Source organism: Bos taurus, chromosome X (assembly GCF_002263795.3).
Source record: "Bos taurus isolate L1 Dominette 01449 registration number 42190680 breed Hereford chromosome X, ARS-UCD2.0, whole genome shotgun sequence".
In the NCBI taxonomy this organism is placed as follows: Eukaryota; Metazoa; Chordata; class Mammalia; order Artiodactyla; family Bovidae; genus Bos; species Bos taurus.
Genome location: NC_037357.1, coordinates 38,099,791 through 38,339,887, shown reverse-complemented (window position 1 = coordinate 38,339,887; position 240,097 = coordinate 38,099,791). Strand labels below are relative to the sequence as shown.

Genomic DNA, 240,097 nt, shown 5'->3' with positions numbered 1-240,097 from the left:
TCATGTCTGACTCTTGGCAATCCATGGACGGTAGCCCCCCAGGCTCCCCTGTCCATGGAATTCTTCAGGCAAGTATACAGGCATGGGTTGCCATGCCCTTCTCCAGGGGATCTTCCCGACCCAGGGATCAAACCCAGGCCTCCAGCATTGCAGGCAGATTTTTACCATTTGAGCTGTTTCATTGTTAAATGACACCTGGCCTTAGCATTGATCAAAAGTGGTTTCATGGGAGAAGCCAAGATGGCGGAGGAGTAGGAATGGGGAGAACACTTTCTCCCCCACAAATTCATCAAAGAACATTTAAACACCAAGTAAATTCCACAAAACAACTTCTGAATGCCGGCAGAGGACATCAGGCATCCAGAAAAGCAACCCAAGTCTTCAAAAGGAGGTAGGAAAAATATAAAAGACAAAAAAGAGACAAAAGAGGGAGAGATGGAGTTCCGTCCTGGGATGGGAGTCTTAAAAAAGAGAGAAGTTTCCAAATACCAGGAAACCTTCTCACTGCCGAATCTGTGCCGAGCTTTGGAAGCACAGAGGGCAACATAACAGGGAGGAAAAATAAATCAACAATTAAAACCCACAGATTGCGAGCCCTACGGTAACTCCCCCCAGCAGAGAAGCAGCACAGACGCCTGCACACACCATTAGCAAGTGGGGGCTGGGCAGGGAGGTGCGGCGCCAGCTGCATCGCTTAGAGTAAGGACCTGGCCAGAATACCCTGAGCGCTATCTGAGCGAAATAATTTGGGCTAGCAAACCAGACTGTGGGATATCTACCACACGAAAAGCCAGCCCTAACCTAAGACACTGCCAGGCCCGTGCACGGAACAAAGGACTGAACAGAGATAGCTGGCTACAGACCTTCCCCCTCCAGTGACAGGCAGCCAGAACTGGAAGGGGGCAATCACAGCCCCAGAGAGACATTATCGATAAAACTGTAAGCAGGCTTCTTTGCTAACTAAAACTTCTTGGGGGTCTGGACGGTCAACATCTGCCTGAGAAGGTGCGCCGGTTGTACACCTAGATAACTGAGCGGCGGGGAGGCGATAAGTCGCAGCAATCGCGCCTGCCAAACACCTCATCACCTGAGCTGCTCGGACCTGGGAAGGGCACAAAATGCAGGCCCAACCGAGTCTGCTCCTCTGAGGACTACCCGAGTGCCTGAACCTGAGCGGCTTGGACCCGGGAGGTGTAGGCAGCCCAGGGCCGGCCATGGATGGTCCCCGGCGGAGCAAACTAGAGCCTGAGCAGTGTGGGCAAGGAGGCTACACACACCGTGAGCGGGGGCAGACCCAGTGTGGCTGAGGCACTGCGAGCACACGCCAGTGTTATTTGTTTGCAGCATCCCTCCCTACCTCCCCACAGCGCGACTGAACAAGTGAGCCTAAAAAAAAAAAAAAGTGTCCTCCACCGTCCCCATTGTGTCAGGGCAGAAACCAGACACTGAAGAGACCAGCAAACAGAAGAAGCTATAACAGAGGGAAGCACCTTGGAAGCTACAGGCAATAGATTAAAACCCTGTGGTTACTACCGACTACATAGGAAGGGGCCGATAGATCTTGAGAAATATAAGTCGGACCAAGGAACTAGCTAAAAATGAACTGAACCCACAATACTCACAAAAAAAAAAAACAGAAAGTCCTAGATATATTTTTACTATTTTTACGATCGTTCTTTCTCTTTTTTTTTTTAATTTTTAAAAAAAATTTTAAGTCCTCTATTATTCCTTTAATTTTCACTTTTATAACCTATTACTTTGCAAAAAAAAAAAAAAAAGACCCCTTTTTTTTACAGCAAACTTCATATATATATTTTTTATAGTTTTTGACCATGGTTTTTTTTTTTTTTCTTCTTCTTTTCTTTAACATTGTATTTTTGAAATTCCAAATTCTACTCTAGATTTTTAATTTTAGCTTTTTGGTATTTGTTATCAATTTTGTACCTGTAGTTTTTTTTTTTTTTTTTAATAATTTCTGTGACTTTTTTTTCTCTTTTTCTTTCTCTTCTTTTATATAACATTGTATATCTGAAATTCCAAACTCTACTCTAGATTTTTAATTTATGCTTTTTGGTATTTGATATCAATTTTGTACCTGTATTTTCTTTATAATTTTTGCGACTTTGTTTGTTTTTGTTTTTCTTTTTGTTTTCTTCTCTCTTTCTTTTTCTTCTTCTTTTTTTTAACATTGTATTTTTGAAATTCCTAACTCTACTCTAGATTTTTAACTTTTGCTTTTTGGTATTAGTTATCAATTGTGTACCTATATTTTCTTTATAATTTTCGCGACCTTGTTTGTTTTTGTTTGTTCGTTTTTTTCTCTCTTTCTTTTCCTTCTTCTTTTCTTTAACATCGTATTTTTGAAATTCCAAACTCTACTCTAGATTTTTAATTTTTGCTTTTATGTATTTGTTACCAATTTTGTACCTTTAAGAACCCAATCTTCAGTACCCATTTTTCACTAGGGAGCGAGATTACTGGCTTGACTGCTCTCTCTCCCTTTGGATTCTCCTTTTTCTCCACCAGGTCGCCTGTTTCTTCTCCCTAACCCTTCTCTACTCTACCCAACTCTGTGAATTTCTGTGTGTTCCAGATGTTGGAGAACACTTAGGGAACTGATTACTGGCTGGATCTGTCTCCCTCCTTTTCTTTCCCCCCTTTTATCCTCCTGGCCACCTCTGTCTCTTTCCTCCTTCTTCTCTTCTCTGTATAACTCCGTGAACATCTCTGAGCAGCCCAGTTGTGGAGTGCACATAAGGAAGTGATTACTGGCTAGCCCACTCTCTCCTCTATTGATTCCACCTCATTACATTCGGGTCACCTCTAACTCCCTCCTCCCTCTTCTCTTCTCCATGTAACGCTGTGATCCCCTCTGGGTGACCCTCACAGTGGAGAAACTTTTCATCTTTAACGTAGATGTTTTTATCAATGGTGCTGTATAGAAGGAGAAGTTTTGAAACTACTGTAAAAATAAGACCGATAACTGGAAGCAGGAGGCTTAAGTCCAAACCCTGACTCCAGGGAACTCCTGACTCCAAGGAACATTAATTGACAGGAGCTCATCAAACACCTCCATAACAACACTGAAACCAAGCACCACACAAGGGCCAACAAGTTCCAGGGCAAGACATACCAAGCAAATTCTCCAGCAACAAAGGAACACAGCCCTGAGCTCCAAGATACAGGCTGCCCAAAGTCACCCCAAAACCATAGACATCTCATAACTCACTACTGGACACTTCATTGCACTCCAGAGAGAAGAAATACAGCTCCACCCACCAGAACACCGACACAAGCTTCCCCAACCAGGAAACCTTGACAAGCCACCTGTACAAACCCACACACAGCGAGGAAATGCCACAATAAAGAGAACTCCACAAACTGCCAGAATACAGAAAGGACACCCCAAACTCAGCAATTTAAACAAGATGAAGAGACAGAGGAATACCCAGCAGATAAAGGAACAGCATAAATGCCCACCAAACCAAACAAGAGGAAGAGATAGGGAAACTACCTGATAAAGAATTTCGAATAATGATAGTGAAATTGATCCAAAATCTTGAAATCAAAATGGAATCACAGATAAATAGCCTGGAGACAAGGATTGAGAAGATGCAAGAAAGGTTTAACAAGGACCTAGAAGAAATAAAAAAGAGTCAGTATATAATGAATAATGCAATAAATGAAATAAAAAACACTCTGGAGGCAACAAATAGTAGAATAACAGAGGCAGAAGACAGGATGGGTGAATTAGAAGATAGAATGGTAGAAATAAATGAATCAGAGAGGAAAAAAGAAAAACGAATTAAAAGAAATGAGGACAATCTCAGCTACTTCCAGGACAATATTAAACGCTACAACATTCAAATCATAGGGGTCCCAGAAGAAGAAGACAAAAGGAAAGACCATGAGAAAATACTTGAGGAGATAATAGTTGAAAATTTCCCTAAAATGGGGAAGGAAATAATCACCCAAGTCCAAGAAACCCAGAGAATCCCAAACAGGATAAACCCAAGGTGAAACACCCCAAGACACATATTAATCAAATTAACAAAGATCAAACACAAAGAACAAATATTAAAAGCAGCAAGGGAAAAACAACAAATAACACACAAGGGAATTCCCATAAGGATAACAGCTGATCTTTCAATAGAACTCTTCAAGCCAGGAGGGAATGGCAAGACATACTTAAAATGATAAAAGAAAATAACCTACAGCCCAGATTATTGTACCCAGCAAGGATCTCATTCAAATATGAAGGAGAAATCAAAAGCTTTTCAGACAAGCAAAAGCTGAGAGAATTCTGCACCACCAAACCAGCTCTCCAACAAATACTAAAGGATATTCTCTAGACAGGAAACACAAAAATGGTGTATAAATTTGAACACAAAACAATAAAATAAATGGCAATGGGATCATTATTATCAGTAACTACCTTAAATGTAAATGGGTTGAATGCCCCAACCAAAAGACAAAGACTGGCTGAATGGATACAAAAACAAAACCCCTACATATGTTGTCTACAAGAGACCCACCTCAAAACAGGGGACACATACAGACTGAAAGTGAAGGGCTGGAAAAAGATTTTCCATGCAAATAGGGACCAAAAGAAAGCAGGAGTAGCAATACTCATATCAGATAAAATAGACTTTAAAACAAAGGCTGTGAAAAGAGACAAAGATGGTCACTACATAATGATCAAAGGATCAATCCAAGAAGAAGATATAACAATTATAAATATATATGCACCCAACACGGGAGCACCGCAATATGTAAGACAAATGCTAACAAGTATGAAAGGAGAAATTAACAACACCACAATAATAGTGGGAGACTTTAATACCACACTCACACCTATGGATAGATCAACCAAACAGAAAATTAACAAGGAAACACAAACTTTAAATGATACAATAGACCAGTTAGACCTAATTGATATCTATAGGACATTTCATCCCAAAACAGTGAATTTCACCTTTTTCTCAAGTGCACATGGAACCTTCTCCAGGATAGAGCACATCCTGGGCCATAAGTCTAGCCTTGGTAAAATCAAAAGCATTGAAATCATTCCAAGCATCTTTTCTGACCACAATGCAGTAAGATTAGATCTCAATTACAGGAGAAAAACTATTAAAACTTCCAACATATGGAGGCTGAACAACACACTGCTGAATAACCAACAAATCACAGATGAAAAAAAAAAAAAAAGAAATCAAAATTTGCATAGAAACGAATGAAAATGAAAACACAACAACCCAAAACCTGTGGGACACGGTAAAAGCAGTCCTAAGGGGAGAGTTCATAGCACTACAGGCATACCTCAAGAAACAAGAAAAAAGTCAAATAAATAACCTAACTCTACACCTAAAGCAACTAGAAAAGGAAGAAATGAAGAACCCCAGGATTAGTAGAAGGAAAGAAATCTAAAAATTAGAGCAGAAATAAATTCAAAAGAAACGAAAGAGACCATAGCAAAAATTAACAAAGCCAAAAGCTGGTTCTTTGAAAGGATAAATAAAATTGACAAATCACTAGCCAGACTCATCAAGAAACAAAGGGAGAAAAATCAAATCAACAAAATTAGAAACGAAAATGGAGAGATCACAACAGACAACACAGAAATACAAAGGATCATAAGAGACTACAATCAACAATTATATGCCAATAAAATGGACAACGTGGAAGAAATGGACAAATTCTTAGAAAAGTACAACTTTCCAAAACTGGACCAGGAAGAAATAGAAAATCTTAACAGACCCATCACAAGCATGGAAATTGAAACTGTAATCAAAAACATCCCAGCAAACAAAAGCACAGTTCCAGACGGCTTCACAGCTGAATTCTACCAAAAATTTAGAGAAGAGCTAACGCCTATCCTGCTCAAACTCTTCCAGAAAATTGCAGAGGAAGGTGAACGTCCAAACTCATTCTATGAGGCCACCATCACCCTAATACCAAAACCTGACAAAGATGCCACAAAAAAAGAAAACTACAGGCCAATATCACTGATGAACATAGATGCAAAAATCCTTAACAAAATTCTAGCAATCAGAATCCAACAACACATATAAAAGATCATACACCATGACCAAGTGGGCTTTATCCCAGGGATACAAGGATTCTTCAATATCTGCAAATCAATCAATGTCATACACCACATTAACAAATTGAAAAATAAAAGCCATATGATTATCTCAACAGATGCAGAGAAAGCCTTTGACAGAATTCAACATCCATTTATGATAAAAACTCTCCAGAAAGCAGGAATAGAAGGAACATACCTCAACATGATAAAAGCTATATATGACAAACCCACAGCAAACATTATCCTCAATGGTGAAAAATTGAAAGCATTTCCTCTAAAGTCAGGAACAAGACAAGGGTGCCCACTTTCACCATTCCTATTCAACATACTTTTGGAAGTTTTGGCCACAGCAATCAGAGCAGAAAAAGAAATAAAAAGAATCCAAATTGGAAAAGAAGAAGTAAAACTCTCACTATTTGCAGATGACGTGATCCTCTACATAGAAAACCCTAAAGACTCCACCAGAAAATTACTAGAACTAATCAGTGATTATAGCAAAGTTGCAGGATATAAAAAGAAACTAAAGACCTATATATAGAAAACTATAAAACACTGGTGAAAGAAATCAAAGAGAACACTAATAGATGGAGAAACATACCATGTTCATGGATCAGAAGAATCAATATAGTGAAAATGAGTATACTACCCAAAGCAATCTATAGATTCAATGCAATCCCTATCAAGCTACCAACAGTATTCTTCACAGAGCTAGAACAAATAATTTCACAATTTGTATGGCAATGCAAAAAACCTTGAATAGCCAAAGCTATCTTGAGAAAGAAGAATGGAACTGGAGGAATCAACCTACCTGACTTCAGGCTCTACTACAAAGCCACAGTTATCAAGACAGTATGGTACTGGCACAAAGACAGAAATATAGATCAATGGAACAAAATAGAAAGCCCAGAGATAAATCCACACACATATGGGCACCTTATCTTTGACAAAGGAGGCAAGAATATACAATGAATTAAAGACAATCTCTTTAACAAGTGGTGCTGGGAAAACTGGTCAACCACTTGTAAAAGAATGAAACTAGACCACTTTCTAACACCATACACAAAAATAAACTCAAAATGGATGAAAGATCTAAACGTAAGACCAGAAACTATAAAACTCCTAGAGGAGAATATAGGCAAAACACTCTCTGACATACATCACAGCAGGATCCTCTATGACCCACCTCCCAGAATATTGGAAATAAAAGCAAAAATAAACAAATGGGGCCTAATTAAACTTAAAAGCTTCTGCACATCAAAGGAAACTATTAGAAAGGTGAAAAGGCAGCCTTCAGAATGGGAGAAAATAATAGCAAATGAAGCAACTGACAAACAACTAGTCTCAAAAATATACAAGCAATTCCTACAGTTCAACTCCAGAAAAATAAATGACCCAGTCAAAAAATGGGCCAAAGAACTAAATAGATATTTCTCCAAAGAAGACATACAGATGGCTAACAAACACATGAAAAGATGCTCAACATCACTCCTTATCAGAGAAATGCAAATCAAAACCACTATGAGGTACCATTTCACGCCAGTCAGAATGGCTGCGATCCAAAAATCTACAAGCAATAAATGCTGGAGAGGGTGTGGAGAAAAGGGAACCCTCTTACACTGTTGGTGGGAATGCAAACTAGTACAGCCACTATGGAGAACAGTGTGGAGATTCCTTAAAAAACTGGAAATAGAACTGCCTTATGATCCAGCAATCCCACTGCTGGGCATACACACTGAGGAAACCAGAAGGGAAAGAGACATGTGTACGCCAATGTTCATCGCAGCACTGTTTATAATAGCCAGGACATGGAAGCAACCTAGATGTCCATCAGCAAATGAATGGATAAGAAAGCTGTGGTACATATACACAATGGAGTATTACTCAGCCATTAAAAAGAATACATTTGAATCCGTTCTAATGAGGTGGATGAAACTGGAGCCTATTATACAGAGTTAAGTAAGCCAGAAAGAAAAACACCAATACAGTATACTAACGCATATATATGGAATTTAGAAAGATGGTAACAATAACCCGGTGTACGAGACAGCAAAAGAGACACTGATGTATAGATCAGTCTTATGGACTCTGTTGGAGAGGGAGAGGGTGGGAAGATTTGGGATAATGGCATTGAAACATGTATAATATCATGTATGAAACGAGTTGCCAGTCCAGGTTCAATGCACGATACTGGATGCTTGGGGCTTGTGCACTGGGACGACCCAGAGGGATGGTATGGGGAGGGAGAAGAGAGGAGGGTTCAGGATGGGGAACACATGTATACCTGTGGCGGATTCATTTCGATATTTGGCAAAACTAATACAATATTGTAAAGTTTAAAAATAAAATAAAATTTTTTAAAAAGTGTTTCGTTAATATATGCATGTATGCCAATTTGCTTCATTCTCATTTGACTCTTTGTGACCCTATGTACTGTACCCCACCAGGCTCCTGGGTCCATGAGATTCTCCAGGCAAGAATACTGGAGTGGGTTGCCATGCCCTCCTCCAGGGGATCTTCCCAACTGCATGCAGTAATAGTATGTAATAGTGCATGCAGTAAGGTGAATCACATAACCTAAAGGAGTAACCAGACCAGATCTATACTTTCTAAATTTCCAAAGAGCCTCATGGTGTTACTCAGAGGTCATGTAGGTTTGGGTCAATCTTACATACACAGTGTTTTATGTCAGTGACGGACTAGCAGAAAAGAAAGGGATTTACTCTATACATATTTTACTATGTTGAAGGCCACCAACCCAGTGGTTGCTAGTTATTACACTGTTGCCCAGATCTCTACAGTGTGCTTCAGTTTAGTTCACTCAGTCGTGTCCAACTTTTTGGACCCTATGGACTGCAGCATGCCAGGCCTCCCTATCCATCACCAACTCCCAGACCTTGCTCAAATCCTTGTCCATCAAGTCGGTGATGCCATCCAACCATCTCATCCTCTGTCCTCTCCTTCTTTTCCTGCCTTCAATCTTTCTCAGACTCAGGGTCTTTTCCAGTGAGTCAGTTCTTCACATCAGGTGGCCAAAGTTTTGGAGTTTCAGCTTCAAAATCAGTCCTTCCAATGAATATTCAGCATGCCAGGCCTCCCTATCCATCACCAACTCCCAGACCTTGCTCAAATCCTTGTCCATCAAGTCGGTGATGCTATCCAACCATCTCATCCTCTGTCCTCTCCTTCTTTTCCTGCCTTCAATCTTTCTCAGACTCAGGGTCTTTTCCAATGAGTCAGTTCTTCACATCAGGTGGCCAAAGTTTTGGAGTTTCAGCTTCAAAATCAGTCCTTCCAATGAATATTCAGGACTGACTTCCTTTACGATGACTGGCTGGATCTCCTTGCAGTCCAAGGGACTCTCAAGAGTTTTCTCCAACACCACACTTCTAAAGCATCCATTCTCTGGCGCTCAGCTTTCTTTATGGTTAAACTCTCAGATCCATACATGACTAGTGGAAAAACCAACGTTTTGACTAGATGGACCTTTGTGAGAAAAGTAATGCATCTGCTTTTTAATACGCTATCTAGGCTGGTCATTTTTCATTTTTCTAGGTTGGTCACTTTTCTTCCAAGAAGCAAGTGTCTTTTAATTCCATGGCTGCGGTCACCATCTGCAGTGATTATGGAGCCCAAGAAAATAAAGTCTGTCACTGTTTCCATTGTTTCCCAATATATTTGCCATGAAGTCATGGGACCAGATGCCATGATCTTCATTTTTTGAACGTTGAGTTTTAAGCCAGCTTTTTCACTGTCCACTTTCACTTTGATCAAGAGGCTCTTCAGTTCCTCTTCATTCTCTGCCATAAGGGTGGTGTCATCTGTGTATCTGAAGTGATTGATATTTCTCCTGGCAATATTGATTCCAGCTTGTGCTTCATCCAGCCTGGCATTTCATATGATGTACTCTGCATCTAAGTTAAATAAGCAGGGCGACAGTATACAGCCTTGACATACTCCTTTCCCAATTTGGAACCAGTCCATTGTTCCATGTTCAGTTCTTACTGTTGCTTCTTGATTGACCTGCATACAGATTTCTCAGAAGGCAGGTAAAGTGGTCTGGTATTCCCATCTCTTGAAGAATTTTCCACTCTTTTTTGTGATTCACACAGTCAAAGGCTTTGGCATCGTCAATAAAACAGAAGTAAATGTTTTTCTGGAACTCTTGCTTTTTCTGTGATCCAACAGGTGTTGGCAATTTGATCTATGGTTCTATAAAAATGTCCAAATTAGTGATTAGCAGGAGTTTAGCTCTTCCCTGGAATGTTGCCCACACATCAGCCCTCCCTTCTCTGTCTGTCTCTCTGTTTTTTGCATTCTGACTTCAAGTGTCTGAAATGTAAAATTCTACAAGGCAACCCATTACACTTTTATCCATGTGAGTCAGGATTCTCTTAGCACTGCTCCTCCAAAACAAATAAAGGGACAAATTAAGTGTTGGGTCTCACTAAATCCAGAACCATCTGTGTGCATTAAAACAGCTTTATTCTTGTTTATTTGTAGAGCAGAAAATGTTGGTATTCCCTATGCCATATGATTACTGGGAGTGTCAGATGAAACAGTGAGGGTGAAAAGTGTAGGCACAAATTACATGCAGAAAAAATGTTAGTTGCTAGTGACCCATTGCCTCATTAATCTTCTGAACACCATGGACACAAAACTATGAGACTGTCATCCAGCTATGTGGATAAAATATGTGGTACCCAACCAATTTGGGTTAATTTTCCCACCACTTTTCTTGTTATGTAAAGGTTGATTTCATGACCTTGGCCTCCTATGGACCTACTTTTTTTTTAATTTTTGTTTTATTGAAGGATAATTGCTTTACAGAATTTTTGTTTTCTGTCAAACCTCAGCATGAATCAGCCATAGGTATACATATATCCCATCCCCCTCCCCATCGCACCCCTCTAGGTTGATAGAGAGCCCCTGTTTGAGTTTCCTGAGCCATATAGCAAATTCCCTTTGGCTATTTTGCATATGGTAATGTAAGTTTCCATGCTACTATTTCTATACATCTCACCTCTCCTCCACCCTCCCCATGTCCATAAGTCTATTCTCTATGTTTGTTTCTCCATTGTTTCCCTGTAAATAAATTCTTCAATACCATTTTTCTAGATTCTGTATATATGCATTAAAGTACAATATTTATCTTTCTCTTTCTGACTTACTTCACTCTGTATAATAGGTTCTAGGTTCATCCACCTCATTAGAACTGACTCATATGTGTTCCTTTTTATGGCAGAGTAATATTCCATTGTGTATATGTACCACGACTTCTTTATCCATTCATCTGTTGATGGATATCTAGGTTGCTTCCATGTTCTAGCTACTGTAAAAAGTGCTGCAATGAACAATGGGATACATGTGTCTTTTTCAATCTTTGTTTCCTCAGGGTATATGCCTAGGAGTGGGATTGTTGGGTCATATGGTGGTTTTACTCCTAATTTTTTAAGGAATCTCCATACTGTCTTCCATAGTGGCTGTATCAACTTACATTCCCACCAACAGTGCAAGAGCGTTCCCTTTTCTCCACATCCTCTCCAGCATTTATTCTTTGAAGACGTTTTGATAATGGCCATTCTGCCCAGTGTGAAGTGACATCTCATTGTAGTTTTGATTTGCATTTCTCTAATAATGAGCGATGTCGCACATCTTTTCATGTGTTTGTTAGCCATCTGCATGTCTTCTTTGGAGAAATGTCTGTTTATGTCTGTTTCCCACTTTTTGATTGGGTTGTTTGTTTTTCTGGTATTGAGTTGCATGAGCTGTTTGTGTATTTTGGAAATTACTCCTTTGGCAGTTGTTTCCTTTGTTATTATTTTCTGCCACTCTGAGGGTTGTCATTTCACCTTGTTTAGTGTTTCCTTTGCTGTGGAAAAGCTTTTAAGTTTAATCAGGCCCCACTTGTTTACTTTTGTTTTTATTTCCATTACTCTAAGTGGTAAGTGGTCGGTCATAGAGGATCTTGCTTTGATCTGTTTAGTTGTAATTTCTGTTGTAATCTCTCCTTTTTCACTTCTAATTTTGTTGATTTGATTCTTCTCTCTTTTTTTCTTGATGAGTCTGGCTAAAGGTTTTACAATTTTGTTTATCTTCTCAAAAAACAAGCTTTTAGTTGTATTAATTTTTATTATTGTTACTTTCATTTATTTTTCATTTATTTCCACTCAGATCTTTATGATTTCTTTGCTTCTACTAATTTTGGGGGTTTTGTTCTTCTTTTTCCAATTGTTTTAGGTGTAAAGTTAGGTTGTCTGTTCAATATTTTTCTTGTTTCTTGAGGTAGGATTGTATTGCTATAAACTTCCTCTTAGAACTGCTTTTCCTACATCCCATAGGTTTTGAGTTGTCATGTTTTCATTGTCATTTGTTTCTGGAAATTTTTTTATTTCTTCAGTAACCTGTTGGTTATTTAGAAACGTGTTGTTTAATTTCCATGTGTTTGTGTTGCTTACCGTTGTTTTTTTTGATATCTCGTCTCATAGCGTTGTAGTCAGAGAAGATGCTTGATACGATTTCAATTTTCTTCAATTTACTGAGGCTTGATTTGTGACCCAAGATGTTTTCTCTTCCTGGACAATGTTCCATGGCACTTGAGAAGAAGGTGTATTCCTCTGCATTTGGATGGAATGTCCTGAAGATATCAATGAGATCCATCTCACCTAAAGTATCACTTAAGACTTACGTTTCCTTATTAATTTTATATTTTGATGATCTGTCCATTGGTGTGAGTGGGGTGTTAAAGTCTTCAACTATTATTGAGTTATTGTCAACTTCTCCTTTTATCTCTGTTAGTGTTTGTCTTATGTATTGAGGTGCTCCTATGTTGATGCATAGATATTTACAATTGTTATGTCTTCCTCTTGGGTTGATCCCTTGATCATTATGTAGTTTCCTTCCTTATCTCTTGTCATCTTCTTTATTTTAAGGTCTATTTGTCTGATATGAAGATTGCTACTCCAGCTTTCTTTTGCTTCCCATTTGCATAGAATATATTTTTCCATCCTCTCACTTTCAGCCTATATGTGTCTTTAGGTCTGAAGTGGGTTTCTTGTAGACAGCATATATATGGGTCTTGTGTTTGTATCACTTCAGCCAGTCTGTGTCTTTTGGTTGGAGAATTTAATCCATTAACATTTAAAGTAATTATAGATATATATGTTCCTATTGCCATTTTCTTAATTGTTTGGGGTTGATTTTGTAGATCTTTTTTCTTCTCTTGTATTTCTTGACTATATAAGCCCCTTTAACATTTGTTGTAAAGCTGGTTTGGTGGTACTGAATTCTCTTAACTTTTGCTTGTCTGGAAACCTTTTTATTTCCCCACCAATTTTGAATGAGATCCTTGCTGTGTACAGTAATCTTGGTTGTAGATTTTTCCCTTTCAGTACTTTAAATATGTTCTGCCATCCCCTTCTGGCCTGCAGTTTCTGCTGAAAGATCAGATGTTAAGCATATGGGGTTTCCCTTGTATGTTACTTGTTGTTTCTCCCTTGCTGCTTTTAATATTCTTTCTTTGTGTTTAGTGTTTTTTAGTTTGATTAGTATGTGTCTTGGTGTGTTTCTCTTTGGGTTTATCCTGTATGGGACTGTTTGTGCCTCTAGGACTTGATTGACTATTTCCTTTTCCATGTTGGGGAAATTTTAACTGCAAGGAGAAAAGAGCTGTAGGAAAGGCACACAAAGGACTAAATGTAGAAAAATAAAATAGGTTTAAAAATTAAAAATATGAAAAAGAGTAGAGTAAAGAATGGAAGAAAGAACAAAGAAAAAAAAAAAGGAAAGCTCCACAGAACTTCAAAAGCCCAACATAGAGGCAAAGTTTTATAACAACAATAAAAAGTATGACTGAATATACACATATACATATACACCCATAAGTAGAATCAAAACAGTCCAACAAAAATAAAGTACTAACCCAGTACTTTAATAGACTGACCCAACAAACAAAGGAAACCAAGAATTATATCCTCCAGAACAAAACTAACTAAAGCACAAACTGGGAAACAAAACTAAAGCAAGGTGTCAATTTTGGAATTAAGCAATGAAAATGAAATATGATGAGAAGAAAGGAGAGAAAGAAAACAAAGAATAGATACCAAAATTAGATAGAGGTAAATAAAGAAGATTTATATACATTAAAGATTAACTGCAAGGGGAAAGAACATTAGGAAAAGCAAGCAAAAGAATAAATGTATAAAAAAAAATAATAGGTTTTTAAAAAGAAAAGAAAAAAAGGAAAACCCCACAGAACTGCAAAAGCCCAATGTAGAGGCAGAGATTTATAACAACAATAAAAAATGTGACTGAGGAAAACAACAAAGCTCAAAAGTTTCATTGGATTTCATAATGCCAACAAAATCAACAACTACAACAGATGGGGAACAAAGAGAAAAAAAAAAAAGAATCTACAGAACAAGTAAAAAATTAAGATTAAGAAATGTTTTTCTTGAGTGTCTGCTGTCAGAGTCCTTTCCCTTGCTGGGAGTCACAGTCCACTTTACCTACCTAGGATAACTGCCAACATTCTGCTGACCTCTGGGCCTGCTGTAGGGGAAGCTCATATTCTAATCTGGTCCTCCTCTTGTGTGTTCTTGCCTCCAGTGTCCACAACTATCAGAACTAGTGTGTTTTCTCTTGTGGGAGCTCTCAATGACCTTTTATATATTCCATAGACCTAGAGTCTGCCTAGTTGATCATGCGGATTTAATCTGCCACTTGTACAGCTGGTGGCAAGATTTAGAGTCTTCTTCCTTAGCCACACTGCCCCTGGGTTTCAATTGTGGTTTTATTTCCACCTCTACATGTGGGTCATCCACTGGGTTTGCTCCTGAGGCTGCCCGGAAGACTTCAGTTTGCTCCTGTGAGGGCCAAGTGTGGAGGTGGTGGAGCTCTTTGGGTCGCAGCAGTTCTGATAGCACCAGGTACTCAGGGGAGTTGGTGGCTAGGGCAGCAGGAAATATAGTGCTCTAGAAGGGTATGACAACCAGTATGGTCCAATACCCTCTAATATTCTTGCCTGGCAAACCCCCTCTCCCTGAAAGAGAAGCCTGGAAGGCCACAGTCTACAGGGTTGCAAAGAATCAGACATAACTGAAATGACCTTGCCTGCATAGATGCTAGGTTTTTTTTTTGCCTGTGGCAGCTCTGCCCCAATAAGAGTTGAGCATGACAGTAACGCAGCTCCCTGGCTTGAGGAGACCCTGGCAGCACCAAGTGTGCAGAGACACGGATTGCCTCCAGTGCAGAAGTTATGGCCCTAACTAGACACTTTTTTCGAGCCTCTGGTAGCTGGCGATCAGAAGGCCTCTCTAGCCAGTCTTTCTCCAAAGCTCCACCCGTTCAGGCACTTAGAGGGCTCCCTTGCCTGAGGTCCTTCTCTGTTGTTCAGTATATCAGGCACATGGGGCGGGGCTCCCTTGACTGTGGTCCTACTCTGTGGATCAGTACATAAGGCACTTAAAGGGGCACCCTGGGTGGGGTCCTACTCTGTAGATCAGCACATCAGGCACATAGAGGGAAACCCCTGGCTGGGGTCCTACTCTGTAGATTGGTGTGTCAGTCACTTAAAGGAGTGCCCTGGGTGTGGTCCTACACTGCAGTCCAGTGCATTAGGTGTTTGATGGGCCAGCCTCTCTTTTATTCAGCTGCTGATGCTGGTGTGTGGGGAGAGAGCAGATGTGGTGATGGCCCCACCCCCTATGCGTGACTCAGCAGTATCACCTTGTTTCCATGGCTGCCCGGTTTTTCTCCACCAGCATATCCCAACACCATCTCCTCCCTCACATGCCCTCAATCTGTCTCTCCACAGTAAACAGCAGGTCTTACCCTGAGATTGCTCCACAATCCCTAAACTCCAGCTCCCAGCTGCTGTGCCTTCCAAGGCACCAGTGTCCCTGTCTGAAGTATGTATGGCTACAGCAAGGACTGTCTGATTCTCATCCCATTTAGGCTGCCACAGATCAGCTGTTTCACTCTCAGCCTTAAATGTTTCTCCTCTAACTCAGACAGTTGCCCCAATGTGGGAATCGGACCCCTGCTTCAGTTCCCCCACCTGCCGAGGGCAGGTCCAGTCCTACTGACACTTCTGTTTTTCCCCCTAGTTCCTTTGGCCTACAGAGTTTTTCCTGGTTCTATACGTTCTTTTCCACTGGTCAGGTACTCCTGTCTACTCTCAGCTTGTGTTCTGCCTGCACTTCTGTGTCTGAAGGTACATTCCTGATGTATCCACAGAGAGAGATGTACTCCACATCCACCTAGTCCTCTGCCATCTTGTCCCCATGAACCCACTTTTATCAACATACTGAGTTCACCAACCAACCAACAAACCAAGCAGAAAACAAAAATACTTCTCATTGTGTGGATCTTAACCTTATAGAAATTTATAGAAATGCAAAGTAGCAACTTTTCTTTCCCAATGCTGAGAAACATGTTTCAAATATAAACTATTATAATGGACATATTTGTTTTAAAATTTACTCTATGAGATACATTTTGGCCTGTAAAAGTTGAACTAGTGTATTGAACTTTGTGTTAGGGAAACTGGGTTAGCCTCTTTTATATGGTAATATGTTCAGGCATAGGGGAAAGTGCTATAGCACAGTATAGACAGTAACAACATTATAAAACAAAGAAAAATGGCCAAGAGATGGAACTGACATTAAATACAGTGCAAGAATTTTTGAAGAAGGTAACCAGGACACTGTTTTTCTGCTGAATGTTTTTCAAGTGCCCATAGTAAATATACATACTCAGATTTACCATTTAGGCCCACATTTCTGCTGGATCATGGGAAAAGCAAGAGAGTCCAGAAAAACATCTATTTCTGCTTTATTGACTATGCCAAAGCCTTTGACTGTGTGGATCACAATAAACTGTGGGAAATTCTGAAAGAGATGGGAATACCAGACCACCTGACCTGCCTCTTGAGAAATTTGTATGCAGGTCAGGAAGCAACAGTTAGAACTGGACATGGAACAACAGACTGGTTCCAAATAGGAAAAGGAGTTCGTCAAGGCTGTATTTTGTCACCCTGTTTATTTAACTTATATGCAGAGTACATCATGAGAAACGCTGGGCTGGAAGAAGCACAAGCTGGAATCAAGATTGCCAGAAGAACTATCAATAACCTCAGATATGCAGACGACACCACCCTTATGGCAGAAAGTGAAGAGGAACTAAAAAGCCTCTTGATGAAAGTGAAAGTGGAGAGTGAAAAAGTTGGCTTAAAGCTCAACATTCAGAAAACAAAGATCATGACATCCTGTCCCATCACTTCATGGGAAATAGATGGGGAAACAGTGGAAACAGTGTCAGACTTTATTTTTCTGGGCTCCAAAATCACTACAGATGGTGACTGCAGCCATGAAATTAAAAGACGCTTACTCCTTGGAAGGAAAGTTATGACCAACCTAGATAGCATATTTAAAAGCAGTGACATTACTTTGCCAACAAAGGTTCATCTAGTCAAGGCTATGGTTTTTCCTGCGGTCATGTATGGATGTGAGAGTTGGACTGTGAAGAAGGCTGAGCACCAAAGAATTGATGCTTTTGAACTGTGATGTTGAAGAAGACTCTTGAGAGTCCCTTGGACTGCAAGGAGATCCAACCAGTCCATTCTGAAGGACATCAGCCCTGGGATTTCTTTGGAAGGAATGATGCTAAAGCTGAAACTCCAGTACTTTGGCCACCTCATGCGAAGAGTTGACTCATTGGAAAAGACTCTGATGCTGCGAGGGATTGGGCGCAGGAGGAGAAGGGGATGACAGAGGATGAGATGGCTAGATGGCATCACTGACTCGATGTACATGAGTCTCAGTGAACTCCAGGAGTTAGTGATGGACAGGGAGGCCTGGCGTGCTGCGATTCATGGGGTTGCAAAGAGTCAGACACGACTGAGTGACTGATCTGATCTGATCTGTTGCCCCTAAAAAGGCAGATATCACAAAGATGGTCACTGAAGCTACCTGAATTTCAGTTACAACAATTCTAAGATGGAAGAGTAAACAAAATAATAGAAATGAGGTTTGTACATAAAATTGCTAAACTTGGAGGACAGTTGATCCGGTGTTAAGCACCAAAATTGTAGAAATATCAGCAGGCTTGGCTTAATTTTTTTTTTAACCTTTGTTCTTGTTCCTTCATAGCTAAGTCATGTCTCAGTCTTTAGCTATAATTCCTGATGGGACATGGATGCAAACGGAAGTACAAAGTAACATCTATGATGTATTCTCACCGAAATGTCAAACCTGAGTCTGTTGAATCTCATAAGTTTACAGTAAATAACTGTGGCTAGAAGAACAGGTAAAGGAACACAAGAGGGATGCAACCAGCCAAACCCAGGATTTCTGAAATTTTAGGACACAAGGACTTCATTTCTTCAACAAATAAAATGGAAGGAAAAGCAAGAGGAGACATACTGATAATAGATTTAAGAGACTAACAAGCATGACAGAGGCAGGGTGCAGACATTGGTTGAATCCTGACTTGAATAAGCTGAGAATTAAAAGACATTTATAGAATAATCTGGGAAATTTAAACACTGACCAGATATTAGATAATGTTAGGAATTATTGACAGTTCATCAAGCCTGTTGTTTTAAGAAATGGATATATGTATGCAAGGGCTGTGAATAAAAGGCTATCTAGGATTTGCTTTAAAATGGCTGAATGGGGGTGGGGTAGTGACAGAGCTCGAACAGCATATATGTGAAACAGAATGAGGTATAATTTAATGGATGAAGCTGGGTGGTGTATAGGTGGGGATCATTAGTGTTCTTTCTACCTTTATGCATGTTTGACAACTTTCAAAAAGCACGGCCAATTGCCACAGAAAACCTCTCAGTGCTTCTTGGCTCTTTTTGGCCATGTGGTGTGTGAATGGGGAATGTGTGGGCTTTGGACACAGATAAATGTAGACTCAACACTAGGTGATGTGGAGCACACGACTCAACTCTGTCTGTCCTCAGTGTCCCATTCTGTAAAATGAGATAACCCCCGTTGACCTTGCAGAATTGGTGTAAAGATCAGATATACAAACCACTTGTTCATGACAGTCATTATTAGCCTTTGTTTGGCTCCCAACCTAGTGTCTGGATCATGGTACGTGCTGAATAAATCTTAGTTTAGGGGTTAAATGAGTTCATTATGAATGAACTGTTAGCATATTTTACATTGACTTCACCCTTTATTGCCTTTAGTTTTATCTGCAATGGATTATGGCCAAATTTCTCAGTGTAGATGAAACTCAAGATTATCCATCAGTTTATGAATCCAGCACCTTCTCTTACTACTCTCCAAAAAGAATCTTCAACCCTATTCCCCCTCTTACTGTCTAAACTCATCCTCATCCTCACTTCCCTGTCTGCCTACCTTCCCAAAGGCCCTTAGAACCTGTTGATCCCCATACACAACAGAGAGTGTAGAAGAAAGTTGTCATAAAAAGTACCCAGTCAAAAGTGAAATGAAAGTTGCTCAGTCATGTCCGACTCATCACAACCCCATGGACTGTAGCCCTCCGGGCTTCTCTGTCCATGGAATTTTCCAAGCAAGAATACCAGAGTGGGTTGCCATTCCCTTCTCCAGGGGATCTTCCTGACCCAGGGATTGAACCTGGGTCTCCTGCATTGCAGGCACATTCTTTACATCTGAGCTACCAAAGAACCCAGTCAAAAAGAAGGTAGGAAAAGAGGAGGGAAGAACAGAGAACAGAAGAGACCATTAGAAAACAAAAACATCCCTTCCTTAAGGACTGGCTGATATGCTTCTTCCTTCATCCGAGATTCCCTTAGGGAGAAATGGAAGAACACCAAATGACAACCTGTCTCCAGTCATGATTTTCCATTCTCCAACTGTTTATACTGAGAGTATGCTTTCTTGAAACGTTTACTTTTCACAGTTAATGCAGCCTGTGCAAATATAGAAGCTTTGTTTTGTACCACACATGCTCATTAGATCACTGGCCTCTCAAGCATGCAAATAGAAAAAGTACACACGGATGGTGTTCATGAATTTGTAACAATGCTCTGTTTTGATGGTATAGTTCTTAAGAGTCAAATGGCTGTCTTGGGCCTCTGGAAGGACAACAAGGTGAGCATAGAAGGGCATTGGTGTGGAGGAACAAAGGCTCCAAGGGAAAGGATGGGGGCTGAGGAGTGGGTGTGTGTCCGGTCAGGACAAGGAAGGAGTCTTGGAGGGGAGGGGAGGATTCATTGGGAAAGAGGATGAAGAGCTTGGATGGGGTCATCTCACTATGAAAGTGCCTGTGCACCTGGGTTGATGGGGGAAGGGCTTTCTTTTCTTCCTCCCTTTGTTGCTTGGGGTCAGTTTTTCAGTCACTGTGGTTTCTGGGTCACCATGGCCATAGTCTCCTAGTGGCCTATCCCAGGCTCATGGCTTCCTTCACTGAAACTTACTGGGGTCCAGCCCCGGTTGGATCCAGGGATTCTCTCGGGAGGACAGCGCTGGCAAAGGGATAGATAAAAGGAGAAAGAGACAGAGGCTTGAACTAACTGGTTTACACAGAAAGAAAGCCAATAAAACCTGTGATATCAGGTTTTCACTGACCACGGAGGCCACAGGCACCCTCTCAAATCGCGGAAAGTGCCCCACCTTAGGCACCTTTTCGAGTGGGTCTTAGAAGCCCAGGCAAATAAGTGGTCTCAGAGGGCCCCCGCGCTCCAAATTAGTTATCCTGAAGGAAGAACAGAAAAGAAAAGGAGAGAAAAGGAAGCAAGAAAGAATGACATGGGGAGACCAAGCTTGATGAGCATGGCCCACAACTTTATTTTCCAAAGTAGCTTTTATACCTTGAGTTGTGTATAGAGGATAATAGGGGGTGTAGAGCCATGCAAGGTCAGCAGTCCTTGGCCCTTATCGAAGCCAGGCTTTCTTTCTGCAAACTTATCATATGCAAAGGCTTTAGGTGATTTACATCATCTTCTGGCCAGGAGGCCTGTTAACATTTTATGACCCTTTCTTCAGAAAACTTATTTTTCTCTAAAGGTGATTATTCTAAAGTCAGGTGCCACCCTCTGAAAGCATTAGATAAAGTTGCATTCCTATAGGGCAAAAGTGTGGTGGGTTATAACAAGAAAAGAATTAACTCAAGGGTCCAAGGTTACAAACATTAAAGATACTACTTACATTTCTATATACCAACTATATTAATCAATACACTCCCAGGGACACAGTAGGTAAGGGATATGGAAACTTGGAAGCAAGCATTAGCTCAACAAAGAAATCCTCTACTAGTTCAATTCTAACAATTTTAACGCTCTGAGAAGCTCTGCATTGTTAGAATATCTTAAGCTTCCCATGCCTCTCGTGGTTGGGAGGCTGTGAACAATCACATGCGTAGCTGCAGGAGTCCGAACAAACCTGCCATGCAAGCTAGAAAGTCATCAGAGGGGTTTGAATTCAAACACTCCTATTATGCCCATGAGACTTATTAACTAGAGCTCTAAGTTGATTTTCTTCAGAGAAAGGTGGTCGGGGATAGACCCCCATTAATGTCAAAAGAGTTGGTGAAAGTCGTGAAATAGTAAAACAGACAGATTTTGGTTTGGAGGTAGATGCTCGGGCAGGTCCAGGGGGCCTCTCAAGTTCTGATTCGCCTTTGCATGTCAGATCCTCTCTTCATGACCTTTGTCATGGATGGGAACTCCCATGCTGGCTCCCGGCAGAAACTCTCCCCAGGGCAACAAGCATCCACACCTTTGGGCATTGATTGGTCATCAAGGCACCCTTCCAGCCAATGGTAGCCCTGGGTAGGTGCTTAAATGTCACCAAGTGTTAGTCGCTCAGTTGTGTCTGACTCTTTGCAACCCCATGCACTCTAGTCCACCAAGCTTCCCTGTCCATGGGATTCTCCAGGCAAGAATACTTGATTGGGTAACCATTCCCTCCTCCAAGGGATCTTCCCAACACAGGAACTGAACCCTTATCTCCAGCATTGCAGCAAGATTCTTTGCTGTCTGTGCCACAAGAGAAGCTCACACATCACCAAGCAATATTATTTACAGTATGAGGTGGGGGGCAGATGTTGGGTTTGCCACAATGCTCTGGTTCCAGAACACTGACATTTGTTAGCACTTCTAAGGGGTCCACCAAGCTTTGAGGCTTACTAGTACATTCATTGGGAAACAAGTGAGTATATAACTGCCCAGAGGTCATCTCAGGCTTGGTTAATGAGGTCAGAAGTCCTTGTGCCAGGCAGCACCAGGATGGCTGTGTTTCATTCCCAGGGTGCAAAGCACCTGACTGTTGGTACATCTGACAGCTATGGCTTCTGGCCTAGGGTGACAGCCTGAAGGTTGCTTGGATTGCAGGGACAGAGACAATCACTCCACACTGATAGGGGTGGATATAAGATTGGGGAATTGATCTTGAAAGCCCTTCCAGGGAAAAGGGGAGGCTCAGGATGGTTACAGTCCTGGGTCAGTGAGCTTGGCAGATCATCGAGGGCATGGTGAGAGGCTCTGGGTGGGCTTGGGACTGAGGCATGATGCCTCAGTGTGCCTGAGGCACTGAGAGCCCTCCATGACTTGCAAGAGTCTCAGGGTGTACGTGGAATTAGTGAGGACGTGGAGGTGATGAAGAGTTGCAGAGAGTAGCTTACCTCCAGGTCAGACTGGGTCCCACTCTACTGGGGCAGAAGGGCAGGGGAGTGGGGTGTAGATTGAAAGCAGGCAAAGGATGAGGAGGTGTTGGACTGGATTGCACAGAATCTCAGGTCAACCTTGGGGCCCCAGATAGTAACTTTCTATTTGGAGCATGTGGCCCCTGGCTTCCCCAAGGCTGGGATGTGATGAATTGGCCTCAAAGGTTCCAGTCATTGTCAGATTTGAACATGGATATAGAGACCTTAAATGCTGTCCATGCCTTCTCCATGCACCTTTGCCAACCAAATATTAGGGATAGAGCCTGATGTTCAGTCATCTGACTTGAGACCAGAGGAGAGGAGGCCTCCCTAATCCACTAGGTTAGGGTGGGTGAAAGGTCGGGCTTTCCCATAAGGTACATACACCCCTGATGGAGAACCAGCTTAGGGCAGACTTAGAGCTGCCTTAGCAAAGGTTTAGGTTGGAAAGGCTGAGTATACCCAACTAGCTACAAATCCAGTTCTACACACCACATGTTTAAGTCAAAAAGAAGAAATGTCTAAGGATGGGGCAGAGGTTGGCAGTAGATATGCCTTTTGTGAAAGCAGAAAGTGAAAGTCACTCAGTCGTGTCTGACACTTTGTGACCCTTTGGACAATACAGTCCATGGAATTCTCCAAGCTAGAATACTTGAGTGGGTAGCCTTTCCCTTGTCCAGGGGATCTTCCCAACCCAAGGATCAAACCCAGGTCTCCCGCATTGCATGCAGATTCCTTACCAGCTGAGCCACAAGGGATGTGAAAGCAGAAGGCTTAGCCAAAGAGAAGTGATGAGCAATAAAGCAAAGAAGTATAAAGGCCATGCATCCATGTGCCTATGGCGTAGGCACATGGCAGATACATGGGGAGAAATTGCCAATATTCCAGAGGCGTTTTATAAGCCCTTCAAACCCAATGCTTTGCCTTATTTGTTACTACTGTGCATTAAAGGGCAACCATGTGGGGAGGGAGTCTCATGACCAGGATTTCATTTGTGTCACTTGATATCCTGTGCCTTCTGTACTCCTGCAGCTGATCCCAGGGCAACTCTTCACTTTTTCTTTGCTATGGAGCCAGTGCCCCCACTGCCTGTGCACCCAGGGGAGCCAGAGGTGATCACCAGCATACAGATATACTGGGTGTCAGGGCATTGCTTTGTTAAAGAGCATGAGCTTGAAATCCAGAGGTGCATAGAGAACTGATTCCAGATGAAATGTTTAGGAGAAGGGAAAAGGCTTACCCTGGGAGTGTGGATTGTGGCAGGTGTGGTTCTGGAGCTGGATCTGTCAATTCCCAGACTCGAACTGCATGTCTGGCAGACCCTTCACCCTGCTCAGTGCTTCTGAAGTGCACAGAGTTCTCTCAGGGGTCAAACAGCATCAGCTGTACAGACCCAGGACATGAGCACCTCCAAAGTGGATCTAGAAAATGCAAGAGAAGATAGGAAATTAAGCCACTGAACCAGGGATTAGTTTGTCATACTCCCTTCCCCAAGTCTGGAATGCATGCCACTCTAAAACAGAAAAGTTAGTTAAATCTCACTTATAATGTGGGGCTCATGTTTACTTCTCCCTTCTGTTGCATTTTGAAATAGTTCCATGGTAAGCTACTGACTTTCTGCTACTCCCTCCTGTCTCAGAGGAGTAGGGATGACCAGCTCCATGAGAGCCTTCATCTGCCATGCACACATATGTTTAGTAGGAGCAGCCACAAAAGACCCTGAATCGGCAAAGCAGCCTTCAAAAAGAAGGATATAGCCTCAGGAATCAGGCTCCTTGATTTCAGATGACACTAGAAAGCTATGGTCATCAAACAGGTATGGTACTGGCATGAAAACAGACACACACACTAGTAGAAAATACAGCCTGGGGCACATGGTCAATTCATCTATGCCATAGGAGGCAAGGGTATATGACAGGGAAAAGACAGCCTTTTCAACAGGTGCTGTTGGAGAAACCAGAGAGCTACATGCAAAGGAATCAAGCTAGACCCCTTTATCACACCAAAACAAGGCCTGAAACCATTAAACTCCTAGAATGAAACATAGGCCATAAGCTCTTTGACATTGGGATTGGAAGTGATGTCTCTGGATTGAGGCCAAAAGAACAAGCAATGAATCAAAAGTCCTGAGGATGTAATGTTAGGATAGGGAATACAGTCAATCATATTGTAATAACTCTGTATGGTGGCAGGAGGTAACTAGACTTGTCATGGGGATCATGGAGTAATGTATAAAAACACAGAATCACTAAGTAGTGTACCTGAAAAAATATAATACTGTGTGTCAGTTATAATTCAATAAAAGAGATTTAATAGCAGCAGCAGTGTGTGTGTGTGTGTGTGCGTGTGTACCAAACACAGGACCCATAATGTTTGTATGTTTCCTTGTGCTTCTGAACTAATCAAGTGGGATTTCAGAGAATATGAAACGTGCAGAGAGATATATACAGGAGACCAGACACTGTAGATGCTCACTCTCAATATGGTGGTATATGGGATCCCCACACAGTTCCCCTGCATCCATATACACACACCTGCACGTGTTAGCTGGGGCCACCTTTCTTCCCTCAAGAGCACACTTGATCACTGTTTCCTGTGAATGACTACTTTTCATGCCATTTTGTCAACTTTCTTTACAGCATGGATGCCCTGATGTTCAAAATATTTGCTTTCATAAATTTCAACCATTTAGCTGCGTGCAATGCAGAAGATGCAGTTGTCTCAGTCCCTCTCTTCACACCCAGAAATATACTGTTAGTAGGTCCTCCTTCTCTGTGCACATGGTACAAACATGTATTAACGTTCACCTACAGATTTTAGCTCATCCATTATCAGTAGCAAATGTTGTGTTCATGACAGGAGCTATCATTGCCCTAATAGAGCCACGTGTGTACGACTTTGTTCACACATACTACTCATAGATCTAATATGAAGTAGATGATGGCCACACAGATATACTTTGGGCATCACCAGCACAAACTTATTCCTGGTCGAGGTTTTGAGTCTTGTGCTCCAGGGAACTCTGTGTTCTGGCTCTCAGAGCACAGGTGTCATGTGATGACTCAGCAAAAGGGAGAAGGAGAACTGGTGAGTGAGACATTGCAGTCTCCCTGAATCAGGACCTCTCAGCCCATAGCACAAACTCAGGGATGGCTGAGTTACCTCAGCCCCAACCAGTGAGCTCCCCATACCACAAGGCACACGTACATGCACCTGATGCTGGCAAAGAATGAAGACAAAAGGAGAAGAGGGCAGAAGAGGACGAGACGGTTAGATAGCACCACTGACTCAAGGGGCATGAATTTGAGCACCCTCTGGGACATCGCAAAGGACAGGAAAGCCTTTCAGGCTGCAGTCCACGGGGTCGGAAAGAGTCAAATACGACTTAGCAACTGAATAATAGCAACAAAAATAGACAGGCTAGATGGCACTTCCTGGTATGTCCCTCTCTTTTCTCCACACTAAGAAGCTGGTGAAAGCCTTCACCTGGTTGGTACACAGTGATATGAAAGTCTGGCTGGCTCTCCTCCTGTGAGTTGCACATGGAGCAGCATGCTTTTGTCTTACTCTGGGGTCCTGAGTCCGGGGTGGTCCTGGGGCTGTCTCTAACTAGAGGTCGCCTCAGGAGAGCTGACTTCGGGCATTCCAGTTTCTCACTCGCCTCCCCCTGACATCCAGGTGTGTCATCCTCACACGTTTTCCCCTCTGCGGGTCTTTTCTAGTTGACCCTGAATCCTTGGATCCCATCTGCACAAACATCCCTGGCCTCGTGTGTCATGGCAGGTTGAAAGGTGGTCCTTAATGGGACCTGCATCCTAAGAGTATGTGTCTCAAGGGAAACAGAAGCTCCTGTGCTTTCACTTTACTCCCTACATAACCCATTTGGTGACAATTCCTGTCCCCCACTGCCTATTCCATGAAGATGCTGTCTCTAATAGTCCAATGGTCTGGTTGTTCATTTGTTCATTCATTCATTCATTCATTCATTCATTGGATTATCTGCGGGGTCATTGTCTAAAAAGGAGACCAACACTCTGCATCTGATGTATTAATCCTTCCTGATTTCCACAGAAAGCTAATAGCACAGAGAACATTGTGATCGCATTCTTGTTTCCATGACAACCAGGGTAAGGCACTCTTTCCCAGAGGCAGAAACATTTCACAAGAAAACTGACTGGAGAGATGGAGTAAGTGTAGAGACATGGACACTAGTTGGTGTCTGCTCTCAATGTGAGTTGTGTGTGTGTGTGTGTGTGTATGTGTGGTGCCGGTGGTGTGGTCTTTACTTGGATATTAAGAGCTCTGATCCCTCCTGATTTAAAAGAGAGCATGGAAGCTCCTCCTTTTGTGGGGTGCTAAGGTGCCTGAGTAACCTGTCATACCCTGCCCCATGTCATGTCACACCTGTTGTGTGAGGACATTGTTACCTGAGTCCCTGAAAGCAGGCATCCCCAAACACTTCTCATCCTACACCTTTGCTTCACAATGGTTGTCTGTTGTGTGAGCTCTTACAGATCTTCAGTTTGCTCATCATTTACACCTACTGAGAGTGAAGTGTTTTGATGTGTATGATATAAGGGAGAAATTTTGAAGTCAGCAAATGGGACAGGTGAACAGGATTGAAAGATCTAAGGTAACTTTGCATAGCCCAGGGGAGGACATCATCAGCTACCTACCCTGAGTAGCTGGCACAGGCAAACCAAGAAACATGTTCTCTAAAAGTCAGATTTCCTTGTAGCATGCCACTAATTATGGTTAGGTAAATTGGATTAAAAGCAGTGAAGTGGCTCCTTTATTATGGAAGCATGAACACAAGCTCCTTCTTAAAAGACTGTGGGGTAAGTTTATTTTGTTTGGTTTTGGTCGTGGTTATGTTTAGAAATCGGAGAAGGCAATGGAACCCCACTCCAGTACTCTTGCCTGGAAAATCCCATGGACAGAGGAGCCTGGTGGGTTCCTGGTGGGCTCCTAGCGACCCCAGTAGAGTCAGACACGACTGAGCAACTTCACTGTCACTTTTCACTTACATGCATTGGAGAAGGAAATGACAGCCCACTCCAGTGTTCTTGCCTGGAGAATCCCAGGGATGGCGGAGCCTGGTGGGCTACCATCTATGGGGTTGCACAGAGTCGGACATGACTGAAGCGACTTAGCAGCATGTTTAGAAATGGATGCTGCTGATGTTATGGTTTGGGGGTGTCTTCTTTGTTCCTAGAGAAAATGGAGCATTTATAGGATGTCAATTGAGTTCAGTCACTCAGTCATGTCCGACTCTTTGCTACCCCATGGACTGCAGCACGTCAGGCTTCCCTGTCCATCACCAACTCCTGGGGCTTGCTCAAACTCATGTCCATCAAGTCGGTGATGCCATCCAACCATCTTGTCCTCTGTCATCCCCTTCTCCTCCTGCCTTCAATCTTTCCCAACATCAGGGTCTTTTCCAATGAGTCAGTTCTTTGCAACAGCATTTACAGGATATACTGTTGCAGTTTTCATCAGGGTAGGGAAGTGCTGTCAGGAGAATCAGGCTCCAGGTAAAGGATGTTTCACGCTTCTCATCTCCAGCTCTGTGTGCTGCTGAGTGGTGCTGAGACGGGGTTCTGCCAACCCCATTTTCACTCTGCCATCTGGCTCCCCGGGAGGGTCAGCCAGTGGGGTTGGTGGGGTGTGACAGGTGGTCTGGAAGCAAGACAACTGGCTCTACCTTCCTGTTTGTTCCTGCTCCTCTCAGGGTCACCCCCACGACTGCCCTTTCACACAACAGGGATAGGGACGCGTGACTTCAGTAGGAGCAACTGGTCCATAATGTGGCTCACCTCCAAACTCCAAGGGCTGTCTCCATGGCTGCCCACAGAAAGACCAGCATCAGTAAACTGGAGAACTCTCTCCTAAAGGATCTGAGCCCCAGACGGGAGTTGGTGGGGAGGACAGGGTAGAAGGGCCTCCTCTCAGATCCTGACCCTGTGGTGCAGGCTCATCATTTTTTCCCAACTTCCCTGTGAGGGGTCTCAGTTTCATGCACCCTTCCCCTGACATCCTTGAGGAACCTCACAGAGCTGGACAGCCCCTTTCCTCAGAAGTCTGAGCCCAAGCTCTGAGGCCTTCTCTTCCAAGATCATGGGTTCTAGGAGCTGACGTATCTTCCAGAGTTTTTTCCAGAAAGACCAGTGCCCCAATCTTCCTACCAGGGTGCCCTCCTTCTGGTCCCATTGCTCCCTTTTTGTCTTTTTCGGACTCCAGATAATTCTATCAAGCTCCCTCTAATGAAAATAATAAGTGGACCCTGCCTAATAATCAGGTGAGTTGTGCTGTCTTTATTTCTTAAGGTCTTTCCTTTTGCTTTGGTTTTGTAAAGCCTTACTGTTACTGCTTGTGTGTATATTTGCATATCTCATGTGTGTGTGTGCACACGCATGTGTGTATGTGTGTGTGTGTGTGTGTGAACATATTATGCTTGGAGTTTAGCACATTGAGGTGATATTTTCCCCCACATTGGAAATTTTCTATTTGTGAAATTGTCGGCTCTTTGCTCCTTCAGTATGCATGTTCTGTATCCCCTCTCTCTCTTCAATTGAACATCTCTTATGTGGCTAGGTGTACACACATTTTAAAAGTGAATATTTCCTTTTCTGAATAAAAATGTACCTCAGAAGACATGCCAAACATTTCAAATGTATCCTCACTGCATTCTATGTAATGGTATGGAACCGTTTTCTACACTTGCTTTCTGTTTGTTCACATAGCCTAATGTTTCCTATTCCTTTCCTATCCCCTCAGCATCTTTGTAAAATTAAGATTTTGGTGCCTGTGGACATGTAAATGTGTGATTCCCCGTACTGACTTGCAAAGTGATTTGAAAAGTAACATCTGCCCTCACCACACATTTCCATCCTTGTTCCTCTTCTCTTTCTGATGGAACCATGTCATGACATTCCTGTTTGCCTTTCTAGACTTTTCCACTGCATTTACACGTCTTTCATGTCCTCTGGTAAGTTGTATAGCATCAGGCTTGTTGATTGGAGAAATAAAAGCTCTGTGCCATCATGTTCTTGGGTCCCCCACCTAAGGCACAACTGGAATAGAACAAGAGGTGCACCGGGACCTAGGAACTTGAAGCTTGTGCATTTGAGGGCTTTACCATGGTCTGAAATTGACAGTGAAGTTCTGGCAGCAGGGTGACTGTTAATTCAGCCTCCGATCTGTTGTCCTGTGTGCATTCTGTCTCTACAGACACATTTGATTTGATTGTGAACTGAAACATTGGATGCATTTTAATTTTTCCAAGCCCTATGAAAATTCAGGCTACTTTAAAGGTTAGTTCAAAGTTCTGTTGTTAACACATAGTTCCTCCTGTGCATAAGGTGATCCATATTGACAAGTCATTATCTATCTTGTTGTCATTTGTCATCCATCTTACCTGTAAGAGTATTGCACTCCAGTTAGTGCAAAATATGAAAAGAAATTATTCTGCATGTCTGTGTACCAAACCTGAATGGAAGGTATTTGGGCAATGTGCCAAAGCGTATGCTGGGAGGGACATTTAATGCATAATATTTTCACCTAACACCCTTCCCTTCTGATGGTCCAGCTTAAGGAGCATTGCTGTAGTAATCAGAAAAAAAGAACTGCAGTTGGCATCTTGGTTGTGCACTGAAAGCACTCAAAGAAAGTGTTTCATTCTTGAAAGAATGTACACAAAACTAAATATGAGAGAATACTGAAGTAGGTCATACAATTTTTAGAAACTTTTTAATATACAGCACAGGTATGGCTAGAATAAAAATTCTAGAGTCCTTGGACTGATGTGCCTACATTAAGTATTCCTAGGTGATTAGTTTACTGGTGCTATTTTAGGATTGTGAGCATGATTTTACATTTTCCCAAGTGTCCTTTTAAAATCACAAACTAGAAGGAGCTGAAAATAACATCTACCCTGGAAGCAGAATCATGTGCATGCATGTGTAGGGGCAGAAAGCATGGATGATATGCAACCATATAGGGTATCTTAGGTCTCTAATGTCACGCTGAGAGAGAGAAAGTGTGTGTAAGTGCATGTGTGTGTATCTTGTGGTATGGGGAGCTCACTGGTTGGGACTGAGGTAACTCAGCCATCCCTGAGTTTGTGCTATGGGCTAATGCAGGGAGACTGCAGTGGCTCACTCACCAGTTTCTCCTTCTCCCTTTTGCTGAGTCGTCACATGACACCTGTGCTCTGAGAGCCAGAACACAGAGTTCCCTGGAGCACAAGACTCAAAACCTCGACCAGGAATAAGTTTGTGCTGGTGATGCCCAAAGTATATCTGTGTGGCCATCATCTACTTCATATTAGATCTATGAGTGGTATGTGTGAACAAAGTCGTACACACGTGGCTCTATTAGGGAAATGATAGCTCCTGTCATGAACACAACATTTGCTACTGATAATGAATGAGCTAAAATCTGTAGGTGAACATTAATACATGTTTGTACAATGTGCACAGAGAAGGAGGACCTACTAACAATGTATTTCTGGGTGTGAAGAGAGGGACTGAGACAACAACTGCATCTTCTGCATTGCATTCATCTAAATGGTAAAAATTTATGAAAGCAAATATTTTGAACATCAGGGCATCCATGCTGTAAAGAAAGTTGACAAAATGGCATGAAAAGTAGGCATTCACAGGAAACGGTGATCAAGTGTGCTCTTGAGGGAAGAAAGGTGGCCCCAGCTAACACATGCAGGTATGTGTATATGGATGCAACCACCCTTCTGATAGTGAGTATCTACACTGTCTGTGTTGTTGTTCAGTCACTCAGTTGTGTCTGACTCTTTGCCACCCCATGGAACCCAGCATGCCAGGTTTCCCTATCTTTCACCATCTCCCAGAGTTTGTTCAAACTCATGTCCATTGAGTCAGTGATGCCATCCAGCCATCTGATCCTCTGTTGTCCCCTTCTCCTCCTGCCTTCAATCTTTCACAGCATCAGGGTCTTCTCTAAAGAGTTGGCCCTTCGCATCAGGTGGTCAAACTATTGGAGTCTCACCTTCAGCATCAGTCCTTCCAATGAATATTCAGGATTAATTTCCTTTAGGATTGACTAGTGTGGTCTCCTTGCAGTCCAAGGGACTCTCAGGAGTCTTCTCCAACTCCATAGTTCTTTGGCATCCGTTGGCACAGTTCAAAAGTATCAGTTCATTAGCACTCATCCTTATCTATGGTCCAACTCTCACATTCATATATGACTACAGGAAAAAACATAGTTTTGACTAGTCAGATCATTGTTGGCAAAGTAGTGCCTCTGCTTTGTAATATACTGTCTAGGTTGGTCATAGCTTTTCTTCCAAGGAGGAAGTGTCTTTAATTTCATGGCTGCAGTCACCATTTGCAGACTTTGGTGCCCAAGAAAATAAAGTCTGTCACTGTTTCCATTGTTTCCCCATCTATTTGCCATGATGTGATGGGACCAGATGCCATGATCTTTGTTTTCTTTTTTTTAGGATTTTTGTTTTTTTATTATTATTATTATTTTTTTTTTACTTTACAATATTGTATTGGTTTTGCCATACATCAACATGAATCCACCACGGGTATACATGTGTTCCCCATGCTGAACCCCCCTCCCACCTCCCTTGCTGTACCATCCCTCTGTGTCATCCCAGTGCACCAGCCCCAAGCATCCTGTATCATGCATCTAACCTGGACTGGCGATTCATTTAATATATTATATTATACATGTTTCAATGCCATTCTCCAAAATCATCCCACCCTCTCCCTCTCCCACAGAGTCCAAAAGACTGTTCTATACATGTGTGTCTCTTTTGCTGTCTCGTATACAGGGTTATCATTACCATCTTTCTAAATTCCATATATATGCGTTAGTATACTGTATTGGTGTTTTTCTTTCTGGCTTACTTTACTCTGTATCATAGGCTTCAGTTTCATCCACCTCATTAGAACTGATTCAAAATATTTTTTAATGGCTGAGTAATACTCCCTTGTATATATGTACCACAGCTTTCTTATTCATTCATCTGCTGATGGACATCTAGGTTGCTTCCACGTCCTGGCTATTATAAACAGTGCTGTGATGAACATTGGGGTATATGTGTCTCTTTCAATTCTGGTTTCCTCAGTGGGTATGCCCAGCAGTGGGATTGCTGGGTCATAAGGCAGTTCTATTTCCAGTTTTTTAAGGAATCTCCACACTGTTCTCCATAGTGGCTGTACTAGTTTGCATTCCCACCAACAGTGTAAGAGGGTTCCCTTTTCTCCACACCCTCTCCAGCATTTATTGCTTATAGACTTTTGGATAGCAACAATTCTGACTGGCATGAAATGGTACCTCATTGTGGTTTTGATTTGCATTTCTCTGATAATGAGTGATGTTGAGCATCTTTTCATGTGTTTGTTAGCCATCTGTATGTCTTCTTTGGAGAAATGTCTGTTTAGTTCTTTGGCCCATTTTTTGATTGGGTCATTTATTTTTTCTGGAATTGAGCTGCAGGAGTTGCTTGTATATTTTTGAGATTAGTTCTTTGTCAGTTGGTTTGTTTGCTATTATTTTCTCCCATTCTGAAGGCTGTCTTTTCACCTTGCTTATAGTTTCCTTTGTTGTTCAGAAACTTTTAATTTTAATTAGGTCCAATTTGTTTATTTTTGCTTTTATTTCCAATATTCTGGGAGGTGGGTCATAGAGGATCCTGTTGTGATTTATGTCAGAGAGTGTTTTGCCTATGTTCTCCCCTAGGAGTTTTATAGTTTCTGGTCTTATGTTTAGATCTTTAACCCATTTTGAGTTTACTTTTGTGTATGGTGTTAGAAAGTGTTCTAGTTTCATTCTTTTACAAGTGGTTGACCAGATTTCCCAGCACCACTTGTTAAAGAGATTGTCTTTAATCCATTGTATATTCTTGCCTCCTTTGTCAAAGATAAGGTGTCCATAGGTGCGTGGATTTATCTCTGGGCTTTCTATTTTGTTCCATTGATCTATATTTCTGTCTTTGTGCCAGTACCATCCTGTCTTGATGACAGTGGCTTTGTAGTAGAGCCTGACGTCAGGCAGGTTGATTCCTCCAGTTCCATTCTTCTTTCTCAAGATAGCTTTGGCTATTCGAGGTTTTTTGTATTCCCATACAAATTGTGAAATTATTTGTTCTAGCTCTGTGAAGAATACCATTGGTAGCTTGATAGAGATTGCATTGAATCTATAGATTGCTTTGGGTAGTATACTCATTTCCACTATATTGATTCTTCCAATCCATGAAAATGGTATGTTTCTCCATCTATTAGTGTCCTCTTTGATTTCTTTCCCCAGTGTTTTATAGTTTTCTATATATAGGTCTTTAGTTTCTTTAGGTAGATATATTCCTAAGTATTTTATTCTTTTCATTGCAATGGTAAATGGGATTGTTTCCTTAATTTCTCTTTCTATTTTCTCATTATTAGTGTATAGGAATGCAGGGGATTTCTGTGTGTTGATTTTATATCCTGCAACTTTACTATATTCATTGATTAGTTTTAGTAATTTTCTGGTGGAGTCTTTAGGGTTTTCTATGTAGAGGATCATGTCATCTGCAAACAGTAAGAGTTTTACTTCTTTTCTAATTTGGATTCCTTTTATTTCTTTTTCTGCTCTGATTGCTGTGGCCAAAACTTCCAAAACTATTTAAATAGTAGTGGTGAGAGTGGGAACCCTTGTCTTGTTCCTGACTTTAGGGGAAATGCTTTCAATTTTTCACCACTGAGGATAATGTTTGCTGTGGTTTGTCATATATAGCTTTTATTATGTTGAGGTATGTTCCTTCTATTCCTGCTTTCTGGAGAGTTTTTATCATAAATGGATGTTGACTTTTTTCAAAGGCTGTCTCTGCATCTATTGAGATAATCATATGGCTTTTATTTTTCAATTTGTTAATGTGGTGTAATACATTGATTGATTTGTGGATATTGAAGAATCCTTGCATCCCTGGGATAAAGCCCACTTGCTCATGGGGTATGATCTTTTTAATGTGTTGTTGGAGTCTGATTGCTAGAATTTTGTTGAAGGATTTTTGCATCTGTGTTCATCAGTAATATTGGCCTGTAGTTTTCTTTTTTGTGTGGCATCTTTGTCTGGTTTTGGTATTAGGGTGATGGTGGCCTCATGGAATAAGTTTGGAAGTTTATCTTCCTTTGAAATTTTCTGGAAGAGTTTGAGTAGGATAGGTATTAGCTCTTCTCTAAATTTTTGTTAGAATTCACCTGTGAAGCCTTCTGGACCTGGGCTTTTGTTTGCTGGAATATTTCTGAGTACAGTTTCAATTTCTGTGCTTGTGATGGGGCTGTTAAGATTTTCTATTTCTTCCTGGTTCAGTTTTGGAAAGTCGTACTTTTCTAAGAATTTGTCCATTTCTTCCAAATTGTCCATTTTATTGACATACAATTGCTGATAGTAGTCTCATAAGATCCTTTGTATTTCTGTGTTGTCTGTTGTGATCTCTCCATTTTCATTTCTAATATTACTGATTTGATTTTTCTCCCTTTGTTTCTTGATGAGTCTGGCTAATGGTTTGTCAATTTTAGTTATCCTTTCTAAGAACCAGCTTTTGGCTTTGTTGATTTTTGCTATGGTCTCTTTTGTTTCTTTTGCATTTATTTCTGCCCTAATTTTTAAGATTTCTTTCCTTCTACTAACCCTGGGGTTCTTCATTTCTTCCCTTTCTAGTTGCTTTAGGTGTAGAGTTAGGTGATGATTTATTTGACTTTTTTCTTGTTTCTTGAGGTATGCCTGTATTGCTATGAACCTTCCCCTTAGCACTGCTTTTACAGTGCCCCACAGGTTTTGGGTTGTTGTGTTTTCATTTTCATTCATTTCTATGCATATTTTGATTTCTTTTTTGATTTCTTCTGTGATTTGTTGGTTATTCAGCAGCGTGTTGTTCAGCCTCCATATGTTAGAATTTTTAATAGTTTTGCTCCTGTAATTGAGATCTAATCTTACTGCATTGTGGTCAGAAAAGATGCTTGGAAAGATTTCAATTTTTTTGAATTTACCAAAGCTATATTTATGGCCCAGCATGTGATCTATCCTGGAGAAGGTTCCGTGTGCGCTTGAGAAAAAGGTGAAATTCATTGTTTTGGGGTGAAATGCCTTATAACTCTGGGAGTTGGTGATGGACAGGGAGGCCTGGCATGCTGCAATTCATGGGGTTGCAAAGAGTCGGACACGACTGAGCGACTGAACTGAACTGAACTGACTGAAGTCTAACTGGTCTATTGTATCATTTAAAGTTTGTGTTTCCATGTTAATTTTCTGTTTAGTTGATTTATCCATAGGTGTGAGTGGGGTATTAAAGTCTCCCACTATTATTGTGCTATTGTTAATTTCCTCTTTCATACTTGTTAACATTTGTCTTACATATTGTGGTGCTCCTATGTTGGGTGCATATATATTTATAATTGTTATATCTTCTTGGACTGATTCTTTGATCATTATGTAGTGTCCTTCTTTGTCTCTTTTCACAGCCTTTGTTTTAAAGTCTATTTTATCGGATATTAGTATTGCTACTCCTACTTTCTTTTGGTCTGTATTTGCATGGAATAACTTTTTCCAGCCCTTCACTTTCAGTCTGTATGTGTCCACTGTTTTGAGGTGGGTCTGTTGTAGACGACATATATAGGGGTCTTGTTTTTGAACCATTCAGCCAGTCTTTGTCTTTTGGTTGGGGCATTCAACCCATTTACGTTTAAGATAATTATTAAAGCAAGAAGAGAAAGCCTTCTTCAGTGATCAATGCAAAGAAATAGAGGAAAACAACAGAATGGGAAAGACTAGAGATCTCTTCAAGAAAATTAGAGATACCAAGGGAACATTTCATGCAAAGATGGGCTCGATAAAGGACAGAAATGGTATGGACCTAACAGAAGCAGAAGATATTAAGAAGAGATGGCAAGAATGCACAGAAGAACTGTATAAAAAAGATCTTCATGACCCAGATAATCACGATGGTGTGATCACTGAGCTAGAGCCAGACATCTTGGAATGTGAAGTCAAATGGGCCTTAGAAAGCATCACTACGAACAAAGCTAGTGGAGGTGATAGAATTCCAGTTGAGCTACTCCAAATCCTGAAAGATGATGCTGTGAAAGTGCTACACTCAATATGCCAGCAAATTTGAAAAACTCAGCAGTGGCCACAGGACTGGAAAAGGTCAATTTTCATTCCAATCCCAAAGAAAGGCAATGCCAAAGAATGCTCAAACTACCACCCAATTGCACTCATCTCACATGATAGTAAAGTAATGCTCAAAATTCTCCAAGCCAGGCTTCAGCAATATGTGAACCGTGAACTTACTGATGTTCAAGCTGGCTTTAGAAAAGGCAGAGGAACCAGAGATCAAATTGCCAACATCTGATGGATCATGGATAAAGCAAGAGAGTTCCAGAAAAACATCTATTTTTGCTTTATTGACTATGCCAAAGCCTTTGACTGTGTGGATAACAATAAACTGTGGGAAATTCTGAAAGAGATGGGAATACCAGACCACCTGACCTGCCTCTTGAGAAATCTGTATGCAGGTCAGGAAGCAACAGTTAGAACTGGACATGGAACAACAGACTTGTTCCAAATAGGAAAAGGAGTATGTCAAGGTTGTATATTGTTGCCCTGTTTATTTAACTTATATGCAGAGTACATCATGAGAAAGGTTGGGCTGGAAGAAACACAAGCTGGAATCAAGATTGCCGGGAGAAATATCAATAACCTCAGATATGCAGATGACACCACCCTTATGGCAGAAAGTGAAGAGGAACTAAAAAGCCTCTTGATGAAAGTGAAAGAGGAGAGTGAGAAAGTTGGCTTAAAGCTCAACCTTCAGAAAATGAAGATCATGGCATCCAGTCCCATCACTTCATGGGAAATAGATGGGGAAACAGTGGAAACAGTGTCAGACTTTGTTTTTCTGGGCTCCAAAATCACTGCAAATGGTGACTGCAGCCATGAAATTAAAAGCCGCTTACTCCTTGGAAGGAAAGTTATGAACAACCTAGATAGTATATTGAAAAGCAGAGACATTACTTTGCCAACAAAGGTCCGTCTAGTCAAGGCTATGGTTTTTCCTGTGGTCATGTATGGATGTGAGAGTTGGAATGTGAAGAAGGCTGAGCGCTGAAGAATTGATGCTTTTGAATTGTGGTGTTGGAGAAGACTCTTGAGAGTCCCTTGGACTGCAAGGAGATCCAACCAGTCCATTCTGAAGGAGATCAGCCCTGGGATTTCTTTGGAAGGAATGATGCTAAAGCTGAAACTCCAGTACTTTGGCCACCTCATGCAAAGAGTTGACTCATTGGAAAAGACTCTGATGCTGGGAGGGATTGGGGGCAAGAGGAGAAGGGGACGACAGAGGATGAGATGGCTGGATGGCATCACTGACCCGATGGACGTGAGTCTGAGAGAGTCAGTTCCTAGGCAGGTTGATAAGGAGTCTAGGGGTCCCCGAGGAGAGAGGGGTCTGGAATTCTCAAGGAGGAAGAAAGAACAAACTTTTTTTCCTTCTTTACATTCCTTAGGATTATATAGCAATAGTGTATCCTGCCTGAGGATAGTCTTTGGATTAAACCTTCTGGCAATTCTGTTATCTTAAAATGTAAATTATGGGAGTAGGTCTGATGAGGTGTTTACAACCTCCAGACACTCTTTGGAATATATAACTTCATTGTTAACACTAGCAAGCAGGTACTCTTTCTGCCCCCTTCTGATGCCTATGTCCGAAGCTTTCTCTATCTCCTTTATACTTTAATAAAACTTTATTACACAAAAGCTCTGAGCGATCAAGCCTCGTCTCTGGCCCCGGATTGAATTCTTCTCCTCCGGGGGCCTAGAATCCCGGTGTATTAGCGTGATTCAACAACAACCTTTCAAGTCTGAGTGAACTCCAGGAGTTCGTGATGAACAGGGAGGCTTGGCGTGCTGCGATTCATGGGGTCGCAAAGAGTCGGACATGACTGAACGACTGATCTGATCTGATGATCCCATTGCCATTTACTTTATTGTTTTGGGTTTGAGTTTATACACCCTTTTTGTGTTTCCTGTCTAGAGAATATTCTTTAGCATTTGTTGGAGAGCTGGTCTGGTGGTGCTGAATTCTCTCAGCTTTTGCTTGTCTGTAAAGCTTTTGATTTCTCCTTCATATTTTAATGAGATCCTTGCTGGGTACAGTAATCTGAGCTGTAGGTTATTTTCTTTCATCACTTTAAGTATGTCCTGATATTCCCTCCTGGCCTGAAGTGTTTCTATTGAAAGATCAGCTGTTATCTTTCTGGGAATCCCTTTGTGTGTTATTTGTTGTTTTTCCCTTGTTGCTCTTAATATTTGTTATTTGTGTTTGACCTTTGTTAATTTGATTAATATGTATCTTGGGGTGTTTATCCTTTTTGGAACTCTCTGGGTTTCTTGGACTTGGGTGATTATTTCATTCCCCATTTTAGGGAAGTTTTCAACTATTATCCCCTCAAGTATTTTCTCATGGTCTTTCTTTTTGTCTTCTTCTTCTGGGACTCTTATGATTTGAATGTTGGGGCATTTAACACTGTCATGGAGGTCTCTCAGATTTTCCTCATTTCTTTTAATTAATTTTTCCTTTTTCCTCTCTGATTCATTTATTTCTGCTATTCTATCTTCTACTTCACTAATCCTGTCTTCTGCCTCCATTATTCTACTATTTGTTCCCTCCAGAGTGTTTTTGATCTCATTTATTGCATTATTCATTATATACTGACTGTTTTTTATTTCTTCTAGGTCCTTGTTAAACCTTTCTTGCATCTTCTCAATCCTTGTCTCCAGGCTATTTATCTGTGATTGTATTTTGGTTTCAAGACTTTGGATCATTTTCACTATCATTAGTCAGAATTCTTTATCCGGTAGATTCCCTATCTCTTCCTCTTTTGTTTGGTTTGGTGGGCATTCATCCTGTTCCTTTACCTGATGGGTAGTCCTCTGTATCTTCATCCTGTTTATATTGCTGTGTTTGGGGTGGCCTTTCTGTATTCTGGAAGTTTGTGGAGTTCTCTTTATTGTGGAGTTTCCTCACTGTGGGTGGGGTTGTACAGGTGGCTTGTCAAGGTTTCCTGGTTAGGGAAGCCTGTGTCAGTATTCTGGTGAGTGCAGCTGGATTTCTTCTCTCTGGAGTGCAATGAAGTGTCCAGTAATGAGTTATGAGATGTCAATGGGTTTGGAGTGACTTTGGGCATGCTGTATATTGAAGCTCAGGGTTGTGTTACTGTGTTGCTGGAGAATTTGCATGGTATGTCTTGCTCTGGAACTTGTTGGGTCTTGGGTAGTGCTTGGTTTCAGTGTAGGTATGGAGGCATTTGATGAGCTCCTGTCGATTAATGTTCCCTGGAGTCCGGAGTCCTCTGGTGTTCTCAGGATTTGGACTTAAGCCTCCTGCTTCTGGTTTTCAGTCTTATTTTTACAGTAGCCTCAAGACTTCTCCATCCACTGTGTCATGAGTTTGAGCATGTTACTTAGCCTCTCTAAGGATCCATTTTCTCTTCTCTTTCTTCCCTGTAGAAGTAGGGCCTGCTCCCTACAGAGTGAGAGCCAGCATGGGTGCGAGCAGGGCAGTAATCTGCCTTTCAGAGGCAAGAGCTCTTGGGCTGGTACTCAGGTTCAGCAAGCTGGAGAAGTGTGTCTACCCAGGCAGAAAAAAAGTCACAACATTCTTAATGAGGCATTGCTACTTGGCTGTTCTCAGTTGGAATCATAGTAGAGTAAGCTGAAGTTGTCTTGTAGATGGTGAATAATTAACAACTCCAAAGAGAAAAATAAAAATGATGATTATAGCTCTTTCTTCGATTCCTGGAATGATCCCACTTAGCACAATGCTCCTCTTTCCTGCCAACAAATGATCTTTGTTTTCTGAGTGTTGAGTTTTAAGCCAGCTTTTTCACTCTCCTCTTTCACTTTCATGAAGAGGCTCCTCAGTTCCTCTTCGTTTTCTGCCTTAAGGGTGGTGTCATTTGCGTATCTGAGGTGGTTGATATTTCTCCCAGCAATTTTGATTCTAGCTTGTGCTTCATCTAGCCCAACATTTCGCCAGATGTACTCTGCATACAGTGTCTGGTCTCTGCATGTTTCAGAGTCTGTGAAAGCCCACTTGGTATTAGTTTAGAAGCCCAAGAAAGCACACAAGCAGACACTATGGTTCCCACATTTGGTACACATACACACACATACACACACACATAAGCACATGCACACTTGTGCTATTAAATAACCTTTATTGAATTATATGTGACACACAGTATTATATTCATTTCAGGTGCAGGACTTAGTAATTCTGTTTTATACATTACTCCATGATTGCCATGACAAATCTAGTTACCTCCTGCAACCATACAGACTTATTACAATGTGATTGTATTTCCTATCTTGTACATTACCTCCTTTGGACTTCTGATTCATTGCTTTTGCTTTTGGCCTCTATTCAGAAATATCACTGTCATTCTCAATGTCAAAGAGCTTATGGCTTGTGTTTCCTTCTAGGAGTTTTATGGTTTCAGGCTATACATTTAATCCATTTTTGTGTAAGAAAATGGTCCAGTTTGATCCTTTTGCATGTAGCTGTTCAGTTTCTCCAACAGCACCTGGTGAACAGGCTGTCTTTTCCCTGTCATGTACCCTTGTCTCCTATGACATAGATGAATTGACCATATGCACCTGGCTCTGTTTCTAGGCTCCCTCTTCTGTTCCACTGGTCTATGTGTCTGTTTTCCTGCCAATACCATGCCTGTTTGATGACCATAGCTTTGTAGTGTCATATGAAGTCATGGAGCCTGATTCCTGAGGCTCTCCCCTTCTTTCTCAATTCATGGCAAGCTCAACAGTAAATCTGTGCCTGTGGCAAACTGACTTTGACCAGAGGCATCCACTTCCCAAGTTTCTAGCAGACCTGCCTAAGTTTATTTTGCTCTGTGTAACTAGGAGGGAATCTTCCTGACAGGCGCCAGCTGCTCCCCACCCCCCAATGCAAGAAGCTGTTTGGAGCCGAGAGATGTCCAGAACTATTGTCCAGATTTGGTGTCACCTAGGGTAAGTCACTCAAGCTTGTTTTGCATTACATTTATTTGTTCTGTATTTGATAATACCTGTCAGACACGACTGAACAACTTCACTTTCACTTTTCTCTTTCATGCATTGGAGAAGGAAATAGCAACCCACTCCAGTGTTCTTGCCTGGAGAATGCCAGGGACAGGGGAGTCTGTTGGGCTGCCGTCTATAGGGTCGCACAGAGTTGGACATGACTGAAGCGACAGCAGCAACAGCAGCAGCAGCAGCTGTGATAATAAGAGCTTTGTTCCATCCTATAGTCACTCTAGAGTATGAGTAAGATGACTTTTCTTTTAATACTGCCTGGCCACTATCTTCTCTAGACTATGGTGAAGGAAAAAATTAGTTAAGATGAAACGTCTGAAATTCTCACACTGGTTCTTTCTGCATATGCAGTTGGAAAAAATTTGGCTTTATGAAATATTTTTTCCTAATATTACTTCCTATTATTTAGAAAATTGACCAAAATGAATGTCAAACCTCTTGATCTGGGAAATATTCAGTACTGAATTGATATCTGGTATTGAAGCTAGCTTAAGTTTGTTGGTTTTCTAAATGTAATGCAACTGTTGTACCTAGGTTTTTTAGAGATCAAATAAGACCTTATATCTGTTGCAAATGTGTCAGCAAGAACATATCAATAATGTTATATGATGAAATATTAAGTCTACCTAAAATAGCTTTCTCCAGATTTTGGTAACTTGAAAGTGATCCAAGTTAAAAGGCAAGAATTCATTGACTATTTGGGTCACACTTCAAATAGGATAAAATATTGGAACATTCGTTGCTGGACAAATCTAAGTTTACCAACCTCTGCCTTATTAGGAGAGGAAAACTAAAGCATAAGTTTCCAATCAGAAAATACTGGTATGACAAACAGTTCACAATTACTTGCATCTTAGTTTTCACTAAAAATTAAGGTGGCAGATTCATTTTGATATTTGGCAAAACTAATACAATTATGTAAAGTTTAAAAATAAAATAAAATTTAAAAAAAAGAGTTGAGGATTTGCATCTAAGTATGTAATTAAAGCTACTAAGAATAAAGGAAAACATTATCAGTATATAGTAGGGAAGTAGGATATATGTTTTAAGTAAAAAAAAAAAAAAAAAAAAGGAGTTTTATGCACGGTCAGGGTGAGATTAGATTAAACTTTGGTAAATGGATCTCACTAATATCTGTGAATAATTTGCAAAAACACATGTAAAACTGCTATGTTATCACATTAAACTGTAAAGACTCAGAATGTAAACTCTTTACATATAATACACAAACATAATTATACTAAAATATTCATAGAAAAATGACAAGAGGGAAATTCTTCAGATTTTAATGCTTACTCTCTTTGAATGGAGAATGATTTTGCTTTCTTCTTTCAAATTTTCTGCATGTATAAAATTTATAATAGAAAAAAAGCAAGCATTGGGCCTGGAATTAATCTTGCAGTGACTAACAGCATGGGATGTTTGGACTTGCAGACTTGATGCAAGATGCTGTTTTTTTTTTTCTTTTAGTTTCTGTTTTTGTTTTGCTTTAAAAAGGCAGTCATTCAATGGCTGAAATATATTTCCCAAAGAGATCAGCTTCAGCATTATAGTTCAGTAGTATCCTCCTGACATAAAGTTTTGACATGTTCCTCCTTGTCAGAAAATAGTTGCCTATGATCTGCCAATTAAAGAGTTCTCCTTTGTTGCCAGAATAAGCACTGCTTAAGAAACTTATACTGCTGGAAAGTTTCTGTGCAGCCAGCACTAGAGTAAAATGCTATTGCTTAAAGGAGATTTAATCTCCTAAGATGAGATAATACCAACATGTATTTTCAGAGGAGGTTCCTTTGAACCTATAGTCATGAGCATTTCAGATTTCCTCCAAAACTTTCAACCACTAAGCAAAGATCCACTTGGGAGGAGCAACTTGGAGGAATCTGGGCTCAATTACTTTACAAGATTGCTAGTGAAGACATAGGTGATTGCAGTATTAACTAATTTCACTGCATTTATCCTTCAGTCATCCATTTATTTAAGTATTTTTTGAGTGCCAGATCTTAGGCCATAATTTATTTAACTTTTAGATTATATTTGCATTGTCTTACAGTGAACAATGATCTTATTTGACCAAGTGTTTTGAGACTTTTTGACAAACTTCCCAAATGTCAAATTTTAATTAAATTTCTTTTGACTTCCAGCTGACTTTAAGGTTCTTTAGGGAGCCCTTAAGGCATCTGAAGGAGGATTATTGAATTAGTTTCTTTTGATATGTTGAATTACATGGGAAGTGTTTTCAAAGGGTGATAAGCCTTCCAAGATTATACTGTATGGGTAAAGTTTACTATATGTCCTGGTATAATCTATCAGCCATAATTCTGGTTCTACCACAGCAACTTAATTCAGCTTCTTTGTCAACACATTGTGATCAGATCTTCAACCTCACCTTTTAAGTCTTTAATAGACAGTTAAGCTGTGCTTTGCAAAATTGCTTAATCTTCAAGCAAATTCATAGGAAGGCCTTTTAAACAAACATAGGTCAGATATACGGCTGAATTTGGTTAGGAAATTCTTATCAAACTGGTAGGAGAAGCAAATCTTCCCTCTTGCTGGCAGCCACAATGGACCCTAAGGCTGTCTTCAGCGGAGTCAGCAGAGTGACAAGACAATCTTACAGTGCCACTCACCCTTGAAGGGAAAGGAGATTTTGACTATGCTATATGCTAATACTTAAGAATGAATAGTGAAAGAAGAACTGTTAGCTGCTTACTTAAGTGGGTTATGAAGTACTGGCTTTGGAAAAACGTGGTTTTCATAAAATACAATGAAAGCCTAAAACCAAGGATTGCTTACTTTGCACCCTGAAATAACACAGCTCCATTGAGAACAATACCTTGGTGGCATGAAGGTAAAATGAGAAAAAGTAGGGAACTCAGGGCCAGAGACACATAGAGACATGCACACTGAAAGCCACACACACTGAGACACATACACATACAGAGAGTGAGACACACACACAGAGACACAGACACACACAGAGAAACAGACACATACCCAATGAGAGAGACACACACACAGAGACGCACAGAGAAAAACACACTCTGAGAGAGACACACACACAAGGAGAGACTCACACGCACAGAGAGAGACACAAAAACACTGAGAGACACACATACTGAGAGACACACACAGAGACACACAATTTGAGAGTGACACACATGTTAAGAGAGACACCCACATCCAGGAAGAGAAACACACTCTTGAGAGCAACACACACACATTGAGGGAGAGAAACGTACATACAGAGAGCGAGACACACACTCCAACACTGAGAGAGACACACAAACACACAGAGACATACACACAACTGGGAGGGAGGGACACACATACTGAGAGACACACACAAAAATAGACAGACACTAAAAATAGACACAAAACACTGAGGCAGAGACAAAATGAGACAGACACACACACATTGAGAGAGACACAATGGGAGACACCAACAGAGACACTGTGAGAGTCACACAGAGACACACAGAGAGACACACACACTGAGAGAGAAACACACATGAGAGAGACACACACTGTGAAAGAGTTAACACACAACATACAGAGACATACACACACACTGACAGAAACACACACACACTGAGAAAGACATCCACACTGAGAAGGAGAAATACACACTGAGATACACACACAGTGAGAGAGACATACAAACTGAGAGAGAGACACAAACATTGTGAGACACACAATGAGACACACACACACTTAGAGACATACACATACAGAGAGAGACACACCACACACTGAGAGAGAGAGAGACATTCACACCGAGGGAGAGAAACACACACACATAGACACACACACAAAGAGAGATTTAAAAGCTGACAGAGAGACACAAACACAGAGGGGCAACACAAAGACACATAGAGACATGCACAGTGAGAGACACACACACTGAGACACACATACAGAGAGAGACACACACACAGAGAGACACAGATACACACTGAGAAACAGACACACACACACACTGAGAGAGATACACAAAGAGACACACAGAGACACACAGTCAGAGAGCAGCACACACACACTGAGAGCATCACACACACTGAGAGACACAAACACACTGAGAGTCACACACACTGAGAGAGAGACACAAACACACTGAGGGACACACGCACTGAAAGACTCCTAGACACTAAAATCCAACACAACACTGAGGCAGACACAGACACACACACATTGAGAGATAGACACAATAGGAGACACACAAACAGAGACACTGTGGAGTCACACAGAGACACAGAGAGAGAGACACACACACCGAGAGAGACACAGACATGAGAGAAACACACCGTGAAAGAGTGGACAAACATCATACAGAGACACACACACACTGAGAGAGACATGAACACTGATAGAGACACACAAACATTGTGAGGCACATACAGAGACACACACACACACACTTATAGACATACACATACAGAGAGAGACACACACATACACTGAGAGAGAGAGAGAGACATCCACACTGAAAGGAGAAACACACACTGAGAGAGACATACACACTGAGAGACAGACACAAATATTGTGAGACACACTGAGACACATACACACTTAGAGACATACACATACAGAGAGAGACACACACACACACACACTGAGAGAGATAGATACATCCACACTGAGAGAAAGAAACACACACAAAGAGACACACACAAAGAGAGACTTAAACACTGAGAGAGACAAAAACATAGAGGCAACACAGAGACACAGAGAGACATCCACACTGAGAAGGAGAAACACACACTGAGACATCCACAGAGAGTGAGACACAAACACAGAGTGACACAGAGAGAGAGAGACATAAACACAAAGAGACTCAAACACCGAGAGACAACACAGAGACAAATAGAGACATGCACACTGAAAACCACACACTGAGACACATACACATACAGAGAGTGAGACACACACACAGAGACACAGACACACACAGAGACAGACACACACACAATGAGAGACACAAACACACACAGATGCACAGAGAAACACACACTCAGAGAGCGAGACACACACACACTGAGAAAGTCACACACACTGAGAGAGAGACAAAAACACACTGAGAGACACACATACAGAGAGACACACACAGAGACACACAATTTGAGAGTGACACACATGCTAAGAGAGACACCCACATCCAGGAAGACAAACACACTCTTGACAGCAAGACACACACACACATTGAGGGAGAGAAACACACACACACAGAGTGAGACACACACTCCCACACTGAGAGAGACACACAAACACTGAGAAAGAGACACACAGACACAACTGGGAGGGAGAGACACATATACTGAGAGACACAAAATATAGAGAGACACTAAAAATAGACACAAAACACTGAGGCAGACACAAATGAGACAGACACACACACTGAGAGAGAGACACAACCGGAGACACACAAACAGAGACACTGTGAGAGTCACACAGAGACACACACACACAGAGACACACACACACTGAGAGAGACACAATAATGAGAGAGATACACACTGTGAAAGAGTTAACACAAAACATACAGAGACACACACACTGAGAGAGACACACACATACTGAGAAAGACAGATATCCACACTGAGAAGGAGAAACACACACTGAGAGACACACACATTGAGAGAGACATACACTCTGAGAGAAATACAAAAACATTGTGAGAAACACACAATGAGACACACACACACTGAGAGAGACACACCACACACTGAAAGAGAGACATCCACTCTGAGAGAGAGAAACACACACACAGAGACACACACACAAGGAGAGACTTAAACACTGACAGAGAGGCACAAACACAGAGGGGCAACACAAAGACACATAGAGACACGCACAGAGAGAGACACACACACAGAGACACAGATACACACTGAGAAACAGACACACACACACACTGAGAGAGAGAGATACACAAAGAGATCCACAGAGACACACATACTCAGAGAGCAAGACACAAAACTGAGAGAGTAACACACACTAAGAGAGAGACACAAACACACTGAGAGTCACACACACTGAGAAACTCACACAGACACTAAAAAGAGACACACAACACTGAGGCAGACACACAGTGAGACAGACACACACATAGAGGGAGAGACACAATGGGAGACACACGAACAGAGACACTGTGTAGACACACAGGGACACACACACACAGATACACACACACTGAAAGATACACACACACTGATAGAGACAGACACACAATGATAGCCACACACACTGAGAGATAGAGACAAACACACACACTCACTGAGAGAGACACACACACGAGAGAGACACACTGTGAAAGAGTGAACACACAACAAACAGAGAGACAAAAACACTGAGACAGACACCCACACAGAGAAGGAGAAATGCACACTGAAATAAAAACACACTGAGAGAGACACAAACACAATGAGAGTCCCACACCCTGAGACAGAGAAACAAACACATTGATATACACACACTGAGAGAGAGACACCAACAGACTGAGAGTCACACACATTGAGAGAGACACACAAACCTACTGAGGGGCACACACACTGAGAGACTACTAGAGACTACTACTAAAAACTGACACACAACACTGAGGAAGACACATGATGAGACAGACACACACACATCGAGAGAGAGACACAATGTGAGACACAGAACAGAGACATTATGGAGTCACAGTGACACACACACAGAGAGACACAAACACACTGAGATAGAAACACACATGAGAGAGACAAACACTGTGAAAGAGTGGACAAACATCATACAGAGACACACACACACTGAGAGAGACATACACACTGAGAAAGACACACAAACATTGTAAGACACACACACTGAGACACACACATACAGAGAGAGACACACACACACACTGAGAGAGAGAGACATACACACTGAGAGAGAGAAACACACACAGAGACATGCAAAAAGAGACTTAAACACTGAAAGAGAGAGACAAACACATAGAGGCAACACAGAGACACATAGAGACATCCACATTGAGAAGGAGAAACGCACACTGAGACATACACACTGATAGTGAGACACAAACAGAGAGACACAGAGAGAGAGAGACATAAACACTGACAGAGAGACACAAATACCGAGAGACAACACAGAGACAAATAGAGACATTCACACTGAAAGCCACACACTGAGACACATACAGAGAGTGAGACACACACACACAGACACAGACACACACAGAGAAACAGACACACACACAATGAGAGAGCCACACACACAGAGATGCACAGAGAAACACACACTCAGAGAGAGAGACACACACACTGAGAGAGTCACACATGCTGAGAGAGAGATAAAAACACACTGAGAGACACACATACTGAGAGACACACAATTTGAGAGTGACACACATGCTAAGAGAGACACCCACTTCCAGGAAGAGAAACACACTCCTGAGAGTGAGACACACACTCCCACACTGAGAGAGACACACAAACACTGAGAGAGAAACACACACACACACAACTGGGAGGGAGAGACACATATGGAGAGACACACAAAAATAGAGAGACACTAAAAAGACACACAACACTGAGGCAAACAAAATGAGTCAAACACACACGCATTGAGAGAGAGACATAACGGGGACACATGAACAGAGACACTGTGAGAGTCAGACAGAGACACACACAGAGAGACACACACACACTGAGAGAGACATACACACACTGAGAAAGACAGACATTCACACTGAGGAGAAACACACACTGAGAGACACACACTGAGAGAGACATACACACTGAGAGAGACAGACATTCACACTGAGGAGAAACACACACTGAGAGACACACACACACTGAGAGAGACACACACACACTGAGAGAGACATACACACACTGAGAAAGACAGACATTCACACTGAGGAGAAACCCACACTGAGAGACACACACTGAGAGAGACATACACACTGAGAGAGACACATAAACATTGTGAGACACACACAATGAGACACACACATACTTAGAGATATACACATACAGAGAAACACCACACACTGAGAGAGAGAGAGACCCAAAGAGACCCACAGAGACACACACAGTCAGAGAGCAACACACACATACTGAGAGAGTCACACACACAGAGAGACACAAACACACTGAGAGTCACACGCACTGAGACAGGAAAACAAACACACGGAGATACACACACACTGAGAAAAAGACACACTGGGAGACACACGAACAGAGACACTGTGAGAGTCACACAGAGACACATACACGCTGACAGAAACATGCACTGAGACACACACACACATAGAGACATACACATACTTAGAAAGACACATACAAAACTTGCAGGGACAGACACACATACTGAGAGAAACACACAGGCACTAAGAAAGAGACTAACAACACTGAGGCAGACACACAATGATACAGACACACACACAATGAGAGAGACAGACATTCACACTGAGGAGAAACACACACTGAGAAACACACACTGAGTGAGGCATACACACTGAGAGAGAGACACAAATATTGTGAGACACACACACTGGGACACACACACACACTTAGAGACATACACTTACAGAGAGAGACAGACACACACTCTGAGACAGAGACATCCACACTGAGAAGGAGAAACACACTCTGAGAAACACAAACACTGAGAGAGACATACACACTGCAAGAGAGACACAAATATTCTGAGACACACACACTGAGACACACACACACTTAGAGACATATACATACAGAGAGAGACACACACACACACTGAGGGAGAGAGAGACATCCACACTGAGAAAGAGAATCACACACTGAGAAATACATACACATTGAGAGAGACACACAAACACTGTGAGACACACACAATGGGAAACACATACTTAGAAACATGCACATACAGAGAGAGACACACCACACACTGAGAGAGAGAGAGAGACATCCCCAATGAGAGAGAGAAACACACACACAAACACAAACAAAAAGAGAGACTTAAACACTGACTGAGAGACAAAAACACAGAGAGGCAACACAGAGACACATAGAGACACACTGAGAACCCACACACTGAGACACATAAACATACAGAGAGACACACACAGAGAGAGACACAGACACACACTGAGAAACAGACACATACACAGACTGAGAGAGACACACACAAAAAGACCCACAGAGACACACACAGAGAGCAACGCATACACACTGAGAGAGTCACACACACTGAGTGACACACAGAGACACACAGACATAAACACACACAAGAGAGAGACACACACATACACAGTGAGACACACACACACAGACACATACAGAGAGAGACACACAGACACATACAGAGAGAGACACACACATGCTAAGAACCAGAAAAACTCACACTGAAATAGACACAGACACTGAGACAGACACAAACACATTGAGAGAGAGACACACTGGGAGCCAGATGAACAGGGACACTGTGAAAGTCACACAGAGACACATACACAGAGACACACACATACTGAAAGAGACATATATATGAGAGAGACACACACTGTGAAATAGTTAACATATAACATACAGAGACACACACACACTGAGAGAGACACAACACTGAGAAAGACAGACATCCACACTGAGAAGGAGAAACACACACTGAGAGATGCACACACTGAGAGAGACATACACACTGCAAGAGAGACACAAATATTCTGAGACACACACACTGAGACACACACACACACTTAGAGACATATACATACAGAGAGAAACACACTCACACACTGAGGGAGAGATATCCATACTGAGAAAGAAAATCACACACTGAGAGACACACACACTGAGAAATACACAGACACTGAGAGAGACACACAAACATTGTGAGACACACACAATGGGAAACACACACTTAGAGACATACACATATAGAGAGAGACACACCACAGAGAGAGAGAGAGAGACATCCCCAAGGAGAGAGAGAAACACACACATGGACACACACAAAAAGAGAGACTTAAACACAGACTGAGAGACAAAAACACAGAGAGGCAACACAGAGACACAAGAGACACACACTGAGAACCCTCACACTGAGAGAGAGAGACATCCACACTGAGAGAGAGAAACACACACACAGAGACACACATACAAAGAGAGACTTAAACACTGACAGAGAGACACAAACACAGAGAGGAAATACAAAGACACATAGAGACATGCACAGTGAGACACACACACACACTGAGACACATACACATACAGAGATAGACACACACACAGAGAGACACAGATACACACTGAGAAACAGACACATACACACACTAAGACATACACAATGAGACAGACATCCACACTGAAAAGGAGAAACATGCACTGAGAGACACACATACTGAGAGAGACATACACACTGAGTGAGAGGCACAAACATTGTGAGACACACACTGCGACACCCACACACAAACTTAGAGACACAGATATACAGAGAGAGAGACTCACACACACTGAGAGACACAAACACACTGAGGGACTCACACAAACAGTAAAAACAGACACACAACTCTGAGGCAGACACAGTGAGACAGAAACACACACATTGAGAAACACAATGGGAGACACACTCACACAGAGACACACATAGACACACACCCTGAAAGAGACACACACGCACACTGAGGCACACATACTGAGAGAGACATATACAGTGAGAGAGAGACCCAGACATTGTGAGACACACACACTGAGAGTGTCACACACACTGAGAGAGAGACACAAACACATTGAGAGTTACACACGCTGAGAGACACACAGAGACATATGCACTGAGAGATACACACACAAGAGAGAGAGACACACATATACAGTAAGACACACACACACTGAGAGACATACACATACAGAGAGAGACACACACATATGCTAAGAACCAGAAACACTCACACTGAAATAGACACAGACACTGAGACAGACACAAACACATTGAGAGAGAGACACACCAGGAGACACATGAACAGGGACACTGTGAGAGTCAAACAGAGACACACACACTGAGAGACACACACACACTGAGAGAGACATACACATGAGAGAGACACACACCGTGAAATAGTTAATGCACAACATACAGAGACACACACACACTGAGAGAGACACACACACACTGAGATAGACATCCACACTGAGAAGGAGAAACACACACTGAGAGACAAACACACTGAGAGAGATGTACACACTGAGACAGACACAAACATTGTGAGACACACACACATTTATAGACATACACATACAGAGAGAGACACACCACACACACACACACAGAGATCCAAAGAGACCCACAGAGACACACACAGTCAGAGAGCAACACACACATACTGAGAGAGTCACACACACTGAGAGGGAGACACAGACACACTGAGAGTGACACACTGAGACAGAGAAAAAACACACTGAGATAAACACACACTGAGAGAGAGAGACACACCGGGAGACACACGAACAGAGAAACTGTGAAAGTCACACAGAGACACACAGAGAAAGAGAGACACACATACTGAGAGAGACACACACTGAGATACACACATACACCTAGAGACATACACATACTTAGAAAGACATATACAGAACATACAGGGACAGACACACATACTGAGAGAAACACACAGACACTATGAAAGAGACCCACAACACTGAGGCAGACACACAATGAGACAGACACACACACAATGAGAAGGACAGACATCCACACTGAGAAGGAGAAACACACACTGAGAAACACACACTGAGTGAGGCATACACACAGAGAGAGACACAAACATTGTGAGACACACACACTGAGACACACACACACTTAGAGACATACACATATACAGAGAGAGACACACACATATAGAGAGAGACACACACCTACAGAGAGAGACACACACACATTCTGAGATAGAGACATCCACACTGAGAAGGATAAACACACTCTGAAAAACACAAACACTGAGAGAGACACACACTGCAATAGAGAAACAAATATTGTGAGACACACACACTGAGACACACACACATACTTAGATACATATACATACAGAGAGAGAGAGACACACACACACAAGAGACATCCAAAGGGAGAAGGATAAAAACACACTGAGAAACACACAAACTGAGAGAGACATACACACTGAGAGAGAGACACAAACATTGTGAGACACACACACTGAGACAAACACACATAAAGACTGACATATGGAGAGAGAGACCCACGTGGACTGAGAGAAAGAGAGAGATACACACTGAGAGATAAACACATACTAAGACACACACCCAATAAGAGAAACATACAAAGTGAGAGACAGACACAAACACACTGATAGTCACACACACAGTGAGAGAAACAAATATACTAAAATACACACAAACACTAAAAGCAGACACAAAACACTGAGGCAGACACAAAATGAGACAGACACACACATTAAGAGAGACACACCAGAAGACACATGAACAGAGACACTGTGAGAGTCACACATAGACACACACAATGACAGACATACACACAAGGAAAAAGACCTGCACATACTGAGAGTTAGCCATGCACACTAAGAGAGAGAGACACACACATTCACAGGGAGACACACACACATTGAGAGACATACACAAAGAGAGACACACACACACGCTAAGAACCAGAAACACTCACACTAAACAAGACACACACACTGAGAGAGACACACAGACACACTGAGAGACACACATTCTGAGAGACACACAGAGGCACACAAATTGAGACTGACACACACGCTGAGAGAGACACACATACACTTAGAGACATACACATCAGGGAGAGATACACACACACACTGAGTGAGAAAGAGACATCCACACTGAGAGAGAGAAACACACACAGAGACACACACACAAAGAGAGACTTAAACACTGACTGAGAGACACAAACACACTGAGAGTCACACACACTGAGAGATTCACACAAACACTAAAAAGAGACACACAACACTGAGTCAGACACACAGCGAGACCGACACACACACTTGGAGAGACATAATGGGAGACACACAAACAGAGACACTGTGGGGACACATACAGACACACACACACACTGAAAGATACACACACACTGAGAGTTAGCCACGCACACAGTGAGAGAGAGAAAAACACACACACACTGAGAGAGACATACACAGTGAGAGAGAGACACATATATTGAGAGACACACACACGCTAAGAACCAGAAACACTCACACTGAAAGGGACACACACACTGAGAGAGAGACAAAAACACACTGAGAGACACACATACTGAGAGACACAGATAGAGACACACAAATTGAGAGTGACACACACACTGACAGAGACACGCACATCCAGGAAGACAAACACACTCCTGAGAGCGAGACACACACACACACATTTGAGGGAGAGAAACATACACACATAGAGCGAGACACAAACTCCCACACTAAGAGAGACACACAAACACTGAGAGAGAGACCCACCTACACACCTGGGAGGGAGAGACACACATACTGAGACACCCACACAGACACTAAAAATAGACACACAACACTGAGGCAGAGACACAATGAGACAGACACACACACGTTGAGAGAGAGACATACCAGGAGACACAAGAACAGAGACACAGAGTCACAAAGAGACACACACACAGAGAAACATACACACGCTGACAGAGACACACACTGTGAGAGAGGGAACACACAACACACAGAGACACAAACACACTTAGAGACACACACACACTGAGAGAGACAGACATCTGCACTGAGAAGGAGGAAAACACACTGAGAAACACACACACTGAGAGAGACATGCACACTGAGAGAGAGATACAAACATTGTGAGACACACACACTGAGACACACACATAGAGACATAGACATACAGAGAGAGAGAGAGACCCACACACACTGAGAGAAACAGAGAGTGACCTACACTGAGAGACAGAAACACACACTGAGAGACACACCCACTGAGAGAGATATACACATATAGACACACAAACACACTGATAGTCACCCACACTGTGAGAGAGACACAAACATCCTGAGATACAAACAGACACTAGAAATAGACACACAACATTGAGGTAGACTCACAGTGAGAAAGACACACATATTAAGAGACAGACACACCGAGAGACACATGAACAGACACACTGTGAGAGTCACACATAGACTGACACAGAGAGAGACACACATACACTGAAAGAGACACATATGGTATGAGAGTTAGCCATGCACACTGAGAGAGAGACAAACACAAAAGCACTGAGAGAGACACACATGTGAGAGACACACACTGTGAAAGAGAGAACACACTATACAGAGACACAGGCACACTGAGAGAGACACACAATGAGACAGACATCCACACTGAGAAGGAGAAACACACACTGAGAGACACACACTGAGAGAGACATACACAGTGAGAGAGAGGCACAAACAGTGAGAGACATACTGTGACACCCACACACACACTTAGAGACATAGACATACAGAGAGAGACTCACACACACAGAGAGACAGAAACACTGAGAGACTCACACAAACATTAGAAACAGAAACACAACATTGAGGCAGACACACAGTAGACACAATGGGAGACACACGAAGAGACTCACTGTGGGAGTCACACAGAGACACACACACACACACACACAGAGGCACACACACTGAGAGTTATCAACGCACACTGAGAGAGAGACACACACACACTGAGAGACACACGCACTGAGAGAGACATACACAGTGAGAGCGACACACAGACATTGTGAGACACACACCTACAGACATATACATAGAGAGAAAGACACACACAGTCTGAGAAATAGACATTCACACTGAGAGAGAGACACAAAAATACATTGACAACATGGAGACAAACATACTGAGAGACACACACTGAAACACATATGCATACAGAGAGAGACAGACACACACAGAGACACAGACACACACTGAGAGAGAAACACACGCAGGGACCCACAGAGTCACACACAGTCAGAGAGCAAGACACATAGACTGAGTCACACACACTGAGAGAGAGACACAAACACAATAGAGTCACACACACTGAGAGACTCACACAGACACTAAAAAGAGACACACAACACTGAAACAGAAACACAATGAGACAGACACACACACATAGACGGAGAGACATAATGGGAGACACATGAACAGAGACACTGTGGAGACACACAGAGACAAACACACATATAGACACACATACACTGAGAGAGACACACACAATGAGACAGACATCCACACTGAGAAGGAGAAACATGCACTGAGAGACCCACACACTGAGAGAGACATATGCACTGAGAGGCACAAACATTGTGAGACACACTGTGACACCCAGACACACACTTAGAGACATAGACATACAGAGAGAGAGACTCATACACACTGAGATACAGACACACTGAGAGACTCACACAAACACTAAACAGAGAAACGCAACACTGAGCAGACACACAGTGAGGCAGACACACAGTGAGACTGACACACAAACTTAGAGGGAGAGACATAATGGGACACACACGAACAGAGACACTGTGGAGACACACAGAGAGACACACACAGACATAGACACACACACACTGAAAGATACACACACACTGAGAGGTAGCCACGCACACAGTGAGAGAGAGAAAAACACACACACACTGAGAGAGACATACACAGTGAGAGAGAGACACAGATATCGAGAGACACACACACGCTAAGAACCAGAAACACTCACTGAAAGGGACACACACTCTGAGAGAGAGACAAAAACACACTGAGAGACACACATACTGAGAGACACAGACAGAGACACACAAATGGAGAGTGACGCACACGCTGACAGAGACACACACATCCAGGAAGACAAGCACACTCCTGAGAACAAGACACACACACACATTGAGGGAGAGAAACATACACAGAGAGAGAGAGACACAAACTCCCACACTAAGAGAGACACACAAACACTGAGAGAGAGACCCACCTACACACTTGGGAGGGAGAGACACACATACTGAGAGACACACACAGAGACTAAATATAGACACACAACACTAAGGCAGAGACACAATGAGACAGACACACACACATTGAGAGAGAGAGACACACTGGGAGACACAAGAACAGAGACACTGAGAGTCACACAGAGACACACACAGAGAGAAACACACACACAATGACAGAGTCACACACTGTGAAAAAGGGAACACACAACACACAGAGACACACACACACTGAGAGAGACACACACACACTGAAAGAGACACACACCCTGAGAGAGGCAGACATCTGCACTGAGAAGGAGGAAAACACACCGAGAAACACACACACTGAGAGAGACATACACACTGAGAGAGAGACACAAACATTGTGAGAGAGACACATACAATGAGACAGACATGCACACTGAGAAGGAGGATCATACACTGAGAGAGACATATGCACTGAGTGAGAGGCACAAACATTGTGAGACACACACTGTGACACCCACACACACACTTAGAGATCTAGACATATGGATAGAGAGACACACAGACAATGAGAGACATAAACAAACAGAGAGACACACTGAGAGACTCACACAAACATAGAGACAGACACACAACACTGAGGCAGACACACAGTGAGACACACACACACATTGAGAGACACAATGGGAGACACAGGAACAGAGACACTGTGGAGTCACACAGAGACACACACAAAGAGACACACACCCTGAAAGAGACACACACTCACACGGAGAGTAATCCACGCACACTGAGAGAGACATACACAGTGAGAGAGGGACACATACATTGTGAGACACACACACACAGAGACACACACACACACTTAGAGACATACACATACAGAGAGAGACACACACACTCTGAGAAATAGACATCCACACTGAGAGAGAGAAACACACACGGAGAAAGACTTAAACACTTAGAGAGAGACAAAAAAACAGAGAGACAACATATAGACATGCACACTGAGAGACACACACTGAAACACATATGCATACAGAGAGAGACACACAGAGACACAGACACACACTGAGAGAGACACACACACAGGGACCCAGATTCACACACACATCAGAGAGCAAGACACAGAGACGGAGAGAGTCACACACACTGAGAGAGAGACACAAACACACTGAGAGTCACACACACTGAGACTCTAACACAGACACTAAAAAGACATACACAATGCTGAGGCAGAAACACAATGAGACAGACACACACACATAGAGGGAGAGATATAATGGGAGACACATGAACAGAGACACTGTGGAGACACACAGAGACACACACACACTGAGAGAGACACACACAATGAGACACACATCCACCCTGAGGAGAACACGCCATGAGAGACCCACATATTGAGAGAGACATACGCACTGAGTGAGAGGCACAAACATTGTGAGACACACACTATGACACCCACACACACACTTAGAGACATAGACTTACAGAGAGAGACACACACACACACTGAGATACAGACACACTGAGAGACTCACACAAACACTAAAAACAGACACACAACACTGAGGCAGACACACAATGAGACAGACACACACATATTGAGAGACATAATGGGGTACACAGGAACAGAGACACTGTGGGAGTCACACAAAGACACACACCCTGAAAGAGACACACACACACTGAGAGTTATCCATGCACACTGAGAGAGACAGACAAACACACACACAGTGAGACACACACACTGAGATAGAGATACACAGTGAGAGAGAGACAGAGACATTGTGAGACACACACTGAGACACACACACACACTTAGAGACATATACATACAGAGAGACACACACACACACTGAGAGATAGAGAGACATCCACACAGAGAGAGAGGAACACACACAGAGAAAGACTTAAACTCTAAGAGAAAGACACAAAAACAGAGAGACAACATCGAGACACACATACTGAGAGACACACTCTGAAACACATACACATACAGAGAGAGATACACACACAGACACAGACACACACTGAGAAACAGACACACACACACTGAGAGAACATGCCCACAGACACTCACCGAGACCCACACCATCAGAGAGCAAGACACACACACTGTGAGAGTCACACACACTGAGAGTGAGACAAAACCACACTGAGAGTCACACACAAGAGAGAGACACACACATTCACAGGGAGACACACACGCTTTGAGAGACATACACACACAGAGAGAGAAACAAACACATGATAAGAACCAGAAACACTCACACTAAACAGGACACACACACTGAGAGAGACACATTCTGAGAGACACACAGAGACACGCAATTTGACACTGACACACACGCTGAGAGAGACACACATACACTTAGAGACATACACTTACAGAGAGAGATACACACACACATTGAGTGAGAGAGAGACATCCACACTGAGAGAGAGAAACACACACAGAGACACACACACAAAGAGAGACTTAAACACTGACTGAGAGACACAAACACACTGAGAGTCACACACACTGAGAGACTCACACAAACACTAAAAAGAGACACACAACACTGAGGCAGACACACAGTGAGACCGACACACACATTAGAGGGAGAGACATAATGGGAGACACACGAACAGAGACACTGTGGAAACACACAGAGGCACACACACACACAGAGACACACACACACACACTGAAAGATACACACACACTGAGAGGTAGCCACGCACACAGTGAGACAGAAAAACATACACACACTGAGAGAGACATACACAGTGAGAGAGAGACACAGATATTGAGAGACACACACACGCTAAGAACCAGAAACACTCACACTGAAAGGGACACACACACTGAGAGAGAGACAAAAACACACTGAGGGACACACACACTGAGAGAGAGACAAAAACACACTGAGAGACACACATACTGAGAGACACAGACAGAGACACACAAACTGAGAGTGACACACACGCTGACAGAGACACACACATCCAGGAAGACAAACACACTCCTGAGAGTGAGACACACACACACACATTGAGGGAGAGAAACATACACACAGACAGCAAGACACAAACTCCCACACTAAGAGAGGCACAAAAACACTGAGAGAGAGACCCGCCTGCACACCTGGGAGGGAGAGACACACATACTGAGACACACACGCAGACACTAAAGATAGACACACAACACTGAGGCAGACACACAATGAGACAGACACACACACATTGAGAGAGATAGACACACTGGGAGACACAAGAACAGAGACACTGAGAGTCACACAGAGACACACACAGAGAGAAACACACACACACTGACAGAGACACACACTGTGAAAGAGGGAACACACAACACACAGAGACACACACAAACTGAGAGAGACAGATATCTGCACTGAGAAGGAGGAAAACCAACTGAGAAACACACACACTGAGAAAGACATACACTCTGAGAGAGAGACACAAAAATTGTGAGACACACACACACAGACAGACATAGACATACAGAGAAAGACCCACAAACAGAGAAAAAGAGAGAGTGATCCACACTGAGAGACAGAAACACACACTGAGAGACACATCCACTTAGAGAGACATACACAGATAGAGAGACACATGAACACACAGATAGTCACACACATGGTGAGAGAGACAAAAACTTCCTGAGATACACCCGAACACTAGAAAGAGACACACAACACTGAGGCAGTAACACAATGAGAAAGACACCCACATTAAGAGACAGACACACCGAGAGACACATGAACAGGGACACTGTGAGAGTCACACATAGACTGACACAGAGAGAGACACAGATACACGGAAAGCAACACACATGTACTGAGAGTTAGCCATGCACACTGAAAGAGAGACAAACACACAAGTGCGGAGAGAGACACACACGAGAGAGACACACACTGTGAAAGAGAGAACACACAATATACAGAGACACAGGCACACTGAGAGAGACACACACAATGAGACAGACATCCACACTGAGAAGGAGAAACACACACTGAGAGACACACAAACACACACAGAGACACACACACTGAGTGAGAGGCACAAACAGTGTGAGACACACACTGTGACAGCCCTACACACACTTAGAGTCATAGACATACTGAGAGAGAGACTCACAGACACTGAGAGACACAAACACACGGAGAGACAGACACACGGAGAGACTCACACAAACACTAGAAACAGACACACAACACTGAGGCAGACACAGTGAGACAGATACACACACATTCAGAGACATAATGGGAGACAAAGGAACAGAGACACTGTGGGAGTCACACAGGGTCACACACACACACAGAGACACACACCCTGGAAGAGACACACACACACACTGAGAGTTATGCACGCACACTGAGAGAGAGAGACAAACACACACACACTGAGAGACACACATTCTGAGAGACACACAGACACACAAATTGAGACTGACACACACACTGAGAGAGACACACATACACTTAGAGACATACACTTACAGAGAGAGATACACACACACATTGAGTGAGAGAGAGACATCCACACTGAGAGAGAGAAACACACACAGAGACACACACACAAAGAGAGACTTAAACACTGACTGAGAGACACAAACACACTGAGAATCACACACACTGAGAGACTCTCACAGACACTAAAAAGAGACACACAACACTGAGGCAGACACACAGTGAGGCTGACACACACACTTAGAGGGAGAGACATAATGGGAGACACATGAACAGAGACACTGTGGAGACACACACACACAGACACACACACACACACAGACAGAGACACACATACACTGCAACATACACACACACTGAGAGTTAGCCACGCACACAGTGAGAGAGAGAAAAACACACACACACTGAGAGAGACATACACAGTGAGAGAGAGACACAGATATTGAGAGACACACACATGCTAAGAACCAGAAACACTCACACTGAAAGGGACACACACACTGAGAGAGAGACAAAAACACACTGAGAGACACACATACTGAGAGACACAGACAGAGACACACAAATGGAGAGTGACGCACATGCTGACAGAGACACGCACATCCAGGAAGACAAACACACTCCTGAGAGCGAGACACACACACATTGAGCGAGAGAAACATACACACAGACAGCAAGACACAAACTTCCACACTAAGAGAGACACACAAACACTGAGAGAGAGACCCACCTACACACCTGGGAGGGAGAGACACACATACTGAGAGACACACACAGAGATTAAATATAGACACACAACACTGAGGCAGAGACACAATGAGACAGACACACACACATTGAGAGAGAGACACCGGGAGACACAAGAACAGAGACACTGAGAGTCACACGTAGACACACACAGAGAGAAACAAACACACACTGACAGAGACACACACTGTGAAAGAGGGAACACACAACACACAGAGACACATACACACTGAGAGACACACACACACACTGAGAGAGACACACACACACACTGAGAGACACACACACACACACTGAGAGAGACAGACATCCTCACTGAGAAGGAGGAAAACAAACTGAGAAACACACACACTGAGAGACACAAACATTGTGAGACAAACACACTGAGACACACACACACATAGAAACATAGACATACAGAGAGAGACCCACTCACACTGAGAGAAAGAGAGAGTGATCCACACTGAGAGGCAGAAACACACACTGAGAGACACATCCACTGAGAGAGACATACACAGAGAGACACACAAACACACTGATAGTCACACACACTGTGATAGAGACACAAACATCCTGAGATACTCACAGACACTAGAAATAGACACACAACACTGAGGTAGACACACAATGAGAAAGACACCCACATTAAGAGACAGACACACCGAGAGACACACGAACAGAGACCCTGTGAGAGTGACACATAGACTGACACAGAGAGACACGCACATACACGGAAAGAGACACACACGTACTGAGAGTTAGCTATGCACACTGAGAGAGAGACAAACACACAAGCACTGAGAGAGACACACAATGTGAAAGAGAGAACACACAATATATAGAGACACAGGCATACTGAGAGAGACACATACAATGAGACAGACATCCGCACTGACAAAGAGAAATACACACTAAGAGACACACACGCACACAGAGACATACAGACTGAGAGGCACAAACACTGCGAGACACACACTGTGACACACACACACACTTAGAGACATAGACATACAGAGAGAGAGTGTCTCACACACTGAGAGACAGACACACTGAGAGACTCACACAAACACTAGAAACAGACGCACAACACTGAGGCAGACACACAGTGAGAGAGACACACACGCATTGAGACACAATGGGAGACAAAGGTACAGAGACACTGTGGGAGTCACACAGAGACACACACACAGAGACACACACTCTGAAAGAGACACACACACTCACACTGAGAGTTATCCATGCACACTGAGAGACAGAGACAAACACAACTCACTAAAGACACACACACACTGAGAGACACACACAATGAGACAGACATGAACACTGAGGAGAAACACACACTGATAAAGACATACGCACTGAGTGAGAGGCACAAACATTGTGAGACACACACTAACACCCCCACACACACTTAGAGACCTAGACATACAGAGAGAAAGACTCACAGACAAAGAGAGACACAAACACACGGAGAGACAGACACAGTGAGACACTCACACAAACACTAGAGACAGACACACAACACTGAGGCAGACACACAGTGAGACAGACACACATACATTGAGAGACACAATGGGAGACACACAAACAGAGACACTGTGGAGTCACACAGAGATACACACCCTGAAAGAGACACACACTCACACTGAGAGTTATCCACACACACTGAGAGAGACATACACAGTGAGAGAGGGACACATACATTGTGAGACACACACACAGAGACACATACACACACCTAGAGACATATACATATAGAGAGAGACTCACAGACAATGGGAGACCCAAACACACAGAGAGACAGACACACTGAGTGACTCACACAAACACTAGAGACAGACACACAACACTGAGGCAGACACACAGTGAGACAGACACACACACATTGAGAGACACAATTGGAGACACACAAACAGAGACCCTGTGGAGTCACACAGAGATACACACCCTGAAAGAGACACACACACTCACACTGAGAGTTATCCACGCACACTGAGAGAGACATACACAGTGAGAGATGGACACATATATTGTGAGACACACACACAGAGACACATGCACACACCTAGAGACATATACATACAGAGAGAGACACACACAATCTGAGAAATAGATAGCCACACTGAGAGAGAGAAACACACATGGAGAAAGATTTAAACACTGAGAGAGAGACCAAAAAACAGAGAGACAACATATAGACATGCACACTGAGAGACACACACTGAAACACATATGCATACAGAGAGAGACACACAGAGACATAGACACACACTGAGAGAACCACACACACAGGGACCCAAAGAGTCACACACACTCAGAGAGCAAGACACAGACTGAGAGAGTCACACACACTGAGAGACTCACACAGACACTAAAAAGAGACACACAATGCTGAGGCAGCAACACAATAAAACAGACACACACACACATAGAGGGAGAGACATAATGGGAAACACACGAACAGAGACACTGTGGAGACACACACATACAGAGACACAAACACACTGAGAGAGACACACACAATGAGGCAGACATCCACCCTGAGAAGGAGAAACACGCACTGAGAGACCCACACATTGAGAGAGACATACACACTGAGTGAGAGGCACAAACATTGTGAGACACACACTGTGACACCCACACACACACTTAGAGACATAGACTTACAGAGAGAAAGACACACACGCTGAGATACAGACACACTTGAAGACTCACACAAACACTAAAAACAGACACACAACACTGAGGCAGACACACAGTGAGCCAGACACACACACATTGAGAGACATAATGGGAGACACAGGAACAGAGACACTGTGGGAGTCACACAGAGACACACACACAGAGACACACACCCTGAAAGAGACACACACACACTGAGAGTTATTCATGCACATGGAGAGAGACAGAAAACCTCAAACACGCAGAGAGACACACACACTGAGATAGACATACACAGTGAGAGAGAGACAGAGACATTGTGAGACACACACTGAGACACACACACACACTTAGAGACATATACATACAGAGAGACACACACACACCGAGAAATAGAGAGACATCCACACGGAGAGAGAGAAACACACACAGAGAAAGACTTAAACACTAAGAGAGAGACACAAAAACAGAGAGACAACATAGAGACACGCACACTGAGAGACACACACTGAAACACATACACATACAGAGAGAGAAACACACACACAGACACAGACACACACTGAGAAACAGACACACACACATTGAGAGAACATGCCCACAGACACTCACTGAGGCCCACACCGTCAGAGAGCGAGACACACACACTGTGAGAGTCACACACACTGAGTGGGACAAAACCACACTGAGAGTCACACACAAGAGAGAGACACACACATTCACAGGGAGACACACACACTTTGAGAGACATACACAGAGAGAGAGAGAAACAAACATACGCTAAGAACCAGAAACACTCACACTAAACAGGACATACACACTGAGAGGGACACACAAACACACTGAAGACACACATTCTGAGAGACACACAGACACACACAAATTGAGACTGACGCACATGCTGAGAGAGACACACATACACTTAGAGACATACACATACAGAGAGAGATACACACACACATTGAGTGAGAGAGAGACATCCACACTGAGAGAGAGAAACACACACAGAGACACACACACAAAGAGAGACTTAAACACTGACTGAGAGACACAAACACACTGAGAGTCACACACACTGAGAGACTCACACAAACACTAGGAAGAAACACAAGACCGAGGCAGACACACAGTGAGACCGACACACACATTAGAGGGAGAGACATAATGGGAGACTCACGAACAGAGACACTGTGGAGACACACAGAAGCACACACACACACACACAGACACACACACACACTGAAAGATATACACACACTGAGAGTTAGCCACGCACACAGTGCGAGAGAGAAAAACACACACACACTGAAAGAGACATACACAGTGAGAGAGAGACACAGATATTGAGAGACACACACACGCTAAGAACCAGAAACACTCACACTGAAAGGGACACACACACTTTGAGAGAGACAAAAACACACTGAGAGACACAGACAGAGACACACAAATTGAGAGTGACGCACACACTGATAGAGACACCTACATCCAGGAAGACAAACACACTCTGGAGAGTGAGACACACACAGACATTGAGGGAGAGAAACATACACACAGACAGCGAGACACAAACTCCCACACTAAGAGAGACACACAAACACTGAGAGAGAGAGACCCACCTACACACCTGGGAGGGAGAGACACACATACTGAGAGACACACACAGACACTAAAAATAGACACACAACACTGAGGCAGACACACAATGAGACAGACACACATGCATTGAGAGAGAGACACACTGGGAGACGCAAGAACAGACACTGAGAGTCACACAGAGACACACCAGAGTGAAACACACACAACTGACAGAGGCACACACTGTGAAAGAGGAAACACACAACACACAGAGACACATACACACTGAGAGACACAGACACACTGAGAGAGACACACACACTGAGAGAGACATGCACACATTGAGAGAGACAGACATCTGCACTGAGAAGGAGAAAACAAACTAGAAACACACACACACTGAGAAAGACATACACCCTGAGAGAGAGACACGAACATTGTGAGAGAGACACAAACATTGTGAGAGACACACACACATAGAGACATAGACATACAGAGAGAGACCCACACACACTGAGAGAAAGAGAGAGTGATCCACACTGAGAGACAGAAACACACACTGAGAGACACACCCACTGAGAGAGACATACACAGTTAGAGAGACACACAAACACACTGATAGTCACACACACTGTGAGAGAGACACAAACATCCTGAGATACACACAAACACTAGAAATAGACACACAACACTGAGGTAGACACACAATGAGAAAGACACCCACATTAAGAGACAGACACACAGAGAGACACATGAACAGAGACACTGTGAGAGTCACACATAGACTGACACAGAGAGAGACACACATAAACCGAAAGAGACACACACGTACTGAGAGTTAGCCATGCACACTGAGAGAGAGAGACAAAGTCACAAGCACTTAGAGAGACACACACGAGAGAGACACACACACTGTGAAAGAGATAACACACAATATACAGAGACACAGGCACACTGAGAGAGACACACACAATGAGACAGACATCCACACTGAGAAGGAGAAACACACACTGAGAGACACACACACACACAGAGACATACACACTCAGAGGCACAAACACTGTGAGACACACATTTTGATACCCACACACATGCTTAGAGACATAGACATACAGAGAGAGAGAGACTCACACACACTGAGATACAGGCACACAGAGAGACTCACACAAACACTAGAAACAGACACCCAACACTGAGGCAGACACACAGTGAGAGAGACACACACACATTGAGAGACACAGTGGGGGACACACAAACAGAGACACTGTGGGAGTAACACAGAGACACACACACAGAGGCACACACCCTGAAAGAGACACACACACTCACACTGAGAGTTATCCATGCACACTAAGAGAGAGACAAACACACACTCACTGAGAGACACACATACTGAGAGAGACACAATGGGAGACACACGAACAGAGACACTGTGGGAGTCAAACAGAGACACACACACAGAGACACACATCCTGAAAGAGACACACACTCACACTGAGAGTTATCCATGCATACTGAGAGAAAGAGACAAACACACACTCACTGAGAGACACACACACTGAGAGAGACACACACAATGAGACAGACATGCACACTAAGGAGGAGAAACACACACTTAGACATTCACACTGAGTGAGAGGCACAAACATTGTGACACACACACTGTGACACCCCCACACACACTTAGAGACCTAGACATACAGAGAGAAAGACTCACAGACAATGAAGGACACAAACACATGGAGAGACAGACACACTGAGAGACTCACACAAACACTAGAGACAGACACACAACACTGAGGCAGACACACGGTGAGACAGACACACACACATTGAGAGACCCAATGGGAGACACACGAAAGGAGGCACTGTGGGAGTCACACAGAGACACACCCTGTAAGAGACACACACACACACACACAGAGTTATCCACTCACACTGAGAGAGACATACACAGTCAGAGAGGGACACATACATTGTGAGACACACACACAGAGACACACACACACACTTAGAGACATACACATACAGAGAGAGACACACACACTCTGAGAAATAGACATCCACACTGAGAGAGAGAAACACACACGGAGGAAGACATAAACACTAGGAGAGAGACACAAAAACAGAGAGACAACATATTGACATGCACACTGAGAGACACACACTGAAACACATATGCATACAGAGAGAAACAAACACACACAGACACACACTGAGAGAGACACACACACAGGGACCCAAAGAGTCACACACACTCAGAGAGCAAGACACACATACTGAGAGAGTCATACACACTGAGAGAGACACACAAACACACTGAGAGTCACACACACTGAGAGATTCACACAGACACTAAAAAGAGACACACAACACTGAGGCAGACACAGAGTGAGCCAGACACACACACATAGAGGGAGAGACATAATGGGAGACACATGAACAGAGACACTGTGGAGACACACAGATACATACACACAGAGACACACACACACACAGAGACACACACACACACACAGAGACACACACAATGAGACAGACATCCACCCTGAGAAGGAAAAACACGCACTGAGAGACCCACACATTGAGAGAGACATACACACTGAGTGAGAGGCACAAACTTTGTGAGCCACACACTGTGACACCCACACACACGCTTAGAGACATAGACTTACAGAGAGAGAGACACACACACTGAGATACAGACACACTGAGAGACTCACACAAACACTAAAAACAGACACACAACACTGAGGCAGACACACAGTGAGCCAGACACACACACACATTGAGAGACATAATGGGAGACACAGGAACAGAGACACTGTGGGAGTCACACAGAGACACACACACACACATAGACACACACCCTGAAAGAGACACACACACAGTGAGAGTTATCCATGCACACTGTGAGAGACAGACAAACACACATGCAGAGAGACACACACACTGAGATAGACATACACAGTGAGAGAGAGACACAGACATTGTGAGAAACACACTGAGACACACACACACACTTAGAGACATATACATACAGAGAGACACATGCACACACTGAGAGATGGAGAGTCATCCACACTGAGATAGAGAAACGCACACGGAGAAAGACTGAAACACTGAGAGAGAGAGACACAAAAACAGAGAGACAACATAGAGACACACATACTGAGAGACACACTCTGAAACACATACATACAGAGAGAGATACACACACAGACACAGACACACACTGAGAAACAGACACACACACACTGAGAGAACATGCCCACAGACACTCACTGAGACCCACAGCATCAGAGAGTGAGACACATACACTGTGAGAGTCAAACACACTGAGAGTGAGACAAAACCACACTGAGAGTCACACACAAGAGAGAGACACACACATTCACAGGGAGACACACACACATTGAGAGACATACACAGAGAGAGACACACAGGCTAAGAACCAGAAACACTCACACTAAACAAGACACACACACTGAGAGAGACACACAAACACACTGAGAGACACACATTCTGAGAGACACACAGAGGCACACAAATTGAGACTGACACACACGCTGAGAGAGACACACATACACTTAGAGACATACACATCAGAGAGAGATACACACACACACTGAGTGAGAAAGAGACATCCACACTGAGAGAGAGAAACACACACAGAGACACACACACAAAGAGAGACTTAAACACTGACTGAGAGACACAAACACACTGAGAGTCACACACACTGAGAGACTCACACAAACACTAAAAAGAGACACACAACACTGAGGCAGACACACAGCGAGACCGACACACACACTTAGAGGGAGAGACATAATGGGACACACACGAACAGAGACACTGTGGAGACACACAGAGAGACACACACATACAGACACACACACACACTGAAAGATACACACACACTGGGAGTTAGCCACGCACACAGTGAGAGAGAGAAAAACACACACACACCGAGAGAGACATACACAGTGAGAGAGAGACACAGATATCGAGAGACACACACATGCTAAGAACCAGAAACACTCACTGAAAGGGACACACACTCTGAGAGAGAGACAAAAACACACTGAGAGACACACATACTGAGAGACACAGACAGAGACACACAAATGGAGAGTGACACACACGCTGACAGAGACACACACATCCAGGAAGACAAACACACTCCTGAGAGTGAGACACACACACACACATTGAGGGAGAGAAACATACACACAGACAGCAAGACACAAACTCCCACACTAAGAGAGGCACAAAAACACTGAGAGAGAGACCCGCCTGCACACCTGGGAGGGAGAGACACACATACTGAGACACACACGCAGACACTAAAGATAGACACACAACACTGAGGCAGACACACAATGAGACAGACACACACACATTGAGAGAGATAGACACACTGGGAGACACAAGAACAGAGACACTGAGAGTCACACAGAGACACACACAGAGAGAAACACACACACACTGACAGAGACACACACTGTGAAAGAGGGAACACACAACACACAGAGACACACACAAACTGAGAGAGACAGATATCTGCACTGAGAAGGAGGAAAACCAACTGAGAAACACACACACTGAGAAAGACATACACTCTGAGAGAGAGACACAAAAATTGTGAGACACACACACACAGACAGACATAGACATACAGAGAAAGACCCACAAACAGAGAAAAAGAGAGAGTGATCCACACTGAGAGACAGAAACACACACTGAGAGACACATCCACTTAGAGAGACATACACAGATAGAGAGACACATGAACACACAGATAGTCACACACATGGTGAGAGAGACAAAAACTTCCTGAGATACACCCGAACACTAGAAAGAGACACACAACACTGAGGCAGTAACACAATGAGAAAGACACCCACATTAAGAGACAGACACACCGAGAGACACATGAACAGGGACACTGTGAGAGTCACACATAGACTGACACAGAGAGAGACACAGATACACGGAAAGCAACACACATGTACTGAGAGTTAGCCATGCACACTGAAAGAGAGACAAACACACAAGTGCGGAGAGAGACACACACGAGAGAGACACACACTGTGAAAGAGAGAACACACAATATACAGAGACACAGGCACACTGAGAGAGACACACACAATGAGACAGACATCCACACTGAGAAGGAGAAACACACACTGAGAGACACACAAACACACACAGAGACACACACACTGAGTGAGAGGCACAAACAGTGTGAGACACACACTGTGACAGCCCTACACACACTTAGAGTCATAGACATACTGAGAGAGAGACTCACAGACACTGAGAGACACAAACACACGGAGAGACAGACACACGGAGAGACTCACACAAACACTAGAAACAGACACACAACACTGAGGCAGACACAGTGAGACAGATACACACACATTCAGAGACATAATGGGAGACAAAGGAACAGAGACACTGTGGGAGTCACACAGGGTCACACACACACACAGAGACACACACCCTGGAAGAGACACACACACACACTGAGAGTTATGCACGCACACTGAGAGAGAGAGACAAACACACACACACTGAGAGACACACATTCTGAGAGACACACAGACACACAAATTGAGACTGACACACACACTGTGACACCCACACACACACTTAGAGATCTAGACATATGGATAGAGAGACACACAGACAATGAGAGACATAAACAAACAGAGAGACACACTGAGAGACTCACACAAACATAGAGACAGACACACAACACTGAGGCAGACACACAGTGAGACACACACACACATTGAGAGACACAATGGGAGACACAGGAACAGAGACACTGTGGAGTCACACAGAGACACACACAAAGAGACACACACCCTGAAAGAGACACACACTCACACGGAGAGTAATCCACGCACACTGAGAGAGACATACACAGTGAGAGAGGGACACATACATTGTGAGACACACACACACAGAGACACACACACACACTTAGAGACATACACATACAGAGAGAGACACACACACTCTGAGAAATAGACATCCACACTGAGAGAGAGAAACACACACGGAGAAAGACTTAAACACTTAGAGAGAGACAAAAAAACAGAGAGACAACATATAGACATGCACACTGAGAGACACACACTGAAACACATATGCATACAGAGAGAGACACACAGAGACACAGACACACACTGAGAGAGACACACACACAGGGACCCAGATTCACACACACATCAGAGAGCAAGACACAGAGACGGAGAGAGTCACACACACTGAGAGAGAGACACAAACACACTGAGAGTCACACACACTGAGACTCTAACACAGACACTAAAAAGACATACACAATGCTGAGGCAGAAACACAATGAGACAGACACACACACATAGAGGGAGAGATATAATGGGAGACACATGAACAGAGACACTGTGGAGACACACAGAGACACACACACACTGAGAGAGACACACACAATGAGACACACATCCACCCTGAGGAGAACACGCCATGAGAGACCCACATATTGAGAGAGACATACGCACTGAGTGAGAGGCACAAACATTGTGAGACACACACTATGACACCCACACACACACTTAGAGACATAGACTTACAGAGAGAGACACACACACACACTGAGATACAGACACACTGAGAGACTCACACAAACACTAAAAACAGACACACAACACTGAGGCAGACACACAATGAGACAGACACACACATATTGAGAGACATAATGGGGTACACAGGAACAGAGACACTGTGGGAGTCACACAAAGACACACACCCTGAAAGAGACACACACACACTGAGAGTTATCCATGCACACTGAGAGAGACAGACAAACACACACACAGTGAGACACACACACTGAGATAGAGATACACAGTGAGAGAGAGACAGAGACATTGTGAGACACACACTGAGACACACACACACACTTAGAGACATATACATACAGAGAGACACACACACACACTGAGAGATAGAGAGACATCCACACAGAGAGAGAGGAACACACACAGAGAAAGACTTAAACTCTAAGAGAAAGACACAAAAACAGAGAGACAACATCGAGACACACATACTGAGAGACACACTCTGAAACACATACACATACAGAGAGAGATACACACACAGACACAGACACACACTGAGAAACAGACACACACACACTGAGAGAACATGCCCACAGACACTCACCGAGACCCACACCATCAGAGAGCAAGACACACACACTGTGAGAGTCACACACACTGAGAGTGAGACAAAACCACACTGAGAGTCACACACAAGAGAGAGACACACACATTCACAGGGAGACACACACGCTTTGAGAGACATACACACACAGAGAGAGAAACAAACACATGATAAGAACCAGAAACACTCACACTAAACAGGACACACACACTGAGAGAGACACATTCTGAGAGACACACAGAGACACGCAATTTGACACTGACACACACGCTGAGAGAGACACACATACACTTAGAGACATACACTTACAGAGAGAGATACACACACACATTGAGTGAGAGAGAGACATCCACACTGAGAGAGAGAAACACACACAGAGACACACACACAAAGAGAGACTTAAACACTGACTGAGAGACACAAACACACTGAGAGTCACACACACTGAGAGACTCACACAAACACTAAAAAGAGACACACAACACTGAGGCAGACACACAGTGAGACCGACACACACATTAGAGGGAGAGACATAATGGGAGACACACGAACAGAGACACTGTGGAAACACACAGAGGCACACACACACACAGAGACACACACACACACACTGAAAGATACACACACACTGAGAGGTAGCCACGCACACAGTGAGACAGAAAAACATACACACACTGAGAGAGACATACACAGTGAGAGAGAGACACAGATATTGAGAGACACACACACGCTAAGAACCAGAAACACTCACACTGAAAGGGACACACACACTGAGAGAGAGACAAAAACACACTGAGGGACACACACACTGAGAGAGAGACAAAAACACACTGAGAGACACACATACTGAGAGACACAGACAGAGACACACAAACTGAGAGTGACACACACGCTGACAGAGACACACACATCCAGGAAGACAAACACACTCCTGAGAGTGAGACACACACACACACATTGAGGGAGAGAAACATACACACAGACAGCAAGACACAAACTCCCACACTAAGAGAGGCACAAAAACACTGAGAGAGAGACCCGCCTGCACACCTGGGAGGGAGAGACACACATACTGAGACACACACGCAGACACTAAAGATAGACACACAACACTGAGGCAGACACACAATGAGACAGACACACACACATTGAGAGAGATAGACACACTGGGAGACACAAGAACAGAGACACTGAGAGTCACACAGAGACACACACAGAGAGAAACACACACACACTGACAGAGACACACACTGTGAAAGAGGGAACACACAACACACAGAGACACACACAAACTGAGAGAGACAGATATCTGCACTGAGAAGGAGGAAAACCAACTGAGAAACACACACACTGAGAAAGACATACACTCTGAGAGAGAGACACAAAAATTGTGAGACACACACACACAGACAGACATAGACATACAGAGAAAGACCCACAAACAGAGAAAAAGAGAGAGTGATCCACACTGAGAGACAGAAACACACACTGAGAGACACATCCACTTAGAGAGACATACACAGATAGAGAGACACATGAACACACAGATAGTCACACACATGGTGAGAGAGACAAAAACTTCCTGAGATACACCCGAACACTAGAAAGAGACACACAACACTGAGGCAGTAACACAATGAGAAAGACACCCACATTAAGAGACAGACACACCGAGAGACACATGAACAGGGACACTGTGAGAGTCACACATAGACTGACACAGAGAGAGACACAGATACACGGAAAGCAACACACATGTACTGAGAGTTAGCCATGCACACTGAAAGAGAGACAAACACACAAGTGCGGAGAGAGACACACACGAGAGAGACACACACTGTGAAAGAGAGAACACACAATATACAGAGACACAGGCACACTGAGAGAGACACACACAATGAGACAGACATCCACACTGAGAAGGAGAAACACACACTGAGAGACACACAAACACACACAGAGACACACACACTGAGTGAGAGGCACAAACAGTGTGAGACACACACTGTGACAGCCCTACACACACTTAGAGTCATAGACATACTGAGAGAGAGACTCACAGACACTGAGAGACACAAACACACGGAGAGACAGACACACGGAGAGACTCACACAAACACTAGAAACAGACACACAACACTGAGGCAGACACAGTGAGACAGATACACACACATTCAGAGACATAATGGGAGACAAAGGAACAGAGACACTGTGGGAGTCACACAGGGTCACACACACACACAGAGACACACACCCTGGAAGAGACACACACACACACTGAGAGTTATGCACGCACACTGAGAGAGAGAGACAAACACACACACACTGAGAGACACACATTCTGAGAGACACACAGACACACAAATTGAGACTGACACACACACTGAGAGAGACACACATACACTTAGAGACATACACTTACAGAGAGAGATACACACACACATTGAGTGAGAGAGAGACATCCACACTGAGAGAGAGAAACACACACAGAGACACACACACAAAGAGAGACTTAAACACTGACTGAGAGACACAAACACACTGAGAGTCACACACACTGAGAGACTCTCACAGACACTAAAAAGAGACACACAACACTGAGGCAGACACACAGTGAGGCTGACACACACACTTAGAGGGAGAGACATAATGGGAGACACATGAACAGAGACACTGTGGAGACACACACACACAGACACACACACACACACAGACAGAGACACACATACACTGCAACATACACACACACTGAGAGTTAGCCACGCACACAGTGAGAGAGAGAAAAACACACACACACTGAGAGAGACATACACAGTGAGAGAGAGACACAGATATTGAGAGACACACACATGCTAAGAACCAGAAACACTCACACTGAAAGGGACACACACACTGAGAGAGAGACAAAAACACACTGAGAGACACACATACTGAGAGACACAGACAGAGACACACAAATGGAGAGTGACGCACATGCTGACAGAGACACGCACATCCAGGAAGACAAACACACTCCTGAGAGCGAGACACACACACATTGAGCGAGAGAAACATACACACAGACAGCAAGACACAAACTTCCACACTAAGAGAGACACACAAACACTGAGAGAGAGACCCACCTACACACCTGGGAGGGAGAGACACACATACTGAGAGACACACACAGAGATTAAATATAGACACACAACACTGAGGCAGAGACACAATGAGACAGACACACACACATTGAGAGAGAGACACCGGGAGACACAAGAACAGAGACACTGAGAGTCACACGTAGACACACACAGAGAGAAACAAACACACACTGACAGAGACACACACTGTGAAAGAGGGAACACACAACACACAGAGACACATACACACTGAGAGACACACACACACACTGAGAGAGACACACACACACACTGAGAGACACACACACACACTGAGAGAGACAGACATCCTCACTGAGAAGGAGGAAAACAAACTGAGAAACACACACACTGAGAGACACAAACATTGTGAGACAAACACACTGAGACACACACACACATAGAAACATAGACATACAGAGAGAGACCCACTCACACTGAGAGAAAGAGAGAGTGATCCACACTGAGAGGCAGAAACACACACTGAGAGACACATCCACTGAGAGAGACATACACAGAGAGACACACAAACACACTGATAGTCACACACACTGTGATAGAGACACAAACATCCTGAGATACTCACAGACACTAGAAATAGACACACAACACTGAGGTAGACACACAATGAGAAAGACACCCACATTAAGAGACAGACACACCGAGAGACACACGAACAGAGACCCTGTGAGAGTGACACATAGACTGACACAGAGAGACACGCACATACACGGAAAGAGACACACACGTACTGAGAGTTAGCTATGCACACTGAGAGAGAGACAAACACACAAGCACTGAGAGAGACACACAATGTGAAAGAGAGAACACACAATATATAGAGACACAGGCATACTGAGAGAGACACATACAATGAGACAGACATCCGCACTGACAAAGAGAAATACACACTAAGAGACACACACGCACACAGAGACATACAGACTGAGAGGCACAAACACTGCGAGACACACACTGTGACACACACACACACTTAGAGACATAGACATACAGAGAGAGAGTGTCTCACACACTGAGAGACAGACACACTGAGAGACTCACACAAACACTAGAAACAGACGCACAACACTGAGGCAGACACACAGTGAGAGAGACACACACGCATTGAGACACAATGGGAGACAAAGGTACAGAGACACTGTGGGAGTCACACAGAGACACACACACAGAGACACACACTCTGAAAGAGACACACACACTCACACTGAGAGTTATCCATGCACACTGAGAGACAGAGACAAACACAACTCACTAAAGACACACACACACTGAGAGACACACACAATGAGACAGACATGAACACTGAGGAGAAACACACACTGATAAAGACATACGCACTGAGTGAGAGGCACAAACATTGTGAGACACACACTAACACCCCCATACACACTTAGAGACCTAGACATACAGAGAGAAAGACTCACAGACAAAGAGAGACACAAACACACGGAGAGACAGACACAGTGAGACACTCACACAAACACTAGAGACAGACACACAACACTGAGGCAGACACACAGTGAGACAGACACACATACATTGAGAGACACAATGGGAGACACACAAACAGAGACACTGTGGAGTCACACAGAGATACACACCCTGAAAGAGACACACACTCACACTGAGAGTTATCCACACACACTGAGAGAGACATACACAGTGAGAGAGGGACACATACATTGTGAGACACACACACAGAGACACATACACACACCTAGAGACATATACATATAGAGAGAGACTCACAGACAATGGGAGACCCAAACACACAGAGAGACAGACACACTGAGTGACTCACACAAACACTAGAGACAGACACACAACACTGAGGCAGACACACAGTGAGACAGACACACACACATTGAGAGACACAATTGGAGACACACAAACAGAGACCCTGTGGAGTCACACAGAGATACACACCCTGAAAGAGACACACACACTCACACTGAGAGTTATCCACGCACACTGAGAGAGACATACACAGTGAGAGATGGACACATATATTGTGAGACACACACACAGAGACACATGCACACACCTAGAGACATATACATACAGAGAGAGACACACACAATCTGAGAAATAGATAGCCACACTGAGAGAGAGAAACACACGTGGAGAAAGATTTAAACACTGAGAGAGAGACCAAAAAACAGAGAGACAACATATAGACATGCACACTGAGAGACACACACTGAAACACATATGCATACAGAGAGAGACACACAGAGACACAGACACACACTGAGAGAACCACACACAAAGAGTCACACACACTCAGAGAGCAAGACACAGACTGAGAGAGTCACACACACTGAGAGACTCACACAGACACTAAAAAGAGACACACAATGCTGAGGCAGCAACACAATAAAACAGACACACACACACATAGAGGGAGAGACATAATGGGAAACACACGAACAGAGACACTGTGGAGACACACACATACAGAGACACAAACACACTGAGAGAGACACACACAATGAGGCAGACATCCACCCTGAGAAGGAGAAACACGCACTGAGAGACCCACACATTGAGAGAGACATACACACTGAGTGAGAGGCACAAACATTGTGAGACACACACTGTGACACCCACACACACACTTAGAGACATAGACTTACAGAGAGAAAGACACACACACTGAGATACAGACACACTTGAAGACTCACACAAACACTAAAAACAGACACACAACACTGAGGCAGACACACAGTGAGCCAGACACACACACATTGAGAGACATAACGGGAGACACAGGAACAGAGACACTGTGGGAGTCACACAGAGACACACACACAGAGACACACACCCTGAAAGAGACACACACACACTGAGAGTTATTCATGCACATGGAGAGAGACAGAAAACCTCAAACACGCAGAGAGACACACACACTGAGATAGACATACACAGTGAGAGAGAGACAGAGACATTGTGAGACACACACTGAGACACACACACACACACTTAGAGACATATACATACAGAGAGACACACACACACCGAGAAATAGAGAGACATCCACACGGAGAGAGAGAAACACACACAGAGAAAGACTTAAACACTAAGAGAGAGACGCAAAAACAGAGAGACAACATAGAGACACGCACACTGAGAGACACACACTGAAACACATACACATACAGAGAGAGACACACACACACAGACACAGACACACACTGAGAAACAGACACACACACATTGAGAGAACATGCCCACAGACACTCACTGAGGCCCACACCGTCAGAGAGCGAGACACACACACTGTGAGAGTCACACACACTGAGTGGGACAAAACCACACTGAGAGTCACACACAAGAGAGAGACACACACATTCACAGGGAGACACACACACTTTGAGAGACATACACAGAGAGAGAGAGAAACAAACATACGCTAAGAACCAGAAACACTCACACTAAACAGGACATACACACTGAGAGGGACACACAAACACACTGAAGACACACATTCTGAGAGACACACAGACACACACAAATTGAGACTGACGCACATGCTGAGAGAGACACACATACACTTAGAGACATACACTTACAGAGAGAGATACACACACACATTGAGTGAGAGAGAGACATCCACACTGAGAGAGAGAAACACACACAGAGACACACACACAAAGAGAGACTTAAACACTGACTGAGAGACACAAACACACTGAGAGTCACACACACTGAGAGACTCACACAAACACTAGGAAGAAACACAAGACCGAGGCAGACACACAGTGAGACCGACACACACATTAGAGGGAGAGACATAATGGGAGACTCACGAACAGAGACACTGTGGAGACACACAGAAGCACACACACACACACACAGACACACACACACACTGAAAGATATACACACACTGAGAGTTAGCCACGCACACAGTGCGAGAGAGAAAAACACACACACACTGAAAGAGACATACACAGTGAGAGAGAGACACAGATATTGAGAGACACACACACGCTAAGAACCAGAAACACTCACACTGAAAGGGACACACACACTTTGAGAGAGACAAAAACACACTGAGAGACACAGACAGAGACACACAAATTGAGAGTGACGCACACACTGATAGAGACACCTACATCCAGGAAGACAAACACACTCTGGAGAGTGAGACACACACAGACATTGAGGGAGAGAAACATACACACAGACAGCGAGACACAAACTCCCACACTAAGAGAGACACACAAACACTGAGAGAGAGAGACCCACCTACACACCTGGGAGGGAGAGACACACATACTGAGAGACACACACAGACACTAAAAATAGACACACAACACTGAGGCAGACACACAATGAGACAGACACACATGCATTGAGAGAGAGACACACTGGGAGACGCAAGAACAGACACTGAGAGTCACACAGAGACACACCAGAGTGAAACACACACAACTGACAGAGGCACACACTGTGAAAGAGGAAACACACAACACACAGAGACACATACACACTGAGAGACACAGACACACTGAGAGAGACACACACACTGAGAGAGACATGCACACATTGAGAGAGACAGACATCTGCACTGAGAAGGAGAAAACAAACTAGAAACACACACACACTGAGAAAGACATACACCCTGAGAGAGAGACACGAACATTGTGAGAGAGACACAAACATTGTGAGAGACACACACACATAGAGACATAGACATACAGAGAGAGACCCACACACACTGAGAGAAAGAGAGAGTGATCCACACTGAGAGACAGAAACACACACTGAGAGACACACCCACTGAGAGAGACATACACAGTTAGAGAGACACACAAACACACTGATAGTCACACACACTGTGAGAGAGACACAAACATCCTGAGATACACACAAACACTAGAAATAGACACACAACACTGAGGTAGACACACAATGAGAAAGACACCCACATTAAGAGACAGACACACAGAGAGACACATGAACAGAGACACTGTGAGAGTCACACATAGACTGACACAGAGAGAGACACACATAAACCGAAAGAGACACACACGTACTGAGAGTTAGCCATGCACACTGAGAGAGAGAGACAAAGTCACAAGCACTTAGAGAGACACACACGAGAGAGACACACACACTGTGAAAGAGATAACACACAGTATACAGAGACACAGGCACACTGAGAGAGACACACACAATGAGACAGACATCCACACTGAGAAGGAGAAACACACACTGAGAGACACACACACACAGAGAGACATACACACTCAGAGGCACAAACACTGTGAGACACACATTTTGATACCCACACACATGCTTAGAGACACAGACATACAGAGAGAGAGAGACTCACACACACTGAGATACAGGCACACAGAGAGACTCACACAAACACTAGAAACAGACACCCAACACTGAGGCAGACACACAGTGAGAGAGACACACACACATTGAGAGACACAGTGGGGGACACACAAACAGAGACACTGTGGGAGTAACACAGAGAACACACACAGAGGCACACACCCTGAAAGAGACACCCACACTCACACTGAGAGTATCCATGCACACTAAGAGAGAGACAAACACACACTCACTGAGAGACACACATACTGAGAGAGAACACAATGGGAGACACACGAACAGAGACACTGTGTGAGTCAAACAGAGACACACACACAGAGACACACATCCTGAAAGAGACACACACTCACACTGAGAGTTATCCATGCATACTGAGAGAAAGAGACAAACACCACACTCACTGAAGAGACCCACACACTGAGAGAGACACACACAATGAGACAGACATGCACACTAAGGAGGAGAAACACACACTTAGACATTCACACTGAGTGAGAGCACAAACATTGTGACACACACACTGTGACACCCCCACAACACACTTAGAGACCTAGACATACAGAGAGAAAGACTCACAGACAAATGAAGGACCACAAACACATGGAGAGACAGACACACTGAGAGACTCACACAAACACTAGAGACAGACACACAACACTGAGGCAGACACAACGGTGAGACAGACACACACAACATTGAGAGACCCAATGGGAGACCACACGAAAGGAGGCACTGTGGGAGTCACACAGAGACACACCCTGTAAGAGACACACACACACACACACAGAGTTATCCACTCACACTGAGAGAGACATACACAGTCAGAGAGGGACACATACATTGTGAGACACACACACAGAGACACACACACACACTTAGAGACATACACATACAGAGAGAGACACACACACTCTGAGAAATAGACATCCACACTGAGAGAGAGAAACACACACGGAGGAAGACATAAACACTGGAGAGAGACACAAAAACAGAGAGACAACATATTGACATGCACACTGAGAGACACACACTGAAACACATATGCATACAGAGAGAAACAAACACACACAGACACACACTGAGAGAGACACACACACAGGGACCCAAAGAGTCACACACACTCAGAGAGCAAGACACACATACTGAGAGAGTCATACACACTGAGAGAGACACACAAACACACTGAGAGTCACACACACTGAGAGATTCACACAGACACTAAAAAGAGACACACAACACTGAGGCAGACACAGAGTGAGCCAGACACACACACATAGAGGGAGAGACATAATGGGAGACACATGAACAGAGACACTGTGGAGACACACAGATACATACACACAGAGACACACACACACACAGAGACACACACACACACACAGAGACACACACAATGAGACAGACATCCACCCTGAGAAGGAAAAACACGCACTGAGAGACCCACACATTGAGAGAGACATACACACTGAGTGAGAGGCACAAACTTTGTGAGCCACACACTGTGACACCCACACACACGCTTAGAGACATAGACTTACAGAGAGAGAGACACACACACTGAGATACAGACACACTGAGAGACTCACACAAACACTAAAAACAGACACACAACACTGAGGCAGACACACAGTGAGCCAGACACACACACACATTGAGAGACATAATGGGAGACACAGGAACAGAGACACTGTGGGAGTCACACAGAGACACACACACACACATAGACACACACCCTGAAAGAGACACACACACAGTGAGAGTTATCCATGCACACTGTGAGAGACAGACAAACACACATGCAGAGAGACACACACACTGAGATAGACATACACAGTGAGAGAGAGACACAGACATTGTGAGAAACACACTGAGACACACACACACACTTAGAGACATATACATACAGAGAGACACATGCACACACTGAGAGATGGAGAGTCATCCACACTGAGATAGAGAAACGCACACGGAGAAAGACTGAAACACTGAGAGAGAGAGACACAAAAACAGAGAGACAACATAGAGACACACATACTGAGAGACACACTCTGAAACACATACATACAGAGAGAGAGATACACACACAGACACAGACACACACTGAGAAACAGACACACACACACTGAGAGAACATGCCCACAGACACTCACTGAGACCCACAGCATCAGAGAGTGAGACACATACACTGTGAGAGTCAAACACACTGAGAGTGAGACAAAACCACACTGAGAGTCACACACAAGAGAGAGACACACACATTCACAGGGAGACACACACACATTGAGAGACATACACAGAGAGAGACACACAGGCTAAGAACCAGAAACACTCACACTAAACAAGACACACACACTGAGAGAGACACACAAACACACTGAGAGACACACATTCTGAGAGACACACAGAGGCACACAAATTGAGACTGACACACACGCTGAGAGAGACACACATACACTTAGAGACATACACATCAGAGAGAGATACACACACACACTGAGTGAGAAAGAGACATCCACACTGAGAGAGAGAAACACACACAGAGACACACACACAAAGAGAGACTTAAACACTGACTGAGAGACACAAACACACTGAGAGTCACACACACTGAGAGACTCACACAAACACTAAAAAGAGACACACAACACTGAGGCAGACACACAGCGAGACCGACACACACACTTAGAGGGAGAGACATAATGGGACACACACGAACAGAGACACTGTGGAGACACACAGAGAGACACACACATACAGACACACACACACACTGAAAGATACACACACACTGGGAGTTAGCCACGCACACAGTGAGAGAGAGAAAAACACACACACACCGAGAGAGACATACACAGTGAGAGAGAGACACAGATATCGAGAGACACACACATGCTAAGAACCAGAAACACTCACTGAAAGGGACACACACTCTGAGAGAGAGACAAAAACACACTGAGAGACACACATACTGAGAGACACAGACAGAGACACACAAATGGAGAGTGACACACACGCTGACAGAGACACACACATCCAGGAAGACAAACACACTCCTGAGAGTGAGACACACACACACACATTGAGGGAGAGAAACATACACACAGACAGCAAGACACAAACTCCCACACTAAGAGAGGCACAAAAACACTGAGAGAGAGACCCGCCTGCACACCTGGGAGGGAGAGACACACATACTGAGACACACACGCAGACACTAAAGATAGACACACAACACTGAGGCAGACACACAATGAGACAGACACACACACATTGAGAGAGATAGACACACTGGGAGACACAAGAACAGAGACACTGAGAGTCACACAGAGACACACACAGAGAGAAACACACACACACTGACAGAGACACACACTGTGAAAGAGGGAACACACAACACACAGAGACACACACAAACTGAGAGAGACAGATATCTGCACTGAGAAGGAGGAAAACCAACTGAGAAACACACACACTGAGAAAGACATACACTCTGAGAGAGAGACACAAAAATTGTGAGACACACACACACAGACAGACATAGACATACAGAGAAAGACCCACAAACAGAGAAAAAGAGAGAGTGATCCACACTGAGAGACAGAAACACACACTGAGAGACACATCCACTTAGAGAGACATACACAGATAGAGAGACACATGAACACACAGATAGTCACACACATGGTGAGAGAGACAAAAACTTCCTGAGATACACCCGAACACTAGAAAGAGACACACAACACTGAGGCAGTAACACAATGAGAAAGACACCCACATTAAGAGACAGACACACCGAGAGACACATGAACAGGGACACTGTGAGAGTCACACATAGACAGACACAGAGAGAGACACAGATACACGGAAAGCAACACACATGTACTGAGAGTTAGCCATGCACACTGAAAGAGAGACAAACACACAAGTGCGGAGAGAGACACACACGAGAGAGACACACACTGTGAAAGAGAGAACACACAATATACAGAGACACAGGCACACTGAGAGAGACACACACAATGAGACAGACATCCACACTGAGAAGGAGAAACACACACTGAGAGACACACAAACACACACAGAGACACACACACTGAGTGAGAGGCACAAACAGTGTGAGACACACACTGTGACAGCCCTACACACACTTAGAGTCATAGACATACTGAGAGAGAGACTCACAGACACTGAGAGACACAAACACACGGAGAGACAGACACACGGAGAGACTCACACAAACACTAGAAACAGACACACAACACTGAGGCAGACACAGTGAGACAGATACACACACATTCAGAGACATAATGGGAGACAAAGGAACAGAGACACTGTGGGAGTCACACAGGGTCACACACACACACAGAGACACACACCCTGGAAGAGACACACACACACACTGAGAGTTATGCACGCACACTGAGAGAGAGAGACAAACACACACACACTGAGAGACACACATTCTGAGAGACACACAGACACACAAATTGAGACTGACACACACACTGTGACACCCACACACACACTTAGAGATCTAGACATATGGATAGAGAGACACACAGACAATGAGAGACATAAACAAACAGAGAGACACACTGAGAGACTCACACAAACATAGAGACAGACACACAACACTGAGGCAGACACACAGTGAGACACACACACACATTGAGAGACACAATGGGAGACACAGGAACAGAGACACTGTGGAGTCACACAGAGACACACACAAAGAGACACACACCCTGAAAGAGACACACACTCACACGGAGAGTAATCCACGCACACTGAGAGAGACATACACAGTGAGAGAGGGACACATACATTGTGAGACACACACACACAGAGACACACACACACACTTAGAGACATACACATACAGAGAGAGACACACACACTCTGAGAAATAGACATCCACACTGAGAGAGAGAAACACACACGGAGAAAGACTTAAACACTTAGAGAGAGACAAAAAAACAGAGAGACAACATATAGACATGCACACTGAGAGACACACACTGAAACACATATGCATACAGAGAGAGACACACAGAGACACAGACACACACTGAGAGAGACACACACACAGGGACCCAGATTCACACACACATCAGAGAGCAAGACACAGAGACGGAGAGAGTCACACACACTGAGAGAGAGACACAAACACACTGAGAGTCACACACACTGAGACTCTAACACAGACACTAAAAAGACATACACAATGCTGAGGCAGAAACACAATGAGACAGACACACACACATAGAGGGAGAGATATAATGGGAGACACATGAACAGAGACACTGTGGAGACACACAGAGACACACACACACTGAGAGAGACACACACAATGAGACACACATCCACCCTGAGGAGAACACGCCATGAGAGACCCACATATTGAGAGAGACATACGCACTGAGTGAGAGGCACAAACATTGTGAGACACACACTATGACACCCACACACACACTTAGAGACATAGACTTACAGAGAGAGACACACACACACACTGAGATACAGACACACTGAGAGACTCACACAAACACTAAAAACAGACACACAACACTGAGGCAGACACACAATGAGACAGACACACACATATTGAGAGACATAATGGGGTACACAGGAACAGAGACACTGTGGGAGTCACACAAAGACACACACCCTGAAAGAGACACACACACACTGAGAGTTATCCATGCACACTGAGAGAGACAGACAAACACACACACAGTGAGACACACACACTGAGATAGAGATACACAGTGAGAGAGAGACAGAGACATTGTGAGACACACACTGAGACACACACACACACTTAGAGACATATACATACAGAGAGACACACACACACACTGAGAGATAGAGAGACATCCACACAGAGAGAGAGGAACACACACAGAGAAAGACTTAAACTCTAAGAGAAAGACACAAAAACAGAGAGACAACATCGAGACACACATACTGAGAGACACACTCTGAAACACATACACATACAGAGAGAGATACACACACAGACACAGACACACACTGAGAAACAGACACACACACACTGAGAGAACATGCCCACAGACACTCACCGAGACCCACACCATCAGAGAGCAAGACACACACACTGTGAGAGTCACACACACTGAGAGTGAGACAAAACCACACTGAGAGTCACACACAAGAGAGAGACACACACATTCACAGGGAGACACACACGCTTTGAGAGACATACACACACAGAGAGAGAAACAAACACATGATAAGAACCAGAAACACTCACACTAAACAGGACACACACACTGAGAGAGACACATTCTGAGAGACACACAGAGACACGCAATTTGACACTGACACACACGCTGAGAGAGACACACATACACTTAGAGACATACACTTACAGAGAGAGATACACACACACATTGAGTGAGAGAGAGACATCCACACTGAGAGAGAGAAACACACACAGAGACACACACACAAAGAGAGACTTAAACACTGACTGAGAGACACAAACACACTGAGAGTCACACACACTGAGAGACTCACACAAACACTAAAAAGAGACACACAACACTGAGGCAGACACACAGTGAGACCGACACACACATTAGAGGGAGAGACATAATGGGAGACACACGAACAGAGACACTGTGGAAACACACAGAGGCACACACACACACAGAGACACACACACACACACTGAAAGATACACACACACTGAGAGGTAGCCACGCACACAGTGAGACAGAAAAACATACACACACTGAGAGAGACATACACAGTGAGAGAGAGACACAGATATTGAGAGACACACACACGCTAAGAACCAGAAACACTCACACTGAAAGGGACACACACACTGAGAGAGAGACAAAAACACACTGAGGGACACACACACTGAGAGAGAGACAAAAACACACTGAGAGACACACATACTGAGAGACACAGACAGAGACACACAAACTGAGAGTGACACACACGCTGACAGAGACACACACATCCAGGAAGACAAACACACTCCTGAGAGTGAGACACACACACACACATTGAGGGAGAGAAACATACACACAGACAGCAAGACACAAACTCCCACACTAAGAGAGGCACAAAAACACTGAGAGAGAGACCCGCCTGCACACCTGGGAGGGAGAGACACACATACTGAGACACACACGCAGACACTAAAGATAGACACACAACACTGAGGCAGACACACAATGAGACAGACACACACACATTGAGAGAGATAGACACACTGGGAGACACAAGAACAGAGACACTGAGAGTCACACAGAGACACACACAGAGAGAAACACACACACACTGACAGAGACACACACTGTGAAAGAGGGAACACACAACACACAGAGACACACACAAACTGAGAGAGACAGATATCTGCACTGAGAAGGAGGAAAACCAACTGAGAAACACACACACTGAGAAAGACATACACTCTGAGAGAGAGACACAAAAATTGTGAGACACACACACACAGACAGACATAGACATACAGAGAAAGACCCACAAACAGAGAAAAAGAGAGAGTGATCCACACTGAGAGACAGAAACACACACTGAGAGACACATCCACTTAGAGAGACATACACAGATAGAGAGACACATGAACACACAGATAGTCACACACATGGTGAGAGAGACAAAAACTTCCTGAGATACACCCGAACACTAGAAAGAGACACACAACACTGAGGCAGTAACACAATGAGAAAGACACCCACATTAAGAGACAGACACACCGAGAGACACATGAACAGGGACACTGTGAGAGTCACACATAGACTGACACAGAGAGAGACACAGATACACGGAAAGCAACACACATGTACTGAGAGTTAGCCATGCACACTGAAAGAGAGACAAACACACAAGTGCGGAGAGAGACACACACGAGAGAGACACACACTGTGAAAGAGAGAACACACAATATACAGAGACACAGGCACACTGAGAGAGACACACACAATGAGACAGACATCCACACTGAGAAGGAGAAACACACACTGAGAGACACACAAACACACACAGAGACACACACACTGAGTGAGAGGCACAAACAGTGTGAGACACACACTGTGACAGCCCTACACACACTTAGAGTCATAGACATACTGAGAGAGAGACTCACAGACACTGAGAGACACAAACACACGGAGAGACAGACACACGGAGAGACTCACACAAACACTAGAAACAGACACACAACACTGAGGCAGACACAGTGAGACAGATACACACACATTCAGAGACATAATGGGAGACAAAGGAACAGAGACACTGTGGGAGTCACACAGGGTCACACACACACACAGAGACACACACCCTGGAAGAGACACACACACACACTGAGAGTTATGCACGCACACTGAGAGAGAGAGACAAACACACACACACTGAGAGACACACATTCTGAGAGACACACAGACACACAAATTGAGACTGACACACACACTGAGAGAGACACACATACACTTAGAGACATACACTTACAGAGAGAGATACACACACACATTGAGTGAGAGAGAGACATCCACACTGAGAGAGAGAAACACACACAGAGACACACACACAAAGAGAGACTTAAACACTGACTGAGAGACACAAACACACTGAGAATCACACACACTGAGAGACTCTCACAGACACTAAAAAGAGACACACAACACTGAGGCAGACACACAGTGAGGCTGACACACACACTTAGAGGGAGAGACATAATGGGAGACACATGAACAGAGACACTGTGGAGACACACACACACAGACACACACACACACACAGACAGAGACACACATACACTGCAACATACACACACACTGAGAGTTAGCCACGCACACAGTGAGAGAGAGAAAAACACACACACACTGAGAGAGACATACACAGTGAGAGAGAGACACAGATATTGAGAGACACACACATGCTAAGAACCAGAAACACTCACACTGAAAGGGACACACACACTGAGAGAGAGACAAAAACACACTGAGAGACACACATACTGAGAGACACAGACAGAGACACACAAATGGAGAGTGACGCACATGCTGACAGAGACACGCACATCCAGGAAGACAAACACACTCCTGAGAGCGAGACACACACACATTGAGCGAGAGAAACATACACACAGACAGCAAGACACAAACTTCCACACTAAGAGAGACACACAAACACTGAGAGAGAGACCCACCTACACACCTGGGAGGGAGAGACACACATACTGAGAGACACACACAGAGATTAAATATAGACACACAACACTGAGGCAGAGACACAATGAGACAGACACACACACATTGAGAGAGAGACACCGGGAGACACAAGAACAGAGACACTGAGAGTCACACGTAGACACACACAGAGAGAAACAAACACACACTGACAGAGACACACACTGTGAAAGAGGGAACACACAACACACAGAGACACATACACACTGAGAGACACACACACACACTGAGAGAGACACACACACACACTGAGAGACACACACACACACACTGAGAGAGACAGACATCCTCACTGAGAAGGAGGAAAACAAACTGAGAAACACACACACTGAGAGACACAAACATTGTGAGACAAACACACTGAGACACACACACACATAGAAACATAGACATACAGAGAGAGACCCACTCACACTGAGAGAAAGAGAGAGTGATCCACACTGAGAGGCAGAAACACACACTGAGAGACACATCCACTGAGAGAGACATACACAGAGAGACACACAAACACACTGATAGTCACACACACTGTGATAGAGACACAAACATCCTGAGATACTCACAGACACTAGAAATAGACACACAACACTGAGGTAGACACACAATGAGAAAGACACCCACATTAAGAGACAGACACACCGAGAGACACACGAACAGAGACCCTGTGAGAGTGACACATAGACTGACACAGAGAGACACGCACATACACGGAAAGAGACACACACGTACTGAGAGTTAGCTATGCACACTGAGAGAGAGACAAACACACAAGCACTGAGAGAGACACACAATGTGAAAGAGAGAACACACAATATATAGAGACACAGGCATACTGAGAGAGACACATACAATGAGACAGACATCCGCACTGACAAAGAGAAATACACACTAAGAGACACACACGCACACAGAGACATACAGACTGAGAGGCACAAACACTGCGAGACACACACTGTGACACACACACACACTTAGAGACATAGACATACAGAGAGAGAGTGTCTCACACACTGAGAGACAGACACACTGAGAGACTCACACAAACACTAGAAACAGACGCACAACACTGAGGCAGACACACAGTGAGAGAGACACACACGCATTGAGACACAATGGGAGACAAAGGTACAGAGACACTGTGGGAGTCACACAGAGACACACACACAGAGACACACACTCTGAAAGAGACACACACACTCACACTGAGAGTTATCCATGCACACTGAGAGACAGAGACAAACACAACTCACTAAAGACACACACACACTGAGAGACACACACAATGAGACAGACATGAACACTGAGGAGAAACACACACTGATAAAGACATACGCACTGAGTGAGAGGCACAAACATTGTGAGACACACACTAACACCCCCACACACACTTAGAGACCTAGACATACAGAGAGAAAGACTCACAGACAAAGAGAGACACAAACACACGGAGAGACAGACACAGTGAGACACTCACACAAACACTAGAGACAGACACACAACACTGAGGCAGACACACAGTGAGACAGACACACATACATTGAGAGACACAATGGGAGACACACAAACAGAGACACTGTGGAGTCACACAGAGATACACACCCTGAAAGAGACACACACTCACACTGAGAGTTATCCACACACACTGAGAGAGACATACACAGTGAGAGAGGGACACATACATTGTGAGACACACACACAGAGACACATACACACACCTAGAGACATATACATATAGAGAGAGACTCACAGACAATGGGAGACCCAAACACACAGAGAGACAGACACACTGAGTGACTCACACAAACACTAGAGACAGACACACAACACTGAGGCAGACACACAGTGAGACAGACACACACACATTGAGAGACACAATTGGAGACACACAAACAGAGACCCTGTGGAGTCACACAGAGATACACACCCTGAAAGAGACACACACACTCACACTGAGAGTTATCCACGCACACTGAGAGAGACATACACAGTGAGAGATGGACACATATATTGTGAGACACACACACAGAGACACATGCACACACCTAGAGACATATACATACAGAGAGAGACACACACAATCTGAGAAATAGATAGCCACACTGAGAGAGAGAAACACACATGGAGAAAGATTTAAACACTGAGAGAGAGACCAAAAAACAGAGAGACAACATATAGACATGCACACTGAGAGACACACACTGAAACACATATGCATACAGAGAGAGACACACAGAGACATAGACACACACTGAGAGAACCACACACACAGGGACCCAAAGAGTCACACACACTCAGAGAGCAAGACACAGACTGAGAGAGTCACACACACTGAGAGACTCACACAGACACTAAAAAGAGACACACAATGCTGAGGCAGCAACACAATAAAACAGACACACACACACATAGAGGGAGAGACATAATGGGAAACACACGAACAGAGACACTGTGGAGACACACACATACAGAGACACAAACACACTGAGAGAGACACACACAATGAGGCAGACATCCACCCTGAGAAGGAGAAACACGCACTGAGAGACCCACACATTGAGAGAGACATACACACTGAGTGAGAGGCACAAACATTGTGAGACACACACTGTGACACCCACACACACACTTAGAGACATAGACTTACAGAGAGAAAGACACACACGCTGAGATACAGACACACTTGAAGACTCACACAAACACTAAAAACAGACACACAACACTGAGGCAGACACACAGTGAGCCAGACACACACACATTGAGAGACATAATGGGAGACACAGGAACAGAGACACTGTGGGAGTCACACAGAGACACACACACAGAGACACACACCCTGAAAGAGACACACACACACTGAGAGTTATTCATGCACATGGAGAGAGACAGAAAACCTCAAACACGCAGAGAGACACACACACTGAGATAGACATACACAGTGAGAGAGAGACAGAGACATTGTGAGACACACACTGAGACACACACACACACTTAGAGACATATACATACAGAGAGACACACACACACCGAGAAATAGAGAGACATCCACACGGAGAGAGAGAAACACACACAGAGAAAGACTTAAACACTAAGAGAGAGACACAAAAACAGAGAGACAACATAGAGACACGCACACTGAGAGACACACACTGAAACACATACACATACAGAGAGAGAAACACACACACAGACACAGACACACACTGAGAAACAGACACACACACATTGAGAGAACATGCCCACAGACACTCACTGAGGCCCACACCGTCAGAGAGCGAGACACACACACTGTGAGAGTCACACACACTGAGTGGGACAAAACCACACTGAGAGTCACACACAAGAGAGAGACACACACATTCACAGGGAGACACACACACTTTGAGAGACATACACAGAGAGAGAGAGAAACAAACATACGCTAAGAACCAGAAACACTCACACTAAACAGGACATACACACTGAGAGGGACACACAAACACACTGAAGACACACATTCTGAGAGACACACAGACACACACAAATTGAGACTGACGCACATGCTGAGAGAGACACACATACACTTAGAGACATACACATACAGAGAGAGATACACACACACATTGAGTGAGAGAGAGACATCCACACTGAGAGAGAGAAACACACACAGAGACACACACACAAAGAGAGACTTAAACACTGACTGAGAGACACAAACACACTGAGAGTCACACACACTGAGAGACTCACACAAACACTAGGAAGAAACACAAGACCGAGGCAGACACACAGTGAGACCGACACACACATTAGAGGGAGAGACATAATGGGAGACTCACGAACAGAGACACTGTGGAGACACACAGAAGCACACACACACACACACAGACACACACACACACTGAAAGATATACACACACTGAGAGTTAGCCACGCACACAGTGCGAGAGAGAAAAACACACACACACTGAAAGAGACATACACAGTGAGAGAGAGACACAGATATTGAGAGACACACACACGCTAAGAACCAGAAACACTCACACTGAAAGGGACACACACACTTTGAGAGAGACAAAAACACACTGAGAGACACAGACAGAGACACACAAATTGAGAGTGACGCACACACTGATAGAGACACCTACATCCAGGAAGACAAACACACTCTGGAGAGTGAGACACACACAGACATTGAGGGAGAGAAACATACACACAGACAGCGAGACACAAACTCCCACACTAAGAGAGACACACAAACACTGAGAGAGAGAGACCCACCTACACACCTGGGAGGGAGAGACACACATACTGAGAGACACACACAGACACTAAAAATAGACACACAACACTGAGGCAGACACACAATGAGACAGACACACATGCATTGAGAGAGAGACACACTGGGAGACGCAAGAACAGACACTGAGAGTCACACAGAGACACACCAGAGTGAAACACACACAACTGACAGAGGCACACACTGTGAAAGAGGAAACACACAACACACAGAGACACATACACACTGAGAGACACAGACACACTGAGAGAGACACACACACTGAGAGAGACATGCACACATTGAGAGAGACAGACATCTGCACTGAGAAGGAGAAAACAAACTAGAAACACACACACACTGAGAAAGACATACACCCTGAGAGAGAGACACGAACATTGTGAGAGAGACACAAACATTGTGAGAGACACACACACATAGAGACATAGACATACAGAGAGAGACCCACACACACTGAGAGAAAGAGAGAGTGATCCACACTGAGAGACAGAAACACACACTGAGAGACACACCCACTGAGAGAGACATACACAGTTAGAGAGACACACAAACACACTGATAGTCACACACACTGTGAGAGAGACACAAACATCCTGAGATACACACAAACACTAGAAATAGACACACAACACTGAGGTAGACACACAATGAGAAAGACACCCACATTAAGAGACAGACACACAGAGAGACACATGAACAGAGACACTGTGAGAGTCACACATAGACTGACACAGAGAGAGACACACATAAACCGAAAGAGACACACACGTACTGAGAGTTAGCCATGCACACTGAGAGAGAGAGACAAAGTCACAAGCACTTAGAGAGACACACACGAGAGAGACACACACACTGTGAAAGAGATAACACACAATATACAGAGACACAGGCACACTGAGAGAGACACACACAATGAGACAGACATCCACACTGAGAAGGAGAAACACACACTGAGAGACACACACACACACAGAGACATACACACTCAGAGGCACAAACACTGTGAGACACACATTTTGATACCCACACACATGCTTAGAGACATAGACATACAGAGAGAGAGAGACTCACACACACTGAGATACAGGCACACAGAGAGACTCACACAAACACTAGAAACAGACACCCAACACTGAGGCAGACACACAGTGAGAGAGACACACACACATTGAGAGACACAGTGGGGGACACACAAACAGAGACACTGTGGGAGTAACACAGAGACACACACACAGAGGCACACACCCTGAAAGAGACACACACACTCACACTGAGAGTTATCCATGCACACTAAGAGAGAGACAAACACACACTCACTGAGAGACACACATACTGAGAGAGACACAATGGGAGACACACGAACAGAGACACTGTGGGAGTCAAACAGAGACACACACACAGAGACACACATCCTGAAAGAGACACACACTCACACTGAGAGTTATCCATGCATACTGAGAGAAAGAGACAAACACACACTCACTGAGAGACACACACACTGAGAGAGACACACACAATGAGACAGACATGCACACTAAGGAGGAGAAACACACACTTAGACATTCACACTGAGTGAGAGGCACAAACATTGTGACACACACACTGTGACACCCCCACACACACTTAGAGACCTAGACATACAGAGAGAAAGACTCACAGACAATGAAGGACACAAACACATGGAGAGACAGACACACTGAGAGACTCACACAAACACTAGAGACAGACACACAACACTGAGGCAGACACACGGTGAGACAGACACACACACATTGAGAGACCCAATGGGAGACACACGAAAGGAGGCACTGTGGGAGTCACACAGAGACACACCCTGTAAGAGACACACACACACACACACAGAGTTATCCACTCACACTGAGAGAGACATACACAGTCAGAGAGGGACACATACATTGTGAGACACACACACAGAGACACACACACACACTTAGAGACATACACATACAGAGAGAGACACACACACTCTGAGAAATAGACATCCACACTGAGAGAGAGAAACACACACGGAGGAAGACATAAACACTAGGAGAGAGACACAAAAACAGAGAGACAACATATTGACATGCACACTGAGAGACACACACTGAAACACATATGCATACAGAGAGAAACAAACACACACAGACACACACTGAGAGAGACACACACACAGGGACCCAAAGAGTCACACACACTCAGAGAGCAAGACACACATACTGAGAGAGTCATACACACTGAGAGAGACACACAAACACACTGAGAGTCACACACACTGAGAGATTCACACAGACACTAAAAAGAGACACACAACACTGAGGCAGACACAGAGTGAGCCAGACACACACACATAGAGGGAGAGACATAATGGGAGACACATGAACAGAGACACTGTGGAGACACACAGATACATACACACAGAGACACACACACACACAGAGACACACACACACACACAGAGACACACACAATGAGACAGACATCCACCCTGAGAAGGAAAAACACGCACTGAGAGACCCACACATTGAGAGAGACATACACACTGAGTGAGAGGCACAAACTTTGTGAGCCACACACTGTGACACCCACACACACGCTTAGAGACATAGACTTACAGAGAGAGAGACACACACACTGAGATACAGACACACTGAGAGACTCACACAAACACTAAAAACAGACACACAACACTGAGGCAGACACACAGTGAGCCAGACACACACACACATTGAGAGACATAATGGGAGACACAGGAACAGAGACACTGTGGGAGTCACACAGAGACACACACACACACATAGACACACACCCTGAAAGAGACACACACACAGTGAGAGTTATCCATGCACACTGTGAGAGACAGACAAACACACATGCAGAGAGACACACACACTGAGATAGACATACACAGTGAGAGAGAGACACAGACATTGTGAGAAACACACTGAGACACACACACACACTTAGAGACATATACATACAGAGAGACACATGCACACACTGAGAGATGGAGAGTCATCCACACTGAGATAGAGAAACGCACACGGAGAAAGACTGAAACACTGAGAGAGAGAGACACAAAAACAGAGAGACAACATAGAGACACACATACTGAGAGACACACTCTGAAACACATACATACAGAGAGAGATACACACACAGACACAGACACACACTGAGAAACAGACACACACACACTGAGAGAACATGCCCACAGACACTCACTGAGACCCACAGCATCAGAGAGTGAGACACATACACTGTGAGAGTCAAACACACTGAGAGTGAGACAAAACCACACTGAGAGTCACACACAAGAGAGAGACACACACATTCACAGGGAGACACACACACATTGAGAGACATACACAGAGAGAGACACACAGGCTAAGAACCAGAAACACTCACACTAAACAAGACACACACACTGAGAGAGACACACAAACACACTGAGAGACACACATTCTGAGAGACACACAGAGGCACACAAATTGAGACTGACACACACGCTGAGAGAGACACACATACACTTAGAGACATACACATCAGAGAGAGATACACACACACACTGAGTGAGAAAGAGACATCCACACTGAGAGAGAGAAACACACACAGAGACACACACACAAAGAGAGACTTAAACACTGACTGAGAGACACAAACACACTGAGAGTCACACACACTGAGAGACTCACACAAACACTAAAAAGAGACACACAACACTGAGGCAGACACACAGCGAGACCGACACACACACTTAGAGGGAGAGACATAATGGGACACACACGAACAGAGACACTGTGGAGACACACAGAGAGACACACACATACAGACACACACACACACTGAAAGATACACACACACTGGGAGTTAGCCACGCACACAGTGAGAGAGAGAAAAACACACACACACCGAGAGAGACATACACAGTGAGAGAGAGACACAGATATCGAGAGACACACACATGCTAAGAACCAGAAACACTCACTGAAAGGGACACACACTCTGAGAGAGAGACAAAAACACACTGAGAGACACACATACTGAGAGACACAGACAGAGACACACAAATGGAGAGTGACGCACACGCTGACAGAGACACGCACATCCAGGAAGACAAGCACACTCCTGAGAACGAGACACACACACACATTGAGGGAGAGAAACATACACAGAGAGAGACACAAACTCCCACACTAAGAGAGACACACAAACACTGAGAGAGAGACCCACCTACACACCTGGGAGGGAGAGACACACATACTGAGAGACACACACAGACACTAAAAATAGACACACAACACTGAGGCAGACACACAATGAGACAGACACACACACACTGAGAGACAGACACGCTGGGAGACACAAGAACAGAGACACTGAGAGTCACACAGAGAGAAGCACAGAGAGAAACAAACACATACTGACAGAGACACACACTGTGATAGAGGAACACACAACACACAAAGACACACACACACTTAAAGAGTCACACACACACTTAAAGAGACACACACACACTGAAAGAGCCAAACACACACTGAGAGAGACACACACACACTGAGAGACACAGACATCCGCACTGAGAAGGAGGAAAACAAACTAAGAAACACACACAGTGAGAGAGACATACACAGTGAGACAGGGACACAGACAATGTGAAACACACACACAGAGACACACAACCACACTTAAAGACATATACATACAGAGAGAGACACACACACTCTGAGAAATAGACATCCACACTGAGAGAGAGAAATACACATGGAGAAAGAATACTGAGAGAGAGACACAAAAACAGAGAAACAACATAGAGACACGCACACTGAGAGACACACACTGAAACACATATGCATACAGAGAGACACACACACACAGAGACACAGACACACACTATGAGAGACAAAAACACAGGGACCTACAGAGTCACACACACACTCAGAGAGCAAGACACACGGACTGAGAGAGTCACATACATTAAGAGAGAGACACAAGCACACTGAGAGTCACACACACTGAGAGACTCACACAGACACTAAAAAGAGACACACAATGCTGAGGCGGAAACACAATGAGACAGATACACACACATAGAGAGTGAGACATAATGGGAGACACACGAACAGAGACACTGTGGAGACACACACACACAGACACACACACACTGATAGAGACACACACAATGAGACAGACATCCACTCTGAGAAGGAGAAACATGCAATGAGAGGCCCACACACTGACAGAGACATATGCAGAGTGAGAGGCACAAACATTGTGAGACACACACTGTGACACCCACACACACGCTTAAAGACAGACTTACAGAGAGAGAGACTCATACACACTGAGATACAGACACACTGAGAAACTCACACAAACACTAAAAACAGACACACAACACTGAGGCAGACACACAGTGAGACAGACACACACACATTGAGAGACATAATGGGAGACACAGGAACAGAGACACTGTGGGAGTTACACAGAGACACACACCCTGAAAGAGACACACACAGTGAGAGTTATCCACGCACCCTGAGACAGACAAACACACATAAGCAGAGAGAAACACCCACTGAGATAGACATACACAGTGAGAGAGAGACAGAGACATTGTGAGACACACACTGAGACACAAACACATACTTAGAGACATATACATACAGAGAGAGACACACACACACTGAGAGATAGAGAGACATCCACACTGAGATAGAGAAACACACATGGATAAAGACTGAAACACTGAGAGAGAGACACAAAAACAGAGAGACAATATATAGACATGCATACTGAGAAACACACACTGAAACACATACACATACAGAGAGAGAGAGACACACACACACAGACACACACTGAGAAACAGACACACACACACTGAGAGAACATGCCCACAGACACTCACCGAGACCCACAGCATCAGAGAGTGAGACACATACACTGTGAGAGTCAAACACACTGAGAGTGAGACAAAACCACACTGAGAGTCACACACAAGAGAGAGACACACACATTCACAGGGAGACACACACACATTGAGAGACATACACAGAGACAGAGACACACACACACGCTAAGAACCAGAAACACTCACACTAAACAAGACACACACACTGAGAGAGACACACAAACACACTGAGAGACACACATTCTGAGAGACACACAGAGGCACACAAATTGAGACTGACACACACGCTGAGAGAGACACACATACACTTAGAGACATACACATCAGGGAGAGATACACACACACACTGAGTGAGAAAGAGACATCCACACTGAGAGAGAGAAACACACACAGAGACACACACACAAAGAGAGACTTAAACACTGACTGAGAGACAAAAACACACTGAGAGTCACACACACTGAGAGACTCACACAAACACTAAAAAGAGACACACAACACTGAGGCAGACACACAGCGAGACCGACACACACACTTAGAGGGAGAGACATAATGGGACACACACGAACAGAGACACTGTGGAGACACACAGAGAGACACACACATACAGACACACACACACACTGAAAGATACACACACACTGAGAGTTAGCCACGCACACAGTGAGAGAGAGAAAAACACACACACACTGAGAGAGACATACACAATGAGAGAGAGAGACACAGATATTGAGAGACACACACATGCTAAGAACCAGAAACACTCACACTGAAAGGGACACACACACTGAGAGAGAGACAAAAACACACTGAGAGACACACATACTGAGAGACACAGACAAAGACACACAAATTGAGAATGACATACATGCTGAGAGAGACACCCACATCCAGGAAGACAAACACATTCCTGAGAGCGAGACACACACACACATTGAGGGAGAGAAATATACACAGAGAGAGAGACACACAAACTCCCACACTAAGAGAGACACACAAACACTGAGAGAGAGATACCCACCTACACACCTGGGAGGGAGAAACACACATACTGAGATACACACACAGACACTAAAAATAGACACAAAACACTGAGGCAGACACACAATGAGACAGACACACACACATTGAGAGAGAGAGACGCACCAGGAGACACAAGAACAGAGACACTGAGAGTCACACAGAGACACACACACAGAGAAGCACACACACACTGACAGAGACACACACTGTGAAAGAGGGAACACGCAACACACAGAGACACATACACACTTAGAGAGACACACACACACTGAGAGAGAGACACACACTGAGAGAGACAGACATCTGCACTGAGAAGGAGGAAAACAAACTGAGAAACACACACACTGAGAGAGACATACACACTGAGTGACAGGCACAAACATTGTGAGACACACACACTGTGACACCCACTCACACACTTAGAGACATAGACATACAGAGAGAGAGACTCACAGACACTGAGAGACACAAACACACTGAGAGACAGACACACTGAGAGATTCACACAAACACTAAAAACAGACACACAACACTGAGGCAGACACACAGTGAGACAGACACATACACATTGAGAGACACAATGGGAGACACACGAACAGAGACACTGTGGGAGTCACACAGAGACACACACACACACACACACACACACACACACCCTGAAAGACAGACACACACACACTGAGAGTTATCCACGCACACTGAGAGAGATACAAACACACACACGCTGAGAGACACACACACTGAGAGAGACATACACAGTGAGAAAGGGACACAGACATTGTGAGACACAGGCACAGAGACACACACACACACTTAGAGGCATATACATACAGAGAGAGATATACACACACACTGAGAGTCACACACATTGCAAGAGAGACACAAGCAGACTGAGAGACACACACAAGAGAGAGACAGTCACAGGGAGATACAGACACACTGATAGACATACACAGAGAGGGAGACACACACACACACACACACACACACACACACATGCTAAGAACCAGAAACACTCACACTGAACGAGACACACACACTGAGAGAGAGACAGAAACACACTGAGAGACACATATTCTGAGAGACAAGCAACAGTTAGAACTCAACATGGAACAGACTGGTTTCAAATTTGGGAAAGGAGTATATCAAGCCTGTATTTTATCACCCTGGTTATCTTATATGCATAGTACATCATGTGAAATGCCAGGCTTGATGAAGCCTGAGCTGAAATCAAGATTTCTGGGAGAAATACCAATAACCTCAGATATGACACCACTCTTATGGTAGAAAGTGAAGAGCAACTAAAGAGCCTCTTGATAAAAGTGAAAGAGGAGAGTGAAAAAGTTGGCTTAAAACTCAACGTTCAAAAAACTAAGATCGTGGCATCTGGTCCCATCACTTCATGGGAAATAGATGGGGGAAGCATGAAAACAGTGACAGATTTTATTTTCTTGGACTCCAAAATCACTGCAGATGGTGACTGCAGCCATGAAACTAAAAGACACTTCTTCCTTGGAAGAAAAGTTATGACCAAACTAGACAGCATAGTAAAAAGCAATGACATTACTTTACTGACATAGGTCTGTCTAGTCAAAGCTATGCTTTTTCCAGTAGTCATGTATGCATGTGACAGTTGGACCAGAAAAAAGGCTGGGTGCCAAAGAATTGATGCTTTTGAACTGTGATGTTGGAGAAGACTCTTGAGTGATCCTCGAACTGCAAGTACATCGATCCACTCAACCCTAAAGGAAATTGACCCTGAATATTCATAAAAAGGACTGATGTTGAAGCTGAAGTTCCAATACTCCGGCCACCTGATGCCAAGATTTGACACATTGGAAAATAACTGGATGCTGCAAAAGACTGAGGGTAAGAGGAGAAAGGGGCGACAGAGGATGAGATGCTTGGAAGGCATCATCGACTAATGGACATGAGATTGAACAAGCTCTGGTAGATGGTGAAGGACAGGGAAGCCTGGAGTGCTACAGTTCATGGGATCAAACAGAGTCTAAACAACAATTGCATTAAATCATGAAAGCTGTAACAACAAGATGAATTGACCTCTCCTGAGTGCCTTCTATGCATCAGGCACTGTGTTATGGAATTTACACCTATTAAGTGATTCTTATAGGTTTGATAATATTTAATAGATGAGAAAACAGGATTCAAGATGCAAAGTAACTCTATTTTTAGTTCTTTATTAAAGGAACTGAACCTGCCTTGTCATTAATAAGAATATGAAGACAAGCCTCACATTTACTGCAATTTTTATATTTAATTCAGCAAATATTTTAAAGGTAAACCTATTAAGCACTGAGATCAGACTTGGGGAAAGATCAGAAGAGTGAGATAATTAGTAAGACTTTGGACTTGTCCCCAGAGGCTGACTCTGTAACTGGGAGAGAGGAGAAATGGACCAGGTAAAAGGAAGAAAGGATACATCCAGATGCAGTGCAACGCCTCAGGAGAACTTTGGCCAAGAGGACACTGATCCCAACAGAGAGGATGTGGGAAAGCTTGGAGGTGCAGTTCATACTGAGCTGAGTAAACTGCAGGAGGAGACATGGAAGCAGTCGGGTTCCCCGAGTCCCCCTCCATTCCTCAACAGCATGCATTCATGAAGCTGAGCAGACCATTTAAGCCAGGCGGGAGCACTTTCAGACAGAAGATCAAAGTCTGAGAGCAAATCCCTGGCAAGGGGCACACTGTGCAGATCCAGTGCAGTGGAGGAAGGAGAGGGCTACTTGTAGGCTCTGCATGAGTGGCAGGTATAGGCGGCTGGCGTGGAGAGTGCCTTTATAAAATGAGGATCCAACATGCAAAAAGCGGGAGATCTCTTACTGAACTTCAGCTTTTTTGGCCATTCTAGATAAATCAAAAGTCCTGGCACCTGGCCCACACACCCTCCTATTGTGAGTGGCAGCTCCTTCTGGGCTAGATCGTGCTCTCTGCATGTGTTCCAGCCCCCTCGCTTCCTGTGGTTTGTACCCATTGACCTCACTTCTTCAAGTTGCCTGCCAGGGCCCTGGAGCAACAGGGACTCTGTCACTTGGCTCAGTCTCATGCTGAGTCAGAGGACTAAAAAGGTCAACAGGTTCTGTGCTTAAATCTTGTCACTACGACTTTACTACATGCTACCTTAGCTTCCTCATCTGTTAAGTGGGCATAACAGTATACTCAAATCTATAGCAACCACTCAGTATGTGTAATTTTCTTAGCATAGCATCTGGACCCATCAGTTCAGTTCAGTTGCTCAGTCATGTCCAACTCTTTGTGACCCCATGGACTGCAGAATGCCAGGCTTCCCTGTCCATCACCAACTCCCAGGGCTTGCTCAAACTCATGTCTATTGAGTCAGTAATGCCATCCAAGCATCTCATCCTCTGTCACCCCCTTCTCCTCCTGCCTTCAATCTTTCCCATCATCAGGGTTTTTTCCAATGAGTCAGATCTTTGCATCAGGTGCCAAAGTATTGGAGCTTGAGCTTCAGTATCAGTCCCTCCAATGAATATTCAGGACTGACTTCCATTAGTATTGACTGGTTTTATCTCCTTGCAGTCCAAGGGACTCTGAACAGTCTACTCCAACACCATAGTTCAAAAGCATCAATTCTTCAGCCTTCAGCCTTCTTTATGATCCAGTTCTCATATCCATACATGACTACTGGCAAAACCATAACTTTGACTACACAGACCTTTTCTATACTGTTTACGTTTATCATAGCTTTTCTTCCGAGCAGCAAGTGTCTTTTAATTTCATGAATGCAGTCACAATCTGCAGTGATTTTGGAGTCCAAGAAAATAAAATCTATCACTGTTTCCATTGTTTCCCCATCTGTTTGCCATGAAGTGATGGGACCGGACGCCATGATCTTATTTTTTTGAATGTTGAGTTTTAAGCTAGCTGTTTCACTCTCCTCTTTAACTTTCATCAAGAGACGCTTCAGTTCCTCTTTGCTTTCTGTCATAAGGGTGATGTCATCTCCATATCTGAGGTAATTGATATTTCTCCCAGCAATGTTGCTATGCCAACAGCAAGCTGCTTAAAGATAGTCCCCAGAACCCCAGAGGGACACAATAGCAGGCTGGCAACAAGGTGACTTGGAGCACTTTTTTCTGCCCTTGTCAACCAATGGTAGGTCCCAAAAGCAGATGAAAGACCACGGCATAATTTTCCTGGTTCCCTTCCCAATATCATCTTTGTGCACCAAGTTTATCCCAACCTTTCAACTCATGGAACCCTCCTTGCTGACCTAGTGACTTTGCACTGTTACTACACCCAGCATACAGATGTGAAACCTGAGGCTGGAAAAGGGTCATCACTGGCTCAAGATCTTAAACCCTGGCCAATGAGCCATGACACCACAAGGCCAAGGACAAACCCAGGCAAGGACACTGATCTGGGCTGCTCAGCCCTGCGCTGTGAGGCTGATGGTCATACACCTTCATGGGTAACCAGGGTACCTGGAGGGACACTAGGGCACAGAAGCTGGGGTGGGCAAACAAGAGACAGCCTCCAGATATTGGGCTGATTGGAAACCACAATTTTGCGCAGGGAAAACATGGCCTTTGCAATTTAGGGTCAAGATTAATCCTAAGAATATTAGCTACCAAGCATGGAGTAAGTGAGGCCTGGGTGCCACTTCCTAAAGGCAGCTTTCCATCCTGTCCAAAGCTAACACACAGGCTTCTCTGAGACAGAGGGGGGCGCCCAGCAAGGCAAGCAGCACCAGCAGCAGCACAATGACCTTTCTCCTCATCTCCTCTACTTGCATTGCCTATTGGCACTTGAGAAGTGTGGTATGAAAGCAAGTCAACAAGGTGAGCCTAATGCTGCTGAGCTTCTGGTGTCATTGCCTATGTCTCAAAACCAGAGATTTCTGAATCACATTAACACCCCAGAATTGTGTGGGTGGACCCAGGTTTTTTTGGGCTGTACTGGGAGACCACACAGGGCTCCTTCAGCTCTTGTCCTGAAACAAGATTGTGGACAGGTGTCCAGAATTACAAACTAGTGAATACACGAGTTTGCCAAGTGTCCTTCTTCTTTTTAGCTCTATGTTCCACCCATTTATACCACAGAAGACCATGGTTGGTACCAAAAGATTCCACATCCTGAGGCTGTTTGGCAGATGGTGTGGTGTATACTCATCCAGGTTGACCTGGGGCTGGCCCTCGGTCCTGCCTGTCCCAGGAAGGGTATCCCTCTAGGCCAAAGGTTGGAGGAAGGTAACAGAACCAGTACCCCTGGGCCTCCGTCAGTCTCTGAAAGTGTTGGCTCTTATTGGGGCTAAGATGACTTGTGCCTAATGCTTTGTCCAAAACCTTTGGGGGCCGCAAGAGTTTAGGGATTTAGAAATCATTAATAGTGACACAGAGATCAACACCCAGGCAGGCACATGCAAACACACTGACACGACTGCAGTGAACCATATGACTGTTAATACCAAGTGGGCTACATAGAGAAAATTCGGGATACTATAAATAGCTTCTTGGTATCATCCATTTTTTGTTTTACTACCAAAAGTGTTTAGGTCAATCTGGTGAAAACACTTGGCTGCTGAAGTGTTCTGGGTGATAGAATGGTGGACAGCAGATTATGGACCTGAGGCAGCAGGCAGATGTTGACTCCTGCACAGTTCAGGGAAGAGGCTCACAGCTTCATAGATTCCTAGTCCTGCTAGGAACTTGTGGTCCTAGCACTGGTTCCCCCCAGTTCACAAATCCTTGCAGTTTGACTCAGCTCACAATGCCTGTCTCCAGGGGCCACTATATACATCTTTGCTCAAAATCCACCAGTGGCTCTCAAGCCCCAAACCAGGCCACATCCTATAGAACCTTTGACACTGGGGGCCAATGGTGTCCATCTCTTCCCCCTTTCCTAATCTGAGGATCCTTGCTGTCTCCCTGTCTCCCAGCTGCAGACTTCAAGGTACATGCCTGCATTCCCACTCATTCTGGGGAAAGCTTTCTTGGCAAAAGAGATGCCTCTTCAACCAGTATTCATAGTAGGTGCTTTCTGGTTTACAGACTGCTTTTGTGTGAATCATCCAGTGACTGGCTCACTCCCATCAGATACACAAATAAATAGTATTACTAGTAATGGGCACATTTCACACTGTGCTCATCCTTCAGATAAACAAATGGAGACTCTGAGAGGGAGTGATTTGCTGAGACTCACACTCCAGAAGTGGTGGTGCTGGGGACCAATCCAGGTTTGAGATGGCAGAACAGAGTGTCTTCTTTCTTGCACACCACCTCTGTGGAGGACCATAGCCTCCCCAGCCTTCCTGGCTGCTGCACATACCTGCTCGCAGACTTGCCTCTGCAGGCAATGGATGAAACTTCACAGCACATCAAAGTCTCTAGAAATCCTTTGCTAAAAATCCCTCAGAGGACCTATACAGATGGTGTCAGGCTGCAGGCCCTCCACAAGCTCGCCTGCTCCAGCTACACACCTGGGCTCAGTTCCCTGCATGGGTCTAACTCTTGGCGGGCCTTCCTCCATTTCCCAGCGAAGGAGACCCTCTTCACTACAAGACCCAGCCAAGATGGCCCTCCCGTCTAAAAAGCCCTCCATGGTCCCTTGATGTGAGTCAGTGTTTGGTCCCCCACATTTCATGCTCCCCAACCTCTGCCTCGTATCAAGCTCTGCACTTTACAGGTCTGCCTGGAAGATGTGCTCCAACCTCTCCACCCCGAGCCCTGAGTGATGCAGGTGTGAGGGAATACCTGAGGGCCTGCACAGTGGAGGAGCCTCTTACAGGACAGGTGTCCTTGGACTTGAATGCACTTTTTCTTGGCACCCAAACCTGCCCTCTCCCATCAGATTGTGCTTACACCATGGCTAGCAGATGGCTTGTTGTTGGGGGCCAGAGTGAGGTACTCCGCCCGTGACAAAGGTCATGAGGAAGGAGGCTCGACATACGCAAAGGCGGGATCGAGCCTCAGGAGTCCCCCTGGAACTCCTCGAGCATCTACCCCCATAACCAGAGCCTGCCTACTTTACTACTTTGTGCTCACCTACACCTCTGACTTTACGGGGGGCTGTCCCCCACCACCTCTTTTGGAGAAGGAGTTAACTTAGAGCTCCAGTTTATAATAATTCCTGGGCGTGATAAGAGTGTTTTAACCTACAAACTCCTCTGAAGGTTCTCTGGCCTGCCTGACAGGCTTGTCCGGCCACATGTGATCGCTCACAGCCTCCCAACCGTGAGAAGCACAAGATGCTTTAAACCTTCTAAAAACAGGTTCCTTAGAAAAGTTAGAAAACTATTAGTATAAGTATAATGGGCTAATTAGAAATTGTGTTGGTGAAGGGTTTTTCATTTGTTGAGCCAATGTTTGTTGCTAAGTCTCCACATCCCCTGCCCTTACACACATTAATGAATATATAGAATTAACCTTTGATATTAATCACGTTAGACCTTAGGCTAAGTAAATTCTTTCCTTAACTAAAACCCACTACACCCTCACCCTGTAGGAATGTAACTTTATTTGGGTGGCGTCTGTTTTGAGAATAATCAGCCCTGGAGAAATAAGTGTCCTGATTGACTGACCGCTGTCACAAGGAGAGGGTCGTAAATTGTCAGCAGGCCCCCCTGGCCAGAAGATGATGTAACACCCCTAAGACCTCTGTATACATTTGTGTGAAGCACCTGACTTTAATAAAAGTCAGGACTGCTGTCCCCACGTGACTTTTGTATAACATCTTAGTGTATAAAAACAGACTCTGGAAAATAAAGAATTGGGATCAGTTTCTCGAAATACTGGTCTCCCCATGTCTCTCTCTCCCTCTGGCTGAGTCTCCATCTGGAGCGCGGAACCCACCATGCTTACTAATTATGCCTGGGCTTCTAAGATCCGACCGGGGAGGCCTCAGTGTCTCCTCTCCTTCGGGAGAACGGAAGGACGCCTGCGGCCTACGTAAGTGGTGCAAGCTTCTTGTCTTGAAGTTTTATTGGTCTCCCGCGTAAACCAAGCTACTCAGCCTCTTTTCTCCACTGAATTTTCCTACTGAGCTATCCTTATTCTATTACTCTTTATATCTCTAATTAATATCTAATTGAAGCTATCGTATCCTGACCCTCGCCGACGCCGTCTCTCCTTCGAGTACCCTGGATCAGCCGGGGCTGGTCCTCGGCAGCTTGTGACCAGCACACTGGAAGCAGTTCTCTTGCCCAACCCAGCAGTTGTCTGATGCAAAAGATGCCAAGAGCCCCTCCCACCAGGCTGCATGCAGGGCAGAGTGTGGTGCCACCTGGGCAAAAGCACTTGGTGTCCTGTGTGTACACACAGCCACTGCTTGGGCACCAAATCCTGGTTTCTGTTTTCCTGCTCGGTCAATAGCAATCACGAGGCCTCAGGCACTGTGAGGTCCTGAACACCAGGGCCCACTGTGGACACCTCCAATGCCTGTCTGTGCTATGCACCTCCCGATGGGCTGGCAGGAACTGTCAGGTCAACATCACAGGTGAAGGGATGCCCTGTTCAACCATGCCTGCTCCCTGTCCCCTTGGTGGTGAGTCCCCAGCCAGCCTCCAGCACCAACTCCCCACCCTCCCCACCCGTGTGAACAGCCTCACAAAGGACCCATACCAAGAAGGCTGGCCCTGGAGTGGTCCAAGTAGAAGTGGCAAGATGGGCCCGGTACTTGGTTGACATCCCTGTCCCACTGGTTATGAGGACCCATCCTGGGGGTAGTCTATGTGCCCTCAGACCTGGGCTCAAGACCACAGTCCAGCTGCTAGAACTTTTCTGGGCTGGCAAGGGGAGAGGAATTCCCCAGCAAGTAAGATCCAGGCATGTGGAATGTGGGGTGAATAGAGGGTAGTGACTTCTTATCTTTGCTGTCTTCAGGCGGATGACCAGCCCAGGATGAAGAACAGTGAGAACCAAGGTGGGATGGTGGCCAGGGTCTCCCTGGAAGCTGACAAAGCTTCAGGCAGTGGACAAACATCGGCCCAAGATTCAATAGGAGTGGCTGAATCTCAAAGACACTGAATGTTCCACCAAGGCAGGCCTGACCCACTGGCATTGGATGTCCTCTTGGGAAAACATGCATCCCTGACATGAAGGCCAGGGAGACTGGGAGGCAGGCCCTAGAAGACCGGGACATCCCAGACATCTCTGAACTTCTGAGCCTGCAGGAGCAGCCCACCTCCCCACCCCATAAAGAGCTGGTTCCCCCACCAGGGAGCAAACTGGACCAGAGTCCTCCACCATAGGTGCCCCTCTGTCCCAGAAATCAGGGGAGCTGGCTGCCCTGATCTGCAGCAGGACCCACGGCACTACCAGCACAAAAACCAAGGAAGCATGGGAAGAGCTGATCATCTACTGCCCAGCCACCAAGCAGAGCAAAATCACTATGCAACACAGGCTGGGCATTCCGGGCTGGGTGGTGGAGGAGATGGACAACACCCCCCTTCCCCCATACCTGCTGCCCAGGGGCTGCAGCAGAGGTCATGGGGTTGCACTGAGCTGCCAGGAGCCAGGGACCATGACGAAGGCTGCCGCCTCCCAGGAGGCCGGACCCACAGAGCAGGGCAAGTAGTCAACACAACACGGCCTCCTGGAAGCTAGATAGGTGGGTAACCAACCAAGGTATAGTCTAAATGACACTGAGGCCTAGGGCAGCCATCCCAGTAAACAGGTCAAGATCCCTCGCCCAGGTTCAGCCACTGAGCTAGTTCTCAGGTCTGGAACTGAGGAACAGGAATGGGGCAGGACCCCGGGAGAAGGATGCTGCCATACCACAGCAAACAGACACGGGAATGACCCCATCCCCTCCCAAAGGGACCTCAGGCTCTGAGATGGTGAACCCACACAGTGAGGTGGGACCACCAGAGGGGTGGAGGTTGCCAGACACACAGTCAATGTGACACAACATGAGAGACATTGTTAACTCTGACTCTGCAACCCCTTCTGGACCACCCCTTGGGCTGGGGTTTCTGGGCACAAGGGGGTCAAGGGGCAAGGGACATGGGCCCAGTCCTGAGGATTTGTCAGTTGGTCTTGAGCTGGGGGACCTGGAATGCAGTATCCCCCACAGCCAGGTGCAGGGCTTAGTGAGACATCTGTCGAGGAGTCCTTCAGAACCTGGGGGAACATGTGATGTGAGGAAAAGATGGTAAGGCCGAATGGAAACCCTGTGTGAACTCCATCGATTAAAAGAGAAACACATAGAAAAAGAGGGGGGATACACGCCCCACTCACGAACTGGATAACCTTCTCACTTATGGTGACACTTTATGGGCATCCTCTGCTATTGACTCCTCACACCCTCTCTGTGCTTGGCCAAGTCGCCATGGTGGGCACACAGCATTCAAAAGGTAGCTGGATGGGGCTCCCACCCAGAGCAGGAGAGTCTACTCACTGAAGTCCTCTCACCATGAGTATGGGATGGCAACGCACACTTCAGTCCACCCTCCCTGCTTCTCGTTCTCACAAACTAAGCTGGATCCATTCTGTGGGCCGCAGCCTGGTGTCCAGAAGCCCCCTCCAGTGCTGAGGGTTGTGGCACCCAGGTCATGGCCAACCTGCCCAGATGGAGGACAGTGAAGCCCCCATAGACCCCAGAGCTTGGGAGTGATGGACATGTGGAAACCAGCATCTCCCATCCCCTGGTCAGACGTGATATAAAAGCCTGTGATGTGAATGCAAGCAGGGCAGCGTCAGAGGGTCACAGAAGACCCCCCAGCCCCCCCTGGGTGGTGCCCCATCCCCTGGGCAGTCAGCACCCTGAGGAGCAGCAGCAGAGTGGCCATCCATGTCCACAGGTCCCATGTGTGCCACATCTTCTCAAATAACTGCATCAGAACTGAGATTAAATCAGAAATGCATCCAGTTCTCAGGCTGGCCCCTCCATCTGGGCCATATGGAGAGAGGTGCAGTCAACAGGAGCTGCCCTGGGGACAGAGGGGAAGTAGGTCTGGCTGACCTCCTGAAGCTACATGGCTGCCCCTGGGCTTGTCCTGCATGTGGGAGTCTAAGGCCCAGAACCAAAGCTAGGCAGGTACCAAGGGACTGAAACAGATGTGAAGGAGCCCTCTCTCACGGGCAGAGTGCTGGATGCCAAGGCAGCGTCTCCTCAGGGACTGCTCACTCCAGGTGCCAAGCCTGGGGGTGGATGGTGGCCCCCGGTGGGAGGACCTGACAGACACAGGCTGACCTGTGGGGCACCTATGGCTCCGAGACACTAGGTAAATACTGAGTCCACTGCTAGCCTCCAAACAGAAGAGGACGAATCTGCAATACAAACACCAGGGCGGGATGAGCACCCACACCCTGAAAGAAGTGCCCACAACTCAGTACAGATAGGACACAGAGCTCAGCGGAGAGATGGGTAACAGGCATTTCAGAGAGGAAAACACATCGGCCAAGGAGGACACAAGGGAAACCGAGAATCTGGGTTGAGCCTGTCCCAGGTCAGTGCTGCCCACAAACATACAGCAGGGACAAAATGGAACCCTCATCAAGCCTCAGAGATCCAGGTGGGGTTCGGAGGCAGCAATCCACATGGCTCAGTCCTCACATCTGGGCACGTGAGGAGAGCTGGGGCCAGCAGCAGGGAAGGGACAGGTGCAGAGCAATGCCATGGAGCAGGGCCTCACAGCTGCCCCCATCAGCAGCCACACTTCATAGGTGTCCAGTTCGCTGGGCGAGGTATAGTTCAAAACCAGGATGTGGGAAGAACAGCAGCAGCCCATCCACTATTCACAGGACCCTCCCTCATGATCTGAAACCACTACTGGTTTCATATGTGTCTGGGGTGTCTGGAGGCAGCTGGTAACCAGTCTTGGGGCGAGGAGTGGGGCGCCAGCATGAGGGAGTTTGTGTTGATTGCTTGGGTCCCCACAGTGCTGAGGCCTCAAATTCAGGAGGCAGCCCCTGCCCTTCAACTTGTGGTCAGGAGGCTTCTGCAAGGAGAGAGCAGGCTGCCTGCTGACTCAACATTCCCACAGCAGCAGTTGTGTGGGTACCCAGCTAACAGGAACCAAGGAGATCCTGGCCTTGCCTTCCTGGGTCTCAGCGACCCTGTGGGGGTCCAGACTCGTGCACAACTGCCACAGTCTGGGAGAAAGTAGGGGACAAAGGCGGGCAGCAGGAAGATGCAAGATGCCCCAGAACTCCCAGATGAGAGTGCCTGATACTTGGGCAAATGTAGAAAGGGGTGTTACAGTCGTGCCTGGAGGGAAGACAGTAGGTGGTCAGGACAAGAGGAGCCAGAGGTCCAGGGGCAGGACAAGATTGGCCAATGGTCCAGGGGCAGAACTGCATGAGAAAGTGTGGGGGCCCAGATGAGCTCTGCACAGAGCCCAGGGCCAGCACAGCTAACAGAGTGCTGGGTGACAAGGAAGGAGACCTGGGACTACTGGAAGCCCCCCAAGGTACCACAGATGGGTTGGGGCTTAAATAGGAGAGGGCTCCACTGTGCTTTCCTTCCAGGGTTGAGGACAGATGTGCTTGTGGTGTTACACAGAATCAGTGGTGTGTGCAATGCTGTCTGGAGGAGGAGAGACAAGAGGGGTCCAGACTGATAGGGGGCTGTAGGCTGACAGCACCAGCCCCAGGCCATGAGGCCTGAGCTCAGCTAGTAGCAGTGGGGACAGGAAAAAGAGTATTTACTGTGATCAGTCACTTGGGAGGCAGGGACACAGCAGGGAGGGTGGCGGTCAGGAGCAGAGTCAGGTGGCTGCCCTGGGTGGGCTGAGCCCCCAGACGAGAGGAAGAGGACAGGAAACAGTTTTGAAGGTGAAGCTGCCTTTCTCTGAGACATCTCAGGTCCCAGGGGCAGCAGGAAACACAGTGAGGATTTTATTCTGCCTTTTCCAAAAAAATAGACTGTTGCTCAGCATTGGCCACCAGTCCCAGGTTGGCTTGGAGGGGAGCCAGCCTGGGCTTTCAGCCCAGAGATGGGAAACTCTGCCCAGAGGCTGCCCCTCTACCTGCTTCCCTGGCCCTTGGGGTCCACTCTGAAGCTCAGATGCAGTTGCTGAAGACCCTGGGTCGCAGTCACTTTGACTCTGGCTGAGTCTCACGGACTGGACGCCTATGGCAAGGACTCAAAAGGGCACAGTCTGGCCTCCGCCATGAAGCTGGACAGACCCACTCTCCGTGGGTTCCCTGGACTTCAATCCTGTCAGCCTCACCCCGCCTGTGATGGCTCCACCCAGGCCCAGCCTCACCCCACCCTGCCTCCTTCTCCAGAAGCTCCTTCTCACCCAGGTCTTTCCCACACTTCAGCCTCTGACTCCTTGCCCTGTTCCTCCTGCCTCCGCCCCTCTCTTCTTCCCAGCCGCTCACTTCCTGGTCCTCCTCTGGGTCCTTCTCCAGGCCGCTGATCTGCAGGTTCCTCCCGGCCTGACCTTCCAGGTGCCTCAGAGTGTGGTGGATTCTGTTTCATCTCCTAGCAGACAGGGCCAGTGAAGGAATGCGCCTTTGTTCATATGTGCGTGTCTGCATATGGGCGTGTCTATGTAAATGTGTGCCTGCATGTGTACAGGTAGCCGTACACACCAGAAATGACAGGTGTCAGTGTTTGTGGGTGCCATGCAACTGAGGCCAGCCAGCACTCTCAGCAGTCTCGGTCCTGGTGGTGCACCACTGTCCTGCCTGGCGGCCACAGTCCAGCCATCCCAAAGTGCCCGTGACTCACTCTGTTTGTAGGAAGGGGGGACCTGCTTCATGCATGGAGGTTACCTCCAGACAGGGCTTTCCAGGCTCTGGGACCAGGAGCACCTGCCATGCGGCCGAGCAGCACATTCAGGTCCCCTCCATGGCCACAGTCCCCACCTGCTTTCTTTCCATGTGTGTGTCCTGGTGATGCCCTGGGACACGTGTGAAGGCATCCTTGATCTCCTTCCAGCCTCGTACTCCACCCCCAGACTGTGACCCCAAGCGAGCCCCACCTTCCCCCTATGAGCAGCCCCCACCCAGGCCTGACCCTGCAGGGCTCAGCTGCTTGTTCATGGTTCCCCTCCTGGTGGGACCCAACCACAAGTCCATGGAGGGCGGCCGACTGAATATGGTGACCCCAGGATCCTTCCAGAGTGGCAGTGTGAGGAGAGGAGTCATTTTCTCTGGTTCCTTGCGGGGCTCTCCTGGACTATAAATCACCATCACTCCTGCGGGATGGGTTTCTGTGCTGCTGACTAAGGCATTGTGGGGTCCCTACCCAGCCACGTAAGGACAGGCCAGCTGCTGTGATGAGCAGAACCAACCCTAAGGGAACATGCACATGTGTTTCTCATCAGTTGGGCCCTACTGTGTCCTTGTGGTCTGAGGCCTCTGCTGAGGAGAAGACCGTGGTGGCTTGTCCAAGACTGGTGTATTGTCACTGATGATTTTCTTCCTGTTCCTCTGGTCCTCATGCAAGTGAAGATGCCCAGTCAAGCAGGCAGAAGTGTGTTTTCTCCTCTGGCCAACAAGCAGGCACCCTCTGCTTCAAGTGGTAGAAGTACTTGAGCCCCTTTTTGCTCAGGGATTCCACCCACACTGATGAGATTTGGAGGCACCCAGGAGGGGATGAGTTGGCTAAAAAACTGAATGGTGGAAACTGGCAAGCCTGGGATCCAGTCACATACCCTAGTAGAAGACATAGCAATGACCAAGCCCCAGGGGCCAGCCAGGCTACCTGGGAACCAAGCCAGACCCAGTGAAAAATGTGACCCTTTGTCACTCAGCAGGTGGGCAAAGTTTCAACCAAATGATGATGCTCAGGGCCAGCCAGGGTGTGAGGACATAACACCCTTGCCTGTTGTTGCTGGAGTGGAAACGGGGGATGCCTTTGCAGAAGGCCATTTGCTGGTGTGTGTCAGTACCTCAGGTGTGTGTTCTTTGCCCCAGGCCTCCTCCTGCATGGTTTCTTCAGTGAGTGTGTGGTCATCTTGAGTGGCTGTATTGGCAGAATGAGTTTTCCCTTCCCTTCCATCAGGGGGAAGCATCAGTAACTTGTTGGATCCCTGAAACTGGGAGATGTAAACAGACACCGTGTGAGGTGAAAACATGCACATGAAGTTGTGCAGAAGAGGAGGAGTGTACCTAAGGTCCTGGGACTAGAGAAGACATCCCCCCATGCCCCAATTTCCCTGGCAGAGAGATGTCAGGGCAAGGCTGATCGTCTGGCTTCATTTGCCGGCAGTCGCATCAGGATGGCACCTGGTGGCTCAAAGTATGAACCTTGTTGGTTCAGGAGGCCAGCAGCCGAGGTTGAGGTGTTGGCTGACGTTGGCTCTCATGAGGGCTGTGGAGAGAGTCTGTCACATCTCTTCCCCCCTCACTTCCGGGCATTGCTGGCCATGGTGGTCATGTCTGGGCTTGAAGATCTCCACCTTCCTCTTCACCCCGGTTCTCCTGTGTGCCAGTCTGTCTCTAAATATGTCCTTTGTATGGGGACAGCCATCCTGTTAGAGGAGGATCCATCCTATTGAGCTCACTTGACCCCCATCAGCTCTGTGAAGACTTTTTCTTTGTATGTAACATCACACCGAGGTACTTGGGATTGAGACTCCAGCACCTGACTCTGAGGGGACACAATATGATTCCTCACACCCTACAAAGGCTCTCAGGAAGGAACACAATGGAATGTTCCAAGGATGGACGGCCTTCATGGCAACCAGGGGTAAATCCAGGGTCGAGGAGAGCAGGCCACCAGGGTGGGAGCCAGATCATGTGGGGCCTTGTGGGCCTGTGAGAACTGCATCTCTGCTGTGCTCGGGGAAGGAAATGCCCCGGAGGCTCTGGGCTGGGTGCTTCCGGGACCGTGTCCCCGTCCTCACAGCCACATGGAAACAGAGGCTTCCAGCCAGGTGCTGAGACCCTGCTCAGGTTCAGGCCAGCGCCTCTGCTCCTCTGCCTCCAACCCCCTCCAGTGAGCAGGGACCCCCTTCCAGGTATAAGGAAAGAAGTGAGGACAGAGGTGCATGTGGTCAGGTCCCTTGCAGTTATGGGGTATCTCTCTATCCTTCAGTGCCTCCTCAGGTGTCAAACGAGGTGACAGTAACCTAGCGGGTTATTTGAATTCTGTATTTCCCTGCGTGGTGCTGTCCCAGACTTTGGCAAGTACAGGGAGCACACCCATCCCAGAGGTTCCTTCTCTTTGTTCTTTCTCTAGGCTCTGGGCAGGGGCCAGGGCATCTGATAACAGTGGAGGCCGTGGTGTGGGAAGGGCTGCAAGGAAGGTGGCTCCCAAAGGCATGGGGAAGATACCTGGCAAGGCTGTCTGAGGTCCAGGGCAGCCCCAGGACAGAAGCCAGGTTGGTTAGCACAGATCTGCCCTCATCAACCCTGGTCTAAGATGGTAGATCTGCAGAGCGTGGGCAGGGATGGGCCCAGGAGCTGAGGGGTGGGGTAGGGGCTGGGGGTGGTGTAAGCTAAGCCCAGGACAGTGCCCATCTATGCTGGAGAGGACCAAAACCTGCCCACTGCACTGTGAAGCCAGTGAAGCCTCCCTCCTCACTGCTCCTAGGGTTTTGGTGCCCTCTGTCTTGGAACTCACCATGTGCCTCTCTCTTGCTGTCCTGCCCTCCTTGCTGACTTCCCCACAGACTGCATGTGAAGGACGGGTATTCTGGGGCACAACCCTCCCATCAGTGGACCCCATGGAGACAGATGGAAAAAGCCAGACCTCTCTGACCACCCCCCACACACACACATTCTGTGTCAGCAGGCTTGGAGGATGCTCGGGCATGTAGAGCGGAGGTCCGGCCCAGGCCTGTGAGTTTGGAGGCTGCTGGGTCAGGCTCCTGACCTTTGTGGTTCTGTGTATCCACAGCCACGTGAAGCCCTTGGAACCCTGGGAGGTGAAGTTCAGCTGTCTGTCCTGACAGCCTTAAGTGGGTTTCATCTTAAATGGTGTCAAGCCCCTGGAGAGGCAATGGCGGCCCGTGTTACATGACCACTGGCACTGTACCCTGGCCATCCACATAGCACACTGGGACTGAGTGGATGTGGCCTGGAGGGAGCTGCTGGGGCAGAGGCTGAGGATGAGCCTCGCCCAGATCCAGGCCTTGCTGCGGGATGGGGACAAGTTCAGCCTCAGTGATCATGGGCAAGTGAGGCCCTGCCCCATGCTGCCTGCATGGCCCCCGGTGCTGCCCTGGATCTCAGCCGGGTTGTGTCCATTTGTTTTCTGTTGAACCAGTTTGTGGGGGGTGGGGAGGCTAAGATTTCTTCAGAGGGACAGCGAGGGTAACTTGGCTGGGAGACAATGGCACGAGGTGCCTGACCACCTCCCTGGCCTCAGTCTCCATTTGTGCTCTGAGCAGAGGTGGGTCTAGGTCTGCACATGCACTTTGTGTGTGTGTGTGTGTGTGTGTGTGTGTGTGTGTGTGTGTGTCCTCACGTATGTCTGTGTGCCTGGCAGAGACCGTGAGAGGCAGTAAAGCACCCAGCCTGGGTTCAATACCCACACTGCCAGCAGCCAGGCGTGAGCAAGTACCCTGATTCCCCAGGGGTGAGGCCCCACAGCAACACCTCTCTGCGGGTAAATCCCTTGGGGACCTGATGCCTGCTGGCTCCTGCCGGAGCCCTCTTGCTCTGTCCCTACAGCCTGCAGTGGTCAGACTGAGAACTGGCCATGGCCAGGTGGGTTCATGGAGCACCAGGCCTCTGCCTTTCATTTCACTCCCTCCCTGGCTTGGCCTTGCACCGAATTCCCTTCGCCAAGGTGAGCCCATCTGAAAATGCTCATCCAGGGGACCCGCTTCACCTTGGGTTTCCTCTTAGTCTCTAGCAGGCATGACTTTAAATCACCTTGTTCTCCTTCTGTGTCCTGTCTTTGCACACAGGTCTCCTGGAAACTGGGGACGCTTTGCTGTGCCCAGAAAACCTAGATGCCGATGAGGTAGAGGAGCTGGAGAATCAAGCCCTGCTACCCGACCTTCGACAGAAGTACCTGACTGTGCTCGCCAAGCCCCACTGGCTGCTGCAGCCCGTCCCTGGGAGGGGCGGGAAGGACATCTTCCAGGTGGACATCCCCGAGCACCTGATCCCCTTTGGGCAGGAGGCCTGTCCAGGATGGGCTCTCGAGAGGAAGGTGGCCAAGACACCTGTACATGGTGACACTGTCCAGTCACCACTGCTTCCTGGACGTGCCCATCTGGTTCTGTCTCAATCAGCCCCACCCTGGGGTGTGATGCCAACTTGGTGCGGGTTGGGGGTCTGGGATACCCCTCATGTGGTGCAGCTCAGGACTCAGCATGAGTCTCCAGGACTTTGACCTTTATGATAAGATGGCATCGCCACTCGTTTTGGCCCTGCTGGGTCTGGGTGGTTGAGAGAAATGTGTTGTTATGAAACTGGTTAGTGTTTTTCCCTCTCTGTTCTGGTTCAAACTCCCTGATGTCGAAACAGTGTCCGGGGGTGATGGGGGAAGGCTAGGGGCGGGGCTGAGCATGAGCAGCCAGTGAGGCCTCTGGCAGGCAGAGAGGCCCACAGGCCCAGAAACAGGCCATGGTTTGTCCTTGCAGGTGACCCTTGCCCTGCTCTAATGTGTCCCTTGGCTCATAAAGCATGTGTGTTGGATGCGGTGCCTGGCTGCCTCACATCCAAAGACAGGCTCCTAAATACACCTGTGAGGGCAGAGTGACAAGGGCTGGTGTTCACTTTGTGGAAACCTTGTACTTGTCTTTGGGTTTGATGTCATGTGTTTGCAAGGCCCTTGGCCGGTGGGGTGACCCTGCTTTCTGGTCAGCCTCTTGAGGGGTGGCCCCTGGATCAACAGCTGGAGATGCTCAGCTGCTGAGCAGAAACTTGTGGCATTGTTGGGGGACCAAGGAGAAGTCCCTTCTGCTTCAGGGTGCATGACTCAGGGAAGGTGACAACCCCAAGGTCAGGAGCCCGGCTGGGCCGTCTGCTGAGCAGTGACCAGCCTGTCCTGGCTGGCCTCAGCACTCGGCTAGTGAGCCAGACCCTTGGCCAAGCATGTGAAATGCTGCTGCTTCCAATGAAAAGGGACCACGGGGACCAGACAGAAGCCTGCATGAGGTGTGGGCTTCCAGCCTCATCTGGCTCACCCGGCGCCGTGTGAATAGCATGGACAGACAAAGAACACAGACTCGCAGTTTTCATTCAATTCTTTATTTACTCCTGTGTAGTTTTGCTCCACTTTATTAGAGCCAAAAATCAATTTTTTATGACAAGAGTACTTTTGAGTGTCCCTAATAACCTGAGAGGTCAGGGATTGGGTTTGTCCTTGACCTGCTCACAGAGTACACATGTGTGATCTGAGGACTCTCCCTGCTCCTCCTCTGCCTCAGGGGCCTCGTTTGGGGCCGTGAAGGAAAGGGCTGCCGTCAGGAGGGAGTAACAGGTGTTGTACAAAGCCATCACTGAATCATAATCTGGGTACTCTGGGAGGCTCTCGGGCATTTGCCCTGTACTCCCCCTTCCAGAAGTAGCTGGGGGTGCAGACGTGGTATTGCTGGATGTGCCCTTTCCACTGGGGCCACCCTGCTCCCTGGGGAGATGGTTTGCCCCGGCCCGCCTGGCTACACTGCCCATAGACCAAAGGTGAGAGAGCACAAATGATCGCCGGCTGGGGGTTCTGCGAGCAGGTGGGGTTCCCTTGTGGACTTTCTTGCCCACCTCTTGGGTGCACTGGTTGTGGTGGAGTCGAGGAGAGTGTCTGGTCGCCACCGCTCGCTTCTTTCTCTTTGGGATGTTCCGCAGGAGGAGAGGCTTGTCTCTCTGAAAATTGGAGTTGCGATAGATCTGAAAGAAAACGAATCACTTTAGACAGCAAGGGGGAGAAGAGGCCTTCCTAGCCACCCTCCTCCCCACCACCGTCCCAGCCATGCCTATGTATAGAGACAAGATCTCTTCATTGTGGAAGGTTATGAGGCCCTAGCATGTTGCTCCCTAGAGTGCCCCTGGGGCCATCCTCACTTGAGGTGTTACTGGCGGTCCCTGACATTCAGTGGCCGCTCAGGGTCTGGAGTCACCCCTGTGGATCCTGTCTAAGGTGGGTGGTGAAACAAGACAGACCTTGTGTTCTCCTCTTTCCTTAACCACCCTCTCATGAGAACAACGTTCCCCTGGGAAATGAAACCCGTCCAGCACTCAGCTTATCTAGTCTAGCCTCCCCAAAAGGACTTTCTACATTACCATCATCTTCTTCCCTGCAGAGTGATCCGAAGGGGAGATTTTACTGAAACCATACAGGTTCAGTTCACGGATGAAGCTCTTGATGCTGTCTGTCTCAAAGATCTGGTCTGCACCTCTGCGCTGGAGGACCTCTGTCTGGAAGAGATCTGCCTCAATGACCACCATGTCTCCCTCATCGTTCCAGCGCACAGAGGTGAAGGCCTCATCCTCCACGATTCTCCAGAGCTTCCTGGGGAAGGACAGCCCAAGGAAGGTGTTGTTCTCTTCCTTGCTGGCCATTTCTGGCTTCGGGCCCTGTGGGGGCAGATTGTCATGGAGGCCTGGATCTGGGCTCTTGGGCTGGTCACCCTGCTTCTCCAAAGCCTCTCCTAAATCCAGGTTTGGATCTGGGGAGGAATCACGGGTGTCCCCTGCTGCAGGCTCCCCATCAGTTGATAGGATCAGCAGGGCTGCCCGTGCCTCATGGGAACTCTGACTAGCCATGGAGCCAGTCTAGCTAAGGAGCATTATCTATCCAAGCAGTGAGTGCTCAGGGAAAACGGGCCTCAGACCATGGTCGGGGTGCCCCATAAATACTCTCTGGAGATTCTAGAATCTGGGTCTTGGGACAGGCAGCCAATTAAGTGGTCAGCTTCCTTAACTGTTTCATGATGTCACAGAGGTGATGTGGAGAGGCAGCCCTGGACCTGTGTGGGGGAGGGAGTCTGGGGATGGAGATGGGATCCCCAGCTTGTCTCTTGTCTGAAAGTACAGAAAAGTATTTTTCAGGTTGCCTACAAGGGCTCCCTTCTGCTGCCAGGCACATTGTTTCAGGGGCCAGGCCCTGGCTGGGTTGATAAATGTGTCCCTAACTTCACTCCCCTCACTAACAACATACAGGCCTGTGGCTGGCTTCTGCTGAAGAGCCAGGCCCTAGAGAGTCCTAGGTCTGCTACCACCAAGAGAGATCCCAGGAGTCAGATGGGCCCCTAGTGACTGTCCCTCCCAGAAGATGGGGTCCGTAGCAGGCTGATTTGCCTTACCTGAGTTGGTGGCTCCCCCATCCTTCCCCCTCTTCTAGCTTTGTTATCTTCTGGCTGGTGCTGCTGGTTGGTTGGTCCCGCTCAGTTGGCCCCAAAGTCAGAGTCCTGTTGTCTTGCCCCCACCGCCCCCCAGGTCGAGATCTCCCCATAGTAGGGCTGTGCTCGAGCACAGTGGAGCGACCTCATATTCCACTTGACTGTTCCCAAGCACCTGAGACACAGATTCCCCAGGATGTCGTATGGGAGGGCAAAGCTAGGTGCTCCGCTGAGCTCACAGCCTCCCGAGCTCTGCCCACCCACAGGTATCATCCCACTGCAGATCATAGGCTGCTGTCTTCAGTTTCCATTTCTTCCCATAAAGACTGCTCTCCTGGCCCTAGAGTGCTCACTTTTGGAACACCTGTATGTGTGCTTTTCTTGTCCCCTGCCCAGAGCCTCGAATTCAGCCTCCCCGGAGGCTGCCTCAAAATTACTGTTTCCTTCATAAATGGGTTGATTGGGCTTCTGCTACCCCTGATCCTGGCCTCCCATGTCCAACTTGGGTGTCTGTGGGTACCTGCCCTTTGAAGGACTTGACTGGGGGCTCAAGGTACAGCCTGTTCTATTGAAAACAAACATTTCACTGGTCCTCTCTGAGGCCAGCTCTGATCTTCTCCGCCCCTGCCCCTGTCCCCACCACCACTGTGGACTTGTTCTCCCTTACCTAGATGGCAGATACATCAAATGATTTTGTTGGCTCACTGGTTAGGCACCTTTCAAGGGGCTTCCTTTACAGACGCTCACTCCCAGAGACATGTCAGACTTGTTGAGCTAGATGTCACCAGAGGAAGCCCCCGTCTACCTGTATTTGAAAATGGATGAGTGTCCATGTGTGGGAGTGGACAAAACTCCATTGAAAGTCACCTGTCTTCAGTGCACATGGGTGATAGGGCAGTGGGTTTAGAGATGTTTCTTCTCTGACCTTTGTGGCCACTGTTCTTCAAAATCACCATGTAGGGAACAGACTGGCACCTTGGAGAGGCCAGTGTGTGAGGACCCTAGGGCACTGTCCCCCTAGAGAAAGTGGAGTTCTGCCACTCAGTGGAGTCATTTGCCCTGTGTGAGGGCCACTGCCTGGTGTCTGAAAGGGGAGAGCTAAGAGGGTGTGAAAGAGGCTTGCCCAGGGGCCTTTCAGCCTGAGGACTGGAGGCTAGAATGGAGCTTGCAGGCCACGACCTGAGTTTGCTCCCTTGCCTTTGCACTGTTAAACAGGTTGACAAAACATTCCTTTAGGTAGGTTCATCTGACTGGGACACGACCCTGAAGGCTGTGATCATCAGTGGGGGACCCTGTTGGCTCCTCTGAAGGGGACCAAAGACCGTGGTATTTGTGGCAGCCTGGCTAGGTGGCCATTCTTGCCTGCCCCCTCTCTGGTCCCCTCCTCACCCCCTGTGTTCTGAGGGAGCTGCCTTTTCTGGTCCCCCTCCTTCAGGCACCATGTGGGCCCTGGCAGTGTGTTTGTGTGGCACCAAGTTTTTTAAGCTGTGGCTCAGGATACTTGCGTTGTGTACACACAAGCACTCATGATGTCCAAGGCCTGCCTTTCTCAGCCTCACTCTCCTGCCTCTGCCCTTGGCATCCCCACATTGGAGTCCCCAGCCCAGAGGCCCTCCAGCTACTCCCCACCCTCACTGCGGCTAGTGTGAGGAGCCCCATGTGTTGGGCTGCAGGATGCACCTGAAGGATGCGATGCATCTGGAAGGGCCTGGCCTCTGTTGGCACTGTGATGGTGGGGCAAGAATCTCTCACACTGTTGCCTTCAGACACTCCTCCACTCTCCACTGTGGGAAGGGGTTGGTTGGTCTGTGGTCCAGGCCATGTCCGAGAATATGCACTTCAATAGGATGTGGAACAGCTAATCAGCCAAACATGATGATTCATATATAAAACTAGTTAACTTTTCCAGTTAGACCATAGTGGACCATAGTGTTATTAGCTCAGTTGTGTTCAATTCTTTGAGATTCCATGGACTGTAAACCACCAGTGTCCTCTGTCCTTGCGATTCTCCAGGCAGGAATACTGGAGTGGGTTGCCATGCCCTTCTCCAGGCGATCTTCCTGACCCAGGGCTAAAACCCAGGTCTCCCACAATGCAAGCAGGTTTTTAACCTTTGAGGTACCCCAGAAGCCCCATTTCCAGTTAGAGCGCCTGTTAAATTTGGTTGTTGAGGAGTGTTCCAGCAGGAAAAAGCTGCTCCAGGAAAAGCAAGAACCACTCTTTGTCTCTGTCCCAGCCTGTCTTCCATCCAAACCATTATATTCCTTCATTGCAGCCCCAACAAAGATCAGGTCATTGATTAATGGCCAATTAAAAAATGAGATAATTTAAAGCTCATTAACACCTTACGTTCTGGATCCCTGGTACCAGGAAAGAGAGGGTAGTTCATGGATTGCTTGGGCATCACTTCAAAGGGAGTGTGACCAAAGTTCTCCAGGATTCCTTGCAGATATGGGTGGAAAACACATCCTTTACCCCTGTGGTCAATAGCAATGTGCCAAGAGCCAGGACCCCTTCCTTCCTGCCCCAGAAGGAGATGTCTCTGGGGTTTATCCAAGATGCAAAAGGACACCTCACAGCAATGATCCCTTTCAGACTTTCCCATCACCCCTAAGACACAATGCAATACTGAGGGGTGCCACCATCCAGCCTCATCAAAATCACCCCTCCCAGAAGGAACCCAGCTTTCCAAAGCCCCAAAGTGACCTGGCTCAGACACTAACCCCGGGTTGCTCCTCCTGGAGCCCCACTGCCCTGCCCCGTGTTGACTTGTTCTGTGGGACTAGAGGACGACTCTTCAACTTACTTCTGTGACTCTGGCTCCTAGACCATTGCTCTAGGAGTGGGGGTTGTCCTGCTTCTCCTAGTGTCCTCACTGCTAACATGGCCTTTCAGGGAGCAGAGGCTCTGTAAAGGTCTTCGGAATCAATGAGCCAGTGGGTAGGAGCTCAGATTAATTGCCTGTTACCTCCTTAAATAACCCAGACAAATCAAAGTAAAAAGAGATAATTTAGTTTTTGAAAATGATACCTCAAAAGGACAAAAACATGAATTTACTATGATCACCTTTATTATTGTCTAAATCTCACCCATCAATATTGCTGTTAAGTAAGCTCACATCTCCAAAACAGTTCTAATTCCAATTCCAATGTATCCCTTTCAGGGTCACAAATCAAAATGGAAGAGTGTCCAATCTCTTTTACAACCCACTCCAGTACTCTTGCCTGGAAAATCCCATGGATGGAGGAGCCTGGTGAGCTGCAGTCCATGGGGTCGCGAAGAGTCAGACACGACTGAGTGACTTCCCCTTTCACTTTTCACTTTCATGCATTGGAGAAGGAAATGGCAACCCACTCCAGTGTTCTTGCCTAGAGAATCCCAGGGATGGGGGAGCCTAGTGGGCTGCCGTCTATGGGGTCACACAGAGTTGGACACGACTGAAGTGATTTAGCAGTAGCAGCAGCAGCCTTCTGTCCAGAGAAGGCAATGGCAACCCACTCCAGTACTCTTGCCTGGAAAATCCCACGGATGGAGGAACCTGGTAGGCTGCAGTCCATGGGGTCGCTAGGAGTTGAACACGACTGAAGGACTTCACTTTTACTTTTCACTTTCATGCATTGGAGAAGGAAATGGCAACCCATTCCAGTATTCTTACCTGGAGAATCCCAGGGATGGGGAGCCTGGTAGGCTGCCATATATGGAGTTGCACAGAGTTGGACATGACTGAAGCAACTTAGCAGCAGCGGTATCAGCCTTCTCTTAAACTATCAAAGTTTGGAAATTTTCTAAAGAAAACAGAGATGAATCTCCATGTCATCGTAGAGAACAGGAACCCAAAGATGCTACACAGAGGTTCCCTCAACTGGCCCTGGCCCTCACTTCTGAAGGCTGACTGCTCCGTCTTCAATCACAGAGGGAAAGATCACCTGGCTGCTGCTCTGACTCAGGCCCCCTTTTCCTCCTTCCTTGCCACCACTGCAGACAAGGGTGGGAAGGCCCCCTGTCTTTGGTTGACTCTGAACAGAAACACCATGACTTGCCACTTGCTGGTCTCCGCCTAGGCTTGCGGACCCCACAGGAACTCATAGCAGGCAGAGTGGCTGCCCTCCCCAGGTTCAGAGGAGGCCAAGGGGGATTCAGCCTCCCCCACCTCAGCCCCCAAGAGCTGCACCTCCACAGGGCCCTGAGCCTCTCCTGGGTCCTGAAGATCTTCCTTGGTCTTGCTTGGCTTACTCAGGTCACTCATCTCGACCACAAGCCTGATTCCTAGGATCAAACCATAGACAGGAGTGATGCAGGGAACAGATCGGGACCATGGGCCTTGGCTGAGAAACGCACCCAGGATGGTCTGACACAGGCAACTTAAGTCTCCTCTTGAGGGGTCCCCTAAGTTCTCCCTCAGGGTCCTCACCTAAACTCTTTCAGAACCCAAGAATTTCATCACCAGTCTATGAGGTCCCGCCCCTTATGTAAATTCTCCAATGTCCCTGAGACCTTGTGCTTATGCAGCCACCAGAATTGCCCTAGGCTGACAGCAGGTCCTGGGACCTGCAGGGTTCCCTGTGTCCTCTCTCAAGGTCCTCATCTTGAGCCCTAGCACTTCCAGGAATGCCCCTTGTGTTGATCAGAGGTGGGACCCTCACACCAAGGCCGCCACTGCACCGAGACCCTTAAGGACAGTCTGTGGACATGACATCAGGGTTCCATGCCCAGGGTTTCCCAGAGCTGGGAGGATGTACCCGGCCGTCCTCAAACCTCCTGCTCTTCACTTTGACTCTCAGTAGGTCTGGGCACCACCTTCTCACCCTGACATTGTTCCCCTTAGAACCAGGCCCTCCCCAGCCAGGACCCCTTAGAGGCAAGCGGGAGTAGGGGGCTTATTCCCACAACACTGCTGGGGACCCAGGGTCCGATAGCACTGACATCCTGGATGTCCTGGGGTCCCAGAGCCCACCTCAGGGTTCTACCTTGACTCATAGCACAGCTGGATTCCTTCACTCTGCTGACCTGAACCTGGGCACATGACCCAGGCCCTCACTTCTTCCCTCCCATTGGGATCAGTGATGTCACATCTGGACGCCATTACCCCAGTCCCCCAGGGCTGTCAGGAGGGCAGTACATGCATCCCCTGGGGACCCCCAGTCTCCTCGAGTCTCCGCAGGATGTGGGCCCCTCTGTCTGCCCATCTGTGACTGCACCACAAATTCCAAGCCTCTGAATCCCTGAGTTCACTGAGAAAGTGAGGGGGCGTGGGGTCTCAGCCTGCCAACCCAGACTAGGTCCCCCAGGATGCCCAGTAGGAGTGGAGTGTATTCTTTGGGACCCTCTGTTCTGTCGTGCCTGGACCCTCTCATCCTCACTCAGTAGGGGGCCTCCTTAACCCTTGAGAGAAGGCTGCAGTCCCAGCACAGATGCTGGATGGGGCCTGCTGCACCCATGACCATAGGGGAGCACAGGGAACCACTCACCTTCACATGGGGGCCCCTCTTCAGTCACCAGACTTTGTAAACTTTTGTATAAAAGATGCTGTTTTAGCCAAAGAGGGTGAGGAGTGGCAGGTGAGTTAGCAAGAACTCAGCTGCCTGGAGATGGCCTTGGGCCCTCAGAGTGACTTTAGACTCCCACTCTAGGTATGGGGGTGTCCTGCTTCTCCCAGTGTCCCCACTGCTAACATAAGACCTTCCACAGAACACAGGCTCCATAAAGGTCTGTGGAATAAATGAGCCAGGGATCATGGGGGCTTATTAATCTCATCAATTTTCTCCTGCATTCTTAAATAATATCCAGCAAAATCCAACTAAACAGACATGGCTTAGCTGTAGAAAAGAACAGGCTAAAAGTATAAGAAGAAAGATCACTACAATATTTTTTTTCTGATTCTTCCACCAACAGTATACTGCTAAGTAAGTTCACCTGTGCAAACTAATTGTAATTCCAATCCATGTTACATTGCTCAGGTTCACAAAATAATGGGAGAGTTTCCAATCTCTTTTACAAAACAGCAAAACTCTGGCCCTTAAACTGGGTACGTACAAATACAAGTGTGATCAATGCCATTCACAAAGTTAGATATTGAAATTTATTAAGTTTTCAGCTGGAAAAAAAAAATTTGAACAATTCCTAAAGAAAACAGAGATGAATTTCCATGTCATCGTAGAGAACAGGAACCCAAAAGTGCTACACACTGGGTACCCCAACTGACCCGGGCCCTCACTACTGAGAAGGCTGACTGCTCCCTCTTCAGTCACAGACAGAAGGATCACCTGGCTGCTGCTCTGGCCCAGGGACCCTCTTCCTCTTCCCTCACAGCCTCTGCAAATAGAGGTGGGAAGACCCTGGAAATCCTTTCATTGTCCCTAAGCAGATACTATGTGACTAACCACTTGCTGGTCTCTGCATAGGCCCAGGGATGCCACAGGAACTCATAGCGAGCAAGGTTGCTGTCAGGCACCTGCCGGTACTCCAGGTAACCCTCCCACACCCACACATGGGTCAACAGCTCCCTGGGCTCCCCAAAGATGGAGTGCTCCCTCCTGGGACACACCCCCATCCTGCTGAGTGTTTCCCAGACCACATCCTCAGGGGTGAAGTCTCCATTTTGGATGATCAGGCTGAGGACCAGCAGCAGGAGCCCGGCCTTTGGCAGGCTCTGCCCACCACTCGGTGAGGCCCAGGGTGGGGACCAAGATGTAGATGTGCTCCCTGGGGTACACCTCCTTCACTGCCATGCCAAAGACCAACTGCAAGCACTGGGCGGCTTTATGGAAGACCACAGGTATGTGGTCCTGGTTATCCGTGAGGATCATATTCAGTATTTCGGTCTTGGAGTTCAGCTCCTTGGCACAATACTTGAGGAGCATGAACTTAAACAGGTTAGCCATCATCTCCTTAAGAGCTTCTTGGGGCAAGGCCTCCACAGGGCTGAGGAGGAGACTGAGGGAGAGAAGGCTGAGGGGGCTGCAGCCTTCCCCCACCTCAGACCACAGGGACTGCCCCTCTACCTGGCCTCGGCCTCCCCTGGGTCTTGAAGGTCTTCTTCAAGTTTGCTCAGCTCACTCATCTTGATCCTGAGCGCAGTGCCTGGGACCAAACCACAGACAGGAGTGAGGCAGAGGGATAGATGCAAACCATGTGCCTGAAGGACAGAGGGGGTGTGAGCGGCCTGACCTGAGAAACGCACCCTGGGCAGTCTGACACAGGCCACTTACAGGTCTCCTCTTGAGGGGTGATCTCGAGCTTCACAGGGGTACTCTTCCTGGACGGCCAGACACCTGGCTACCTGAAGGAGGAAGGGCAATGTCTCCCCAGGGTGCAGTCAGAACAGCTGGAAGTTCCTGAGATGACCGGGTGTGGGAATATGGGCTTTGTGGTTTCCCTCTGTTCTGGGAAGGGGAGCCCCTGGTGCACACTCACGACACCCTCCTCACCTTGACTCCTGGCACTGCCTGGATCTCCTCTGATCTCTGACCTCAGAACACGGGCCTCAGACCTCTGCTTCACCTCCTGTTTCCTGGAGCTCCTGTGAGAGACATGGAGGGGACACCTCAGGGGTAGACTGAGACATATCTCTGGGCCTTCCATGCTGGTAGGTGGGGTGGACTCTGTGAAGTCCCCCCAGTTGTGGGGTGAGGTCCCCTCAGGGCTTCCTTGTAGTGCTCACCTTTCCCCTGGCACAACCTGGTCCCTCCCCTTTGGGGGCCTGCAGGGAAACTCAGAACAAGACCCTAGTCTGAGCAGAAAGTGCTGATGGGCCCCATGTGTGGCCACACTTGCCCAGGGCTTCCTGTGGGTTCTAGGTTGGGGAGATACCCGGTCCTCAGCTCCTCCTCATGTCCTTCCTGGCCTCCAAAAACTGACCACAGGGACAGGACAGGAGTCTACTCAGTTATCCCTCCGGATCTGTAGAGTATACCCTCTGCAGACCTAAACACTGCCCCCTCTGCCCGAACACCTCAGATCCTGAGGTCCCTAAGCCATAGGTCAGGAAAACGCTCATCCTGCTATGGGGCCTCCAAGATCCCCATCAAAGGCAAGGATACCTCCCTGTCTTAAGGTCTAACGACCTCTGTCATTCCTTGCACGGAGCCTGGACTCCAGCAGGGCCCAGGATTGTCCCATCTGCCATTTTGAGACCTCACTGCTTTCACGAGGTCCCCAGTCCTCTGAGACCCCCATGTCAGGAATTCAGACAGGCCTAATGTGCTCTTCTCACACCAAGCTCTCCCAGGGCCGACTATAGGTGTGGAGACCTGCGGGGTTCCATTGGTCCTCACTCAGGGTCTCCTCTGTCCTCTTTCAGGCACCTCACCTTACCTCTGGGCAGGACCTGGGATTCTCGCCTCTCCCCATCTGAAGCCCAGCCCCTTATACCAGGGTCTCATCTCTCCAAGACCCAGATGTCAGGAAATCAGACCATGCCTGTTGCACTCATCCTATCCCCACAATTGCCCTGGACTGACGACAGAGATGAGCTTCTCTGAGGTGTCCTCTGATTGGGGTTCAGGGTCCTCTAGTTCCTTCTCAGGGTCCTCAACCTGACACCCCACCAGACCTGGGAATTGGCCCACCTGAAGCCTTGCCACATATGTAAGGTCCCCAGTCTGAGACCTGGATGCCAGGAAGTCTGGCAGGATGTCAGGATGTCTAATGAGCTCATCGTAACCCAGGGCCACCAAGGACTGACAGCAGGGACCGGCTTCCCTTGGTCTCCTCTGATTGGGGTCCAGCATCCCCTCAGTCCTCCCTCAGGGTCCTCACCTAAACTGCTTCAGAACCTAAGACTCTCCCCTCCAGTCTCTGAGGCCTCACCCCTTATATCAAGTCTCCAGTGTCTCTGAGACCTGATACTCACGTCCCCACCAGAGTCACCCTTGGCATGACAGCAGGTTCTGGGACCTGTGGGATTCCTTGTGTCCTCCATCAAGGTCCTCATCTTGAGCCCTGACATGTCCAGGTATGCCCCTTGTGTTGACCAGAGACGGGACCCTCACACCAAGGCCATCACTTCAGTGGGACCCCCAGCCAGAGGAGTCTGCAGACACGACATCAGGGCTCCATGCTCAGGGATTCCCAGAGCTGAGATGATGCCTTGGACATTCTTCAACCCTCCTTCTGCTCTTCACTTTGACTCTCAGCAGGTCTGAGCACAACCCTCTGTCCCTGACCTTGTTCCCCTTAGAACCAGGCCCTCCCCAGCCAGGACTCCTGAGAGGCAAGTGAGAGTAAGGGGCTAATTCCTACAACTCTGCCAGGGTCTCCCTGGGCTGAGACAATTGATGACTTGGAAATCCTGGTGTCACAGAGACCCTCTGAGGGTTCTACCTTGACTCCTAACACAGCTGGGTTCCTTTACTCTGCTGACCTTAACCTGGGAACCTGACCCAAGCCCTCACTTCTCCCCTCCCATCAGGATCAATGAGGTTAAATTTGAATGCCATGCTCCCTGGTCCCCCAGGGCTCTCAGGAGGGAGGCACATGCATCCCCTGGGGACCCTAGAAAAGACCCTCATCTCGAGTCTTCACAGGACATGGGCACCTCCCTCTGCCCACCAGAGAATGTGTCCCACAGACCAAGCCTATGACTCCCTGAGTTCACTGAGGAAGTGAGCAGGTGTGGAGTCTCAGCCTAACAGCCCAGACCGGGATGCCCAGATATTTCAGTTGGGGTCGAGTGTGGTTTTTTTTTTTTTTTTTTTTTTTGATGTTGAAAATTTTTGAATATAAATTTATTTATTTTAATTGTAGGCTAATTACTTTACAATATTGTATTGGTTTTATGATACATCAACATGAGTCTGCCATGGTGTACACGTGTTCCCCATCCTGAACACCCCTAATAACTCCCTCCCCATACCATTCCTTTGGGTCATCCCAGTGCACCAACCGCAAGCATCCTGTATCAGCCATTGGAACTGGACTGGCGATTCATTTCACATATGATATTACACATGTTTCAGTGCCATTCTCCCAAATCATCCCACCCTAGACCTCTCCCACAGACTCCAAAAGACTGTTCTATACATTTGTGTCTCTTTTGCTGTCTTGCATACAGAGTTATCATTACCATCTTTCTAAATTCCATATATATGTGTTAGTATACTGTAGTGGTTTTTTTTTTTTTTTTTCTGGCTTACTTCACTCTGTATAATAGGCTCCAGTTTCATCGACCTCATTAGAACTGATTGAAATGTATTCTTTTTAATGACTGAGTAATACTCCATTGTGTATATGTACCACAGCTTTCTGATCCATTCATCTGCTGATGGGCATCTAGGTTGCTTCCATGTCCTATCTATTATAAACAGTGCTGTGATGAACACTGGGGTATACGTGTCTCTTTCAATTCTGGTTTCCTCGGTGTGTATGCCCAGCAGAGGGACTGCTGGGTCATAAGGCAGTTCTATTTCCAGTTTTTTAAGGAATCTCCACACTGTTCTCCATAGTGGCTGTACTAGTTTGCAATCCCACCAACAGTGTAAGAGGGTTCCCTGTTCTCCACACCCTCTCCAGAATTTACTGCTTGTAGACTTTTGCATAGCAACCATTCTGACTGGCGTGAAATGGTACCTCATTGTGGTCTTGATTTGCATTTCTCTGGTAATGAGTGATGTTGAGCATCTTTTCATATGTTTGTTAGCCATCTGTATGTCTTCTTTGGAGAAATGTTTGTTTAGTTCTTTGGTCCATTTTTTTATTGGGTCGTTTATTTTCTGGAATTGAGCTGCAGGAGTTGCTTGTATATTTTTGAGATTAATTATTTGTCTGTTACTTCACTTGCTATTATTTTCTCCCATTGTAAAGGCTGTTTTTTCACCTTGCTTATAGTTTCCTTTGTTGTGCAGAAGCTTTTAATTTTAATTAGGTCCCATTTGCTTATTTTTGCTTTTATTTCCAATATTCTGGGAGGTGAGTCATAGAGGATCCTGCTATGATTTATGTCGGAGAGTGTTTTGCCTATGTTCTCCTCTAGGAGTTTTATAGTTGCTGGTCTTACATTTAGATCTTTAATCCATTTGAGTTTATTTTTGTGTATGGTGTTAAAAAGTGTTCTAGTTTCATTTTTTTACAAGTGATTGACCAGTTTTCCCAGCACCACTTGTTAAAGAGATTGTCTTTTCTCCATTGTATATTCTTGCCTCCTTTTTCAAAGATAAGTTGTCCATAGGTGCATGGACTTATCTCTGGGCTTTCTACTTTGTTCCATTGATCTACATTTCTGTCTTTGTGCCAGTACCATACTGTCTTGATGACTATGGCTTTGTAGTAGAGCCTGAAGTCAGGCAGGTTGATTCCTCCAGTTCCATTCTTCTTTCTCAAGATTGCTTTGGCTATTCGAGGTTTTTTGTATTTCCATACAAATTGTGAAATTATTTGTTCTAGCTCTGTGAAAAATACCGTTGGTAGTTTGATAGGGATTGCATTGAATCTATAGATTGCTTTGGGTAGTATACTCATTTTCACTATATTGATTCTTCTGATCCATGAACAGGGTATATTTCTCCATCTATTAGTGTCCTCTTTGATTTCTTTCACCAATGCTTTATAGTTTTCTGTATATAGGTATTTTCTTTCTTTAGGTAGATATATTCCTAAGTATTTCATTCTTTTTGTTGCAGTGGTGAATGGAATTGTTTCCTTAATTTCTCTTTCTATTTTCTCATTATTAGTGTATAGGAATGCAAGGGATTTCTGTGTGTTGATTTTATATCCTGCAACTTTACTATATTCATTGATTAGTTTTAGTAATTTTCTGGTGGAGTCTTTAGGGTTTTCTATGTAGAGGATCATGTCACCTGCAAACAGTGAGTTTTACTTCTTTTCCAATTTGGATTCCTTTTATTTCTTTTCCTGCTCTGATTGCTGTGGCCAAAACTTCCAAACCTATGTTGAATAGTAGTGGTGTAATTGGGGACTCTTGTCTTGTTCCTGACTTTAAGGGAAATGCTTTAAATTTTTCACCATTGAGGATAATGTTTGCTGTGGGTTTTTCATATATAGCTTTTATTATGTTGAGGTACGTTCCTTCTATTCCTGCTTTCTGGAGAGTTTTTATCATAAATGGATGTTGAATTTTGTCAAAGGCTTTCTCTGCATCTATTGAGATAATTATATGGCTTTTATTTTTCAATTTGTTAATGTGGTGTATTACATTGACTGATACGTGGATATTGAAGAATCCTTGCATTCCTGGGATAAAGCCCACTTGGTCAAGATGTATAATCTTTTCAATGTGTTGTTGGATTCTGATTGTTAGAATTTTGTTAAAGATTTTTGCATCTATGTTCATCAGAGATATTGGCCTGTAGTTTTATTTTTGTGTGTGACATCTTTGTCAAGCTTTGGTATTAGGGTGATGGTGGCCTCATAGAGTGAGTTTGGAAGTGTACATTCCTCTGAAATTTTCTGGAAGAGTTTGAGTAGAATAGATGTTAGCTCTTCTCTAAATTTTTGGTAGAGTTCAGCTGTGAAGCTGTCTGGACCTGGGCTTTTGTTTGCTGGAAGAAATCTGATTACATTTTCAATTTTCGTGCTTCTGATGGGTCTGTTAAGATTTTCTATTTCTTCCTGGTCCAGTTTTGGGAAGTTGTACTTTTCTAAGAATTTGTCCATTTCTTCCAAGTTGTCCATTTTATTGGCATATAATTGCTGATAGTAGTCTCTTATGATCCTTTGTATTTCTGTGCTGTCTGTTGTGATCTCTCCATTTTCATTTCTAATTTTATTGATTTGATTTTTCTCCCTTTGTTTCTTGATGAGTCTGGCTAATGGTTTGTCAATTTTATTTATCCTTTCAAAGAACCAGCTTTTGGCTTTGTTGATTTTTGCTCTGGTCTCTTTTGTTTCTTTTGCATTTATCTCTGCCCTAATTTTTAGGATTTCGTTCCATCTACTAATCCTGGGGTTCTTCATTTCTTCCTTTTCTAGTTGCTTTAGGTGTAGAGTTAGGTGATTTACTTGACTTTTTTCTTTTTTCTTGAGGTATGCCTGTATTGCTGTGAACTTTCCCCTTAGCACTGCTTTTACAGTGTCCCACAGGTTTTGGGCTGTTGTGTTTTCATTTTCATTTCTTTCTATTCATATTTTGATTTCTTTTTTGAATTCTTCTGTGATTTATTGGTTATTCAGCAGTGTGTTGTTCAGCCTCCATATGTTGTGATTTTTAATAGTTTTTCTCCCGTAATTGAGATCTAATCTTACTGCATTGTAGTCAGAAAAGATGCTTGGAATGATTCCTTTTTTTTTTTTTTTTTTTTTTTACCAAGGCTAGATTTATAGCCCAGGATGTGATCGATCCTGGGGAAGGTTCCATGTGCACTTGAGAAAAACGTGAAATTCATTGTTTTGGGGTGAAATGTCCTATAGATATCAGTTAGGTCTAACTGGTCTATCACTATCAGTTCAGTTCAGTCACTCAGTTGTGTTGGACTCTTTGCATCCCCATGGACTGCAGCACATCAGTCTTTCCTGTCCATCACCAACTCCCAGAGATTGCTCAAACTCATGTCCATCAATCAGTGATGCCAATCAAACATCTCATCCTCTGTTGTCCCCTTCTCCTCAGACTTCAGTCTTTTCAGCATCAGGGTCTTTTCCAATCAGTCAGTTCTTTCAGTCAGTTGGCCAAAGTAGTACAGCTTCAGCTTCAGCTTCGGTCCTTCCAATGAATATTCAGGACTGATTTTCCTTAGGATGGACTGGTGGTCTCCTTGCTGTCCAAGGGACTCTGAAGAGTCTTCCTCAACACCACAGCTCAAAACCATCAATTCTTTGGTGCTCAGCTTTCTTTATGCTGCAACTCTTGCATCCATACATGACTACTGGAAAAACCATAACTTTAACTATATGGAGCTTTGTTGGCAAAGTAATGTCTCTGCTTTTTAATATGCTGTCTAAGTTTGTTCTATTTTTTTCTTCCAAGAAGCATGGTTGCAGACACCATATTCAGTAATTTTGAGCCTAAGAAAATACAGTCTGTCACTGTTTCCATTGCTTCCCCGTCTATTTGCCATGAAGTGATTGGACAAGATGCCATGATCTTCATTTTTTGACTGTTGAGTTTTAAGCCAGCTTCTTCTTTGTTACATTCACTAGTTTGTTGCATTTTTAGATTCCACATACAGATGATATTACAGAGTATTTGTCTTTCTCTTTCCCTAATTTGACTTATTTTACTAAGGAAAATTCCTCACAAGTCCATCCATATTGTTGCAAATAGCAAATTTTCATTCTTTTTTGTGACTAATATCCCTGTGTGTGTGTGTGTGTGTGTGTGTGTGTGTGCATGCAGCTCTGTATACAATACTGCTTCTTTATTCATTTATCTGTTGATGAGCATTTGGTTTGCTTTCATATCTTGGCTAGTGTCTTAACTAGTGGGATTCTCCCTCTCCCACAAATTCTTTCTTCTTTTCTCTTTAGAGAGGATCCTCTAACATTTATTTCAGGTTTAGTTTAGTATTGATGAACTCTTAATTTTTGCTTGTCTGAGAAGCACTTTGTCTCTCAAGTCTGAATGATAATCTTACTGGGTAGATATTCAGGTTGTAAGTATTTCTCTTTCAACATTTTAAATATAAATATATAATGCCACTCACTGTGGCCTGCAAGGTTTCTATACAAAATTTAGCAGATAGCCTTATGGTGCTTCCCTTTTATGTGATTCTGTGATTTCTCTTGCTGCCTTTAGAATCTTCTCTTTATTTTTAACTCCTGCCATTTTAATTATACTGTATCTTAGTGTGGGTTTGTTTTGGTTTATTTTGTTTGGTACCCTGTGTGATTTCTGTACTACCTTCTGGTTTTGGAAGTTTTCAGCCATAATTTCATCAAATACAATTTACCATCTTTTCTCTCTTTTATTCTTTTGAGACACCAATAATATGAATGCTGATAAGCTTAATGTTATCCATAGGTCTCTTAAACTGTTCTCATTTTCTTTGGCGGGGGGAAGGTTTCTTTTAGCTATTCTGATTGGTGATTTCCATTATTATTCACTCCTGTGTTATTGTCAGTTCTGCTGTTAATTCTTCTTGTTTTTTTTTTTTTTATTTCTGTTAATGTATTCCTCAGCTCTGTCTGGTTCTTTTTTATATTTTCTGGTTCCTTGTTAGAATTTTCAATGCGTTTTCCTATTTTTTTCTAGTTGAGTTAGCATTATTATTACTATTTCTTTGGACACTTTACCTAGTTAATTCTTTATCTGTTATTTAGTTGTTTGGTCATAGGTTCAAAATAAAGCACAATTGCACTCATCTCACATGCTAGTAAAGTAATTCTTAAAATTCTCCAAACCAGGCTTCAGCAATATGTGAACCATGAAATTCCAGATGTTCAAGTTGGTTTTATAAAAGGCAGAGGAATCAGAGATCAAATTGCCAATATCTGCTGGATCATCAAAAAAGCAAGAGAGCTTCAGAAAAACATCTATTTCTGTTTTATTGACTATGCCAAAGCCTTTGACTGTGTGTACTGGGGTCCAGCTCCGGTAGGATCCAGGGAATCCCTCAGGAGGATGGCATCAGTGAATAGGGAAAGTAAAAGGGGAGAGAAAGAGGCTTGATCTTCCTTGGTTTACACAGAAAGCCAATAAAGTCCGTGACACTGGACTTGCTCTGTCTACGGAGGCCACAGGAGCCCTCTCGGTGGGGTGAAGACGCAGGGCGCCCTTCCCCTGAAGACGCTAGGCACCTTCCAGATTGAGTCTTAGAAACCCGGGCAGATAAGTGGACTCAGAGAGCCCCTGTGCTCCAAGTAGTCATCCTGAAAGAAGAACAGAGAGAGAAAAGGAGAGAAAAGGGAAAAAGAATGACACGGGAAGACCAAGCTCTGATGAAGCCAGCTCCATAGCTTTATTTTCAAAAGGACCTTTTATACCCCAAGTTGTACATAGAGGATAATAGGGGGTATAGAGTCATGAAAGGTCAGCAGTCCTTGATCCTTATCGAGACCAGGTTTCTTTCTGCAAACTTACCATATACAAAGGCTTTAGGTGATTTACATCATCTTCTGGCCAGGAGGCATGTTAACATTTTTCTTCTGATAAAGCTGAGTCAACCAGAAAAACTTATTTTCTCCAAAGGTGATTTCTTTAAAGTTTGGCAACACTTTCTGAAAGCACTAGATAAAGTTGCATTCCTATAGGGCAAAGTGCAGTGGGGGATAACAAGGAAAGAATTTATTAACTCAAGGGTCGAAGGAGGTTAACATCAAGGTTACTACTTATATTTCTATATACCAACTATATTAATTAATATACTCACAAGGACACAATGGGTAAGGGATATAGAAACTTGGCAGCAAGCATTAGCTCAAGAATGAAATCCTCCATCAGTTCTGTTCTAATAATTTTTAACTCCCTGAGAAGCTCTATATTGTTTGAATATCTTAAGCTTCCCGTGCCTCTCACGGTTGGGAGGATGTAAACAATCATATGCGTAGCTGTGGGAGTCTGGATAAACCTGTCAGGCAAGTTAGAAAGCTATCTGAGGGATTTGAATTGAAACACTCCTATTGTGCCCAGGAGACTTATTAACTAGAGCTCTAAGTTGATGTCCTTCAGAGAAAGGTGGTCGGGGATAGCCTCCCATTAATGTCAGAGGAGTTGGTGCAAGTCATAAAATAGTAAGACAGACAGATTCTGGTTTGGGGGTAGATGCTCGAGCAGGTCCAGGGGGTCCCTTGAGTCCTGACTCGCCTTTGCCTTCAGGTCCTCTCTGCATGACCTTTGTTATGGGTGGGATCTCCCATGCTGGTTCCCGGCATGTGTGGATCACAATAAACTGAGGAAAATTCTTCAAGAGATGGGAATACCAGACCACCTGACCTGCCTCTTGAGAAACATGTATGCAGTCAGGAAGCAACAGTTAGAACTGGACATGGAACAAAAGACTGGTTCCAAATAGGAAAAGGAGTACATAAAGGCTGTATATTGTCACCCTACTTATTTAACTTATATGCAGAGTACATCATAAGAAATGCTGGGCTGGAGGAAGCACAAGCTGGAATCAAGATTGCCAGGAGAAATATCATTAACCTCAGATAGGCAGATGACACCACCCTTATGGCAGAAAGTGAAGAAGAACTAAAGAGCCTCTTGATGAAAGTGAAAGAAGAGAGTGATAAAGTTGGCTTAAAGCTCAGCATTCAGGAAACTATGATCATGGCATCTGGTCCCATCACTTCATGGGAAATAGATGGGAAAACAGTGGAAACAGTGGCTGGCTTTATTTTTCTGGGCTCCAAAATCGCTGCAGATGGTGATTGCAGCCATGGAATTAAAGGAAGCTTACTCCTTGGAAGGAGAGTTATGACGAACATAGATAGCGTATTAAAAAGCCGAGACTCTGTGGGAGATGGAGAGGATGGGATGATTTGGGAGAATGGCATTGAAACATGTATAATATCATATATGAAACGAATTGCCAGTCCAGGTTCGATGCATGATACAGGATGCTTGGGGCTGGTGCACTGAGATGACCCAGAGGGATGGTACGGGGCGGGAGGTGGGAGGGGAGTTCAGGATAGGGAACACGTGTACACCCATGGCAGATTCATGTTGATGTATGGCAAAAACAATACAATATTGTAATTAGCCTCTAATTAAAATAAATAAATTTATATTAAAAATAAAAAGCAGAGACATTACTTTGCCAACCAAGGTCCTTCTAGTCAAGGCTGTGGTTTTTCCAGCGGTCATGTATGGATGTGAGAGTTGGACTATAAAGAAAGCTGAGCACCAAATAATTGATGCTTTTGAACTGTGGTGTTGGAGAAGACTCTTGAGAGTCCCTTGGACTGCAAAGAGATCCAACCAGTCCATCCTGAAGGATATCAGTCCTGGGTGTTCATTGGAAAGACTGATGTTGAAACTGAAACTCCAATAATTTGGCCACCTGATGCAAAGAGCTGACTCATTGGAAAAGACCCTGATGCTGCGAAAGATTGAGGGCAGGAGGAAAAGGGGATGACAGAGGGTGAGATGGTTAGATGGCATCACCAACTCAATGGACATGGGTTTGGGTGGACTCCGCGAGTTGATGATGGACAGGGAGGCCTGGCGTGCTGCAGTTCATGGTGTCACAAAGAATCAGACATGACTGACCGACTGAACTGACTTTCTCAGTCTTTCAATGGAGATCAGTCCTTCTGTCTTCCCATTTTTCTCTGCCTCTCTGAATTTAATTGCATCAATTATCTATTATGGTCTTGAAGGGGTGATCTTGTGGGGGAGCATCACTGTACAGCCTGTACCATATTCAGTGGGGGGTGGGGGTGGAGGTGGGGGTGGGCCTGAATTTCATGGACTACAAGTCACATCTTTCCTTGGGGTGTGCAAGCAGCTATCACCTGGGAAGTTCGGCGGTCCCAGGTCTGAAGCCAGATGTGAGGCAGAAACTTCCTTTTTCTCAGTGGCTTTCACTGTCCTATTGGGGGCAGGGTGGGGTCCCAAGTTTCTGGAGAAGAAGCCCTGAATGTCAGACCAGATCTGGCTGTGTTCCCTCAAGTATGTACGCTCCCCTCTCCCAGCACTGCAACGCTTGCCACAGAGGGACAAGAGGAGCATGTTCTGGTTAGGGAAAAAAAGGAGCAAATCTATAGGCTGGCTGCTTACACAGGTCCAGGCTACCTCCAACTTGCCATCTGTGCCAGCACCGGCAGTAGCGTCTCCTGCCCTGCTTAAACATAGCTTCTGATCTGAGACCTCTTAGTCCCTCACAGCTGATCACTTCCCCCAGCCTCTGCTATCCCTACCCTGTTGAAGACGGGTGCCATTGGGCAGGTGAGGCCCTCATGGGCTCTGGGCACATACTGGATCATCTCCTGTGGCAGGCTGGCCTCCACCAGAGATCAGCACTTCTCCTGATGTAAGTGCCCTCCATGAGCATGGCCCTGTCTCTCCCACCCAGATGCCGCCCTGGACCAGATGTACCTCTGTTTCCCACATCCCAACTCTCTGCTTCGTCATGGCAGCCCCTGCTCCAATGCAGATAAGCCACACTAAGTAAGCTTGGCATGTGTAGGGGTGGGCACTTGGGGGGAAAACAGGCATCCACAAATGCAGTCTCAATCTGTCCTCTTTACTGTGGCTTGGGAGCAAGCCCCTGAGCACATGCTCCTGGAGAGGGAAGTCCAGGCTTTCCACAGACCTCCTGTTAGTCCACATGGCTCTGCAACCAGCTAAGGGTGTTTCTCTTCCCTATGTCAGACCCCAGGACTTGTGTGCAATATATGGCTCGAACCACTCACACCCAGGGCATATCTCCAACCGTGTAATCTCCCTTATATTCTTAGTCCTCTCCCATGGGCACAGGTCAGGACTTGAATGATACTTTTTCCTTCCTACCCTATTACCCGTGGATCTTTCTTTGAGAGTAGGTTTAGGAATCTTTCTGCATTTTCCGATTAGTTTTTTGAGCTAATTGTTCTACATGTCGATGTATTTTTTTTTTTTAATTTGAGTATATTTGATTTACTATGTTGTGTTTTAGGTGTACAGCAAAGTGATTCAGCTTTACATATACATGTATTTGGACTTCCCACTTGGCTCAGTTGTTAAAGAATCAATGAACGAGATTTGGGTTCAATCCCTGCGTTGGGAAGATATGCTCAGAGGGTCATAACAAGCCACTCCAGTATTCTTGCCTGGAAAATCTCATGGACAGAGGAGCCTAGGAATCTACAGTCCATAGGGTTACAAAGACTAGGGCACATCTGAAGCAACTGAGCTTGCACAGGCACACATACATATATCTATTCCTTTACAAATTCTTTTTCCATTTATGTTGTTACAGAATGTCTAGCAGAGTTGCCTGTGGTTTTGTAGTAGGTCCTTTTTGGCTATCTATTTTATATATAGTGGTGTCTATACCACAGCCTTGTCTAAATCAATGAAACTAAGGCATGCCGGTGGGGCAACCCAAGACGGGTGGGTCATGGTGGAGAGATCAGACTGAATGTGGTCCACTGGAGAAGGGAATGGCAAACCACTTCAGTATGCTTGCCTTGAGAACCCCATGAACAGTATGAAAAAGCGAAATGATAAGATACTGAAAGAGGAACTCCCCAGGTCAGTAGATGCCCAATATGCTACTGGAGACCAGTGCAGAAATAACTCCAAAAAGAATGAAGGGATGGAGCCAAAGCAAAAACAATACCCAGCTGTGGATGTGACTGGTGATAGAAGCAAGGTCTGATGCTGTAAAGAGCAATATTGCATAGGAACCTGGAATGTCAGGTCCATGAATCAAGGCAAATTGGAAGTGGTCAAACAAGAGATGGCAAGAGTGAATGTCGACATTCTAGGAATCAGTGAACTGAAATGGACTGGAATGGGTGAATTTAACTCAGATGACCATTATATCTACTACCGCTGGCAGGAATCCCTCAGAAGAAATGGAGTGGCCATCATGGTCAACAAAAGAGCCTGAAATGCAGTACTCAGATGCAATCTCAAAAATGACAGAATGATCTCTGTTCGTTTCCAAGGCAAACCATTCAATATCACAGTAATCCAAGTCTATGCCCCAACCAGTAATGCTGAAGAAGCTGAAGTTGAACGGTTCTATGATGACCTACAAGACCTTTTAATACAATTTCTGTCCTTTATAGAGCCCATCTTTGCATGAAATATTCCCTTGGTATCTCTAATTTTCTTGAAGAGATCTCTAGTCTTTCCCATTCTGTTGCTTGCCTCTATTTCTTTGCATTGATCACTGAAGACTCAGATGGTGACAAGCCATGCCTTATTTATCATCATGTCAACACAAATAACCAATAAATGATATGTAACAGGAGTCAAAATAGAAAAGAATTTTATTGAACCAAACTGAGGACCACGGCCTAGGGAACAACTTCTCAGTAACTCTCAGAAGCTGTGCTGGAGAAGCATGGTTTTCATCACAGTTTTATATCTTTGCAGAATAAAGAACCATCAAACAGAAACATGCAGGGGTACATTCCTTCAAGATTTCAAAAGTAATAGATTAGCACGTACAGAGTGAATCATCAGGACCTTGGTATCTGGGAAGGAAAACTTATATTTAAAGGAATACTAGCATAAGCATCATAGAATAGGGTAGCATTTATCCCCACCTTCAAAGTGTACATGCTTTACTTCTGGATAAAGAATTATTTTCTTAATGGCTAAAGCAGATGTACACCGCATGATAAACAGGTCGTAAGACAGGCTGTTCTAGTTAGCATAAAGTTCAAGCTAAATCACATATAAGCCAGAATTGTTTCCCCATATCTCAATTGTGAAAATTTCTTCCATCAATCACAAAGTTTCACTGATCCCAAACAGTGGTCTAAAACTCTAATCCTGCATCTGAACTTTGTACAACATTCAAGTTGTGGGCTATATGTTAATTTTGTCCTCCACTCTCCTGGAGGTAGAAAGGAGATTCCTTTTATTTTCTGCTCCTCTTAGGATATGGAGAGAGAACACTGAGCTGAAATTCTAACCCCTTGCAAATCCACAGATGTTTCCTTTACACCCATTTTTGATTCTGTATTCACACTAGGGGATTAGAAGGGATTCATACCCCTTGAGTGGTGCAGAAGTGCGCTGGCTGTGACAGACTGTGCAGAAGCACGTCTGAGAGTGGCTAACCCACGCCTAAGGTCAGGGGTGGCAACTGAGAGTGCCAGGCTGCAATGGCATAGGAGTGACCAAGAGGAGCTACCCCATTTCTGAGTTCAAGGGCAGAGGCCAAGAGGAGCTATCCCATGTCCGAGGTCAGGGGTGGTGGACGAGAGGAGCAACCCCACATCCAAGGAGGGGTGGGTGTGCGGGTGTAGGAGGGCCTAAAGGAGCTACTCCATGTTCAAGGTCAGGAGGGGTGACCTCGTCCAAGGTAAGGAGCAGCAGCTGTGCTTTGCTGGAGCAGCAGTGAAGAAATACCCCACATTCAAGGTAAGAGAAACCCAAGTAAGATGGTAGGTGTTGCAAGAGGGCATCAGAGAGCACACACTTTGAAACCATAATCATACAAAACTAGCCAATCTGATCACACGGACCACAGTCTTGTCTAACTCAATGACAGTAAGCCATGCCATGTGGGGCCACCAAGACAGACGGGTCATGGTGGAGAGGTCTGACAGAATGTGGTCCACTGGAGAAGAGAATGGCAAACCACTTCAGTATTCTTGCCTTGAGAACCCCATGAACAGTATGAAAAGGCAAAATGATAGGATACTGAAAGAGGAACTCCCCAGGTCGGTAGGTGCCCAATATGCTACAGGAGATCAGTGGAGAAATAACTCCAGAAAGAATGAAGGGATGGAGCCAAAGCAAAAACAATACCCAGCTGTGGATGTGACTGGTGATAGAAGCAATGTCCAATGCTGTAAAGAGCAATATTGCATAGGAACCTGGAATGTGAGGTCCATGAATCAAGGCAAATTGGAAGTGGTCAAACAGGAGATGGCAAGAGTGAACGTCCACATTCTAGGAATCAGTGAACTGAAATGGACTGGAATAGGTGAATTTAACTCAGATGACCATTATATCAACTACTGTGGGCAGAAATCCCTTAGAAGAAATGGAGTAGCCATCATGGTCAACAAAAGAGTCTGCACTGCAGTACTTGAATGCAATCTCAAAAACAACAGAATGATATCTGTTCATTTCCAAGGCAAACCATTCAGTATCACGGTGATCCAAGCCTATGCCGCAACCAGTAAGGCTGAAGAAGCTGAAGTTGAATGGTTCTATGAAGACCTATAAGACCTTTTAGAACTAACCCCCCACCCAAAAAAAAAATCTCCTTTTCATTATAGGGGACTGGAATGCAAAAGGAGGAAGTCAAGAAACACCTGGAGTAAGAGGCAAATTTGGCTTGGAATATGTAATTTCCAGAAGCAGGGCAAAGGCTAATAGAGTTTTTCCAAGAGAACACACTGGTCCTAGCAAGCACCCATTTCCAACAACACAAGAGAAGACTCTGCACATGGACATCACCAGATGGTCAACACCGAAATCAAACTGATTATATTCTTTGCAGCCAAATACGGGGAAGCTCTATACAGCCAGCAAAATCAAGACCAGGAGCTGGCTGTGGCTCAGATCATGAACTTCTTATGGCCAAATTCAGACTTAAATTGAAGAAAGTAAGGAACACCACTAGACCATTCAGGTATGACCTAAATCAAATCCCTTATGATTATACAGTGGAAGTGAGAAATATATTTAAGGGACTAGATCTGATAGACAGAGTACCTGATGAACTATGGACGGAGGTTCATGACACTGTACTGGAGACAGGGGCCAAGGTCATCCCACAAAAAAAGAAATGCAAAAAAGCAAAATGGTTGTCTGACGAGGCCTTGCACATAGCTGTCAAAAGAAAAGAAGTGAAAAGCAAAGAAGAAAAGGAAAAATATTCCCATTTGAAAGCAGAGTTCCAAAGAAGAGCAAGGAGAGATAAAAAAAAAAAAAAAGCCTTCCTCAGTGATCAATGCAAAGAAATAGAGGAAACAACAGAATGGGGAAGACTAGAGATCTCTATAAGAAAATTAGAGATACCAAGGGAACATTTCATGGAAAGATTGGCTCGAAAAAGGACAGAAATGGTATGGACCTAACAGAAGAAGAAGATATTAAGAAGAGGTAGCAAAAATACACAGAAGAACTGTACAACAAAGATCTTCACGACCCAGATAATCATGATGGTGTGATCACTCACCTCAAGCCAGACATCCTGAAATGTAAAGTCTAGTGGGCCTTAGAAAGCATCACTACAAACAAAGCTAGTGGAGGTGATGTAGTTGCAGTTGAGTTATTTCAAATCCTTAAAGATGATGCTGTGAAAGTGCTGCACTCAATATGCCAGCAAATTTGGTAAACTCAGCAATGGCCACAGGACTGGAAAAGGTCAGTTTTCATTCCAATCCCAAAGGAAGGCAATGCCAAGGAATGCTCAAACTATCTCACAATTGCACTCATCTGTCATGCTAGTAAACTAATGCTCAAAATTCTCCAAGCCAGGCTTCAGCTATACGTGAACCATGAACTTCCAGATGTGCAGGCTGGTTTCAGGAAAGGCAGAGGAACCAGAGATCAAATTGCCAACGTCTGCTAGATCATGGAAAAAGCAAGAGAGTTCCAGAAAAACATCTATTTCTGCTTTATTGACTATGCCAAAGCCTTTGACTGTGTCGATCACAATAAACTGAGGAAAATTCTGAAAGAGATGGGAATACCAGACCACCTGACCTGCCTCTTGAAAAATTTGTATGCAGGTCAGGAAGCAACAGTTAGAACTGGATATGGAACAACAGACTGGTTCCAAATAGGAAAAGGAGTACCTCAAGGCTGTATATTGTCACCCTGCTTATTTACCTTATATGCAGACTACATCATGAGAAACACTAGGCTGGAAGAAGCACAATCTGGAATCAAGATTGCCGGGGGAAATATCAATAACCTCAGATATGCAGATGACACCACCCTTATGGCAGAAAGTGAAGAGAAACTCAAAAGCCTCTTGATGAAAGTGAAAGAGGAGAGTGAGAAAGTTGGCTTAAAGCTCAACATTCAGAAAATGAAGGTCATGGCATCCGGTCCCACTACTTCATGGGAAATAGATGGGGAAACAGAGGAAACAGTGTCAGACTTTATTTTTCTGGGCTCCAAAATCTCTGCAGATGGTGACTGCAGCCATGAAATTAAAAGACGCTTACTCCTTGGAAGGAAAGTTATGATCAACCTAGATAGCATATTGAAAAGCAGAGACATTACTTTGCCAACAAAGGTCCGTCTAGTCAAGGCTATGGTTTTTCCAGTGGTCATGTATGGATGTGAGAGTTGGACTGTGAAGTAGGCTGAGTGCCGAAGAATTGATGCTTTTGAACTGTGGTGTTGGAGAAGACTCTTGAGAGTCCCTTGGACTGCAAGGAGATCCAACCAGTCCATTCTGAAGGAGATCAGCCCTGGGATTTCTTTGGAAGAAATGAAGCTAAAGCTGAAACTCCAGTACTTTGGCCACCTCATGTGAAGAGTTGACTCATTGGAAAAGACTCTGACACTGGGAGGGATTGGGGGCAGGAGGAGAAGGGAACAACAGAGGATGAGATGGCTGGATGGCATCACTGACTCAATGGACGTGAGTCTGAGTGAACTCTGGGAGTTGGTGATGGACAGGGAGGCCTGGCGTCCTGCGATTCGTGGGGTTGCGAAGAGTCAGACACGAGTGAGCAACTGACCTGATCTGATCTGATACTGCTTATGGGACTCTGCTTCTAGGTATTGGCTCCTATTTCCACATACAGACTGTGGTAAATGGACTGAAAGAAAGGCCACAGCAATTCCTCCTGTCCCTGGATGTGCAGCCCTTTTGTTATATGTTGAAGGTGGAGTTGAGGATTTGCTGATGGATTTCGTGAAGGACACGAAAGAAACAGAGGAGTCAAGGAAGATGCCAGGGTGCTTGGCCTAAGCAATAGGAAGTAAAGAACTTTCATTTATCAAGGGGAAGAATGCAGAAGAAAAACAGATTTGGGAGGGGGAAAAAGCAGTCAGTGAGTAAAACATTCATGAACACTAAATCTATGTGTTTTAAAAACTAAACTTACAAAATCTGTAAAACTAAGATTCCTTTAAATGTTCTGATATATATGCAATATATTAAGTAAGAGTTCAACTAAAATCCAAACTCCAAACAGGTTAGTTAATTGCATATTTTCTTCTGGAAAGAGTCACATCCTCTTCGGGTTGAGCTGTTGGGTCTATCTAGAAAGGTTGACTTGTAGCACTGTCTCATGAAAACACATGATTTGTGAAAGAAATTGGAGTGTCATTGCCCTAAGTAAACACTGAATTATGTGCATATATGTGATGATGATGTCAGAGAAGGTAGCTTAATGATCTGAGTGGTCTTTTGATTTTCTGGTATTGGTTATAGAATAAAAGCAAATGCCTCTGGTAACATCAGATAACTCTTCATTTTTATCTTTTCACAGCTGATGCAGATGACCAGATGATTATTTTATTTTAGTCTTTTAATGTAGAATGTTAAGATATTTCTTAGCATTAAACCTTCCTTACATTCCCTGGTCACGGTGCACTCTTTGAACATGCTGCTCTGGATTATGCTGGCTAGTATTTGGGGCTTTCCCATTAATGTTGCAGGCAACATCTGCAGCGTAGGTGCCAATAATCTGTCTGAGAGATGCATGAATAAGCAGGAAAATGTGTTCACAGAACCTCATGCAAGCCAAGGAATTCAGAAGGACGAGTGCGTGGCGAACTCGGCAGGGAGGGTGGGCACCTAGCTGACTCCTCTGCTCCAAGTGCAACGGGCCTCACCTCCATCTTGTAAGACACAGAGTTCTGGGCTCGCCCCCTGGGCCCTGGCCCCTGCCCCTCACCCACCGCCTGCCTGGGGAAACCTAGGCCCTGCCCCTCATTTCTGATCCCGCCTCCTTATGGCCATTAGCTCCGCCCCTCCCCCAACCCTCTTCTCCCGCCCCTCCAGTCCTGGCTCTGCTTCCACATTGCACCTGTGCACTAGCAACCATTTGCTCTTAAGGGCAGGGCCTGTGCAGGTGACAGTAATGCCCACGGCCCTGTGCACCCCTGCCCTGGGCCTGCCTCCATGGAAAGTGCTTTGGTTGGGGCTTGGGGGTGTAAATTAAGATCAGAATGGTAGTGGGGTTTCATGGTGTTTGGCAGTCTAAATGCAAATGCCTCAGGTAAAATCATACCCACTGACCTGAAATAGGGCCAACGAGAGATGGCTTATAATTTTATATGAGACTCATTCTGTAGCAGGAGAGGATAATAAAAGGGATATAAAGTTCCAGCTGCAATTGGCCAAAAAAAGAAGTGATCTGAGCTCTGCATCCTGATGAACCTCTCAGGCAGGAAATGAGACATTAAAGCTTAGGGTCCTCTAGACTGAATGGCAAGAACAGAATTGCTGCCACTTTCATCCCAAGATCTTTATGAAATCCCAGGAAGAGATAGGCACCCAGCCACCCTGAAGAGCTACAGGCAGAACAGACTGCCAGTCTTACTCTCCTTTCCCGTGGGGGTAGGGATGGGGTTACTGACCACAATAGGGCCATTTTCTGGGGAAATGTTTTTTGTTTTTTAATATGTTTTTATTTGGCTGCACTGGGTCTTAGTTGTGGCATGTGGAATCAAGTTTCCTGCCGGGGTCCAGCCCTGGTTGGATCCAGGGATTCCCTCAGGAGGACGGTGTCAGTGACTGAGAGAAATAGAGAAATAGATAAGGAAAGAATTTTGCAGTTAAGAAAATAGAGAAGAGAAAAGAGGCTGATATTCCTTGGTTTATGCAGAAAGCCAATAAAAACCCAGCACAGGACTTTCTCTGTTCATGTAGGCCACAGGCGCCCTCTCGAATAGCTGAAGGTGCCCCACCTTAGGCACCTTCTCGAGTGGGTCTTAGAAGCCCAGGCAGGAAAGTGAATGCAGAGGGCCCCTGTGCTCCAGGGAATCAGCCTGAAAAGGAAAAGGAAAGAGAAAGAACGACACGGGGAGACCAAGCCTGATGAGCATGGCCCATATTTTATTTTCCAATGCAGTTTTTATACCTTAAGTTGTACATAGAGGATAATGGGGAGGGGTAGAGTCATGCAATTCAGCAGTCCTTGATGTCTGCAAACTTATCATATACAAAAGCTTTAGGTGATTTACATCATCTTCTGGCCAGGAGGCCTGTTAACATTTTATGACCCTTTCTTCAGAAAACTTATTTTTCTCTAAAGGTGATTATTCTAAGGTCAGGCACCACCCTCTGAAAGCATTAGATAAAGTTGCTTTCTTATAGGGAAAAAGTGTGGTGGGCTATAACAAGAAAAGAATTAACTCAAGGGTCCAAGGTTACAAACATTAAAGCTACTACTTACATTTCTATATACCAACTATATTAATCAATACACTCCCAGGGACACAGTAGGTAAGGGATATGGAAACTTGGAAGCAAGCATTAGCTCAACAAAGAAATCCTCTACTAGTTCTATTCTAACAATTTTAACTCTCTGAGAAGCCCTGCATTGTTAGAATATCTTAAGCTTCCCGTGCCTCTCACGGTTGGGAGGCTGTGAACAATCACATGCGTAGCTGCAGGAGTCCAAACAAACCTGTCAGGCAAGCTAGAAAGTCATCAGAGGGGTTTGAATTGAAACACTCCTATTATGCCCAGGAGACTTATTAACTAGAGTTTTAAGTTCATTTTCTTCAGAGAAAGGTGGTCGGGGATAGCCCCCCATTAATGTCAGAGGAGTTGGTGCAAGTCATAAAATAGTAAGACAGACAGATTCTGGTTTTGGGGTAGATGCTCAAGCAGGTCCAGGGGGTCCCTTGAGTCCTGATTCACCTTTGCCTTCAGGTCCTCTCTGCATGACCTTTGTCATGAGTGGGATAGCCCGTGCTCGCTCCTGGCATCTCCCCCTTTTTTATTTCTTAAGACAGCCAGATGTAATTCAGTTGCGAGCTTCTAAGTGCTCTGTCGAAGAGTTCTGACAATACAAGGAAGAATAATTATGAGAAGCAGAATTAAAGCAGCTACAGCAGCATACCTAAAAATAGTAGAAAGCATGTTTTTTCCTGAAATAAAGTTAGAGAATGTATGGAAATGGTCACTTGCTACTCCTGTGGCAGTAAAATCTAATCGGGAGTGTTCCATGGTCGTTATTTGATTATTAAGTTTCCCTAAATCTAAACTAATCTCGGAACTGTTCCAAACACCTGAAATATGATTTTTAATTTTCTTCAAGTAATAATCTGCCTCATTTACTTTCAGGGGTGTGACACATATCCACCGGTAGTCAGCATGACAGGACAGTGCCAACTTTATTTTTAAAGCCTGTAATTCAGTTCCAATATGCATTATTGCTTCTTCTAGGGCATCTATCCTCATTTCTAGCTTCCTGTCTATAGTTTCCTGTGGTGCCAATGTTAAAGAAACATTTTTGGACATAGTATCAACATATTGAGCAGTATGTACTTGTTGAGTCAATGATATTGCTGCCACAGTAACAGAAGTAATTGCAGTTATTAGAGCTGCTTTTCCCAAGATAAGTAAGCCCACAAACCATTGTGATCGCATTAAATCCTGTAGTTGTTATAATACAGCAAGACCATAATTATCATACCATTGAGTGGTTACCGTTACAGGCACCATAAGATAGGGTGGGCATTGCAACACCATAAAAGAGCAAACATTATATTGAGGGGTCAAACAAGATGAAAGCATACATTGTTCACAAGTTACTATATTAGGTCCACCTCTTTCTTACTGACCTCTTTGGCCCTGATCACTATGTCTGCATTGCAAAATGCCTGTTGTGGGTGCACCGGGGAACAGCTGCAGGTGTCGGCCCGGGGAGCAGTGTCCCCAGCAGCAGGAGGCAGAACACAAGTGGCAGGCTGTGGGCCGAGGCACCCATGGCGGACAGAGGGGTAGGGTTCAGGGACTCGGGCTAGCAGCTGCCGCCTGGGATCGGGGCGTTCCCCTCTCACCTGCAGGGCCATCCTGGTCTGGACGGCACTCCTTGGGTGTGCTTTCCTCTCTGGCCCTCACTCGCTGCACAAACTTTCCTGGCCCTAGGTCATGGGGTGCAGTGAGGAGGGTGCGGGGCATGGCTGGTGGCGTGGAGGTGAGAGCTGGCTGGGGGGCGGTGAGTGAGCGAGTGCCTGGGGACTGTGACATGATGAATTAGTCTGTCTGGGATCCAAATTGGCGAATCTTTGTCCTGAGGAAAAATACAAATATACCCTCTCCCACAAGTTAGCAACACATCTGGCCGGGATATGATATTTATACCTTAAACCAACTGCATTTTGATGGTGAATTTTGTGACAATTTTTGGCCTTATCAATCTTTTTATGTAAGTTTAAAGCAATTACTTTAGTCAATGCATCTGCCAAAGCATTTCCTTCATGTAAAGGGCCGGGCAAGCCGGAATGGGCTTTAATATGTCCCACAAAATATTTTTATCTCTGTGTTTAATCTCTTTCTGTAAATCAGATAACAAGGAGAAAATAGTAGTTTTATTTTCTTGAATATTAGCAGTCTCTATGTGAGGAAACAACCCTACAATATATCAGGAGTCAGTCAAAAGATTGAAGGTGTGGTCTCTTAAATGTTGAAGAGCCTAAATAACTGCTCGTAACTCAGCCCTGACATTTTATTCCTTTGAATTAAAAGATCTTTTAAAAGCCTTGGAGCTGTAATTTCCTGCACCCAAAAGGCTAGATCACTAGATCCAAATGTTTTATGGCCCCTAGCTTAAGAAGTCAAGTTTTTTCCTGTCTGACAATAAGGTAAAATCAAAAGCTGTGTTACTCTTTGACCTTTATTAATTTGCACAGTTTTGGTAGGCGGCGAGATCAAAACTTTAATTTCTCAATATAATCAGAATCTACTACACCAGGCACCACCAATTTTTTTTTTTTTTTTTGAAAAGAAAGCGAGCTACACCTCAGCACAAATCTTAAAATGCCCTTAGGTAGGGGGCCAGCCACTCCCATTGGAATTGGAGTAACCGGCACATCAGGGGTTAATATTTTTGTTAAATCCCCTTACCATTCCGCTTTTGTCCTAGCCTGGGTGAGGCCCCCCTGAGGGGGTTTTCTCCAAGGAGCACACTCTGCATTTTGTGCATGCATCTGCTTTAAAAGCTCCTTTGTTCAAAAAAATTTTATCATCCTCAGGCTTAGGCAACGCTTTGGGAGGCTTTGGGGGCAAAGTGGGGAGACCAAGCTTCAGTGAGCAAGGCCCACACTTTACTTTCCAAAGTAGTTTTTATACCTTAAGTTGTGCATAGAGGATAATGGGTGGGGGGGTAGAGTCATGCAATTCAGCAGTCCTTGATCTCTGCAAACTTATCATATACAAAAGCTTTAGGTGATTTACATCATCTTCTGGCCAGGAGGCCTGTTAACATTTTATGACCCTTTCTTCAGAAAACTTATTTTTCTCTAAAGGTGATTATTCTAAAGTCAGGTGCCACCCTCTGAAAGCATTAGATAAAGTTGCTTTCCTATAGGGAAAAAGTGTGGTGGGCTATAACAAGAAAAGAATTAACTCAAGGGTCCAAGGTTACAAACATTAAAGCTACTACTTACATTTCTATATACCAACTATATTAATCAATACACTCCCAGGGACACAGTAGGTAAGGGATATGGAAACTTGGAAGCAAGCATTAGCTCAACAAAGAAATCCTCTACTAGTTCTATTCTAACAATTTTAACTCTCTGAGAAGCCCTGCATTGTTAGAATATCTTAAGCTTCCCTTGCCTCTCGTGGTTGGGAGGCTGTGAACAATCACATGTGTAGCTGCAGGAGTCCGAACAAACCTGTCAGGCAAGCTAGAAAGTCATCAGAGGGGTTTGAATTGAAACACTCCTATTATGCCCAGGAGACTTATTAACTAGAGTTTTAAGTTCATTTTCTTCAGAGAAAGGTGGTCGGGGATAGCCCCCCATTAATGTCAGAAGAGTTGGTGAAAGTCGTGAAATAGTAGACAGATTCTGGTTTTGGGGTAGACGCTCAGGCAGATCCAGGGTGGGGGGCCCTCAAGCCCTGATTCACCTTGCCCATCAGGGCTCTCCCTCATGACCTTGTCATGAGTGGGAACACCTGTGCTGCCTCCTGGCAGTTTCCCAACCAGGGATCGAACTTTGGCCCCCTGCATTGGAAGCACGGAGTCTCAGCCACTGGACCACCAGGTAAGTCCATGCTGAAATGTTTAAACCATGGTATACTATACGTAAGACATGCAATTTTAGTTAATTGCATGTCTAATTCCAGTTAGAACTGGAAAGTGTATTGATATTCTTAAAGAATAAACAATGCCAAAAAATTGTACCCACTTAGCTAATTTAATTCTGCTATTACAAAGTCTTTATAAGATCTAGTGGTGTGGTGTAATAAAAGATGTCTCAGGCACAAGGGACTAAGAATCTAATGCAGGCTTCAGCAGGAATTAATTGTGTGTTTGCTGCTTCTAGTTTGGTCCTACTGACTTCTGAACTAATCTTCTATAAAACCATGCTGGTCACTCTACCTCTCCTTGCCGTTGGGAGTATCACATTTCTCCATGATCCCCAAATATGCATTCATGGCCTTCATGAAGTGGCTAAAAGTATCACTTCTCATAGGGAGGTTATTAAATTACCTGCTACCTTTAGGGGATTGGGCTTCCCAAGTGGCTCAGATGGTAAAGAATCTGCTTACAATGTAAGAGACCAGGGTTCGATCCCTGGGTTGGGAAGATACCCTGGAGAAGGGAATGGCAACCCACTCCAGTATTCTTGCCTGGAGAATAACATGGACACAGGATCCTGGCAGGTTACAGTCCATGGGGTAGGACAGAATCAGACACGACTGAGTAACATTAAGGGGAATACTTCCCTAAACAAACGAGCAGGCTTAACAAAGAGGGGAACTTTTAGCATGGCCTGGAGACCCCATCCCCTTGCCACCAGCTCCTGTTCTTAATGCATCAGCCTTCAGAGCTTAGAGCTCCACCCCGGTTCAGGTGACAATGCACATGACAGAGTCTCAGTTTTTGATCATGCTGGTGTTCATTGTGAATAAGAAAAAACATACAAGTGAAATCTTCTGAAGCAAATGAATTTTATTGGAAGAACGTAAGTATTTAACAAAATACAAGAAATTTAAGCAACAAATAGATTTTACAAACACAGAAATGAGGCTAACTCAGGGAAACTCAGCAATGTCTTTTTTTGTCTTTTTTTTTTTTTTTTGGCCATGCCATGAAGCGTGTGGTATCTTAGTTCCCCCAACAGGGATTGAACTCCCTCCCCCCTATATCAGAAGCACGGAGCCTTAACCACTGGACTCCCAGGGAAGTCCCAATAGTATGTCTTTTTATATTCTCTGCAGTAAAAGGTTACTAGTGAACCTTTACAGGCTCTCACTCATTCTTGCAGGTCTAGTCCCAAACTATAACAAAAGTATTACTGGCTCAACTAGGAAAAGATGAAAAGTATACTAAACCAAGTAACTATGGCCAGGAAACTCAGTGACACAGCAAATAGAAGGCTGTGAGGAGGTCTCAGAGAAAATAGGCCTGCTAGAGAGACCAATGAGCCTGAGACAGTGCCTTTCACCCTGTGAAATATAAATACAGTACATACACAATTTGACATGTCCCCATGGGTACAAAATTTTTAAAGATTTCTTGAGTAAGCAAAAAAGCACATATTATAAAACATGAAAACAACCCCAAATCCAAGCCCTCCCCAAAGGCACAATACCACAAAGTCAATTTCTGGTCAAATGACAACTCCTTGATGTCCCAGGGTCACTCCTTGAGCTGAAGTCCTCTGCATGAAGTTGATGACTTCTGTAGAATTGCTGTGATTCTATGAAATTCAAAATCCTATGGAAGAAAGGTTAACCTTATACACCACCAATGAAAATACTACCTATACATAGAAAAACCAAGGCAAAACCATAATACAGAAGCTGTAAATGGAATTACCCATTTCCTCGAGGAGAAACAGTCTTCCCTCTCAGTTCTAAAATCTAAAAACACTTGAGGGGGTGCATTCATTTGTGATCATGGAAGGGTCTTCTTTATTCTTTTAAACCCCTTTATTGAGGTATGAGGACTGACTCACATATAAAAAAAAATGTGCACATTTAATGTATGCAATCTAATGAGTCTGGAGATAAGTATACATCCATAAAGCATCTCCATAATCTATACCACAAACACATTCATCCATTCTGAAGTTTCATTTCACCTTCATAATTTATTATTATTATTATTTGGTAGTAAAACATGACAGAATAAGATCTACCCTCTTAGCATTTTCAGTTCTGGGATCTGGAGGAGATGCAGAGGTGCTTGGTTCCTGGCTTTAACTATATCCTATATCCTGTAGCTCAGTACTCTGACAACTTACTAGAGGAAAATCTACAACAGGCCTTTCAGCATTCTGGAAGGTTCTTTGTCTGACTGATGGGGACAGGCTGAGTACACCAGTGAATATTCTTAGGATTCACTGAAGTGAGTTCACTGCTTTTTTTTTTTCCAAAGCTGATGAGAAGTAGTACAGTAGGCTTGCACATGAATAAGGAGAGGCGAAGGAAGCTCAGAAAGCCAAGCCAAATCTAAACTGTGAGGTGGCCTGGCTGGCGATGCTCAGTAACCCATTTTGTGTGCATGCTGGAGTCAGCATAGTGGACTGGGAGGGCAAATTCAAATCCAGAGGGATGAAGAGACCATTCAAATCTTATGGGAATGCACATATTGTGCTCATTTTGCCCACTCTTTTGACAGAGCTGCACACTAAAATTCCATAACTAAAACTGCAGGATCTGAGTCCTTGCCACCTACCAAGTATTCTAGCAGGTCTTGTGCACCACAAGACACAGAAATCGTACCTCTGCCAACTGGAGATCAAATCTCTGCTCCTTCCGAGCACTTGAGAAAGGGATGGTGAGAGATGAAGTTCAGCTCCTCTTGCCAACAGATTGCTGACATCAGCAGAGCAATTCAAACCATCTCTAAACAAGATTTGTAGTTTTAATCCTCATCTCAAGGGATCCTATTGATCACAGAGAATCCCCACTGAGGACATATGTATGGGTTAAAAAGCAGCTAGAGAGGATAAGAAGTCACTCACATTTTTCACTTTCCTTTCAGGTGCTATTTCCACAAGTTCCTCATGAGGAAGTTCTCTGCACAGGTCTGACTATGGCCAGGACTACTTTAGAATCAGCACTTGGAGGGAGGGTGCAGATACCCAGGGGACCTGGTATCTCATGGGAGCCTATTGTAAGGGAAACTAAAATACGGAAAATTAAATTGCTCATGTTGAAAAGGGAAAAGACCTTCTTTCTCAACTTATCCCAAAAAACTTTGGAATATGTGTCAGTTATTTGTCTGACTCTGCTGCTGTTCAGTCACTTCAGTCATATCCGACTCTGTGTGACCCCATAGATGGAAGCCCATTAGGCTCCTCTTTCCCTGGGATTCTCCAGGCAAGAGTACAGGAGTGGGTTTCCATTTCTGACTCTCTGCAATGTAGGCAAATCTTTTCTGTAAGTTAAATAAGCCTCTTTTTATTTTGACAAACCAAGAGTGTTATTTCAGGGACCTGGCAGGAAAAGCAGTGATAAAGGGCCCATAAAGCTATATGAAAAAGTGGAAAATATCTCTGGAGAAAAAAAAATAGTGTAAGCAACAGCAGTCCCTTCTCAGAATTCCCTTAGATTATACACTGTGCAACAGTATAGCAAGGCAAAGAGCTCCCTTTCCACAACAGCCATGTTTCACAGGTCTAGACAACAGAACAAGGAAGACACAGCAAAGCCTTCACTTGCAGACAAAATCACAATTCACTTGGGAAAATTGAAAATAAATCTGTTCCCATAATAAATGTCCTAGTTTATTAAAAAAAAAAAAAGCCATATTTTCTTACAGGATATCCATCAGGGTCCATTGTTATCTTCTGTCCCTCAGCTATGCTAACCCAAAAGAAGGGCACAAGAATGGAGAAAGGAGACAGGAGAAAGAGTGCTGAACCCACAATGTCCACCACGATCATCACAACAAAGACTCTTGTCCTCCCCACTGTCAGTCTTTCCTTATACTCTCAGAGCCTCCTCCTCAAAGCCCTGCTGGGCCCAAATTTCCCTAATCAAAAGAAAGCAAAAGCCTGAAATGGGGCAACCATTTGACCTACCCCCTACCCCCAGATTGAGCTCCCCTTTCCTCTCCCCCACTCATTACACAACACCACAAACAATTCATAACTGTCCTTCCACTCTTGTACCAACAACACCTTCTTCCTTGAGAGTGCAGAGAAGGTCCCCTTGAGGTAATGTCACCCCCACCAACAGAAAAAACCAAATGGAAGAGGAGCCACCACCAAGAAGAAAGGCTTTCTAGCAGATACACAGAGACGAGAGACAGCTACAGCCTTGCATGTATCCCTCTCCAGCAAGAGGAAACCAAGGGTTTCATCCTCCAGCTGGGGCACCTGATTCTGGAGTTTCCTGTACACCCAGGGTCATTGGCATATGCCCTGAAGGAAGCAAATGGCCCCAGATTCATGGACAGTCCATTGACAAGACCCATCGGACCTCTTTCTTCCAAACAATGTGCAGAGTGTGCTCAGTGGAAGAGTGCAGAAAGTGGACGTGAAAAGTTCCAACCACATTCCTACAAACAGAGTTGGGACTCCTCATGTTTCCCAATATGCCCTCACTCTGCACAATGGCACAGAATTCTGACATCAGGCTACCACCAACTTCTGCCCCAGACTCAACATTTCCCATGCCTCACATGCTGCCACTGCCAATATGCACCTTCTTTAGGACTTTAGCAAGGCACCTGAGGTGTCTGTGTATTGAAGGAAGAAGTGTCTGCCTGGTATATCAGTAGAACACACCAGCAACAACAGCTCACTTTCATGTGCCTCTTTATGGCCACAGGTAGTCTTCATGGAAGAGTTGAGTGGTCTACTCAACCAAACATAGTCAACATCAGTGGGCGCCTCCCAGGAGACTTCCTCAGATTATTACTCTAGGGCACAATATAGGAGGGGGAAGGCTACTTTCCTGAGCCAATTTTCACAGCCTAAGGCAGTGCACAGACTGAAGCAGGAACACAAGAACATCCCCAACAGTCAAGTCCAAAATTCTGAGGAATGCTGTAACATAGGGTAAATCCTTCATGATGAAAATTCTGAGGAATGCTGTAACATAGGGTAAATCCTTACCTTTGCCAGAATGTAACCCACTCTCATGTCACACTCAGCAATGTGCACTATTCCTTTAAGTCCCCTTGCTACAGTGATTACAGGCAGTACCAGGGATTGAGAAATAGGTAGGAGACACTTTTGAGCACAGAAAGTCCAATTCACCTTTCACATTGATGGCCTATGTCCTCCTGTCCAGTTTTCTCCTGTGCTCTGAGAGCAGCTTCCCAGCTGCTCTTCCCAGCCCCTTCCCCACCTCTAGGCTTTAGGCACCCCAGTGAAGGTCTGCACGCAGTTAGTCATTCCATCTTTCCTGATCAGGGAAATCCTTCCCACTTTGGGCCTCTAACCTCTACTGTATTTCTTCTGAAAAGAACTGGCAATCAAAAGTCGCCTGAGAACCACTCATGAAACTCATTTAGTTCAAGATTAAATTGGTACAGCTACTATGGAAAACAGTATGAGAGTCCCTCAAAATTAAAAACAGAACCACCATCTAGTCCAGCAATCCCATTTGTGGTATGTATCCAAAGGAATACCTCACACCGAGAATTTATAGAACATTAACATTCCCATGAGTGAGTAGACATTCACTGAGGTACTGTCTCACGAGCCTAATTGACATGGCTCACCTAAGAATGAATTCCTGGGAAAGAACCAGCAAGCCAGAGTCCATCTCAAATTCAGAGGAGGATTACCTTCTCTTTCCATGAGAGCCCGGATTTGTGAGACTGTCACCAGTTGGAGAGTCACCTTTTTGGAATCCTCAACCTTGTGACTTATTTTTAAGTGCCAATACACAGTAGATTTATCTATTAAACCATCCATTTAGGTTATCTTGACCCCTGCCTCCAATGAAGTCAGCCAAGATGACTTTGATGGGCAGTGGAAGCAAGTGGGTATGGAAGGGGAAGAAGACATCATGTTTATTCTTAAGTTACACAATTGTTCTGACTAGGAAATAAGGCAGTTTTCATCATCATCATCATGTCACTTAGTGAAGGAACATGGAATTAGGACAAGTTTTTCTAAGTATCTCAGCCTTCATGTTTTCACTGAGTAGGAAACTATCATTACCCCCATCTTTCACAGCTTTAAAGTAATTTCACCAATTACAAGGGTAAACAAAACATCTTTAAAATGTCAACATGCCCTCTAAAGACTACACACTTTAGTTTTCAATCACAAAGAAATGTGGATTTTCTTTTAACCTTTGGTGAATGAAATTCAGGTTCTGTGATGCCACCTTCTGGATAAAACCTGTGCTAATAAAGCAACAGAGGAGCCTGAGGTTTCTATGAAACTAGAGGGTAGAAGGGAGAAGGCAATGGCACCCCACTCCAGTACTCTTGCCTGGAAAATCCCATGGACAGAGGAGCTTAGTGGGCTGCAGTCCATGGGGTCGCTAAGAGTCAGACACAACTGAGCGACTTCACTTTCACTTTTCACTTTCATGCATTGGAGAAGGAAATGGCAACCCACTCCAGTGTTCTTGCCTGGAGAATCCCAGGGACGGGGGAGCCTGGTGGGCTGTCGTCTATGCGGTCGCACAGAGTCGGACACGACTGAAGTGACTTAGCAGCAGCAGCAGCAGCAGCAGAGGTTAGAAGTGTCTTTGAATGAACCTTAGAAGAGTTCATAAGGTCCATTTAGCACTTTTCCCCACCCCAACTGTGAAGACTCTTCCTCAGATTTTCAACAAATTAACCACTGCCCAGAAAAGAAGTAACTTTATACAGACAATGAAAGAGAGGAGACCTTTTCTGCACTGCCAGTTAACAAGCACCCTCTTGGAGGGAGGAGCCAAGATGGCAGAGGAGTAGGACGGGGAGAACACTTTCTCCCGCACAAATTCATCAAAAGAGCATTTAAACGTCGAGTAAATTCCACAAAACAACTTCTGAATGCCAGCAGAGGACATCAGGCACCCAGAAAAGCAACCCAACTCTTCAAAAGGAGGTAGGAAAAAATATTAAAAACAAAAAAAATGAGACAAAAGAGGGAGGGACGGAGTTCCGTCCCGGGAAGGGAATCTTAAAAAGAGAGAAGTTTCCAAACACCAGGAAACCTTCTCACTGCCGAATCTGTGCCGAGCTTTGGAAGCACAGAGGGCAACATAACAGGGAGAAAAAATAAATAAACAATTAAAACCCACAGATTGCGAGCCCTATGGTAACTCCCCCAGCGGAGAAGCAGTGCAGATGCCTGCATCCGCCATTAGCAAGCCGTGGCTGGGCAGGGAGGCGCGGCATGGGCTGCATCGCTGAGAGTAAGAATCTGGCCTGAATACCCTGAGCGCTATCTGAGCGAAATAATTTGGGCTAGCAAACCAGACTGTGGGATATCTACCACGCGAAAAGCTAGCCCTAACCTAAGACCACCAGGCCCGCGCACGGAACAAAGGACTGAACAGAGATAGCCGGCTGCAGATCTTCCCCCTCTGGTGACAGGCAGCCAGAGCCGGAAGGGGGCAATCGCAGCCCCAGAGAGACATTATCTATAAAACTGTAAGCAGGCTTCTTTGCTAACTAAAACTTCTTGGGGGTCTGGACGGTCAACATCTGCCTGAGAAGGTGCGCCGGTTTTACACCCAGATAACCGAGTGGCGGGGAGGCGATAAGTCACAGCATTGGCGCTCGCCAAACACCTCATCACCTGAGCTGCTCGGACCTGGGAAGAGCACAAAACGCAGGCCCAACTGAGTCTGCGCCTCTGAGGACTACCCGAGTGCCTGAACCTGAGCGGCTTGGACCTGGGAGCTGCATGCAGCCCAGGGCCAGCCTCGGATTGTTCCCGGCGGAACAACCTAGAGTCTGAGCAGTGTGGACAGGGAGGCTACACGCGCCGTGAGCGGGGGCAGACCCAGGGTGGCTGAGGCACTGCGAGCCCACGCCAGTGTTATTTGTTTGCAGCATCCCTCCCTCCCTCCCCACAGCGCGACTGAACAAGTAAGCCTAAAAAAAAAAAAAAAAAAAAAGTGTCCTACACCATGCCCTTTGTGTCAGGGCAGAAACCAGATACTGAAGAGACTAGCAAACAGAAGAAGATATAACAGAGGGGAACGCCTTGGAAGCTACAGGCAATAGATCAAAACCCTGTGGTTACTACGGACTACATAGGAAGGGGCCTATAGATCTTGAGAAATATAAATCTGACCAAGGAACTAGCCAAAAATGAACTGAACCCACAACAACCACACAAAAAAAAAACAAAAAAGTCCTAGATATATTTTTATTATTTTTACAATCATTCTTTCTTTTTTTTTAATTAAAAAAATTTTTAAGTCCTCTATTGTTCCTTTAATTTTCACTTTTATAACCTATTACTTTGCAAAAAAAAAAAAATTCATATATATATATTTTATAATTTTTTGACCTTGTTTTTTTTGTTTTGTTTTGTTTTTGTTTTTGTTTTTTTCTTCTTTTCTTTAACATTGTATTTGTGAAATTCCAAACTCTACTTTAGATTTTTAATTTTCGCTTTTTGGTATATGTTATCAATTTTGTACCTATAGTTTTTTTTTTATATAATTTCTGTGACTTTTTTTTTCTTCTTCTTCTCTGTTTCTTTCTCTTCTTCTTTTATATAACATTGTATATCTGAAATTTCAAACTTTACTCTAGATTTTTAATTTGTGCTTTTTGGTATTTGATATCAATTTTGTACCTGTATTTTCTTTATAATTTTTGTGACATTGTTCGTATTTGTTTGATTTCTCTCTTTATTTTTCTTCTTTTTTTTTAACATTGTATTTTTGAAATTCCAAACTCTACTCTAGATTTTTAATTTTTGCTTTCTGGTATTAGTTATCAATTTTGTACGTGTACTTTCTTTATAATTTTCACGACCTTGTTTGTTTTTGTTTGTTCGTTTTTTCTCTCTTTCTTTTCCTTCTTCTTTTCTTTAACATCGTATTTTTGAAATTCCAAACTCTACTCTAGATTTTTAATTTTTGCTGTCTGGTATTAGTTATCAATTTTGTACCTGTACTTTCTTTACAATTTTCGCGACTTTTTTGTTTTTGTTTGTTCGTTTTTTCTCTCTTTCTTTTCCTTCTTCTTTTCTTTAACATCGTATTTTTGAAATTCCAAACTCTACTCTAGATTTTTAATTTTTGCTTTTATGTATTTGTTACCAATTTTGTACCTTTAAGGACCCAATCTTCAGGACCCATTTTTCACTAGGGAGTGAGATTACTGGCTTGACTGCTCTCTCTCCCTTTGGACTCTCCTTTTTCTCCACCAGGTCACCTGTGTCTCCTCCCTAACCCCTCTCTACTCTACCCAACTCTGTGAATTTCTGTGTGTTCCAGACGGTGGAGAACACTTAGGGAACTGATTACTGGCTGGATCTGTCTCCCTCCTTTTCATTCCCCTCTTTTATCCTTCTGGCCACCTCTGTTACCTTCCTCCTTCTTCTCTTCTCTGTATAACCCCGTGAACATCTCTGAGTGGTCCAGTTGTGGAGTGCACATAAGGAAGTGACTACTGGCTAGCCCACTCTCTCCACTATTGATTCACCTCATCTCATTTGGGTCACCTCTAACTCCCTCCTCCCTCTTCTCTTCTCCATGTAACCCTGTGAACCTCTCTGAGTGACCCTCACTGTAGAGAAACTTTTCATCTTTAATGTAGATGTTTTATCAATGGTGCTGTATAGAAGGAGAAGTTTTGAAACTACTGTAAAAATAAGACCGATAACCAGAAGCAGGAGACTTAAGTCCAAACCCTGACTCCAGGGAACTCCTGACTCCAAGGAACATTAATTGACAGGAGCTCATCAAACACCTCCATACCGACACTGAAACCAAGCACCACACAAGGGCCAACAAGTTCCAGGGCAAGACATACCAAGCAAATTCTCCAGCAACAAAGGAACACAGCCCTGAGCTTCAAGATACAGGCTGCCCAAAGTCACCCCAAAACTATAGACATCTCATAACTCATTACTGGACATTTCATTGCACTCCAGAGAGAAGAAATACAGCTCCACCCACCAGAACACCGACACAAGCTTCCCCAACCAGGAAACCTTGACAAGCCACCTGTACAAACCCACACACAGCGAGGAAATGCCACAATAAAGAGAACTCCACAAACTGCCAGAATACAGAAAGGACACCCCAAACTCAGCAATTTAAACAAGATGAAGAGACAGAGGAATACTCAGCAGATAAAGGAACAAGATAAATGCCCACCAAACCAAACAAAAGAGGAAGAGATAGGGAATCTACCTGATAAAGAATTCTGAATAATGATAGTGAAATTGATCCAAAATCTTGAAAATAAAATGGAATCACAGATAAATAGCCTGGAGACAAGGATTGAGAAGATGCAAGAAAGGTTTAACAAGGACCTAGAAGAAATAAAAAAGAGTCAATATATAATGAATAATGCAATAAGTGAAATTAAAAACACTCTGGAGGCAACAAATAGTAGCATAACAGAGGCAGAAGACAGGATTAGTGAATTAGAAGATAGAATGGTAGAAATAAATGAATCAGAGAGGATAAAAGAAAAACGAATTAAAAGAAATGAGGACAATCTCAGAGACCTCCAGGACAATATTAAACGCTACACATTCGAATCATAGGGGTTCCAGAAGAAGAAGACAAAAAGAAAGACCATGAGAAAATACTTGAGGAGATAATAGTGGAAAACTTCCCCAAAATGGGGAAGGAAATAATCACCCAAGTCCAAGAAACCCAGAGAGTCCCAAACAGGATAAACCCAAGGAGAAACACCCCAAGACACATATTAATCAAATTAACAAAGATCAAACACAAAGAACAAATATTAAAAGCAGCAAGGTAAAAACAACAAATTACACACAAGGGGATTCCTATAAGGATGACAGCTGATCTTTCAATAGAAACTCTTCAGGCCAGAAGGGAATGACAGGACATACTTAAAGTGATGAAGAAGAAAAACCTACGACCCAGATTACTGTACCCAGCAAGGATCTCATTCAAATATGAAGGACAAATCAAAAGCTTTACAGACAAGCAAAAGCTGAGAGTATTCAGCACCACCAAATCAACTCTTCAACAAATCCTAAATGATCTTCTCTAGACAGGAAACACAGAAAATGTGTATAAACTCAAACCCAAAACAGCAAAGTAAATGCAACGGGATAGTACTTATCAATAATTACCTTAAATGTAAATGGGTTGAAAGTCTCAACCAAAAGGCAAAGACTGGCTGAATGGATACAAAAACAAAACCCCTATATATGTTGTCTACAAGAGACCCACCTCAAAACAAGGGACACATACAGACTGAAAGTGAAGGGCTGGAAAAGGATATTTCATGCAAATGGAGACTAAAAGAAAGCAGAAGTAGCAATACTCATATCAGATAAAATAGACTTTGAAATAAAGGTCGTGAAAAGAGACAAAGAAGGAAACTACATAATGATCAAAGGATAAATCCAAGAAGAAGATATAACAATTATAAATAGATATGCACCCAACATAGGAGCACCACATTATGTGAGGCAAATGCTAACAAGTATGAAAGGGGAAATTAACAGTAACACAATAATAGTGGGAGACTTTAATACCCCACTCACACCTATGGATAGATCAACTAAACAGAAAATTGTCAAGGAAACACAAACTTTAAATGACAAAATGGACCAGTTAAACCTAATTGATATCTATAGGACATTTCACCCCAAAACAATGAATTTCACCTTTTTCTCAAGTGCACACGGAACCTACTCCAGGATATATCACATCCTGGGCCATAAATCTAGCCTTGGTAAATTCAAAAAAACTGAAATCATTCCAAGCATCTTTTCTGATCACAATGCATTAATATTAGATATCAACTACTGGGGAAAAAACTATTAAAAATTCCAACATATGGAGGCTACATAACACTCATCTGAATAACCAACAAATCACAGGCAAAATAAAAAAGGAAATCAAAATATGCATAGAAACAAATGAAAATTAAAAGAAAACAACCCAAAACCTATGGGACTCATAAAAGCAGTGCTAACAGGAAGGTTCATAACAAAACAAGCTTACGTCCAGCAACAAGAAAGAAGTCAAATAAATAACCTAACTCTACACCTAAAGCAACTAGAAAAGGAAGAAATGAAGAACCCCAGGGTTAGTAAAAGGAAAGAAATCATAAAAATTAGGGCAGAAATAAATGCAAAAGAAACAAAAGAGACCATAGCAAAAATCAACAAAACCAAACGCTGGTTCTTTGAAAGGATAAATAAAATTGACAAACCATTAGCCAGACTCATCAAGAAACAAAGGGAGAAAAATCAAATCAACAAAATTAGAAACGAAAATGGAGAGATCACAACAGACAACACAGAAATACAAAGGATCAGAAGAGACTACTATCAACAATTATATGCCAATAAAATGGACAACGTGGAAGAAATGGACAAATTCTTAGAAAAGTACAACTTTCCAAAACTGGACCAGGAAGAAATAGAAAATCTTAACAGACCCATCACAAGCATGGAAATTGAAACTGTAATCAAAAATCTTCCAGCAAACAAAAGCCCTGGTCCAGACGGCTTCACAGCTGAATTCTACAAAAATTTAGAGAAGAGCTAACACCTATCCTGCTCAAACTCTTCCAGAAAATTGCAGAGGAAGGTAAACTTCCAAACTCATTCTATGAGGCCACCATCACCCTAATACCAAAACCTGACAAAGATCCCACGAAAAAAGAAAACTACAGGCCAATATCACTGATGAACATAGATGCAAAAATCCTTAACAAAATTCTAGCAATCAGAATCCAACAACACATTAAAAAGATCATACCCCATGAGCAAGCGGGCTTTATCCCAGGGATGCAAGGATTCTTCAATATCCGCAAATCAATCAATGTAATACACCACATTAACAAATTGAAAAATAAAAACCATATGATTATCTCAATAGATGCAGAGAAAGCCTTTGACAGAATTCAACATCCATTTATGATAAAAACTCTCCAGAAAGCAGGAATAGAAGGAACATACCTCAACATAATAAAAGCTATATATGACAAACCCACAGCAAACATTATCCTCAATGGTGAAAAATTGAAAGCATTTCCTCTAAAGTCAGGAACAAGACAAGGGTGCCCACTTTCACCATTACTATTCAACATAGTTTTGGAAGTTGTGGCCACAGCAATCAGAGCAGAAAAAGAAATAAAAGGAATCCAAATTGGAAAAGAAGAAGTAAAACTCTCACTATTTGCAGATGACATGATCCTCTACATAGAAAACCCTAAAGATTCCACCAGAAAATTACTAGAAATAATCAATGACTATAGTAAAGTTGCAGGATATAAAATCAACACACAGAAATCCCTTGCATTCCTATACACTAATAATGAGAAAACTGAAGGAGAAATTAAGGAAACAATTCCATTCACCATTGCAACAAAAAGAATAAAATACTTAGGAATATATCTACCTAAAGAAACTAAAGACCTATATATAGAAAACTATAAAACACTGGTGAAAGAAATCAAAGAGGACACTAATAGATGGAGAAATATACCATGTTCATGGATTGGAAGAATCAATATAGTGAAAATGAGTATACTACCCAAAGCAATTTATAGATTCAACACAATCCCTATCAAGCTACCAACAGTATTCTTCACAGAGCTAGAACAAATAATTTCACAATTTGTATGGAAATACAAAAAACCTCAAATAGCCAAAGCTATCTTGAGAAAGAAGAATGGAATGGGAGGAATCAACCTGCCAGACTTCAGGCTATACTACATACCTACAGTCATCAAGACAGTTTGGTAATGGCACAAAAACAGAAATATATCAGTGGAACAAAATAGAAAGCCCAGAGATAAATCCACGCACCTATGGACACCTTATCTTTGACAAAGGAGGCAAGAATATACAATGGAGGAAAGATGATCTCTTTAACAAGTGGTGCTGGGAAAACTGGTCAACCACTTGTAACAGAATGAATCTAGAACACTTTCAAATGATACACAAAAATAAGCTCAAAATGAATTAAAGAGCTAAACATAAGACCAGAAACTATAAAGCTCCTATACGAAAACATAGGCAAAACAGTCTCTGACATAAATCACAGAAGGATCCTCTATGACCCACCTCCCAGACTAATGGAAATAAAAGCAAAAATAAACAAATGGGACCTAATTAAACTTAAAAGCTTTTGCACAACAGAGGAAATTATAAGCAAGGTGAAAAGACAGCCTTCAGAATGGGAGAAAATAATAGCAAAGGAAGCAACTGACAAAGACTTAATCTCAAAAATATACAAGCAGCTCATGCAGCTCAATTCATAAAAATAAACAACCCAATCATAAAATGGGCCAAAGAACTAAACAGACCTTTCTGCAAAGAAGACATACACATGGTTAACAAACACATGAAAAGATGCTCAACATCACTCATTATCAGTTCACTTGGGTTCATCTGCTCAGTCATGTCCAACTCTTTACAACCCCATGAACGGCAGCACGCCAGGCCTCCCTGTCCATCACCAACTCCTGGAGTTTACCCAAACTAATGTCCATCGAGTCAGTGATGCCATCCAGCTATCTCATCCTCTGTCATCTCCTTCTCCTCCTGCCCTCTATCCTTCCCAGCATCAGGATCATTTCCAATGAGTCGACTCTTTGCATGAGGCAGCCAAAGTATTGGAGTTTCAGTTTCAACATCAGTCCTTCCTCTCAGTATGGATAATTCTCTCTCTCTCAGTGTGTGTGTGTGACTCTGTCATTGTGTGTGTGCATCTCTCTCTCAGTATGTGTGTCTCTGTAATTTGTGTTTCTCTCTTTCAGTGTGTGTGTGTGTGTTTCTCTCTCTCGGTGTATGTGTGTGTCTCTCAGTGTGTTTGTGTGTCTCTCTCTCAGTGTGTGTCTTAGTTTTTCTCTGTCAGTGTCTGTGTGTGGCTCTCAGTTTGTGTGTGTGTCTCTCACTGTCTATGCGTCTTACTGTTTCTCTGTCAATGTCTTTGTGTGGCTCTCAGTATGTGTTTCTCTCTCAGTGTGTATGTTTCTATCTCTTTGTGTTTTTTGTCTCTCAGTGTGTGTCTCTCTCTTTCACTATGTGTGTCTCTGTGTGTGTCTCTCATTGTGTGTGTGTCTCTCTATTTCAGTGTGAGTGTCTCTCTCTCAGTGTCTGTCTCTGTGTGTCTCTGTGTTTGTGAGTCTCTCTCTGTATATGTGTGTGTCTGAGTGTGTGTGTCTCTCTTTCAGTGTGTGTGTTTATCTCTCAGTGTGTTTCTCTCTCTCTCTCTCTCTGTTTCTATCATTGGGTTTGTGTCTCTGTATGTGTGTGTTTCTCAGTCTGTGTGTGTCTCTCTCTTTCAGAGTGTGTGTATGTGTGTGTTTCTCTCTCAGATGTATATCTCTCTTTCTCATAGTGTGTGTCTTTGTGTGTCTCTCTCAGTTTGTGTGACTCTCTCTCATTGTGTGTGTCTCTCTTACTGTGTGTGTGTCTTAGTGTTTCTCTGTCAGTGTCCGTGTGTAGTTCTCAGTGTGTATGTCCTTCTCTCAGTATGTATGTGTCTATCTCTCTGTGTTTTTGTGTCTCTCAGTGTGTGTATGTCTCTCTCTCACTGTGCGGGTGTCTGTGTGTGTGTCTCCCAGTATGTTGTATGCCTCTCAGTGTGTGTGTCTCTCTATTTCAGTGCGAGTGTGTCTCTCTCTCAGTGTCTGTCTCTGTGTGTCTCTGTGTTTGTGAGTCTCTCTCTGTATACGTGTGTGTTTCTCTCTCTCAGTGTCCATGTTTCTCTCTCAGTATGTTTGCCTCTCTGTGTGTATGTTTCTCTTATTGTGTTTGTGTCTCTCTCTGTATCTGTTGGTCTATCAGTCTGTGTGTCTCTGTGTGTCTCTCTTTGTGTGTCTCTCAGTGTGTGTGTCTCTGTGTGTGTGTCTCTCTCTCAGTGTGTGTATGTGTCTCTCTCTCAGTGTGTTTCTGTGACTCTCTCCCTAAGTGTGTGTGTGTTTTTCTCTCTCAGTTTTATCTCTCTCTTACTATGTGTGTCTTAGCGTTTCTCTATCAGTGTCTGTGTGTGCCTCTCAGTGTCTGTGTGTCTCTCTCAGTGAGTAAGTTTCTCTCTCAGTATGTTTGTCTCTCTCTATGTGTATGTTTCTCTCATTGTGTTTGTGTCTCTCTCTCTGTGTCTCTCAGTCTGTGTGTCTCTCTCAGATTGTGTGTCTCTGTGTGTGTGCTTCTGTGTGTCTCCATATGTGTCTATGTGTGTCTCTCTCAGTGTGTTTCTGTGACTCTCTCTCTCAGTGTGTGTGTGTTTTTCCCTCTCAGTTGTATGTATCTTTCTCACTATGTGTGTACTTGTGTGACACTCTCAGTGTCTATGTGTGTCTCTCACTGCGTGACTCTTTCTCAGTATGTGTGTGTCTCTCTCTGTTTTTGTGTCTCTCTCTCATTGTGTGTGTGTCTCTGTGTGTGTGTCTCTCTCAGTTTGTGTGTCTCTGTGTGTCTCTCTTTGTGTGTACGTGTGTGTCTCAGTGTGTTTCTGTGACTCTTTCTCTCAGTGTGTGTGTGTGTTTCCCTCTCAGTTGTATGTATCTCTTTCTCACTGTGTGTGTCTTTGTGTGACACTGTCAGTGTCTGTGTGTGTCTCTCAGTGTGTGTCTCTTTCTCAGTGTGTGTGTGTCTCTCTCTAAGTGCGTGTGTGTCTCTGTAATTTTCTGTTTGTCTCTCTCTCAGAGTGTGTGTGTGTGTGTTTCTCTCTCACTGTGTGTGTGTCTTAGTGTTTCTCTGTCAGTGTCTGTGTGTGGCTCTCAGAGTATGTGGCTCTGTCTCAGTGTATATGTTTCTCTTGCATTGTGTTTGTCTCTCTCTATGTGTATGCTTCTCTCATTGTGTTTGTGTCTCTGTGTGTGTGTCTTTTAGCCTCTGTGTGTCTCTTTCAGTTTGTGTGTGTCTCTCTCAGTGTCTTTTTGTGACTTTCTCTCACTGTGTGTGTGTGTGTTTCTCTCTCAGTTGTATGTATCTCTCTCACCCTATGTGTCTTTGGGTGTCTCTCTCACTGTCTATGTGTGTGTCTCTGAGTGTGTGTGCCTCTCTCAGTATGTGTGTGTGTCTCTCATTGTGTGTGTTTGTCTTTATCTCTTGTGTGTGTGTATCCAACTCACTGTTTGTCTGCGTGTGTCTCTCAGTGTGTGTGCCTTTTACTCTCACAGTTTTATGTTTCTCTCTCTCGCAGTATGTGTGTGTTTCTCAGTATGTTTCTGTCTCTGTGTGTGTCTGTTTCTCAATGTGTGTTTGTGTCTCTCAGGCTGTGTGTGTTTCTCTGTCTCAATGTGTATGTTTCTCTCTCCCTCAGTGTGTTTGTGTCTGTTTCTCAGTGCGTGTGTGTGTGTGTGTGTTTCTCGCTGAGTGAGTGTGTTTGTCTTTCTCTCAGTGGGTGTCTGTCTCTCTGTGTGTGTCTCTCTAAGTGTGTGTGTCTCTCTCTCACTGTGTATGTGTCTCAGTGTTTCTTTGTTAGCGTCTGTGTGTGGCTCTCTGTGTGTACGTCCCTCTCTCAGTGTGTATGTGTCTATCTCTCAGTGTTTTTGTGTCTCTCAGTGTGTGTGCATCTCTCTCACTGTGTGGGTATCTGTGTGTGTGTCTCTCAGTATGTTGTGTGTCTCTCAGTGTGTGTGTCTCTCTATTTCAGTGTGAGTGTGTGTCTCTCTCATTGTCTTTCTCTGTGTGTCTCTATGTTTCTGAGTCTCTGTGTATGTGTGTGTCTGAGTGTGTGTGTGTCTCTCTCTCAGTGTCTATGTTTCTCTCTCAGTGTATTTGCCTCTCTCTGTGTGTATGTTTCTCTCATTGTTTTTGTGTCTCTCTCTGTATGTGTTTGTCTCTCAGTCTTTGTGTGTCTCTGTGTGTCTCTCAGTGTGTGTGTCTCTATGTGTATGTCTCTCCCTCAGTGTGTTTGTGTTTGTGTCTCTCTCAATGTGTTTCTGTGACTCTCTCTCTTACTGTATGTTTGTTCTTATCTCTCAGATGTATGTAACACTCTCTCACTACGTGTGTCTTTGTGTGTCTCTCTCAGTGTCTATGTGTGTTTCTCTCAGTGTTTGTGTCTCTCTATCTATATGTGTATGTCTCTCACTGTGTGTGTCTCTCTCAGTGTGAGTGTGTTTGGTTCTCAGTGTGTGTGTGTCTCTCAGTGTGCGTGTGTGTCTCTCTCTGTATGTGTATGTCTCTCAGTGTATGTGTCTCTCAGTGTGTTTGTGTGAGACTCTGTGTATGTGTTGTCTCTCAGTGTGTGTGGGTGTCTCTGTCTCATTGTGTGTGTCTGTGTGTGTGTGTCTTTCAGCGTGTGTGTGTCCATCTTTCAGGATGTGTGTGTCTCTGTGTGTGTGTGTGTTTCTCTCTCTCACTGTGTGTGTGTCTCTCTCTCCGTATGTGGATATCTCTCAGTGTCTCTGTGTTTGTCTCTCTCAGTGTGTGTCTGTCTGTTAGTGTCTGTGTGTCTGTCTTTCTCTGTGTGTGTCTCGGTGTGTTTATGTCTCTCAGTGCATGTGTGTTAGTCATGTGTGTGTGTGTCTTTCACTCAGTTACTGAGTGTTTTTTGTGTGTGTTTCTGTGTGTGTATTTATGTCTGTGTATTTGTGCATCTCTCAGTGTTTGTTCCAATGAGAGACATACACATATGGAGAGATACACACACACTGAAAGACACACACACACACACACTGAAAGACACACACACACACACTGGAAGAGAAACACACACACCCTGAGAGATAGACACACACATATACTGAGACAGAAACACACAGAGATACACAGAGAGAAATACTGACACACACTGAGAGACACACACCTACAGAGATACACACACACTGAGAGCAAGAGAAACATCCACAACAAGAGAGAGAAAAACACACTGAGAGACAGACTCACACTGAGAGAGACACACACACTATGTGAGAGTAAACATACACACTGTGTAAGATTGAACACACAACATACAGACACACCCAGATTGAGAAAGACACACACACACACACACTGAAAAAGAGAGACATCCACAATGAGAGAAAGAAACAGACAGTGCAAGACACACACACATTGAGAGAGATACACACTGAGAGAGAGAGACAAACACTGAGAGACACACACAGACATATAGAGACACACACACTGAAACATACACATACAAAGAGGCACACATTCACACACTGAGAGACACACATGCACTAAGAGACATACACATACAGAGAGATACACACACACTAAGAGACACACACACACACACACTGAGAACCAGACACACTCACACTGAGAGAGACACACAGATAAATCCATGGAGAAACACACACTGAGAGAGAGATGCACACACACTGAGAGAGAGGCACACACATACACTGAGATAGAGACATCCACACTGAGAGAGAGAACCACACACTGAGAGACACACATACACTGAGAGAGACTTAAACACTGAGAGAGAGAGACATACATACTGCAAGAAACACTCATATACACACTGAGTGACACACACACACACACCCTTAGAGAGATACATGCACACTGAGAGACACACACACTGAGAGACACACAGAGATATACACACTGAGAGAGAGACACAAACATACAGGGTGAGGCACACACACACACTGAGAGACATACACATACATTAAGAAAAACACACACACACTAAGAAGCAGACACACTCACAATGAGAGAGACACACACACACTGAGAGACAAAAACACACTGAGAGACACACATACTGAGAGACACACATAGAGTCACACAGAGACATACAAACTAAGAGGGACATACACACTGAGAGAGACACCCTCATCCAGGAAGTGACACACACTCCTGAGAGCAAAACACACACACACACACACACTGAGGTAGAGAAACTTAAACAAAGAGAGTGAGACACACCCTCACACACTGAGAGAGACACACAAACACTGAGAGACACACACACAACAGAGGGAGAGATACACACATTGAGCGACACACACAGACACTAAGAAAGAGACCCAAAACACTGAGACAGACATACAATGAGACAGACACACACACATTGAGAGAGAGACACAATGGGAGATGCCAAACAGAGACACTGTGAGAGACACACAGAGACACACACAGAGAGAGACACACACACTGAAAGGGACACAAACAAACTGAGAGTTAGCCATGCACACTGAAAGAGACAAACACACACACACACTGATAGAGACACACACATGAGAGATACACACTGTAAGAGTGAACACACAACATACAGAGACACACACACTGAGAGAGACACACACACTGAGAGAGAGACATCCACACTGAGAAGGAGAAACACACTCTGAGAGACACATACACTGAGAGAGACATACACACTGAGAGACACAAACACCGTGAGCCACACACAATGACACATAGAGAAACACACACAGAGACACATACACACACTTAGAGACATACACATACTGAGAGAGAAACACACACACACTTAGAGAAACACACACAAAGAGAGAGACACACACTGAAAGAGTGGGTGCATTACAACAAGGAATCCCATCACCTACCACTATTCCTCAAAATTGGCATATTATTATTATTGATTTACAAGACTGCTTTTTTTAAATATACTTTTACACACTTTAGACCGAGAGAGATTCACTTTCTCTCTCCCTTATCCTAATCATATTGGACCTCATAAAAGGTATCAATGGACTGTATTCCCACAAGGGATGATGAATTCTCCCACCATGTGTCAGTACTATGTAGCCAAAGCCCTTGAGCCTGTGAGAAAGCAATTTCCTAACTTTATTGTTATTCACTATATAGATGATGTATTGCTTTCGGCTCCATCTATCTTAGAAACTCAACACATGTTTGATATAGCTCAACTATGCTGAAAAAACTCTGGATTAATCATTGCCCCTGAAAAAATTCAAACCTCTACACCTTACCATTACTTGGGGTTTGTTGTTAGTAGACAACGTATTACTCCCCAACTAACTCGTCCATACTGATAAATTGTCAACCTTAAATGACTTTCAAAAGCTCTTGCTGCTGCTAAGTCGCTTCAGTCGTATCCGACTCTGTGCGACCCCATAGACGGCAGCCCATCAGGCTCCCCCGTTCCTGGGATTCTCCAGGCAAGAGTACTGGAGTGGGGTGCCATTGCCTTCTCCATCAAAAGCTCTTAGGTGATATAAATTGTATTCGACCTTTAGGCATTGCTAATTATCAACTGAATAACCTATTTAATACTTTAAAAGGAGATCCTGATTTAAATAGCCCTCGTTCACTTTCTCAAGAGGCATGAGAGGAACTCTATTTGGAGCAAAATAAACTACAAAAATAATTTCTTACACGCATCAAACTAGATGTACCTCTAGAATTGTGTATACTCCCCTCTCCTCATTCTCCCACAGGACTTCTTGCCCAACAAGAACACCCAGTAGAATGGATCTATACCCGTTTTAGGGGAATAAAGTCACTTACACCCTACCTTGATTTAATTGTTCTAAGCACTATCAATGGAAGAAATAGGACTAAAACTCTAATTGGCTCGGATCCTCATAAAATTGTACTACCTATGAATAAATCTCAATTTGAGAACGTGTTACAAACTTCTACTGATCTCTGAATAGCTTTTCTGGAATATTTTGGAGAAATTTCATTTCATTATCCTTCTAGAAAGCTGTGGAATTTCTTCAAAAATACTGAATTTATTATTTCTTGCATTATCAGCTCAAAGCCTATACCACAGGCCAGGGTTTTTTATATAGATGGGACTAAAAATGCCAAAGCTTCATTCTGGTCTCTTAAGGGATATAAAGTCTTTTATATTAAATTTCATTCTGTTCAACAAAATGAATTATATGCTTTTATTCAAGTTATTTGCCTACATCCTTACCCCATTAATATAGTCTCTGACTCTATATATTCTGTTTTTGTATTAAAAAATATAGAAACCTCCACCATAAACTCCAATCAACCTGTTATTCAACAATTCTTTTTCAAACTACAATCTGTTGTTAGAAACCACAATTCTCCCATTTATATTACACATATTTGAGCACATTCTTGTCTTCCTGGCCCCATGACTTATGGTAATGAGAATGGTTGATAAACTGCTTTACTTTGCTACAACAGAGGAACAGCATGCTCTGTTGCATAACAAAGCTGGCTCCCTACATCAGCTATGGAAAATCCCTTACCACCAGGCTAAAGAAATTATTAGTAATTGCTCTACTTGTAGACCCCTACATCTTTGACCCATCACCCAAGGTATTAATCCTCGCGGTTTGCAACCTAATGAACTATGGCAAATGGATGTAATTCATTGCCCTGAACTTTCTCCATCTTCTTTCTTGCATGTCTGTATCGACACTAATTCTTCTTTTATTTGGGCCACACCTCTTTACAGTGAGGCTACATAACACGTTATAACTCACTTATTAGCTTGTTTTGCTGTAATGGGAACTCCTACTTCTATAAAAACAGACAATGGCTCTGCCTGTATTTCTAGACACTTTAAACAATTTTTACAATCTTTTTCTATTAAACATATTAAAGGTATTCCTTATAATCCACGGGCACAAGGCATAGTCAAACGAGCACATCACAGACTAAAGTGGCAAATAAAAAATTTTTAAAGGGGGAATACACAGGAATACTAACTGTCTTCCTCATCTAAAGCAGACTTTACTAGATTCCAACATAAGATATTTTCTAAACCCATAACTATTGTTAATACAGCTTTATTTGTTTTAAATTTTTTAAACTTACCACAGGGAGGTATTTTAATGATAGCAGAAAAGCATTTTGAGGAACAGAAGGACTCTTCTCTTCCTCTGCCCATTTGGTACCAAGACGGGTTAACGAAACAATGGAAATCGGGGAAGCTAATCTTACAGGAAAAGGAGTATGCTTGTATTTCCCCAGATGGATCCAACGAACTCACATGGCTTCCTCTTCAGAAGAGTAGACCCAAGGGGGCCCCTGCCAGGAGCCAGCGTGAGGAGCTCCACCCATGGCAAAGGTCATGAGGAAGGAGGCTCGGCATACACAAAGGCTGGATTGAGCCTCAGGAGTCCACCTGGAAATTCTCGAGCATCTACCCCCAAAACCAGAGTCTGCCTACTTTCTGCTTTGTGCTGTCACCTACACCTCTGACTTTACGGGGGGCTGTCCCCCCCTACCTCTCTCTGAAAAAAAGGAGTTAACTTACAGCTCCAGTTAATAATTCCTGGGTGTGACAGTGTTTCAACCTACAAACTCCTTTGGAAGTCCTCTAGCCTGCCTGAATAGGTTTTTCCGGCCACATGTGATTGTTCAGAGCCTCCCAACTGCGAGAGGAATGAGATGTTCTAAACTGTCTAAATACAGATTCCTTTGAGCAGTTAAAAGATTGATTATAAATTGTATTGGTGAAGGGTTTTTCACTTGTTTGGCCAATGTTTTCTGCTAAGTCTCCATATCCCTTACCTACTGTGTCCCTGGCAGTGTATTGATTGATATAATTGGTGTATAGAAATGTAAGTAGTAGCTTTAATGTTTGTAACCTTGGACCCTTGAGTTAATTCTTTTCTTGATTTAGCCCACCATACCTTTGCCCTATAGGAATGCAACTTTATCTAATGCTTTTGGAGGCTGGCGCCTGACTTTAGAATAATCACCTTTAGAGAAAAATAAGTTTCTTAAAATGTTAACAGGCCTCCTGGTCAGAAGATGATGTAAATAACCTAAACTTTGGCATATGATAAGTTTGAAAGCCTGGCTTCGATTAGGATCAGGGACTGCTGTCCTTGCATGACTCTACCCCTTCCCCCATTATCCTCTATGCACAACTTAAGGTATAAAACTACTTTGGAAAATAAAGTACCCCCTTTTTTGTTCACCAAATTTTGGTCTCCCCATGTCGTTCTTTCTCTCACCTTCTGGCTGAATTTTCCTCTGGGGTGGGGAAGCTTGTCAAGCCTACTAACTGCCTGGGCTTCTAAGATCTGACCGGGGAGGCCTTAGTGTCTTCTCTCCTTCAGGAGAATGGGAGGACGCCTGCGGCCTATGTAGGTGACGTAAATTCCTTGCTTTGGAATTTTATTCAGCCTCTTTTCTTCACTGAATTTCTTCGTTGAGCTATCCTTATTTCACCACTCTTTATATCCTTAATTAACGTTTAATTAAGCAATTGTTTCCTGATTCTCGCTGACGCCGTCCCTGCTTTGAATTCCCTGGATCCACCAGGGCAGGACCCCGGCAGGCCCCGGCCTTCAAAATGGAGATGGGACAACAAAGATCCCAGGAGGAAGAAATTTCAATACGGGCCATGGCGGCTCTAAAGATCTCCAGGAAGCACCACCCTCGATGGCATCACCCTTATGATCTCCACACTTGGGGATGAATAAAAACCCTTACTAATCGAGCTGAAAATTTGGTCTCTCAACAGGGAATGCCTCAGAGACCTGAATACATTCTCCTGGCAATGCTCAGTCTCTTGGCCTCTACATCTCCCCGCTCGAGCTCTGACTAATCACACTTACTGAGCTTACATACCCAACCCCCCTCTATTGTAGGTCATAGAATGGACAGAGAAAAGACCGATCCTATCAACCAATGACTCCATATGCCCCCTCCCTGGAATGTGAAAGAGCCCTCACACCCTGGGGAGGAGGGAAAACTAATTAACATTTCTTTAGGCTATGAAGTCCTTCCCTTGTGCATGGGCCCAGCAGAATTGTGCAGAAATGTTAGCCAACAAACTTGGGCTTTCGCCCTGCCTCCCAAAAAGGATTTTCGGACGTTGCTTTGACTATTTATTGCCCTTTCCTTGTCTGTGAACCATGTTTACAGTACTGAGACTTTAGGAAAAGTGTTAGGGAAAGAACAAATAACATTATGCAAAGGGTTTACTTATAAGAACTTTACATATACTCCTGTTCCTTGGGACAAATGTCAAGCCAAATCAGCAAAATTAATGTTTGTGGCTAATTATACAATTGTTGATCAGGTTCCCCATGGTATGTGGTTATCTAACTGCTCAAAAGAGGTTAATAGCATGGTGTATTACTATGTTATGCAAGTGACATGGAAGGTCACTGACACTGTGATGGAGCATTACCATGACAAAGGACTTCTTGGGTGGCTTGATGGTAGATTAGCCCCACCTTGTCCTAAGATTGTCCTTGATAAACGGAGTGGGCCTGAACAATGGGACATTTGGAAACTTGCTGCGAGCACTGAAGAACTTGGAACTTGGACTGGACATTTCACAGGGACCAGTTGTGTTCATAGTAACTGTTTCTTTTGCTATAATCAGTCATATTTTATACAGGCCTGTGTCTCACTTCCTTTTGTTATAGCCATAGGAAATTTACAATTTAATAAGACTTTAGGTTCTATAACTTGCATTAATTGCAAACTGTATACTTGTCTTAACTCCTCGATCTATTTAAGAAATGATTCAGTTTTGATTCTTCGATCTCAACGCAATTTCTGGTTACCAGTAAATCTTGAACGACCCTGGGAAGAAGGTCCCATGACTGGACTTGCTTCCAGATTACTTCAATTTTGTGTTGCTCCTGTTCATTTTAATCAGTGTCTACAACTGGGAACAAATCAAATTTCATTTACAAAATATACATGATAATGCCTCTCTGAATCTACAATTACTGCAAAAGGAAATCTTTGAAACTTTTTCTAAACGTCTCCCCTCTTCCACAAATTTGGAAACGTTAGCCAAACAACTAGCTGATCAATTATCTGGGCTAGACCCACGAGGACAGTTTCAAAGTATTACCGACAGCATCGGGTCTGGAACTATAACTTTGGTGATTGTCTTGGAAATTATATTTGTTGTTTATCTTTGCCTTTCTATAAGGTGGTTAATACCAAACAAACTCAATTGGTCAGGACCTTTTTTATAAATATAATAAAATAGGAGGAATTGTCAGGAAGCATTTAACAGGAGGATTCCTGTGTGCTGTTTTGGATCTGTCATGAATCCTCTGTCCCTTATTAAGTGGAGTAGCAAACTGCTCCCAGAGGCTTAAGAATGCATGCATTTCCTTCATTGGTTTTTCCATACGGTGATAATAACTATTTACAACCCTCTTTCTTTTTATGAACCATATGTAAAAGTGATTATTTACAACCCTCTCTCTTTCATATGGATGACCTCATGTTTCCTTGATAACTTGTAAGTTTTTATTTTATCTCTGCTTAAAATGGAGAAGGAAATGGCACCCCACTCCAGTACTCTTGCCTGGAAAATCCCATGGGCGGAGGAGCCTGGTGGGCTGCAGTCCATGGGGTCGCTAAAAGTCGGACATGACTGAGTGACTTCACTTTCTCTTTTCACCTTCATGCATTGGAGAAGGAAATGGCAACCCACTCCAGTATTCTTGCCTGGAGAATCCCAGGGATGGGGGAGCCTGGTGGGCTGCCATCTCTGGGGTCACACAGAGTCAGACACGACTGAAGCGACTTAGCTGTAGCAGCTGCTGAAAATAGCTGCCTTGTAAGACAGTATAAATACCCACACAATGTTGAATAAAACACCTTTGCTTCATCAGAGCTTTGGTCCCCTTGTCTTTCTCTCCCTCTCTCTCTCAGGCTAATTCTCTGGAGCACAGAGGCTCACTGAGCTCACTTTCTTGCCTCGGCTTCTAAGACCCTCTCGAGAAGGCGCCCTGTGCCTTCACCCCTTCGAGAAGGTGCCTTGTGCCTTTGTGAGCAGTGCAAGCCCCGTACCAGGGGCTTTATTGGTTTTCTCTGTAAACCAAGGAATATCAGCCTCTTTCTCTCTCCTTTACTCTCTTATTGCCGACTCCAGACCACCAGGTTCTGGTCCATTAAAAGACCTCAACAGAGAGCATGTGTGATAGTGTCTGTTTTTATTCAGTCAGGAGCAGTACTTTTGGAATTGAAGAGTAAGTTATCCACTTAACCTCTCTGTTTCCCATGAGAATATTTCAGCTGCTATTGTGCTATTACTGCCTTTTCCTTTTATAGTGTAAATTGTTTCAAATCAATTTTGTTTTAAATACAGTTGATATTTGTTTGTATCTTTGTGGAGTTTGACATTGCTCTTTCTTATGTTTTACAGGCAGAATCTTTATCTCAATTATGCTCAGCAGTTTCAGACTTTGTTTCGGGAGTGGGATATAGACATGCAGAAAGCCCGAGAACAGGAAGAAAAACTAGCTGTTAGTATCAGCCCTAGCTTTAAAATCAGCTTATTGTATCAAAGTTTCAATTAGCAATCGCTCAGGAATGATACTCAGGAGAGAAGGTAGAGTCCCTGAACTCATATGGATGAAGGTGGATGGGAGATGTAGCGAAGGGAGAATGAGTGTTCTGTTGGGAGTGCCTCAGTTTATTTAGTGAAATAGTAAGTTCACTGTTTAGGAGTAAGGATGGTGGATAAGTTGTTGCTTTTGGGGGACAGAGAAGAAGGCCTGGAATTGTTTCCCGAGAGGACCAAGGAGATATAATTGCCAAGCAGTATTTACAGGTGCAACTTAGGTTGCTGTCAAAGTGATCATGAATTTAAAGTGAGACCACTCCACATGGCTGATGCAGAGCAGCTGGAGAGATGGATTTCCGAGGACTGGGGTTTAGTCATGAAGACTGACAGAGAAGGGGCCAAGGTACATCGCCAGGGCATAGGTGTAATGATCGTTGGCAGGATTTAAGCTGAGAAGGAGGAAAGAGAAAGTCAAGAGAGTGGGGGTTGGGGACAATGAACAGTCCTGGCATCAAAAGATGTTAATCCTGATGTAGTGTTGACCTGTATGTAGCAAGAAAGGGAATGAAGTACGAAACAGGGAGGTAGTGGTTGAATGCTGGGGGAAATGCAAAAAGAGTATATATAGTACAGTGGTCTAGGGCCCAGACCCCGGAACAGTAAATGTTTGGGATCCAATTCTGGTTGACCAGTGCTAGCTGTGAAACCAAGGACAGACTGCTTATCTGTATACCTCAGTTTCCTCATCTATGGAAGGGGAGACAGTGAGAGTATGTACCTCACAGAGTTGTTTTGAGGAATAAAAAAAAAATGAGATCATAAAGTGGTTGGAACCATACCTTGCCCATAGTTCCTGAGTAAGTCCTTGCTCTTATTAATATCATGTATCTAGGGCAGTTCTTGGGAATGACCAAATCCCATGACTATGGGGTATGACTATATAAGTGAGTGGCTAATGTAAAGAAGAGTGTAAGATTATTGTTGGAGTTTAGGTCAAAGAACAGAAAGGATAGTGTTATCAGAAGCATCATCTATGTTCATACTGAAAGGGCCAAGAATTAATATATATTTTGAGTATTATTAAGAAAGAATAGTTCCTCAGCAATTACTGTTAGGAAGAATTACTGTGTAGATTTTGCCTACCCGTGATAAACACAGTATTGTAAGGGTCATTTGTGGATTTTGACATCAAGAATGACATGTTTTGAAGATTGTTAAGAAAGAAAATCTCCTACTCAGTGACTGATAGGGTCGGATTATTATATGGTTTCTGTCTTGTAGTGGTGAACACAGTTACTTCAACTTGGTCATCAAAGTTTTCAAAACAGGAAATGTTAACAAGCATTGAGTTAGAGAGAGTTACTTTAAAGCTTAATGTATAAACATGCTTTCCAAATATTAAACATTGCCCACATTTTACCACTTTTTTCCTTTATATTTGTAGTGTATGTTTCGAGAGCAATGAAAGATTCTTCAACAAGCTAGACTTCTTCAGAGCCAGGGGCTGAAAAAAATTAAAAATTCATATGAGCAATTCCTGAAAGTCTGTTGTAGTTGGTAACAGAGTACATTCTCATTAAAACAATATGTATATAAAAGTAGAAGATAGTCTGTGTCTATCCAAATATATGCGGGGGGGACATCATTTAGGTTGTGCCTGTCTTTAACTTGTAAACAATTCTCCATTTTGAATTCATTGTTCTAAATACAGCCTTATTGCTAAATGTGTTTTTAGTTATAGGATTCCTTTATATTTTTGTGAAAGTGAAAGTGTTAGTAGCTCAGTCATGTCTGACTCTTTGCAATCCCATGGACTGTAGCCCCTGTCCATGGAATTCTCCAGGCAAGAATACTGGAGTGGGTTGCCATTCCCTTCTCCAGAGGATTTTCCTGACTCTGGAATTGAACCCAGGTCTCCCACAGTGCAGGCAGATTCTTTACCATCTGAGCCATCAGGGAAGCCTATAGTTTTGTGGGAGTCATTTAAAATGGGGAACTGCAAACTGTGAATTTAATCTAGATGTATACAAATGGTGAAGAAAATTGATACTTGATTAAACCTTTAATCATAACTATTTTGTTCAGCAATGAGTAGGCGATCAGCTGAGGACAAATACATAGTGGAAATTTAGCAATTTTGTAAATCATCTCTAAGTGTCTTTTACCTTTCTCCTATTAACTGTTGCTGCTACATATGAAGGCAGGCAGTTGTAATTGTGAAGATCTTTTTTTGTTTTCAAATGCATTGTATGAGCGTTTATGGCATATTTGCTTTTAGAATGTGAGTAACTAACAGTGACGTTATATGCAAATTTATAATTACATGAGAAAGTATAAGTGTATAACTGAATGAAAAACCCAGAAGAGGACTAGATGTTTGTGGATTGAAAGTGATCTGCTGTGATATTTGCAAATTAGCAAACTGTCCTCAGTGCCCATTGTCCCCTGCTGGTAGGGGAAGCAGAAGTGTTCTTCTGAACGATCATCTTGTCCAAACACAAGATGTTAATGTGTCACTCTTTTTAAACTAATTGAGATGGCTTAAGTAAAATAGTTAAAGGCTTTTAAATAGATAATCTTTAAAGAGCTTTAAAATCATATATATGCAAAAGTTACTTGAACATGTTTCTAAGTAGACAAGGTGTAGCTCTAATGTTCCCTGAGAACCATTTACTACTAATTGGTGTGAAGATTTGATAAAGTACCAAAGACTGCTTCTAAAGGTTATTGCTAAATGTCAGCATTTATGGTATTAACTTTAATGTTATCTATGACACCAGCAATTACTGGGTCCTACAATATTTAGCTCTGCAACTGCAATTTCTTTCTTTTTAAAAATGAAGTATGATTGATTTACCACATTGTGTTTAGTTTTTGGTATACAGCAACGTGATTTGTTATATATATATATATATATATACATACATACATACACACACACATATATATACACACATACATACACACACACACACACACACACACACACACATATATATATATACATACATACATACATATGTATTTTCCACAGTTTGTTGTGATCCATACAGTCAAAGGCTTTGGCATAGTCAATAAAGCAGAAGTAGATGTTTTTCTTGAACTCTCTCAGTTTTTCAATGATCCAGGGGATATTGGCAATTTGATCTCTGGTTCCTCTGCCTTTTCTTTCATTTTTTAGATTTTTATTTATTTTTTAATATAAATATATTTATTTTAATTGGAGGCTAATTACTTTGCAGTATTGTACTGGTTTTGCCATACATTGACATGAATCTGCCACAGGTGTACATGTGTTCCCCATCCTGAATCCCCCTCCCGCCTCCCTCCCCATACTGTCCCTCTGGGTCATCTCAGTGCACCAGCCCTGAGCATTCTGTACCATGCATCAAACCTGGACTGGTGACTCATTTCATGTACAATAATATACATGTTTCCATGTCATTCTCCCAAATCATCCCAACCTCACCCACTCCCAGAGTCCAAAAGACTGTTCTATACATATGTGTCTCTTTTGCTGTCTCACATACAGGGTTATCATTACCATCTTTCTAAATTCCATACCTATGCGCTGTTATACTGTATTGGTGTTTTTCTTTCTGGACTTTACTCTGTATAATAGGCTCCATTTTCATCCAACTCATTAGAACTTATTCAAATATATTCTTTTTAAAGGCTGAGTAATACTCCATTGTGTATATGTACCACAGCTTTAGTGTCCATTTTCTGATGGACATCTAGGTTGCTTCCATGGCCTGGCTATTTATAAACAGTGCTGTGATGAATATTGGGGTACACGTGTCTCTTTCAATTCTGGTTTCCTCGGTGTGTATGCCCAGAAGTGGGATTGCTGGGTCATATGGCAGTTTTATTTCCAGGTTTTAAGGAAGTTCCATACTGTTCTCCATAGTGACTGAACTACTTTGCGTTCCCTCCAACAGTGTAAAAGGGTTCCCTTTTCTCCACACCCTCTCCATCATTTATTACATGTAGACGTTTGGATAGCAGCCATTCTGACTTGCATGAAATGGTACCTCATTGTGGTTTTGATTGGCATTTATCTGATAATGAGTGATGTTGAGCATCTTTGCATGTGTTTGTTAGCCATCTGTATGTCTTCTTTGGAGAAATATCTGTTTAGTTCTTTGGCCCATTTTTTGATTACATGGTTTATTTTTCTGGAATTTAGCTGCAGGAGTTGCTTGTATATTTTTGAGATTAGTTCTTTGTCAGTTGGTTTGTTTGCTATTATTTTCTCCCATTCTGAAGGCTGTCTTTTCACCTTGCTTATAGTTTCCTTTCTTGTGCAGAAGCTTTTAATTTTAATTAGGTCCCATTTATTTTTGCTTTTATTTCCAATATTCTGAGAGGTGGGTCATAGAGGATCCTGCTGTGATTTATGTTGGAGAGTGTTTTTCCTATGTTCTCCTCTATGAGTTTTATAGTTTCTGGTCTTACATTTAGATCTTTAATCCATTTTGAGTTTAATTTTGTGTATGGTTTTAGAAAGTGTTCTAGTTTCATTCTTTTACAAGTGGTTGACCAGTTTTCCCAGCACCACTTGTTAAAGAGATTGTCTTTAATCCATTGTATATTCTTGCTTCCTTTGTCAAAGATAAGGTGTCCATAGGTGCATGGATTTATCACTGGGCTTTCTATTTTGTTCCATTGATCTATATTTCTGTCTTTGTGCCAGTACCACACTGCCTTGATGACTGTGGCTTTGCAGTACAGCCTGAAGTCAGGCAGGTTTATTCTTTCAGTTCCATTCTTCTTTTTCAAGACTGCTTTGGCTATTCGAGGTTTTTTGTATTTCCATACAAATTGTGAAATTATTTGTTCTAGCTCTGTGAAAAATACCATTGGTAGCTTCATAGGGATTGCATTGGATCTATAGATTTCTTTGGGAAGTATACTCATTTTCACTATATTGATTCTTTTGATCTATGAACACGGTATATTTCTCCATCTATTAGTGTCCTCTTTGATTTCTTTATCCAGTGTTCAATGATTTTCTATATATATAGGTCTTTTGTTTCTTTATGTAGATATATTACTAAGTATTTTATTCTTTTTGTTGCAATGGTGAATGGAATTGTTTCCTTAATTTCTCTTTCTATTTTCTCATTATTAGTGTGATAATTAGAATGCAAGGGATTTCTGTACCCAGCAAGGATCTCATTCAAATATGAAGGACAAATCAAAAGCTTTACAGACAAGCAAAAGCTGAGACAATACAGCACCACCAAACCAGCTCTCCAACAAATTCTAAAGGATCTTCTCTAGACAGGAACACAGAAAGAGTGTATAAACTTGAACTCAAAACAACAAAGTAAATGGCAACGGATCATACTTATCAATAATTACCTTAAATGAAAATGGATTGAATGCCCCAACCAAAAGACAAAGACTGGATGAATGGATACAAAAATAAGACCCCTATATATGTTGTATACAAGAGACCCGCCTCAAAACAAGGGACACATACAGACTGAAAGTGAAGGGCTGGAAAATGATATTCCATGCAAACAGAGTCTAAAAGAAAGCAGGAGTAGCAATACTCATATCAGATAAAAAATAGACTGTAAAACAAAAGGCTGTGAAAAGAGACAAAGAAGGGCAGTATATAATTATCAAGGATCAATCCAAGAAGAAGTTATAACAATTATAAATATATATGCATCCAACATAGGAGCACCGAGTATGTAAGACAAATGCTATCAAGTATGAAAGGGGAAATTAACAATAACACAATAATAGTGGGAGACTTTAATACCCCACTCACACCTATGGATAGATCAACTAAACAGAAAAGTAACAAGGAAACACAAACTTTATATGATACAATATACCAGTTAGACCTGATTGATATCTATAGGACATTTCACCCCAAAACAATGAATTTCACTTTTTTATCAAGTGCACACGGAACCTTCTCTAGGATAGATCACATCCTGGGCCATAAATCTAGCCTTGGTAAATTCAAAAACATTGAAAACATTCCAGTCATCTTTTCTGACCACAATGCGGTAAGATTAAATTTCAATTACAAGAGTAAAATTATCAAAAATTCCACACTGCTAAATAACCAACAAATCACAGAAGAAATCAAAAAAGAAATCAAAATATGCATAGAAATGAATGAAAATGAAAACACAACAACCCACAACCTGTGGGACACTGTGAAAGCAGTGCTAGGGGGAAGGATCATAGCAATACAGGCATACCTCAAGAAACAAGAAGAAAGTCAAATAAATAACCTAACTCTACACCTAAAGCAACTAGAAAAGGAAGAAATGAAGAACCCCAGCGTTAGTAGAAGGAAAGAAATCCTAAAAATTAGGGCAGAAATAAATGCAAAAGAAACAAAAGAGACCATAGCAAAAATCAACAAATCCAAAAGCTGGTTCTTGGAAAGATAAATAAAATTGACAAACCATTAGCCAGACTCATCAAGAAACAAAGGGAGAAAAATCAAATCAATAAATTAGAAATGAAAATGGAGAGATCAAAATAGACAACACAGAAATACAAAGGATCATAAGAGACTACTATCACAAATTATATGCCAATAAAATGGACAACTTGGAAGAAATGGACAAATTCTTAGAAAAGTACAACTTTCAAAAACTGAACCAGAAAGAAATAGAAAATCATAACAGACCCATCACAAGCAAGGAAATTGAGACTGTAATCAGAAATTTTCCAGCAAACAAACAAACAAAAAAAAGGCACAGTTCCAGATGGCTTCACAGCTGAATTCTACCAAAAATTTAGAGAAGAGCTAACACCTATCCTGCTCAAACTCTTCCAGAAAATTGCAGAGGAAGGTAAACTTCCAAACTCATTCTATGAGGCCACCATCACCCTAATACCAAAACCTGACAAAGATCCCACCAAAAAAGAAAACTACAGGCCAATATCACTGATGTAAAAATCCTTAACAAAATTCTAGCAATCAAAATTCAACAACACATTAAAAAGATCATACATCATGACCAAGTGGGCTTTATCCCAGGGATGCAAGGATTCTTCAATATCCGCAAATCAATCAGTGTAATACCCCACATTGACAAATTGAAAAATAAAAGCCATATGATTATCTCAATAGATGCAGAGAAAGCCTTTGACAAAATTCAACATCCATGTATGATAAAAACTTTCTAGAATTTTATTTTTTTTTATTTCCTTTTTAAACTTTACAATATTGTATTGGTTTTGCCATATATCAACATGAATCAGCCACAGATTAAAATTAAAAAATAAAAAAAAACTTTACAGAAAGCAGGAATACATGGAACATACCTCAATAGAATTAAAATTATAATGACAAACCCACAGCAAACATTATCCTCAATGGTGAAAAATTGGAAGCATTTCCTCTAAAGTCAGGAACAAGACAAGGGTGCCCACTCTCACCGCTACTATTCAACATAGTTTTGAAAGTTTTGGCCACAGCAATCAGAGCAGAAAAAGAAACAAAAGGAATCCAAATTGGAAAAGAAGAAGTAAAACACTCACTGTTTGCAAATGACATGATCCTCTACATAGAAAACCCTAAAGACTCCACCAGAAAATTACTAGAGCTAATCAATGAATATAGTAAAGTTGCAGGATATAAAATCAACACACAGAAATCCTCTGCCTTTTCTAAATCCAGCTTGAACATCTGGAATTTCATGGTTCACGTACTGTTGAAGCCTGGCTTGGGTATATATGTAGATGTTATGCATACATATACATTTAGATACATATACATATATAGAGAGAGATTATAGATAAATAGATAGATTTATGTATCTAAATATATACATACAGATGTATGTGTGTGTATATATATATATATATATATATACATTTAGATCATTTTTCGTTGTAGCTTATTATAAGATAGTAAATATGGTTCCCTGTGCTACAGTAAATCCTGTGTTGTTTATCTGTTTTATGTATAGTACAGTAGTTTGCAGCTGTTTCATTTCTTCCTTTGAATTCCCACTGCTGCTGCCCTACCTGATTCAGGGCCTTATTATCCCTTGCTTGTTCTGTTAAACTCTTGCCTGATTTCTCTCTTCTCCAATCCATCCTTCACACTTCTGTAATGAGGGGGCTTCCCGGTAGCTCAGACAGTAAACTATCTGCCTGCAATGCAGGAGATCTGGATTCGATCCCTGGGTTGGGAAGATCCCCTGGAGAAGGAAATAGCAGCCTTTTCCAGGACTCTTGCTTGGAAAATTCCATGGATGGAGGAGCCTGGTAGGCTACGGTCCATGGAATGGCAAAAAGAGATTTCTCTCTTCTCCAGTCCATCCTTCACACTTCTGTAATCTGATCCTCTAAAAAGTTACCCTTCCCTCCTGCAAACCTGTCATAACAGCTTCTGAGTTTGAAGTCTCAGGTGTTCAACGTGTCCCCCATAACAAGACCCCCCCCCTTTTGTGATTTCCTGCATACATTCTTTGTCTCCTCCCACCTGTCCAGATGGGTTGCTTTCTCTGCACTAATTCACCATTATCTCCTTGCTTTGCATATGCTCCTCACCTACAATAGGCTTGATTCCCTCCTTCCTTTACCAGTTGACATCTTATTCTTTTGTCAACAAAGTCAGAATCAATCCTGTTTTTCCACTACATATCCATGGCTGAGTATGCTTCCTGAATTGTTATAATGTTTTTGTCTTTTATTTTTTAATTTTAAAAAATATTTAAAGAAAAACAGAGCTGGGCCTACAAACTCCCCTTAGTTTTTTTTTTTTTTTTTTTTTTTAGATAGGATGAAAGGAGGACTACTCTTATTTTTAGATAGGATGCACTAGGTCAATATTTGTCAAATGAATGGTAAAGATTTAGAATGTAAATTTGTTTTTCATCATATAGTGGGGTCATAGTAGAGCTCATTCTATTCCCACCAATGGAACCATGTTGCACTCATTATTATTCACTATACATGCATTGTTACTTATTATTTAGAAAGCTCATTAGAGAGCTTTTATTTGGAATAAATAATGAGCATCCTTTGACTATTAAGTGTTATTACTTTTGAACTTTAATCGTATCCATTTAGAACGTGATATGAAAAGTGGTGCTTTCTCACTGAACTAGACTTTATTTTTTAGAGTATGGAAGAGTTAGAGAAGGATCATAAACATTTTCTGAATGATGAGCAAAGTGAAATTAGACAAGGAATGGCCATGCTGCAAGACAAAATTACCGTTGAAGCTGTAAGTAGTGTGTATTTAATACCAAGTACTATGGAGGGATGTGAGCATTGGAGTATTTTTCTAATGAAGTGTATACAACAATTACCTCAATAATATGAAGATGTTTAATATTTCTTTACTTTCCTGAAACAGCTTCAGAATGAGCTGCAAATGCTTCAAAAGTTTCTCCTGTCCCTGTTATTCTGAGGACTTTGGAGAAAGAGCTTGATTCCAAGTTGTACGATACAAGTGCAACATCAGCCACACTGAACCACATTATTTTAAAATTGAAGTTGAAGTGGGTACATCTTGTTTATCTTAGCACATTTTTTCAGTGCAAGACCCCCTGTGTGTTAAAGCCCATATAAAGCCTAAAGAGTTTGTGATTATAATCAGCAATTCTCAAATTATAAGCATCAAGCTGTCAGCTCTTTTCATTAGTAATGTTGATGTTTTGTACCTAACACTGTCAAATAAACTTTTAGCAATAAAGGTGATTTAATTCTAAGTTTGAAAGAATATAAGATCCATTCTACCTGTGCACCCCACCTCCAAAGGAAAAAAAATGTTTTCAAAGGAAAAATCTACCCCATTGCTTTATAAAAATTATTAAAAGCAACTTACATTTCTGTTTTCGAATTAACTGAACTGCTTAAAATATCAGTAATAGAACAGACCTAGCTACTGAAATACATAAATATCAGTGCTGAGACATGGGCTTGTGAGTATGTCATTTCCACAGAGACATCAAAATGTTACTTTAATTGGTGTGAGAGTATTAGTCACTCAGTCATGTCTGACTCTTGGCAATCCCATGGACGGTAGCCCCCCAGGCTCCCCTGTCCATGGAATTCTTCAGGCAAGTATACAGGCATGGGTTGCCATGCCCTTCTCCAGGGGATCTTCCCGACCCAGGGATCAAACCCAGGCCTCCAGCATTGCAGGCAGATTTTTACCATTTGAGCTGTTTCATTGTTAAATGACACCTGGCCTTAGCATTGATCAAAAGTGTTTCATGGGGAGAAGCCAAGATGGCGGAGGAGTAGGATGGGGAGAACACTTTCTCCCCCACAAATTCATCAAAAGAACATTTAAACACCAAGTAAATTCCACAAAACAACTTCTGAATGCCGGCAGAGGACATCAGGCATCCAGAAAAGCAACCCAAGTCTTCAAAAGGAGGTAGGAAAAAATATAAAAGACAAAAAAAGAGACAAAAGAGGGAGAGATGGAGTTCCGTCCTGGGATGGGAGTCTTAAAAAGAGAGAAGTTTCCAAATACCAGGAAACCTTCTCACTGCCGAATCTGTGCCGAGCTTTGGAAGCACAGAGGGCAACATAACAGGGAGGAAAAATAAATCAACAATTAAAACCCACAGATTGCGAGCCCTACGGTAACTCCCCCAGCAGAGAAGCAGCACAGACGCCTGCACACACCATTAGCAAGTGGGGGCTGGGCAGGGAGGTGCGGCGCCAGCTGCATCGCTTAGAGTAAGGACCTGGCCAGAATACCCTGAGCGCTATCTGAGCGAAATAATTTGGGCTAGCAAACCAGACTGTGGGATATCTACCACACGAAAAGCCAGCCCTAACCTAAGACACTGCCAGGCCCGTGCACGGAACAAAGGACTGAACAGAGATAGCTGGCTACAGACCTTCCCCCTCCAGTGACAGGCAGCCAGAACTGGAAGGGGGCAATCACAGCCCCAGAGAGACATTATCGATAAAACTGTAAGCAGGCTTCTTTGCTAACTAAAACTTCTTGGGGGTCTGGACGGTCAACATCTGCCTGAGAAGGTGCGCCGGTTGTACACCTAGATAACTGAGCGGCGGGGAGGCGATAAGTCGCAGCAATCGCGCCTGCCAAACACCTCATCACCTGAGCTGCTCGGACCTGGGAAGGGCACAAAATGCAGGCCCAACCGAGTCTGCTCCTCTGAGGACTACCCGAGTGCCTGAACCTGAGCGGCTTGGACCCGGGAGGTGTAGGCAGCCCAGGGCCGGCCATGGATGGTCCCCGGCGGAGCAAACTAGAGCCTGAGCAGTGTGGGCAAGGAGGCTACACACACCGTGAGCGGGGGCAGACCCAGTGTGGCTGAGGCACTGCGAGCACACGCCAGTGTTATTTGTTTGCAGCATCCCTCCCTACCTCCCCACAGCGCGACTGAACAAGTGAGCCTAAAAAAAAAAAAAAAGTGTCCTCCACCGTCCCCATTGTGTCAGGGCAGAAACCAGACACTGAAGAGACCAGCAAACAGAAGAAGCTATAACAGAGGGAAGCACCTTGGAAGCTACAGGCAATAGATTAAAACCCTGTGGTTACTACCGACTACATAGGAAGGGGCCGATAGATCTTGAGAAATATAAGTCGGACCAAGGAACTAGCTAAAAATGAACTGAACCCACAATACTCACAAAAAAAAAACAGAAAGTCCTAGATATATTTTTACTATTTTTACGATCGTTCTTTCTCTTTTTTTTTTAATTTTTAAAAAAAATTTTAAGTCCTCTATTATTCCTTTAATTTTCACTTTTATAACCTATTACTTTGCAAAAAAAAAAAAAAAGACCCCTTTTTTTTACAGCAAACTTCATATATATATTTTTTATAGTTTTTGACCATGGTTTTTTTTTTTTTCTTCTTCTTTTCTTTAACATTGTATTTTTGAAATTCCAAATTCTACTCTAGATTTTTAATTTTAGCTTTTTGGTATTTGTTATCAATTTTGTACCTGTAGTTTTTTTTTTTTTTTTAATAATTTCTGTGACTTTTTTTTTCTCTTTTTCTTTCTCTTCTTTTATATAACATTGTATATCTGAAATTCCAAACTCTACTCTAGATTTTTAATTTATGCTTTTTGGTATTTGATATCAATTTTGTACCTGTATTTTCTTTATAATTTTTGCGACTTTGTTTGTTTTTGTTTTTCTTTTTGTTTTCTTCTCTCTTTCTTTTTCTTCTTCTTTTTTTTAACATTGTATTTTTGAAATTCCTAACTCTACTCTAGATTTTTAACTTTTGCTTTTTGGTATTAGTTATCAATTTTGTACCTATATTTTCTTTATAATTTTCGCGACCTTGTTTGTTTTTGTTTGTTCGTTTTTTCTCTCTTTCTTTTCCTTCTTCTTTTCTTTAACATCGTATTTTTGAAATTCCAAACTCTACTCTAGATTTTTAATTTTTGCTTTTATGTATTTGTTACCAATTTTGTACCTTTAAGAACCCAATCTTCAGTACCCATTTTTCACTAGGGAGCGAGATTACTGGCTTGACTGCTGTCTCTCCCTTTGGATTCTCCTTTTTCTCCACCAGGTCGCCTGTTTCTTCTCCCTAACCCTTCTCTACTCTACCCAACTCTGTGAATTTCTGTGTGTTCCAGATGTTGGAGAACACTTAGGGAACTGATTACTGGCTGGATCTGTCTCCCTCCTTTTCTTTCCCCCCTTTTATCCTCCTGGCCACCTCTGTCTCTTTCCTCCTTCTTCTCTTCTCTGTATAACTCCGTGAACATCTCTGAGCAGCCCAGTTGTGGAGTGCACATAAGGAAGTGATTACTGGCTAGCCCACTCTCTCCTCTATTGATTCCACCTCATTACATTCGGGTCACCTCTAACTCCCTCCTCCCTCTTCTCTTCTCCATGTAACGCTGTGATCCCCTCTGGGTGACCCTCACAGTGGAGAAACTTTTCATCTTTAACGTAGATGTTTTTATCAATGGTGCTGTATAGAAGGAGAAGTTTTGAAACTACTGTAAAAATAAGACCGATAACTGGAAGCAGGAGGCTTAAGTCCAAACCCTGACTCCAGGGAACTCCTGACTCCAAGGAACATTAATTGACAGGAGCTCATCAAACACCTCCATAACAACACTGAAACCAAGCACCACACAAGGGCCAACAAGTTCCAGGGCAAGACATACCAAGCAAATTCTCCAGCAACAAAGGAACACAGCCCTGAGCTCCAAGATACAGGCTGCCCAAAGTCACCCCAAAACCATAGACATCTCATAACTCACTACTGGACACTTCATTGCACTCCAGAGAGAAGAAATACAGCTCCACCCACCAGAACACCGACACAAGCTTCCCCAACCAGGAAACCTTGACAAGCCACCTGTACAAACCCACACACAGCGAGGAAATGCCACAATAAAGAGAACTCCACAAACTGCCAGAATACAGAAAGGACACCCCAAACTCAGCAATTTAAACAAGATGAAGAGACAGAGGAATACCCAGCAGATAAAGGAACAGCATAAATGCCCACCAAACCAAACAAGAGGAAGAGATAGGGAAACTACCTGATAAAGAATTTCGAATAATGATAGTGAAATTGATCCAAAATCTTGAAATCAAAATGGAATCACAGATAAATAGCCTGGAGACAAGGATTGAGAAGATGCAAGAAAGGTTTAACAAGGACCTAGAAGAAATAAAAAAGAGTCAGTATATAATGAATAATGCAATAAATGAAATAAAAAACACTCTGGAGGCAACAAATAGTAGAATAACAGAGGCAGAAGACAGGATGGGTGAATTAGAAGATAGAATGGTAGAAATAAATGAATCAGAGAGGAAAAAAGAAAAACGAATTAAAAGAAATGAGGACAATCTCAGCTACTTCCAGGACAATATTAAACGCTACAACATTCAAATCATAGGGGTCCCAGAAGAAGAAGACAAAAGGAAAGACCATGAGAAAATACTTGAGGAGATAATAGTTGAAAATTTCCCTAAAATGGGGAAGGAAATAATCACCCAAGTCCAAGAAACCCAGAGAATCCCAAACAGGATAAACCCAAGGTGAAACACCCCAAGACACATATTAATCAAATTAACAAAGATCAAACACAAAGAAAAAATATTAAAAGCAGCAAGGGAAAAACAACAAATAACACACAAGGGAATTCCCATAAGGATAACAGCTGATCTTTCAATAGAACTCTTCAAGCCAGGAGGGAATGGCAAGACATACTTAAAATGATAAAAGAAAATAACCTACAGCCCAGATTATTGTACCCAGCAAGGATCTCATTCAAATATGAAGGACAAATCAAAAGCTTTTCAGACAAGCAAAAGCTGAGAGAATTCTGCACCACCAAACCAGCTCTCCAACAAATACTAAAGGATATTCTCTAGACAGGAAACACAAAAATGGTGTATAAATTTGAACACAAAACAATAAAATAAATGGCAATGGGATCATTATTATCAGTAACTACCTTAAATGTAAATGGGTTGAATGCCCCAACCAAAAGACAAAGACTGGCTGAATGGATACAAAAACAAGACCCCTACATATGTTGTCTACAAGAGACCCACCTCAAAACAGGGGACACATACAGACTGAAAGTGAAGGGCTGGAAAAAGATTTTCCATGCAAATAGGGACCAAAAGAAAGCAGGAGTAGCAATACTCATATCAGATAAAATAGACTTTAAAACAAAGGCTGTGAAAAGAGACAAAGATGGTCACTACATAATGATCAAAGGGTCAATCCAAGAAGAAGATATAACAATTATAAATATATATGCACCCAACACGGGAGCACCGCAATATGTAAGACAAATGCTAACAAGTATGAAAGGAGAAATTAACAACACCACAATAATAGTGGGAGACTTTAATACCACACTCACACCTATGGATAGATCAACCAAACAGAAAATTAACAAGGAAACACAAACTTTAAATTATACAATAGACCAGTTAGACCTAATTGATATCTATAGGACATTTCATCCCAAAACAGTGAATTTCACCTTTTTCTCAAGTGCACATGGAACCTTCTCCAGGATAGATCACATCCTGGGCCATAAGTCTAGCCTTGGTAAAATCAAAAGCATTGAAATCATTCCAAGCATCTTTTCTGACCACAATGCAGTAAGATTAGATCTCAATTACAGGAGAAAAACTATTAAAACTTCCAACATATGGAGGCTGAACAACACACTGCTGAATAACCAACAAATCACAGATGAAAAAAAAAAGAAAGAAATCAAAATTTGCATAGAAACGAATGAAAATGAAAACACAACTCCCAAAACCTGTGGGACACGGTAAAAGCAGTCCTAAGGGGAAAGTTCATAGCACTACAGGCATACCTCAAGAAACAAGAAAAAAGTCAAATAAATAACCTAACTCTACACCTAAAGCAACTAGAAAAGGAAGAAATGAAGAACCCCAGGATTAGTAGAAGGAAAGAAATCTAAAAATTAGAGCAGAAATAAATTCAAAAGAAACGAAAGAGACCATAGCAAAAATTAACAAAGCCAAAAGCTGGTTCTTTGAAAGGATAAATAAAATTGACAAATCACTAGCCAGACTCATCAAGAAACAAAGGGAGAAAAATCAAATCAACAAAATTAGAAACGAAAATGGAGAGATCACAACAGACAACACAGAAATACAAAGGATCATAAGAGACTACAATCAACAATTATATGCCAATAAAATGGACAACGTGGAAGAAATGGACAAATTCTTAGAAAAGTACAACTTTCCAAAACTGGACCAGGAAGAAATAGAAAATCTTAACAGACCCATCACAAGCATGGAAATTGAAACTGTAATCAAAAACATCCCAGCAAACAAAAGCACAGTTCCAGACGGCTTCACAGCTGAATTCTACCAAAAATTTAGAGAAGAGCTAACACCTATCCTGCTCAAACTCTTCCAGAAAATTGCAGAGGAAGGTGAACGTCCAAACTCATTCTATGAGGCCACCATCACCCTAATACCAAAACCTGACAAAGATGCCACAAAAAAAGAAAACTACAGGCCAATATCACTGATGAACATAGATGCAAAAATCCTTAACAAAATTCTAGCAATCAGAATCCAACAACACATATAAAAGATCATACACCATGACCAAGTGGGCTTTATCCCAGGGATACAAGGATTCTTCAATATCTGCAAATCAATCAATGTCATACACCACATTAACAAATTGAAAAATAAAAGCCATATGATTATCTCAATAGATGCAGAGACAGCCTTTGAAAAAAGTCAACATCCATTTATGATAAAAACTCTCCAGAAAGCAGGAATAGAAGGAACATACCTCAACATAATAAAAGCTATATATGACAAACCCACAGCAAACATTATCCTCAATGGTGAAAAATTGAAAGCATTTCCTCTAAAGTCAGGAACAAGACAAGGGTGCCCACTTTCACCATTCCTATTCAACATAGTTTTGGAAGTTTTGGCCACAGCAATCAGAGCAGAAAAAGAAATAAAAAGAATCCAAATTGGAAAAGAAGAAGTAAAACTCTCACTATTTGCAGATGACGTGATCCTCTACATAGAAAACCCTAAAGACTCCACCAGAAAATTACTAGAACTAATCAGTGATTATAGCAAAGTTGCAGGATATAAAAAGAAACTAAAGACCTATATATAGAAAACTATAAAACACTGGTGAAAGAAATCAAAGAGGACACTAATAGATGGAGAAACATACCATGTTCATGGATCAGAAGAATCAATATAGTGAAAATGAGTATACTACCCAAAGCAATCTATAGATTCAATGCAATCCCTATCAAGCTACCAACAGTATTCTTCACAGAGCTAGAACAAATAATTTCACAATTTGTACGGCAATGCAAAAAACCTTGAATAGCCAAAGCTATCTTGAGAAAGAAGAATGGAACTGGAGGAATCAACCTACCTGACTTCAGGCTCTACTACAAAGCCACAGTTATCAAGACAGTATGGTACTGGCACAAAGACAGAAATATAGATCAATGGAACAAAATAGAAAGCCCAGAGATAAATCCACACACATATGGGCACCTTATCTTTGACAAAGGAGGCAAGAATATACAATGAATTAAAGACAATCTCTTTAACAAGTGGTGCTGGGAAAACTGGTCAACCACTTGTAAAAGAATGAAACTAGACCACTTTCTAACACCATACACAAAAATAAACTCAAAATGGATGAAAGATCTAAACGTAAGACCAGAAACTATAAAACTTCTAGAGGAGAATATAGGCAAAACACTCTCTGACATACATCACAGCAGGATCCTCTATGACCCACCTCCCAGAATATTGGAAATAAAAGCAAAAATAAACAAATGGGACCTAATTAAACTTAAAAGCTTCTGCACATCAAAGGAAACTATTAGAAAGGTGAAAAGGCAGCCTTCAGAATGGGAGAAAATAATAGCAAATGAAGCAACTGACAAACAACTAGTCTCAAAAATATACAAGCAATTCCTACAGTTCAACTCCAGAAAAATAAATGACCCAGTCAAAAAATGGGCCAAAGAACTAAATAGACATTTCTCCAAAGAAGACATACAGATGGCTAACAAACACATGAAAAGATGCTCAACATCACTCCTTATCAGAGAAATGCAAATCAAAACCACTATGAGGTACCATTTCACGCCAGTCAGAATGGCTGCGATCCAAAAATCTACAAGCAATAAATGCTGGAGAGGGTGTGGAGAAAAGGGAACCCTCTTACACTGTTGGTGGGAATGCAAACTAGTACAGCCACTATGGAGAACAGTGTGGAGATTCCTTAAAAAACTGGAAATAGAACTGCCTTATGATCCAGCAATCCCACTGCTGGGCATACACACTGAGGAAACCAGAAGGGAAAGAGACATGTGTACGCCAATGTTCATCGCAGCACTGTTTATAATAGCCAGGACATGGAAGCAACCTAGATGTCCATCAGCAAATGAATGGATAAGAAAGCTGTGGTACATATACACAATGGAGTATTACTCAGCCATTAAAAAGAATACATTTGAATCCGTTCTAATGAGGTGGATGAAACTGGAGCCTATTATACAGAGTTAAGTAAGCCAGAAAGAAAAACACCAATACAGTATACTAACGCATATATATGGAATTTAGAAAGATGGTAACAATAACCCTGTGTACGAGACAGCAAAAGAGACACTGATGTATAGATCAGTCTTATGGACTCTGTTGGAGAGGGAGAGGGTGGGAAGATTTGGGATAATGGCATTGAAACATGTATAATATCATGTATGAAACGAGTTGCCAGTCCAGGTTCAATGCACGATACTGGATGCTTGGGGCTTGTGCACTGGGACGACCCAGAGGGATGGTATGGGGAGGGAGAAGAGAGGAGGGTTCAGGATGGGGAACACATGTATACCTGTGGCGGATTCATTTCGATATTTGGCAAAACTAATACAATATTGTAAAGTTTAAAAATAAAATAAAATTTTTTAAAAAGTGTTTCGTTAATATATGCATGTATGCCAATTTGCTTCATTCTCATTTGACTCTTTGTGACCCTATGTACTGTACCCCACCAGGCTCCTGGGTCCATGAGATTCTCCAGGCAAGAATACTGGAGTGGGTTGCCATGCCCTCCTCCAGGGGATCTTCCCAACTGCATGCAGTAATAGTATGTAATAGTGCATGCAGTAAGGTGAATCACATAACCTAAAGGAGTAACCAGACCAGATCTATACTTTCTAAATTTCCAAAGAGCCTCATGGTGTTACTCAGAGGTCATGTAGGTTTGGGTCAATCTTATATACACAGTGTTTTATGTCAGTGACGGACTAGCAGAAAAGAAAGGGATTTACTCTATACATATTTTACTATGTTGAAGGCCACCAACCCAGTGGTTGCTAGTTATTACACTGTTGCCCAGATCTCTACAGTGTGCTTCAGTTTAGTTCACTCAGTCGTGTCCAACTTTTTGGACCCTATGGACTGCAGCATGCCAGGCCTCCCTATCCATCACCAACTCCCAGACCTTGCTCAAATCCTTGTCCATCAAGTCGGTGATGCCATCCAACCATCTCATCCTCTGTCCTCTCCTTCTTTTCCTGCCTTCAATCTTTCTCAGACTCAGGGTCTTTTCCAGTGAGTCAGTTCTTCACATCAGGTGGCCAAAGTTTTGGAGTTTCAGCTTCAAAATCAGTCCTTCCAATGAATATTCAGCATGCCAGGCCTCCCTATCCATCACCAACTCCCAGACCTTGCTCAAATCCTTGTCCATCAAGTCGGTGATGCTATCCAACCATCTCATCCTCTGTCCTCTCCTTCTTTTCCTGCCTTCAATCTTTCTCAGACTCAGGGTCTTTTCCAATGAGTCAGTTCTTCACATCAGGTGGCCAAAGTTTTGGAGTTTCAGCTTCAAAATCAGTCCTTCCAATGAATATTCAGGACTGACTTCCTTTACGATGACTGGCTGGATCTCCTTGCAGTCCAAGGGACTCTCAAGAGTTTTCTCCAACACCACACTTCTAAAGCATCCATTCTCTGGCGCTCAGCTTTCTTTATGGTTAAACTCTCAGATCCATACATGACTAGTGGAAAAACCAACGTTTTGACTAGATGGACCTTTGTGAGAAAAGTAATGCATCTGCTTTTTAATACGCTATCTAGGCTGGTCATTTTTCATTTTTCTAGGTTGGTCACTTTTCTTCCAAGAAGCAAGTGTCTTTTAATTCCATGGCTGCGGTCACCATCTGCAGTGATTATGGAGCCCAAGAAAATAAAGTCTGTCACTGTTTCCATTGTTTCCCAATATATTTGCCATGAAGTCATGGGACCAGATGCCATGATCTTCATTTTTTGAACGTTGAGTTTTAAGCCAGCTTTTTCACTGTCCACTTTCACTTTGATCAAGAGGCTCTTCAGTTCCTCTTCATTCTCTGCCATAAGGGTGGTGTCATCTGTGTATCTGAAGTGATTGATATTTCTCCTGGCAATATTGATTCCAGCTTGTGCTTCATCCAGCCTGGCATTTCATATGATGTACTCTGCATCTAAGTTAAATAAGCAGGGCGACAGTATACAGCCTTGACATACTCCTTTCCCAATTTGGAACCAGTCCATTGTTCCATGTTCAGTTCTTACTGTTGCTTCTTGATTGACCTGCATACAGATTTCTCAGAAGGCAGGTAAAGTGGTCTGGTATTCCCATCTCTTGAAGAATTTTCCACTCTTTTTTGTGATTCACACAGTCAAAGGCTTTGGCATCGTCAATAAAACAGAAGTAAATGTTTTTCTGGAACTCTTGCTTTTTCTGTGATCCAACAGGTGTTGGCAATTTGATCTATGGTTCTATAAAAATGTCCAAATTAGTGATTAGCAGGAGTTTAGCTCTTCCCTGGAATGTTGCCCACACATCAGCCCTCCCTTCTCTGTCTGTCTCTCTGTTTTTTGCATTCTGACTTCAAGTGTCTGAAATGTAAAATTCTACAAGGCAACCCATTACACTTTTATCCATGTGAGTCAGGATTCTCTTAGCACTGCTCCTCCAAAACAAATAAAGGGACAAATTAAGTGTTGAGTCTCACTAAATCCAGAACCATCTGTGTGCATTAAAACAGATTTATTCTTGTTTATTTGTAGAGCAGAAAATGTTGGTATTCCCTATGCCATATGATTACTGGGAGTGTCAGATGAAACAGTGAGGGTGAAAAGTGTAGGCACAAATTACATGCAGAAAAAATGTTAGTTGCTAGTGACCCATTGACTCATTAATCTTCTGAACACCATGGACACAAAACTATGAGACTGTCATCCAGCTATGTGGATAAAATATGTGGTACCCAACCAATTTGGGTTAATTTTCCCACCACTTTTCTTGTTATGTAAAGGTTGATTTCATGACCTTGGCCTCCTATGGACCTACTTTTTTTTTAATTTTTGTTTTATTGAAGGATAATTGCTTTACAGAATTTTTGTTTTCTGTCAAACCTCAGCATGAATCAGCCATAGGTATACATATATCCCATCCCCCTCCCCATCGCACCCCTCTAGGTTGATAGAGAGCCCCTGTTTGAGTTTCCTGAGCCATATAGCAAATTCCCTTTGGCTATTTTGCATATGGTAATGTAAGTTTCCATGCTACTATTTCTATACATCTCACCTCTCCTCCACCCTCCCCATGTCCATAAGTCTATTCTCTATGTTTGTTTCTCCATTGTTTCCCTGTAAATAAATTCTTCAATACCATTTTTCTAGATTCTGTATATATGCATTAAAGTACAATATTTATCTTTCTCTTTCTGACTTACTTCACTCTGTATAATAGGTTCTAGGTTCATCCACCTCATTAGAACTGACTCATATGTGTTCCTTTTTATGGCAGAGTAATATTCCATTGTGTATATGTACCACGACTTCTTTATCCATTCATCTGTTGATGGATATCTAGGTTGCTTCCATGTTCTAGCTACTGTAAAAAGTGCTGCAATGAACAATGGGATACATGTGTCTTTTTCAATCTTTGTTTCCTCAGGGTATATGCCTAGGAGTGGGATTGTTGGGTCATATGGTGGTTTTACTCCTAATTTTTTAAGGAATCTCCATACTGTCTTCCATAGTGGCTGTATCAACTTACATTCCCACCAACAGTGCAAGAGCGTTCCCTTTTCTCCACATCCTCTCCAGCATTTATTCTTTGTAGACGTTTTGATAATGGCCATTCTGCCCAGTGTGAAGTGACATCTCATTGTAGTTTTGATTTGCATTTCTCTAATAATGAGCGATGTCGCACATCTTTTCATGTGTTTGTTAGCCATCTGCATGTCTTCTTTGGAGAAATGTCTGTTTATGTCTGTTTCCCACTTTTTGATTGGGTTGTTTGTTTTTCTGGTATTGAGTTGCATGAGCTGTTTGTGTATTTTGGAAATTACTCCTTTGGCAGTTGTTTCCTTTGTTATTATTTTCTGCCACTCTGAGGGTTGTCATTTCACCTTGTTTAGTGTTTCCTTTGCTGTGGAAAAGCTTTTAAGTTTAATCAGGCCCCACTTGTTTACTTTTGTTTTTATTTCCATTACTCTAAGTGGTAAGTGGTCGGTCATAGAGGATCTTGCTTTGATCTGTTTAGTTGTAATTTCTGTTGTAATCTCTCCTTTTTCACTTCTAATTTTGTTGATTTGATTCTTCTCTCTTTTTTTCTTGATGAGTCTGGCTAAAGGTTTTACAATTTTGTTTATCTTCTCAAAAAACAAGCTTTTAGTTGTATTAATTTTTATTATTGTTACTTTCATTTATTTTTCATTTATTTCCACTCAGATCTTTATGATTTCTTTGCTTCTACTAATTTTGGGGGTTTTGTTCTTCTTTTTCCAATTGTTTTAGGTGTAAAGTTAGGTTGTCTGTTCAATATTTTTCTTGTTTCTTGAGGTAGGATTGTATTGCTATAAACTTCCTCTTAGAACTGCTTTTCCTACATCCCATAGGTTTTGAGTTGTCATGTTTTCATTGTCATTTGTTTCTGGAAATTTTTTTATTTCTTCAGTAACCTGTTGGTTATTTAGAAACGTGTTGTTTAATTTCCATGTGTTTGTGTTGCTTACCGTTGTTTTTTTTGATATCTCGTCTCATAGCGTTGTAGTCAGAGAAGATGCTTGATACGATTTCAATTTTCTTCAATTTACTGAGGCTTGATTTGTGACCCAAGATGTTTTCTCTTCCTGGACAATGTTCCATGGCACTTGAGAAGAAGGTGTATTCCTCTGCATTTGGATGGAATGTCCTGAAGATATCAATGAGATCCATCTCACCTAAAGTATCACTTAAGACTTACGTTTCCTTATTAATTTTATATTTTGATGATCTGTCCATTGGTGTGAGTGGGGTGTTAAAGTCTTCAACTATTATTGAGTTATTGTCAACTTCTCCTTTTATCTCTGTTAGTGTTTGTCTTATGTATTGAGGTGCTCCTATGTTGATGCATAGATATTTACAATTGTTATGTCTTCCTCTTGGGTTGATCCCTTGATCATTATGTAGTTTCCTTCCTTATCTCTTGTCATCTTCTTTATTTTAAGGTCTATTTGTCTGATATGAAGATTGCTACTCCAGCTTTCTTTTGCTTCCCATTTGCATAGAATATATTTTTCCATCCTCTCACTTTCAGCCTATATGTGTCTTTAGGTCTGAAGTGGGTTTCTTGTAGACAGCATATATATGGGTCTTGTGTTTGTATCACTTCAGCCAGTCTGTGTCTTTTGGTTGGAGAATTTAATCCATTAACATTTAAAGTAATTATAGATATATATGTTCCTATTGCCATTTTCTTAATTGTTTGGGGTTGATTTTGTAGATCTTTTTTCTTCTCTTGTATTTCTTGACTATATAAGCCCCTTTAACATTTGTTGTAAAGCTGGTTTGGTGGTACTGAATTCTCTTAACTTTTGCTTGTCTGGAAACCTTTTTATTTCCCCACCAATTTTGAATGAGATCCTTGCTGTGTACAGTAATCTTGGTTGTAGATTTTTCCCTTTCAGTACTTTAAATATGTTCTGCCATCCCCTTCTGGCCTGCAGTTTCTGCTGAAAGATCAGATGTTAAGCATATGGGGTTTCCCTTGTATGTTACTTGTTGTTTCTCCCTTGCTGCTTTTAATATTCTTTCTTTGTGTTTAGTGTTTTTTAGTTTGATTAGTATGTGTCTTGGTGTGTTTCTCTTTGGGTTTATCCTGTATGGGACTGTTTGTGCCTCTAGGACTTGATTGACTATTTCCTTTTCCATGTTGGGGAAATTTTAACTGCAAGGAGAAAAGAGCTGTAGGAAAGGCACACAAAGGACTAAATGTAGAAAAATAAAATAGGTTTAAAAATTAAAAATATGAAAAAGAGTAGAGTAAAGAATGGAAGAAAGAACAAAGAAAAAAAAAAGGAAAGCTCCACAGAACTTCAAAAGCCCAACATAGAGGCAAAGTTTTATAACAACAATAAAAAGTATGACTGAATATACACATATACATATACACCCATAAGTAGAATCAAAACAGTCCAACAAAAATAAAGTACTAACCCAGTACTTTAATAGACTGACCCAACAAACAAAGGAAACCAAGAATTATATCCTCCAGAACAAAACTAACTAAAGCACAAACTGGGAAACAAAACTAAAGCAAGGTGTCAATTTTGGAATTAAGCAATGAAAATGAAACAAATATGATGAGAAGAAAGGAGAGAAAGAAAACAAAGAATAGATATCAAAATTAGATAGAGGTAAATAAAGAAGATTTATATACATTAAAGATTAACTGCAAGGGGAAAGAACATTAGGAAAAGCAAGCAAAAGAATAAATGTATAAAAAAAAATAATAGGTTTTTAAAAAGAAAAAAAAAAAAAGGAAAACCCCACAGAACTGCAAAAGCCCAATGTAGAGGCAGAGATTTATAACAACAATAAAAAATGTGACTGAGGAAAACAACAAAGCTCAAAAGTTTCATTGGATTTCATAGTGCCAACAAAATCAACAACTACAACAGATGGGGAACAAAGAGAAAAAAAAAAAGAATCTACAGAACAAGTAAAAAATTAAGATTAAGAAATGTTTTTCTTGAGTGTCTGCTGTCAGAGTCCTTTCCCTTGCTGGGAGTCACAGTCCACTTTACCTACCTAGGATAACTGCCAACATTCTGCTGACCTCTGGACCTGCTGTAGGGGAAGCTCATATTCTAATCTGGTCCTCCTCTTGTGTGTTCTTGCCTCCAGTGTCCACAACTATCAGAACTAGTGTGTTTTCTCTTGTGGGAGCTCTCAATGACCTTTTATATATTCCATAGACCTAGAGTCTGCCTAGTTGATCATGCGGATTTAATCTGCCACTTGTACAGCTGGTGGCAAGATTTAGAGTCTTCTTCCTTAGCCACACTGCCCCTGGGTTTCAATTGTGGTTTTATTTCCACCTCTACATGTGGGTCATCCACTGGGTTTGCTCCTGAGGCTGCCCGGAAGACTTCAGTTTGCTCCTGTGAGGGCCAAGTGTGGAGGTGGTGGAGCTCTTTGGGTCGCAGCAGTTCTGATAGCACCAGGTACTCAGGGGAGTTGGTGGCTAGGGCAGCAGGAAATATAGTGCTCTAGAAGGGTATGACAACCAGTATGGTCCAATACCCTCTAATATTCTTGCCTGGAAAACCCCCTCTCCCTGAAAGAGAAGCCTGGAAGGCCACAGTCTACAGGGTTGCAAAGAATCAGACATAACTGAAATGACCTTGCCTGCATAGACGCTAGGGTTTTTTTTGCCTGTGGCAGCTCTGCCCCAATAAGAGTTGAGCGTGACAGTAACGCAGCTCCCTGGCTTGAGGAGACCCTGGCAGCACCAAGTGTGCAGAGACACGGATTGCCTCCAGTGCAGAAGTTATGGCCCTAACTAGACACTTTTTTCGAGCCTCTGGTAGCTGGCGATCAGAAGGCCTCTCTAGCCAGTCTTTCTCCAAAGCTCCACCCGTTCAGGCACTTAGAGGGCTCCCTTGCCTGAGGTCCTTCTCTGTTGTTCAGTAGATCAGGCACATGGGGCGGGGCTCCCTTGACTGTGGTCCTACTCTGTGGATCAGTACATAAGGCACTTAAAGGGGCACCCTGGGTGGGGTCCTACTCTGTAGATCAGCACATCAGGCACATAGAGGGAACCCCCTGGCTGGGGTCCTACTCTGTAGATTGGTGTGTCAGTCACTTAAAGGAGTGCCCTGGGTGTGGTCCTACACTGCAGTCCAGTGCGTTAGGTGTTTGATGGGCCAGCCTCTCTTTTATTCAGCTGCTGATGCTGGTGTGTGGGGAGAGAGCAGATGTGGTGATGGCCCCACCCCCTATGCGTGACTCAGCAGTATCACCTTGTTTCCATGGCTGCCCGGTTTTTCTCCACCAGCATATCCCAACACCATCTCCTCCCTCACATGCCCTCAATCTGTCTCTCCACAGTAAACAGCAGGTCTTACCCTGAGATTGCTCCACAATCCCTAAACTCCAGCTCCCAGCTGCTGTGCCTTCCAAGGCACTAGTGTCCCTGTCTGAAGTATGTATGGCTACAGCAAGGACTGTCTGATTCTCATCCCATTTAGGCTGCCACAGATCAGCTGTTTCACTCTCAGCCTTAAATGTTTCTCCTCTAACTCAGACAGTTGCCCCATTGTGGGAATTGGACCCCTGCTTCAGTTCCCCCACCTGCCGAGGGCAGGTCCAGTCCTACTGACACTTCTGTTTTTCCCCCTAGTTCCTTTGTCCTACAGAGTTTTTCCTGGTTCTATACGTTCTTTTCCACTGGTCAGGTACTCCTGTCTACTCTCAGCTTGTGTTCTGCCTGCACTTCTGTGTCTGAAGGTACATTCCTGATGTATCCACAGAGAGAGATGTACTCCACATCCACCTACTCCTCTGCCATCTTGTCCCCATGAACCCACTTTTATCAACATACTGAGTTCACCAACCAACCAACAAACCAAGCAGAAAACAAAAATACTTCTCATTGTGGGGATCTTAACCTTATAGAAATTTATAGAAATGCAAAGTAGCAACTTTTCTTTCCCAATGCTGAGAAACATGTTTCATATATAAACTATTATAATGGACATATTTGTTTTAAAATTTACTCTATGAGATACATTTTGGCCTGTAAAAGTTGAACTAGTGTATTGAACTTTGTGTTAGGGAAACTGGGTTAGCCTCTTTTATATGGTAATATGTTCAGGCATAGGGGAAAGTGCTATAGCACAGTATAGACAGTAACAACATTATAAAACAAAGAAAAATGGCCAAGAGATGGAACTGACATTAAATACAGTGCAAGAATTTTTGAAGAAGGTAACCAGGACACTGTTTTTCTGCTGAATGTTTTTCAAGTGCCCATAGTAAATATACATACTCAGATTTACCATTTAGGCCCACATTTCTGCTGGATCATGGAAAAAGCAAGAGAGTCCAGAAAAACATCTATTTCTGCTTTATTGACTATGCCAAAGCCTTTGACTGTGTGGATCACAATAAACTGTGGGAAATTCTGAAAGAGATGGGAATACCAGACCACCTGACCTGCCTCTTGAGAAATTTGTATGCAGGTCAGGAAGCAACAGTTAGAACTGGACATGGAACAACAGACTGGTTCCAAATAGGAAAAGGAGTTCGTCAAGGCTGTATTTTGTCACCCTGTTTATTTAACTTATATGCAGAGTACATCATGAGAAACGCTGGGCTGGAAGAAGCACAAGCTGGAATCAAGATTGCCAGAAGAACTATCAATAACCTCAGATATGCAGACGACACCACCCTTATGGCAGAAAGTGAAGAGGAACTAAAAAGCCTCTTGATGAAAGTGAAAGTGGAGAGTGAAAAAGTTGGCTTAAAGCTCAACATTCAGAAAACAAAGATCATGACATCCTGTCCCATCACTTCATGGGAAATAGATGGGGAAACAGTGGAAACAGTGTCAGACTTTATTTTTCTGGGCTCCAAAATCACTACAGATGGTGACTGCAGCCATGAAATTAAAAGATGCTTACTCCTTGGAAGGAAAGTTATGACCAACCTAGATAGCATATTTAAAAGCAGTGACATTACTTTGCCAACAAAGGTTCGTCTAGTCAAGGCTATGGTTTTTCCTGCGGTCATGTGTGGATGTGAGAGTTGGACTGTGAAGAAGGCTGAGCACCAAAGAATTGATGCTTTTGAACTGTGATGTTGAAGAAGACTCTTGAGAGTCCCTTGGACTGCAAGGAGATCCAACCAGTCCATTCTGAAGGACATCAGCCCTGGGATTTCTTTGGAAGGAATGATGCTAAAGCTGAAACTCCAGTACTTTGGCCACCTCATGCGAAGAGTTGACTCATTGGAAAAGACTCTGATGCTGCGAGGGATTGGGGGCAGGAGGAGAAGGGGATGACAGAGGATGAGATGGCTAGATGGCATCACTGACTCGATGTACATGAGTCTCAGTGAACTCCAGGAGTTAGTGATGGACAGGGAGGCCTGGCGTGCTGCGATTCATGGGGTTGCAAAGAGTCAGACACGACTGAGTGACTGATCTGATCTGATCTGTTGCCCCTAAAAAGGCAGATATCACAAAGATGGTCACTGAAGCTACCTGAATTTCAGTTACAACAATTCTAAGATGGAAGAGTAAACAAAATAATAAAAATGAGATTTGTACATAAAATTGCTAAACTTGGAGGACAGTTGATCCGGTGTTAAGCACCAAAATTGTAGAAATATCAGCAGGCTTGGCTTAATTTTTTTTTTAACCTTTGTTCTTGTTCCTTCATAGCTAAGTCATGTCTCAGTCTTTAGCTATATTTCCTGATGGGACATGGATGCAAACGGAAGTACAAAAGTAACATCTATGATGTATTCTCACCGAAATGTCAAACCTGAGTCTGTTGAATCTCATAAGTTTACAGTAAATAACTGTGGCTAGAAGAACAGGTAAAGGAACACAAGAGGGATGCAACCAGCCAAACCCAGGATTTCTGAAATTTTAGGACACAAGGACTTCATTTCTTCAACAAATAAAATGGAAGGAAAAGCAAGAGGAGACATACTGATAATAGATTTAAGAGACTAACAAGCATGACAGAGGCAGGGCGCAGACATTGGTTGAATCCTGACTTGAATAAGCTGAGAATTAAAAGACATTTATAGAATAATCTGGGAAATTTAAACACTGACCAGATATTAGATAATGTTAGGAATTATTGACAGTTCATCAAGCCTGTTGTTTTAAGAAATGGATATATGTATGCAAGGGCTGTGAATAAAAGGCTATCTAGGATTTGCTTTAAAATGGCTGAATGGGGGTGGGGTAGTGACAGAGCTCGAACAGCATATATGTGAAACAGAATGAGGTATAATTTAATGGATGAAGCTGGGTGGTGTATAGGTGCGGATCATTAGTGTTCTTTCTACCTTTATGCATGTTTGACAACTTTCAAAAAGCACGGCCAATTGCCACAGAAAACCTCTCAGTGCTTCTTGGCTCTTTTTGGCCATGTGGTGTGTGAATGGGGAATGTGTGGGCTTTGGACACAGATAAATGTAGACTCAACACTAGGTGATGTGGAGCACACGACTCAACTCTGTCTGTCCTCAGTGTCCCATTCTGTAAAATGAGATAACCCCCGTTGACCTTGCAGAATTGGTGTAAAGATCAGATATACAAACCACTTGTTCATGACAGTCATTATTAGCCTTTGTTTGGCTCCCAACCTAGTGTCTGGATCATGGTACGTGCTGAATAAATCTTAGTTTAGGGGTTAAATGAGTTCATTATGAATGAACTGTTAGCATATTTTACATTGACTTCACCCTTTATTGCCTTTAGTTTTATCTGCAATGGATTATGGCCAAATTTCTCAGTGTAGATGAAACTCAAGATTATCCATCAGTTTATGAATCCAGCACCTTCTCTTACTACTCTCCAAAAAGAATCTTCAACCCTATTCCCCCTCTTACTGTCTAAACTCATCCTCATCCTCACTTCCCTGTCTGCCTACCTTCCCAAAGGCCCTTAGAACCTGTTGATCCCCATACACAACAGAGAGTGTAGAAGAAAGTTGTCATAAAAAGTACCCAGTCAAAAGTGAAATGAAAGTTGCTCAGTCATGTCCGACTCATCACAACCCCATGGACTGTAGCCCTCCGGGCTTCTCTGTCCATGGAATTTTCCAAGCAAGAATACCAGAGTGGGTTGCCATTCCCTTCTCCAGGGGATCTTCCTGACCCAGGGATTGAACCTGGGTCTCCTGCATTGCAGGCACATTCTTTACATCTGAGCTACCAAAGAACCCAGTCAAAAAGAAGGTAGGAAAAGAGGAGGGAAGAACAGAGAACAGAAGAGACCATTAGAAAACAAAAACATCCCTTCCTTAAGGACTGGCTGATATGCTTCTTCCTTCATCCGAGATTCCCTTAGGGAGAAATGGAAGAACACCAAATGACAACCTATCTCCAGTCATGATTTTCCATTCTCCAACTGTTTATACTGAGAGTATGCTTTCTTGAAACGTTTACTTTTCACAGTTAATGCAGCCTGTGCAAATATAGAAGCTTTGTTTTGTACCACACATGCTCATTAGATCACTGGCCTCTCAAGCATGCAAATAGAAAAAGTACACAAGGATGGTGTTCATGAATTTGTAACAATGCTCTGTTTTTATGGTATAGTTCTTAAGAGTCAAATGGCTGTCTTGGGCCTCTGGAAGGACAACAAGGTGAGCATAGAAGGGCATTGGTGTGGAGGAACAAAGGCTCCAAGGGAAAGGATGGGGGCTGAGGAGTGGGTGTGTGTCCGGTCAGGACAAGGAAGGAGTCTTGGAGGGGAGGGGAGGATTCATTGGGAAAGAGGATGAAGAGCTTGGATGGGGTCATCTCACTATGAAAGTGCCTGTGCACCTGGGTTGACGGGGGAAGGGCTTTCTTTTCTTCCTCCCTTTGTTGCTTGGGGTCAGTTTTTCAGTCACTGTGGTTTCTGGGTCACCATGGCCATAGTCTCCTAGTGGCCTATCCCAGGCTCATGGCTTCCTTCACTGAAACTTACTGGGGTCCAGCCCCGGTTGGATCCAGGGATTCTCTCGGGAGGACAGCGCTGGTGAAGGGATAGATAAAAGGAGAAAGAGACAGAGGCTTGAACTAACTGGTTTACACAGAAAGAAAGCCAATAAAACCTGTGATATCAGGTTTTCACTGACCACGGAGGCCACAGGCACCCTCTCAAATCGCGGAAAGTGCCCCACCTTAGGCACCTTTTCGAGTGGGTCTTAGAAGCCCAGGCAAATAAGTGGTCTCAGAGGGCCCCCGCGCTCCAAATTAGTTATCCTGAAGGAAGAACAGAAAAGAAAAGGAGAGAAAAGGAAGCAAGAAAGAACGACATGGGGAGACCAAGCTTGATGAGCATGGCCCACAACTTTATTTTCCAAAGTAGCTTTTATACCTTGAGTTGTGTATAGAGGATAATAGGGGGTGTAGAGCCATGCAAGGTCAGCAGTCCTTGGCCCTTATCGAAGCCAGGCTTTCTTTCTGCAAACTTATCATATGCAAAGGCTTTAGGTGATTTACATCATCTTCTGGCCAGGAGGCCTGTTAACATTTTATGACCTTTTCTTCAGAAAACTTATTTTTCTCTAAAGGTGATTATTCTAAAGTCAGGTGCCACCCTCTGAAAGCATTAGATAAAGTTGCATTCCTATAGGGCAAAAGTGTGGTGGGTTATAACAAGAAAAGAATTAACTCAAGGGTCCAAGGTTACAAACATTAAAGATACTACTTACATTTCTATATACCAACTATATTAATCAATACACTCCCAGGGACACAGTAGGTAACGGATATGGAAACTTGGCAGCAAGCATTAGCTCAACAAAGAAATCCTCTACTAGTTCAATTCTAACAATTTTAACGCTCTGAGAAGCTCTGCATTGTTAGAATATCTTAAGCTTCCCATGCCTCTCGTGGTTGGGAGGCTGTGAACAATCACATGCGTAGCTGCAGGAGTCCGAACAAACCTGCCATGCAAGCTAGAAAGTCATCAGAGGGGTTTGAATTCAAACACTCCTATTATGCCCATGAGACTTATTAACTAGAGCTCTAAGTTGATTTTCTTCAGAGAAAGGTGGTCGGGGATAGACCCCCATTAATGTCAAAAGAGTTGGTGAAAGTCGTGAAATAGTAAAACAGACAGATTTTGGTTTGGGGGTAGATGCTCGGGCAGGTCCAGGGGGCCTCTCAAGTTCTGATTCGCCTTTGCATGTCAGATCCTCTCTTCATGACCTTTGTCATGGATGGGAACTCCCATGCTGGCTCCCGGCAGAAACTCTCCCCAGGGCAACAAGCATCCACACCTTTGGGCATTGATTGGTCATCAAGGCACCCTTCCAGCCAATGGTAGCCCTGGGTAGGTGCTTAAATGTCACCAAGTGTTAGTCGCTCAGTTGTGTCTGACTCTTTGCAACCCCATGCACTCTAGTCCACCAAGCTTCCCTGTCCATGGGATTCTCCAGGCAAGAATACTTGATTGGGTAACCATTCCCTCCTCCAAGGGATCTTCCCAACACAGGAACTGAACCCTTATGTCCAGCATTGCAGCAAGATTCTTTGCTGTCTGTGCCACAAGAGAAGCTCACACATCACCAAGCAATATTATTTACAGTATGACGTGGGGGGCAGATGTTGGGTTTGCCACAATGCTCTGGTTCCAGAACACTGACATTTGTTAGCACTTCTAAGGGGTCCACCAAGCTTTGAGGCTTACTAGTACATTCATTGGGAAACAAGTGAGTATATAACTGCCCAGAGGTCATCTCAGGCTTGGTTAATGAGGTCAGAAGTCCTTGTGCCAGGCAGCACCAGGATGGCTGTGTTTCATTCCCAGGGTGCAAAGCACCTGACTGTTGGTACATCTGACAGCTATGGCTTCTGGCCTAGGGTGACAGCCTGAAGGTTGCTTGGATTGCAGGGACAGAGACAATCACTCCACACTGATAGGGGTGGATATAAGATTGGGGAATTGATCTTGAAAGCCCTTCCAGGGAAAAGGGGAGGCTCAGGATGGTTACAGTCCTGGGTCAGTGAGCTTGGCAGATCATCGAGGGCATGGTGAGAGGCTCTGGGTGGGCTTGGGACTGAGGCATGATGCCTCAGTGTGCCTGAGGCACTGAGAGCCCTCCATGACTTGCAAGAGTCTCAGGGTGTACGTGGAATTAGTGAGGACGTGGAGGTGATGAAGAGTTGCAGAGAGTAGCTTACCTCCAGGTCAGACTGGGTCCCACTCTACTGGGGCAGAAGGGCAGGGGAGTGGGGTGTAGATTGAAAGCAGGCAAAGGATGAGGAGGTGTTGGACTGGATTGCACAGAATCTCAGGTCAACCTTGGGGCCCCAGATAGTAACTTTCTATTTGGAGCATGTGGCCCCTGGCTTCCCCAAGGCTGGGATGTGATGAATTGGCCTCAAAGGTTCCAGTCATTGTCAGATTTGAACATGGATATAGAGACCTTAAATGCTGTCCATGCCTTCTCCATGCACCTTTGCCAACCAAATATTAGGGATAGAGCCTGATGTTCAGTCATCTGACTTGAGACCAGAGGAGAGGAGGCCTCCCTAATCCACTAGGTTAGGGTGGGTGAAAGGTCGGGCTTTCCCATAAGGTACATACACCCCTGATGGAGAACCAGCTTAGGGCAGACTTAGAGCTGCCTTAGCAAAGGTTTAGGTTGGAAAGGCTGAGTATACCCAACTAGCTACAAATCCAGTTCTACACACCACATGTTTAAGTCAAAAAGAAGAAATGTCTAAGGATGGGGCAGAGGTTGGCAGTAGATATGCCTTTTGTGAAAGCAGAAAGTGAAAGTCACTCAGTCGTGTCTGACACTTTGTGACCCTTTGGACAATACAGTCCATGGAATTCTCCAAGCTAGAATACTTGAGTGGGTAGCCTTTCCCTTGTCCAGGGGATCTTCCCAACCCAAGGATCAAACCCAGGTCTCCCGCATTGCATGCAGATTCCTTACCAGCTGAGCCACAAGGGATGTGAAAGCAGAAGGCTTAGCCAAAGAGAAGTGATGAGCAATAAAGCAAAGAAGTATAAAGGCCATGCATCCATGTGCCTATGGCGTAGGCACATGGCAGATACATGGGGAGAAATTGCCAATATTCCAGAGGCGTTTTATAAGCCCTTCAAACCCAATGCCTTGCCTTATTTGTTACTACTGTGCATTAAAGGGCAACCATGTGGGGAGGGAGTCTCATGACCAGGATTTCATTTGTGTCACTTGATATCCTGTGCCTTCTGTACTCCTGCAGCTGATCCCAGGGCAACTCTTCACTTTTTCTTTGCTATGGAGCCAGTGCCCCCACTGCCTGTGCACCCAGGGGAGCCAGAGGTGATCACCAGCATACAGATATACTGGGTGTCAGGGCATTGCTTTGTTAAAGAGTATGAGCTTGAAATCCAGAGGTGCATAGAGAACTGATTCCAGATGAAATGTTTAGGAGAAGGGAAAAGGCTTACCCTGGGAGTGTGGATTGTGGCAGGTGTGGTTCTGGAGCTGGATCTGTCAATTCCCAGACTCGAACTGCATGTCTGGCAGACCCTTCACCCTGCTCAGTGCTTCTGAAGTGCACAGAGTTCTCTCAGGGGTCAAACAGCATCAGCTGTACAGACCCAGGACATGAGCACCTCCAAAGTGGATCTAGAAAATGCAAGAGAAGATAGGAAATTAAGCCACTGAACCAGGGATTAGTTTGTCATACTCCCTTCCCCAAGTCTGGAATGCATGCCACTCTAAAACAGAAAAGTTAGTTAAATCTCACTTATAATGTGGGGCTCATGTTTACTTCTCCCTTCTGTTGCATTTTGAAATAGTTCCATGGTAAGCTACTGACTTTCTGCTACTCCCTCCTGTCTCAGAGGAGTAGGGATGACCAGCTCCATGAGAGCCTTCATCTGCCATGCACACATATGTTTAGTAGGAGCAGCCACAAAAGACCCCAAATCGCCAAAGCAGCCTTGAGAAAGACGGATATAGCCTCAGGAATCAGGCTCCCTGATTTCAGATGACACTAGAAAGCTATGGTCATCAAACAGGTATGGTACTTGCATGAAAACAGACACACACACTAGTAGAAAAGAAGAGGGAGCCCAAAATATAGCCTGGGGCACTGTCAGGCCCCAGGCTATAGATGAATGGTCATAGATGAATGGTCAATTCATCTATGCCATAAAAGTCAATGGTATATGACAGGGAAAAGACAGCCTTTTCAACAGGTGCTGTTGGAGAAACTGGAGAGCTACATGCAAAGAGATCAAACTGGACTCCTTTATCACACCAAAATGTATTAAATGTAAGGCTTGAAACCATTAAACTCCTAGAATGAAACATCGGCCATAAGCACTTTGTCATTGGGATTGGAAGAGATGTCTCTGGATTGAGGCCAAAAGAACAAGCAATGAATCAAAAGTCCAAAGGATGTAATGTTAGGATAGGGAATACAGTCAATCATATTGTAATAACTCTGTATGGTGGCAGGAGGTAACTAGACTTGTCATGGGGATCATGGAGTAATGTATAAAAACACAGAATCACTAAGTAGTGTACCTGAAAAAAATATAATACTGTGTGTCAGTTATAATTCAATAAAAGAGATTTAATAGAAGCAGCAGTGTGTGTGTGTACCAAACACAGGACCCATAATGTTTGTATGTTTCCTTGTGCTTCTGAACTAACCAAGTGGGATTTCATAGAGTCTGAAACGTGCAGAGAGATATATACAGGAGACCAGATGCTGTAGATGCTCACTCTCAATATGGTGGTATATGGGGTTCCCACACAGTTCCCCTGCATCCATATACACACACCTGCACATGTTAGCTGGGGCTACCTTTCTTCCCTCAAGAGCACACTTGATCACTGTTTCCTGTGAATGCCTACTTTTCATGCCATTTTGCCAACTCTCTTTACAACTCTGTTTATGGATGCTCTGATATTCAAAATTCTTGCTTACATAAATTTCAACTATTTAGCTGCGTGCAATGCAGAAGATGCAGTTGTTGTCTCAGTCCTTCTCTTCACATGCAGAAATACAGTTAGTAGGTCCTTCTTCTCTGTGCACATTGTACAAACATGTATTAACGTTCATCAGTAGCAAATGTTGTGTTCATGACAGGAGCTATCATTTCCCTAATAGAGCCACGTGTGTACAACTTTGTTCACACATAATACTCTTAGATCTAATATGAAGTAGATGATGGACACACAGATATACTTTGGGCATCACCAGCACAAACTTATTCCTGGTCAAGGTTTCAGGTCTTGTGCTCCAGGGAACTCTGTGTTCTGGCTCTCAGAGCACAGGTGTCATGTCATGACACAGAGCAAAAGGGAAAAGGAGAAACAGGTGACTAAGCCGCTGCAGTCTCCCTGCATCAGGACCTCACAGCTCATCACACAAACTCAGGGATGGCTGAGTCACCTCAGCCCCAACCAGTGAGCTCTCCATACCACAAGGCACATGTACATGCACCTGATGCTTGCAAAGAATGAAGACAAAAGGAGAAGAGGGTGGAAGAGAATGAGATGCTTAGATAGCACCATGACTCAAGGGGCATGAATGTGAGCAGCCTAAAGGACTTTGCAAAGGATAGAGAAGACTTGAAGGCTGCAGTCCACAGGGTCAGAAAGAGTCAAACACGACTTAGCAACTGAAGAACAGCAACAAAAATAGACAGGATAGATGGCCTCAAACCAAGGGCCTCATTGCCCTGAGGCCCCAGGAGGAGGCTATGGACATTACATTACATTACATCAGGGTTTGTGTCCCTCCTTTTCCTCCATGCTAAGAAGCAAATCCATGCTTCCCTGGTTGGGGAACTAAGATCCCACATGCTGAGCGGCAAGGCCAAACATTAAAAAAAATAATAAATAAAAATAAATTTAAAAAGTAAAAAGGACAAACAGAGAAATGGAGACAAGAGTGGCCCTCACCCAGTTTCCCCACTTACTAATATCTTACATTAATATGATACATTTATTACTGAGGAATTACTGAGGAAGTATTAATGAGGAAGTATTTATTATCAACTAAAGCCCATACTTTACTCAGATTTCTATAGGTTTTACCCATTCCAGGATCCTGGCCAGGAAACCAGCCTAACATTTAGTTGTAATGTCTCCTAGGCTTCCCCATAGCTTTAACATTTCTTTGTTTTGGATGATATTGACAGTTTTGAGGAGTACTCAGTAGATGTTTTGTACAATGTCCCTTGATTGGAATTTGTCTGATATTTTTTTTCTAATTTTATTTTATTTTTAAACTTTACATAATTGTATTAGTTTTGCCAAATATCAAAATGAATCCACCACAGGTATACATGTGTTCCCCATCCCGAACCCTCCTCCCTCCTCCCTCCCCATACCATCCCTCTGGGCCGTCCCAGTGCACCAGCCCCAAGCATCCAGCATCGTGCATCGAACCTGGATGGGCAACTCGTTTCCTACATGATATTTTACATGTTTCATTGCCATTCTCCCAAATCTTCCCACCCTCTCCCTCTCCCACAGAGTCCATAAGACTGTTCTATACATCAGTGTCTCTTTTGCTGTCTCGTACACAGGGTTATTGTTACCATCTTTCTAAATTCCATATATATGCGTTAGTATACTGTATTTATGTTTTTCCTTCTGGCTTACTTCACTCTGTATAATAGGCTCCAGTTTCATCCACCTCATTAGAACTGATTCAAATGTATTCTTTTTAATGGCTGAGTAATACTCCATTGTGTATATGTACCACAGCTATCTTATCCATTCATCTGCTGATGGACATCTAGGTTGCTTCCATGTCTTGGCTATTATAAACAGTGCTGCGATGAACATTGGGGTACACATGTCTCTTTCCCTTCTGGTTTCCTCAGTGTGTATGCCCAGCAGTGGGATTGCTGGATCATAAGGCAGTTCTATTTCCAGTTTTTTAAGGAATCTCCACACTGTTCTCCATAGTGGCTGTACTAGTTTGCATTCCCACCAACAGTGTAAGAGGGTTCCCTTTTCTCCACACCCTCTCCAGCATTTATTATTCGTAGACTTTTGGATCCCAGCCATTCTGACTGGTGTGAAATGGTACCTCATAGTGGTTTTGATTTGCATTTCTCTGATAATGAGTGATGTTGAGCATCTTTTCATGTGTTTGTTAGCCATCTGTATGTCTTCTTTGGAGAAATGTCTATTTAGTTCTTTGGCCCATTTTTTGATTGGGTCGTTTATTTTTCTGGAGTTGAGCTGTAGGAGTTGCTTGTATATTTTTGAGATTAGTTGTTTGTCGGTTGCTTCATTTGCTATTATTTTCTCCCATTCTGAAGGCTGTCTTTTCACCTTGGTAATAGTTTCCTTTGATGTGCAGAAGCTTTTAAGGTTAATTAGGTCCCATTTGTTTATTTTTGCTTTTATTTCCAATATTCTGGGAGGTGGGTCATAGAGGATCCTGCTGTGATGTATGTCGGAGAGTGTTTTGCCTATGTTCTCCTCTAGGAGTTTTATAGTTTCTGGTCTTACGTTTAGATCTTTCATCCATTTTGAGTTTATTTTTGTGTATGGTGTTAGAAAGTGGTCCAGTTTCATTCTTTTACAAGTGGTTGACCGGATTTCCCAGCACCACTTGTTAAAGAGATTGTCTTTAATTCATTGTATATTCTTGCCTCCTTTGTCAAAGATAAGGTGTCCATATGTGCGTGGATTTATCTCTGGGCTTTCTATTTTATTCCATTGATCAATATTTCTGTCTTTGTGCCAGTACCATACTGTCTTGATAACTGTGGCTTTGTAGTAGAGCCTGAAGTCAGGTAGGTTGATTCCTCCAGTTCCATTCTTCTTTCTCAAGATCGCTTTGGCTATTCGAGGTTTTTTTGTATTTCCATACAAATTGTGAAATTATTTGTTCTAGCTCTGTGAAGAATACTGTTGGTAGCTTGATAGGGATTGCATTGAATCTATAAATTGCTTTGGGTAGTATACTCATTTTCACTATATTGATTCTTCCAATCCATGAACATGGTATATTTCTCCATCTATTAGTGTCCTCTTTGATTTCTTTCCCCAGTGTTTTATAGTTTTCTATATATAGGTCTTTAGTTTCTTCAGGTAGATATATTCCTAAGTATTTTATTCTTTCCGTTGCAATGGTGAATGGAATTGTTTCCTTAATTTCTCTTTCTGTTTTCTCATTATTAGTGTATAGGAATGCAAGGGATTTCTGTGTGTTGATTTTATATCCTGCAACTTTACTATAGTCATTGATTATTTCTAGTAATTTTCTGGTGGAATCTTTAGGGTTTTCTATGTAGAGGATCATGTCATCTGCAAATAGTGAGAGTTTTACTTCTTCTTTTCCAATCTGGATTCTTTTTATTTCTTTTTCTGCTCTGATTGCTGTGGCCAAAACTTCCAAAACTATGTTGAATAGGAATGGTGAAAGTGGGCACCCTTGTCTTGTTCCTGACTTTAGAGGAAATGCTTTCAATTTTTCACCATTGAGGATAATGTTTGCTGTGGGTTTGTCATATATAGCTTTTATTATGTTGAGGTATGTTCCTTCTATTCCTGCTTTCTGGAGAGTTTTTATCATAAATGGATGTTGAATTCTGTCAAAGGCTTTCTCTGCATCTATTGAGATAATCATATGGTTTTTATTTTTCAATTTGTTAATGTGGTGTATTACATTGATTGATTTGCGGATATTGAAGAATCCTTGCATCCCTGGGATAAAGCCCACTTGATCATGGTGTATGATCTTTTTAATGTGTTGTTGGATTCTGATTGCTAGAATTTTGTTAAGGATTTTTGCATCTATGTTCATCAGTGATATTGGCCTGTAGTTTTCTTTTTTTGTGGCATCTTTGTCAGGTTTTGGTATTAGGGTGATGGTGGCCTCATAGAATGAGTTTGGAAGTTCACCTTCCTCTGCAATTTTCTGGAAGAGTTTGAGCAGGATAGGTGTTAGCTCTTCTCTAAATTTTTGGTAGAATTCAGCTGTGAAGCTGTCTGGACCGGGGCTTTTGTTTGCTGGAAGATTTTTGATTACAGTTTCAATTTCCATGCTTGTGATGGGTCTGTTAAGATTTTCTATTTCTTCCTGGTCCAGTTTTGGAAAGTTGTACTTTTCTAAGAATTTGTCCATTTCTTCCACGTTGTCCATTTTATTGGCATATAATTGTTGATAGTAGTCTCTTCTGATCCTTTGTATTTCTGTGTTGTCTGTTGTGATCTCTCCATTTTCGTTTCTAATTTTGTTGATTTGATTTTTCTCCCTTTGTTTCTTGATGAGTCTGGCTAATGGTTTGTCAATTTTATTTATCCTTTCAAAGAACCAGCGTTTGGTTTTGTTGATTTTTGCTATGGTCTCTTTTGTTTCTTTTGCATTTATTTCTGCTCTAATTTTTAAGATTTCTTTCCTTCTACTAACCCTGGGGTTCTTCATTTCTTCCTTTTCTAGTTGCTTTAGGTGTAGAGTTAGGTTATTTATTTGACTTTTTTCTTGTTTCTTGAGGTGTGCCTGTATTGCTATGAACTTTCCCCTTAGGACTGCTTTTACCGTGTCCCACAGGTTTTGGGTTGTTGTGTTTTCATTTTCATTCGTTTCTATGCAAATTTTGATTTCTTTTTTGATTTCTTCTGTGATTTGTTGGTTATTCAGCAGTGTGTTGTTCAGCCTCCATATGTTGGAAGTTTTAATAGTTTTTCTCCTGTAATTGAGATCTAATCTTACTGCATTGTGGTCAGAAAAAATGCTTGGAATGATTTCTATTTTTTTGAATTTACCAAGGCTAGCTTTATGGCCCAGGATGTGATCTATCCTGGAGAAGGTTCCATGTGCGCTTGAGAAAAAGGTGAAATTCATTGTTTTGGGATGAAATGTCCTATAGATATCAATTAGGTCTAACTGGTCTATTGTATCGTTTAAAGTTTGTGTTTCCTTGTTAATTTTCTGTTTAGTTGATCTATCCATAGGTGTAAGTGGGGTATTAAAGTCTCCCACTATTATTGTGTTATTGTTAATTTCTCCTTTCATACTTGTTAGCATTTGTCTTACGTACTGTGGTGTTCCCGTGTTGGGTGCATATATATTTATAATTGTTATATCTTCTTCTTGGATTGATCCTTTGATCATTATGTAGTGACCTTCTTTGTCTGTCTTCACTGCCTTTGTTTTAAAGTCTATTTTATCTGATATGAGTATTGCTACTCCTGCTTTCTTTTGGTCCCTATTTGCATGGAAAATCTTTTTCCAGCCCTTCACTTTCAGTCTGTATGTGTCCCCTGTTTTGAGGTGGGTCTCTTGTAGACAACATATGTAGGGGTCTTGTTTTTGTATCCATTCAGCCAGTCTTTGTCTTTTGGTTGGGGCATTCAACCCATTTACGTTTAAGGTAATTACTGATAAGTATGATCCCGTTGCCATTTACTTTATTGTTTTGGGTTCGAGTTTATACACCATTTTTGTGTTTCCTGTCTAGAGAATATCCTTTAGTATTTGTTGGAGAGCTGGTTTAGTGGTGCAGAATTCTCTCAGCTTTTGCTTGTCTGAAAAGCTTTTGATTTCTCCTTCATACTTGAATGAGATCCTTGCTGGGTACAATAATCTGGGCTGTAGGTTATTTTCTTTCATCATTTTAAGTATGTCTTGCCATTCCCTCCTGGCTTGAAGAGTTTCTATTGAAAGATCAGCTGTTATCCTTATGGGAATTCCCTTGTGTGTTATTTGTTGTTTTTCCCTTGCTGCTTTTAATATTTGTTCTTTGTGTTTGATCTTTGTTAATTTGATTAATATGTGTCTTGGGGTGTTTCTCCTTGGGTTTATCCTGTTTGGGACTCTCTGGGTTTCTTGTACTTGGGTGATTATTTCCTTCCCCATTTTAGGGAAGTTTTCCACTATTATCTCCTCAAGTATTTTCTCATGGTCTTTCTTTTTGTCTTCTTCTTCTGGAACCCCTATGATTCGAATGTTGTAGCGTTTAATATTGTCCTGGAGGTCTCTGAGATTGTCCTCATTTCTTTTAATTCGTTTTTCTTTTATCCTTTCTGATTCATTTATTTCTACCATTCTATCTTCTAATTCACTAATCCTGTCTTCTGCCTCTGTTATTCTACTATTTGTTACCTCCAAAGTGTTTTTAATTTCACTTATTGCATTATTCATTATATATTGACTCTTTTTTATTTCTTCTAGGTCCTTGTTAAACCTTTCTTGCATCTTCTCAATCCTTGTCTCCAGGCTATTTATCTGTGATTCCATTTTAGTTTCAAGATTTTGGATCAATTTCACTATCATTATTCGGAATTCTTTATCAGGTAGATTCCCTATCTCTTCCTCTTTTGTTTGGTTTGGTGGGCATTTATCCTGTTCCTTTATCTGCTGAGTATTCCTCTGTCTCTTCATCTTGTTTAAATTGCTGAGTTTGGGGTGTCCTTTCTGTATTCTGGCAGTTTGTGGCGTTCTCTTTATTGTGGCGTTTCCTCACTTTGTGTGGGTTTGTACAGGTGGCTTGTCAAGGTTTCCTGGTTAGGGAAGCTTGTGTCGGTGTTCTGGTGGGTGGAGCTGTATTTCTTCTCTCTCCTTTCGAAGAGTTGGGTTGCTTTTCTGGGTGCCTGATGTCCTCTGCCGGCATTCAGAAGTTGTTTTGTGGAATTTACTCGACGTTTAAATGCTCTTTTGATGAATTTGTGGGGGAGAAAGTGTTCTCCCCGTCCTACTCCTCCGCCATCTTGGCTCCTCCCGATATGTCTGATATTTTACCCATACCTAGTCTTGGAGTACGGAGAAGGCAATGGCACCCCACTCCAGTACTCTTGCCTGGAAAATCCCATGGGCGGAGAAGCCTGGTAGGCTGCAGTCCATGGGGTCACTAAGAGTTGGGCACGTCTGAGCGACTTCACTTTCACTTTTCACTTTCATGCATTGGAGAAGGAAATGGCAACCCACTCCAGTGTTCTTGCCTGGAGAATCCCAGGGACAGAGGAGCCTGGTGGGCTGCCATCTATGGGGTCGCACAGAGTCAGACACGACTGAAGCGACAGCAGCAGCAGCAGCAGCAGTCTTGGACTACGAGTTTGTGGGAGGAATATTACTGATAAAAATCCCATTCTCATCACATCATATCAAGTGTATATTCTATTAGCACAATTGATCACTGATGATGCTCTCATTGACCATCTGGCTGAGGTAGTGCTTGTCAGGGGTCTATGTGATAAAGTGATTGTTTTATGCCCCATTTCCATCCTGTCCTGTTTGGAAGAAAGTCATGATGGACGGTCCATGCTTCAGGGGTAGGGAGTTATGCCCCACTTTCTAGAAGTGGGAGTGTCTGCATAAACTGGAATTTTTCTTTGTGGGAGATTTGCCTATCCTTGTTTGTGTAATTAAGAAATCATTAATTTTTCTCAGTATGGACTCATGGTATTTATATTACACTTTGGGTTAAACTCCAATAAAAATTTATATATTTTCATTTTCAAATTGTTCTCAGATTGGCCATTGGGAGCTCTTCCTATATGGGCTTTAGTTAATAATAAATAATACATCAATACTTCCTCATTAATACTTCCTCAGTAATTTCTCAGTAATAAACGTGTCATATTAATGTAAGATATTAGTAATCGGGGAAACTTGGTGAGGGCATATGAGAAGTCCACGATTTTCACAAATATTGTTCAAATCTGAAAGGGTTACAATGGAACTATTGACAGTTTCAAAAAAAAAAAAAAAAAGACAAGGAAACTTTGGGGAAAAGACGCTGAGTAAGTTTAAAACGGAAATAGAAAGGAAACCAAACACAAGCACACAGAACCTGTAAATGTGAAACAACCCTTCCCAAATAATCTTAAGCTTTTCCTCTCCCTTAACCTCCAACCCCATATAATAAGTCTTTTTAATCAATAGGTTTCCCCTGCATCATCTTTTTTTCTTTGTTTTGCAAACAAACAAAAACAAAGAAAAGTGTTTGTTGTGAAAAAGAGCAAGTTTTGTATTTTTCAAGTTTTCCATAATATAGAATATGTTGAATGAAACAGTTTGATGTTATTTAACACGTTTCGCCCTTCAACAGTTCTTTAAATTGCTAGTTACAGGTAGAAGCTTGATTAACTTGCTTATTTACAAGACCTAGGTAAGGTGATGCCATGTACTTCCATTAAGAACATAATGTTTTCTTCTCCTTTGTGCTGAGTTGGCAGTCATTGATGATCCTCACCTTCATTTACCCATTGGGGGTTGCAGAGGGGTAATTTTCATTTTTTTTTAATTTAAATTTATTTATTTTAATTGGAGGTTAATTACTTTACAGTATTGTATTGGTTTTGCCATACATCAACATGAATCTGCCACAGGTGTACACGTGCTCCCCATCTTGAACCCCCCTCCCACCTCCCTCCCCGTACCATCCCTCTGGGTCATCCTAGTGCACCAGCCCCAAGCATCCTGTATCCTGCATCAAACCTGGACTGGCGATTCATTTCTTATATGATATTATACATATTTCAATGCCTTTCTCCCAAATCATCCCACCCTCTCCCTCTCCCAAGAGTCCAAAAGACTGTTCTATACATCTGTGTCTCTTTTGCTGTCTTGCATACAGGGTTATCGTTCAGTTCAGTTCAGTTCAGTTCAATTCAGTCGCTCAGCCATGTCTGACTCTTTGTGACCCCATGAATCGCAGCACGCCAGCCCTCCCTGTCCATCACCAACTCCTGGAGTTCACTCACACTCACGTCCATCGAGTCAGTGATGCCATCCAGCCATCTCATCCTCTGTCATCCCCTTCTCCTCCTGCCCCCAATCCCTCCCAGCATCAGAGTCTTTTCCAATGAGCCAACTCTTCGCATGAGGTGGCCAAAGTACTGGAGTTTCAGCTATAGCATCATTCTTTCCAAAGAAATCCCAGGGCTGATCTTCAGAATGGACTGGTTGGATCTCCTTGCAGTCCAAGGGACTCTCAAGAGTCTTCTCCAACACCACAGTTCAAAAGCATCAATTCTTTGGCGCTCAGCCTTCTTCACAGTCCAACTCTCACATCCATACATGACCACAGGAAAAACCATAGCCTTGACTAGACGGACCTTCTAAATTCCATATGTATGCATTAGTATACTGTATTGGTGTTTTTCGTTCTGGCTTACTTCACTCTGTGTAATAGGCTCCAGTTTCATCCACCTCATTAGAACTTATTCAAATCAGTTCTAATGGCTGAGTAATACTGCATTGTGTATACATACCACAGCTTTCTTATCCATTCATCTGCTGATGGACATCTAGGTTGCTTCCATGTCCTGGCTATTATAAACAGTGCTATGATGAACATTGGGGTACACGTGTCTCTTTCAATTCTGGTTTCCTCAGTGTGTATGTCCAGCAGTGGGATTTCTGGGTCATAAGGGAGTTCTATTTCCAGGTTTTAAGGAATCTCCACACTGTTCTCCATAGTGGCTGTACTAGTTTGCATTCCCACCAACAGTGTAAGAGGGTTCCCTTTTCTCCACACCCTCTCCAGCATTTTTTGCTTGTAGACTTTTGGATCGCAGCTATTCTGACTGGTGTGAAATGGTACCTCATTGTGGTTTTGATTTGCACTTAATTTTCAAATCTTCTCATTCAGTTTTAGTTTATTACCTAAGGTACTTTCATATGGAGAAACGTTTCCTTGTCCACCATTTGCTTATCTTGAGGGAATCATATAACATATTTGCTGTGTTTTTACATCATTTAAATATGTTTGGCATCTATAGTTTATGCAGTTTTAATTTATATTGTTTACGTGTTATATTTTTTTCTTTAGTATCTGGTCATATTTTCAAAAAAAGCCTCTTTCATAAATATTTTCAAGTAATTGGCATTTGTTTTTTGGCCTTACTGCTTTCTAAGTCATTATTTCTACACTTATCTTCATTATTTCTTACCTTCTATTACTTAAGGTTTCCTATGATGTTCATTACCTAGCTTCTTGAATTCCTTGGGGGATTTAAATAGCTCTTGTTTTCTAACACATCTATTTCAGGATATATATTTCCCTTTGAGTACCATTTTGGCTCTTTTGCACAAGCCATGCTATTTAACTCTATGTATATTGCTTGAATTATTTTTATATGTTGACTAAATCACTCTGTTACTTATGCTATTAGAAATTTTCAATATATGCCCCCAAAACAGCGAGTGTAAAATGTAGTTTTGAGAAGGCTGTGAAGATGATGATGAAAGATGCATTATTTGTGGAAAGTTTCAGAGCCCAGGGGTATTTTGTTTTATTATTGTTTTTATTAATTACAGAAGAGACAAACATATTTAACTGCTGGTGACAGAGCTGGGTTTATGCCAGGAATGCAAAGGAGTTTACTAGAAGATCAGTCACTATAATTGGCTGCATGTAACAGTCAAGGATTGTCCAGGAAAATAGAAATAACTGTAAATACTTAACATGGAGAGAACATAATGCAAGGGGTTGGTTACAAAAGTGGTAGGAAGCCAAGCAGGAAAGAATTGGGAAACCCGATTAATAGCAACACGAGGAAATCACTCACCTCTAGGATGGAAGGACAAAGAAAGGAGACAGTGTTACTGGAACCTGGGTGTTGGATTCAACAGGATCCAGAGCCATGATGGGCCAATCTCATGGTTGAATGGCTGGAGCCATGAAGAATATGGAACCACTGAAGGACAAGCCACCTAATGCAGAGGAAGGAGAAAAATCTTTGACTGCTCTGGCTTCCAGGATTCTAATTTCTTGCTGGTGTTTCTGGTGAGCTGAACCAAAATGGCAGCCAACTGTCGGCTAGTTTGATTGCAGCCTGCTGGAGTCGGCCCCTGTATAATCTAGAACAGAGCAAGGAAGAATGAGGGATGGGTCTGGGAATGCATAAGCCCAGGAGTGCCTCATTAAAATAACAGATTGAGTGAGAAAAATCAGACCTACATTGATACAGAAAAGTATTAATAAAAATCAACATCCAGTCGTCATAAAAAGAAGGGTTAGTCCAAAGTATTCAACTGGGGTAATGAGTTTTGGGGAGGAAGACCAGACAGACAAAGTGCCATTCTTATGACATCATGTCAAGGGTACATACTATCAGCATGATTTATCACCATTGATATTTACCTTGATCACCTAGCTGAAGTAGTATTTGTTATGTTTTCTCCTCGCTTGAGCTCAGGTGCAGAAATAAGGAAGAGAGGAAGATAGCACTTGGATCATGTCCTAAACAACCAGCCAGAAATCACTGCTATCTGTGGCTAACTTGTCACACAGATTCAGTTCAGTTCAGTCGCTCAAGTCATGTCCGACTCTTTGCGACCCCATGAATTGCAGCATGTCAGGCCTCCCTGTCCATCACCAGCTCCCAGAGTTCACCCAAACTCATGTGCATCGAGTCAGTGATGCCATCCAGCTATCTCATCCTCTGTCATCCCCTTCTCCTCCTGCCCCCAATCCCTCCCAGTGTCAGAGTCTTTTCCAATGAGTCAAGTCTTCACATGAGGTGGCCAAAGTATTGGAGTTTCAGCTTCAGCATCAGTCCTTCCAACGAACACCCAGGACTGATCTCCTTCTGGATGGACTTGTTGGACCTCCTTGCAGTCCAAGGGACTCTCAAGAGTCTTCTCCAACACCAAAGTTCAAAAGCATCAATTCTTCGGCGCTCAGCCTTCTTCACAGTCCAACTCTCACATCCATACATGACCACTGGAAAAACCATAGCCTTGACTAGACGGACCTTTGTTGGCAAAGTAATGTCTCTGCTTTTCAATATGCTATCTAGGTTGGTCATAACTTTTCTTCCAAGGAGTAAACGTCTTTCAATTTCATGGCCGCAGTCACCATCTGCAGTGATTTGGAAGCCCCCAAAAATAAAGTCTGACACTGTTGCCACTGTTTCCCCATCTATTTCCCATGAAGTGATGGGACCAGATGCCATGATCTTCGTTTTCTGAATGTTGAGTTTTAAGCCAACTTTTTCACTCGCCTCTTTCACCTTCATCAAGAGGCTTTTTAGTTCCTCTTCACGTTCTGCCATAAGGGTGGTGTCTTCTGCATATCTGAGGTTATTGATATTTGTCCCAGCAATCTTGATTCCCCTTGTGCTTCTTCCAGCCCAGCGTTTCTCATGATGTATTCTGCATGTAAGTTGAATAAGCAGGGTGACAATATACAGCCTTGATGTACTCCTTTTCCTATTTGGCACCAGTCTGTTGTTCCATGTCCAGTTCTAACTGTTGTTTCCTGACCTGCATACAAATTTCTCAAGAGGCAGGTCAGGTGGTCTGGTATTCCCATCTCTTTCAGGATTTTCCACAAGTCTATTGTGATCGACACAGTCAAAGGCTTTGGCATAGTCAATGAAGCAGAAATAGATGTTTTTTTCTGGAACTCTCTTGCTTTTTTGATGAGACAGCGGATGTTGCCCATTTGGTCTCTGGTTTCTCTGCCTTTTCTAAAACCAGCTTGAACATCTGGAAGTTCACGGTTCACGTCTTGCTGAAGCCTGGCTTGGAGAATTTTGAGCATTACTTTCCTAGCATGTGAAATGAGTGCAATTGTGTGGTAGTTTGAGCATTCTTTGGCATTGCATTTCTTTGGGATTGGAATGAAAACTGACCTTTTCCAGTCCTGTGGCCACTGCTGAGTTTTCCAAATTTGCTGGCATATTGAGTGCAGCACTTTCACAGCATCATCTTTCAGGATTTGAAATAGCTCCACTGGAATTCCATCACCTCCACTAGCTTTGTTCATAGAGATGCTTTCTAAGGCCCACTGGACTTCACATTCCAGGATGTCTGGCTCTAGGTGAGTGATCACATCATCGTGATTATCTGGGTCGTGAAGATCTTTTTTGTACAGTTCTTCTCTGTATTCTTGCCACCTCTTCTTAATATCTTCTGCTTCTGTTAGGTCCATACCATTTCTGTCCTTTATCGAGCCGATCTTTGCATGAAATGTTCCCTTGGTATTTCTAATTTTCTTGAAGAGATCTCTAGTCTTTCCCATTCTGTTGTTTTCCTCTATTTCTTTGCACTGATCGCTGAGGAAGGCTTTCTTATCTCTCCTTGCTATTCTTTGGAACTCCACATTCAGATGCTTATATCTTTCCTTTTCTCCTTTGCTTTTCACTTCTCTTCTTTTCACAGCTATTTGTAAGGCCTCCCCAGACAGCCATTTTGCTTTTTGGCATTTCTTTTCCATGGGGATGGTCTTGATCCCTGTCTCCTGTACAATGTCACAAACCTCAGTCCATAGTTCATCAGGCACTCTATCTATCAGATCTAGTCCCTTAAATCTATTTCTCACTTCCACTGTATAATCATAAGGAATTTGATTTACGTCATACCTGAATGGCCTAGTGGTTTCCCCTACTTTCTTCAATTTAAGTCTGAATTTGGCAATAAGGAGTTCATGATCTGAGCCACAGTCAGCTCCTGGTCTTGTTTTTGTTGACTGTATAGAGCTTCTCCATCTTTGGCCGCAAAGAATATAATCAATCTGATTTCGGTGTTGACCATCTGGTGATGTCCATGTGTAGAGTCTTCTCTTGTGTTGTTGGAAGAGCAGATTACAACCCAACAAAAAATATTCAGCCCTATTTCCTGCAGTGAAACAGAAATCTTCCAACATGGAAAACAATAAATGAGATCATGGTGTAAATAGAGGATATATGGCAGTTTGTGTCCAACTTAGGGGGACCCTGAATGTCAGAGGAAGGGGTGTGGGCCTTATGTTACACACTAAGTTGCTTCAGTCGTGTCAGACTCTTTGCAACCCTATGGACTGTAGACCTCCAGGCTCCTCTGTCCATCGGATCCTCCAGGCAAGAATACTGGAGTGGGTTGCCATTTCCCTCTCCAGGAGATCTTCCCTACCCAGGGATCAAACCTGCATCTCTTATGTCTCCAGCATTGGCAGGCAGGTCCGTTTCCACTGGTGCCACCTGGGAAGCTTTTCTTTTATGGGTGGTAGATAATTAAGCAGCAGAGTAACATGATCACACCTGGGCTCCTCTCATCCTCCCCAGTTCCTTTTGGGTGTGGGATTTGGATCTGTTTTCTTACAAACATACTATCCTCACTGGGTATGAGGAAGGCTTAAATGTTCTCACTTTGTGATGTACTTATGAATATCTCAAAAGAAGGGCCCATTTAAACTCCCATCTAAGAACAATCCTTTGCTCATTTTGAGATTAAGGTGTTTCAATAAGTCACACATTCAGTTCACCTGTGTCCTCTTCTTTCAGGTCAAATTCCATCCAGTGACTGCTCAACATCATGGCCCCAAGCCCTGGAAAGCATGAAGTCTTGATGAGGAGCTGAAGACACCAGTTGAGCATCTTCATTCTTCATTGTGTATTATGGACTCCCTATCCTATGGTCACGCACACCATTGTATTTCCATCTGAATTCTGATCGTAGGCCGATTTCTGCGCTCAGGTATCTATCACCTTACTGTCTTGACCTCTCTGTTGCTAGAAGGGTGGATTTGCTAAACTAACACTGTCTCAGGTCCTTTTGACTTAAGCAAAAGTGAAACAGAATTACTAAATACTTGTTTCATACACTCACTTTTCTGTAATAGTGACAGGAAGGCCAGGCCTGGAATTCGGACTGTGAGGGCACTTGTTTCTTGTGTACTGACATTTAACACATACACTATCATGGAAGGGCCAGAATGTTTATCTTCTTAGAAGGGTCAAAGTTGTCTGTGTCTTGGATGTGCCAGAGGATATTTTAGGAAAGGACTGGGTTTTATACTTCTGGAAGTCATCAGAATATTGTACTCCTCCAAACCTAAATTGCCTTCCTATTGTGCCTGGTTGGTCATTTCCTCCTAAACGCCACTTTGGTTATCCCAGCACTTGGAGGACACGGGCTCAGCTTGTCATTCTATGAGGAGCTCTTTCTTGCCATCATTTTGTTCTTTCATGGCAGTGATCAGATTTTCATGAAAAATGGGATTTTTTAAAGCTACCTATGGCCTAAAATGGTTCTGTGTCTGTTGGTGATGTAAGTGTCAGGCACCTCTCCTACAGATGTTTGCAGAGGTGTGTTTGTGTCACTGCTCCTTGTTTGTGTTTATGGTTGTGTTGACCTGTTGCATGTGCTACTGCTAAGTCACTTCAGTTGTGTTCGACTCTGTGCAACCCCATAGACAGCAGCCCACCAGGCTCCCCCGTCCCTGGGATTCTCCAGGCAAGAACACTGGAATGGGTTGCCATTTCCTTCTCCAATGCATGCAAATGAAAAGTGAAAGTGAAGTCGCTCAGTCGTGCCCGACTCTTAGCGACCCCATGGACTGCAGCCTACCAGGCTCCTCCGCCCATGGGATTTTCCAGGCAAGAGTACTGGAGTGGGCTGCCATTGCCTTCTCCGGTTGCATGTACTGGGGGCCAAATAAAGTTGATCCAACCAGACTGCAGAAGCCATGAGTAAGACATCATCTAGCAAACACTTTCTGATCGCCCACTGAGTGCCAAGGACCAGGGTGGACACCAAGACCACAGAGCATGACCAGTAACCCTTACCCAGAGGAGCTCACTGTCTTGATAGCTTAGTTGCTCCAAATTTTTGACTATTCTTCAGAGTTCTGATACAGTTTGTTCTTACAATTTCTGCTTGAGTTTTTGAAGTTTCTGAGGTTCTATGCATTTTCTTTTTAGAAAAATTTAAAATGTGATACCCACTCTCTAATAGTTGTAGTACACATCAGGAGTGAGGGGTAGTTTCTGGAATTTGAGGAACTGTACAATTCCATTTAAGTTCTTGAACTTATCTACTGTACATAGATTTGTTCTTAGTGTTTCCTTTTTATCTTTCCAACATCTTTAGTGTAGGGATTGTAGAATCGTAGTTATAGTCAGTATTTCATTTCTGATATTAGTCATTTGTCTTCTCTTTTTCGATTTTGTTTATCTGGCTAGAGTTTTATCAACTTTGTTGATCTTTCCAATGAACCAGTTTTTTCCCCATGATTTTTTTTCTTTATTTTTGATTTCTTTCTTTTTTTTTTTTTTTCCTGTTGTGTTTCTAGTTTGTTTTCAGATTGCTTTGGGTAAAGTTTTCTCTTCCTTTTCTAAGTTAAGGTAGGAGCACAGATTATTGCTTGAGGTCCTTCTTCTTTCTTAACCTAAACATTAAATGCTATAATTTTCCCTCTGAACACTGATTTAGCTGCATGCCATGAATTGTAATACATTGCACTTTCCTTTTAATTCATTCTATTGCAGTTTCTGCTTCCTTGAGACTCTCTTTGACCTATGGATGGTTGTTTAATTCCTAAGTGTTTTGAGATTTTCTTCTCCTTCCATATTGCTTGATTTCTATTTTCATTCCTTTCTTGTCAGAGAATATACTCTGCATCATTTACATTTTTTCAATGTCTTTTGAGGGTATAGGATTCTATCTTGGTGGATGTTTCCCATGTACTTGAAATAAATGTGCATTTTGCTGTGGTTGATGCAGTGATACTTAGATCCATAGTGTATGTGAATCATGCAGGGCCCAGCCTGCCCCTTGGGTAATGGTTCAGTTCTCCATGCTTTTGGTATTCTGCCTATGGTGAAATTCCTACATGCACAGCTCAGGTCGAACTCAGGAGTTCCTACAACATGCTGGAATCCCTTGCTCATATTTGCTCTTCTCCACTCTTTGCCCTCACTCTTTGGCTACCAGGAAGCTCTCCTTCTGGTCCTCTCACTCTGAGTGGTGGGTATTTAGTTTCCTTACTCTGTCTTGTACTTCCCTTGAATGGATTCACCTAGATCATCAAGCAGTGAGGTCATACGAAAATAGCACAACAGTCACTTCTCACAAAATTTTTTCTTTACAGAGAGAAAAAACGCCCTCCCTCAAAATTTTATGTGTCTACCATGCTGTTAGTGAGTCTTCCACCACAGGGTTACAGATCTAGGCCTGGAGTTGTTGCTTCTACCCATGTTATAAATCCCTCAGTATGTTCATGATATTTTGCTTTACACCAGGGATCAGCAAACGTTCCTGGTAAATGGTTAAATTGTAAATATTTTTGTCCTTGTAGGCCATGCTTTCTCTGAGATAGACAGATTTTATATTTTATTTTTGTATTATATTCATAATAATTTTGTCTTTAATGTATTCATATTTAATGTTTATGATTAATTTGGTTACTTAATTGTCCATTTACTTAATGTTAAAGGTTTAATTTATTTAATATCTGAGTGTTCATTGGAAAGACTGATATTGAAGCAGAAACTCCAATATTTTGGCCACCTGATGCGAAGAGCTGACACATTTGAAAAGACCCTGATGTTGGGAAAGACTGAGGAGGGAGGAGAAGGGGACAACAGAGGATGAGATGGTTAGATGTCATCACCGACTCAATGGAAATGAGTTTGGGTAAACTCTGGGAGTTGGTGATGGACAGGGAGGCCTGGCGTACTGCAGTCCATGGGGTCGCAAAGAGTTGATAACGACGGAGCGAGTGAACTGAACTGAATAGTATCATAGCAATTAGCTTATATTATATTTTTATAGTTAGTCTTTAACTCATGTTCCTTTTTCCTTAGAGGATCATTTTACATCCAGCATACCACAGTCTATGTAGCTGTCATATTTCCTTAAATTTCTCGTTGCAGGACAGTTTCTCAGACTTTCTCTCTCTCTCTCTCTCTCTCTCTCTCTCTCTCTCTCTCTCTCTCTCTCATGACATTGACAGTTTTGAGGCATCCTGGTTAAGAATATTGTAGGGACTTCCCTCATGGTCCAGTGGTTAGGACTCTCTGCTTCCATTGCACGGGGTGCGGGTTTGACCCCTGGTTGGGGAACTAGGATCCCGCATGCTGAGTGGCCAACATAATTTAAAACATCAAACAAGGTTGTGGCAACCACGAGACCCTCTTTATCCCTCTGGACTTTACTCTTGAGCTCCACACACTGCAGGACACTCTGGCTGTCCACTGAGTTAAGTTCACAGCCATTTGAATATCATGGTACTTTTCTCACCTTAAGGGACAATTTCATGGACTCCTACAAGAAAGTGATGGAGTTCTAGGAAATAAATTACAGCCACTCTCAGTTCAGCATAGCTTCTGCAGATACTGGCGTTTACTCACCACAGGAGCAACTGCTAAAAGTCGTTGGGAGACATGGAGTTACCACGTTAGAGATCATTTCTCCAGTTCCCAGAGGGGGAAAAGGGTGTCCTCAAGATCTTACCCTGGAGAGCCAGCTCTCTGTGCAGCCCCTCTGAGCTGGCAGGGGTTGGCAAAAAGGGTTTTGTGGAGGGAGAGTGGGTAAGACCCAGATACAGATGGAACAGGGGTAGAGTGGCCCTTGTCCTGACCTCTATAAACCTGGACTTTGGGTTCAACCCTAGAGCTGGCGAAATGGCCTGGGAAGCCCATGGTCGGAGCAAAGTGACCTAGAACTGAGGATCCTCTACCTTAAGAATGAAGATCTCTGTTTATTATCTCTACAGATATTGCAACATATATGCTCATCTCTTTGGGAAAACTTCTGGATCCTGACCCCTGGGCAGGGAGGCCTTGGCTCTAATCCAGGGCAGGTGGGTCTCTCTCCGAAGCTCTTCATTCAGATAACTGGAACCAAGAGTAATTTATCACTTTGTGAAGGATTAATCAAATGTGTTTCAAGTTCACTTCAAAGGCAGTTCAATTGATGAAAATGTACAAGACACTTGAGGGCCATAGACCAGGTGCAAAATTTAGAAGAGGACTTTAGGAGAGCAGAACACTATGGAGATACTCTTAGACAGTCTTAACCTATGTCTTCTGCTCTGTTACATAGTCCGCTGTCATGTGGTGTTTACTACTCTTGACTGTGTGGTGGTTAACTGTCAAAGCTGGGAAATGCACTCACATTGTTCTCTGTTTGCATGTGGGGAGAGAGGTGATGCTTCCTGAGTAACAAATCTTTGAACCAGGAAAGCAACTCTTAACCAGCATGTGTCCTCCAGTCCCATTAGGTATTACTGATGTTCAGTCAGGGAAGGTAAGGGAATTTGAAATTTAAAAAGTCTGACAATGTACAGATGCCAACTTTAAAACACTAAAACAAGCAGAAACTGGGATGACCCAGAGGGATGGTATGGGGAGGGAGGTGGGAGGGGGGTTCAGGATGGGGAACACGTGTATACCCGTGGTGGATTCATGTTGATGTATGGCAAAACCAATAGAATATTGTAAAGTAATTAGCCTCCAATTAAAATAAATAATTTTATATTAAAAAAAAAAGACAAGCAGAAAAGGATTCTGATCTGCAGATTGGTTTCCAGAGTGTTATATGGGATGCTGCACTGGAGCCAGAATTGACAGCATCTCCTAAGGGATGTTTAAAATTTCGCTCACACTAAGAACTGTTTGTTGCTCAAATCTGGAAGCATCACGTGGGTGAATGACACCACCATTGCAGTTAGCTTCAGTCCACTAGAAGAGAAGCCTCGCTAGCAAGGAGGGATGGAGTTCAAGCAAAAATCTTGACATGTTCATATGATACATTTATAAATGGTGGAATGATTACTGACAATATTAGTTACCACCTCCATCCTGTCACATTTCTTTTTTTGTGGTGAGAATGTAGAAGTTCTACTCTCCTAGCAACAGTCAAGTATTTGATACAGAATTGTGAACTATAAGCATCCTGCTGTACACTGGACTTCAAAACTTGTTAGTACTATAAGTGGGGGCTAGTACCCTGTGAACAATCTCTGCCTATTCCCCCATCCCCTAATTCTTGGTAAACACCACTCTTGTCTCCATTTCTCTGTTTGTCGTTTTTACTTTTTAAATTTATTTTTATTTATTATTATTTTTTTAATGTTTGGCCTTGCTGCTCAGCATGTGGGATCTTAGTTCCCCAACCAAGGATTAAATCCATGCTCCCTGCATTGGAAGCACAGAGTCTTAGCCACCAGACTGCCAGGGAAATCCCGGTTTGTCCTTTTAGGATTCCTCATGTAAGTGACAACAACCAGTATTTATCTTTTTTCTGTCTCACTTATTTTACTTAGCATAACGCCCTCAAGCTCCTTCCAAGTTGTTGCAAATGGCATGATTTCCTTCTCTCACATGGCTGTATGTTGAATATGTCACATCTTTATCCATTCATCCACTGACAGACACTTAGGTTGTATCCACATTTTGGATATTGTGAACAATGATGCAATAAATGTAGGAGTGAAAATATCTTTCTGATATCCTATTTTCATTTTCTTTTGAAAATACACTCAGAAGTGGAATTGCTGTATCATATGGTAGCTTCCTTGATTGTGTTCTTTGATGCACAGACATTTTCTTTTTTTAATTTGATGAGGTCCAATTTATCTGTGTTTTTCCTTCTTTTTTTTTAAACCTCTGTTTTTGGTGTCATATCCATGAAATCATTACCATCTAAAATATTTCTAGATATATAAATAAACACAGGATAGGAAGTACACATATAATTCTTTGCTCTGTCAAAAAAGAGGTCCCCAGAACCAATGGCTCTTCAGTACCAATGAGCACAATTAGTATACAGATCTAGGTTTGTCAACACCATTCGATAATAAAAGGAACAAGGGCTCCATGGAAAAACTGATGATTCTAGAATTGGGTTAGGAAATATGGAAAACGAGCCCGGAGCACCTTTGTAGGTTGTGAGGAAAAACAAAAAAGTGCTCAAAAAAATTTAAAAAACAAAGCAACATTTCCAAGGCTATGACAAAGTTACTTACAAAGGGAACTGACAGGAAGAGCACCCAATGGCCAATGTGAGAACAATTTGAAAATGAAAATGTATAAATTGGTATTGGAGTTTAACCCAAAGTGTAATATAAATACCATGAGTCCATACTGAGAAAAATTAATGATTTCTTAATTACACAAACAAGGATAGGCAAATCTCCCACAGAGAAAAATTCCAGTTTATGCAGACACTCCCACTTCTAGAAAGTGGAGCATAACTCCCTACCCCTGAAGCATGGACAGTCCATCGTGACTTTCTTCCAAACAGGACAGGATGGAAATGGGGCATAAAACAATCACTTTATCACATAGACCCCTGACAAGCACTACCTCAGCCAGATGGTCAATGAGAGCATCATCAGTGATCAATTGTGCTAATAGAATATACACTTGATATGATGTGATGA

General features: G+C 43.6%; 1 protein-coding gene, 1 long non-coding RNA gene and 1 pseudogene across 3 annotated transcripts; 1 reads left to right on the top strand and 2 right to left on the bottom strand.

Moving 5' to 3' along the window:
• The first annotated feature begins 26,844 nt into the window (after positions 1 to 26,844).
• On the top strand, positions 26,845 to 111,704 carry LOC132344299 (uncharacterized). 2 transcript variants are annotated; one of them, XR_009493512.1, is made up of 3 exons: positions 26,845 to 26,953; positions 41,666 to 41,773; positions 110,932 to 111,704. It is a non-coding gene; the product is annotated as an uncharacterized lncRNA (long non-coding RNA). The 2 variants fall into 2 exon arrangements; XR_009493511.1 differs by having other exon boundaries at positions 26,845 to 26,910; positions 110,932 to 111,699.
• A 10,808-nt stretch (positions 111,705 to 122,512) lies between these two features.
• On the bottom strand, positions 122,513 to 124,592 carry LOC526488 (heat shock transcription factor, Y-linked-like protein-like). Its single transcript, XM_024988702.2, has 2 exons — positions 123,555 to 124,592; positions 122,513 to 123,161 (listed from the first exon to the last, which is right to left on the bottom strand). Exons 1-2 carry the CDS (start codon positions 124,035 to 124,037, stop codon positions 122,625 to 122,627), a joined length of 1,020 nt encoding a protein of 339 aa, XP_024844470.1. The 5' UTR covers positions 124,038 to 124,592; the 3' UTR covers positions 122,513 to 122,624.
• A 5,340-nt stretch (positions 124,593 to 129,932) lies between these two features.
• LOC107132086 (melanoma-associated antigen 10-like) lies at positions 129,933 to 131,806 on the bottom strand (annotated as a pseudogene).
• Positions 131,807 to 240,097: the final 108,291 nt, after the last annotated feature.

Excerpts from the sequence above, each read along its gene's own strand:
- LOC526488 (XM_024988702.2), bottom strand. The coding sequence starts at position 124,037 with ATGGCTAGTCAGAGTTCCCATGAGGCACGGGCAGCCCTGCTGATCCTA. Across the intron at positions 123,162-123,554 it reads CTGCAGGGAAGAAGATGATG|ATCTATCGCAACTCCAATTT; the intron begins GTAATGTAGAAA and ends GTTTTCTTTCAG.